Genomic DNA, 288358 nt, shown 5'->3' with positions numbered 1-288358 from the left:
GCTTTTCCGGAAAAGCAAGCGGCTAGTGTAGACAGCTGGCAAGTTATTCCAGAAAAGTGGCTGCTTTTCCAGAATAAGGGTATGTCTACACTAGAAAGTTAGTTCGAACTAACGGACGTTAGTTCGAACTAACTTTCCTATGCGCTACACTAGCGCTCCGCTAGTTCGAATTTAAATCGAACTAGCGGAGCGCTTAGTTCGAACTAGGTAAACCTCATTTTACGAGGACTAACGCCTAGTTCGAACTAGCTAGTTCGAACTAAGGGCTGTGTAGCCCTTTAGTTCGAACTAGTGGGAGGCTAGCCCTCCCCAGGTTTCCCTGGTGGCCACTCTGGCCAACACCAGGGAAACTCTATGCCCCCCTCCCGGCCCCGGACCCCTTAAAGGGGCACGGGCTGGCTACGGTGCCCGTGCCAGGTGCAAGCCTGCCAGCACCCAGCTAGCAGACCCTGCACCTGGCACGGCACAGAGCCACCCACCCGATGCCCCCCAGCCCACCCCCTCTTGCCGGGACCAGGCTGGCGGCTCCCGGGAGCTTGCCCTGGACCGCAAGAGGCGGGCACCTTCCTGGGCTAGTGCGGACATCGTGGACCTCGTCCACGATCTCCGCACTAGGCACAGGAAAGTGGCCGTCTAGGGCAGGAGAGCTGCCAGCCTGGCCACCCAGGACCAGGTCTGCATGAAAATCAAGGGGGTCCACTGAGACCCCCGACACTGAGCCCTGAGCTTACAATGGCCGTCCTGGGTCAGACCAAAGGTCCATCTAGCCCAGTAGCCTGTCTGCCCACAGCGGCCAACCCTAGGGACCCTGGAGGGGATGGACCGAAGACAATGACCAAGCCATTTGTCTCGTGCCATCCCTCTCCAGCCTTCCACAAACTTTGGGCAGGGACACCACTCCTACCCCCTGGCTAATAGGACTCCATGGACCCAACGTCCATGACTTGATCTCACTTCCCTTTAAACTCTGTTCTAGTTCTAGCCTTCACAGCCTCCTGCAGCAAGGAGTTCCACAGGTTAACTATTTGCTTTGTCAAGAACAACTTTCTCTTACTAGTTTCAAGCCTGCTACCCATTCCTTTCCTTTGGTGTCCTCTAGTCCTTCTTTATGGGAACTCATGAAGAACTTTTCTGAATGCACCCTCTCCACCCAACCCCTGCTTTTACAGACCTCTATCCTGTCCCCCCTCCGTCTCCTCTTTTCTAAGCTGAACAGTCCCAGTCTCTGTAGCCTCTCTTCATCTGGGACCTGTTCCCAACCCCTGATCATGTTAGTTGCCCTCCCCTCTCCCAGCCTTTCTCTTCCCCTCTCCCACCTCCTTTTCCCAGTCTCCCCCAGTTTTTTTCAATAAAGACAGAGTCAATGTTGGAAGAAACGTTATCTTTATTTTGTACATCAAGAAGAAGGGGGGCTAGGGAAGGGCAAGTGGAAGGAGGTGAGGGAGGAATGGGGTACGAGCCCCCGATGGGGAGGACTGGGCTGGCTCTGCGGGCTTCTGGGGGTGGAAGCTCTCCTGCAGCCCCCCAATTACTCCCTCTCCCCAGATGGCAGCCTGCGGCAAGTGCAGCCGGGCTGATGGCTGAGTGGTGTGATGTGCCCAGTGTGGGCACTCAGGGCACTCCAAGCCAGAACTTCTTTGCAAGCGGGGCACCCCTTAGAACTGTGTGTCCGGGGTGGGGGTCGGGACCCTTTAAGCGCAGCCCTCGGCTAGCCTGAGACAGTATCTCCATGCTCTAAGTCCTCCTTTTATGCCCTGCCGGCACTGCTTCCGGCCATCCTTAAGCCCTGTTCAGAGTCCACTCAATGTGGACTTACTAGTTCGAACTAGCAAAACGCTAGTTCGAACTAGTTTTTAGTTCTAGATGCGTTAGTTCGAACTAGCTTAGTTCGAATTAACTAATTCGAACTAAGTTAGTTCGAACTAGCGCTGTAGTGTAGACGTACCCTAAGTGGCCAGTGTAGACATAGCCGAACAGTTTAAGTTCACACAAAGCACAATGACAAGAAAATGAGAGAACCCAAAGGCTTAGATTTAGTTCATCAAAGTCTCAGTTTGATCATCAAATCTGCACAGGATGTTGAATCCGAACCATCTCTCCACTTGCTTGTCGGGATCCTCAGTTGGAGTCCAGGCAGACTCTTCCTCTGCCGTAGATCACTTCTAGACAGCCAGCTAACTGATTAACCAGTCAGTTAACACACAAGAGAACAGACTTAAAGAAAACCCTGTTATGAGAAAATACAAAATGTCTCTTTCCCCATCACTACATTTCAAGCAGAGCTGAAGAATCGCACTGAGAAACTTAACTAGTACGATTTGGCTGTTAGGTACATAGGTTACTTATTTTATGTAAAATTTCCCACAAAATTCCTCATCAATTTTCCAATCCCTTTTGTGATCCAACCCCCTCTTGTGATCAGTATTATACTGAAAGGCTAGATCTGTGCAGTACCATGGCTAGGCAGTTGATGAAGCTGCTGCTTGGGGAAGCAAGTTCCCCAGACTGTGCCCTCTCCATACTCAGCCCCAATTACGCCCCAGGCCTTGGCCCCATTAAGCCTTGGTCTAGACTAGGGAGTTAGTGTGGTAGCATCCACACTACCAAGCCCGTTATTTCAAAATAATAACTCCTGCTTTCCATAAGGAATAATTTTGATTTTGAAATAATTATTTCAAAATAGCAGGAGTGTGAATGCTCCACTGCTGCTATTTCTAAATAACTACTCCCCAGAGTCATTCAAAGTAATAACTCCCCAGTGCTTCCTGAGGCTCTAAGTCAAGGTAGCACATCTACAATAAGGGAGCCTGCCTTGGACTAATGTTGAGGCTTCCCTAAAGTGTGGACACACTATTTCAAAATAGATATTTCAGGAGTTATTATTTCAAAATTATTTTGAAATAATTTCCTAATCCAGCCGTGCCCTAAGTGGGGAGGAGGCAGGACCTCTTTCTTCTCCCCTGCCTTTTCCCCTCCCCCCACTCATCCTTTCTAGCCTAATTATGAACCCAAATCCTAGCAAATGACATCTGAAAAAAAATCACTCTATAATTTCATTCTAAAGAAAATACAGCATGTTTTCAACCGCATGCCAGATTGTAAAGACCGGACATGCAGAAGGTACCTAATTAAAAGCACTAAATTTTGGAATAAAATAAATTGTGAGTTACAGGGTTTTTTTTATATACCCTGAATGAAGTTTGTCAGAGATCTATTTGCAAAAACTTTGTAATAAGGACAAGTCAGCTGTCCCGCTGAATACAATATTAAATATTATGGAACACATGATGCAGCTCTTCTCTGTTTTACATTTTCCTAATCTGTATTTCTAAATTGATTTTATATTTTAAATGTACTTTGAAACGTTCATAAAGCAATTATTCCAGATTACTATTTATTTAATGCAATGAAACAAAGACATTTTAAACCAGTGTGTTCATAACAATGTTCATTGCTTTCAGAAAAAAGGAACACTAATTTATTTTGTGTGATCTCTATAACAATAGAAACTCATTTGTCCAGCTATCTGGAAGAAAATGGGTGTTGTCCCTGTTAAAGGAGAAAGATTACAGAAGGGATGGACAGAAAGACTTTGGAAGAAAGTTTTTTGTACTATAGTAATTGAAATTAACATGTGTGTTTTAGATAAGAGTGGCCTTTTGAATAATTTATTTAAAAACTCTTATATCTGAAGATCCAAGTTGAATACTCAGATTGTGCATCTAAAATATACATGCAAGGATTTTTTTAGAGAAGTGATTTTATCCTCAGTAATAAACTAATGAAATGTTTAAACAAAATTTTAAATTAACATCTTGTAAACTAATAGGTCCTGAGTAAATATTACAGTAACGCACCACTATATTTGTCAGTAAATTTAGAAACTGATAGTATATACACCTCCAGGTTGGCAAATGCTTGTTACATGCTTCATTACCACGTGCTGGATCTTTTAACAGTTTCAATGTTATGCTAACAGATCTGGCAAAATGGAAGTATTTTCACTTTGAAGCTGTTAGATCTGCTCCAGGGGAAGACACACTAGGCTGCAACAGCCTGCTGTGGGTGCCTTTAGGATAGGAATAGGAAGAGATGAGAGGTTGGGCACTAAGACCCAGGTGCTGCAATGCCTTCCCTTACCTCTTATACCTGCCACCCATTAAGGATGTTAAAATGTGATTACCTGGCTAATCGTACAGTCAATACAATTTGTATCGACTATCTGATTAGTCGATAAGCGCCTCTGCAGAGCTGCAGCAGGGGTACCTCCAGGAGTTGACTCGAGCCGGGATTCCTGGCAGCCCCTAGGCTCTTACTACATTTAAAATGCGGAGTCACAGCAATCAGTGCGAGCTGGGACTTCTTGCTCCTGGCTTGTGCTGAGTCCAGCATCCCCTATTCATGGCAGCTAGCCCTGGCCACCACAAACAGAGGCTGCTTCGGCACCAGCCCCATTCATGGCAGCCAGGGCTGGCCGCAGATAGGGGTTGCTTGGCAGCAACAGCCCCTGTCCACGGGGGGCCCAGCTCCCCGCTGGGACCCCTGCAGAAAGGGGTAAAGCATCCCCTATCTCCCCCTCCCCCTGCTGCCAATGATAGAGGCGGCCGGGGGCAGGCAGGCAGCATCCCAGAGACGGTGATGGAGGGAATCGGCTTTTAAGTCTGCTCCCTCCAGCTCTAGCTCCTGTCCCTCCTTTGCTGTCTCCCACAGAGGCAGCAAGGGGAGGGGCGCCACAAAGAACACAAGGCGAATGGGGACTGCTTGAGTCCCTGCTTGCCCCGTGCTCCCTTCGGCACTTCCGCTTTCAAATGTCCAAGTGCTCACAGTGGGAACCAGCGCGAGATTGAAGCAGTCCCCACTCGTGCCGTTTCCTGCTCTGCCTTTGCCTCCCTGGTTCCCCCTAGCACTGGCTCCTGCTCCCCCTCTTCCCTCTTGCTGCCAGTCTCTGATAGAGGCAGCAAGGGTGGGGAGGCAGAAGCAACTAGTCAAGTTAACTATCCGATAAGCATTTGCTTATCGGATAGTCGTCTAGTTGACTAGTCACTTAGATCCCTAACACCCATGCAAATAAATCCCTTACTGTCATGAAGCACCTTTCATCAATAACCATTGACTTCCTTGGGACTTTCTTCCAATTGCTAGGCAAGTGGGATTTGGCCTGGTAAGAACACTGAGTTTACATCAGCTGCATTCATACAAGTTTCTCTTGATTTCCAGAGCCTCTGTTTGGGCCAGTTCCAATTTCCTCACTGTTCATTTCTCTGATTTTAGTCATGTATCAGAGTTTTCCTAAGATGGTCATGTTGAACTCCCCTGACAAATCCCAGGGTTTGGTCCAGTGCACCTCGCCTTACCACATACTCATGTCTGAGTACTCTTTAGCATCACAATATCAGAAATGAAACACACTGTTAATAAAGCCTCTAACTTCTACCAGCTTGTGGGCCTGCTATCATTAGCCTTGACAGCACTTTGACATTACAGAGCATGTTCTTTCCATACTTGTACTGCTCTCTCTTCATGCTGTGTGCTTGCATGGATTTTCAACCACTTTCTTGCCATATAATGCATATACCTTGACCAAAATGTTCAAATCTAAACTCTTTTAAATCCATATTTTGTGGCCTAAGGAGAAATGGCCTACACAAACTTAGCTGTGAATCCCAACCAATGCATTGCAGAGAACTGTAAAAATGAAAGTGACCAATCTATTTTCAATATAAGCAAGTGATTTGAGGAAATATCCAGACTTAATTCAACTTGCTGTTGTGCCACTCAAGGATTATGGCCCCATGGGACAGATAATCTAGTTGGAAAGTAATTGGGACAGTGCAATATTGTAGAACCTGTACTCACCATGGGATTGAGCAACTGGCCAATACAGCCACCAAAAGAACATAGTGCTGGAAAGAGATTAATAGATTTTAAGGCCAAAGATATCATTTTGATTATCTCCTGCATAATTCAGACAATAAAATTTAAATCAGAGCCTAGTTTTATTAAATCAGAGTCTGAATATCTACACCATAATCTTACAGTCCTACCTCCCAAATCCCACAAGCCCAAGTCAGTGGACACGGGCCAGCCATGGGTGTTTAACTGAAGAGTAGATATACCCAGAGGCTGTGTCTAGACTGGCAAGTTTTTCCACAAAATCATCTGCTTTTGCGGAAAAACTTGCCAGCTGTCTACACTTGCTGCTTGAATTTCCGGAAAAGCACTGACGATCTCATGTAAGATCGTCCGTGCTTTTCCGGAAATACTATGCTGCTCCCGTTCGGGCAAAAGTCTTTTTCCGAAAGACTTTTGCGCAAGAGGGCCAGTGTAGACAGCACAGTACTGTTTTCTGCAAAAAAGCCCCGATCGCGAAAATGGCTTTTTCCGCAAAAAGTGCTTTTGCGGAAAAGCATCCTGCCAATCTAGACGCACTTTTCCGAAAATGCTTTTAATGGAAAAGTTTTCCGTTAAAAGCATTTTCGGAAAATCATGCCAGTGTAGACATAGCCATAGGGTCTGGAGTTAATTGGGCCCAGCTGGCAGGGCCCTTTTGGAGACTTGATTGCAATTTGAAACCACTTTCCCCTGGTGTAACCTTTAAGGAAGGGTGATGGTATAAATGATCTCTTCCCTGGATGAAGATCTCCGCTTACCACTTTCTGAATGCACAGTAAATGAAGTTTATACATCTTATATTGGTAGTGTCCCTTGAAAGACTGATATTTACTCTTATCTAGTATCTTTAGTGTTTTACATATGTTGAACTGAAAAGCCATGGAATTAAAATTTTCATACTGATGGATTTTTGTTTAATGTTAAAAAGTAGTGCAAAGGGGTTCAACTTCTCAAAGTGCAATTTGCTCTACTACCTCTGCAGAGCAACAGCAGAAAAGGGGCGACAAAAAAAATTAACATTTAATTACTACCAGTTAGGAACTGTGCTCCTTTAAGAAAAACAAAATCCTCTCTTTTGAAGTCTTTCATACAAAGCCTAGGAGTAAAACAGGTCTGCATCTAACTCATGGATATTCATTAAGATAAACAATGAAAAAGGAAATAAAACACTATAGAGGTTAAAGTCTGGTTTGGTAGCAGTTGAAAAATAAGTATATCAGTGTGAGCTGAGTTACAGTGGAATATATTTCCACACATCACAAGACAATAAGCGAGAAGATATTAGGAAATAAATTATAATATAAATTGGAATCTATTATTGCAAATCTAAATATTCTGATTTTCTTTTCCTCCTCTCTCCTTTTCCTTTGCAAGGCCATGACATAGTTCAGTCACCCGAATGTTTATTTCAGTATTTACATCCATCCCATCTAGGATAAAGGGATAATCTATCCCTGGTTAGAGCAGTGATTGAATTTTGCTGGCCGAGTCACAGCCCAGTTGTTCTGTTACAAATCCAATATGAGACAGGATGTTGGGATACTTTAGTAAAAATAATTCTTCCCAAAAGAGAGTTTGATGCTTTGCAAAACTGAATCCTTTCTTGAACCCTGAAAACAGGGTTCAAGAAAGAACTAGATAAATTCATGGAGGTTAGGTCCATCAATGGCTATTAACCAGGATGAGTAGGAATGGTGTCCCTAGCTTCTGTCAGAGGCTGGGAATGGATGACAGGAGAGGGATTACTTCATCATTACCTGTTCTGTTCATTCCTTCTGGGGCATCTGGCATTGGCCACTGTCAGCAGACAGGATACTGAGCTAGATGGACCTTTAGTCTGACCTAGTATGGTCATTCTTATGTTCTTCTTATGAATCCTATCCAACATTGTAAATGACAATAGTCATTATCTAATAATGATCCGGATTGGTATTTTGTTAGACCTTGCACAGAATAAATATCCCACATTAAATTAAAAAAAACCTACATTTCAATTCAGTTTGAGGAAATATTTCAGTTCAGGTTTACCTAACAAACAAAATGTTTTATTTTATTTTTGTGGTGAAAATTTAAAAAACAAGCATCAAACACAGAAATTTTTGAAAACTTCTAATTTTGTGAAAACTGCATTTTCCTTTGGAAAAAAAATTGGAAGAAACATTTCCAACTAGTTCTAATATGCTATTTTAGGTAGGTTTTTGCACTGCAATCATCACCATAATATCTGAGCACCTTTTAATAGTGCATTAAGCAATCTAACTACGTATTTGTCACATGTTCTCTCACCCTCCTTTGAGAGGAAGGAAGCATGTGCAGTGGAGTATCATGTTAGGTAGGGGGTTTCTTTTGTATTAATATAACAGATTTATCCAGTGTATTTTGTCTGGCCTTGTCCTAGCTCCTACTGGTTAGGAGGAGTTCTTGAACAAACAGACAGATAAACTCTCTCAAATATATATAGTAGATAGATGTATATATACACACCTATTGCTATGGGTACATCTACACAGCAGGGCTAAAGTTAAATTAAACTTTGCAACTTCAGCTACATCAATTGCATAGCTTAAGTCAAAATAGCCTAATTCAGCTTTAGCACAGTCTACACTGCAGGAAGTCGAAGGAAGAGCACTCTTCTTTCAATTTCCCTTACTCCTCATGAAATGAGGGTTACAGGAGTCAGAGTAAGAAGTCCTCCAGCTCAACATTATTTTGAAATAAAGGCTTGTAGAGTAGACGCACACGATGTTATTTCAGAATAACATCAGTTACTCTGAAATAACGCTGCTATGTTGATGTACCCTATGGATGTCTCTAGACTGGCCAGTTTTTCCGGAAAATCAGCCGCTTTTCCGGAAAAACTTGCCAACTGTCTACACTGGCCGCTTGAATTTCCGCAAAAGCACTGACTTCCTACTGTTAGAAATCAGTGCTTCTTGCGGAAATACTATTCTGGTCCCATTCAGGCAAAAGTCCCTTTTGCACAAAGCTTTTGTGCAAAAAGGGCCAGTGTATTCAGCTCATATTTGTTTTGCGCAAAAAACCCCCGATCGAGAAAATGGCGATCGGGGCTTTTTTGCGGAAAAGCGCGTCTAGATTGGCACGGACACTTTTCCGCAAAAACACTTTTTGCGGAAAAGCGTCCATGCCAATCTAGACGCTCTGTTCCAAAAATGCTTTTAACAGAAAACTTTTCCATTAAAAGCATTTCCGGAAAATCATGACAATCTAGACGCAGTCTACGTATTTATGTTAGAGCTGGCAGGGACTAACATAGAACTGCACCTTACATTTGGAGCTGAAGATGGTGAGGTTTGAGATGGTGAGGAGCCTCGTCCTTGGAGGCTTTCATGTCACTGTCTCAGACTGGCCCCTTAGAAAGTTCTGTCTCCTTTAGTGGTTCATTGTGCCAGAGAAGTATGGCTGTCCATCACTACCTTTATCCTGAAGCTTTAAGCAGTCTTTTTAAATACTCTGGGTCCATAGCCTGGATTCTTTGAAGATAAGGACTGAGCCCATAAATTTGGTTCAACATTTCTACAGAGCCAAAGTAGAAGTCTGGTATGTTCTCAGGAGCTTGGATTGTTGAGGAGGCAGGCTGAGGATTTAGGAAATAGTTTATATATCCTAAGTGCTGAAGGCTTCATACTCAGGCATAGTGCATTGTTGAAATCCAGCCAGGCATGATTAAGGCTTGAATAATTGCGTTTCTTATCTAAGCTGAAATAATAGAAAACACTACTTGTGGACACTGTTATGTCCGTGTTCAGGGTCAGCAAGGAATCCAAAAGCACTCCTGGGCTACGTCTAGACTACTGCCCTTTTTCGGAAAAGGGATGTAAATTAGACGTATCGCAATTGCTAATGAAGCAGGGATTTAAATCTCCCGTGCTTCAGTAGCATAAAAATGGCTGCCGCTTTTTTTTGGCATAGAGCTTTGTCGGAGAAAAGCGCCAGTCTAGACGCCGATCTTTCGAAAAATAAAGCCTTTTCCAAAGGATCCCTTATCCCTCTTGAAATAAGGGATCCTTCGGAAAAGGCTTTGTTTTTCAAAAGATCAGCGTCTAGACTGGCACTTTTCTCCTTCAAATCTCCGTGCCAAAAATAAGCGGCAGCCATTTTTATGCTAATGAAGCATGGGAGATTTAAATCCCCGCTTCATTAGCAATTGCGATACGTCTAATTTACATCCCTTTTCCAAAAAAGGGACGTAGTCTAGACGTAGCTCTGGAGTATTGACTGAACTGACCAATTGTCTATGTGAAACCTTCACCAGTGGAGCCTCATGATGGTTACAAGCTATTTAAAATAAATGCCCACAGGCATCATCTCTGTCTCTCTCAGGCTCAGCATCAGACAGCTGTTCTTCAGCCATGGGCCTCCTTAATGGCAGTGGCGTAGGGTAAATAGTGTTGTGTATCATCTGCATATTGGTGGCACTTGAGTCTGTGGTGCCTGACCAGTTTGCCATCCAGATGTTAAAACTCATTTTAACACATTTCCCTGGGCCCTGTCACATCTCTCAGGAGAGAGAGTAGAACCACATGGTCAGCAGTTTCAAATGCTGCAGAAAAGTCCAGGAGGATGAAAATTGATATCTAGCCTCTATCAATTGATGGATCATCCATCCGTGCCCCTAAAGCCATTTCAGTCTGAGGTATTGGCCTGAATTCAGATTGCGCTTGGCCTAGAATGTTCAGCTAGATGAGCTTTGTAGTCAGCCATTTTGCTAGCTTTTCTATATGCTTGCTCAGGAATGGCAGGAGTGACTAGGATGGAAATACCTAGAGAGGGTTTCTTCAGCACTGGTTGGACTTCAGTGCATTTGGCAGAAGAAGGGATGGTTCCTTCTCTAAGGGCGTGTCTAGTCTACATGGCTCCATTGACAGAGCCATGTAGATGAGTGTACTCGGCAAAGGGAAATGAAGCAGCGATTTAAATAATCGCCACTTTATTTATATCAAAATGGCCACCGCGCTGTGCCGTTCAGCTGGTTGTTGGCACAGCGTGGTAGTCTAGACAGGGATCAGCCGACCCCAGAACCCTTTGTCATCAGATCCTGTAAGCCTTGTTTCACCTGTAAGCCTCGTTTCAAACCTGATGAATTCCTCAAAGACTCTCTGAATCTGCTTTGTTTTCCACCATTAGCAGCCCTCTCTCTTAACTGACAAATTAGAGGAGCCTCTGAGAAAAGCAAAACAAACAAACAAATCGTATATATAGTAGCCCAATGTCTGTGACTCTGTAACACTGTAGTGTTAGATCTTGCCTCTGGGGGGCACTGATGCCTCCCACCGTGGTGCTCGGCTGACTTCTGCGCCGCTCAGCCAGGCCACCGCGGGGGAGCAAGCAGAGCAAGTGGTTGTTTGGGCTCCTTTGCGGCGGCCCAGCTGAGCAGCGCAGAACTCAGCCGAGCGCCACGGCAGGAGGGGAAGGGGGGCGGGGAAGTGACATTCGGCATGACAGCAGCTCCAGGCCCCGCCCCCTGGCCGTGAATATCACCGCCCCACCCCCCTTGCCAAGCGCCACAGTGGGTGATGAAGGGGAGTGGGACGGTGACATACATGCCCAGGGAGTGGGCCCTGGATGAGTGTGCATCCCAATGGAGACAGAGGAGAGTGGAGAGAGAGTGAGAGGCAGGAGGGGGAGAAGAGAGAGATGGAGAGAGAGGCAGAAGGCGGAGGAGAGCTGAGAGAGAGAGGGGGAGACAGGAGGAGAGAGAGAGAGACAGAGACGGAGCGAGGGACCGGAGGCTCAGGAGAGAAGACCGACGTGGAGGAGAGACCTCAAAATCCCATCTTATGATAGGATAATTGGCTAGTACATAAATAGAAATGATCCTAAAGGGTTATACTGATACCATCATGTGCTACTTGCAATAACATCAGCAGCGTCCCAGGCCAATTTTTGAATAAATTAATTTCAAGAGTCCCTAAATGACGTTCTAGTAAATTGCAAGAATTAAAGGGAACATTTTAAGAATCTAGATGAAACTTGGCAGAACTGGTAGTGGGGAAGTATTATGGTCTGTGAGGTCACAAGGACAAAAGACATTTTTTTTCCCATGGCTCCAAAGCATTTGGACTATCTGGTAGATTCCTGTGTTTTTCACAGGGCACCAGCAAATATAAAGACCTGAGGGAGATTCCACATTTCTTGAAAATATGGGACAATTGCTTGTTTTTTAAATGAGATTACTCAACTATTGTGGATTATTCACTGCTGATCTAGCTACAGTACTAAAGCTCCTCTCTGGTGTCTGTGTCATGTAGTTAAAGCAGAAGAATAAACACATAGGCTATGTCTACATTGGCCCCTATTCCGAAATAGGGATGCAAATGTAGCACTTTGGAATAGGCAAATCCGCGGGGGATTTAAATATCCCCCGCGGGATTTGCATTTTCATGGCTGCCGCTTTTTTCCGGCTTGTAGATAAGACGGAGAAAAGCGCCAGTCTGGATGCGATCCTCCGGAAAATAAGCTTTTTTCCGGAGGATCTCTTATTCCTACTTTCAAGCCAGTCCAGACTGGCGCTTTTCTCCAGCTTATCTACAAGCCGGAAAAAAGCAGCAGCCATGTTAATGCAAATCCCGCAGGGGATATTTAAATCCCCCGCGGATTTGCCTATTCCAAAGTGCTACATTTGCATCCCTATTACGGAATAGGGGCCAATGTAGACACAGCCACCGTGTACAGTTATGTTGCTTCACTTCAGACTAGGCCTCTGGGCATGATTGTTATAGGGCCAGACCACAATGTTAATGTAAACAGTACATGATCTGGCTGCTTGTAGTTAGAAAAAGTAAGGCTGGATTTTGTTTTTGACAGTCTCTACAGAGACTAAAAATGTTAGCTGTAATATGGGGGGAGGGATCTTTACCTCCCCCCTTTTCTCAGTGATATGGTTCTGTCTTTCAAGGAACTGAGGAATGTGGTAGAGGAGACTCAGGGAATTAATACTATATTCTGCCTTTGTCTGTTTTTGAGAGTCCTAATTCAATTCTTGTTGCTGGAAGCATGTTGAGCCTAATGTTCATCGCTGAATTTCCCATGTGTTTGGTGATTCTAGTGCAGGACAAAGAAGACAAGTGGAGGGAAGGGGGGGAGGAGAAACCCTTCAGTTTCTATCAGTCAAGCAGACAGCAAATAGAGGAAGAAAGCAGAAGTTGTTTAGGACTGTCTAGCAAGTGACAACTGTTTGATTGGCAGGAAGCCATGCTAAGCATGCTGTGCCTTTAACATGGGTGTCTATCTCCAGCCCGGAATATATTCAAATCAGGTTGCATCAAAAACTGTTCCAGCCATTTAGAAACCACTTACAATAATTAAAAACAGAAAACTGTTCTTCCCTGTAAGAAACCGTAATGAGGACCCATTTGTCTGTCTCCTCCCACTCTCACCCAAAAAAAGTCAAGAATGAAAGTCTGCTCTAAGGTATTACCATGTCCCTCTCAGTAATATACATTTTACATGCACATGGTAGAGAGTCACTACAAATAGTGATGTGCCAAAGTAACTTGGAGCCTTCCAAATACAGAAGTACTCCCGCTGTCTAAATATGATTTCATTAAAATACATACAGGGACAGATCAAGTGGGAAATAGCACAGGCAAAGGCATGAGCAGGCTGACCAGTGGAAAAGAAGGAAGGCTTTTAAAAGCAATCTTTCCTGTGAAAACAGAGAGAGAGAGATTTCATTTGAAAATATTGTGAAAAAACAAAAAAGTAATGAAAAGTTTAAAAACCAAAATTGTCACAGTTCCAAAACATATTTACCATTTTTAACAGCTCCAGCTATTCGTAAGACCTTCATATATGAGCAAAACAACGAATATTTAACCTCAAAGCAGCTATTCCAAATCAGCAACTGCTTCCACTATATTTGTTTCTGTAATTTGTTATTAGAAATATCAGAAAAAAGTCATAATAGCGAGCTTTGGAATATTTTTCCAAGGGAGGTAATGAAAAACCTATTTTCTGAATCATTTTACACTAGAGTTGGCAAAGCCCCTTACGAATATACTAATGCACAGTTCTTTGCTGACAGGACGATGGATGACCTCCTATTAGTTCACAAACTCTAATTTATATGACACCTTGTTTACAAATAGTAACAAGTAGCTGCAGAACATTCGCTGTGTATCCCCCAATAATGAAACTTATTATGAATGGCTTGGCGAAGAGTTTTGACTTGTCAAAAGCCCCTAAAAGTGCACATATTACACGATTTTATTAGAAATGGTTTGCAGAGCATGTCTGAGCCATTCGTAATAAAATGGATAATTTTTATAATTAAGTACTTGTATTTGCAGTAATCTGTGGTGTATTATAACTGTCATATTCTTCTTAGTGCAATATAAAATTATTTTTAATATATATTTATAAGTCACTGATCAATAAAGGCACCATGGTTATAAATATATCCTTGACTCCTAATAAATTTATACAAAAGCCATAAAATAGAACACAGCTATTACTAAAGAAACAGAAATAAAGTGTTTAGGTTGGCACAGGATATGCTCGAAGTAGCTAGTGGAAGAAGTCATATATTCAACATAGAATATAATATGAAATAATCAGACAATTGTTCTTGATGGAAAAGGACACTGTCTCATATATACATTCATCCAACTTGTGTGGTTTTGTCACAAGGGGCTTCCTACAAGTAACAGAATGATCTGGAAGAATTAAACAAACCTAATTTTAATCAGTCCAATTTGTAAGTGTTGTACATATCTGCAAGGAGAGGAACAGTTAAAACCATGCTTGAGAGGTTAGAACTATGAACAGAATAAAAAAAAATGAGAGTCATTCTGGCAAAATGCAAGTGAATAATATTTGAGGGGAAATTATCTAACATACAGATTTGGAGGGCAGAAGCCTGGAAAAAAAACAAAGCCTGAGTTTGCAACACACCAAAAGAGGCCAAGAATGTTAAGCCTCAGATACAGTTATCACATTATGATCCTAAGGTGGATGACTCTGGAGTGGTATGTGAAGTAGTAGGCATATCACTGCCATCGAGATATTGGCCGATATATTGAAAAAAGTTCTGAATGATTAAAGGGGCTAAATATGTATGTGGCAGACATAGTTTAAAAATTCTCTTTAAGCTCTTTGCAGATAGTAAGACTAACTGCTCTAGCATTAGTTCTCCACTGTAAGGATAAGAGATATTTGTTCAAAATGCTTATACAAGTTGAACCTCTGTGGTCTGGGACTCTCTGGTCCAGCAACGGATCACAGATGTTGCAGGACTAGAGAGCCCCAACAACAGATGTTGCCAGAGGCTCTCAGCAGAGCTGGCCAGTGGGGCCAGAAGGGCAGTTGAGCTTGCAGGGCACCAAAGCCTATAGCCAGCAGGGCAGGGAAGCTGGCGTGGGGGCAGATCTTGTGGGGCAGTGGAGACTGCAGCTGGCAGGGCTGCTGAGAGCTCCAGCAGGGTGACAGGGCTGCCACAAGGTTTGTGGGGCTGCCAGGAGCTCCCATGGGGTGCTGAGAGCTCCAGAGGGGCTGACATAGTGTGCAGGGCCAGGAGGCTGGGGAGAGAAGCTCAGCAGGGAGGGCGTTGACCCCCACAGATCTCCTATGGTCCGGAAAACTCCCTTGTCCAGGTCCCAAGGGAGCCGAACTAGGAAGGTCCAACCTGGATAGCACCTTTTCTGCTTGAAAAGAAATGATCAATAACCACTAGCAGCTGGTGGTTGACTGCAGAAGGACATAACCATGTCCAATTGTAAGCACTAAGGAGGGTAAGAAGTTTTATTTAGGTAAGTACATGGAAAAGTTAAGTGACGTAATTAAATGACAAATTTGTCAAGAAAAAAATTAATGGCAATGTAGTTTGTTAGTCTGTATGTCTACACTGCAAAGTTAATTCGAAATAACAGCCGTTATTTCGAATTAACTTTAATAGCGTCTATACATGCAAACCGCTATTTCAAACTTAATAATTAAATTCTATACATGCAGCCCTTAATTCAAATTTGGTAAACCTCATTCTACGAGGAGTAATGCCAAATTCAAAATAGCTATTTTGAATTAAGTGCTGTGTAGACACTTAATTCGAAATAGGGGGCCTCCTGCCCTTCCCAGGGAGCCCTGGTGGTCACTTTGGGCACAACCAGGAAAACGTACTCTCCTCTCCCCCAGCCCCAGAGACATTAAAGGGGTAGACCCTGGCCACAGTGCCTGTGCCAGCTCCAAGCATGCCAGTCCAGAGCCAGCAGTGGCCACTGGCCCCAAAACATGAGCCAGCAAGCCACTGGCAGCCAGCCTTCCACCAATCCCCAGGAGCATTCTGCCAGCTCCCAGGAGCCTGAAAGGGCTAGAGAAGGCGGGAGCCCTCCTGGTCCAGGGTAGAGATCATGGACCTTATTCAGGTTTGGGGGGGGGGGTGCACCCAACGTCTGTGATGTCTGCACTAGACGGAGGAATGCGGCTGTCTAGGGCAGGATAGCTGCCAGCCTGGCCACCAAAGGCCACATGTGAACCCAGGAGCAGGCTAGCATGAAAGTCAAGTTGGTCTGGCGAGACCCCCAACCCTGAGTTTCCCCTTCCCCTTCTTTCCATTGCTTCCCCCTTCCCGCTACCTCCTCCCGGATTTCCCCTCCCCTCTTCCACCCTCTCTCTTCCCCTCTCCCACCTCCTTTTCCCAATCTCCCCAGAGATTCATCCCCCAGTTTTGTTCAATAAACCCAGTTTCCATTTTTGTACATATGTGTCTTTTATTTGACATCAGGAAGGGGAGCTAGGGAGGGGTAAGTGGAAGGACATGAGGAAGGGGCACGAGCCCCTGGTGGGGAGGACTAGGGAGGCTCTAAGGGCTCCTCGGGGTGGACGCTCTCCCTCAGGGCCTCCTGGATCCTGACAGCCCCCCGATGGACTTCCCGGATGGCAGCCTGCAGCAAGTGCAGCCAGGCTGATGGCAACGACCCCACAAGATGCACCGGCATACCCAGGGCAGCTCTGGCTCCATGTGGCCGAGTGCTGTGATGATCCAAGTTTGGGCACTCAGGGCACTCCAAGACAGGACTGCTTTGCTGTCTCTCATTGAGGTAGACAAGCAAACTGGGAACCCTGAGAATTGCCTGTCCATGGTGGGAGTTTTTTTGTATATAGATACATTATTTCGAATTAGCTTAAGTCAAATTAACTATTTTGAATTAAGTTAATTTGAAATAGCACTGTAGTGTGGACGTACCCTCACATTCATTTATGGTGTTTAAAATTAACCTGGAGAAAGCACTGAAAAATGATCCGAAGGAGCTGCCTTGAAATATGGATGAACTAGGTGACCCAATGAGAGGTCGACCTGAGATACGAATCCAGGTTCAGAATTTACATGCAGGTTCCAAGCCAGACCTCTCTCCTGCCTTTTTACATACGTTTCTCAGATTTCATTACTCTGAAGCAGTTTCCAGAGTATTTGAAACATTGGGGTATAAAGATTGGTTATGGATGTACCTAAAAAAGCTGAGAGATTTGGTGTAGATAAGCACACAGGTATGTGTATCTGAAACTTGTTTGAACTCTTCATATCCCTAACATCTGCAAAATGATGTGCTGCAGTAGGGAGGGAATGTGTTTAACACAACGAGCGTTACTTATATCAATTTCATTCTCAGTGAGAAGGGGGGGAAAGAATCCAATGCGTTAATTCAACAAATGCCATCAGCTGCTGTGGCATTGTAGATGCAGGGGTTTTATTTCACATACTACCAAGAATTCACAGAATGGTTTCAGTCTATGTGCAGAGTTACTGGAGCATGGTACGCACAGCAAATACACACAACAGCACTGCACCCCAGGACTCCCGACATCTTGCCCAATCCAGCAGCTGTGTGCTCCTCCAGCAGTGCAAGGCAGATGTTAAGCCAGTTTAGCTGGGTAATGGAAGATGTACAAGAATCTCCAGGTGGCACAAAGCCTCTCATTTAGCCCCCATTGTAGGAGACATAATTAAGGGAAAGAGAACATAAGCCAGAACATGTCTATACACTGGCAATTCCCCAGCTGCAAAAATATCTCCCTGGAAATTGTGGGCATTAAGGCATAAATCAGAGTTCTGAGATTGCTATAATTTATGCCAGGGACTGATCTGGTTCCTGGCTGGTCCTGGGATTAGAGACGCATAAAAGTGGCTTAAAGCCACTTTTCCCTCCCTATTCCCAGTCTTCAGTTAAGCACAGCTCAACAGGACTTGGTAAGAGTGTCTTATATTTTCATACTGTGTTATTTCATTATGATTTCAGGAGCTAGTGTTCTTTATGGAATTGTCTTAAAAAAATCTTTCTTAGGAATCATATACAGGTACATGAGTTTCACCCTTTATTGAATCAACATGCATTTTTTTTCGGGGGGGAAGGGGTTGTTAATGACTACACTTTAAAGTGCTTGCTGTGGGCATGATTTTAAAGAAGAGAGGCAGTGCACTAGAAATATTCAACACCAGGATGATCCTGTAATTGGTGGAGAAACATCTGATATTTATATATACGTGAAGTGACAAGGAAATTAAGTTAATCAGCTCTGATTGAGCTAAGGTTTCTTTGCATTTAGGAGAAAAAGTTTCCTATGAAATTAAAGGCAGAAAATGAGGATTTTTAAACTGTATATTTTTCTCAAGTATTTCAGTGTTGAAAAGATAGTTAATGATATCTCAAATATTAAGAGTTAAAATGGGCTAGCTCACTTTATATAATAATAATGGGGTGGGGCGGTTGTAATACACAAACGATGAGCTTCATCTTTTTTTCACATACCAGGTCTCAAATATCACATCTTTTGAATTCAACATCAACTCATGCTTTGGATGGATTCTTTTCAGTGTTCAAATTATAGGAAGAGAAATCTGATGCTAATTTTTGGCATGCATGTGTTTTGTAACTAAGATTTGAAAGTCACAACACAGAAATGATCCACAATATCAGATTATCTAATTTCCTGGTGTGTGGGAGGTCTGAGCTAGCCTTTTATGCCAGGTGAATCAATGGTGGGAGGAACACATATTGCAGTTGGTTACTATAAATTACCTGCTAGCACCTGTCAGTACCTCCAGCTTCCCACCTAAAATATCCTCTTTTAATGACTCATTGATATGACATTTCAGTATTTTAACACTTCAGCATCAACTACTCGCCAATGAACTGCTCCAGCTGAGGATTTTATTTAATTGAATTTTGTGTTCCTGGAAACAATTTGACTTGGCAGCCTTGTAAACTATATTCCTCTATTTAGCACAGAGCTGGAATAGTATAGGCAGCTGCACTGTAAGCTTCTTGACCAATCCATAACCTGGAAGGACCTTCCCCCAGCAGTGAGAAGGTAAATCATTCTTTGTGCCCATTTGCCTCTCTCTAGAGATTGACTAAGGTATTAAGGAGATCCAGCTGGATAGGTTGTGATATGAGCACCTGCCAAACAGCAACCTAACACTGGCAACTCATTTCATATAGTCTATTTGAACAGTCAACTTAAAATCCTATGACTTTACTACTGAGCTGTAGTAGATTCAAACAGGTAACATAATAGTGAGAAAACAATCTCTTGAGTCACTCATTCCCTCCAGCTACTTTCACTACATCTGTCAGGGATGGTGTAGGTGGAGCTTGGTCCTGCCTTGAGGGCGGGGGGCTGGACTCGATGACCTCTTGAGGTCCCTTCCAGTCCTATTATTCTATGATTCTATGATTCTATGATATGTATAGGCCTTGTCTCCACATGCAGGAAGATCGATGCTGTGGTGGCAATCTTCCAGCATTTGATTTAGTGGGTCTAGTATAGACCCACTAAATCAAATGCTGTGGTGCCCCTATTGGTGCCAGTATTCCTACTCCTCACAAGGATGGCATTTCTCCCATGAACCTTCCACTGTGAGGACAGCACTGAAGCTCAGCTTAAGGTACATTGACTCCAGCTATGTTTTTTACATAGCTGGAATTGCATACCTTAAGCCGACCTTCCCCATAGCATGTACCTGGCTATTGATTAAAACTTTAGGTCTTTCACTGTCAGAGCAAACAAACTGTGCCAGAGGGTTTGATCTACTGGGGATACAATTCAGACTAGTGAGGGAGCTGTATCACCCCTAAACAACAATGCCTTATTGAAGTAGCTTCCACATGGTCTGATCACAAACAACCTTCCAGTATGCAAGCCACACTCAGTATGCAACTGCAGCTGCCAGCTACACCCTGGCTCTAGCCTTGGTTATACTGTATGTATATATCAACACTTCCCCAGTCCCAGATCTTCCCCTAGAAATGTATATTCTGTACTGCCGAGTCCTCTTCTGGGCAGAACAAATCTATTACATCCATTATGCCTTTTGGAAATAATATGCTAATTTATTATTTTAACTAGAGTATCCAGACACAAACTTAAACACATTGGATTAAATAAAGCAGTAAAACAAGTTTATTAACTACGAAGACATAGATTTTTCTTGTTATACTGTCTGACTTTTATGCCTCATTAGTAATGACATGGTTTCAAGAACATAAAGATAAAATGCTTAAACTAACTTACTCGCACAACAAACTTTCTCACTACATGCTCCAGGAGACCAAATTGACCAAAGTCTTCATGTCAGGATCCCTCCACCAAACTCTAAAACAGTTGTATCCTTTTGTCTTCTTGGGTACAGAAAAGAAGCTGGGAAGAGGGAGAGAGGATGTACTGTGGGACACTTGACCCTCCTTTTTATAGTATCAGCAACCTCTTGAAAAACATTTCCAGCCGAGAACCAGATGCCAAAAAGTCTATGTTGGAAGGATTTCCTACTGTTTTTTCACTTTTTTGAACTTCCTTTGCCTTTCCTTCATGTTTGACAATTCTGTTTACTGTGTAAATGAAAATTTAGGCCAACATACATTCCTTCTTTTGTTTAAGACAGGCTCAACTTCTGTCTGGCCAAGATGCTGAGATTTGGAACATGTGTGAATAATATCATACAGTTTATAACTTCACATATAATCTTGCCACACATTTTACCAGGACAATACTGACCAGTAAATTATGAGTTTTCAGCTGACACCTCACAAGGCATTCTTTGTACAAAGATTACTACAATAGTGTGAATACAGGGTTGTATTTCATCACAGAGAGATTAAAAGATGGGCTAATAAAATGATTAATGTGCTATTGTATATGCAGCTACTATACATGAAATCATTTGGGAGAGGGGACCCTTTTTAATGCTCCAAATGTTATTAAATCTTCATAGGAACCTAGCAAGTTAGGAGTGGTTTGATATAGATCAGTGGTCACCAATCAGTACATTGGGATCCACCAGTAGATCTTGGAGCCCCTGACAGGTGATACTAACTAGTTTGGCGAGGAAGCTATCGAGTGCTGGCACTTCAGTTGCCCCTCCACCTAGGCTACGTCTAGACTACAAGCCTCTTTCGAAAAAAGGCTTCTTTCAAAAGAGAGCATCTAGACTACATGCAGATTTTTTGAAAAAGTGAGCCTCTTTTTTGAAAGAGAGTTTAGATGTTCTCTTTTGAAAAAGCACAGTTTGCATTCAATAGCGCCTTTTTTCAAAAGAGTACTTTCGAAAGAAGGCGTTATTCCTCGTAAATTGAGGTTTACCGCAATCGAAAAAACTGCCTCGGTCTTTCGATTTTTTCGAAAAAGGCTCCTTTTTTTCGAAAAAAAAACCCTCCTGTCATGATGATCCTGCCCTCTGCCTTGGAGCTGCGTCCCTGGGAGCCTCCTGCTTGCTGTGCAGTATGTGGGAGGAGGAAAAGAGAGAGGCACTGATGTCACAGTGTCCTTCCTCTCCCCACTTCTGTACCCTATTTCCACACAGGGAGAAGGGATGGAGGGAGCTTGGCAATGCAAAACTCTGTCACTCTCAGACACTATGGCTGTGTCTAGACTGACAAGTTTTTCTGCAAAAGCAGCTGCTTTTGTGGAAAAACTTACCAGCTGTCTACACTGGCCACTTGAATTTCCACAAGAACACTGACTTTTGCACAAAAGAGACAGCTCAGATTTGTTTTGCGCAAAAAAGCCCCAATCGTGAAAATGGCGATCGGGGCTTTTTTGCACAAAAGCACGTCTAGATTGGCAAGTACGCTTTTCCACAAAAAGTGCTTTTGAGGAAAAGCATCTGTGCCAATCTAGACGCTCTTTTCTGCAAATGCTTTTAACGGAAAACTTTTACGTTAAAAGCATTTGCGGAAAATCATGCCAATCTAGACGTAGCCTATGTGTCTCTACCATTGTCACAAACACACACTGTCCTTCACTCTCATCCCCCAATCCAACACGTAGGTGAGGGGGGGTTGTTAGTTTTACTGCTTGCAAAGGATGTTATTTTGGGTTTTGGACTGATCTGTGCATTTCATAGCTTTCATTTCTCTTACGCTTTGAGTAGTGAGTTTTAAAATGCCTAACCAGTCATGGCAGGAGTAATTATCCCCTAAGGTAATTGCTGCTCCTGGAAGTGGCTAGCATGTCCCTGCAGCTCCTGAGAAAGGCAGAGCGGGGGAGGGGGGGAAGGGTCTCCCCATCCTGTTCTTGCCTGCAGACACCGCTCCTGCAGCTCCCATTGATCAACAACAGGGAGCCATGGCTAGTAGTAGCTGAGGGATCAGTGCCTATAGATGAGGGGCAGCATTCCTGGAGTCATTGCTGTACATGCCAGCTGCTTTCATGAGTGGCACAGGGCCAGGGCAGGAGCAAGCCTGCCTAAACCCCACTGCTCCACCACCCAGAAGCCATCTCAGTTAAATGGTGCCCAGCCAAAGCCTGCTTCCTGAACCCCTAGCCCAGCCCTGACCCCCCTTCTGCAATCAACGAGTCTCCCTGCACCCAAACTCCTTCCCAGAGCTTGCACCCTGAAACCCCTTGTGGACTCCAGTCCCCGACCCTGGTAAGCTGGGAACCCCTCCCACAGTCCAAACCCCTTGGCCCAAGACCAAAGCCTGGACCCCAACTCTCTACCCAGCATTGTGAAAGTGAGTGAGGATGGGGGGTGGACTGAGCAGGGTGAAGCCTCAAAGAAAGGGCAGGAAGGAAGAGAAGAGAAGAGAAATTCCAGTGATTGATGATGGAATCCATATACATATCCAGCTCCATATACAACGATAGCTGGAGAACATACACATGCATATGGTTTTCTACTAGGTCCACATACTACACCATGATTATTACTCTGGAGCGATGACTGCCCAGTGCCAAGGATTTCGCTCAACAATAGAACAGAATTCTTTCAGCAAAAGAATTGGTCAAAACTTTGTACATAGACACTTTTAAAGAATAACACCGAAATTCTTTGTTGGGACTGTATCTTAGAAAGTTTCTCTGGAGTTCCCCTGTGATCATTTCCTTGTTATGAAAAGTTCTACAAAAATCACACTAGAAACTGGCTTTGAAGACCTCGAGGATTGGGAATGGGGTGTGCTTAGGGGAGGGCAGGAAGAAGTGGTGAAAATATGGGGTGAGAAGAAGTGGAGCAGGCATGAGGTGAAGGGGAGTTTGAGCACCCTTGAACCTGGAGGAACCCAGCATTTATGATTGATAGCATAAGACATTAGAGGTAGAAATATATTAAACACAGATCATAGCAGGCACAGTGACAGGGAAGAAATAAAGTTTTGATCTTGCAAGTCCTGTAACAATAGCACGAGGAAAATAGGATGTCCTTTACACAGCCAAATGAACTTATCAAGCATAGGTAGTGTAGGAAAAGGGTAGTGTCACAGTGCCCTCAAGAATATCATGGTACAACTGTCAGATTAATCTCAGAATATGAGACATTACACTCACCAAGCATAATGTGTGATCTAGCTAAAGAAGACCAAGAGGGTTTTCTTCCCCTCTTCCTCTGGGAGAAATTATGCAAAGCTAAACAGAGTTAGAAAAGAAAGCAGCACAAGCTCATGGCAATACATAGAGACAACAGGTTATAAAGATGAGTAGAAACCTTTCCTACCAAACAGGGAATCTGTGTGCCAGGAGTCATGGACACTGTTTGTCTGTTTCAATCACAGTTTACAATTTATTATAGTCAAGCCCAGCACAATGCAACTCCTCAACTTAGGGAGTTTAAATGCTGGAAAATATCATTGGCAGGAGACAAAGAGGAAAAACAGGGTCTCAAGCTGAAAAAAAAATGTGCCTAGGATTGCATGTATTCATCCTGTGAATTTACTTGGCTGGTTTACAAAATGATGCAGAGAGAGAGATAGCAGATACACCAATGCTGGCACTGGTACTGACCATAATTAATGAGTTGTGATCAAGACAGACACGAGCGGTTTCACAGCAAACAGATTTTCATTGTTCATTAAAAGTTAGAAAATGTTTCTTCTTAGTAACATTACAGCAGTAGCCAAGAAGCTGTCAGCCAGCATTATCAATATCACCTCTCAAGTCTTGACCCATTACCCAGGAGTCCACTGGGTGACCTTGATCTCGAGGGCTTGTACTGGTAAAATAATATCTATAAATAATGCATTCACATGTTGGCAGCATCCCATTTTACTGTTCCAAGTCATTTTTAATATGTTTTCATAACGTGCATTTTGTTTTAATTGCTTTACTATAGATTTATCCCTTCATTAAATATATTCTTTAAATAATGACTTGTCTTGTCATCAAATGTGATATGAAAAACAACAGTTGGTAGGTGCAGTTAAAAAAATCAGTGTAGGGATATAAAAAAAAAAGGATGGCAACTTTACTGCTTTTTCATTTCTTTTCTTAATGCTGTTTATTCTGCAACAACTTGTATCTGAATGGTGCCATTTCTGCAATCTGATGTCTCAAAGAGCTTTCAAAAGCATGTAATTAACATGCAGAGGAATAGAGATTACAGTTATCTGAAATTATGCACAAGTAGGGGTGCAACATTCATCTGGCAAACCCAGTAATGATCACATTGGCTGCCACTTTACAGATGCATCCTCAAGCCTAAAACCAATCTGCTCTGTGGGAGGCAGTTATTACTGGATCTGGGTGGGTTGGTTCCCAAAATGAAATGGATTTTACACATCAGCCTAGAAATTTTGCCAACTCATATTTCTGTACACCTAAAATGTGGGGCTAACATTTCCAAAAGTGTGCTATAATGTTAAGAACTTCGGCTAGCAGCACCTAGAACCAGATTGGATTGTCAGAGGCACTGCACACACACCAGTGTGGCTGAATGCACTGCTCGTTGTGGATGAAAATCAAGCCCTTCTTGTTTTACGCTGGACACCCAGAAATGGACACGCACATGATCAGTGGGCATTTTGAAAATGTTGGCCTCTATCAATAAGTGCACTGGCTCCTTCCCAACGCTTTCCACTGTCTCTCAGCACCTTCTTTCATCCTACCCATGGCTTCAGAGGTCTGCTACCCACTACTTCTCAAAGACTGGCTCCATCACCCCCATTCATCTCTGCCTACTGCTTTGCTTTCTCCATGGTCTACGAGAAGCCTGATAGACATGGGTGGTTGGTGCAGCTGAGGCTGGGGCTGGGGGAGGCAGGTCCCAAGCCCCACCTACTGCTCCACCCCCTCTACTGAGGCCCCACCCCCATGAGGAAGGGAGGAGGGGAGGCAGTGCACTGAGCATGCCTCAACCTCCCTGGAGCTCCAGAGAGGGGAAGACAGGTGGGGCAGCACACCAAGCATGCCTAGCCTCCTCAGAACACTAAAGAGGGGAAGAGAGGCGAGGGGCCATGTGCACACAACATGGGTTTCCTGCCTCATCTGAGTACCAGGGGAGGGGAGGAGGCTGTGCACTGTGGCTCCCAGAGCACTGGGGGAGGATGGAAACCACATAGTTTCAGCATCCCTGGCCAGGAGCACAGGGAGGGCAGGCATGGGAATGGGGGCAGTAACACTCCACCCCCATAATGCTTATAAGAGGTGTTCTAGGATGGAGTGTGGGCAGGGCTGTGCCTGGCAGTTTGGGAAGGCTAATCCTTCCCCCACCTACACTACTGGACGCCTATGCTGGTAGATCTCCCTTAGATACTTTGTGATGGATAAAATCAGGACTGTGGGACTAAACCCTCTTGGCTCCCTCTTATACTTTCAAATAACTAACAAAATCATCCAAAGCACAGGACTTGGGGCTGATGGGGGACTTCAAGTACCCAGACATCTTGGTAAAATAAAACAGCAGGGTATGAATTATCCAACAAGTTATTGGAATACACTGGAGATAATGTTTTATCCAGAAGGTGAAGAAAGCCGCTGGGGGGGGGGGGGAGGCTGTTCTGTAAGCGGGAGGCTGTTCTAGATTTGATTTTAACAAATAGAGAAGAACTGGCTGAGAATTTTAAAGTGGCACGCAGCCTGGGTGAAATTGCTCATAGAGATAATGATTCCAAGGAATGGTAGAAGGGACAACAGCAAAATAAAGATAATGGATTTCAAGAAGGCAATCTTTAGCAAGTTCAGTGAGGCAAGATCCCATTGGAAGCAAGTCTAAACAGAAAAACAGTTGCAGACAGTTGGCAGTTTTTCAAAGAGGCACAAGAGCACATTAAGGGCACAAGAGCAATCTATTCCACTTTGTGGGAAACACACAGGAAATATGTCAAGGGACCACAGTGGCCTAACCAGGAGATCTTTAACGATCTAAAAATCATAAAGAGAGTCCAATAAAAGTGGAAATTAGATCATATTACAAAGGATAAATATACACAAATAATAAAAGTATGTAGGGGCAATGTTAGAAGGGCCAAGGCACAAAAGGAGATCAAACTAGCTAGAACAAGGAAACATTCTACAAATACATTAGAAGCAAGAAGATGACCAAAGACAGGGTAGAGAAAAACAACAACAGAAAATGTGGAAATGGCAGAGGTGCTTAATGACTTCTTTGTTTCAGATTTCACCAAGAATGTTGGTGGCAACTGAACACCTCACATAGTGAATGCCAGTGAAAATTGTGTAGGTTCAGAAGCTAAACCTGGGAAAGAACAAGTTAAAAGTTACTTAGACATGATAGATGTCTTCAAGACCTCATGGCCTGATTAAATGTATCCTAGAATACTCAAGGATCTGAATGAGGAGGTATCTGAGCCATTAGCTATTATTTTTGAACAGTCATGGAAGATGGGAGAGATTCCAGAAGACTGGAAAAGAGCAAATATAGTGCTCATCCATTAAAAAAAAAGTACAACTCAGGGAATTAAAACCCAGTCAATTTAACTTCTGTACCACGAAAAATAATGGAGCAAATAAATAAGGAGTCCATTTGCAAACATCTGGAGGATAATCAGCATTGATTTCTCAAGAACAAATCATGTCAAACCAACCTGATAAGTTTCTTTAACAGAGTAACTAGCCTTATAGATGGGGAGAAATGGTAGATCTGGTATACCTAAACATTAATAAGGCTGCTGATACAGTCCCAGATGACCTTCTCATTAACAAACTAGGAGAATACAACCAAGATGGAGCTACTACAAGGTAGATGCATAACTGATTGGATAACTGTTCCCAGAAAGTAGTACTTAATGGTGCATAGTCATGCTGGAAGGATACAATGAATGAGAATTCAGTTCTAAATACAGGCAGTCCCCAGGTTACGTACAAGATAGGGACTGTAGGTTTAGCTTAAGTTGAATCTTACCGCTGCTGAAACTGACCGCCAGTTCTGACTTACATACAGATTCAACTTAAGAACCCCAAGTCAGCTGCTGCTGAAACTGATCAGCCGCTGATTCCAGGAAGCCCGGGGCAGAGCAACTGTGCCTCGGGCTTCCTGTAGTCAGCGCTGGTCAGTTTCAGCAACGGCTGACTTGGGGACGCCTGGGGCAGAGTAGCTGGGGTACTGCTGGGTTGCTCCAGTAGCGCCACTCCTCGGCGCTACTGGACCAACCCAGCAGCACCCCAGCTGCTCTGCCCCAGGCGTCCTGATTCAGCCGCTGCTAAAACTGACCAGCAGCGGCTGAATCAGGACGCCTGGGGCAGAGCAGCTGGGGTGCTGCTGGGTTGGTCCAGTAGTGCCCAGAGCGGTGCTGCGGGACCAACCGGCAGCGCCCCAGCTGCTCTGCCCCAGGGTCCACAACAAAAGCCTGGTCTGCTGGGGGGGGGGGGGCACACTAGCTGCGTCCGTCCCCCCCCCCAGCAGACCAGGGACACGGGGAGCAAAGCCGCAGCGGCGGGGTGCCTCGCCTCTGAGGCTTTGCTCTGGCGCGGGACCCGCCGCCGCTGCGGCCCCTGGTCTTCTGGAGACGGCCAGAGAAAAGCCTCAGAAGCGCGGGACCCCGCCACGGCTGCGTCTTTGCTCCCGATGCCCCTGGTCTGCTGGAGACAGTCCCCAGCAGACCAGGGGCACCGGGAGCAGCTTTTCTCGCCCCGGAGGTCGAGGTGGCTGACCGCTGCCTGCGAGCTCCGGGGCGAGAAAGCCCCGTTCGTAAGTGCGGATCCGACATAAGTCGGATCCACGTAAGTCGGGGACTGCCTGTACTGTAGAAAGTTATCTAGAGTCAGAGTGGACCACTAGCTATGGTCATCACTAGCTATGGTGACCATTATGAGTCAATAGTGTAACACTGTTGCAAAAAAAGCAAATATCATTCTGAGATGTATTAGTAGGAGTGTTGTAAGCAACACACAAGAAGTAATTCCACTCAATTCCATGCTGGTTAGGCCTCAACTAGAATATTGTGTCCAGTTCTGGGTACCACATTTTAAGAAAGCTGTGGACAAACTAGAAAAAGTCTGGAAAAAAGCAACAATAATGATTAAAGGTCTAGAAAACATGACCTAAGAGGGAAGATTTAAATAATTGGGTTTGTTTAGTCTGGAAAAGAAAAGACTGAGAGGGGACATGATAATAGTTTTTGAGTACCTAAAAGGTTGTTTCAAGGAGGAAGAAAAAATATGTTTTGTAACCTCTAATGGTAGGACAAGAAGCAACAGTCTTAAATTGCAACACGGGAAAGGGCGAGGGGGGGGGGGGGGTTAGATTGGACATTAGGAAAAAATTCCTAACTGTCAGGGTCATTAAGCACTGGAATAAATTGCCTATGGAGGTTGAGAAATTGATATCACTGGAAATTTTTAAGAGCAGGTAAGACAATCACCAGTCAGGGACAATCTATATAGTGCTTGGTCCGATCATAAACACAGGAGACTAAACTTGATGACCTCTTGAGGATCCTTCCAGCCCTATGATTTTATGATATCCTAATTATATGACAGTGAAGAATATGAGGGCTCAAGGGTGCTGCTTTGAGGTACAAAGTCACATCCTCTTCCTCACCCCTCATCGATCTCCCACTTGACTGACTTGATCCAGTGTACCCCACGAATTCCCTGACTCCTCTCCCCAGTCACAAATATTTCCCATTGCTATCCTGGTAAACATACTAAGCAAAAACTATATGAAGTGACAGTCCAAGTTGCATCAGGATCCACTCCATGCACTCAAATCCTTAAAAGGCTGGAAATCACTTGTTAAGTGGCAGTCTACATCAGTCTGTTGCAAAGGGTTCTTAGCTTTAACACTGCTCAGTCCTCTAATGCCTTAGTTAATAGGCCAGGTGATTAGCTCAAAAGCAGAAGCAGACTCACAAATTAATATACAGTACATGTTCTAGTTAATAGTGGCTAACGGAAAGCCATCCCTAGGTGGAGAGACTCAGCCCAGGCTTGAACCCCACAGCAACTAAAATCCCCATACACATCTTCAAGTATTTAATTTGGGAAATAGGGATCTAGACAAGTGTTTCTCAACCAGTGGTATGAGTACCGTTGGGGTACTTGAGAAAAGTCGAGGGGGGGGGAGGTATGTCAACACAACTGAAATTTCGAGAAAACTGAATTTTTGTTTTAAGTTTTACAGCGCTTTATTATTTTTGTACTTTTGACACCCAAAAATTTCATCACCTGCCCGGCTACAATTAAGTTGTTTAAACAAACGTGTTGCAATGATAGAAAAAAATTTCATGTGTCTGAAAACTGCATGTACTGGGGGTACTTACATTTTTTTTAAAGGAATACTTTATAAAAAAAAGGTTGAGAAACACTAATCTAGAAGTACAAGCCTCTAGTATATGCACTAAAAGATCAGTTTAAAGGCAAGAAAGCCAAACCTTTTTCTGTGGTCTTGCTCTTACAAGAGGCTAAAAGAGTTCCTGTGGAATCTGCCAGGTTACAATTGCATATTATAAAGTCTGTAGTACGGCAGGAAGCCATATTTCTGATTCACTGCCATCCTAAACCAGCTACCATTGGATCACCATAAGGTATAATGGCAACATACGAGTTATGTCATCAGTAACAATGTTGATCTTGATAAGTATTATTCTCAATATTGCCATTCATTTTGTCAGCCTTAAATAATGATTTATACAAAATACATTGCAACTTTTAACAAGTGTTCTTCCAATCTAGCCACAGCCAGAATCAAGAACAATTAATTTCATAGTTCATATTGTTTTATTACTTTCAAAAGGGAATATGAAGAAAAGTCAGACACTAGAAAAAAATTTAGTCACATGGAAATTTTAAAAACGGTCATTAAAAATCTATTTTTTTAACCACAAACCTCTATAACAGGTTCAAGCAATTCATAAACAGCAATAAGCATTTGGAACTGAACTTCTACCTCAAAACACAAATTTTTCAAGACCTTTTCCCCTCCTGTTGAAATAAAGTCAAATTCCTGACATAACCTTAAATGTGCTGTTGGCTCACTATAATGCATTCCCATATAGAATAAAAATAAGGACTGAAAGTCTATAGCTTTTATACATCGCCGGCTTGAAACCATCCTCAGGTAAGCAGTCCCATTGAAGCTATTGTGGTCAGTCACATAGTTAAATGAGTAGAAACTACCCATGTGATACATTTATTTCGAAACAGGACCTGTGATTTTATATACATGCATCCAAATAAATAACAGGGTGCACTTAATATTCCTCAGACTGTTGCCCCACTCACTTGTCCTCCCACTCCTTCAAGAAGAAGAATGGTGATTTGATAGACACTAAAAATACTCTCACAGTTCAATAAGAAGTTCAAAATGGCAAAAGGTAACAATTTACCATAGCCCACTGTAATTCATCACATCTTTTGGTACAGAGGCAACATACATGGCAGTTTCAATGGAAACTTTACCTTTAGAATCTTGGCAGCATCCAAAGAGATGATTCTTTGGGTCCCTCATCAAATGTAATTAATTAATTTTGTATAAAGAGGGAAATCTTTAGGTTGCCAGCACCCTCTTCTGCTGCAGGAGAAGCGAAACCTTCTAAGGCAGGAAAAGTGAAACCTATCTGCATGTGATGGAGGGGTCCATGCACACTAAGGGTATGACCACACGGCAGGACTAAAGTCGGAATAAGCTATGCAACTTGCACTACATCAATTGTGTAGCTTAAGTTGAAATAGCTTAACTTGGCTCAACAGCAGAAAGTTGAAGGAAGAACACTCTTTCTTCGACTTCCCTTACTCCTTGTAAAATGAGTGTTACTAGGAGTCAGAGTAAGAAGTCCTCCAGATCACCATTATTTCAAAATAATGGCTTGCAGTGTAGATGTGCACTATATTATTTCAGAATAATGTCACTTATTCCAAAATATCACTGCTGTGTCGACGTACCCTAAGTGATCAACATTAGAGTAATGCATCATAGGACAATTTTTCAAAGTTAATTGAGTTGACAGATTTAGGGAGGAGAGGAGCGTGAGCATTCTTGTGACTGCGAAGTTACTTTCTCAGTCTTTTTTCCTGATTATGTATCTATACGATCCAGAAGAGCCAGCCACATTAATATGAGAACTTCTCAATTAGCATAATAAATTCTCCATCCTTCCCCTATCCTCATCAGCAAAGTGACATTAAAAAATACTGACATATAACAGCACCACTCAAAGGCAGCTTCACAGCTGCCATAATTCACATGCCCACCTTCTGTCTTTGAATTAGCTTTACTGCAGAGAAAAACATACATCCCTTAGCTGCACTTTGTGGCTGTATACAATACACAAGCAAGGATGATGACAGTTACTTCTGTCTCTTCACACAATTTCTTTCTCTGGATGGTGAGTGCAGCTTAGCATGTTTCCATCTTCCTGTTGCAGAAGATTTGGGAATGGCCTGCTCACCACTTCAGACTGGCCACTAGGAGAGTAAGGACCAGACAGCAGCAAGCAGAAAAAGTGTCACTGTCCTACTTTAATGGCTCCATTTGATTCAGGTATCTGATTAAATTTAGGACTTCACTTTTGATATCTGGATAAATTAGGGGATGGGGGAGAGGGGATTTGACACATTCCTATGGACCAAAAAAGAAAATTGAGCAGGACACTGGACTTTCCCTCACCCTTCTTTTTTTAAGAAGTGTCTTTAGGGCTCCAGTTTCTTCTTACCACACTGTCATTTTCCAGGAGCATAATACAATCTATCCATCTGTGGTACATAGACAGAGTGTGATTAGATACCCAACAGAAATGCAAATCTGTGTGACTAACTCTATCAGAGGTGAGAATACTACCGACTAAAACACTAGACCATTAATGCTATTGTTGATGTTTAAATTCTGGTTTGCAAGCAAGAGCACCAGGTTTGCTAAAACCTTGGCCAATCAGCAACACCTATGCATCTCATTCTTCAGAAAAGGATGATGTTTCATCCTTTACTATAAAAAAAAACAAGCAGTCCTGTGGGACCTTACAGATATGTTATAGCATGAGCTTTTGTGGGTAAAATCCACTTCATCAGATGAGTGCAGATGAACACAGCTACCTCTCACATCCTTTACTATGGTACTGTAAGATTCTCTCAGTCACCACATTGTTTCCTAATTAAAATTTGCTTAAGGAAAAATATGTGTGTGTGTGAGAGAGTGTAATGAAGCTGTGCAAAATTTAGTATATCACAGCTTTTCTGAATGAGCCATGTACCACAGAGAAAAAGAGGGATTTGATTTTATTGTATCTTTAACCATGTGTTTCAGGAAGAATCTGGGGGGAGGGGAGAAGCCTAAAAGACCATTTTATAAACTGGGGTGTTACTGCCATCTAGCGTACTGTCTGCTACTCATTAAAACAAAATTCATAAGTCTGTTCTAGACAATATGAACAGAAGCTGAAAGTGTGGGGGAAGGGAAAGGTGAATCTAGTAAAGAAGAAGAATAGTGAGAGGGGCAAGTCATTTCTATGCCTTTCCCAAATTTAAATAATAATAATAATATATTTAAAAAAGAGTAAAATATGGAGTAAATTTTTTTGTTAGTGGGATTTAAATGGGTAACCCTATGTGGGGACTTTTGGGGGATTATTGGGACTATATGGGGTAGGGAGGGCTGAATGCCCATGTAGGGAAATATGAGGCAAAATTGGGAAGAGCAGGACGTTATGTCAGGAAAAGGGCTTGAGTTGGGGAAATGTTGGAACAAGGTTTGAGTTGGGGGAATAGTGGAACAAGACTGCTTAGGAGCCCAGCGCCTTAATGTTCAGGCCCTGATACTTGAAGGGCCCTTCCATAATTACTGCTCATCTCCTATTTAACCAAATTAGTATTGCCACAGAGAGCCCTGGATATTCTCAGATCTCAATCCAGAGAGATACAGCATATTTTAAAGTGTTAAAAACCCTAAAACCATTGATGAAATGATTATGTAAAATCCAGTTTGCACAAACAGCCAGATCTACTGCTCCAGTGAGAGGCAGCGAAGAGGATACATTTAAGGCATCTTCTCGGTTATCACACACCTCAATGGCTTAGTATGTTAAAATGAGGATTTGGGGGAAGAGTCTTTCTTGTAGCATTCATCAAAACTACATTTTGCTAGTGTCTGCTGAGTTCTTACTCTATATATTCAGCATTATCTGACTGCTCAAATTCATCTCTTGACAGTCTGAGAACAGCAGCTCCTAGGTCTGAATTCCAGCTAATAAATGTTTGAGAGACAAGTACATTGAGGTACAAGGTGACCTGTCCATTTAGAAGCTATTTATTTCCTCTTTCTTTTGTTCATCAGCGCTGTTTATGTCTATAAACATAATTTTTGAATTTTGAATTTAATTCAAAAATTAAAAACAACAACTGATTAACACCGGATCTGCAAAGACTAATCATAACTCCGGTCATCTGAAGAAGTGGGCTGTGCCCACAAAAGCTCATGATACCATCTACATGTTTTGTTAGTCTATAAAGTGCTACCAGACCATTTGCTTGCTGTTTTTTTCTGTAACAGATTAACTCGGCTACCCCCTGAAGCTCCTGAAATGCCTGCTTCACTTTGTATTGTGTTGCCCCAATGAAGTCAGGGCTAAAGTTAAGCAGGTATGGAACTCTTTGCAGGATCAGGGCCTTATTTTTTAAATTAAAGTCTTAAGCCTGTACCATAGTCTGTTTAGTTATGATATGTGGGTAGATGTATGCAGTTGACTGCTGAGTTTTCAGGAAAATATTTGCAAATAATGAAAATTACATAGATTATTAACCTTAACAATTATTCCTCTGAAAATGTCTAATAAACACCGATTAGCCATTATTCAGCATTCTCCTGAATCATCAAGCCAGGCAGCCCCTCCACCCAAAATGTCATGTGAGAAAGGAAGTCTTCTTAGTCTATACAGCCAACTACTGTACAATTTTGGCAACAAGCATTAGACATTAAAAAAACACTGACAAAACAATGCTAGATGACTCAGGTGAGCAATCACACAACATGAATAACAAATTACAAATGCTGAATATTTGATGCATACTGTTTACAAGTCACCAGCAAGTTACAAATTATTTACTAAAACTATTTGGCAAATTACTCAGGAAGAACTGAAACATCCATTAAAGCCTGTACTGATTCCTAACTCATTTGTAAATTAAAAACAGGAACAACATTCAGAACAAAGATCTTGAGAAGCTCTTGTTGCGTTGTTTTGTTGACAGTGTGAGGGGAATTCTTGCTATATTTTTTAAAGCAGTAATTTTTTAAAGCAGGGTGAATGAGAGATCCATTGCTTCCCCTCAAGGGGAAATATTTCCTTTAAATTGTAGTCGCTTATGTTCTCGGATACTCTCTTAAAGTTAATATACATTGAACTGTGACACAGAGGAAGTGAAAATAATACTTACCTGATATTCCTTTTGTCTTTTATTTTCCACATTCCCACAGCATTCTGTTGAACTTTATCCCCAGGGTACATGGGAGATAATCTCTATTTGTATGCCTACTTTTTGTTGAGAGATGGGGGAACCTATAAATATAAAGCAGTTACTTTGTTTGAGAAGAGGGTTTGGTCTCTCCTGAAACAAGTAACAAGGGGTCTGAGTTTGCCAACAACCATTTCCTGTAAATAAGAGTAACTAGACAGAGGCTTAGCTAATGGGTCATTTTCAGGCACAAGGAAGCAAGTTGCTTATAAAAAGGTCAAGAAACTGGACTGCAGTGTAAAAACAGTGAGGAATCAAGATGGCCATCTTATCCTTCCCATGGCAGCCCTACCCTAGGTCCACTCCTGTGGAACCATTTTTGTCTATTTATGATATTGTGGGATCAGCTGTTTGATTTACTAGGCCTCAGTTACCTTAAAAGTATGAAAATCTCTCTTCCTTCTCTGGTCAGAATACATATAAGTTTTGTTATCTCCATGACTCTCTATGTGTCTTTCTTACAGATGCATTTTTCTGGCACAGACTGATTGAAAAGTACTGCTGTCCTCCATATCGCTGCTGGTTTGACACTTTTTGACATTTCTAAACAACTCATATTCTTCCTGTCAATTCCCTTTTGCTTTCTAAACCTTTTTAATCCATCAGAATGCAAACTAATCTATGTCTGGCCTGGGCAGCAAAGCTGGAAATGTCAGTGTTAGAAATGATAAATATATCTGCTAGAAAAAGAGAAACTCAAAACAGAAAAAGACAAAGTGGGGAAAGGCCCACAAGCATTGTATCTGGTTAAGGTTATCTATTGTATAGAAACATGCATCCAGTAGTACTGTGTAATATCCACACGGAGAAAGACAGTTTGGAAGCAGGCACCCAGGTGCTCCATCATATGATATAAAGCAGTGGTTCCTTGGAGAGATTTTAGCTACTTAGACAAGGAGCCCTAAGTAGATATTTGATGATAAAAGTTTTCAAAGAAAATGTTTCCAAAAATCTTTATTATTGATAGTCTAGCATGATTTGTCCTGCACATTGTGAAGTTCAAAGAATCAACCAAGTTCTAATGTATTTATTTATTTATTTATTAGCTTGTATAATGTGTATTTGGAGATCAATGTACCAAAATATTCCCTGTCTTCTTCTCCTCCTCCTATACCCCTACACACTTATTTTTAATTTCCAGAGGCCACTGAATTAAAGTCCTTTTCATTATCTGTAGGGACTGAATTTGAAGCTAGGTCTCCATTTTTTGCAGCCACATATATTGGCTCCTTAAAATAATGACCCCTGCATTTGTATGCCCAAAATTCATTGTGGACATGAAGGCTGCCATTCAGAGTCAGGTGATTAACTGTCTACATAGAAGGATTCGTATCTAATATTTACTGCAGGCATAAGAATGAAAACACAAGTGCAAGTAAAAACACGTGTCTACAAAAAACAACTGGTTTGAAAACCAGATGCATCACATACAGGGGTAGATCAATCCTTGATGACACATAAACCCTAACATACCCAGTGTTCTGAATCTATTGATCCAATATGCCACAGGCTGCAGTGCTTTCGATAGATTCAAACTCATTCAATATATGAAATTGGCTCCCATTTGCCTGCTCTGCAATTTCCCTCTTCTACAAGGCCTGCCTCTCCTGCTTTCCATCCCAACATTGCTCTTCCACTGTGCACAGACTGCACACTATGGCAACTCCTAATCCAGCTGACATTTTGCAGTTGCATGCTAGCTGGCCAAACAATGCTCAGCATTCCTTCTACCTACAGTTGGTATCCCAAACAGTGCCTTCCTGCCCTTCTAAAGCAACATCCTACACAGGACCAGTCAGGGGAGGGGATGGGGACAGGAGGGGCATTTGACCTGGGCATCAAGCTGATAGGGTGCCTCAAATTAAGACACTTGTTAATATTTTGGCATTTAATCAGTTTCACAACTTGTTTTTATACACAGCCCTATTGGACAAAAATGTGACACACACTCCCAGCTTACAGCTGCTAAGTTAATCAAATAGGAGATGCAAAAAGGGCTAGAAAAGCATTTGTTAAATTTAAAAAAAATCAAATTATGTCCCACTCTTTTTTGGTGCCTTCCTTTGTTTGCATGTGTCACCAAACAGTTCAAAAGCCAGCTGGGTCCCCTTCCTCAGGCAGGGTTCTAGTGGATGTCGGCTGCAATTCGGGTTCAGCCAAGGGGGGGAGACTGCTACCAGGAGTGGAGTGGCAGAGGTGACACAGGCCCATCCACTCCACTGCGTCCCAGCTCAGAGATCTGGTAGCAATAGAGCAGTCTGCTGCTGGGTCAGCGGGGATCCGCTCTGCACATGCTGACCTGGCTCTGACTCAGCCAACAGGCAGTCAGCTTTCCCTGGGCTCTTTCCACACTCCCCCTCGTGCTGTACCTGGGTCCAGGGCCACTCCTCAGTTCTCAGTCACTCCGGAAACTCTGGCGCAGTAAGCAGTCCCTCCAGGTTGCCGTCCAGTAGGGGCCCCGGCAACCCAAGCCAGTTCTCTGCCTCTCCTGGGTCCAGCTCTTCCCCTGGATGCACAGGGGAGCCTTCTGGATCCTTCTGGCATTTGCCCCGTACTAGCCTCCCTGGTAGGCCTTTTGTAGCTCTAGCCCTGTCCCCTGACTTCCCGTCGGGTGGGTCATCGGGGCCAGGGATTGCCCACCAAGGCTCAGGGAGGAGCACCTCCCCCTCAGGGTCAGTGAGCGGCCACTCCGCCCCACTACAGGGCCTCAAAAGTTGGAAATGTCCCAAGCCTCTCTGTACCTCTGAGAGGGCCTGATTCTGCACATCATTGTGATGCAAGTCCAACCTTTAGTGGCTAGATTTTCAAAAAGATCTCGGCACATTACATGCTGACCCTTTAAAAAATATTGCCCTAAAGATCCCTGGGTTCTGAGCTCTTTGGAAAACATAATCCCGTGTCAGTAGATTATTATGGTGCTGAAAATATACAATAGGACAATAAGACAATTTTCTAGATTCACTGATTAGTATCCTTCAACATTGCAACATAAACAAATTAAAACCTATCCCACAGCAGGAAAAGAGAAACATGTACTATTTCATATCCAGTTCCTACAGTTCTCCAGCTATAACTGTAGCCACTTTCTTTGCTCCCACTAAAGAAGCAGATGACTAAGACATGTAATAATACCAGCAAATGAGAATCTATACAAGTAAATCATCTGGATGCCATCCTGGGTTGGATTTAAAATGGATGTATGCACATTCTTTTTGGACATGACATTCCACTCTCTTCCCTTTGTCATTTCTATGCATGAGCAAAACTCCTAGGAGAAAACTAATAGAAAAATACATTAGGGAACAAGTTGGGAATTGTAAGCTTCACGTCTGTGTCTTTAATAAAACCATGACTTTCTGTTATGCTTTTCTCTAGGAAATACCACTATTTTATTACAAGATCTAGAAGCTCATATTGTAAGCTAGTTTAGAGTTTGCAATAAAACCGTCATTGGAACAGGTTGCTCATATGGTTTGTGATAAAACTGTCTGAACACCAGCCTCTGAAAATGTCATGTTTTTAAGGATTCCTCTTGGTAGCCAATTTCAGCAGCCTTCCAATCAAAGGGCCCCAAACAGAGATGTCAGTCTACGCAATCATATTCAATAATCTATGGTTCCCAGGACAATTGTCAACACAGAATATAAGGTTTAGTGAGATCTATTAGTAATTGTAGCTTATTGTCAGAATCAACAGGCATGAAATGTGAGCAGCAAAAGCTGAAACCTGTGAAAGTTGATGAGTTTTTGACAAACTTTAATAAATTGATCATAGAAATTGATCACCCATACACAAGCAGAATTAACTGACTCTGTGAGGCTGTATCCGGAGAGAAGGAGCAAGGGGATGTTCAATTAAAAAACTTGCTAAAGGAAATACTTTTTTCTTGGAATGGAAAATTCACCCCTATGCAGAGCGCCAATACTAGATATGCATTAGACACAATTCCAAAGTCTCACATGTTCTCCATTCAGCACAGCATTCTTCATATTCCTAGGTATTATTTTCAGGTTTCCCCCCCTCAGTCTTCTTGTATCCATATTAACACATTAAGTCATCAAAACCCATCTTCACAATTCCAGACTATAGGTTTTAGTAAGGGGAATACTTTTAACTTGGATGATTAATTTGCCCCCAAAATAAAACACTGTGATAGTACAGACTTTGTATTTTGAGTCATTTAAAACACCTTGAGATACTCTATCCTTGTGAATGCTTTGCTCTCTATTTGAGTTTTCAAGGACCAGTTTTATTATTAATTATTATTTAGTCCTGGAACAAATACTCTCTTAATCTAATCTATAACACCACTGTAATTCCACCCCATAAAATGGCATCTTTTTATTTTCACATACTTAGAATATGTACAGTGCAAAACATGGATTTATCTGTATAATCACACAGAATAACACAATTTACCACAGTTGGTTTGGTTCTAAAGAATTAAGCTAAGTACTAACTGCCTCAAGATATTTCATGAGAAATTAGATTTGTGCTTAATGCTTAGGGGAAGCAAAATAAACTAGATGTTGTAATTTCATGATTTACTGGGACTTCCAGTTGGCTGTGTTTTAGGATAGCTATCACTATTCTGAGATGTCATCAGCTAACTTTCATCATTACCTAAGATTTTCCACATGTTTCTGTCCCAAAACAGATTAAATAAATAAGGAATACCTACAGATTAAAATAGTCCACATTTGAAACACTGACATCAAAGTTTTTTTAAAAAAATGTATAATCTCAGAGCATTCAGTTAGAGTCCAATACTGAAAATGTTGAAACAGCACTTTCATTTATTTCCTTCCAAACTGCCCTGAAGGATACATCTGATATGCTTTCTTCTCTGTTAAATAAATCCCATCTCTAACTCATACACATTTGATCCTTGAAGGAGAAAGGGACAAGGAGAGGATGTTAAAATTATTTTACAGAAGCTGAAACATTTTGACAATCAAGCTGATGCAAAGACAATGCTAAAAAAAAAAACTATAATAGCCTAGACACAAGACCATTAGTTCACTTCCTGAATGCTGTAATGCTGCTAATATAAGATGATAATCCAACTCAATTAGTCATTTCAGTAAGACAAGATATTAACAAATCTCGTATCTTAGAAAGTGCCATTTTCATCATGACATTTAATAAAAACAAATTCATCATGTCACTAATGTTAATGCAAAAATATGTATCTACCATGTAGGGGGAAATGGAAATTGCTATTGAGCAGTAATTATATGGCTAAAAGGATGTAATTTTCATACTGTGTTTCCAATCCAGAAATGATCTCTCTTTTTGTAGTACCCACTACTATGGTATCTACAAGCTGAACAAGCAAAAAGTGATTCATGTAGACTTCATTGAAGCTTCTTCCTCCTTTACCCGTCTCTGGGATGTTCTGCTAGAGTTTTCTTGGTTTTAAACAACATTCTGGAAAGTTAAATATCTCACAATCACATATAAATAATTAAAGCATGCAGCAATCTATCCCCCACTTAAGATATTGGAAGTAATCCTGTTGTCTTCAATGGGAGTTGAATGGGAGATAGGCTCCTAAGGTTTCCTCTGTTTTTCTTTCAGGTCACCTGTGGTCCAAGACACATAGCTGGTCAACTGATCTTTGAATTATATGTCAATAGCAAGGCCATGACAAATTACCCAGTATCTTAGAGAGACCATCATCTCAATAAGGCAGTACTCAGAGCTTTCCCAGCTACCAAGCCACCAGACAGCCCCAGGATCCTGATTAGACGACAAGTGCTGATGGACTTCATTACATTCTAAAGCATTCTAAAAGCAAGCAGCACCCACCCACAGGATAAGGAATTGAAGCTGCAGTAAATCTTCACCACTGTACACACCACTGTACATGGACCTGTTAGCCTCCCAATGGCCCTTCCATCCCCATTACTAACAAAGAACTCTCTATTTTTCTGATCTATGCAAGATGGTGAGGGGTAGAAACTGGAAAGTCTATGGCAGACAATAAAGTCTGATACAGAAAGGATGAAACATAGAATTCGCCCAAACCTGTACTTAAGATGTATTATAGACCAAGAGAAAAACTCTAGCAGCTTCCACTGAAGTTACTAAATCATATTCCAAGGAGCTATCCCGGTTGATAAACAGCCCCATCACTACTGGGTACCAACATGCTCCACAAAACCCATCACCAAGTGCTCCAAAGAAATATCATCCTATTTCATTGTAAAGAACAGTATTTATCAACCCCATCTTAGTGCACAACCAGGAGCCAATGTGTACATCTGGAGCTCTAGACAACATGGTTTCTTGACCCATGCCCTGTGAATCCAATCCAGGCCCCTCATGGCTTGTGAGAGAGAATCATGAGCACCTCATGCTATTCATGATTAAGAGAGTCAATGCCTCATTCAGAGAAGGAATCTTCCCTTCCTTTTTCAAGCAAACAATAGTCTGACCTATACTGAACAAACTCAGTCTAGACACCTCAGTCCTGGTTAACTTCCCCGAATTTCAGACCTTATGTTTCTGAATAAGCACATACAGAAGCTAGACAAAGGACAACTACAAGTTTATCTAATTGCAACCAATATTCTAGACTCAATGCAATCAAAATGGAGGCCAGCACATTGGACTGAATTTATGTTATTGGTACTGGTGGATGATCTCATTTGATCACTGGATAGAGGCCTGGCATTCATTTTCATACTTGTGCACCTTTCTGCAGAAGTTGATACTGCTGGCCATGTGATAGTTATGTCTTGCCTGAAAAAAAGAGGCAGGAGAGCAGGGGCAGTTCACTGAAATAATTTTGAGTCCCATCTGGAGGGACACAACCAACAAATAGTAATGGGGAACTGCACCTTGTCCACTAGACCTTTCACTTGTGATGGGTCAATTCTTCTCTTGTCTAATTCACCATCTACATGTCGCCAGTAGGAGAACAGGTCAGATGACACAGACTCAAGTGCCAATAATAAGATGATGCTACACAGCTCTACTTATTGTTGTCCCCACACAGATCACACCACTACCGGCAAGATAGCCCAGTGGTTGCACAAGATCAGTTCATGTATGAAGAATGCACAGTTGAGGCTCAACCCAAGCAAGATAGAGGCAATGCTAGTGGGTTGGGGAAAGCACTTTAAAGAATTTGCAGTCACAGAGCAGCCTGCTTTGATTGAAGATGGACACCCACATTTGGTCAATTCAATCCACGCTTTCAAAGTACTCTTTGATTCTTCACGGATGTTACCTCTTAGGGTGGGTCTAGACTATATGGCTCCGTCGATGGAGCCATGTAAATTAGTTTATTCAGCATAGTCAAAGAAGCGGGGATTTAAATAATCCCCACTTCATTAAAATAAACATGGCTGCCACGCTGTGCTGATGATCAGCTGATCCAGCACAGCGCAGCAGTCTAGACGCGGCGTGGTCGACAAAGGAAGCCTTTGTTGACCACTCCGGTAAACCTCATTTCATGAGGCATACCAGAGTGGTTGACAAAGCCTTCCTTTGTCGACCGCGCCATGTCTAGACTGCCACGCTGTGCCGGATCAGCTGATTGTCGGCACAGCGCGGCAGCCATGTTTATTTTAATAAAGCAGGGATTATTTAAATCCCCGCTTCTTTGACTATGCCAAATAAACTAATTTACATGGCTCCGTCGACGGAGCCATGTAGTCTAGACCCACCCTAACATAGCAGTAATCATCAATAACGCTTTCTATCATCTCCAACTGACCAGGTGTCATCCAATCTTGACAGAGGGGGGACATCTATTATTCAAGTCTTCATCCCCATTGTTTGCCCTACAGATACACAATAAATCAAGGTGTGGAACTCTCTGCGCTCAGGAATCTTTTTGCCAAGTTACTTTAACACTTTAATTTATTTCTTTGCATGTGGAGAGAATACCAATAACTTTCATAGGAAAGGAAGGCATTTGAATTATGATGCATCACTCTAATCTGATGAACAGGCAGACAGGTTTTGACCCATCTCTACAGCTGCTGATGTTCACATAATGGACTTCAGGAGCTCCAAAAGTGAGAGAGATAAGAGAGAAAAGTTACTTCAAAAAATTGGATTGAAACAAGGTGTAAGCATTTCATGCTGGAGCCATAAAGACCCAGAAAAATAACACGAGAGGTTACTTGTTTAGATGTCTGCTTTACAATGTGTGTGTGAGCAAAGCAAATAACAGCCTCCACAACATTTGAAATGCAGGACTTTCTGCACTTCAAAACCCTTTGCCTATAAGCACATTTGCAAATAGTGGCATTTTTAATAGCACTAGCTTTAATTGGGATACATGTCACTGAGCAGAATTAGACTTAGCCCTCTGTGGCAAGGAACTAAGAAGAATTGGGACAGAAAAATGAAAATAAAGTTAAGCTAAGGTGAATTGCATCACTGCTCTTGAAGATGCACTTCAAATTGACATTCTACATAATAAAGAACAGAAATCAGAGCCTGGAAGTATCTCAGAACAGCATAAAGATTTCTGTCGATGATACACAGTTTAATGTTGGACTTTAAACTGGATTAAATGAATTTAACTCTGTAATGTGTATAATGGAATTTTTTTTTCACTGAGGAAATATAAGTCACCAAAGATTTTCATATCACCTCTTTGGTGCAGTGAGATCTAGAAAAAAAAGACTTTTCTAAATGGTAGCACAATAAAAATCATTCGTAGGTAGGTAGGTAGGTGGGTACATATATACATACTTACATAGATTTACTCAACCCGGACACTTACCTCAATTAATTTTTGTTTTCTGGAAAATAAATGAAAATCTACATGTTTTATTTGAATCATTGCTCTGGGGTGGGGCTGGGGATAAGGGATTCAGTATGCAGATTGCCCTAGGGAGAGAGGACCACCCCAACTCTCTCTAACCACAGCAGGTTGGGGCCAGGTGAGAAGCACCTCTCTATGGCTGCTGCAGCTCCAGCGGACACAGCCAAGGGAGGGATACATTTTCCCCAGCTAGGGCAGGTCTGAGTTTGTCTGTCCCATGCACTCTCCAGCCAGAGTCCCCATTTCCCTACAGTCCCTACCACAGATGGGAGGAATTATGTCTCCCAGTTTCCTATGGTGAAAGCACAACAGCATCAGGAACAGGGGTACTGAAGATAAAGGGAGATTGGATTCCCAAACATCTGTCTCTTTCCTAAAAACAGTAACCTTTTCAACATCTAAAACAAACAGCCTCTCAGACCAGAACTCTCATGCTCCCAACATGGACTCTACAGATAACTTTCCTCTTCCTCTCTCTTCAGGATCCTTCATGTTTTGCTTCAGCAAGGTAGACAGCCACTGAGAAGCAGGTGGTTGGTAGAAATGAGCTTACTAAATTATCTGTCTCATTATTGCATCTGTGCCTCCTTTATGAGGCATGGATCATAAGGATCTGGCTTTCATCTTTACATATGATCAAGAGGCTCTAAAACTTTTGTAACAGTTATGAATGAGCAAACTTCAAGGATTTGCCATTCCATTTGGAAAAGCATGCAACAGTATGGATTGTTATCTAAACTGTTCAAACCTCCTGAAATTGCTAAATTGCCCTGAAACTGTAATCAACCTACCTTATCTCAGGAACCATATTTTTGTTCTGTGTTTCTATAGTATCTAGCACAATGGTCCAGGATTGGGGCCCTTCGAACAAGATGCAGTACAAGTAATACATATAGCAATTTCCAGCTTCAGGGCTGGCCACAAGTACTGCAAAGAACAACTTTCCTCGTGGCATTTTTGCACTTTTGACAAGGACATAAATCCAAAGCACAAAGTCTCTGAACATGGCAAAAACCACAAAACAAAAAATAAGATCTTCCTTAGTGCTGTTAATGAGTGAAATTTCTTTTTTTCCAACTTCATTTTATTTAACTACCTCCAATACATTATGAAAACCCTAAAATAGAACCCCAGATTCTGCAAGTTTGGCAATCTTACCTTATTCCAACAAAGAGAAAACAAAACAATTCACATGGTGGTATGTCTCACAGCAGGGCTTAACTCAAAATAAGCTACACCAATTGAGCTACATCAATTGTATAGCTTATTTTGAAATAGGGTGCGTCTACACAGCACTTATTTGGAAATAGAGCACTCTTCCTCCAACTTCCCTTACTCCTCGTACAATGAGGATTACAGGAGTTGGAGTAAGAAGCCTTCCAGCTTGATAGTATTTCAACACTATTTCAAATTACTGCCTGTTATGTAGATGAAGACTAAGGGTATGTCTATACTACAGTGCTATTTCGAATTAACTTAATTCAAAATAGTTAATTTGACTTAAGCTAATTCGAAATAACGCATCTATACACAAAAACTATTTAGAAATAGCATTTTGCTGTTTTGAAATAGCACGTCCACACTGAGTGGACCCCGGACCAAAGTTAAGGCTGACCGGAACCAGTGCCGGCAGGGCTTCAAGTTAGAACTTAGTGTGTGGGGCTGCTGCCTGAGGTTAACTGAGCTCCGTGTTTAAAGAGACCCTACCCCCACCACAGACAGACAGTTCTCAGGGTTCCCTTCTTGCTTGTCTATCTCAACGAGGGACAGCAAAGCAGTCCTGTCTTGGAGTGCCCTAAGTGCCCACACTCGGGACACCACAGCACCAGGCCATATGGAGACAGAGCTGCCCCTGGGCACGCCGGTGTGTCTCGTGGGGTCATTGCCATCCGCCCAGCTGCACTTGCTGCAGGCTGCCATCTGGGGGGTCCATCGGGGGGCTGTCAGGATCCAGGAAGCCCTGAGGGAGAACATCCACCCCGAAAAGAAGCCCTCAGAGCCGCCCCAGTACTCCCCACCAGGGCTCGTGCCCCATTCCTCCCTCACATCCTTCCACTTACCCCTCCCTAGCCCCTCTTCCTGATGTCAAATAAAAGGCACGCATGTTCAAAAATAGAAAATGGGTTTATTGAACAAAATGGGGGGTGGGGAGGATGAACCTCTGGGGAGACTGGGAAAAGGAGGTGGGAGTGGGGAAGAGAGAGGGTGGGAGATGGGAGGGGAAAACCTGGGAGAAGGGAGCTGGAAGGGGGAAGCAAGAGGAAGAACGAGGAGGGGAATCTCAGGGCTCAGGGTTGGGGGGGTCTCGCCTGGCCAACCTGACTTTCATGCTAACCTGCTCCTGGGTTCGCATGTGGCCTTTCGTGGCCAGGCTGGCAGCTATCCTGCCATAGACACATTCCTCTGTCTAGTGCAGAGATCATGGACATTGGGGGCATCCCTCCCAAACCTGAATAAGGTCCATGATCTCCACCCTGGACCAGGAAGGTGCCCACCTTCTCCAGCCCCTGTCAGGCTCCTGCGAGCTGGCAGACTGCTCCTGGAGAGTGGTGGAGGGCTGGCTGCCAGTGGCTTGCTGGCTCATGTTTTGGGTCACTGGGTCAGGGGCCCTGGTGGCCACTGCTGGCTCTGGGCTGGCAGGTTTGGAGCTGGCACAGGCACTGTGACCAGGGTCTATCCCTTTAATGTCTCCGGGGCTGGAGGAGAGGAGAGTAAGCTTTCCAGGCTGTGCCCAGATGGCCACCAGGGCTCCCTGGGAAGGGCTGGAGGCCCCCTATTTCGAATTAAGTGTCTACACAGCACTTAATTCGAAATAGCTATTTCAAATTTGGTGTTACTCCTTGTAGAACGAGGTTTACCAAATTCGAAATAAGGGCTCCACTATTTTGAATTTATTTTGAAATAGCCGTTTGCCTGTATAGACGCTATTAAAGTTAATTCGAAATAACTACTGTTATTTCGAATTAACTTTGTAGTGTAGACATACCCTGAGGGTATGTCTACACTACCCGCTAGTTCGAACTAGCGGGGGTAATGTAGTCATCCGCAGTTGCAAATGAAGCCCGGGATTTGAATTTCCCGGGCTTCATTTGCATGAAACCGGCCGGCGCCATTTTTAAATGCCGGCTAGTTCGAACACCATGCCGCGTGGCTACACGGGGCATGGAGTAGCTAGTTCGGATTAGGCTTCCTCGAGGAGTACAGCTAGTTCGGATTAGAAGCCTAATCCGAACTAGCTACTCCATGCCGCGTGTAGCCGCGTGGCACGGGGTTCGAACTAGCTGGCATTTAAAAATGGCGCCGGCCGGCTTCACGCAAATGAAGCCCGGGAAATTCAAATCCCGGGCTTCATTTGCAACTGCGGATGACTACATTACCCCCACTAGTTCGAACTAGCGGGGTAGTGTAGACATACCCTAAGTTATTTTGAAATAGCGCTAGTTGTTTTGAAATAATGTTGCTGTGTAGACAAACCCTTAGAGTAATACTGTAAGAAAGCATAGCTATGATTTAAGGGTGCGACACTTCCAACCATATTATGGTGACAGTCAGAAAGGGGGGGTCATTAAAGACAGGTCTAATGCTAATGTAAAGACCATGAATTCAAATCTGAGTGGGATCAGTATTTTCTTGCCCTTTCATGGGAATTCTCCATTCCATATGCTTCTTTCATGCTGGGAAGGCTAAACGGATAATCATTTTGGAATAGCTTCCATAGCTGAATGATGATAAGTGCTGGGATACTACTTGCATTTACATAAATCTCTTGCATCTAGAGGGGTTGTGCATTTTTGTTCTCATCTCACCTCAGAAAGGGCTACGCCCACATATTCAGGAGAAGACCTGGATAAGCCTTTTCCCTGGCTCCCCAAGAGCAAAATGAGTGCAGCATGTGACAACCAATTAAATGCTAAGAACCAGATTTACAAAGGTATTTAGCTATTCCCAAGGTTCAGACAGGCCTTGTAAGTGAATTATTAGGCATCAAATTCTCACTGAAAGCCAATAACAATTTTAATAATTTCAAGCAATTAGAAATAGAAGCTTAATGAAAATTACTATTTTTCTGTTAGTCTTTCTAAACCATTCATTTCATCCTATGTATAACAGATCCAATCAGCCACCACACACTGGCGACTATTAGATGGACTCTAATGTTATAATGTTGATGTGTTCATAATGGTTATAGTGCAATTGCTGTGTACAGAATTTGGGTAAGGTGCACACTTAAAATGGCGATTGTCATCAGTGACTGGAAAACAAAATGGAGATTACCATCAGAACTCTGTGGAAAGATCTGGACTTGTTTCCCACCAGAAGTATTTGCGCTCATTACCAACTTATGCACATGGCACGCAAAAGCTGTGCACAAGGCACGAAGAGGCTTGCACCAGGCATGCAGATCCTTTGCACCCAGCCCAAAATTGTGCACACCACTCTACACAAGTTTTCCTGCCAAAGGTTCTACAAAAGTACTGCACCCAAGGGGAGGGTGTGGTCAGTGTTCCATCTGTGTCTGAGGACAACGTGTGTCAGAGAGGGAGCATCTATGCCATTGAGGGCCTACTTCCCTGTATTAAAGGATCAGGATCCAATAACAGTTACCCTTCAAGAGTAGCATTCCAACCTGACAGCGCCACAGAGGGAAAAGGCATAGGGATCATTCACAACTGCGGTGGGTTCCCACACCACGCTATAGCGAAGGCTCAGCACTGGTGATCTGGGAGACACCAAGCAGAGGTGTTTGATCTCTACCCACCATGGACCATAACATTGTTATCGTCCCTGAAACACTCCATTGTGGTGAAGGCCCAATGAGAATCATACCAGAACTGTACCACCATTCATCATCAGCGTTGGCTCCTGTGGCAACAGCCTAGGATTACACCAAGGGCAATTGATCCATCTGCGAGGGATCACTTGCAGTTCCTCCCTGAGGACTAACCTGAGCCCAAAGGTAGAAGGTCACAAGCACCAGTACCACCATAAGCAACACAGAGACTTTTGTAAAGTATAAATACCTTACCTGCATTGGAGATCTTTCTGTCTTTCTTCTCTTCTGTTTTGGGGTGGGGGTTGGATTTGTTGGTTGTTGTTCTTGTTCATGCAGTTGTCAATTTAAATTCTTACAATATTTTAGTGAACTTTAATCTGGACTCCAAGCGTTTTTCTTTTGGGGAGAAATCACCGGTGATCAGATATGGTGTCAGGGGCCTCCCTTCTGGTAACCAGAGCACTTAAGATCATCAATTAAATCCCTTATCCTAAATTCTAAATTAATTCAAAAGATTCTGCTTGTTACTGAATCTCTGAAGTAACAGACATAAGCATCATATTATATGCTCTTTCCCTGATTCAAAAAACATTCAGGAAGAAACTTCTAAAGCATATGTTTTCAATTTCCTTAAATAAGAAAAGGCAGAAAGACATTTCAATGTTCATACATATCTGAGCAGAAGTGAACAGGTATTAATACATGGTGGGTGGGAAACTTTGACCCCATCATTTAGACTAATCTGGCTGCACTGCCGTGGGTGAGAATGCATACCGCCAAACATACATACAATACAACCTCATGCAACATAAGTGGGTTTCTCGGACAGAAAAGTTATTTCCAGCTCACTGCAGATTGAACCATTAAAATCCAGGACTCTCTAGTCTGGCCGGGCCATGGATACTGCTGAACCAGAAAGGCCTGGCCGGCCAAGCTCAGGGGCTGGTTTGGTGGTGGGGAGTGTAGCCCTGGTGGCAATGGGGCAGCACAGTGAGAAGCACAGCCTCGTTTAGGGCTGGTGGCAGGGAGCATTGCCCCTCCCAGGCTGGAAGCAGGCGCTGGAGGCAGCCAGTGGAGGCTGTAAGCGCAGCCCCAGTCGGGATCTGCACAGTGGGGAAAGCAGACCCGACCCAGGCCAGAAGCAGTGGGGCCGGTACCTGGAAGCACAGTCCCAGCCAGTGGGGGGCCAGGCAGCACAGACCAAGCCAGGCCCAACACAGTGGGGAATGCATTCCTACCCGGGCCAGAGGCAGCAGAGGGGAGCTCAGCCCCAGCCCTGGTAGGGCTGGAGGCAGCAGGTCCAGTGGACAGGAGCAGAGCCAACAGCTGGGAGGGGATCCTTGACCTCTCCTGGTCCAGAAAACTCTATGGTTCAGGACTGCTCCGCGTTTTACATGCATGTCATTCTACTGGAGTTACTCATTGTTCAAATGAGTGCTACGCCCAATAATTTTACCATGGACCCCAACTGTTTTGCATTTGGCTTTATCTAATTTCAGTAGAAGACACTTAGCTCTGCAGGTTTTTTTGTTTTTTTCATCTTTATAATTCAAATGTGATAAACAACCTTTGGCTTCTTAAGAACAAAGGGGAATATGTATAAGAGAATATATCTTATCAGGTATATTTGAGTGCTAATCATTTTATATTTGTCAAAACATATCTTGGAAACTGTCCAAAACAGTATATAAAATTCTGTTATCTTTAAGACTAACAGCGGTGAACTCTAAAACGCAATGTTCCAGCAATGTGAATCTCATACATTTTTCAAGATCCTGATTTAAATGCAGGCTTATCAATAAAAATGCCACCAAAAACAGCTTTGAAATTTTAATTTCTCTCTGAAATAAAGGTCTCTTGTAAGCAGATCTTGTGTTGGTTGTGTCTGAACACCCTCTGCTTTCATTATACTGTGATAATTCTTACAGCTGCTAAATCCTATTTTTGCAAGGGAAAAAAGGCAATTTTGCACCTCTAATCATCAAAAGAAGCATAATTTGGGCCTTTATTGTGTCAGTCATGAATTGTCTTTCTTGTGAGCTCACAATGTCATAATATTCTTTTTGATTAATGAGGATCCTACAATTATAGGGTAGAAACCATCATGCCACATACTGCAGAGTCTGTCGAAAGGCAAAAATTATAGTTAATGCTAATGCATTAGCAAAGAGTTATGAGTGGAATTATTACTGTCACCAAATTGAAAGCATCTGCATCCAGAAGACAGATAGCTTTGTAATCCCTGGAATGTGTTTCTATGCAATAGGTGAACTTTTGCATGGGACCCTTAAATTCTTTTTCCACTTTTGTGCATTCATCGCCTTTGTGCACGTTATCTGGAATACCTCAGCCTAGGAAACCAAGATCAGGACAGGACCTTTTGAACATGAAATAAAGGAGACCTCACAAAAGCTCATCTGAATAAAGGGAATTCTATCATACATGCATAATGATGAGTTTCTCGCTTTATGGTGTAGTTAGCCTCCATAATTCAGTTTGGCACTAGCAAGCAGGTAAGGGCCATGGAGGTAGAAGACATCAACTTATTATAATAATATCAAAAGTCAAGCTCAATCATACTGATAAACTTTAAGCAAGTCCTTTCAGCATTACACCCGGTTCACTTTCTAGATACTGACTAAGCTTTGCTCAGCCATATTTACTGGAAATACAGTAATACAATATATCTCCAAATACAGCATATTATTCCAGCTTTGGCTGTGATTTCCTTAATATCTAGACGTCAGTCTCCACTCGAAAAGTCTGTAGTTAGAGAAATTGGACAAAATTTTCTAACGTGTCTAAGTGATTTAGAGGTCTTAGCTCATTTACTCAGAAACTTAAGTGCCTACACATTTCAAAAGCACCTGTGTGACTCAAGCACTTTTGATCATTCTTCCCCATAGTGAATTGAAGACTGTTTCATCAGTATTTCTACAATTTTGATTATTTTCCCCAATCATGTCCTGTTAGACAAATATACTAAAGCAGGGGTGGGGAACCTCATGCCTGGGGGCCAGATGCAGCCCCCAGCTTGCCTGGATCTGGCCCCATGAGATTCAGGGGCCTCCCCCAGCACTGGGGAACCCATTCTGGCACTTCAGCCCCCCTGCACTGCCTCACCGCAGGTCTGGTGCACACAAAATTTATTAGTTTCCCCTCCCCCCGGGCTCTGTTACACAAGTGGAATGTGGGGCATGTCTTTCTCCTTCTCATTGGGCAGCCACATCAGCAAAGGTTTTTTTTTCCTCACTTGTGTGCAGCTCCCTGACTGATATTTCTGAGGGTCAGTGGCCCCCGACCCAAAAAGGGTTCCTCACCCCTGTACTAAAGGTTAAACCCATGAGACCAACAATTCACAAAATGGAGGGGCAGGCAGTGTGGTTTTTCCTTAAAAAAAAAAAAAAGAAATACATTTGGAACACTGAAAATTATTAAATAGGAAAACTCAGAAATTAGGTCATAAACAGTCCCTTTCACACTGGACACTTAAAACAATCTTCTTATTTTGGTTTTATTCTGGTTTCATACACTTTCTCTTGGAAGTTTGCTGCACCATGGATTTCACCACTGAACTTTCTGTCTGTCAGGAGATGACCCTAGAATCCGGATCTAATCATGTGGGAAGCTGAAGATAACCTCTTACAGAGGCAGTTCTTTGTTAAAGGTAGAGATCCTATCATGGACTTTTTCCTCTGAAAAACAATGTTTATTTGTCCCCTTCCTCCCTCAAACTTTCACCTGCCTTTCCAGACAGGCATCTAAATCAACGTCACACCTTCACACCCCTTTACACAAAGAAGATTCTGTACAAAATGCTGCCTGTGACAGGGACACATTTAGCCCTTGTGTTTCCCTGATCAGGGGCCCACACTCATATAATTCACCAATCCCAAGAACTGGCAAGCTGAAATGAAAAAGATGCATCCTCCATACTTGTCTGCTTGGCTTGGAATCCACAGTAGTGGATGTGCCTGGATTCCCCTACCAGTCACAGGTAAAGTGATACAAACCTCAAGAAAAGGACAGGATTTCTTTGGGAGCCTGAACAAAGAGCTGAGTTTTAAAAGAGGCTCATTTGGGACCGCCTTTGTGACTCGACCGGAGGGCCAAGCCACAGGAGATCGATCAAGATTGGCTGGCAGACTTCAGAATGCACCTGAAACGAAAAAAAACAAAACAAAAAAAAGACATTCCTCACACCCAGCCACTCAGAAGCATTTAAGATGTGTGTGTCCCTTTACACTTCCCCTCAAACTAAGAACTTGTTTTAAATATTCACTTCAATATGAAGCAGATTAGAAAGAAAACACAGCACAAGAGAAATATACAGTACCGGGATGTGGGAGAATAAAGAAATAAAAACCTGCATGTGTGGACAGATATCATATTGCCTGAAACGCCATGCTTCCACATTATTAATGAGCAAATATCTAACTTGGTCAGAAATTAAAGAGCCCAATCCTTTGACATCATTGCATTTTCAGCAAAGGTTGTGGGAATTCAGTGTCTCACTGGATTGGGCCTCACAATTACATAATGGAATGAATCACATATAGCTCTTAGGAGAAGCCTGCTGTAGAAATATGAAAATACAATCATGTTCATATATCTTGCATGAAGCATAAAACACACCATAAATATGAGATAGTTATGAAGTATGACATGCTAAATGGACACATTATGAGTCAAAATTCTGGCCAAGTGCTGTATGTGAACAAATAATATATTCTGTTCAACAAAATAATCCCATCCAAAGTGTAGTACTAATATATCTTAAGCTGAATTTTTTCTTCCACAAATAGTATTATTTAAATGTCATTTGGGTGGTTTGTTCACCTTCCATTTTGCTTATTTACAATGATAAAATATAATTTGAAATGATAAATTGAATCTTAATTTTTTTCAGTAATCTTAGTACAGAAACAATGCCTGGACAGGAAGGAAAATGAGACAAATAGAATGGAAGATAGGAATAGAATGGAAATATTCAGAAAGAGCACACATACCACCAAATCTCAGCAAGTTTGATCCTCAGCAAGTGTAAATTATTCAGTGTTTTGGTACAGAAAGTCTTAGGGGCATACTTAAAGATTGAGGAATCCCTGAAAATATTTTTTTATTCCCTAACCATTTTTGATAGCCATGCTCACTTTCACCAACACAATCTTGTTTTCTTGAGGAAAGAATGTTGAGCATGTGAAAGGTCTTGAAGACCACACCCTGTGCTCTACATGAGAGGGGAAATGCAAAATTCTCCTCTTTGCCCTATATGTGATTCAACCCTTAACTGTATTGCGAGGAGAGTAGTTTGGACATCAGAGGTAGTTACAGACAAATATTAGAGGTCTTTTTAGTGGAGAGTTTCCAGCTAAGGGCTTGATCCAGAGTTCACTGAAGCCAAGGGAAAAATTCCCACTGACTGTGGTGGGGCACAATCAGACTTTTGTGGGTAATGACTTTGTAGTGGCTAGAAGTGGTCCATTCTCATTCTGTCCCTGGCCCCTCAGACTGCAGACAAGGACACCAGTGATAATATTTAATTTGGGATGTGGATTCTTTTCCATTTTAAAAAAGAATCGAAACCACAATCACTTCACATTGTAAAATAGTGACAAATTTTGATCCCCTTTGGGTTGGGTTTGAATCAACAGGAAGATAATGTACAGGAGAAAAAAAGGCTCCTTCATCCTGCCATTGTTAGTTCTTAGAGCTATAAAATCTCCCCTGTAATTGCTTTTTTTATTTGTTTGTTTCATTGGTTTTGAGTTTTTTGTTCAATAATGCAGAAACACAAATGACTGATTGGCATTTAAAAGAATGGCTTATAAAGTTAAATTGCAATTAACACGCTTCCTAAATACTAGTTAGCGCTTAAATGATTCATAATTAATTATCTGTACATGGTGCATTAGCTTGTGAAATATTCAAATATTCTTTACAACAGTCACCTATTAATAATTGAATCATTAAACATTTATTGATAATGTACCCTTGAGTTAATTATACAGAAAATATATTTATCATATATGTTACTCCAGTGAATTGACCATGGCCTATAAACCTTAATCCCATTGGCAGCCGCTTTAGTACCTGAGCCTAAGAGGTGGGTGCTGAGCTCCTGTCATGCTTATTAAAATCAATAGAGAGTCAGAGTGGCTCCCTACCTCTCAGGATCAAGTCCTTAGAAGGTTAGTGAGCATTCTGTGATAGGAGAACGGATACATTTTCAAAGGTGCTCCCCTACCACATACACATTCTAGTTATAAGCGCTAAGAGGTATCCATAATAGTGAGCACGGCATCTAACCACAGTGATGAAAAGCAGAACTGGAAGAAGTGATACCAGTAGAAATGGATGAACTGATTCAGGTAAAACAAGAGTTCACTTCTCCCTTCCCCCCCTGTGATGGGACGGGTACACACAGCCCCCTCAATACGTGCTCCACTCTGTGAGTGATACCAACCCCAGGTACCCCTATGCAAGAGTCTGGCCTAGAGGCCAAAGTCAGTAGCAGGGCCCAGCAGACCAAGTCAATAGTTAGCATTCCCAGCAGGGTTATGGGGGAGGGACTCTCTCAGACAGGGAGACCTGATTAACCCTTCCCAGTCCAGTGTGGGGCTGGTACACCTCATCACACGCCCCAAATTTTGACTATTCTTAAAGCAGGATAACTAGAAATCAGATTACTTGGTTTTCTTCCCAGTTCACCAAACCCTGGTCTACACTACGGCTTGATTTCAAAATAACCTCCCTTACATCGAATGAATAAGAGGAGCGTCCACATTACCAAGACCATTATTTTGAAATAATGGGCCACTTTTTTCAAAATCTGTACTTCTGCTTTCTTCCAGGAATAATGCTAATTTCAGAATAGTTATTTTGAAATAGCGGTAGTGTAGATGCTCCGGTGCCACTATTTCGAAATAACTACTCCCCAGAGTAATTCAAACTAATTACTCCCTAGTGCTTCCTGTGGCTCTAAGTCAAGGTAGTGTATTCACATTAACAAAGCCTGCCTGCCTTGAACTAATTTCAAGGCTTTAGTGAGGGCATGCTATTTTGTTATTTCAGGAGTTATTAAATTGATTTTAATGATTTTGAAGTAATTTCCTAGTGTAGACATGCCTTAATGACAGTATCTGACCCTAATCAAATCATTTAAAATCTATCCCTCAGTTTCCCCTACTATAACATGGAAGAAGTACGTAGATCTGGTTTAAAAGATCTTCATCAGGACATTCCTTTTAATCAAAAAAAAAAGTTGGCATAAAATGTAGGCAGAAAATATCAGTACTTCTTTCTTGATAAAAAATGAGACATTTTCTCCTTTCTCCATTCCCTCACTCCTTCCTTTTCTGCCCCTCCCAAACAGCTTGGAAATATGTGCAAAAAAGGAGAAAGAAAGGAGTAAAGGGGGAAAATTTCATAACATTTTTAGTATAACTTCAGACTAAGCCAGAATTATTTATTTTATCAAAATGTTGGGAAACAAAATCTACAATATTTTGAACAAAATGAAAATTTGTCATGGAAAATGCTTACCCTATGTCAACTAGCCCTATAAACAACATATCTGCAAACAAAAATCCTTGTCTATTTGCCATCATTACAGAGAAGAATTATTTCCTTCTGTAATACATGCTGTCATTTGAACAAGTAGGCTCTGCACTTAATCGATGGTGGTTTGACCTGGTATAACATTCAGTTATAAGAATCTGGAGATTGTTAAGAGTCAATTTGAGTCACTCACCCCAAATAATGACTGTCTATTGAATAAAGATTTCCTTAAGACTCTAACTGTAAATGTAGAATACAAGACCTTAATAGAGTTAAAAAAAGAGCTAGATAAGATCATGGAAACTAGGTACATCAATGGCTATTAGCTAGTATGGGCAAGAGTGGTGCTTACCCTCTGTTTGCCAGAAGCCGGATACGAGTCAGGGAATGGATCACTTGATGATTACCTCTTCAGTTCATTGCCTCTGGGGCACCTGGCACTGGCCACTGTCAGAACACAGGATACTGGACTAGATGGACCATTGGTCTAACCTAGTATGGCTGTTCTTATGTACACATGGGAGCATTAAAGCACCTGAGCTTGTCTTCTTTATTCAGATAGAGTAAGCTCCAATCCAAAACCTATCAAAGTCAAGGAGTGTTAGTTCTCTGATTTTTAATAAGCACTAGTTCAGACCAGCACTGCCCAAAAAGATATCAGTTGTGTCTGAATGAAGAAGGAAATAACAGTGATTTTTGCTGAAACATAGGCATATTTTTTTCCTTTTACATATTTTTAAAAGGATAATTTATAAACCAACTATCTGAGTCTATGGATCTGTTGGAACTTGTTTTTAAATCTATAGTCATTATCACAATTAAAGAAATAAGATTAAGGGTTGTTTTGAAGTTTTGGGTTGAATTTTTTTTTTTTTTTTTAAAGAATACGTTTTGTGTTATCCTTAAAGATTTTTGTTGAGCAAATGTCAACCCGTGCTAACTTCTTAGCATCCAACTGTAAAATAATTCTTGCACAGCTGGTTCATGGAGAACTCCTTCTTAAGTTTTAATATTGCACTGGTTTGATACAGCAGGGGGAAAGGAGAGGCTGGTGGGTGTCCAAGAAAATGATTGCTCTGAGGGTTTGATATTTACACTAGGATTGAAGAGAAATGTCCTCAGTGGTGTGGAATTTAGGAAAACAGAACATATTATCATTTTGTTTTGTAGATCTCTAGAAAGAATTGTGTATGGTTTTTAATTTGCTCACAGCAAGCAGCCTGGGTTATAAACAAACTATTTCAATTGGTACATTACTTGGATTTCATGGGAAATTGCAGAAAACCCCATCACTCAGAGCTGACTTGGACAATAAAATCTGTTTTCTGTCATTAATCCAGCACCAACAGGCTGGCTAGTCACCTGCAGAGACCAGTGATAGATGGGAATTAGTAAGCATTTGTATAATTCACCATATTTTGCGGTAGAAAACAAAATAAGACTGTGAGGGACATGTGAACCACAAAAAATGTTCTTGTTCATTCAAAGCAGGGGACAAGTTTACCAGCTCTCTGCAGCTCTTCTTTAAAAATCTGTGATTTAGAAAAGAAAACTATTTCCTCTTTACAAGAGGCATAAAAGACAAAGTATGTACAAAGAATTGATGTTAATATAAATTAGCGTTTCTCAAAGTGGGCCATAGGTTTACTTAACACGCCTCTCTGGTTTACTTAACAGCTCTGCAGCTATGGAGCCTCACAAATCCCATTGGTCACAGTTTACCATTTGCAGCCAAGGGGAGCAACGGGGAGCAGCGGCCCAGGCCACACCACTTCCCGCAGCTTCCCTTAGCTGCAAATGGTGAACCGCGGCTAATGGGAGCCACGAGGCTCTGTGGCTGTGGATCCATTAGGTAAACAAACTGGAGCAGCCTGTTAACAGCTTTCTCAAAGTGGGGCCACAGCAAAGAAACAGTGCTATAGACAAATGTAGAGCAGAGTCGGAGTAAGTACGATACTCAACAATTAGTTCAAATTACTTCATTGTGGTTATCTGAGGACAAAGACTCTACTCAATATGACGGAAGGCGTCAGAATTTGGCCAAAGGAGTTTATGATAGCTCCCTATAACATTCCTTGGTTGTTTTCTGTGGTTACTTTTCTCATGATCTAGTCAATGCTCAGTACAAACAGTAACTTCAGTTGTCACTGAAAGCCACTAGCTGATGTTATCATCTCTGACTGAGCATTTGGCATTATCATATAGATCCCAGATTATTCTAATTATTTTTGCTGGTATTCTCAGATATGCCATTTTCTAAAGACTCTCTCCGTGTATGCTGTCAAATGCCTTCTGGAAACCTATGAAACTGGTCACAAGAAGGGCTTGCTACTCCACACTTGCTTCTGTACATGTCTGAAAATAATATAGGCTACACATCTCAGTACTCTCAATTCTGCTTGTTTCTCTTTAAGTAGGAGAGCTATTTGTTTCTGGATACATTCCAGGATGATGTGGTGCATGATTTTTCCAAGCACAGAGAGTAATTTTATTACTCTTCAGTTACTGTATTTGTTAAATCCGCCTCCCCCTCTTCTTTGGAAATTTTACTATAGAGCTTCTCTTCTATCAGGTTAAGTTGTTTTCTTCATTTTATAATCTACCCAAAACTGTAAAACACATCTGGAAGGCTCTTTTGTGACTTGTTTTAAGCATCTCTCTAGAAGTGTTATCCTTTCCCTCCGTTTTCCCATTTTTGAGTGTATTCCCTCTGTTTTCCCATTTTTGAGAGCTTTTCTAAGTAGTTCCATTGTAATTGCTCCTACAACATATCAAACTCTGGTGGCAGATCTTCACTGCTGGTTTCTAGAACATCACTTGGCTTGATGTATTTAAAACAGCACGAAAATATTCTACCAATCTTTTCTTTTGTTCTTCTTACTAAGAATCATTCTATTTGCATCTTTAAGGGGGCCTCTAGTACTGCTAAAGTTATCTGTTTGATTGTTTTATATGAGGTTGTAAACTCACCTCTTCAGCTGGCATCTTCAGCATTTCAATATTTTATGTCAATATACCCCTTTTAAGATTCCTTTTTTACTTCTGTCTAAAACTGATTGTAATCCTCTTGCTCATCTCTTCAAATGTTCCAGCATTCATATGCTTTTACTTTATACTTTCTCTTCTCCACTCCTGCCCCAGTAGCAACACTAATGCATTCTTTGCTTTTTGGATTTCATTGTTATTAGGAATGTATTTGTACAGTCTAGATAGCACTCATGATTTTCCCACATAGTATCAATGTTCTGGTTTTCTTCATTTTATTACATTTGAACACTGAGCCTGTTTGTCAGTTCTATCTGAAAAGCACTTTTTGTTTTTAGATTTTTTTTTTAATTATTTGCTGTTGGGGAGCAATCTTCTTTTAACCTTCTTCTTTCTCTCTCATTCAGTCTTCAGTTCAGCTGGGCAGAGGCTATGTTCGCTAACCATTTGTTCTCCCCTCAATGCACATGCACAACCAATGAGTGGCAAAACTTTCTTGAAATACAGAAATGAGTTATTTGAGTCTTTCAAGGACCATCTGGGAAGTTCCATGTCTCTTTATGGATTTTTTTAGAGGAAATATGGTTCCACCTGTCACTAAATTATTCATATTACCAATTTCCACCAATTGCACAACATTTTGGTTCATGCCCAAACCCCTTCTATGCTTGCCCATAACTTTATCCAACTCATCCTTGTTGTTTTCTCCTCTGCGTTACAATCACACATAGTTTCTATATCATTTTGGACCTTAGAATAAAATCATAGAACACTAGAATTGGAAGGGACCTCGAGAGATCATCAAGTCCAGTCCCCGCCCTCATGGCAGGACCAAGCATGGTCTATACCATCCCTGATAGATGTCTGTCTAACCTGTTCTTAAATATCTCCAGTGACAGAGATTCCACAATCTTGGTTAACATATCCTGTAACAATTAAGCATATTTTTTCCTCATCTGTCTCTTTTTCGGTTGATGTATGTCTTAGGATTTGTTCTCAAACTAAATTCTTCTAACCTAAAAACTATTGCAGTAACTGATGCCCACTCAGTCAGTCTTTGACCTGTTTCATTCTTCCAACTTCATGGCTCCCAACTTCAACTTCATGGCTTCCAACTTCAATCTACCTTCTTGGAGTAGATTTTAATCTTGTTTCTCTAAAATTTTATTTGTTTGAACCTGTCCACCTATAGTCACTGATTCTAAGGCTATCAAGATGGTATTGATCCATTTCTTTAATTATTTGAGAAGATTTTGTAGTTGCATACACTGTTATTGCATCCCAAAACCTAGATTTCATTATAGGTTTGACAATGCCTCTCCTATTCTTTGTATGGAGTTGATCTCTGGTTCCAGCCAGCTGTGTGTTAATATGGCACCTAGTTTTCATTTCTGTGGTAAATTTGTTTTATATGGAGGGGTTTCCAGCCCTACAGTTTAGGTCCCATGACCTTTATTCATTACTTGGCACTATCCACAAGTGGACACTCCCATCTTCACAACATGCTTGGTACTTTCAGATGTTTCTTGGTTACACTGGTATAACTCAGAAATAACTCCAGTGATGTGTACCTTAAAAACCAGTTTAAGTAGTGAGGACAGAATTGCAAACTGATCGCTTTCTGTGGTTGCATTCTTCATGGTAGAGTCAATGAGGACATGTCAATTCCTATTTAACATTTGAAGGTCACAGAAGCAAGAGCCCCTTGAAATGACTGGGAATCATTCTATTTTTTCCAATAAGGAGAAAGATCCTACAGAAGGAAAGGTAACAGTAGCATAAGAAATTCCTCAAACAGTAAATGTTGGAAGTGAGCCAGACCACCAAGGTAGGACAGAATCTTGTAGCTGTTCAGCTTTCTTACTGTATAACAGATACTGACATCAGAGAGGCAGCAGAGGCCACTGAAAATAACAAAAAAGCCATGCCTACGGAACTGGCAAGAAAATAACTAGGCCCAGTTCCATCCAGAGGCTATTCTGTAAATCAGGATGCAAAAAGAATAACCTGCTGGGGGTACCACAGTATTTTAGATGTTGCAAAGTGCCAAATGTGCTACTTTACCTTCCAAAGCTTTTGTTAGTCTCTGTGGCAATTACAGAATGCAAGTAACTTGAATCCCTGAGGAGACCAACAGCTGATGAAGAATGTAACTGTTGTAGAGGATGGCACTCCTGCAGGGGCACAGGCTGCTTTACAATGCATATAGTTTCAAAAAAGCACCTCCACCACATTAGGGGGTGCAGAGTGGGAGTGCTGGATTCTGTCCATTCATGTGTAAATTGAGTAAAAGGCAGCTGGCAAGTTAGGTGCAAACTGTGGTGCCAATGTTTGGGGGAGGTGGGGCTGACTCAAGACAATACAAAATCAGACAAATATAAGCCCTTGTTGCCATACACATCCACTTTCTGTAAGGCAGAAATGGATATTTAAATGAGAAGTGTAAAATTATAAATGCAAATGTAAGATCTTGATGTAGATTGCCCCCTATAAACATCTGTATAAGTGCTAAAAGACGGAGGTTATCCTTGTATACATATGTCAATGTCAATTCGATTATTGAAATGTTTGTAAACTTAAAAATATGCAGGTTTGGCAATGTCTCAAAATGGAGTCTGAAACTCCATTTTGAATTTAGAACTCTTTCTGGTAGCTTCCATTTGAGTTATGCATTCTATCACGTTCACAGGTAGCTGTTAGAGTTTGAAAATAGCAACTCACCCACCTGTTGGAATTTACATGATTTATGAATATTCACAAGCATCCTGTTCTACCAATCAGTTTAAAACACGCCGTAAGAGCATCCTTTAGTGTTCAATCATTTTAAACCTTAGGGTTCATGAATACGTATGAGCCAAAACTATAAAAGCTTCTGTCATGCAGCAGTTACCTGTTGCGTCGGGGCGTCGGGCTTAGGGATAGGTTAGAGAGAGAGAGATATCCTTCAAGTCTTGTCCTAGGTCTGATAGAATGAGAAAGGTCGTGTAAAGCTATTTCTTTAGAGAACCTGACGGAAGGTCAGTTCTCTCATTTAGGTTAGGTTAAGGTAGTTTAGCTTTTAAATAGTATAGCTCCCGTCATCATGTTTGTACGGCAGGTTGCGTCGGCTAACGCATGTCGGCCGTCTTCGTGACTGTCTGTCGGGCGTGTCGGGATTAGTTTAAGGTTTTATTTTTAGGTTATGTTTAGGATAGATAGGATCCAGAGTCGTCCATCGCCTGATCCAGTTGCACCGAAGCGCGAGAAGAGGTGTCGAGGACCAGAAATTCTGCGGAAGGCGAATCGACTGTCTTCGATCTCAACTCCTGCTTCGAGGGATCACCTTGGCTGTTCCTCTCCTGCAGCTAGCAAATAGCCAAAGGATCGTAGGTCGCCAAGCACCAGATCAGCCAACGAGGGACACAGCGACGAGGGACGGCAGGTCCTCCCCAAAGGCTTCCAATTAGCCCTAGGGTCGTAGGTCACCAGCATCCATCAATCGTCTTTGTCGTAGACTCTGTAGTAGGTATAGGGACCTTGAGGGACTTCCCCTCCTGGTCCACTTAGTGTAAGAGGGGACTTCCCCCTTGGGTTAATTTGAGGTATTGTTTTGTTAAATTTATTTTTGCAACAATATAGTCTGGTGGTTTTCAGTTTAAAACCAAGTCTTAAGTTTTTATTTAACGCGCCACCTTAATCTAATATCTCACACTCTCCGGTGATCAGATACGGCGAGAGGGTCGCTACCTTAAATACCATCCCTTGCGGATTGGTCGGGTTATTAAATTAACTCTTGGGAGAAGTGTCCTTAAAGACCTTCTTCAATTCTGTCAACATACAGCTAACATTTCCTCACTTGCAGGAGAAACAATTGCAATGTGACCACAGAGGGAGACCGGTTTTGCTATTCTTCTTTTTAACATTTTAAATGAATGGTTAAAAAGTGACAACACAGGGATAAATGAAGCCATTTATTACAGAAGCAGTAGAGGATGACCAGTCTCAGTAGCAGCTTCCTCTCACCACCATGACTTAACAAAAAAAAAAAAAAAAAAAGTTTTTTTGGTGGCTCTCCCCTCCTAATCAACTAATCCATGGTATCTCAGCAAAATGGCTGCAAAAAGTTCACCTGTGATGGAAGTTTAATGATATGACCAGGATCAAGTCCACTGGGAAGTGAAAAACTCAGTCTGGCAAAACTCAGATCATGCTACAAGGTAGTATTGAGTGCCAGCAATATGCACACAAAAAACAAATCTACATTCTTTCATCTCAGAATGCAGGAAGAACCACCATTCTGCTTTTACAGCCTCTAACATAGGAAAGCACCATTTTGAAAAAAATGCCTCGGTCCTGCAAAGAAAGATGTGGTGATGGACTCTTGTCTTCAGAAGACTAAAACTCTGCAGAACTTCAGGATTCTCTTGGCTTCTTCACTGCCAAGTGTTTTTGTTTTATTAGTTTGGTTTTTTTATTTTTAAACTAGAACTGGCCACAAAACAGCATTTCTTTCTCAAGAAAAAGTTTGGGATCTAAAAGTCAATTTTGTAAGGGGGCGGGGGGGAATCTATTTAAGTAAAACCACAATGGTTTGGTAGGTTGGCTTTTGCTTGTTCTGGTGTGCCTCCCACAACTATACACTCCCTGGGGAATCAAATAACATGGATAAGCAGCTGCCTGGGGAGTATAAAAACTGGCTCCCCAAGCAGTTGCCTCCCTTTGTTACCCCCTAAGGGAGGTAGGAAACTCTGCCCAGACAGTTGGAAATCAGCTGTCCAGGAAGCCAGGGGAGACAAGGCTGGCAGAACTCAAGGAAGGCTGCCTGCCTGATTTCTGTCAAAACTTTTGACAGAATAAACACAATCCTGCAGAACATTTTGGTTCAATCAAATGTATTTCTACAGAAATACATTTTTTTTTTCTACAGAAAAAAAATTCTGTCAGGATTTTCAAACCGCCTCTCCTTTTTTGCCCCCTTTGGCTGATCAGGAGCCTGTTCCTCTTTCTATCAGATAAGGACCTAACCAGAGTAGTTGTTTGTTAGTTCTAACCAGGCTAAGTTACTGCAGTGTATTATATCCAGTAGTGCTCTGAAGAAGCTCCAGATAAACCTAAATGCAATGATCCAGCTTTTGATTAACTTGATTGAAGAGAGCTCATTAACCATGAGCTCAGGTTTTATATTCTGCCAGACCTGAGTGAAATTTATTGGCCAAAATGCATTCCATTACTTATCTAGGCAACCATTCTACTGTATTCTAATACTGCTCTTCTGAAACATCAACTCCCCAGTTTCTGATGTCAATGGCAGCTCAAAGCACAAAGCAGGAAGCATTCAGCATTCATTCACCTCTTTAACTAGTTAACTAAACTGCTGATTCTTCCAAATTCTTGAATCACAACCAAATGAGGTTCTCAGAACTTAATTTTCTTCATGGAAGGAAATATTTCATCTAGAAGAGCGAATATCTTTAAAAAGAAGAGATAAGTAACTTTGCACAAAATATTAATGATGTTTGAAATGCATTTTACATACAATTCACTGGGCTAGTAACAATCCTGTTCCCATTGAAGTAAATGGCAAATCTCCTGTTTACTTCAATAGGACAACAACTGAGTTGCAAACATGAACGTTTTCTTCCCTTTAAATAAAAGGAATGATTATTTAAGTGTTTCCCTTATCAATTTCCATTCTTGCTATGTGGATTGCTCTCTTGACCCCCATGTCAAAATCCTGCAAGCTTCTTAGTTATGCAAGTAACCATTTGATTCAGTCTGAAAGTGTACTGAGTATTTGATGAATGCTGATATTTTGTTTATGCTACATCAACTAAATAAACGAAAAGGTCTCACATTATGTGGTTATTTTCACTTGCTGAGTCAGAAAACAAAGCCAGGTCCAACATCTGCTTTTATTTTTTGTTCGGTAAAGCTTACATTTCTCCCTTAGGGTTCATTCAGGGCAAGCAAACTGCTGCTAAACATTGTAATTGCAACATGCTCAGCATGGTGAATATAATAATATTGTAATTGTCCAAGGGTGTGAACAATTTGGACTGATTTTTGTATAGTGTATAATTTACAGTAAAGATTCAGAATGTGTTTTCTTTGCTTTGAGAGCCATTTTCATCCTTTTAGCTCTGGATCATTATGCATGGAGACAAGCATCCACAATCAGATTTCATCCAGATGAAGAACAACATCTGTGGAAATAGAATAACTTATTTTATTAACATTTACATAATTGTATCTGGAGCTGATTCTATTTGTGACAGTCAAGGAAATGTAACATAACTTGAGGTTCAATGTAGTCATTCAGACAAAACAAAAATATACAATCTCATGAAATGTTACCTCAAACATAGCAGACTAGCAACAGAGACTGACCTGGGGTGAAAAAGTGTGTGAAAATATTAATGAATCTTGGAAATAATAGGGTTTTTTTTGTAAATACAGTGCAAGTCAAATCCAGTTACTGTTTACGGTAATGCCTTGATCCTGCAAATACTTACTTGCTTACTTTTAAAAACTGTGAACAGTCTCTTTGAAGTAAATGGGACTAATAACAGTAAATGTGTAACACTAAGCACATGCATAAATCTAAGCAGATGAGAGCCCAAACACCTACTCAGTACATCTGTGGGTGGTAATTAAAATGATGATTTGCTGAACAGGATTAAGGGAATCTGCTACTCTTGTATGAAATGCAAGACCCCCAGCATATGCCCCATGTCTTGCTTTCTTTTAAAATATATTTTATTTCATTTCTCAGAAAACAGTGTAAAAATATGGATTAAATCTGATTGTGTATGCTTGTTAAATTTTTCTATTTATGTGTGTTACTATTAAGTGTACATTTCATAATAATTAGACTAATTTTAAGATATTTTGTGCAGATCTTGCAAAAGTCCTTGAAAAATAGAGTTTAATGAACATTTTGATTAAACCTTACAAAAATGTGCGGTTATACCTGGGCACAGGCCCTTGGGTGCAGGTGTTCATCTGCCACTGCCCATAACGAGGCCCAAACATGATGCATAGATTTGACTAATACAGTCTTTATGATGTGCTATTCCACAGCTAGACTAGGATTAGACTGTATCTGTGTAACTAAAAAGGGGAGGGGGAATAGATTTGCTCTGAATACAGAGCTGCTTCTTTCCAGGAACTTTAGTCAATACTAATCATATCTGGAAAACCAACAGTGAAATACTGAGATGAGTAACCTTGCCATTCTGAAACTATTTTTCCGAAAGATCAATAAATATTTATGTGGGCTGATTACGTTGCAAAATCTAAAGTAGAGAACTCAGGATAAAGGCCAGTTTCTAACAGTCATTCTGAGACAGACATTCAAAGACAGACATTCCTGAATTTTAAAAAGCGACTGTTCAGATAAGGTTTGTTCCATGTGTCCTAGTGTCTTTTACTCCATCACCTACTTTTTGAGTTGAAGCCTGTGGTGAAAGAAAATCTCCTCTTTTCTAAACAGTAGAGGAAACATTTGGCTTGATACACAAACACCCATCACCACTGAGGCATGAGATTTTAGCACTAACCCCTGGAGTGAAACCCAAAGCACAACTGCTAAACCAAATGTTCCACACACTGGCTTCTGAACTCAGGCGCCCTTGTTTATTCAACACAAAGTAGGTCTCAGACTTCCTCAATTACATCATTCCCATAGCATTTACATGGCAGGAGATTAAAGTGTCTTTGTCAAAAGAAGAAGGCAAGATCAAATCAAATGCTGTCAGTAGGTCATGACATATAATGTTCACAGCAGACTCATGTCAGACAGGGACCTGTGTGGCTTTGTGCACTGCCATCTGTTATAGTGGATAATCAGAAGGGTCTGATTTGTGGGTCAAACTCCTCCATGCTAGTTCTTACAACTATTAGTTTTGCTGTATGGATGATCAGGCCTCTGATTTACAAGCAAAAGGAAAGACTCCATTTAACCAGTAGGAAGGAAGGCTGGATGGTGGACTGAGAGTCCTTCTCTTTCCCACACATTCTTTTTGGCATGGTCTGAGGTGAGAACTATTTTACACATACAGCAAAATTGGGGATGCCAAATCACCATCCTTAAGAGGATCTGGTGCTGCCCCTCTTCCTTTGTGGATGATGGTGAGTAAAAGGAAATAGGAACAAAGTGAGAAGCCAAGCAAAGAAGTAGCAGTATTCTTCTGCCAGATACCTCCATGGAATGGAGGGGATAGGCCAGCCCTTGCGAGGATCTAGGGTCTTTCACTGTGGCTAACAAGATTCTGCCCCTTCTTATACCCCCATCAATGAAGGGAGGATCAGACACAGACAGACAGACACTCTAAGACAAGAATCTTGAGTTTCCTGGGTATTCATCTACTTCCCTTCCAACAAGTTTTACTAATGAGGTGGCCTTGTATTTATTTGATAATACTCAAATTCCTTAGTGACTTTCCATTTCCTTTTTATTGGCAAAATTTCAACCACACACACAAAAAAAAGACATAGTCAATGAAGATCACACTTTTAAAATACCCGTAGAGATCTTGGTTCAAAGTGTACTGAAGTCTGGCGGAATTGGGACCAGGCCCATAGCCTAGAAAATTAAGATTGCAAAGCAAAGGTCTATTTACAACAGCTCTATAGAAACCAACATTTCAACCATCACACACAAAAAAGCCTGACAAGACAGCCTTTAAAATTATTATGATTGAATATATAATCTGTGTAGTCTGAAAACAAACTAGTTAAAGGAATGCATTTCTCTATCATGACATTTACTCACATACACAACTCCTTCTAACGAGTGCCAATATCTGATATGCTTTTTTACTTTATTTTGTTCTTAACATACAGTAGGTACCCATGCGATAAATCTGAATTTTGGCCAGTTCTTTGCTACACTGATATACTCACCAAAGGGAAGAAGGAAATTGCTCATGGAGTTTTTTCTGTCAAGATTTCCAAGAGCTGATTTTTATGATAAAATTAAACACTCCTTTTAAAATGTTTAATAATGCAAAATGTGACAAATACATAATGAGGGTGCCACTCTACCAAAACATGGAAAGAATGTATAGCACCAGGCTCTCAGCTGTTATAAATGGGCCGAGCTCCAATGAAATAATTGATTTCAGATGTATTAACAGGATTTACACCAGCTGAGAATCTGTCCCCCAACCTTCTATAAAAATATGTCTATAACTATAAATAAATAAATCTAATTTCTATTGAAACATATATTAATTGCTATTTGCAATGCAGGCCCCAGGAAAGATACAGTCTATCATGCCTTATCCAGGCAAGGGGTCCGCTTGCCAACTACTCACATGAGCGATCAAGATTTAGCTTCATTAATTAACTTCAGAACAACTTGAAATATGTCCTCCATCGATCCTTCCACCACCCCCATGCACACTCTGTCTATGTCTAGACTATATAGTTTTATTGGGAAAAGATACTTTTTCCGATTTTTTTTTTTTCGGAAGAGGGTTTTCTTAAATTTGGCCCATCTACATGGGGCCAAATTTCAGAAAAATCTCCTCTTTCAGAACATCCCTTATTTCTCTCACTGAAAGGAATATAGGGATGCCAAAAAAATGTGCCCGCTTTTTCGGAAACTGTTTCGAAAAAACAGATGCGTTTCCTGGATGAGACAGAGCTTTTCCAGGATATCCTGGAAAAACTCTGCAGTCTAGACATAGACTCTGATACACCCCGCCACCATCACCCCATTTCTCCTGTGACTCCAAAATCTTTTACATGTTTCACAATGCGTTAGGAAGTGCATAAGGTTAATCCCACCTGTTGATCTGAGGATGCCCACTGTGCAAGCCTTGTCAAATTCAGCTGTTTCTTAGCCAAGAGGGACTGAATTCAATGGAGCTATGTAGACTACCTAGAAAAAAAGTATTCTACGTAAAATGAAATAATTTTCAGAATTGTAGAAACTAAAAAGAGGTAGTTCAACAAGTTCCCTAAAGCTAGATCCAACCTGAGGAAGCTCTGTAGAGTTACAAAAAGAACTTGGTGAGTTAAAATACATGTCTTCTGAAATCTCCCCAGGAACCACAAATGAGCAATTTGAAATAGCAGAGCTCTCCAGGGCAAGAACAAAGGGTACAATTGGCTGCTGCTCCTCAGCATCTCATTTGCTCCTCTAAGAAACATTTGATGCAGATCTGAAAGCTGAGGGATGGCTTTCATTTCAAAGATGTACCTTCTGTTGTATTATTCACTGGTGTGTTTTGTAGTGGAAGGCTGTAATGCAATGAGAGTATATCACATGGACTTGAAAGCGATAAAAGCCAAACCTTACCTTTTAAGCTTTTGTTCTGCTGCTGCAAAGTTGTGGTTTGAAGTGATTGATCAAAAATGAATCAAAGGGGAAAGTGAACTGGGCACTGGAGCTAATGAACATGGATCCCAGCTCAGGACAACAAAATGGGATTTTTGATTTACATTTCTAGTCTCGAGCTCAGAAGTGCATCATGTGATTGAGCTTTAGCTCTTAAATTCTAACTTTAAAACACAGCAAGAATTTGTGTTAGCATTCAACCACGCATCACTGGAGAGGTGCCTGTTAGAGGAGAGCAGCTTTGCTGGCTATTTCTTGAGGACAGTCAGCATATTCCTTAAGCCACGACAGCTGCTTTGATCCATGTAATGCATACAAAAAGGAAACCACAGAAAGAGCCTGATCCAAAGATCACACAAGTCCATGAGAATTTTTTTTCTTTTGACAAACGGGTTGTGGGTCAGGCCCCATATTTTCCACATTGTACACAACAAACACAACCCATCATCCGGAAATAAATGTTTTGTGCCAAGTTTCAAATTTCTTTTTGAACAGAAACATTGTTGAGATGAACAATATTCATTTTCTGTTTTCAAAAGCAAATGTCCAAACATTTCAGGACAATGTCTTTCTGTTTTTAATAGTTTAGCATAATAAATTACAGCCGCCTTTTAGGAGAATTGCGACTATCTTGCAACGATAGCAGTGCTGGTTCCTTAAACTGATCAGGGTGTAATAGGTCTCCGATTATACAGGGAAATGTGTATGCAGCAGATTGTGAGGAAGTAAATGTTTAATGTTTTTGCTACATCATTCCTATAGACACACCTCCAGTTTTTAGCATTTAATTTCAAAGGGTTTTTTTAGGGGAAGGACATAAAAGCTGTTTTTATATTTAACCCATAATAAACATACAGTGCACATTGGTGAGACTGAAAATAATGAATTAGGTCATATGTTTAGGTTTTAAAAGAGCTGGCAAAGGAAAGTGTGTTTGTTTGTATTCCAGTTTTTTAATCACTAGAGTAAAAAGGAAATCAAGCCTCTGGCCTTCTTGCACATGATGCTTGCCCACCGAGGGCACAGAGGTCTGTGCTAGTAGTCTGGAGTGTAAGGCCTTAGGCAAAAGCTATACAGAACAATTCGAGGTCAGGGTAAGGAGCATAAGGAGTACGAGAGGCTTTTGGATACAGGGTCCATGTTAAAAAATCATATATCAATCTAAATAAAGTGCAACAAGGCACTACACACCTTGACACTACCATACCATAGTATCCTTGAACATACTGGTCTCAATTTCAGCTCTCCCTTCCTGTCCTTGAGACAGGGATAGAGGGCATGGGGACAAAGGTAGCTTTTAAACATCTTTGCACTCCCCATATTCTATAGACACAAAGGAGCCTATTGAGCCCCAGTGTAAATTAGAGAAGTCTTAAGGTTGCTCTATATCACACCCTACTTTGAAGGACTCACAATGGGCCAGGACCAGCTCTTCTGTAGAGCCACAACACACACAGAGAGATTAATAAGTGACTTATCCAAGGTTACACAGAAAAGTTACTTTTCATCCAAACAAGGTTTAATATGAAATTTCAACCACCCATACTTACGCATTCTTACCTGCAATTGTTTAAACATTTTATTCGTTTGACGATTTCGGCTAGAGAAAAAACAAACACATATACATGGACATACCTATTAACGATTTATTTTCATTTGACAACACTCAAACACAAACCAGTTTCAAGAACTTTAAGTTTTTTTACTAGCTTTACTTTTGCATATGGAACTGTTTCAAACTACCCCCGTGCAGAACCATTTACAGTTATTTAAGAGCTTAGCATTTCAAACAGCTGTAAACTTTCAGTTAAAGTTTTCTTTAATCTTTTTATTATTGGAAATAATTGTTCATACCTCTCCCAAAAATTCTGCTGTGTCATTTTTACTGGAACATATTTGTCAATGTAGTTATGAAAGATTAATTGGAGAGCTGTGCTATGGTAATTTGCTATCATGATTTCAAACATTAAAATGCTTGCTTTGATTTGATTTTAATTCTTCTGCTATTAAAAATTGTAATGGCTCTTTAATATTTTATTTTAATATTTCTAAAAACATCACTAACAGTGTAAAATTTGTTAGACTGTAGGATAGTGAGTGGGCATATTACTCAGAAATTAAGGTGTTGTTATACCTACCAACATGGTGGTCAAATCTTAATTTACATCTGGTAGCTGAAAATCCACTCAGTTTCACAGGTGCAAATGTGAAATAATGGCACTGAAACCAGTGAGTAACTCTAGGTTTACACTGATAGAACAGAGAGCAGAATCTGGCCACAAATTCGCCTCATGAGTTGCTTAACTTCACTGCACCAGAGCACTTCTTCTCTAATCATTTGTCTCCCTGTAGTTTTTCCAAGCAAGCAGCTTATGCTATTATCCTCTGGCCTTCAACTCCTCAGTATGTATCCACTACCTCAGACATAAGATAAAGACAAAAACCTGTAATATGAAAAGCGAATTCCTATAATTTCTGCCATTTTGATTAGGAAAAAAAATTGTTTGGCCTTTCCTGATGAAAAACAAATGCAGAACAAGAAAGCAGCCATTTGTGATGGAGGCAAACATAACAGCAACACAGTATCGAGGCCTAACTCACTTTGCTTGCATGTTGTGACTGGAATGCAAACTTGAAGAAACGCATCTGTCACAGAGAAAGGTTTAACAGCTGATTGTTGCACAAAAGACTTCAGACAGGTAGATAACAAACTTATAAGGTCATATTTGCAGAAAGAAACAGAGGGAGGGAGAGAGAACAGTTATCCAACAAATGTAGGAGACCTTCCTGCTTTCCCTGCAGGGATTCTGCTCATCTACACATCAAAAGCAGTAACGTGTGTGTGAAATTGTGCTCTTGAACTCTAAGGGTAATGAAGTCCAGAAAAAAAATTAATGAGCACCAGAAGTAGGACAAAACAGAATCCTATTTTTCCAGCCCTTGTAAAAATGCAAACTCTGGAACTTGGAATCAGATGAAATTACTAGAAGATAGCTTAGCCAATTAAAATGAGTTGCAATAATCAACATTTAAGCAAGAAATTATGGCTCCATATCCCTGCTTTCCCAATCTGCTTTTGAATAAAGGTTTGCAAGCCTATTCAAAGAAAAACCTGGTCCACATATTGATCAAAGAATACACCTTGGACCTTTTCTCCTGCTGCAGGATATGAGTTACTTCTATTGCCATCAGTGGGAGTTGCTTGCACACTGCAGGAGGAAAAATATTTACACTGGATTTCAATGCACATAAGAGGTGAAAGTAGTCAAAAGACTCCTCAGGTGCCTGATAGACAGCCAGTTGTGAGGTAAATTGGCATATATAACTGCACCATGGTCTGCATCCAAGTGTAAAGGTTGGTCTAACCAAATACAGATACTAGAAACTTTCTTGGTCACTACTGCTATCTGAACATCCAGAAGCAGCAAGGGCTCCAACAAAGGCAGAGTTTTGGGACCCTGAGTGATAATCAGTTGGTTTTGATAAGAGTTCAGCTGAACTGCATCAAGCTGAAGGGAAAGTACTGGCCCTCCAGAGAAATAAGCAAGGATACTTCTCTCATCTGAGGGGGATTGAGGCATCTGTCACTCTGACATGCCATCCTAGGAGGTATGCTGCCTACTATGGAGCCCGTATCTGAGACATTACAGAAAGATTATTGAGGATCATCGGGCCCTCTGACGACTACCCCATGCTTCTCACCCAGTGGGTACTGAGTATACTGTGAGCTATGACCCTCAGCAGATCAGAAGTGACTACAGAGCTCTGGAAGTAAGCGTGAAGGAGTGGGGGCTGCAGGTGATGTTCTTCTCAATCTTTCCAATCAAGGATAGAGGCCCAGGTACAGACAGAGACATTCCAGAGGTGAATGCCTAGCTGCAAGGATGGTCTCACCATGAGGGCTTCGACTTCCTTGACAATGTGATGTTCTTCCAGGAAGGACGGCTAAGGAGAGACAGGCTCACCTAGCAAGGAAGGAGAAGAGCTTATTCGGATACAGACTGGCTAATCTAGTGTTTGATGGGAGCTGGAGACAAAAGCCCCATGGATAAGTAAAAAACATCAAGACCTGAGAAAATCAGAACTAGGCGAGGGTGGGGGGAGGTGAACTGTTATAGCAGGGATAAGAAAAACACAAGACAGAACATAGAAGGGAATTCAAATCTATATCTTAGATGTATATTAATGTGAGAAGTATTGGAAATAAGTATAAAGAACTTGAAATACTAGTAAAAACACAATTATGATATAGTTGGTATCACAAAGGACTCAGTGGGATAATATACTCAGGAAGGACAGGCAGGGGAAAAGCGATGAGGTGTTGCCTTATATATAAAAAAAATGTATATACTTGAACTAAGGTTGAAATGGAAATAGAAGGCAACATTGTTGAAAGTCTCTGGATAAGGATAAAAGGAATAAAAACCAACGCTGTCAGGGTTGGTTTGATTTGTAAGGGTACATCTACACAGCAGGGCTAAAGTCAAATTAAGGTACACAACTTCAGCTACAATTGTTACTCATATCCTGCAACGCTCTTCCTTCGACTTCCCTTACTCCACGTAAAATGAGGGCCACCATGAGTTGGAGTTATTCCAAAATAATGCTGCTATGTAGATGTACTCTTACAGACCATCTAACCAGGAAGAAGAGGTAGATGAGGCTTTAAAAAAATTAACAAAATTCCCCACAACACAGGACTTGGTGATGGGGGCTTCAACTAACCTGACATCTGTAGGGAAAATAACAGTACAGATTATCCAACAAGTTCTTAAAATGTATTGGTGACACATTCTAAGGAATGGTAGGAGAGAAAACAGCACAATAAAGAGAATGGTTTTCAAGAATGCAGACTTGAGAAAATTCAGACAGTTGATAGGTAGGACATGCACGTGCACACACACACTCCCATGGGAAGCAAACTTAAGAGGCAAAACAGTTCAAGAGAGTTGGCTGTTTTTATAGAGACAATACTAAGGACACAAAAGCAAACTATATTACCCATGAAGGAAGGAAAGTAGGAAACACAGATAGTAAGGCAAGAGACCACGCTGGTTTAAACTAGGAAGTCTTCAATAATTTGAAATTCAAAAAAAGGCTCTTAAAAAATGTTGAAACAAGGTCAAATTACAAAGAATGAATATAAACAAATAACAAAAGAGTTTAGGGATAAAATTAGAAAGGCTGAGACAAAAAATGAGAATAAACTAGCTAGAGTCATAAAAGGTCATCAGAAAACATTCTACAAGTACATTTGGTGGTCACAGACAGGATAGGCCTGTTACTTAATGAGGGGAGGGAAAAAACCAATTATGGAAAATATGAAAATGGCAAAAGTGCTAAATGATTTTGTTTCAGTTTTCACCAAAGTTTAGTAGCAATTGGACATCTAATATTGTGAATGCCAGTGAAAATGGGGTGAGGTCAGAGGCTAAAATAGGGAAAGTACAAATAAAAAATTATTTTGAAAAGTTAGATGTCTTCAAGTCATCAGGACATGATGAAATATTCTGGAACATCCTAGGACACTCAAGGAGCTAACTGAGGTTTAGATTAGACATTAGGAAAAACTTCCTAACTCTCAGTGTAGTTAAGCACTGAATAAATTGCCTCAGGAAGTTGTTGAATCTCTGTCACTGGAAATTTTTAAGAGTGGGTTAGGCAAATACTTGTCAAGGTTGACCTAGATAATACTTAGTCTTGTCATGAGTGTGGGTGACTAAACTAGAAGACCTGTCGAGGTCCCGTCGCCTGGTCTACACTAGGGAGCTATTTCTAAATAACCCCTCACCCCGTTATTTTGAAATAATAAGTGGAGCATCCACACTACCAAGCCCATTGTTTCAAAATAACAGGCTGGTTATTTCAAAACCTGTAATTCTGCTTTCCTTGGGGAATAGTGCTTATTTTGAAATTGTTATTTCAAAATAGTAGCAGTGTGGACACTCTGCTGCTGCTTCTAAATAACTACTCTCCAGAGTAATTTGAAATAATTACACCCCAGTGCTCCCTGGGGGGCTTTAAGTCGAGGTAGCTTGTCCAACTAATTTTGAGGCTCCCCTGTAGTGGGGAGATGCTATTTTGTTATTTCAGGAGTTACTATTTCAAATTAAGTTATTTCAAAATAATTTCCTAGTGTCGATATGCCCTTCTATTCCTAGGATTCCAAAAAGCATCTGGGAGTGTGCTTCCCAGCTTCAATGGACAGATGACAGTCAGCTTTGCTCAAGCTAGGATTTCAGAAACATAGCATAGATGGGGTTACACTAGCAGCAGCTCAAGCTTACCACCTGCATGTACACCTACCCAAACTCATTGGATATGTATGAGGGGGCCTGACATCTGTGCTCCCCCAGCTACCCTGCTCTGGTAGTGTGTTGGATTGAACAGAGATAGAACAAGTGTGTTCAAGGTGGGAATCATGCTACCAGCTGCAGTATAAACATGTCCTAAGAGTTAATATCTCAAACTTCACATTTTTCTACTTTCTCTTTTCTCTCTACTTCTGTTCTTAACTCCTTGCCTTTTCCTTCATTCTATTTTCTGATAATGTTACTACAGTTTTTGGTATTCTACACCTTATTTGTCTATACTTTTATTTCTGGCACCAGTCCTGGCAAGAATGGTTAAGGATGGCCAGATTCAGCTGTGACATACATATGTGATTCTCTTAGCAGAATTTAGCCTATCACCTCTGTTTGCATTCATGGATAGGCTGTTGTGGTCCTAGATTTGGGATATGCAGACAACAATGGCCCTGAATGTTTTGATTGCATAACCATTGCTACTAACATGGCTACACGTGCTGCCATTACTACAATGAGAGGCTTTCCTTTGCTACTTTGCATTTGCACCTCTGAGTTGATTGAGTCTAACCAGGGCCAACAGCCACTGCAGGCCCTAGGGTAAGGTGCGGGGGACAGGCTCCGTGCCCCCCGGGGCTGAGGGCAGAAGGGGCAGGGCTGAGGGCAGAAGGGGCGGGGCCAATCCTTATTGCCACCCAGACTGCAGCATGCTCCACATTGCCTCACCAAGCCCTCTGAGCCAGGTAGACTGGCACTCTGGCAACAATTCAAAGGGGTATGGGGCTCCAGCCACCACCACTCCTGCCATGGGGCAATTTCCCCCTTTAGCCATTCCTGTCAGCGGGCCTGATGGAGTCCAATGCTATGCAGGTCAGAGTTACCCTCTCCACTCATTTCTGAGTGTTACTTATCCCATTTAAAAATAAACTAATAAACCATTTACCTGGTGGCTAAAAACTAATGCCTTATAATCTCAAGGGCAGATTGCATTTCTTCAGAATATGCAAATAGCTCATGAAGTGCAAAGAAACTGAACCTCAGCAAGCGTCCGCAGGAGAAATTCAGGGTATTTTCTCGACACCCGCTTCTCCACCTGGTGACCATGGGGTTGCAGGTGTTAGGAGGGAACAGGATTACATAACATCTGATCCCTGCCCAGGTTTGCAAGATGGCTGAGGATCCTTGCAACCTTTGCTTCCTGTCTATGCCTCAATCCTAATCTGTAGCATGTGTTTGTGATGGGGGCTTGTGGCAGTGAATGCACATCCCTTCCCAGAAAAGGGTGGCTACAGGCTGTGTGTGGACACTACAATTACATCCCTGGGGTGATCTCAGATCTCACAAACCTCACAGTCCAAGGTCTAGGCCAAAGGCCCTTGTCCCAGTATCCAAGGCAGTATGGCCTAACAGTCAGAATCAAGGTAGCAACTCTTCACTAAAGAGCATTGCAGCCGAATAGCCAGACAGTGTATGTATCAGTCTTTTGCTACAGGGCAGCATGTCCTAATGGCCAGTATCAAAACAGGGAGCCTGGCACCCCAGGTAGGGGGTTGTGCTCACCCAACTCTATTGGGTCCCAGCACAGGGTCCTGGCACTGGCTCAGAGGAAAATCCCACCAAGCCACACTGAACTCACCCAAATGGGAGAAACCACTGGCTCACACCCCCTGGGTCACTTCCTACCATACTCAGTGGGGTGGCAATCCAGGATGCCTCAGGATCCCCAAGGTCCTCAAACAGGAGGTTCACTGGTTGCTCCCAGGTCACCCACTGGTTCTCAGCTGGAGCTTCTACCATAGGTCCTTCCTTCGGGTGTCTGTCTCAGAGTGAGCTGAGTTGCTTCTTTTTTATACTGGACAAGCACTTTGAGCCTGCACAGTTTGGCTGGGGGGAGGGGAAAGGCAGGACCTCATCTACCCATGGTGTGGTGTTAACCCCTTCCAGCTTAGAGCGGGATATGCACTCTCCCGTCACAGGGCCATAGAAGTATCTTAGATGGAGGCTTTTGATCCTTAATGTGTGTTTGCCACAGACAGGTACATAAACTCCAGGTATCCCTCCATAATAGCTTCAAAATAAAAATAAAAATTATATTGTGGCACACAGCTCTCCTATTCAATCTTAGAAATAAGGACTATTTAAGATTGCTATTATTCTTTTCATAAGATGACCATGCCAGGCCAACATGACATTCCATAATAGTGTCCCCATTGTTGGTGGAGATATTCAGGAAGTATTGGCCTTCTACTGGACTGTGGGCATTTGGGAATTTCACTTTTCCTGTACATTTCCTGCCTCTCTCCCCTAGTTAGTATGTTGCAGGTACCCATGTTAGTCTAAGGTCACATGGTAGGAAGAAAAACAGTACAATTCTCATTGAGTTTGTGGGGGAGGAAAAATCTCAGTTTCTTAATTTCCAACTTTACAATTCTCTGCGTTGAAAGAACGGCCCCCATAATTTGATTCTACAAGCAGCTGAGACTAAATTCATTTCTGTCATGCTACATTGTGAATGACAATGCTTATATAATATCTCTGTAAGATGTAAAATTTTCATGTCAATGGAAAGTTGATAGTCATAATCTAAGCAATAATTATCTTTTGTAAGTACTCTTGCTTCTGGCTGCCATTCTCATTAGTGCTGTTTTAATGCATGGTCTCCAGGCTACAGCCAAAATGCAGCCATTTACTCTGATGAAGAGGGAAACAAAGATGTATACAGCATGGAACAGAATGAAACTGAAAAGTATTTATACAGAAAATGCATTTATTATAATATCCAGCAGGCTTCCCCCCACCACTCCTCATGTAGCCATTTAGATGCAGAAAACAGAAGTGCTTCAGTATTGAAACGGTGGCATTTAACTTCTTCTACATGCATCAAGTCATTTTATTTATGCATAATTTATTTTTGCTGTCTTTCTTCCTAGATAATTACTGAGAGAGTGGGCTGTGTGGTTGCATCTAATACAAGTAGATTATTTGTGGGAGATAGTTACCCATCTTTGCAGGGAACAGTTAACTAATTTATAAATATTCTCACCAGAAAGTATGATAGCTTATTTCATTAGTTTATAAGAAGTTCTTTATACAACAGGCAAAAAATAGTAATTTCCTCTTGGCTTCCACAATGCAACTGACATAGAGCCTGAAGTTTCTAATCAGCTTATTTGGCGTTTCACATGTATATAACTTAACATATCTTTGACTTATATTGTAGAAATATGTTGCTACAGCATTGTGTACTTTGCATTTTATTCTGTTTGTAATGTGTACCTTTAGCTGCATCTTCTCTGAAAGAGGGTTTAACTCTTGTTTTACTACAAGTTTCATCTACTGCCATGGGTTTCCAGTGAACAGATTGAAATCCATTTAAAAACAGGGATCAGGATGAATTCTAAGGTTATACTACAAGAAAAGCCACAATGATGACCTAATCTGCGAAATGTATTAAAATCATGATTCTCCCAAGCCATCTTCACCTGACAGACATCGAGAGTGTGTGGTGCAGCTTCTTTGCTATCAATGTAAGGTTTCAGGAAGAAGACAGGTAAGTTTGTAGGCTCATTACAATGGATTGGGGTGGGAACCTTCAGGAGGAACTTAGGGTGAGGACGGAGAATGACCTTGTCCTTGTGGAATATCGTGACAGGGGGATCTGTCATGAGAGCCCTAATCTCACTCTCCTCGCAGATGTGATGGCTACCAGTAAGACCACTTTCATAGAGAGGTGGAGCATGGAGCACGTCGCCATAGGCTCGAATGGTTTGGAAGTGAGAGCCCAAAGGACTGAGTTGAGGGCCCAGGCTGGGACAGGAGTTCTGGTAGGTGGCAAAGTATTTTATATACCCCTTAAGAAGCATTTCATTGTTGGATGAGTGAAGTCTGATTTATTATCAATGGGTTGATGAATTGCCATTATAGCTGTCAGGTGGACCTTCAGGGAGCTTAATGACAGCCCTGATTCTTTCACTTCTAGAATGTATTGTAGAATGGCGCACAGCAGGACTGTGGTTGGTTCTAAGCATCTTTGCTCTGACCACTGTGAGAACCTCTGCCATTTGTAAAGGTAAGATTTTCTTGTTGATGTTCTATGACTGTTCAGTAAGATTTGCTTGACTTGATCCGAGCATGTTGCTTCTACTGAGGTAAACCATTGAGGAACCATGCATGGAAATGGAGTGCCTGTAAGTTCGGGTGGCAAAGACGCCAACCGTCCTGGGTCAAGAGATGAGGAATCAACAGAAAGCACCGTGGTTGTCTCATGGACATTTGGAGCAGGTAAGTTTACCAAGTCTACTTCAGCGACTCGGGGGCAATAAGGATTACCGTGGAGGACTGTGGATAAGTCAAGGACGGTATTGCTGGCACCCCCTGCCTCACACTCAGCTCCCAAGAAGACTAAGTGGAAAACACCTTACGGAGATATCTCTGTTGTCACCGGAAAAAGTCTAAGATACACTCCGCACTGTCAGCACCTATGCTTCACCTGATGGTGGAGCGGGATGGGAGGGCAGGCATAGTGGAGTGTTGCAATCCAATGTATTGTAAACACATCCCCTGGAGAATGCATGCTGAAAAGAGCTATTCTTGTGTTATCTTTGGCCCAAATAAAAGCACTATATTCTGGATACCTTTTAAGAACTCCAGAACAGTTTGATGGGCCCAAAACATGAGGGCTGTGTCTACACTGGCATGAATTTCCGGAAATGCTTAAAACGGAATACTATTCAGTTTTCAGTTTTTCCAGAAAAGGAGCATTTACACTGGCAGGCTGCTTTTCTGGAAAAGCCCTTTTTCCGGAAAAGCGTCTGTGGCCAATGTAGACGCACTTTTCCGGAAAAGAGCCCCGATCGCCATTTTCGTGATCGGGGCTTTTTTCCGGAAAAGACTGCTGGGCTGTCTACACTGGCCCTTTTCCGGAACAGTGTTCTGGAATAAGGACTTATGCCCGAGCGGGAGCAGAATAGTTTTTCCGGAATAGCGGCTGATTTTGTACAGTAGAGCATCGTTGCTTTTCCGGAAATTCAATTGGGCAAAAATAGGCTAGGGCAGAGAATGAATTCCCAAACCATAGTCTCCTGTTTTTCATTCAGAGAGCTGTGTTTCAGGCTCCAACTTCTATTTCTGCTTCACTTATGAAGGGGCTTAACCCAGAGACCCTGGAGCCTCAAAAACTAGGGAGGAGACAGTCACAACTAAAGGAGCATGAGAAACAGGCAGAATGTGCCCAGCTGGGTACACAAAGATGGGAGGTACCCAATCGTAGAAGGGGAAGAAGCAAAATTGACCACGCATGTGATATTTTATTTGGCATAGAGCCTGCCTTCCCCCGTGCCCAAGACGATTGATTTCCATGTAGTATGACATGCCACGGCAGGAAAGGAGAGCGCATATGCAAATTCATACATTTTTCAAATTAACAGAAATCATCCCCAATAAAACTCTGATGGAGGTTGGGAAGAATTGCAATGTGCCAGCAGGCTGAGCTCCAGCTCTCGCTAGAGAGATTTATGAAAGAAAACCCTCATCTGAGGTCAGGATCCCTAATGTGTTGAACAGGATGATGTCAGTTCCTGACTAGACATGAACTAGTCCCCCTGGTGATACAAACACATACCAATCCAAACCTGTCTTGATGACAAACCCAGTATTGCCAGAGGGCTTTCTCTCCCTCCACCCCACCACTTCTGGTCATTGCAGAGGAGTTATAAACCTCTCCTTTGGGTGCAGCACTAAGAGCTACACTAGGCAGCAAGGATAGATGTGGCTCCAAATTATAATGACCTTCTGACATCAATTCTGCTGACTGTGTGTAAGGCAAAGCAATCTCCCTGGGATGTGATGGAGTCTTCAGTATTGCTGGCTATACTTCATGTCTGGATTTAACCCATAGCTTTTTAGCAGCTGTCTCTTTGGAATGATGTTATAGACCCTATTGCTATCACCACAGCAGAGGGAGGCATTATCTGAAATGCAGATATCACCAGTTAGAATGGAAATCTCTGTCTAGTCAGATTACATTAACTCAGAAAGCCTCTCATTAAGCAACGAGGTCCATAGCACTATACAGCATTGTACTCTACAGCGGAGCTTAGCTGATTCTGAATTATGATCCAATGCCTCTGGAAGCACAAATGAGACCACAAAAAACCCTGCTAATTCATTACCAGCATTAGTTGGATAAATTATAAAAGATGTAATTATGGCTAACCACTTAAACAGAAGCTGAATTTTATAATATTCAGTATTTGCATGTTGACTAATTGTTGGATAAAGCACAGCCAAGCATGAATATTACACACGTTTTGATATCCAAAAGGGTTTCAGAATGACCTGTCTTTTGTAGCATGCATAATGTGCCTTTTAATTCTGTTAATCTGAATTGATGTTTAATTTTAATAAAAATGGAGCAGAGAAGCCAGTGCACAAAAGATACAGGGTATTCTATTCAGTGGATAATTAAAGAAACTTGATATATTCCATTCAGCTACTATTGGAAGAATAAAAAGTTGTAAATTAAGTGCACATGTGCGGATACCTGCATCTGTATCAAACTAAAGTATTCCCAGTCCTCCACTACCACTAGTATCATAGCTGGGGCATTCTAATCTATGAATAAAAAGTGGGCAAATATCATTATGGTTGCTCAACTGCAAGTTAGTGGTTATTTAAATATAATCTGTATGGTATAAATGTACTCACCTAAGCCAAAGGACAAACTTTTCAGCCATGGGGAATATTCTAGTTAACATGAACTGCAGGCAGATTTCTGAAACTGCAGATGCTCAGATACTAAGAAATGGGTACTATAATAGAGCTGAGCGCTAGCAGGTGAGCCAGACCTCTGATCACTCAGGCATCAATCAAGCTGGATAAGCCTATTATCCTATAAAAAGCATATAGGAAGGCAGTAAAATGGGAGTGAGAGGGAGTAACCAGCTAGACGAGCCAAGGGTACAGAGAAATCTCCAGGATGGGAGACATCTGGTCCTCCCCACCCCTGAAGGAAAGAGCTAACAGTAGAGAAACCCAGTATACAAGGTTGCTTCCCAGGATTGTACTGATGGTGATGGGAATGTAGATAAAGCATATGAAGTTGCCACTCAGTGGAATGAGGCTCTGAGAAGTTCCTGGGGCATCTGAGAATGGAGACAGAGCTAGCCCATTATGGGCACCTACATAAAAGCTTGGCCAGAGAATCAACTTTCATCAACTACAAATTACAAGAACTCCTAAAAAGAGCTCTGAAAACTTGCTCTTTCTTTTTTTCAGCAAAATATAAATGGTAGTTTGACAAAATGATTTCAACAAAATTTTGCTAGACATGACAGAAATAATTGAGCCATATTCCAGATTCAGTCTGTTTTGAGTCAAGTCTTCTCATGTGATCGCCGTGGTTTACGGCAGGCTGAAAGCAAAGGGGTGTATGTCAAGAAGAAATTTAAATAAAGAAATATTCAAAAAATGCTTGAAGTAGGAGAAGTAGAGATGTATTATAGTTTGGAGTTGTTTTAGAAAGGATGTTATGTCAAGTAATCCAGCTTACCTATTGTGAATGATAGTGCCCCTGTATTTACACCCAGCACACTGAAAACTAGTAATACACTGATTATTAATATTCTTGTGTAGAATATATATGAAAAACATATTAAGAATTATTAACAAACTGAAATCACAACTACATTGTGTTTACCAGACAAATTGTGAAAAGGGGGTAAACGGGTTTCTCAAAGACAAAGGACAAGTAATACCTTTAGCCAAGGCATCATCAAAGCTGACTAGCAATCACCGGTCAAGTGGCCTTTCTTTGGCAATTAAGTGGTATACGAACAGATCAATCTTCATTTTAGCAAACAATATAGAATCTCCTTCACCACTGGAATTCAGCACTTTCTTTGCTTTGAATAAACTTTGCTTTGAGGGATAACCCTCAGAAACTGCAAACTGGATTATAAAAGAAAAGAGTCAGAAAACCCAAAGCACTCTGTCTCTCTCACAGTTTTATCTAAAAAGAAAAAAGAACCAGCCCTTTGACTTATGGGGGAGGTCCTGACCTAGGAATTTGGACAGCCCTGTTTCTAGAAACACTTGATAACACTTGACATTTAACCAAGCCTTTCTTCTTAAGTTATAGCTACAAGGAAATGTTTTATCTCTTTATTTCTCTTGCAATCCTTTTTTTTTTTTTTTTTACTTTGATACCTCATACTTTAATTCACTTAAAACAATCCAGTGCTATGTTTAAACTGAACCATTTGGTATCTCCAGTTAAAGCAGCAAAGTGTTGAATACAGGGGCAATGGACTATTAATATCTGAATCAAAAAAGGCTAGAGAGTGCAGAACATATACTTTTGGAAAGATTCAGGACTGGGAGTGTGTTGGAGTCAACCTGCAAGCAGTAACCAGGGCTGATAGAATCAGATTGTGTCAGGAATATTGCAGACAGGACTGCAGCTATATATGCTCACTCAGGGCATGGGGCCTGCATGTCCTTATGCTGTTTGTGAATGGCCCTGGTTAAGAATTACAACAGCAAATCATTGTGAGGCACCCAAGATTGTGAAGCAGGTAATGACACAACCCCTCCTCTGGATTGCACCCCAGAATGGGACACCCATTCACTCTAAAAAAAAAAAAAAATCACAGCAAGACTGTTTTAAGAGTAGATAACTAATTCACAAACCTCGTTCCTCCCTTACAGCTCAAAAACCAACTTCCAGGTTAGTTTTAAGCTTAGTACAGGTTAAGGACATGTACTCTTAAATATGTACCTCTTACACTTTTTTTTAAACATTCTGCATTATCATATGTATATAAGGAATTGTGTGCATAAATTGAGTCATTTCAAGTGCAAACAGAAATTAGCAGTGTGAACACGTGGAATTTACGGTTAGGGTTAGCACGCAAACAAGAGAGTTTGAGGTGCTCGATATGTGTGAGCTGAGTGTCAGAGGCATAAAATGCTTGCCAATCCACTAACTAAAAACATAATAAAAACTAGATTGATTGTACAATCGATCCCAGAGAAACTGGCGGGAGGCCCAAGAAGCTTTCTCTTTACACATTACAACTCCATTGAGCTGAGCATCTCAGAGTAGAAGAGAAAAATTGGAATAAGTAAAAATGTGGTTGCCTAGGGAAGTCTTCAGATTGTGTGCTCTCTTTAAAGCAAATGGCTTACATATTTATTTGGCGTACTGGCCACTGATCTGGCCTTGTGAACCTAGAATCCAGCACTGGCAGAACTGGCGACACCTGTTAGTAGATAGCTCTATGGTCGCTTGCTTTGGAAAACAAGCCAGCAGTGCTTCAGTAGGCCACAATGGAATAAAGTCAAGCTGAAAAAAACAGACACAAATTTTACAACAAAGCTCCAGACAGCCAGATTTCAGTTGAACAGGATTGAAATGTGTTTTGTTTCTTCAATAGAAGTTAAATATTTTATGTAATATTTTATACATCTTTCAATAAGTGTTCATGTGATACATTGAAGAGTGAAGAAAAAATATGGAGTTTTTTTCTTAAAAATACAGCTCAAAATTATTCAGACTATATACTACTAAAAATAAGATAGCCATGCTGTCTGTAAAGATAAACTCTGATTACCAGTATCAATATCCACTCTGAGAATTTACCAGTACTATTTTGTCTCACAGAACAAGTCATATTTGCTACATGAATGCAATAGAAATTAACTGAACAATGCAAAGAAAAATATAATATAGTTTCAACAAGTGGGAGACTTCAAAGATATTCCCAAATTCCTACCAAAAGCTACCAGCGAGCATATTTGTGAAAGTTGGATTAAATAGACTATATTTTGCTTATTGATCACTAGCATATTTACCTGGCATTGCTTGGGTCCTTCAGCACGGGGAGGGTGTGCTGCGAGGGGTGCAAGAGTCAAAACAGAGGTTGGGGAGCCCAGGGCAGAGGCTGGGGATGCAGGAGTTGGGGCAAGGAGCTGGAAGGTCTGGGGGACTCAGTGAGGCTACCTGTGGTGGTAAGGATAGCACCGCAGCTGCGGTGCCCAGCCCCAACCGCTGGCTCCTCAGGGGGCCAAGGCTACATGGCCCAATCCCAGCAGGCCTTGGGGGTGATGGGTAGGGCTGCACAGCCTGGTCCCAAGCAGCTCCTGTAGGAGTGGGGTTGGGCCCAGCAATTCCTTTGGGGTAGGGGCAGGGGCTGGGGCTGCATGGCCCCCCAATCTGGCACTGGGAATGAGGGCCAGAGGGGAGGGATTTGGGGACACGGGAGCCACTTGCCCATGGCCAGTGACTAGCAATATGGAGAGCTCTGCCCCCAATGGCTAAAGTAGGTTTCAAGATATCCTATTGATGAACACAGGGTAGATCATATCAAACAGAATGGGATGGGAAATCTAGCTGTTGTTTTCTCATCATCAACTGTGGTAACTTCTATTCTCCCTGGGTATGTCTACACTACCACCCTAGTTCGAACTAGGGTGGTAATGTAGGCTACCGGAGTTGCAAATGAAGCCCGGGATTTGAATTTCCCGGGCTTCATTTGCATAAAGCCGGGCACCGCCATTTTTAAATGTCCTCTAGTGTGGACTCCGTGCCACGCGGCTACACGCGGCACGGACTAGGTAGTTCGGACTAGGCTTCCTAGTTTCATGAGGAGTAACGCGCGCAAAACGGAGTCCGCACTAGCGGACATTTTAAAATGGCGGCACCCGGCTTTATGCAAATGAAGCCCGGGAAATTCAAATCCAGGGATTCATTTGCAACTCCGGTTGCCTACATTACCACCCTAGTTCTAACTAGGGTGGTAGTGTAGACATACCCAGGGAGAATAGAAGTTACCACAGTTGATGATGAGAAAACAACAGGTAGATTTCCCGTCCCGTTCTGTTTGATATGATCTACCCTGTGTTCATCAATAGGATATCTTGAAACCTACTTTAGCCATTTATACACAGAGTTGCCACAGATATGCATACAAATGCAATAATTTCACACACCCATGTTTTTGAATATTCACCTGTACACACACAGTTATGAAAGCCTGATCCAATAAAGTGGATCTTGCCTGATACAATAAAGTGCTCTTGCCTGGCACTGAATCATGACCATAGCTTTCACCTTGCATGTATCCTTTTTCTATCACATCAATCACATACCTAGCCTATGTGGGAACTGGGCAAGAAGGCAGTTTTTCTATGACAATGACTGATTTGGTGCTACACTTAACATCCACTGTACTTTAATTCTGGTGTCACTAACAAATACAGAGTGCTTAAATGGTGGGGGGAATGGAGATCAATAAATAGAGAGGTGGCATCTCCCCCACTCCTTCAATCCATTTTATCTTCTTGTTTATCCAGCTTTCTCTTCTGAGTTTTACTCCCCAATATGCGCTAACAAAGCACACCAGTACAGAACGTCCATACAAACATCCCCACTCTTTGTTTATCACTGCAAATGCACCCTCGTTTAAAAATCCTCACATTGTTTGTTTTAAACAGTTTCTTTAATGAAAAAGAGATATTTTGCCCATCAGACCTTTGAAGTGTGGGAATTTTGTGCCAGTTGCCTGGTACGTGTTCTACACTACAATCAGAAAGTTATAACAATGCCTTCTGCAAGGACATGGCGACACCAGCAACAGTGGCTTTAAATCTCCCATGCCAAGTTAGAGCTAACTCAGTCCAGAAGGATCTCAGACAATTGTTTCCTCTCTGCCTCAAGGTGACTGCAAGCTTAACCAACCATACCAACCTTGTGAGCAGTCCCTCACTCTGGGACTTCCTTACTGCAAATGGCATATTAAGCATAAATTACAGCTAGCACACCAGGGGACATTTTAGACAGCCACTTCTAAAGAGTGTCCCTTTCTGTAGAGCCCTGTGTGGATACAAAAATGTGTATCTGCATCCAACCTGCAAAAACTGCCTGCAGATATCCACAGATATCCACAGATATGCAGGACTCTACTTAGCCTAGCCAGGCTGAGGCTCTGAGCCCTCGCTCTTCCTTCTGCAGCTGCGTCAAGGAGAGCCACGTGAGCAACTGTGGGGGGCATAGGTCCCTCAGACTTGCCAGGGCAGGTGGAGGAACCTAGGCTCCTCACAACTGCCAGTGCAGCTCTCCCTGACTCAGCCATGGGGAGGTGGTTTGGAGTCTGGCCACAATAAGGGCTAGAAGGCAGCTGTGGGGAACCAACCCCCACCTGTAACACTGCCTCCCATCCCAGGGCAGGTGGAGGCTTCCTCCCAGGTGCCTGTCTGGCTCTTACTATCAAAGCCCTGTGCAGATACATTTGTACCTGTATCCGCCCTGATAGCTACAAAAAGGAACATAAAGCAGGTACCTATGGATTTGCAGTGCTTTACTTTTCTGCACCTCAACAGACAACAAATCAGAGAATTAAACTCAGCACATCAACTCTCATTTGTCATTGAAGAGCTTTATTTGGCTCCTGGTGACTGTTTCTTTTGTTATGCTCCCTCCTCCTATGTTGTCACGTATTACAGTTTGGCGAGTGTCTTGCAGTTGGTGCTCCATATTAGGAACAAGCATTTTGCAGCTATGCCCTTAATGAAGATAATGTATCCTGAAAGATAATCTAATCTAAGGCATAATTACACATTTCTTGTGGCCACTTTAGGAACTGCAAATACCAGAGTGGGACACCAGTTAATAGGGGGAAAGAGAGAGCAGGGGCATGCCCTGAAAAGAATCCACACAACACCCAAGGTTTTTCTGAAAAATGATCACTTTCCCACCAGACAGTTGAGAAGAACTGCTTTAACTGGGTGTATGATCTCCTTTCACACAGACAAGGCCAATCTATTTGACAGATAACAGTAAGCATGGAGGTACATGAGCATTCTATGTGAGCCAAGAAGCAATAATGTCCTTCCTACTAGAGTTACTGCCACTATTAACATGAGGTACAGAATATTATTTATACTCATTGCAAATATAGAAATGAGGGCTATGGCATGACTGCCTAATAGCATGGAGACACATTTTCCAGACCAAAACAATCTAATTAAGTCCCAGTTGGAGTCTTCAGTTGACAGCTATAATCTTGATTTCCAAGAATATTTAAAAAAAAAAACCCTAAGTCAATAGTCTGAGTCCTCTGCAGGTTAGCAGTGAATATCAGTTTACACCACCTGCTGGTTGTTCAGTGCCCTGTTTTGAACAAGTTGGCAGTCTGAATATCATTCCTACTAGGCAGGTGTACACTTCCTGAATCTCCCATATCAGCATAATGGTACAAGATCTTCTGATTTGCAGTCTGGATTACTGGAACTTTGTACACTTATCCAGAATTCAAGCTTCCTGAAAAACAGGAAGGAAGGATATATCTCAGAGATGCCTCATCCTATTTCATAACCCATCAGCTAAGTCTGCTATAGTCTAAAACAATTTTTCAAATGCATCGGGGGTAGCCGAGTTAGTCTGTGCAGGATAAACTTAAAAAAACAACAAATGGTCTGGCAGCACTTTATAGACTAACAAAACATGTAGATTGTATCATGAGCTTTCATTGGCACAGCCCACTTCTTCAGATGTGCCATCTACATGTTTTGTTAGTCTATAAAGTGCTGCCAGACCAATTGTTGTTTTTTAAGTTTAATTTTTCAAATGTTACTTGATAACAGTCACTTCAGAGAGAAGGGCATAATATCTTAGGACCAATGTAGTCATTTGTACTTAAAGTTACCAGTTACCAGAGCTATCTATATAAGTGCAGAAATTTCTTCCACAATTTATGCATAGGCTTTTTTGGGACATTATATCAAAATAGTGGAGGGGGGAGCCCTCCCAAAATATAAATAGAAAAAAATATAAATATTACAGTGACCATTTTCCTACCAAAATGAGATTAATGTTTTTGAAAAACAAAGAACAATATGAAAAATCATGAACAAATTTTCCCCAATTATTTTTGTAAGACACTTTTGCCCTTTTTTGGATCTGCTAGTCTATTCATTAGTGCTGTAGGGTTGGTTAACTGAGATTGTTGTAGAGTTGTTTTTTGAGAGAGTGAGGGGGTTTTTTTGTAAGTACTTCTTATGATATCTGTACCTCTATATTTTTAATTTGCTTGCAGATTTTGAGGGGGAATAAATGACTAATCAATTGTTTTGCCACTGAAGAAGTTTCTTTTCTCCACAGTATTAAAATAGCATGGTGCCATTTTAATTAGACCATATGGACAAGGGTCAGCTTAGATGTTAGAAATAATAAAAATACATTATAATGCTGCTTGCCTGCTTCCTTAGCATTAAATAATAGACTTAAAAGACATATTGTTTTATTCTTAATAATAGTCCATTCTATTTATAATTTTAGAGGGCCCAATTCTTTACTTTTATTCACTATGGGAGCAGTACCTTAATTTGAATAAATGGAGTACAATGCTAGTTAAAATGAGTAAGGGCAAAGAATCCAGATCTCAAATACAGAACCACTAATATGAAATGTGGAAAGAACAAATTTGTACAAGGCTTGATGGTGTGAACTCCCACACCATCTTGTGGTATTGGGATAGAGCCTTGACCCAGAGAAACTACCTACAAAGATGAGAAAATCATTTGATCTCCATCTCCTTCCAGTCTTTGGTTCCTGTGCAGAGCTGTGAATGAGGGTGCCAATTATCATCAGCTATAACACAGAAATCTATCCCTTAGGAAATGAAATGTGACCACCAATTCATTTCACACAGGCTATTAGATAATAATGGCCTTTGCTAACTACCATCCCACGCTGGATTTAAAACAGTGACCTAGAGGTGAAAGGTTCTATATCACAGTCCCCTAAGACAGCTAGTCCACCTATCATGCCATTTATTAGGCAGCTTGGCCCTGGCACTATATGTATTTATACTATACTATTTCATAGTATAGTGTCTGAGGTTAATACAGCCTCATCAACAGCTGCCAGTAGATACCCTAAAGCTCTCAAAAATTTAATTTTCCACTAATGGCAAAGAGCCTCACAATGTATAAGGTTCCAGGCCCACCATCCACCTTTACCCAATCTCAAATGCCCTACAGCAAAGAATAAAATGTGCAAGTCAGAAAATATAAACTATCTGTTTTGGTCTCAAGGTCACAGCTAGTTACAGAACCATTCGTGGAACATGAAGCAGTTGGCATGTACACACACACACACACACACACACACACACACACACACACCTCTTACTGTTTTCTTCCCTTGATCCTGTAGACTTCAACTCTGGAATATGGAAAGGAGGTATGATTCTGGCAAGATATGAATGGGAAAAAAATATCTGTAAAACCCCACTTTTCCCTTTTAGATTTCCATAGTATTCTATAAAAGCAGTGAAGAAATATTTTCTTATAAAATTATGAACATGGAAAGTGAAATTCACTGCTTATCATTCACCATAAGTTGTAGAAGGAAAATAAGTCTTTCTCTTTACTGTGTGTATTACACTATTGTGAGCATCTTTTGTACACATTTGAAGAGAGTCCAATTAATAATTTTTTTTAAAAAAAAATACATATTTCTTTAGCAGTTTAGTGGCTAATCAGTCCATTAATCTTCAGAAGTTTCAGTTCTCCATGAACCTAATAGAAATTAAATAAGCTTTTTCCATTTATGACATGGTCAGTAACTGGGACATTTACAGTCTGGAGTAAAGTGGAGAATCTTTGTGTGTGAATTAAGATCTAAAATGTACAGCCTTTACATTTCAACTTCTGAGGTTCAGCTAGATCTTTACTGCATATTTTTGGTTCTAAGTATGTAACTGCTGTAACATCTCCTTACCACTCCAAAGAAATAGGAATCACGTTATGTATGTGGGATTGTGTGTGGGAGGAAGGGGGAGGGGGGAGGGTCGTTATGTGTTTTTCCAAACTCTCAGAGGGTATGTCTACACTACCCTCCTAGTTCGAACTAGGAGGGTAATGTATGCATACCGCACTTGCTAATGAAGCCCGGGATTTGAATTTCCCGGGCTTCATTAGCATAAGCGGGGAGCCGCCATTTTTAAATCCCCGCTGCTTCGAACCCCGTGTAGCGCGGCTACACGGGGCTCGAACTAGGTAGTTCGGACTAGGGTGCCTATTCCGAACTACCGGTACACCTCGTTTCACGAGGAGTAACGGTAGTTCGGAATAGGACCCTAGTCCGAACTACCTAGTTCGAGCCCCGTGTAGCCGCGCTACACGGGGTTCGAAGCAGCGGGGATTTAAAAATGGCGGCTCCCCGCTTATGCTAATGAAGCCCGGGAAATTCAAATCCCGGGCTTCATTAGCAAGTGCGGTATGCATACATTACCCCGCTAGTTCGAACTAGCGGGGTAGTGTAGACATACCCAGAGGGATTGGTCTATATCTGAAAAAATGAGGAGTCCTGTGGCACCTTAGAGACTAACAGACTTATTAGGGCCTGAGTTTTCATGGGTAAAACCCACGTCATCAGATAAGCTGGAGTGGAAAATATGGAGGCAGATATATTATATATATAAGAACAACAAAAGAAGTTACTCGTCGAGTATAAGACCAGTAATGGGGCTAATGAAGTCAGAATGGATGTGTCTCATTCACAGCATTTAATGTGGAAATGTGAATATCAAAAGAGGGAAAATTAGATGAGCTTACTTTTGAAAGATGGGTTTGCCTGGGGTTCAGGTCCCACTGAGGCTGTGTATTTTGGTGCTGAGGACAAATCCCTTTGGCTGAGCCTTCCCAGAGCTAAGCTGATTTCAGTGTCTATATTATCCTGCAAAGGGCTGTGATCTTAGCTCTGTGTCAGTGCAGGAAGGGGCCACAGAGCCTGGCTCAGTAGGACAGAGTTGAGGGGCACCCAGAAAGATAAGCTCAGTGGTGGTATTTCAGCACATTAAGTGACAGTCCCAAGGGACTCTCCATGACTGAACCTATCACAGCGATGTGCTGCAGAAAGGCCGCTGAAGAAGCTTGTGCCTTCATAGAATGTGCCTCCATAATGGCTGGAGACAGGACCTTCACTTGCTCATAGCATAACCAGATACAAGTCATGATCCAGGATGGGCTCCTGTAGGAAGACAGCAGGATACCTTTCTTCCTATCGGCAACTGCAACAAATAGATGTGTCAACCTGTGGAAGGAGCTTATCTAGACAATATGGAAGGTTAAGGCCTTTCTAATGTCCAGAGAGTGCAAGCATCTTTCCTCCTCTGACTTATGTGACTTCACAAAGTAGGCCAGCAGAAAAATATCCCAGTTGAGATGAAACTGCAATACCACCTTGGATAGAAAATCCACTTGGGATATGCTTGGACCTTATCTTTAAAAGAAACAGTGAACTATGGGCAAAGACTTTCTGAAGCAAGTGAAAATACTGTTCTAACAATCATCATGGGCCAAAAGAAGAAAGGTTTGGGGACAGTAGTACCCCTGATATCAGCGCATGAGCATGGGCCTCCAGTGGGTGCTAGATCAAACCTATGGATACTACGCAGCGGGAGAGGGGAAATCTCTGGCAACTGTGAATGCAGCATATGCTCACTTGACATGGAATGAGCATGAGCAAGACATCTAGAAGAAGAATTTGCCACTTTGAGTAAAAACTGAGAAGCATTTTACTATGTAGGAACTGCAGCATCTACAAAGAAATTTTCTACAAGAGTCTAATAATGTGAGACTGAAAGTAGTGTAAAATTGATATCAGTGCCCCTCGAATTTGTATCTGTGGAAGGCTAAGCACCATCCTATCCTTGAAGTTAGAAAGTGTATCCAGTACAGATGCAGAATTCTGGGTAACTGGGGAGCTTACATGTTATTTTTAAAAGAACAAGGAGTAAATGTACTAGGAAAGACAAGAAGATACACAGGATGTAAGAAAACATGAGTTATAGTAAATCTGTGTATTCAGATACTTTTTCCTTTTGCAAGACTTTGGTCAGTTTCCATTGTCAGACATTTATGCACTGTAATCCAAAACCAGACCTATGACTACAGATATTAAAAAGATTGTAATCTATATCTCTTCTTAGTATTAGATTGTTTCTTAATCATATGGCCCCAATTCAGCAAAGCATTTAAGAATTTTTAACTTAATATGAATTCAATGGGCTCATTCTCATGAAAAGTTAAGCATGATTTTGCAGATTCTTAAGGTGCTTTCCTGAATCAAGGAATATATTTTCTGATGCATCATCCAGACTTGTTTTATATGGCTCAGGTGATGGGAATTCCACAGTTTCCCAAAGGAAACTATTTCATGGTCTAAAAGTTCTCACTCTTTAGGAAGTTGTGGTTGACAACATTCTGTTTTAACGAAGAAGAGCATGCGGCACTGAATCTGCACTTTTACATGACATTTTCAGCAACAATTCAATAAACAAGACTATCTGTAGCAGCAGTTAATAGGGCATTATATTCCATGTATTAGGTACCTCCCTTTTTTTTCTCCAAGATAATTCCTGTGGTCATTTATGTGTAAGACTTTAATTAAACAAGGTCATTTTACACCAATTTAGAATGTATGCTCTTGTGGGGAGGAGCTTTTTTATTGTTAAGTTAAAGCAGCATTCAAAGTCATGACACTATATAAAACTGTAAAAATGAAAATAACAACCTGGAGAAGCACAGCAGGACTCAGCTGACCCGCTTCACATGAAGACTTTTTGAGAATCCCAATTAAAACCTTTGATGTTTGGCCTTGAGCAATGTGGAGATGCAGCATCTCAGCATGTGTATTGTGGAAACCTCTCACACAACATTTATTAACAACCTGAGGGAATAATTCAACTACAGGCAGAAATATGTCCTTTTTGTGCCCTCTTCTCCTTGTCGGTTTTCATTCTAATCACCTGTCCCTATGGTATAGCTCAGAATCAACAAAACAAAAGAAATGATATTTTGATCCACAGTTGGACAACCTTGTGATCTTCAGGGCATCTCTCCATACACAGAAAAGAACTCTTCAGGTGAAGGACAAAGTCCATGATCAAAAGGAGAATATTCTCTTCCTCTTTTCTTTCTTCACACACATTTTTTCTTCTCTTTCTGGATTTAGGCGCTTCATCCCATTATAATTATCTACAAAGACTGGACCCCCTTTTTTACAGTAAAGTCATTCATGTTAGACTAATTTTTATTTTTTTACTTATTGGGATCCTTGAATGCTAGACACACACTTAATATTTTAAGAGAAAGAAATTCTTAAGGTAAAAGTACTTCTGCAGCAAATATAGAACAGTAACCCTCTACTAGCAAACCAATTTAGATGATGATGCAGTATAACTCAGATGACAATACAGTAAGCAGTCAAAGGTTCAAAATACGTTTAAGACAAAGTCTTAAAATACTAGGTTATGAATGCATCTAGTAACTTCTCAGGTATGGGATTAATCTGACCAATGGGGACCTTGAAAAAACCTCTGTTTCTCACCTGCAATATAGTGAAAGCAATATTTCCTCTCCCACAGCCTTTACCACTCTTGTCTATTTAGACTTGGGGCATGGGTTATTTTGTACTATGTGCACATACGCCACCTAGTGCAATAAGCCCCGGTCACAGCTGGCATCTCTAGGTGGCACCATAATATAAATAAATAATAAATATACACCCAACCAAATCAATAATGTGCTCTAAACATTGTTCTAGTGCAGGCAATCATCTTGAATACGCATATTACATAACAAATAGATGACAGGACTGCCTAACAAGCCTCTGGAAACCCTCTTTAAATGGATAATCCAAAGCATGGTGTGACTTCACACACAGTAACAAAGCCTTGAGCTCTGTTAACTTTGAAACTCACTCCCACTGGTTTGGGGACAAGGTGGAATGACAACCCCATAGCCCACTGGTCCTTCTCCACACAAGTTTCATGGTATGAATCACAAAAAGTGGCAAGAATACGAAAGAGGTGGCTTGACCATCCTTTGAGGACTGGGGGAAGATCTGTGAATGCAGGGGATATGGCCTCCATGGGAACATCTGGAGGAACCACTGGCCCTCTTGTTTTACTCACCAGTCCTTCAGGCAAAGTGTCATTGACTGAAATTGCCAAAAGTCAACATCCTTACATAAGGATCACCGTCCATATTGTGGGAGACTTTAATTGATGCTCTGCAATAATTTGTGTGAATCAAAATTTAGTTGACACACTAGGACCTTGCCAATATGATCCACAACTGGTCAACAAGGAAGACCAGAAGACATTTGTAATTGCACTTTGGGGAACACAGTCTAACCCCACACGTACATATTCATCTATCATTAGTAGCTCGACACTAGGGCAGAATTTGCCACTACTTAATTTTATTGCTCTTTTGATAAACTGTTAGTACACAGCAATCAAAAAAGGAAAACTGCCTCTTACTAAGCACATGTGAAACAATGGCAGGTTTTCTCTAGAAATTATGAAAAGTCAATTACCGTAATAAGTGAACACTGGCTGACCAGAAATTAGTTGAAAAAATTCTTAGGTTTCCTTTTTATCTGTATAATGTACAGTGTTGTTTTGGGGAAAATAATACCATGTAATATGATTGTGATGCTAACAAATACTGCAACAGGATGTGTTAATGCAAATGTTTAAAAATAGATATTCTAGAGGAATTGTCCATCTACTGTATGTAATACTGGATTGTATAATTTAATCAAGATCAGACAAAACTCAATTCAAGTTGACAGAAACCAAAGGCTTACTATACTAAGCCTAAGGCAGAATTAGTGCCATAGGCCAGGACAGTGAAGAAGAATCCCTAATGGTAGTGTGCTTAAAAACATTGCTTTCAGTCAACCAAAAGGCAGCATAATATGTACATAATCTCACATTTCCATATTCCAAGAATACCCAAGTTAATTCTACTGCGAACCTGTATTGATTTACTTTTCAAATTAAACTCTCTAAGCTACTGTCATATTTAATGCATTTTCATAGTTAAAGGAAATTAGCAGGGAATTACCAAGCTTGGACCTTCATTTAACAATAGCCCTTGCAGAATTTTGTGTGACTAAGGTTTGGGAGTCTAAAAGGAGGAATAATAATTTTGAATAATCTATCATTTAATTATCTAAAATGTTCCATAACTGCGCACGCACACACACACACACACACACACACACACTTATTTACAGAAATGGCCCAGAAAAGATGTTATGTTTTGTTTTAAATTTACAAAGATTGTTTTCATAATTGCTCTCTCCAATTTTCAACCAAGTCTTACTGTTTATTTGTACTCCTAGGCTATGTCTAGACTGCAAGCCTCTTTCGAAAGAGGCTTTTTCGAAAGATACTTTCGAAAAAGCCTCTTTCAAAAAAGAGCGTCTAGACTGCATGTGGAACTTTCGAAAAAGCAAGCCGCTTTTTCGAAAGAAAGCAGCGAGTGAGTCTGGATGCTCTCTTTCTAAAAAGCCCTTTTGGCATTCAAGAACGCCTTTTTTCGAAAAAGCACTTTCGAAAAAAGGCGTTCTTTCTTGTGAAATGAGGTTTACCACTGTCGAAAGAAAAGCCGCGTTCTTTCGATTTAATTTCGAAAGAACGCGGCTGTAGTCTAGACGCAGGTGAAGTTTTTTCGAAAAAAGGCTACTTTTTTCGGAAAAAAACCCTGAGTCTGGACACAGCCTTACAGTGCCTGAAAGTACCAATAAGATCAAAGCCCCATTGTGCTGGATATATACAAATGCATAATGAGGGACAATCCCAGCACTGAAGGGTTTACAGTTAGCAAAAACAAGGGGATATAATTGTGACACTGGCAGACCAGGTGCCAGGTTGTGGCAAGGCCTGTAGGCTTCACTGAACACTAATAAATGCAAAACTGCAAATCAGTCTGGTTAACCTGTGTATTATCATTATTAAAATAGATATTAGAACTGTAATATCTGTGGTTAGTATTTAAACTTTATGAAATGCTTGTAGAATACTGCATGTATAATTTATAATGCATATACCCCCATGTTGTAAGGTTGTATTGAGTGTTTGAACTGTAATCCTCCATAATCACGTGAGTCATAAATAAGGCCCTATGAAATTCATAGCCCATTTTGATCAATTTTAGAGTTATAGGATTTTAAAAATCATACATTTCATTATTTCAGCTATTTAAAACTGAAATTTCACAGTGTTGTAATTGTAGGGAACTTGACACAAAAAGGAGCCATGTTGGGGAGAAAGGACAAAGGGCTTGCAAGGTTATTGGGGGAAGGAGGGTTTGCACTATTGCTACACTTACTTCTCTGTTGCTCCTGGCAAAGGCACTGCCCTCAGAGCTAAGCAGCTGGAGCATGGAGGCTGCTAACTGAGAGCCCAGCTCTGAGGGTAGAGCAGATGCCAGCAGCAATATAGAAGAAAAGATGGCATGGTATGGTAATCCAGACTTCCGTAGTCTGGCAATACCCCTGGTCCTGGATTGTCAGCAACCCCATGGGAGCACTCTTGGGGACAAATCAGCAGACTGGGACCAGGAACAATGCTTGACTACGGAGCCAAGAGTAAAGTGGAGTTTCCCGGCTGTTGAGGGGAGTGTGGAGCCCCAGATGGCAGCGGAACCACCAAGAGGAAAGCGGAGCCACTGGAAGGAAAACAGATTCTCCACGTGCTGTAGGGACAGTGGAGCCCTGGGGAGAAAGTGGAGCCCCAAGTGACAGCAGAGCTGCTGGGGGGGAAGTAGATTTCTGTCCACTCCCCCCCTATGGCTAAGAGAAAGCAAAGCCCCCAGGAGTATTAATCTTCACTGATCTAGCAAATTCCCTGGTTCAGAATTGGTCAGGTCCTAAGGGTGCCGAACCAGGGAGGTTCAACCTAGACTGCCATTCTTACTTCTGTGCTGTTGCTGGTGGGGTGCTGCCTTCAAAGCTGGACACCCATCCAATAATTGCCAGTCGCTATACACCCAGCTCTGAAGTCAGTGCAGAAGTAAGGGGGGAAATACTGTTGTGTCATTACATTATACCCCCAAATTCTTCATACTAATATTATTGTGAAAAGAGTGGAATAATTATGATGTATTCTATGCAAGGTGGATCATGTGAGATATCATGTTTTACTGAATATCATTATCCTATTACTTATGTTTCACAGAGTATCATTATACTATTTGCATGCATGGTTCTTTACTGTATCTGAAGTTAGGAATATTTACTATGTATCAATTACAAGCGTGTTTACAACTGGGGAATGAAATCAATCTAGATGGCTCACTGTGAGGAAGAGGCATTAAAGAAAACAATAGGTCTCAGAAGATGTTTATCACCCAGAGAGAAGTCTTTCTGAGAATGCTGCAAATAGACTTGAAGTTGTGGATACATGTGATCAAGTCATCTGGTATTGGGCTCCATGATAGAATACCAGTATTTTTTTTGCTGGGGGTGGGTCACCACACTGGGAAACAAGGAAATCCCATCATATATAAACCCTACTTAAGGCAAGGGAATGACATAATCTGGTATTATTCCTCGCTGAAACCCCAGGCAGTATGACTGCTGGAAACATCTTTGAAGTAAAGACATAGGCTGGGGAGAAGCACTTTGAGCTCAGCCTGAAAATGTGTCTGATTTGTGAAAGGAATACTTGAAGTTTTAAGCTGCAATCAAGAACAACTTGCCTTCAAGAATCTTTGCAATTTGCCCAGAACATTTAGGATGAACGATTGCTACTTGTAAACAGTTTCTTCAGTATCTTAAACATTTTTGTTTGTTGGATTTACTAGGTTAACCTTCTTTGATCTGTTTGGTAACCCTTATAATCACTTAAAATCTATCTTTTGTAGTTAATAAACTTGTCTTTGTTTTCTCTAAAATCAATTTGGGGAATTCATAACTGTGGGGAGAGGGAAGTTGTGCATATCTTCGTCCACATTCCATGAGCTTATGGCATACAGTTCTCTGTGCAGCACAAGATGACAAAATTTTGCATTTTCACTCCAGAGAGAGTGCACTCCATAGTGCTTGAATTCTGAAGAGCAAAAATTTCTAAGTATAAGCAAGACCTTCCTGGTGCTTGACCTGGATTAACCCAAAAGGACATATAGCACTTGTATATTACCATATCTTCTATTACTTCTTGGAACCAAAGACAATATGATAGGACTGACCTGCATAGGTTTCAGCTGATGGTCAGGGTAGTGTGTGTGTGTGTGTTTGTTATACACCCGAGTCTTCAACTTCTAGGACACGAGGTCCTGTCGCAGCGGGCGGCCTTAGGGGAGGCCGACGGGTGCCCCGAGAAGTTTTATGTCCTTGTCTTTGACAGACGCCCCAGATTCTTTGCAGGAGAGCTTATTACACCTGAGACTTTAACTGCTAGGGCACACAGTCCCTTTCGCAGCAGGAAGCCTAGGGAAGGCTGACAGGCGCCCCACGGATCTGTCCCCTGGAGGCGACACGATCCAAATGCCTAGCTCTGCCTTTTGCGTCTGCTTCCTATGACCGGCTGAAGTTCTTTTAAATTGTGCTTGGTTCTGTTACAGCAACTGAAGGAGTCAGATTAAAGCTTAAACAGTTAGGCTACATCTAGACTGGCATGATTGTCCACAAATGCTTTTAACGGAAAAGTTTTTCCGTTAAAAGCATTTGCGGAAAAGAGCATCTAGACTGGCACGGACTCTTTTCTGCAAAAGCACTTTTTACGGAAAAGCGTCCGTGCCAATCTAGACGCGTTTTTGCGCAAGAAAGCCCCGATCGCCATTTTCGCGATCGGGGCTTTTTTGCGCAAAACAATACCACGTTGTCTACACTGGCCCTCTTGCGCAAAAGCATTTGCGCAAGAGGGCTTTTGCCCAAACAGGAGCAGCATAGTATTTCTGCAAGAACACTGACAATCTTACATGAGATCGTCAGTGTTCTTGCGGAAATTCAAGCGACCAGTATAGACAGCTGGCAAGTTTTTCTGCAAAAGCAGGTTCTTTTGTGGAAAAGCTTGCCAGTCTAGATGCAGCCTTACAGGTTTAGTAAAGAAGCTTATAAATTATATGGTTATAAATCATTGTAACCAATGGCTATTGCTCTATTTCTTAACTACTAGCAAATATATATCTTAAAAATGGTTACAAAGAAAATAAAGATAGAAAATAGAAATAATGGTACCAAGTGACAGCTTAATCTTTAAAGAGCTCTTAGTCTATGTATACACTTAAGACAAAGGACACATCCAGGTACAATTTTTACCCCCTTCTGTGCCTCTCGACTCCAGTGTATCAGGCCAGGGCCAGTCCCTCAATTTCTAGGAAAGACAAATACGAGGTGGGAGTCCCGTGGAACCTCGGGAGGCCAATCACCTAACCCGACCAGCAGATAGATGGTAGATTGACGCTCAGAGTAAGTGTGCTGCTGGACCCATCTTTATACCCAAACGGCCCGTATCCTCTTTCTTATCTAAGATGCGAAATTGTGACGGTCCATCTTTGTGATGCCAGTTCTTACAAGGGTGTTTCAACTTAATTTACACTTGCAAGAGAGATAACTAAATTGTAAGTACTGGACATTCTTTACCGGGCAGGAGATTCCTCCCCCCGCGGACGACTATGTGTTCGTATCAATATAGGTGCAGCCAAGGCAGTTCTCGCAGCCTCGAGGTCAACAATTGGCATATCTCTGTTTACAGCTATCCAGGGTCACTGTGAGCTAGCATATCCGGGCCTCCTGTCAAGGCTTCAAAGACTATGCTGATTTTACTGCTCTGTGTGTGCCCTGTATGCTCCAGGCAAGCAAGATGGATGTTATAGGTGGGGGGTTCCTGTCTGGCTACAATAAGCCAAAGGATAAGAAGTTTTCAAGAATGAGGGTATAATATACCATGTCAAAAGCAATACAAAAGATGAGCCTGAAGAAGGAATTTTGACCATGTGTTATGGACAGGAAAAGGTCTTAGAGACTTTGAGCAGAGCAGTTTCAATGGACTGAAGAGAAAGAATCTCGTGTCTAGGATGAGGATGGGATGAGTTCTATCATTGATTTAAATGTAAATCAGATCAAAATGTAGATTATAAAGCAAAGCATATGGATCTATAACTATTTTGGGACAAGTACAAATGGCACCAAAATAGGTAAGTGTCAGCTAACATTAAGCAAATATCCTCATGGTCCAGGCAGCATGCATAAATTGGTGATATATCTCAAAACATACATTTTATGCTGTGCCTGGGGGAAATCTGAGATCAGAACGAAAGTTGCACATAATGACTGGTAACCTATTGTTGGTAACAAAGGGGAGGAATCTGACCCAATTTGGGAAGGGTTGTGTATTTATACGTGCAAATGAAAGAGGCCTTAAGTAGCATTTCCTTGATTTTTAGTCATTCTCCATGTGTAAAGACAACTTTGGGCAGCCTATATTAATTTATTTTATTGCACATATAAAATGAATATGTTTATCATGATATATATAAAGTTATGCAAGATATATTTTAAATATTACTAAATATTACATTACTAATGTTATTCTGAAATAACAGAGTCTGTATGTTACACTACAAGCCGTTATTTCAACATAATGACAAAATAATGTTGAGCTGGAGGACTTCTTACTCCAACTTCTGCAACTCCTCATAAAATTAGGGTAAGGGAAGTCGGCGGAAAAGTGCTCTCTCTCTCGGACTTCCTGTTGTGTAGACAGTACCAAAACACAAAATAAGCTATTTTGACTTAACCTACACAACTGACGTAGCTCAAGTTGCGTAACTTATTTTGGCTTTAGCCTTGCTATACATACGTGCGCATAGTGACCGATTGCTGATGGTTCAAATTGATGGCCTACTGTAACAAATTAATTACATATCTAGTTGATATATTTTAGTCATCATAATATTTTACTGGTATTGCAGTGTTTAAAATATATCTTGCATAATTTCACATGCAGTATATTTATATCAAAGTTTATTTCTTCCCCTCCCCCATACACTGTTATGCATGACTTTAATAGTAATAATATGGTTGACATTTTCCTTCTATATAACACCATTTCTGATTGAAAACCAACATATTGGCCTATAACCTAGTGGTACTGGGTTTACTGAAAAGATTGCCCTTATTGTTCTGATGTGTGCACAAGCAGCAATCCTGGCATGAGAAGAGAAAAGTTTATCTATAAAATATTTTATTTTAGGCTATTATCAGTACCAGGCCTGGTTTAAGTTACATTTTAACCATAAACTCAGGAGAAGCTATCCCAGATGGTGAACATAAAACGTGCCGTAAATTTTAATGAAGCAAACAAGTAACTAATAACTGTAATGCCAATACTGCTGTGGTTTTGGTAGGCCTTAATATAGCAAAATGAAAAAGGAGCATGCAGCATTTAAATAAGTGCCTAAGAAACCTAATATAATTTACTAATTCAGCTATTACACAGCCCCTGGTCATCTGCTCAAGCACAGCTGCTTCATGTAAAAACAAATAAAAAAAACCCAACTTTTATTGTCCACCATATGTCCCAGCTTGTAATACTTGCTGGTATATTTCAGGTCACCCAAAGTTCATGCAGATTTACACAATGAGTTTTCTTGGATGGACAGCACCATGACAACAATAAGGGGACTTTCACACTAGGTTTCAGCACACTTAGAAAAGGCTCCTCGCCGCAAAGGATCTGATCTCTCGTTTTGAATGTAATAGGATGTGCTAACCAGATGTTTAGAAAGGAAATTGGCTCCATAAACACTTGTCCAAGGAGCGTAGGCATAGAACTGTAGTCTTCGTAATAGATATGAACAACAAACCATGTTCTGTTAAGATCAAACACAAAACTAAAAGACAGCCCTGACAATTCTGAATTTTTAAAAGAAAGGCATGAAAAAGACTGTAATGACACCCACACTTGTTCCTTGCTAGTGCTCCCACTACTAACAACAGGGAAGTGGTTCATCACAGTCAGTTCCCTTTCCCCCACATCCCATGTTTAAAACAAAACAACAACAACAATAATGGAGCAGAATTAATGGCTGAAGCTAGAGAATCCTGCTGCAATACAATGCAGAAACCAGCAAGTAACATTTCATTGATCTATTTACAGTGCTGGTGAATCAGGGAAGGAGGGATTGTGGAGGCGGAGGGCTGGTTTATATACACCCCTCCTACTCCTAGGAAGAAAGATGACCACAATCAGTAGGAGGAGTGCACAGCACTAGGATCACATTCTACTGTGATAACAGATGACACTACCGAGAGATGCACAGTAACTGCTATTTAAAAGCTTTGTTGTTGTTGTTGTTAGATACAATAAAACTTGCAATTTTCAATACTGAATCCAGACATTCTGTCGTGGGGCTTGTTCTCAAATTAGACATGCATAGTTTGTATTAGCAAAACATGTATCTACTTCTCACTTTGCCTGCTGATATAAGAGCAGGAATATTTTGCCAGGAATGTGTTGCCTAGATTATAAATAATCTACACAGTACTGTATAAGAGAGAAAAGTGGAAATGTCTGTCAAATGTCTATATCTTCAGGGAAAGTTAGTCTTCTAAATTCAGGGGATACCAAATGGCACTGGGCTTCTGTCACAGATGACTAGGAGTAAGAAGCTTGTAATTTGCTAATAGCCCTCTATAAAAGCATACTCCCACTCACCTACAACTGTAAAACTCACTGCACAGTTAGTGAATTGATCACTCGACTGACATCTTTTCTTCTTGAGTTACATCAGGATTTTATTCACCACAAAACAAAGAATTGGAAAAAAATCTGCTTGACCACCTCTTTCATTTCTATGGACCAATGTTAGTCCATTCTATGTAAAAGTGTAAAGCCAGAGGGACACATTCTATGGGCCCTTCTGACAGAGTTTAGACAGTGGTCATTTATTTAAAGCCACTTCAACCTGGCCTTCTTTCTGCATGCACTCTCTGCAGAAGCTTCTCCCTACTCCAAATCTGCATCCACACATTCACTAACAGAATATGTTTCCATTGTTTTAACCTTAAAATAATCCTTGATTGTCAGCTCCTGTTCTCCTGACGGTCTGCTCATCACCTTCCCCACACTATGCATTGGCCCACACATTGGCCACACAACCATTTTCTCAGTGCAACCTCTTTATTATGCCCTTGTATCTTATCTTAACTTTTGTAACTGTTTTCTCTATCACTTTGCCAAGTTCCAATTCTTTCTACTTCCAATAAAAAGGCACAGTCCAGGAGAAGAGAAAAGATGGAGAGGGCTGGACTAGAGCAGGGGGCTGGACTTGATGACCTTCTGAGGTCTCTTCCAGCTCTATGATTCTATGATGGGTAGCTTGTGCCACCTTTGTGCTTCCAGCATTCTTCCTACTCACTGGAATCAAGACCATTCCTCACTATGTACAAACTCCTAGTCCCAGAGAAGTCCATGGGAGTTCTGCCATTTATCTCACTGAGGGTCAGGATTTCACCATATGCATAACATGATGGGCTAAATTCTCAGCCGCCATGAACTAATATATGCCAAATAAAATACGTATATAGAGAGGGGAGATGGTCCAATGAAAGGGGTGCTAGCCTGTGTCTTAGGGGATGTAACATAAATCCCAGGGCCTGCCATGGACTTTGTGTGTGACCTAGGCAAATTGCATATTGTTTATGTGCCTCAATTCCCAATATTTCAAATCGCAATAATACTTACTGGGGTGTTGTGAGGACAAAGTCATTATACAGTTGTGAGGTGCTCAGATACTGTGATGATGGGCACCAGATTAATGCTTAAGATAGAACTGTAGACTAAACAGGATGGCTCAAATTAAGAAACCATCAAAGGAGTCAGAACAATAGCGAGACAGATTCTGATCTAAACTTCAAAGTAGTCCCCCTGGATTACACCAATGTAAATTAAATCAAACTCTGGCCCTGAATTTGCAGATAGATTATTTATCATTCCAAACATGGATACATGCACTGTTTACACAGTCACATGGGAGACTGCATATACACATGCTCCAACACCTGCCTTTTAGATATGTACTGTTTCCTGTTTAATTAGACAGGACCTGTTGTGTTTGTGTGTTAGTTTTTGATACAACATAAAGAAGTCTTTTCATTCCCCTTTATCAGAGGTTCCCAAAAGCCAAGACAGGTGTCTCAGGGATTAAATCGAATTTTTTTTTAAAGGAGGGGTGGGAAGAAGGGACGTATCAATCCTCCATGGAGCTAGAATTTGAGAACAGGGAGCAGGTGCAGTGAGACTTTATGCGTCCGGCTCATTTACTCCACCATGGTCTGTGGAGGTCCAAATATTAGTCTTTTCATCCCAGAGTGACACTGGCAGCATGCAGCCTCTGCTAAGAGAAAGAGAAGCCCAATCTGTTTAATGCCTCCGATGGCAGCCTCAACACCATGGCTACCGTGGTAACCAGACCCTACTTCAATCATTGCTGCTTTTGTTGGCTGGCAGCAACATGAAACGAAGTGCCACTTCTTACCATTGTATAGACTCATACATAATAATCCTCTCTCAGCTTATCTTAATGAATTAGCAATTACTGTATTAGATGGGGGAGAAGCAGCAGCTGACAACAAGCCCCATTTTCCCCTTGGGTTTTTATTTGTATTTTTTATAAGTATTCATTTTATTCTTGAGCTAGAGAGAGATCTTTTCTTTTAAATTATCAGCCCCACAGATGTGCCACTGAAATCAAGGGGAGTTTTGCTTGACTTAGAACTGGCCCCTATCTTTATAAGGCTTGAGCCTGCTCATATTGTTGCTAACTCCTGCAATTATCTCCCACTATTTGGTGGTTTTCCTTCAAGCCCTGACCTCCTGTGATTATGTGAATATATCCAATTTTCTTCTTTTTTTTTTTTTAAGGTAATTTCTCAACCTTGATATTGGCGAGAATACCTTGCTAATATGACCTTGGTATACCCTACAAGCTCAAAATCCACAATGCAAATATATATTTGCTTTAAGTTATTTTTAAAGTCTTAAGATTTTTAAGCCAACCACATTAATTTCTTTTCAGGCCTGAGTAATGGTTTTTGAATACTTGGTGCTGGCAACGCTACCTGCTTGCCATCTAAAATAAAACCATAGATTTCTCCAGTCTGTAGTTGGCAGTTCTGAAAACAACACGAGTTTATCTCACACAGACACACACACAAATTCATGGTACCTACTTGCAAACTGCCATTAACTCACCATAGCTTTATTGGAAATCTATCATAGGTTTTCTTATTTTCTCAGGTATTACTCAGGATACTACAATGAAAAGTATAATTGGCTTTTAATAGACCCTGCTGTTGCCACCAATGCCCTATTAAGCTCACATCATTGTCTCACTTTTTTCCCTAGCAGTGTAACTCTGATGAATTCCATACAGTTACTTTTGGCTTATAACAGTGTGAGAAAAGACCCCCAGATCTAAACAGACCCAAATGTCTACACTAGACCAGGAAGGTCATTTTAAGGTACCCAACTCCAGCTATGCAAAAAGCTGGAGTCGGCTTACTTTAACCCAAGCCTTGGCAGCATCCTATCAGCTTCCCTTAGTCCTTGCAAAAAGAGGAATACCAGATGCTGGTGGAAGTGGCCCTTACTGTTTGAATTATGGGTTTATACGAGACCCGGTAAATCGAATGCCAGAAGATTGACCTCCATAGTGTTGATCTTCCAGTAAGTATAGATGTGCCCTAAGTGAGAACAATAAATTAGGCATCTCAATCTGGAAAATCCTAAACTTTGAAGGTAAACTACAAGGCCTTCCCTGGAAGGAAGACAATTGCCCACCCCTGGAAGCTGATAGTACCTCTGTTCTCACACACTGTAATGAGCTGCAGTTTAAGAAAGATCCCTTTGTTTGATTTTAGTAGAGACATTACAGTGCTACCTCGTAAGATACAATTGCAAGTGGCAGTCCTCAGAGAACAAGAGCTCATGCTATCGCCCCATTGCACTTTAATTTGTACAGCCAAAGAGGGACATTTTAAAATAACTAAACGGACAGAAGCTTGAGAAAGGCAAAAGTACAATGATAGCCTACTTTTAAGTGGCCAGATAATTGCAATCTAAGAGAAGCATCACAAATTAATCAGATTATCTGTAGCTAGCAAATATTCACAGCAGGTGGAAGAGATTCTTTGTGCTTTGTCTGTTAATTCACCCTAGAATAATCCTTTGGATCAGTGGCAATTGCAGCTAAATCTCAAGTAGATTTTTGGATTTTCATTCAAGCATAAAGTCTTCAGCAAAAGGACTTCTTGCTAACAATTGTTTAGCGTAACTTTCCTATGTACATCACTGCATATCCGGATGGTGCTATATGGATCAGAATGAGTAACAGTTCATATACCAACACCTAGTAACATGTATAATATAGCAGTAAATGCCCCCAAAACAAAAGTACAGAGCAAAAGGTCTGTGAGAGGGAGCTGAAATGAGTGAATGTCTCCTCAGGCAATGCTGTAAAAGCCAGCACAGCAAGGCCTACATTTTCATGACTGCATCTGTGAAATCACCATGAATATAGTCAAAAAAATAACAACTGCATGTGGAAGTGACCAGCTAGAGGTATAACTTGCCATTCATGCTCATTATTATCTGATTATGCATCCTAGTCTGGAAATACATAGAGATTTTTACTTTTCCTGGGTACTTGTATGGCTCCCATCACTGTTCCCAAACACAACACAAATATTAGCATATTTATCCTCCAAAAATTCTTGTGAGAGAGAAAAAGATAATTATCCCTACTTTACATGGCCTCTTTGAGATTAGACTTGCGTAGAAAACCTAGCAGATCTGGAAACAGAACCCACGTCTCCTGAATCTCAGCTCACTGCTTTAAACGCAACACTATCCTTCCTTTATCCAAGGTATTATAATTATGTATTTAGTTAAATGCTAATGCCAAAGTGTCCCAGTAAAGATCAGAACTCTAGAGAGTCATTGTTGCATCTTATTTAACTGCAAGAGATTGTTTCATGTATTGAAACAAACAACAGCAGGAAGGAAAGACAAAGAGATTAACAATGAGATCATATAGTTCTCATTGGCCAACTATGTCCAGAGTTGGATAGTTCTCAATCATTTGGGAATTCTGTCATCCATTTTCTTTTAAAATAAATTGCATCAGCTGCCTCTGTACTGCTGATCAACCTAACCAGCAAAGTTGGCTGTTTTCTTCTAGGCACAACAGCAGAAGTGGATCTTGAATGACTTAAAAGAGAAGGTAGCAAACAGGGTATTCCACATATAAAGGGCCCTGTGGAAGAAAACACTGACAAGTGCTGAGGGAAAGCAGACAAATGGTGTCATTGGGAAGGCTGCAGGCATAAGTGACAAGGACAGAGATCCTGAAGGTAAGGCTAAGATGCTTGCTTTCAGTGATGGGGAGGAGAGAGCCAGTGAAGGGATTCCAAGATGGGAGTGACAAACACTGCAACAGGCTAGGAATATAGTCTGGGCTAATGATTTTTGTATGGGCTGACCAGGGTTATGTGAGTGTCTGAGGAGAGTTTAGTACCTATATGCACATTACATGCCCAGTAATAAAAATCTAGGCCCAGGCTTTTTCAGCATAGATACAGAATTACATTTAGTTTCCTTGTAAACAATGGCATCTAGCCTCTGTTTTCAACTAAAAGTCCCACTGTAACTCCCATAAATGACAACATTGTGTTTACATCAAGGGAAGACTGTTTTAATAAATAACAAACTTCTAATGGCTTGGAGGGGCTTGGACAGTTGAATACAGCACATGCACATTTTGGGAAGTAATTTAAGTGTATCATTCCAGGAACCAGACTGGAACTTTCTGGTCAAAGCTTTTCCATTAAAACTTTTCTTCCGATGGAAACTGGCTTTTTGACAGAATGGACATTTTCACACACAAAATTCTGTTTTCTTTGAAAAATAGCATTTTGGGGGAGAGTTCATCGACTGCAAACGAAAGAAAAAAGAATTTTGACATTAAATTTTTCAGTGAAAATCCAAAACATTTACAAGAAAAACTTAATTTTTGTCAGATTCTTTCCCTCATCCCATGATAGAAAATGGGAATCATTGCTGACTAGCTGTTCTCAGAAGATTTTTCAGATTTACTGATTCCAAAAAGCCTGAAAATGTAGCCTCAAGAGATCGGTTTTAATTTTTTTGTATCTATAGGCCCGATCCTGGGTGGTGCTGAATGTCTCCTGTAAGATGCTGGGAAATATTAATTCCCATTGGTCTCAGTGGGAGTGGTCGGGGTTCTGCACTTCAAAAAAGTATGAGTTATGTTTGCCGTATAATTGTAGTTATTTATTTAACTGTAATTTTACTTGTAAAAACACCCATGCAGAAGACCTTGCAGTGCTACGCAGTAAAAAGAACAAGTAACAACACTGTCATTACTAACAATTACCATGGCCTACATCAGATAAGACATAAAACAAATAAAAACCTAAAGGACAACAAAAGATGGAATGTTTAAAGGATTACATGGTTTGAAGTTTGAGTTTTGGATTAAAACATAAGTTCAACTATTGCAATATAATTTTATTTGCATTACTAACAAACCATGTCATAATGCAGTCATAAAGAAACATGGCTATAGCCTTTAAAATTTAAATGTAAAGGTTTCCCTTTTAAAAATGGGTAAAATAATTCAACAACCCTATCATCACATTACATTGCTCAGCCCCCAAAAATGTTAATTCAGTTTTGATTCTGTACTCATTCACCTGAGCTTAGAACAGACCCTAACAATTTTTAATTCAGTGGGATGGGATGTACAGCTCCTATAACACAAAAAGCAATAAGACACAGTGGGGGGGGGGGACACCTCATTAATGCTATACATTCTACTGTACTTGTAACTACCATGTTTCAAGATAGACAAATAAAATGTATTTCATTTAATGCTTCATGGCTTCCTTTCACATTTCTCCTCAGTGGTCTTGGCCTGACTAGGCAATATTCAGTGAAAGCCCCATTTTCAAAACCCCTGGTTTAAGAGATGACATTTTAGTGCAGTCATTGCACATCTCTTGAGCATTATCATGAAAGAAATGTCTGTTCTCTTGAGATAAAGAAATCACACTCAGAGATGCAGAACCTCCCAAAAGAGACTCTCTTCTTCTTCGTTAAGTCATTTGTTAATTAAATCTCATTTTAGTTTTTGTTCAGCAAAAGTGAAGCATTTGATGTAGTCTTTATAGCCTGTCAGATGTTTTTCTCCCTCATACTACCTCTCCAAAAGCCGGCCTAGAATCTTCCTCATACACTGGTTCTACACTTTAGTATCTCCAGTGATTTAGCTGTATGCTGACTTCATAGGCTAGCAAATATGGTATATTATTTCTGTACTAAGTTGTCCCAGGGCATCTGTTCACTTGCATGAAGCAATAAACAATGCTGTTACTGCTTTGTGCTGATCTCATCTGTGCAAGGTAGCACCTACTACACTGTGACATGTTGGCTGCTGCAATCCCAAGTGTAGCTGGGCAATTGCTGCCCAAACATTTAATACATTTGATATATGAGTTTATTTAAAACCTCTATCAGAGGCTGGTGATTGGCTGAAAGCACCTGCTTCACTAGAACCATAATAAGACTCTCAGCCCAGTGAAACAGTGATCATCATTCATCAACACGCATTTAAACTTAGCTAATAGTTAACTTTAAACTCTATTGCTCTGCTCCTTCCATTTACCCAGTGAGTGGCGCTAAGTCATCTGTCTGCAGGCATATGCCAATATTTACACTCACTTATTTCTTTATTTCCTGTAATACAAACAGTCACTTAGGGAGAAAAAAATGCGGCCAATCATCATGCCAAATTTGCTATGAAGTTCTCAGGTGACACTCTTCATGCAGCATAGATCTTCAGGAAACACATTCAGTGCCTTGTGTCTAGACACAAACTAGTTGTTCTGAACCTGCTTGTACTGGAAGCATAAAGAGATCCAGGCCATAACCATCACAATCAAATCTGCTGCCTTGTTTTGCTAAGCAAAAGTCAAGGGGCAATTAAGGGATCAATAGTGATTACTGTGCAACAAAACACACCAGCCAACATATAAATAACTCAAGGGAAAGAGACATTCAGCACAGGGACAGTCCACACTGCTAAGGCTGAAGGACTTAAAGTACAGCTTCTATTGCAAATGGGATCTGTCTGCTGCCTTCCTGACTATTAGAGCTATGATGACCTATTTATCTCAACTAAGGCAGCAGGAGTCAATATTGTATCTCACAGCTACCTATTTCCCAGAAGCACAACATGAATTAGAAATGTCAGAAGTTGAATTTCAGGGGCTCCCCTGCATCAGTCAGTGTTTGATTCTCAGAACTTCCTTTTCCCACCCAGCTGCCTCTCTTATTCAGAGGTCTGTGGCAAACTTCAATATTGTTTTGCATTCTCCTTCTGGCAATCAGCTTCACCAGCCTGCTGCCATATTTAGTCTGATCCAGGTGTTATGGGCACTCCTGGTGCTTTCCTGTTGCACACATGAATGTCTATTAATTTCTTTTCATAGATATGAAATTAAGGCCAAGACTGTGCCCAGCCCTTTGTGGTTATCCAAGGGCGGAGGGGAGGGGAGGGGAAGAAGGGTGTTGGAGACAGGTGCAGGTCTTCCATGCTCCTGAGTGCAAGACCTAAGCAAGCTTATATCTGTTCTCAACACTAACTTCTCAAAAGTCATAGGGGAGCTATGCAGAGAAGGCAGAGACAGGGATGACCCCTCCCTCCATTTGGCACTGGAATTGTAATACATTTCCTTGCAATATATTAATTAGTTTCTCAATATGTGTGTGGGCTGTATAAGCATTCTAACTAAGGCCATAGTGGTAGAAATGTAGCCGTGTTAGTCTGGTGCAGCTGAAACAAAAAACAGAACTGTGTAGCACTTTAAAGACTAACAAGATAGTTTAATAGGTGATGAGCTTGTCTTTAAAGTGCTACACAGTCCTGTTTTTTGTTTTAACTAAGGCCATGGTCTCTGAAAAACAAGGAGAACAAATTTGGAAATCCAGCAGTTTCTTCAACAAACTCCTCCTGCTTAAAATGTGTGACTCTCTGTATCATGATTGATACAAACAAAGAAGACTGTTGCCTCTAGAGTTTACAATCTAATTATTCCTTCCCTCACCCTTAAAGCCTTTATATCACAGTAACATTCTTCGAAGTAAAGGAAAGCTTGATTCAATTTGTTCCAGAGCCCCAAACATAATTCGCCTGATTTTATACATCAAATGGAGTCTAATGCAAGAATTTTAAGAGAGAGCTCCACGTTTTTCAGATATGATGATTTTGAACAGAGACTTTCAATGGGGTCAGAAGGAGTTTGGTGCCCAAGTTCCACTGAATTTCTGTTGAACGTGGATACATCACTCCCTTATGTTCCTTTGAAAATCCCAGCCAGTCGTTATATAGCCTCTTGGTTGCATGAAACTGTGAACATTTCTACATAATAGAATTGGGTTAATTTAATTAGCAAATGGGAGACTTAGCAAATGGAAGAATGAGAGGAGAAAAGGCCTGGTCAGCATAACACTGAATCAATACTAGATGTATCACTAAACAGACCTACCCACTTCAAACTAAAGTTCAAGATCTAGCAAAACTGAAAATTCAAACAAGTTTCTGTAAGAAATAATCTCTGAAAATTGCCTGGTGATCGCTGATGGGCTATTGGCAGTGAGTGATCAACATCACCTAGACCATAGATTCCCAAACTGGGAGGCATGCCCCCTTGGGGGGGGGGGGGGGTGAAGAAATTCCAGGGGAGGTGTGAGGCAGCCCCAGCACCCCCCCCCCCCTTCAAACTCACCCCAAGAAAGAGCCTAGTCCTTCCAATAAAAAAATTCAGGGGAGGATGGAGAGTCTTGGGTAGACTTCAAAATGGCTGCCTTAAAAGGGCAATGCCTGCTCTGCTCTTAAAAGGGCAACCTTTTTTTTTCCTCAACAAGTTTTGCTGCTATTTTTTGGTTGGGGAGGGGCATGAGGATCTCTCAAAAATCAAAAAAGGGGCGTGATGCCAAAAAGTTTGGGAACTACTGACCTAGACTATGGCTATGGCTGCTATAGCACTTCAGCATACACACACACACACACTACAGTGACAGCAGGGGTTCTCCCACTGCTGTAGTAAACCCACTTACCCAGGAACAGTAGCTATATCAATGGAAGAATTCTTCCATCAACTTAGCACTGTCTACATGGGAACTTTCTTAGGTCAGATAATTAAACCACTGTCTGGTATGAATTTTTCATTCTCCCCTGCCCCCTTTCTTCCCCCCATTCCTCCAACCAACCTAACTCAGTTGCTCTGATTTTCTAGAGCCAGCCTTATATTCTCCAAGGAGGTCTCTTTCAGCCTAGATATGTGCATTGAATGACTCAACAGCAAACTTCTGACAGATTAAAGAACAGCACTAATAAGCCCTGATGAGTGATGCTTGCAATTTTCAGGATGTACATTAAAAGAGCATTTACGTGCCAAGAATCTAAAGTGATGATGATTTTAAAGAGAAACAGGATATGTCAGCCACTCTCTCCTCTTCTCAAAAACAAAACAGTGCTCCTGAGTAAATCCCAATGCATTAAATTCCTAAGTCTCAAAAATGTTTTGCTGGTTTTTAAATAAGTGTCAGAAAGAGAATATCAAGCTTTAAAGACTCAATTTTCAAAGGTAGCCTCTAACTTTACCGGTCTCAATTTTGCAATATACAAATTTGGAGTTTCCAATGAAAATCTGGTAGCAGATATTGATCCACCCAATTCTTTTGAGCACATGGTATTTGTCCCACTTGAATCCACTCTTTTGGGTGTCAAGTATTTCACATCCAATAGTTTAGTCTATGTAAATCTAGGGCCTGCTGCTGCTCCAAATGAAGTCCATAGGAAAAAATTTAATTGACTTAGTAGAACAGGATCAAGTCTTTTGACCCTGATTCAACAAAACACACATGTACTTTTAGGCATGTGTTTACATACTTTGCTGAATCAAGGAGTCATGCTATGTCTAGACAGCAGTATTATTTTGGAAAAACTGACGTTATTCTGAAATAACATTGCCCACATCTACACAGCAACCCTTTATTTCAAAATAATGTCAAAATGGAGGATTTCTTAGACCGACTCCTGTAACCGTCATTTCATGAAGAGTAAGGAAGTCAAAGGAAGAGTGTTCTTTGTTTGACTTCCTGCTGTGTAGACAGCGCCAAAAGCTGAATTAAACTATTTTAACTTGACGTAGCTGAAGTTGTGTAGCTTAATTTTACTTTAGTCCAGCTGTGTAGACGCACCCTCAGAGTCCCCAATTCTAGAGGGAAACTGCTGTTAAAAATGTAATGAATACTTTCTAATAATGTCAAGGTCTCTCTGTGTAGGTGTGATAGCAGTTGAAATAATACATATCCCATGTAAACCAGTGGTCTGAATAAGTGCTCCCCTGCCATCTACTGATAAACTTGGGTAAAACACCTCAGATCCTTGACCGCATTTGCGTTGTATTAGCCTCCTTTGTGTGGGTGATCAGCAGACATACCTGCTTTGCCAAGGTGATCAACTTCTGTTGATTTGGATTAAGAGCCACATAAGCCTTGGATTCAGGGACAATGAAATTCAGTTACCCTTATTGTATATCTAAAGGGTAACAGAACTATGCACTACATGAGGCTTGGGGTATAGGGAAAGGAGTCATCCCAAATTTAACCTCACTTAGTAAGAGAGGGAAGTGGTGCCAAATCCAACTGAATCAGATGCACTGGCAACAGGTGTTCCTATCCACTTGACGTAGACTCTGAAGTATCATTTGACAACTGCCCTCCCACCCCCATCCTGCCAGCATTGACAGATGAAGCTGAATAAATTCAACTGAGAGTCCTTCTTTCTTTCTTTGTGATCGTTAGAGCAGAAGTCATTGACCTGCTGGTCTAGGGAGCTGCACCTTGCGCCTGGTTGAGGACAATGTTGCAATGAAAGAATGCAAAGGAGGCAACAGAAATGAGATTCCTTCATCTAGCCTAGTCCTGTGATTTCAGCTCTTAATGATTTCACTGGGGAAAATGATTTCACTTCAGTGGTGAGCAATGACTTGGACCAATATTCCTACTTTTTAATTTTTTATATTTGAGGGGATTATTAGAGTATCTGCACAATTTGAACATTGAGTCTGCAAAAGAAGCTTGATAATTTCAGGTTCTCTTGCAGTATTTCAATTCTTCCTGTCCTGACAATAAGACACGCACAAAAATGAAGAATAATAGAGAAAAGAGAATTAAAAAGTTCAAAGTCTCATAAGAACTACAGTTCACATCTTGGTTGAAGATTCCAAAATGAGACAGGGAGCGGGGCCATAGGGCAAAGGCATAAAGAGAAAAAAGTTCTTAACTTCTCCAAACTACTGTACCCATCTCTAGTAGGGTGTGCTTAAATGAATATTGATTTAGGAAAGAAACCTCTTCCCAGACCTCACAACAGAAGTACAGTGAAGAGCTAATGCAGAACTGGATGAAATGTTTTTGTCTGAAACATTTTTTTGCCAAAAAGAAATGCAGATTTTGGAGGATCAAAAATTTTCATAACTTCATGCCAAATTTGCAGAATTGTTTCTGTCAAGCCCCCCGCTTAAAAAAAACCTGAACAGTTAGCTTCAACATGTTCTATAGGAAACCTATATGTTTTGTGATTCAAAATTACTTCTTTTTTAATTGTACTTGAATTTTATTTGAGTTGAAGTTCTTCATATGTAGATTGGGCTCACTGTAGGTGTTCTGCAAGTGATAATCAGACTGTTAAAGGCTGGAGAAGGGTTTTGAGGGATCCTTTGAAATAATCTGAACTGAAGAAGTTAGTTCTGAGTTAAACAGTACGATCCAGCATATTGCTATTGTGGGTGGAATTTTCAAATGTACCCAGAACTGATCTTCCATTGAAGTCATTGGAAAGTTCTACCATTGATGGCAATGGAGCCAGAGTCAGACCAATATTGAAGGATTTTGCAAATCCTATCCTGTAATTTGAAGCAGCAGCTGCATGTCTTCCAGTAGGACAATTGTGTCCTTCTCCACACTTGGCAGTTCAGACAGCTGAATTTCTACTGCATACAGGGCACAGTTGCCTGAAGCTCTTGTATTAACTCCACTGTGTTAAAATGTCACACAAGATCTTTACCACTAGCATAAGCATTTTAGAGATGCTTCAGGGAATATGCATCAGTGTGCATGTTCTGCTAGATCTTGTTTTTGCAACACATGGAGACTCACCAAAAGAAATACCAAACTGTAACTCGGGTATCAAAATATAACACAGGGGCACATGCTTACAGCCAAAGTGTTGGAGTTCTTCAACATTTTAAAAAACAAGACAAAAATGTTATTCTGGCCTTACACGTGTAAGTCATATACAAAAGATCCACATGCCACACTGGTATTGCTAAAAAAAAATGGGGGTGGGAGGGGAGAATCACATTGGAAATTCTGTGGAGAAGGCAGTCTTATGAACAAAGCTCTCAAGAGACTGTTGTCCACAGAAGGATGGGATAGATCACAGAAATGCCAGAGAGACTTCAAGGTCCAATTTCTTTTTTAATTGCACAAGTAAGTGTTTTCTTTTTGACTATAGATGACTGCCAGGATAGGAATTGTGCTATATGGCATATTACATCTAACAGACATTACAAGCCTACAGGATGTTGTAACTGCATATACCTGTGTTACACAGTAAAACAAGAAACATTCCATGCCCAGTGCCAACTTTGTCCTTTGTCTTTACTCTGTGACTTTACACAGAGAAAAAATGAATCAGGGGGAAAAATTTCAGACAGAGTACAATGTACTGAAGAGGCACAGAATACTGTCTTTTTCTTCCAGGACAAAATTTATTTGAATGAAGAATTAAACTAGAGAATTGAATATTACATTGGGCTACAAACAAAGTTCTGTTTGTCCTAGGCTATGTCTAGACTGCAGGCTACTTTCGGAAGAAGCTTTTCCAGGGCACCTGTGCTTTTTCCTCTTTCCTCTTCTTTCGAAAGAACTCCTTCTTCCCCATCCTCACATGCCTTTTTCCAAAATAACTCTTTTGGAAAAAGGCTTCTTCCTCGTAGAAAGAGGTTTACCAGTATTGGAAAAACCCCTCTGTTCTTTCAATTTTTTTTTGAAAGAACGTTATTGCAGTGTGCATGTAAGTGAAGTTTTTTTCAGAAAAGCATCTGTTTTTCAAAAAAAAACCTCTGTAGTGTAGACATAGCCCTAGTGAAGTTGCACCAGTTGAATGAAGGACATGATATAAGTAATTGCATATATTCTTCCCTTAATGCTCACATATAATTTCCTTTCATGTTAAGAGCTATGTTGGGGGAATGAAGAGAACATGCTTTCCCTTTGGTTTTCTGAACCATTCTCAGATTATAAATTATTATCGTTGAAAACAACAAAACTTTTGGGAAAAGATGGATGGAATTTTCCTACTTTGTATCTTGTGGCACTTTCAAAGAAAATCAAAATGGACCAACATGATTCTCCATTTACAGCTTTGCACAACTGTTGCACTGTGAATTATACCAAAGTAAAATGCCTTTTTGTATCTGCCAGAGCCAAAACAAATTGAGACTTTGCTAGACAACTACTAGACAGACGTAATTAAACATTGTAATATGCAAATAGCATTCCACATTCAGCAATTACAGTGCTCGGAAATTAAATGCTTTATTTACTCAAACAATTCTGGGAATCTCAGTGAATAAAGACTTCTTTTGCAAACAATTCAACACCGGATTTGAAAAACACAATAATATATAGCTGTTGTCCATTGCCTTCATTGAGTGACCAGGACCTTCATTGAACTACTCCCTCTCTTATCTGTAGAATGACATGCAGAAGGGTACATATTCAAAACTGATAATCCTGCTATCCTAAACGCTAACATTTCCTGACAAGAAATACAAATGTGCTACAGATGGTCAATGATCTCTGCACTTAAAATGCTGAGTCTTAAATCACTCCATTGATTAACTGGTATAGTGGGTCTATATGTTTGACCAAGTAGAGGCAGATTTGTGAAGGCAAGAAATGGTCATTCTGGAATTCTATAGTATTATATGAAGCATTCATTAAAGGGGTCTATTCCAACCTCTTGGTATTTAAGCACATAATTATTTTATTTGTAGGCCACCTATTTTATTTTTAAGAGGAGTTAGTGCTCCTGAAAGATGCAGGTTGAGTCTTTTAATCAGGACAGCCGTAACACAACTAAAAGCAGTGGCTCCCAACTTGCTCTTTACTCTCAGAGAGGCCACCTTAAGTGAGATGTAATTTCAGTGTCTATGACCCATTTAGGCTTTGACCTCTGCTGACACTTCCACTGAGGATGCCAATTACACGGGCAGTTTTTCTTCTGCAGCGAATGGGTCTGAGCCCATATTTATTATACAGAGAACTGTTTTCATATGAATCACTAATGCTCCTACCTAATCTTGGCTGTCTTCATGTGCTGAAAATGTGAGTGACCTTTTCACACTCGTGCCAAGTATGGCTCGTGGTGCACAAAGAAGTCAATGCTGCATGAGTGATTTGTTTTTAAAGGCCCCAATCCTTTTGCCACTGTCCAGAGAAGTTGGGCTGAAAGGGAGAAAAGCGAACAGCCCAATTTGGGAGTAAACTTGCACTGTCCCCAGGAAAGCATGATAGGCTCTGTGCTTCTCTTAAGGTGCTAGTCAGTAAAGGATGCTCCATGTGCTCCCTTCAGTGGCAGACCCTGTCTGCTATCTGTGCTGGAGGTGAAACAGGATTGGCCCCCTCCTCCTGTTTGTCCCTCTCCATCCACACTGGGGAGTTTTGTTCTGTGGGGACACTGGAAAAGAACATTTTGACTGAAGTTAGAGGCCCCTCCATAAGGGAACTGAATAAGGAAGCTAGGTTCAGAAAATATTAAATCTGCTTCAGTCCACCTTCTTGATGTGGGCTACATGCACGTATTTCATTGAGTAATTGCATAACCTGTGCTTTGCAGAAGGTCAGACTGTGTGATCATAATGGTCCTTCTTGTGGCCTTAAAAAAATTGTGAATGCTCCTAACCTGACCACTTCAGCATGAATGCAGGGTCCAGCACTGATCTAACCGTTATCTTTTCACCAGTGGTGTAAACATCTTAAAATTTCTTACAGGTACTGTCCTACTACAACCCGGATCCCTGCTAGCTCCTTAAATAGCTCCCTGCTGGCTTTTGCCGCACGTCAGCCAGCTCTTGCTGGAGCTGCACACCTGGGTGCACCCGTTTACTTTCACCTCTGCTTTGCACTGATAATAAAGAAAGCTCAACAAAATTCTGGAAAAAGTCATGATTCTTTTGCATACATGTGCTCTTATTGATGTTTGTTCCAGTGTGAACATCCCCCATTAATATTCATTAAAGTAGTGTCCTACAAACAAGATAGCAAAATAAAAAAAGATAAATGAGGAATGAAGGCATCATTACATATTATTATTACTTACCATCTTACCTTGCCACTGAAGCTTACATTTCTGATTTAAGGAAGGCAACCCAGCAGGATTAGCAGTGGCTGATAAATAACAAGCTGGAGCTATCAGAGTGTGATTAAAGCAAAAGAAGATTATTAATGTGGTGCAGGCACAGGAGAGAGAGATACAATTATCAGATTCGAAGGAAATAATAAAGCAAAATCCATTTGCAGGTTTATGAATCCCTGATAAAGGGATAAACCTGAGAAACAAATGGATTTACTATATACTGGCTTGTTCAAATTCTAAAAAATGCATAGTGAAGTGTTGCTACTTGTCACAAAAGCGTTATATTTTAGGAGTTCATTGTATAATATCCAAAATTAAGAGCTAGCTCTGAGTGCACATTAGGGATCTGAAATAGCTGCCTTTGAAGAAAAAAAAAACACTGTTAGCAAGACCCATATTAATCTTTTGGGGGGCATATTTCATGAAAAGATGAAGAAATGTGGGGATATTTTATAGTGCATCTTTCTTTGTCTAATCTCCTTAAGAAAGAGTTCCTTGCTCTTTTCTGCTACAGCACCTTAAATGATCAACACACTGTAGCACCCAACTCTAAATATAACATCCCCAATAAGTTCTTGGAATGGATTAGAGTCAACTTCTTAGAGTCATAGACTTTAAGACCTAAAGTAATTACAGGATTATCTAGTCTGACCTGTATGTCTCACGTCACCAACACTACCCAGCACATGCACACTAGTAAACTCAAAAACTAGGTTTAAACCAAAGTATTACACCACATAGGAGACTAAACTACTTTGTGCCAAGAGAATAGCATGGTGAAGCTGGAGGATTCACCTGAGGGACAGGCAGCCATTTTAGACTTGATTCTGTATAACAGGGAGGACTTGTTTGTGAAGCTTAAGGTGGAAGGAAATGTTGGTGACACTGATCACCAAATGATAGATTTCATGACACTAAGGAAAGAAAGGCACAACAGCAACAGAATAAAGAAGATTGACTTTAAAAAAGCAGATTTATACAAACTCAGAAAAAAAAATCCAAGGGAAAAGGAGTTCAAGAAGGCTGACAGTTTCCCAAAAAGGCAATATGTAAGGCACACATTTTAAAAGTATAATTTAAAAGGAAATTACTGCAAGTAGGTTGGGGTAGGAAGTGGAACATTTATTATATTTAGTTAGTAGTGATAGAAGATGTGGAAAAAGAGTCGAAAAGTTGTGTGAGGAAAAGTGACCAGAATTAAAAAACAAACAAACTAATAATTAAAATAATTGAAAAAGTAGTAAGTCTCAAAAGATCTGTATTCTGTGACCTTTCCCAAAGGGCCTAATTAAAAACAGCCCAAGTGACCAATGAGCAAGTAGTTAATGTTTTTCAGTACAGTAGAACCTCAGAATTACAAATACAAGAGTTACAAAATGACTGGTCAACCACACACCTCATTTGGAACCTGAAGTATGCAATGAGGCAGCAGGAGGAGTGGGAAGGGGTGGGGGAGGGACAGTAGGCAAATACAGTGCAGTATCCTATTAAATGTAAACTACTAAAAAAAAATAAAGGGAACATTTAAATAATTTGACAAAATAAGGAAACTGTTCCTGTGCTTGTTTAATTTAAACTAAGATGGTTAAAAGCATTTTATCCTGCATAGTAAAGTTTCAAAGCTGCATTTGGTCTCTGCTCAGCTGTAAACTTCTGAAAGAATAACTCTAACATTGTGTTCAGAGTTATGAGCATTTCAGAGTTACGAACAACCTCCATTCCCGAGGTGTTTGTAACTGAGGTTCTACTGTTCAATACATTTTCATATACAGTACAAGTATAGGAAGTGTATACTATTCTCAGAATGACAAACACAGAAAAGATCAATTTCTGGAAAAGCTTCAAACTTTTTGTTTAAAAAGTGACTGTAATTTTTCTTAAGACATTATGTCCGTATTGTATGTTCCCTTTAAAACACATCTTTTTGCCCCCTTCTGGGTTTGCTCACCTGTTGCTCTGATTGAAACTCAGGAAGCTATTTCATTCTGCATTTGGGTATGTGAGCTCACAAAAACAGGTCTTTGATTTTTTTTTTATGGAAACATTTAAGATTCTAAATTTTTCCCCCTTTTCTTGCAAGATTTACATGGTGAGGCTAATCCTAGTCTGACTTTTAATGGTGCAAATCAGAGTTACACAACAAAAATCAATGGTGTTACAGAAGAAGAAAACAAATGCAAAAATTCAGGCCCATGATTTTATGAACTAAATTCATTCTGCTTTCATAGTTTTAGAATAGATGCAGGATAAATGTCACTGATTTCAATTAGTTTGATCCCTACCACAGTATAAGTCAGAGCAGAATTTTCTCTTAAACTATAATGTTAGCAAAAATTAGCTGAAAAAAAATTACTTTGCACTTAACAACAATGAAACTTATTAACAGTGTTCGGTAGCTAGCCAAATTTGTACAAACTCAATTATAGTACAAAATTATGCTTTTCCAACAAGTGAATATAATACTGTACTATTACGAAATGGCAAATTTTCTGAGTTTTTAGCATTAGAAAGAAAGTTCACTATAAAATGTGGAATGTTCTTCCCTATTCTCTATTGCTACATAAAGGTCAATAGGTGCTCTTATTAGTCCCAGCATTTTCCTGAATTCTTGGGATTCTAAGTCTTATGCTAGGTTTGATCTACACAACAAGTTTTACTGACTTAACTGACACATTGTCTTTAGTGGACACATGTAAACTTGCCTATTTTATGGTTCCATATATCCATTTAGTTTAAGTTGATTCCTGACTTCATTGTCAATTAAGCATGTGCTTATGTGCTTTGCTGAGCTTGTAGGTGATTTGTTTATTTACTGAACAGCTTCTGTAAACTATTCATTGTGTTTGCTTGCTTGGTTACTCTGGAAAATTATAAATTCCTTCTCCTCTTCTAAACTTGTTGTAGTTGGAGAGATGATTTCCCAAAGAATACAGTGAACTACACAAGGTTTTTTTAGTTCAATATGAAGTCTCAGATGATGGCCAATACCACGTTTTCTGATGAAGGTGTAAGAGCTTTCAAATATGTGGATGTGAGACAAGCTCCCTTCTACTGTATGGTCTCCTGATTTCTAATAAAAATTGTCTCACTTTTCAGTATCCATTTTAAGCAGAAGTTTTCTTGTTCTTGTTGAGACCGACATTTCCTATCACTTGCTACCCCTACATTTATTCTTCTGGCTTTTACCTTCACCTTTAACAAATGTCCAAGGGATTCACCATGGATATGTTTCTAAGGGATACAATCCTACTCCCCCCCCCCCCCTCAGTCTGTGCCAACAATTGCTTTTAAAAAACCAAAATATCCTATTTCCTTTAAGTTCACTGCTGCCTTTCAAATGGGTAATAACAGGAATAGCTCCAGACAGTACTTCTGTGTTGCCTCAATGGGAAGAATGGTGCTATTTCCTAAACAAACGTGTGGCCACTTAAGAAAATCTATAGTCTCCAAAAGGTTAATACTTAAGCAGAACTGTGCAGAATGTTTGCCACAAAATCCTTAATCACATGAAGCACTGAAGTCTTCCCAGAGATTCAACAAACATTTCAAGCAAATGAGGGACCAATTTCAGATCAGCATGCCAGTCTACCAAAAAATGTTTACATCATGGGTGGCCGATAATGTAGGCAAGGAAAGGCACAGCCTTTCCAAAATTACCTACACAACCCAGCCGCCCAAGAAGGCTGGGCAATGGTGAACAGCCCAGCTCCCCAGTGGCAAAGGAAGGCTGGGGCCAAGGCACAACAATCCTGCTCCCTGTTTTCCAGGGAGGGAGAGGGTTGGGGCTGGAGCTATGGCTGTGGTCCAGCAGCCTGAGTCCTCCACGTGGCCAGGAAGGCTTGGGCTGGGGGGTGGGCGGGACTTTGTTCCAGGGGCGGGGCCTCACACAGAAGGGGAAGGGTTGGGTGGGGCTAGAGCTTGCCTTCCCCTGTTGGGCATTCACTTGCTGCCATGCTTTAGATTAACCTTTTCATGTGCTTTGGCAAATGCAAGAAAAAAATCAGCAGCTATTATTGAGCCTCTCATTGAGATTTTGAGTTACTTTGAATTTGATACTCAAAGCAGAAGGGGGCAAAAATTCATAGAGAATGGAGCTAGCTCTGTGAAAATGATTCCCATTGATGCCCCATTGATCATTTGGTATAACAGTCTTCCCCCACGATTTTATTTACATTTTTTTTTGTATTGTCTATTGTTCTTTATAGATAAATGTCACTAGTTGTTTCTTGCAATATATCCAAGTACTGGCATCATACCATACCCTGCCAAAAAATAAATGGCCATCTTTTCTGCAAATTATGTATAGCGTTCTTCTAATCTTATCCCTTGTAGAATTAGTTTCCCAAATTTACTATTATTTCAACTATCTTCCTCTGAACTCTAATTTGTCTCCTACTGTCTCTAAAACCAAATGAAATTCTCCAATATTTTCTATATCACTGCTAAAAAACAAGAGGGATATTATTTAAACTACAGATTTTATATAATACCTCATTTCATATATAAGCTGATGATATTGTATTGGGCGAAAAGCACATGAATGAAGTTACAATGTGTACTCTTTTTTCATTTTTCATCTGCTAATATCCCCAGATCATCATCTACTGTAACAGCATTGAGCTAATGTTTTCCCATGCCGTACTAGTGTCTTCAATTTTTAATCTCTCAAATGGATTCTCTTTCTTATAAAATAAACACAGCAGAGCTTTCAGCAACATATTTTAGCTTGAGATCTTTATTCAAGAAACAACAGTATTCTTCTGATCTCATTCTTTATTCACCCTAGTTCTCCCTACATAGTACCTTAGATCTGAGATTCATTGGCTTAGTAAAAACAAAACAAAATCTCATTTACAAATATTTCCAACATTTCTTAGAAATGAAGAATTTTAAGCACCCAGAAATTCCCTACATATATATGGAGTGGAAATCCATCAACTACACAAAGGAACTCATGCCGATCCAAACCGACATCCTCCTCCTATCCAAGTACAAATGAAAATTCCCTGACAGGTAACATGGCATGAAAATCTAGATAGATTAAACTGATTGATTGCCTTTTAGGTTGCTCAACCTTTCACAAGATTGGGCTCTAAATAATCCTAGGAAAGGGTAATTGTTTTAAACAGCCTGAATCATTCCCTTTGCTGGAAGATACTCTGTTTATTGGAATTACCATACTTAGGAATATATGGCACACACACTCTTGTTTCTCATTCACTGTTCACATTCTCAGTGGATTTGGGTGAGGCTCAACTCCTGCAGCTAATAGAGAATATTTAAGACTCCTATTCAGACATTTGTTCTGACAAGAACTCATTTTGCATTTTCTTCACTTGTGCTTTGAATTAATACTGTATATAACCCATGTTACAATAGTAATTGATATACAAAACAGCCTTCTTGTATTATATGCAAACTGATTCCTCTACCGATATGAAAGTCTTTCCCAATGCAACAGTTTGCATGCTGAGCTGAAAAGCAAATACAGCTATCTGATTAATTGGTTCTGACCTCATAAATATTATACTTTGGGGGCTCTAATGGAACTTCCTGAGGGTAAATTGTATGGTTCACCTCATTCATTTATATCTCTGGCTGACAGATGTACATTATGAAATGTCACTGAATATGCTGGCAATAAATGAGGTCTAACGTTAGCATCTGATTTTGTTTTCCTGAAGGAACACTTTTGTTAAATGACTCCGACACCAGTAAAAATATTATTCTCTACTATGCACATTTCTTTCTATTTTAATCAGTCTTCCAGAAATACATACTGGTTTTTCAAAATCACAGCCCTAGTAAATTAATAAAACAGGCAGGCCTTTTGTTGTGTATGCCTCCATTATGGAGTCATATTGTTAAAGAATAGTAGATTGTGACAAGCATTTGATAGTGTGGTAGTTGTACTAATGTTATGGCTATTACCTTTACTACCATGCGATGAAATTCAGTTAATTAAAATGCAGTGAAGAAACTGCTTTCTTCTCACACACACCCCAAAAAGAATATAGATTTATTGTTACAGTCTGCATACACAATCCCCTGACCCTTTGCATTTATCCAGACATTATTTCATTTTATTCTGTAATTTTTATTGCCAGTTGAGAATGCAAACGCTATATAGAGGTCTAGGGAACAACAGTAAATAAGCATAATATGTGCAATTTAACAAAATGATATATTGTATCGCCTCGTAATAAAACTCATACTCCTATAGGGGGTACAAATTCCAATTACCTCCTAATCCTAGCCATGTACAAACCATGATTGCAAATTATAACTTCACCTTAGGAAAAAAAAATGGGATGGGGAAGAGCAGATCCAGTGGCAAAAGCAACACTTAAAGAAAACAAACCACACTTTTGGGGCTAAAGCCCATACTATGGTTAACACTCTCTTCGGTTCCTTCCATCCACCCACTCCTAGCATTACAATAAATAATGCTTCTAATGTCGTGCTTCTAAAGAAATAATTGAAAAAAATGTATCTGTCACCTGTCATTGGGGATGTTAGCATCTAAACCATTAACTGTTTAACCGATAAGATGATGCTTATCTGTTAATGGTATTGGTTACATTCAGCTGACTCCTGGGAAAGCAGCTTCACTGTGGCAGGGGAGAAAAACCACCTCCCCAGAGTTGGGTGGGCAAGAGCTGCCTGCCCCGTTCTCGAAGAGGAGGCTTCTCTGCAGCAGCAATGAAGCGGAGTTGGCAGGGGCTGGCTGACCATAGAGGAGAGTGATGTTACAGTGTCATCAGACCCATACCTGGTAGAAACACAAAAGGAATAGAGGAAAAGCTGTTTGGTAACACGGGTGTCTGGTGTGAATATTAATCTAAAACTGTGCCTAGAGCTGCATTGGGGCCAGGGCCGGCCATTCCTGTGCCCTAGGAAGCGGGCGCGTGATGCATGCACAGCTCCGCCCCTGGGCGAACAGTGCATGTGTGGCCCCACCTCCTGGCATGTGTGGCCCGCCCCTGCCTCCCCAGTGCGGCCCCGGCCCCCATCTGCGCTCCTTATAGCTGCAATCAGGCACATGGCGCTCCTTACAGCTACCATCTGGTGCCCCCCATAGGTTGGTGCCCTGGGTAGCTGCCCGGCTAGCCCCCCCCCTTAATCCAGCCCTGATTGGGGCACTAAGGCTGTGTCCAGACTCCATGCCTCCGTCGACGGAGGCATGTAGATTAGCCAGATCGGAAGAGGGAAATGAAGCCGCGATTAAAATAATCGCGGCTTCATTTAAATTTAAATGGCTGCCCCGATCTGCCGATCAGCTGTTTGTCGGCAGATCGGGAGAGTCTGGACGCGATGCCCCGACAAAGAAGCCTTTCTTCATCGACACAGGTAAACCTGGTTTCACGAGGCTTACCTGTGTCGATGAAGAAAGGCTTCTTTGTCGGGGCATCGCGTCCAGACTCTCCCGATCTGCCGACAAACAGCTGATCGGCAGATCGGGGCAGCCATTTAAATTTAAATGAAGCCGCGATTATTTTAATCGCGGCTTCATTTCCCTCTTCCGATCTGGCTAATCTACATGCCTCCGTCGACGGAGGCATGGAGTCTGGACACAGCCTAAGAGTGGGGAAGACAAAGAGACTCTACTCCTTTGCATCCAAGAGCAGAGGGCAGCCACAACCATAGTCCTTATGCTCCCTCATAAATTACAGGTTTTCTAAGGGGCCACAAGAGTGGGAAGGTACATAGAGCATTAGCTAGTAGAAGTGCAGCAAGAGATGGAACAGATGTTGTTGTTTATGCAATGTGCTCTCATGGTGCCTCCTGTAGCCACCTGGCTCTGGGGACCAGGTGGCATATCTCTGGAAAATGAAAACTCTCCCCAGCATCCAAGTCGGGATGAAAAAACATGAGCTATCTGGACTGTAGGGCACAGGAATGCCAGAAGAGAGGCTTCTCCCATCCCAGTGTTGTCAAACTGCTCCTGAAAAAGTCACAAGTCAGTGGGAAGAGCAGGTGTCTGGTTTTTGACTGGAACACGCAGTCAAAAAAGGACCTTGGAGCCTTGTCAGCCGAAATGGTCAGGGCAGTGTGTGCATGTGTGTTACACCCAAGTCTTCAACTGCTGAGACGCAAAGTCTCATTGCAGTGGGCAGCCTAGGAGGCTGGAGGGCGCCCCAAAAAATAGTTTAACGTCTGTGACTTTACTGCTAGGACCGGGGTCCTGTCGCAGAGGGCAGTCAACAGGCTCTCAGATGCCCTGGTGTGTGTGTGCGCTATACACCTGAGACTTCAACTGCTGAGACCTGGGTCCCTTGCAGCGGGCAACCTGGAGGAGGTTGAAGGGTGCCCCAATGAGTTTATAGGGAGAGCTTATAACAACACCTCAGATTTTAGCTGCTAGGATACAGAAATCCCTTCGCAGCGGGCAGCCTGGGGAGGCTGAGAGGTGCCCCAATGGATCTGTCCCCTGGAAGCGACACGATCCAAAATGCCCAAGCTCTTCCTATACCTGTCCCTTTTGACCAACTGAAGTTCTTTTGTTTGTGTTCGGTTTGGGTACAGCAGCACGGGTTCAAGTCAGAAGCTTGACACACACTGGCTTATTTATAGGAGAAAGAAAGAGAAAAGAAATAAAGAAACTTGGTTCAGTGTATATATATATTTTATAAGTGAATGAGGGCACCCCACTTATTCCCAAAGTTTATAGCTAAATCACCTTACCAAAGGCAGTTTACAATAGAAATGAAGCAGTTTGACTTAAGAAAACTATAATAAAGTAACTAAACTTACAACAGAGAGACAATTAGAGTGTACACATAAAGAAAACACATTGCAGGTACAATTCTCACCCCTGCGTTCCAGACTTGGCGTGGCCAGCGTCTTTCTCTCAATCCCTCGGGAAGAAATAGGGCGAGGTTGGGCGTCCCACGGACCTCGGGAGACAATCAATACCTGCCAGCAGGTGTAGGTGATTGGAGCTCAAATGGGGTGGGCAACTAAACCCTCTTTATACCCCTTGGGTCACATGGGCTTCTTCCTGGTCCCAAGTGGCCAATTAGGAAAAATGGCTTTGAACGCCAAGTTTCCCACCAAGGGTGCAAAGCATAATTCACACCTGGGAAGATGCAGACAATGGGCACCTCTGGTATGTGATGGGCGAAGATTCCTCTCCTGGGACAGTGCAGGCGTGTCAATTACTGATACTAGCCATCATGGCGACGGGAGGCCTCCCAGTCGTCAGCTAGCCCATTTACTGTCTGGTTTCTGTTTATGGTAGAGTCAGGGACAGGCACCACACCTGCGTTCCCAGGGCATCAAAGGCTGACTGCCTTTCTCTTGCTCTCGGGGGAGGGGGGAAACAAGATGGGGTTTGTGTCTGGCTACAAGCCTCCAGTCAGTACCACCATCCGGGTCATTAAAAGTCCAATCATCCGGGCTGCATAGCTAAGGCAAGTTATTTCTTACTTGTCCGGGGACACAGTGCTGCGCCCTGGAAATGGCCAGCAGATCCAGCTCCTATGTGGGGGCTATGGGACTCTGCATGTCACCCACTGGTGCCACATTTCCACTGGCTGGTTTCCAAGGTCTTCTACCCCCCCTCCCCCCCACACACACCTAAGGAGCTAGACTTGCTGGCCACTTCCAGAGCACAGCATGATACTCCATGACAGACATGCAACCTGCCTTAGTGCCACTGCCTGGGAGCCATCCAAAGTATTCCCAAATCCCAGATCTTTGCCCCTCCTTTAAGCCTTCCCCAATCCTGGAGCTCCTCCTGTACCCCAAACCTCTCAGCCCCAGTGCCAACCCAAAGCCCACACTCCCAGTCCAGAGCCTGTACCTCCTCCTTCACCCCAACCCCAAACCTGAAACCCTTCCCAAACCTGAAGCCCAATATTGCATCCAAACCTCTAATCCCCATGTCAATACCAAACCCCACAATCCCAGGCCAGAGCCTTCACCACCACCCCACACTTCCTTCCACAGCACAGTGCCCTCTCCCACACCCCTCATCCCCAGCCCCACCCCAGAGACCTCATCCACTCCTGAATCCCAACCTCATGCCTCAACCTGCGGCCCCTTCCTGCATTTCAAATCACTAAGCCCACCCCCCTCAGCCTGGAGCCCCCTCCTGCACACAAAACCCCTCATTCCCAGCCCCACTCCAGAGTCCTCATCCTAGCACCCCAATTACCTGTCCCAGCCTGGAGCCCTTCCTGCAGCCAGAGCCTGAGCCCCCATTTAGAACCTGAACCCCACTCCCACACCTCAACCTTGTGCCTCAGTCCAGTGAATGCAAGGGCAAGAGAGAGCGAGCCACTGAGGAAGGAGAAATGTAGTGAATTAGGGTGGGACCTTAGGGCACTTTAAATGTATTTAAAAGGGGTCAAGGGCCGCAACTTAAGTGTGGTTGCATATACATGCAAATATATATGCTAATATATGCAAATAGATTCTTTCACACAATGCTCCAGCACTCCAGGCACTTCCTTCCTAGGGGCTAGAAGTGTCAACACCCTGCATCCATCCCAGCCAGCCTGTCCGCTTGTCTCTTTCAATGTTTACCCTGCCTGGGAGACGCCTTGCCATTGTGGAGCATGTTCACAGTGGAGGCCATGTTCAAAAGCTCCCACCCATAGGCCACATGTTGAGCCCCGTGTAAACCCAAACCACACTACGGGCTGCAAACAAACAAGCTGCAGGCTACATGTGGCCCACAGGCTGCATGTTGAGCAGCCCTGCCTTAGGGAACGTGTAGGGCTAGGGTGTTCAGTTATGTGCCAATAGAAAGTTGGCAACCCTCCATGTCAGATCCCATAAAATCATGAGGGTGCCTTTAAAAAAAATCATGAGATAAGATATTCTTTTTCTTTGCCTCTCTTGGATTGTTCGGGGTTCGCATTTTCCAGCTTTTCTACACAAAGAAGAAAGCTAGAAGTACAAGCTGCCCTTGGAACGACAATTCTGTTTATAGCAACTTTTGAGGTTTTGAAATGGGTTTTCGTTCACATTAACCACCAGTGCATCACACTGACATATCTGTTTCTCATGAAGGAGCTGCATGGCCTCAGACACATAGCTTAAGTGCACACAGAGAAAGAGGAGGAGGGATTTTGTTCCTTCGAGTACATTGCTTGTACACACTTGGTTTGAAAGCATGTGTGGCGCTTGGATGCATAATTACCTATGAAAGAGCAAATTATGGGCTTTTAAAAATATATATGGTGTTTTAGTCTTTTGTTTTTCTCCATTAAAGAGTTTGTCAGTGATTTTGCTAAAACAGAGCCACCGCATCCTTTTTTTTTCTTTTAACTCGTGCCCAGTCTTTCAATGCCTAGACTGCATTTTTAACCCGTGCCCACACTTTCAATGCCTAGACTGATATTTTTACAGTTACAATACAGCTCCCTGCATATTTTATTTTCACCACAAAATAACTTCTGACAAATGACATGACCAAAAGGTAAAGTAAATTGCTCCCCTATCACAGCTCATCAGCATCCTAAGAAGGTACAACAGCTCAGTATACGGGCTGCTTTGATACTTAATTTGGGTCAATTTCACTCCTCTGGCTTTAGAAATCAAATATTTTACCCACCCCTCACCAAGAAAACAAGTGTGAGTCGGCCATACCACAGCTCACCACGACACAGTCAGTACTCATATAAAAGACACTTAATTTGATCAGCAACATTTAAAGAATATAGAGCCAATGACTGTGTCCAATTCCTGAAGAAAACTTCAACAGAAGAAGACACACATCATTATGAGCATTTTCTACAGTGCCATTTCTCTCAAAAAGAATTCTGACTTGGTTCTTAAAAAGTCTGAAATGTATTGTCAATGTTTTTTTCTTACACTGCATGTATCACACTGGCATCCCACTACATTGGGTTCCATTAGCCATTTCTCTTTTCATCTTGATGACAGACACACATTCTTATTGACAGATGTTCTTGCTGAGGGTTCATCTACATGGGGACACTCAGGAAAATTAATCCAAATTAACTAAAGTTGTGAGTTTAAATTGGATTGCTTAAGATGAATTAACCCCCCAAGTGAAAATTATTCTTCAGTATTAAAGTGGCCTTAATTCTGTTTAGGTGCCTTAAACTTAATTAATTCCAGGTCTATACTAGACCCAGAAGGACAGCTTAAGTTACACAATTCTAGCTACATAAATAACATAGCTGGAGTCAACATATCTTAGCTGAGCTTGGCACCATTTCCACAGCAGGAGGTCGATAGGAGCTAATGCTTCCATTGGCTTCCTTATTTCTTGTGAGGAGTACAATGTTCAATTTACCGGGTCCTTACTAGACCAGCTAAATTGAATATCAAAGGATCGATCTCTGGTGCAAGTGGAGATGTGCCCTAACTCTCAGCTTTTAAGATTTAGTAGCTTCCTAGATAAGGTCCATATCAGGACAAATTTTAGAACTGCATTGTACACCTTTAGAAAAACAACATTGGAATCAAAATAACTACATTTCAGAGAAGCCATGGATGTATTTCTGACCTTTAATCTTGTTATCTTTAATACGAATGTGTGCTATTGTTCATAATTTCTACAGCAGACAGGATAAGGTAGTCTGGGGACAGGAATACAATACCTCCAAAGCTTTCATAAAACTTAAAAAATGTATTCAATATGAAGAAGTTGGCACATTTGGTAGAGAGGGACATCAGCTGTGGAAGCTGTTGACATCCTAAAGTAGGTTAGGCAAAGCTGAAATACATTTAAAGTGTAAGGATCCATACACAACAAAGGTAATAAATCACTTTGTGGCAACAGACAGGGGAAAGGGAAACATTTCTCATAGAAGACTTTTCTTGTTTTTCATGAGCAGCAAAACACGACTAATCTAAAACACATTAGACAAATGTTTCACAAATGGAAGCCACATTGTTTATAAATGAATATTGTCAAGCTATTAAAAATGAATTTTGATGCATAATAAAGACACAAATAGAATGCATTTTTCTTAGGGTTAGAATGTGACCTGGGCTAAATTCCTTCAAAGGAAAGTAAGAAGAACCTCACCCATGCATGAGCCATCATTGGCCTGGGCATGAATGGTAAACAGACTATATGTTTATACATAGTCTTCCCCAGATCAGCCAAAGTCACTGCTGCACACACACTGGTCAGCAGAGTTGAGCCAATATGGTGGTAGTAATAGCATTTTTGCAGTTTACTGTAAATCTATACCAAATGCAAATTACAACAACAGCTGTGCAAACAGATTTTTCAGTTCACTAGCAATTCGTAGAATCATACAATCATAGAGCTGGAAGAGACCTCAGGAGGTCATCAAGTCCAGCCCCCTACCCAAGGCAGGACCAATCTCAGCTAAATCAACCCAGCCAGGGCTTTGTCAAGCCAAGACTTAAACATCTCTAGGGATGGAGATTCCACCACGTCCTTAGGTAACCCATTCCAGTGCTTCATCACCCTCCTAGTGAAATAGTTTTTCCTAATATCCAACCTAGACCTCTCCCACTGTAACTTGAGACCATTGCTCCTTGTTCTGCCATCTGTCACTACTGTGAACAGCCTTTCTCTGTCCTCTTTGGAACCTCCCTTCAGGAAGTTGAAGGCTGCTATCAAATCCCCCCTCACTCTTCTCTTCTGCAGACTAAACAAACCCAAATCCCTCAGTTTCTCCTCATAGGTCATGCGTTCTAGGCCCCAAATCATTTTGTTCGCCCTCCGCTGGACTCTCTCCAATGCATCCACATTCTTTCTATAGCGAGGGGCCAAGAACTGGACGCAATACTCCAGATGTGGCCTCCCCAGGGCCGAATAAGGGGAATAATCGCTTCTCTGGATCTGCTGGCAATGCTCCTCCTAATGCACCCTAATATGCCATTAACCCTCTTGGCTACAAGGGCACACGGTTGACTCAAATCCAGCTTCTCATCCACTGTAATCCCCAGGTCCTTTTCTGCAGAACTGCTACTTAGCCAGTTGGTCCCCAGCCTGTAACAATGCTTGGGATTCTTCCATGCCAAGTGCAGGACTCTACACTTGTCCTTGTTGAACCTCATCAGGTTTCTTTTGGCCCAATCCTCTAAGCTGTCCAGGTCACTCTGGACCCTATCCCTGCCCTTCAGTGTATCTACCTCTCCCCCTAGCTTAGTGTCATCTGCAAACTTGCTGAGGGTGCAATCCATCCCCTCATCCAGGTCATTAATAATTAATTAATTCCTTAAATTAAAAAATACATTGTTTCTGGTTAGAGTGGAATGTTCTGAAATCTCCAACAAATTGAATTTTTTGTGGGGAAGGGTGATTTAACATTTAACTTGGACAAAAGCAAACATTTTGTTTCAGTTTTAACCATTTTTAAATTATTTTTGGTTAAAAAAAATTAAGAAAAACAGGTTTTAGAATAAAGGTTTTTTCAAAGCAAAGTATTAAGCCATTTATTTAGAAACAAAAATTCTGAAAGAAAATTAAATGGTCTAAAGTTCTATTTGTAAACCATTTCAGGATCACTGAATACAAAAAAACATTTTGGCTAAAAAACGTCACCCAGTTCTCATTACAACTTTCTAAGTTGAGAAGAAGGGAGGGAATTGAACATCTGACATTGCTGTTGACGTACCTGAAGGTAACAGGTCTGAGCAGGAGGCAAGTTGAACATCATGCTAACTTACCAAAGCTATGTGGGTGTTCAAAGCAACCACAGGTCTGATTGAAGCTCATCTAGGACATACAAAAGCTAGCTCTACTCTAGCTAACTCAGATACCGCAGCAGCAAAGCTGTTTGCAGCGCAGGCACTTCAGCATGGGCTAGCCACCCAAGGAATTACCTAGGGAGGACTTCTGCATCTTCACAGCTCCTGTACCTGAGTTAGCTGGATTAAAGCTTATTTGGGTATGTCTTCACAAGCTGCAATCATACCATGTGATTGTGGTGTAGTCATCCCCACAGTCATATTCTAGCTCATATCTTGAGAGATTCTACGTAAATGCCCATATAAACACAGTCACTTATGTATGTGCATAGAACATTGACCACACGACCTTCCAGCAGTTAGTTTTGTAAAATATTACACAAATTCTTCTGCAGCAGCAGAAAAAAAAGTTGGGAGAGTTGGATTTATTGTGCGCCCGAAGGTGGCAACAAATATCATTTAATGGAAAATTTTATCATCTCGTTTTGGAGTGCTCACAATGGGACACAATGAAAATAATTGCAGCCTATGCACCGACGTCCACTGCAGAAGATGAAGAAGTAGAAAGGTTCTATCAAGTTTTTCATAGGATTCTTCAGCCTAAAACAACATACGCAAAGGTGCTTGGCAACTTCAGTGCCAAGTTGGGTATAGGGGAAGATCAAGAAAACTACATTGGATAATATGGATAGTATGAGAAATGAAATAGGTCAAAGGCTGGTTGACGATGCAGAAGCCTTGTGTCTATATCACAAATACCTTCTTCAAGAAGAGGGCTGGAAGGCAATGGATGTGGCAAGCATCAAATGAGGTAATGAGAAATGAAATTGATTTTATCCTGGTGGACAAGAGGTAACTGGTTACACATGTAACAGTCGTTTTAGAATCAAACATCTATATACAGTCAGATCATCAACTGGTTAAAGAGAGAGTCAAAATAAACATATGGGAAGAAAGGATAAAGGATTAGGTACTGCATCCAGGTACAACAGTTCTACTTAGATCTGTTTAAGTATGCTGTCAACTCTGAGTCATGGGAAATGGATGATCCAAAGATATTGATTCTGATTACTATCACTTTTCAGCAGTTTGATAAATGTAAAATTGTTGCCACTGTGAAAAAGCAAAAGGAGTCCAGAAACCATCTTATCCAGCAAATGCTTGATCTTCTTGCCAAGCGGAGAGATGTGGCAGCCAACGGCAATACCATCCTGGAGTATAAGCTCATCTGTAAAATGTTGAGGAGAAAGATGATAGAAGATTATGAGCAGTATTGCCTTGCAATACACCAAAAGGCAGTTGAAGGGAAAACAAGTTTGCAAAGAGCTCAGCATGAAATCCAAATAAGCCAAACTCTTCCAAGCATGTTTGTTGATGAAGATGGTAGAAGAACGACAAACAGCCATGAAATGGAATAAAATTGACGGTGCTTTTGTAGTGATCTGTTTTCATCAGCAACAGCAGTAGAGCCATTGTACCTGGGCTCCGTCACTCCTGAACCTGATGTGCTCCGCAGCAGCCCTTCAGAAGATGAAGTTAGGAAGAATGGCAGATTTAGACCAAGTGCATGTAGAAGAACTTCATACGGGAGGTGATACACTCTTAAAAGCACTTAGTGAGAGGTTCTCAAGATACATTAAAGAGGAGAGAATTCCAAAAGATTGGAAGAGATCATAAACTGTTCTGCCAAAGGTGATCAAGAAGATGTTTGCAACTATCGACCCATCTGCCTGCTTTCTCATCTTTATAAGGTCTTTGTGAGAATGATGGTAGAAGTGATAGAGTAACTGATGTCAACAGTGGTGTTTGGGTTGTGGGCCTTAGGCCCAGGTACTGGCTGTTTATGTTTGGGGGACAGATAGCATGGCCCTAGCATATATACTGGTGAAATATGGGGGAAGGGCAGATTGCAAGGCTGGACACAACTATAAAGTATAGGGGTGGGGACAAGCAGTTAGCCAGGCCTATACAAGCACCAGATGGATGTGTGTGGTCCTGATGGAGGCACAGGCAGTGAGGCACACAAAGTGTGTGTTGGGGGCAGGAGCCAGCAAGCTGGGTGTTTTTCAGAGTGCATGGGTGTAGCGTTATGCACCTTGTTAATTATCCATTGTTTTAGTATTTTTTCTTACATAATCATTTTAAATTTATATATAAATTTAAAATGGTTATGTAAAAAAAATACGAAAACAATGGATAATTAACTATATATATATATATATAGCGTGTGCATGTGTGTGCGCGCGTGCATGTGTAATTTTGTTAGCAACTGGTGGGTGCCACAGTGGCACCCATCCAAACAAGTGCACATGATGTCAATATTGGTGAACAAGACAAAACTCACTTCACTCGTGGATGGAAAATCTTAGAGGGAACACTGGTGCGAGACTATCCGCACTGATGAAATCACAGATCTTCCAAGTTCACATATCTGTTGACTACATTCTATCTTTGGGTCTCTTTTTCTCATTCCCTTTCTGATCTGTGGGCATCCTCGTCTAGTTTATTTCCAGGCTTTTTTCTTGATCACCTTTCCACATGTGTACCTCAATCTGTTTTCTGTTAAAGACCCCTTCTATTTCCATGCCTGCTCAAGTCCTTGCTGCCCCTCCGTGCTGCAACACAAGCAAGATGCTGACACCATATGTGACTGAAGTTTTGAAATGTGGGCTTTGGCTCATGAGGAAGTGGGCTGATACCAAAAATTCATTTCACATAGGCCACAGATAATGGTTCATAAATAAACTTTGGTAAACTCTGTGCAGCCTATCTGGGTTGGGGGTGTTGAAAGTTGAATGGATCAGAAGTACTTGTTATCAGGAGGAATCAGAAGTAACTGTCACCGCAGGAAAGAAAGAATCTGAGTGCTTATCACTAAAAAGAAGGAAGGCTGAAATGGGTTTCGGCAATCGCTGTGTTTTGAATCAGGGTTGTCTCAAGAGAAGGGTTTGGTCTCTATCTTTCAAACTATGCACATACAAGGGTCATAGCAAGCCACCAGGACAGGAGGCCAATAGGTATACTCTGGGAATGCCACTGAATAAGTAGGGGCCTCCTAAAAACCACAGGAAAGTCTGTAACCAAATGTTTGGCACACAGCCAGGGTCTGAAAATAAACAATTCAATTTGAACAGCAGCTGCCAACAGCCAGCACCAACTAGCGATTCCATTGAGCTATACACAATTAGTAGTTTTACACTGTACACACATAAAGCAAGGGCCATTAAAGCACCCCACTCCACAGAGACATCATCTATGTCCTAAAAACATTTGACATGCCTAGAGTCTGTGTGGGTCAGCTCTTATTTGCAAAGAAATAGAAGTATGGAAGCAAACAGGAACTCTACATCTTCTCAAAAACTTGTGTCAGCCCATATACCAAACTCAGAATAGCCTCCATATTTAGAAAAAACATCATCCCATCTCATTGAGTTTTCTATTTCACTTTACAAGGCCTATTAGATATTTTAAGAAGTGGAGAGTGTTTTGGGGTGACTTTTCACATAAGCTGAAGTTACTCTAAAGGATTCTGTCCAGCCTTCTGAGTGGTAACCATGAGGGTAGCTGCCTCTTTCTTTAGTAGTTTTGTAACTGATTTTTCCGTAATTATTTTCTTCTTGCTCTGCAGAGTTGCTTGGGAAAAGGCTGCCCTCCAGTGGAATTCTGAATAGTAATTTGACAGTTTTCAGTCTTCCAAGAAGAGAATCTTTTGTCCTAATCAAGACCAGAGTGGGGCAGCAAAAGGGATATAGTAACTGGAAAATGACAAGTAGTCTTTTGGCACCTTCGAGACTAACAAAAATATACAGAATCATGAGCTTTCATTTTATTTATTTTTTATTTTTGTTAGTCTCAAAAGTGCCACAGGGCTACTCATTATTTTTAAAATTACAGACTAACACGGCTGTCCCTCTGGAATTTAAAGAACTGTGGACATCTCATTGTTTACCATCTTCTAAGATTTGCCCACTGCAAAGAATGGTTACTCTGCTTTTTTCAACCATTCAATTAAAACATAAGGTTGCCCAAATTCCACCTAATCACTATAGATAAATATGTTTGCTGTCAGTGATATACATAATTTTGGGAAAAAAATATTTTTTTTCTAGTTCCATCAAATTTAATTTTGTAGAAAACTTACAGGAAAAAAACCAATAGAGAAGTAAAAATGTTACAATAAAGAGTGAATGTCACAAAGATCTGACATTATTATTTGTGATAAAAGCCCATTAAATTCCCTTAAATATCAGTACCATCATCTTCAAACTTTGCTAAAATACCTCAGTGCCCAAAATCCAAAGAAAGGTGGCCAGACATTTTTCCAGGGACATTAGTTATTAGAAAAAGCTAGAAAAATATTTAAAATGTTTTAACTAAAAACTGTAGTGATCGCTTCTTCCTTGTTTTTATAAATGGTGCCCCAAGTCCCCTGATTAAACTAGCCCCCACAAAATGAAATGTTTTGATAACATCAAAATGATTTTTAGATATTTCTGACATTTTTTTTTTTGTTGTTTTGAGCGAAATAATTTACTGAAAATCACGACAAATTCTCAGAATGTTTCACCTGAATTGAATCTGCAATTTTTGCTGGAAAAAAGTTTCAGCCAAAAAATTTCACCTAGCTCTCTATATACCATGCATTAGCCGGTAAGAGAATTCAGCACCTGGCTTTGCACTATTTATAGTATAGTATTTTTTTCTCTGTCTACCTACTTGATTCATTCATACTTTATATTTGTTCTCCATTATCAAAAACTATTAGGTCAGAACAAGGATGGCTCTGTTTGATGTCTGGCCAGATGTCAGCTCCCACTAAAGCTTTAAAAAATAAATTCTGCCCTTAGACGCATGCATGCAACTCCCATTGAGCTCAGGCATCTATACAGGATTGATTTTAGCCCTTAGACTTAGGAAGGAAGGACTGACTTTTCCATTTTATTTTGATGCAGAAATTCAAGTCTGAAAAAATATTTTGGATGAAAACATGCATGCTCATATTTTCACTTAAAAATCACTTTGCTCAGAGCAGTGACCACTTCTGGGATGGAACACAACTATCTAATGACACCAAGCAGCGCCACGTAACAATTTTACTATGTGTTATTTATCTTCTACTTGTGAGGTTCAGAGCTAGCAGCTTAGATCCACAGCTATGTCAGTTCTCTGCCCAACATAACCAGAAAAGCAAGAGGCGAAGGTGGCTGTATGCAGCTTTGTGCTTTCTCAATCGCAAAGCTGTTGTGCTGGCTGGGCATTTCTGGAATGCAGTGAGTTCCAAACACAGCCATGGGACCATTCTCCATCTGGATGGGGAGTTGGAGGAAAAAGAGTAGAAATGGTGACATTGCAGTACATAGAGTCAGACAAGATGTGCGAAGAGATCCTCTTTACCAGGGACACCCTTGCCTGCCCATTTAAGGCTGTTCTACAGGCCTTTAGTACTCCCAGAGCAGTGCAAATAGGCCACAGCTTTGAGCGGAATCCCATCATTTTAACTATTTCAGAAGTTTAAGCTCCAAACATTACCTCATTCTCTTCACCTAGGAGAAAAATACACCTCACTAGGTAAATTCATTCACCAAGGCCAAATGGGAAAATGTAGGTGAAAGCTCTGTGGATAGTACTTTTAAGTGAGCCTCTTGAAATTCTTAAACATTACATCTCACACATGACATGAGTGTTGTTGTTGCAATCATTTGACAATAGGGAAACCGAGGCAATGCCAGTTTAAATTTCCTAAGGTGATACAAAATGCCATTGGTAGAGCAGTGAACAGAACGCAATGCTAAATTAATTTCTTGCCCTCCCCTGCTCCCCCCAGCCGCAAAGGAAATATATAACTTTCCCACCCCCACGCCCATTTTATTCTTTTTTAAGGTGCTGGATTTTATTTTATTTTATTGTCATTCATAGCAATCACCACTGGGAACGTGTCCGTTGCCCTAGGTATTCAACACTCTGTATTTTCAGGGTGCTATAGCAAAGCACAGGGAGTCTGCAAATTTATCCAGGCTTTTGTGTCGTCTTTCCTATACCGGTATCTGTTGTAACATTGTATGTGTGCAGTCTGGGTTCTGAGACAATAGTGGTCCCCTGAATTCTCTCACCCCTTGTCCCTCCCCCCCCCCCCCATACACTCCTTTACCCTGGCTAGCCAGAAACCAAATAAAAAAACTAAGTTATAAGTCAAAACAAGAAACAAGCTGCTAGCTAAAGACTAGCCAACACATATCACTCACAAGCGAGGTAAGCCTGTAACAAGCCCAGTTCTTTTGAGACTATACAGCATGAAATAGATTGTTTTTGGCTCGAAAATGTGCTGGAGTACTGAAAGTCTTCAAGATGGGCACTATTCTATGAGGGATAGCTAGTGATCCTTTTGTTAATATTGAGGAAGGTGTACAACAAGTAATCTTTAGATGTGGTAGCTCATGAGTAAGGAGTGTCCAAATACCATTTAAAAAAATTACTTTTCACACACTGTAAAGTGAGAGGTACATGAAAGGTGGGGACATACGCAATAATAGTTTAAGTTATCAGTGACAGAAAAAAGAGGCAGGACTTCCGGAGACACCGAGGGTGCGTCTAAAAGATGTGTCCTTTCAAAAGAGGAATGCAAATAAAGGAAATAAAAAATGCAAACGAAGTGCTGATTTACAAATCTCACACTTCATTTGCATAATCTCAGTCGATCACTTTTTCGGAAGAGATTTTTTCAACAAAGAAAAGCAGTCTAGATGGGGTTCTTTCGGGGGGGGGAACCCTTTTTCAGAAAAATGCTGTAAACCTCATTTTTACTCCCTTCCCTGCCAAAGAGGCTGATTTATTAATGAAAAATTCAGCAGAAAAATACAGACCTTGCGACCTAGGGAACACCCCAATGCCAACTGGCAAGGAGCTCTAGAACAGCTAGCTCCAACTGGGATTTGGCCTCAGGTCCAGTTGCTCATTAGGCAATTAGCTAACAACCACCCACCTAGGCAGCTAATTACTTATAGGTAGGAGGACATGGGCTGTTCTCCTTAAAGAATCTTGTCACATGTAGACAGTGGCCAGCCACCCCAGGATACACTGGTAGTGAAGTTTGGAAATTAGCAGGTCTCACAACTGCAGTTTCTATCTAAACTATAGGGAAATAGGTTATTTTCAGTATAAAGGGTATTGGAAAGAATTCTAGTTACGAACTTGTACTTCACATAATATGATTTCTCACTAACCTTTAACGAAGACAACTTAGATGCAAGGCAGAGCTGAAGTTGCTGTGTGCTGTCACACCATATGAACAAGCTATGTAATATACCTCATCAACATCATCCAGCTTGCACATCATATAGCTTCTTACTCTATGAAGGGACCATTTACAAGTCATGCATTTTCGAACCTTGCTTATGAATTATTAGATAAGTCAAAACGTTAAATATCTCTCTCAGTACTTTAATAAGTTTCATATGTTTTTCCATTTCCCATTAACAAGCAGCAACACAATTTTGCAGGAATTCTGACAGAAACCAAGCCTAGTGATAGCCAGATTAAAACCAATCCCTTGTTTTAGAAACAGTCAATGTATTGGTGTTCACCACCATTTACCTCCAGGTTGTATGTGGGAGGCACTGAGTGTGACAAAGACCCAAAATGACAGACACCAAATATATATAAAGAATTTTTGCAGGAATTTGAGTGCTGTGTGATTCATTCTTTCAGCTTAACTAGCTCTGTTACCTCATTTTCACAATTATTACCAACTTACAAGTTCCGCAATAACAGGTAGAAGACTCTAAGCTTCTATGGATTGTAGAAAACTTCAAAAGGAAATTGATAATAATTTGAGAGGTATTCCTACAAACACACACTGTTGCATGGAGGAGGAGGAGGAGGAGGAGAATATTCCCTGGTTCCTGCAGTGAGGGGCCCAAACACAGTAGCCACAAATGTCAGGAGGAAGTAATTTAAAAAAAAAAAAAGATATTCCGGGCCATATGGACATTAATTTCAGCTTACTGGACTTACAGACCAAGCTCTTTCAAGATACACATTTACCAAAATAAGCATAACAAACTGCTTCAGCACAATGGTTTCATTCCCAATATTTCAGCAGCAGCAGCCTCATTTGTATCACAATAACATCCCTAACCGCCATCAGAATTATTGTAGGCCGGATGCGACTGGTTTTTTTGTGTGGGTCAGTGGCCTGACTAAAAAAGGTTCCTAACCCCAGCCTACGTCGCCCTTTTTAGCATGATAGCTTGATCAGAGCTTACACAGGGATGTCGGCCAGGGCTGGAAACTCCAGTATAGACACTAGGTGTTGTGAAATACAAGCTGTTAGCCAAAAGGAATTAATTAGACATCAGGAGGACAAATTAGAGCTCAAAGGATCACCTCAGAGTATGTCCCACATGAAGTGTCTTTGGCTAAGGCTGGGCTTTGATAAGGGAGTTAGGCTGTCGAGTGCCTTTCAATGGCAATGGGATTTAGGAACCCTACCTGACTTAGGTTCTTCAAAATCCTACCATGGAAGATCTGTAAAATACTTGGAGAAAAAAAAATAAACAGCTGTCCAAGACTTGATCTTGCACTAAGGGTAGAGAGTGCCATGGGGAGGGATGGAACAGAGCAAAGAAGGTAGACCAAATAGGGGAGAAATTTCTGCCTGAATAAAGAGCATAGGATTGGGCTCCACACATCCATGTGCCCTACTGAGAGCAAAAATTGTCAAGACCTATGGAGGGATATGAAAGAATACTGAAGTTGAGTTTTTGAGGCATTGGAATTTCAGAAATGCCTTGTTCTCCTGGTTAAAAAGTCAGCATTTACCACTGACTACCATAACAATGCCTGTCATTTCAAAGTATTGCTATATATTTAGAAAAGGGGAAATAAAGTGCCGCATCTCCGATACCAGTTTGGTAACATATGAGTGATGAGCACTGCAGATGACCACTTTTTGCTGTATGAAGAGCACATATGGACCACGTTCTATTTCTAAAATAATTACAAATATTTGTTTGAGAGTAATTTTCCTGAAGGAAAAACTTCATTTATTCTTTATTTTTAATTCTACCATTTTATTTTTATATTTTCAATTAAGTACAATTTTTGGTAGGGGTGTTAGATATAGTGTAATTGAATAATCATGTAACTGCACAAAATCCCATCGGTTACCCAATTATTCTATAGTCCCCGAGGGTGGTGCAATAACCAGTGTGCTCTCAGCCCCACTCCCAAGAAGCTCCCTGCCATCCCACACTGGTGCCCACAAGGCAAAGTGGCTCCCGTCTGTCCACCCTGCACTGCTGCCCCTGATACAGAGGCAGCAGCATGGGGCGGCAGCAGCCCCTGTCCACTGGGGTCCAAGCTCCCACAGATAGAGGATCCACTGGCATCCCCTCCACGCTGCTGCCTTTGATAGCAGCACTCCATTACAGAGGCAGCAAGTGGGGGGATGCATGTAGTCAATAGAATTAACCAATAAGCCTGGGCTTATCAGTTAATCGTGTACTCGACTACACATTGACATCCCTAATTTTTGGAGTTATGTATGCTAAATTGTCTTTAAAAACTCAATCTTTATTTGCTCAGAATTACCATATGGAGATATGGGAGATATGACAATTTCCAAACACAGCTCAGAAAACGGAATAGTTACTGTAATGTGTGGTAAACATGAAGCAACTTGCTGAAAGCGAGTATAGATAGGGAAGTGATTGAAATGTGCACTTAGGCACCATCAAATTAAACCATTTCAAATTAGGTGAAGAAAATGTCATGGGTCATGCAGCTAGACGACGTGCTTCACATTCAGAGTGCAGAGCGTACCCATTCTCCTACTGCACCGCAGATCAAGAATTTCCAGCCCACTTCTTAACTCAAGCACATCACAGAACCATTACCTCAGCCAGCTAATTTAGATAAAGAGTCACTTTACTGTATTGGAATATTAACCATTTGAATCCAGCAGCTCAAGTGTTATATAAATGCCTACATCCAGAACCAAAGATTAAAGGTCTGAGCCCACAAACTCTTACTTAAGTGGTCCTACTGAAAAAAATCAGTGTGACCATCACAACACTGACCTTGAAGAAATAATGAGTAGTCCTGTAACACCTTCGGGTATGTCTACACTACCCCGCTAGTTCGAACTAGCGGGGTAATGTAGGCATACCGCACTTGCAAATGAAGCCCGGGATTTGAATTTCCCGGGCTTCATTTGCATAAGCCGGCCGGCGCCATTTTTAAATGCCGGCTCGTTCGAACCCCGTGCCACGCGGCTACACGCGGCATGGGCTAGATAGTGCGGACTAGCAAGCCATTCCGCACTATCTGTACGCCTCATTCCACGAGGCGTACAGATAGTGCGGACTAGCTAGCTAGTCTGCACTATCTAGCCCGTGCCGCGTGTAGCCGCGTGGCACGGGGTTCGAACGAGCCGGCATTTAAAAATGGCGCCGGCCGGCTTATGCAAATGAAGCCCGGGAAATTCAAATCCCGGGCTTCATTTGCAAGTGCGGTATGCCTACATTACCACCCTAGTTCGAACTAGGGTGGTAGTATAGACATAACCTTAGAGACTAACATAGGGTATGTCTACACTACCACCCTACACTACCACGAGGAGTAACGGTAGTTTGAATTAGAAAGCCTAATTCGAACTACCTACTCTGTGCCGTGTGTAGCCATGGGCACGGAGTCCGTACTAACGGGGATTTAAAAATGGCGGCGCCCGGCAAGATGCAAATGAAGCCCGGGATATTTAAATCCCGGGCTTCATTTGCAACTTCGATTGCCTACATTAACCACCCTAATTCGAACTAGGGTGGTAGTGTAGACATACCCATATAGATATAGACAGGGTTCGACAAATAATACAATCGACTCGCCCGTGGCAAGTAGATTTCAGCCGTGCGCCCCATTCATTTGTGCCACGCTCATGCACAATGCGGCTGTGGCACATGTGCAGTATGGGGCTGGCGATTGGTTTTCACCACCATTTATCAAGCCCTAGATATAGATATAGATATAGATATAGATATAGATATAGATATAGATATAGATATAGATATAGATATGACTAACAAATATATCATGCTTCTCCTTCTGTCTTTCCAATCCTATGGTTTTCATTCTATGGGAGCAAATGGCATTTGAGAAGGGAAGTCTTGAGCTGCCTTTGTTTCTGACATACATATTCTTGTGGCTGAACAAGATTTCATATATTCAAAGGGTGTCGAAATAGCACATTTCAAAAGCACCAAGGATTAACTTAAAAATGGAAAACTTTTGAATCGGCTAAAGCATATCCAAAGCCACTAAAATGGAATGGAGGTCAAGCAAACATCTGATTCAAATTACACAAGGAACTTTTTTTAAAAACTTAGTTCTTATGTAACTGCCAGTACTGTAAAGGACAAATGAGCCTCCTCTAATTTTATAAGAGTCACAAAGGTTTACCATTAACCATTCTGCTTACTGTGTCTGGCCTATTATTATTGGGGTCATATCTTTCAGTGGTTATCATTAAGTCCATTACTGCACAATTTAATCAGATGCTTAGACAAAATACTCAAAGCAAAAGCTCAGAATCAACATGTCTGAGTATATTACTTAATAGATTAGTCAAATTAAACTTACAAATTCCCACTAATAAGCTTTGTTAAATTATTTTTTTCTCAGTAGCCCTAATTACTACAAGGTAATCTCATGAAAACCAATCCCAAACTATCCCTCAGATATTTATTATGTGTTCTTTGTCAAAACTAATATTCATTTATCTGCTCCATTTGAAACAAAGTAGGTAATAAGTTTTTGTTATTTACCAAAATTCTTTGTAAAAATAGTTAAGGAAAGCAGCTGTTGATTCCAATTCAGAGTGCTCCAATATGGCAATGTTATCCTATCAGGGAATTTTCAAGAAGCATAATTTTGAAATCTGCAATTATTCTATTAACAAAGAATGCCAATTATACATACATTTACCTTCCAAAGGCAGGGAGAGAGACAGTAATATGAGTAATCATCTTGTTCACAAGCCATGTTAATAGGATTTGGTTTTCATAGTAAGTATCCTATATGATTTTATAATGTCAGTGCTGGTGCCGAAGGACCATACAGGCAAAGCATCAGCCATTATGCACTTAGTCATAGATACATACACTTTTATGAACATGCAAACCAGTGATGGGCAATCCTGAAAATACTTTGCTTTTGTTTGGTTTACATAAAGTAACAAAACCACTTATTTCAGCCTTCTCCAAACTACAAACAACACAGGCTCTCATGATATCTAGGTAAGTGTGCTTCCAATCAGAAGTAGGAACAACATGAAAGTGTGAAGTATTTTTTTCTAGATTAATGACATCATCTAAAGTTCTACTCACTCTAGAGGCATCTCTACATGGTAGTATTGCAAAAATACCACCGATGGATATTTTAAAAAGCCACAAGTAGCCACGTGCATCAATCCTTGATGCTACAAGCCATGACCATGCAGCTGTGGTCCACCTGACATTTGGTGCACAGTGAACTGCCGGCTGTGATGCTGGGTGTGCTCTTCCAGCATGACCAGGGCTTCCACATGCCCACCTGGTAGGGCTACCAATGGTCCAATCACGCAAACCTCAAGGCCCTTGCTCTGCCCCCAGCTCTGCCCCTTCTCTGAGGCCATGCTTCTGTCCCACCTCTTCTCCCGCACCCTACCCCCTACTCACTACTTCCCCTTTCCCACTGTTGCTCATTCTCCCCTACCCTTATTCACTTCCACTAGGCTGGGGCAGGTAGTTCAGAGCAGGAGGGGATGAGGAGGGGGACACTTACCCAAGGCAACTCCTAAAAGTGACTGGCACATCCCTCTGGCAGCATCTCCTAGAAGGGGAGTGCCAAGGGGTCTCCACACGCCACTGCCCGCAGGCAACACCACCTCAGTTCCCAGCCAACAGAAGCTTCAGAGTCAGTGCTTGGGGAAAGAGCAGTGTGAAGAGACCACCCTCCATGGGGGTCACATGGATGTGCTGTCCACTTCCGGATGTGGTGCAGAGTGAGGGTAGGCAGGAAGCCGACAATAGTCCCACTGCATTGTTGATGGTGGTGACCAGGGGGCTCTGAGCCCTTTTAAATTGCCCAGACCCCTGAGAAATTACCTCTTTGACACCCCCACCCCTACTGGAGAGCCTGCTTACTGCAAAGGGCTTCACTAGAGCACAAACATGCTGCAACTGAAGCTGAAGCTTTCAAATAATCTGGTATATGCTTACTGTCACCGCCGAATCTGACATTCCATCGTGTACCTCAGAATGTGACAGTCCTGCAGTCAGCTATTTTGTATGTCCAACAAAAGCCAAACATCACACAGCTAGGAAAACCTTATGCCTGACAGGCAAAGCTGTGCAGCTATCAGAATGGGAGATTGGGACAGGGCGTTAAGGTTATGTGGAAATAGAGGGAATGTTTTGGACAGCATTTCCTCTGCCGTGCAAGTTTTGTTGTTGTTATGGCTGGAAATGTGTTGCTGATAAGGAGAATAATGAATAATTAATGGTTATTGGCTGTTGCTAAGGAAACTGCTAGCCAAGTAGGGGCTGTTTTGAGTTATGTGGTTGGTTTGGATAAAATTATAAAACATTTAGCTAGACAAGTGTGCTTTGGGACAGTCTGGGGAAACTTTCTTTGGGCAAGGATCTGACACCTAAGTTCCCCAGCAGTTAGATGGAAGGAGGGGACCCACCAGAAGCATCACAGTCTTTGATCATTTATCAGACAAAGGAGCTATGTCCCTTACTTCTCATCACCCCCTTAACTTGGGTAAATATAAAAGTTTAAGATGCTCTGCACATTTTGCTACCATGTAATGCAGATCTGAGACCCAATAAAAAGCAGTTTTAGGTAAAGCAGTCCGGTTTGTCTCGATTCTTTAGCAGACGAAGGAGCCATGTCCCTTATTCCTGGAGAAAAACAGTAGATACCACTGCTTTGATTTTGAAAACTCTGGGTAACATTATTGTGAAAACCATGGCTCTTCAAATCAGCCATTTATAATCCAGGCTGGGGCAGAGGATTGGTGTTCAAGGGTGTGTGGGCTCCAGCTGGAGTACAGTCTATGGGGAGGGCCGTGTTTGGGAGGCATTTGGGGTGAAGGAGGATGCATCGGGGCTACTGCAAGGAGATTGCCCCCCACCCAGCTCTCTCCTTGCAGCAGCTCCTGCGCTGGGAAGGAATAGCACCTCTCCCAACAATGGCAGCTCTGAGACCAGCAAGATCAGAGCCAAGGCCAGCCTGCCCACACCAGCCATAGCAGAATCAGATCTTGTTCACGCTGGCTGTAGTATAATTGGGACCAGGTGGCCATGGCAAGGGCTGGGCTGGTGCTGGGCCTCCCTGCCCACAGCAAGGGTCAGATTGAGACTGTGACCAGAGTCTGGCCTGGGAAGCGGCTGGGTGGCAACAGCTGTGGTTCAGAGGTCTTTGTTCGACATTCTACAGAGCCACTGATTTTAACTATGCTCATTCTCTTTTTCACTAGTTATTCATGGACATTCCCACAAACACGTTTTTGTATCCATGAATCTTTAGATGACCAACTCACACAATTACCCCCAGACTGCAAGTAAACAAAGACATTCATTACTTGCTACGCACTATTTGATGTTCTTCTGGTTTATAAATTCCAGTTGTCCTACCAGGAAACAACAACAGTTTCAAAGAATTTAGATGAGCGGCCATCCAGCCCAAACAATAAGTAGTGAATCCTAGTGAGCGACATACTTACAAACCAACCAGACTGTTTTTCTTTTCTACCATGTAGTTTTAGAACAATCCTCATATCCTAGGCCCACTCTCCAATAACGCCATTCCTCATTTAACATAATTATCCAGTGTTTCTATTGAGGACTTTGGAAAACCTGAAAGAAAGGATGATCTAACATAGTCCATCCCAGGTTTTAGAAGACTCAGCAACAGCTAGCGTATGACTTGGAGAATTCGTTCATTTCTTGTTCCAAATATAGTGGATGATCAATAACGCTGATAGGACTTGAACTTTGCTATCTTCTGGACTGGTATAGTTGAAGGAGAAAATAAAATAGGGACCCTTTTCACCACCTACATTCTCTCACCACATATTTTCAGCAGGCATGATTTCTCTGATACTGAGCATCTACACTACACAAGCGCATCCTGCAGAAGCCATGCCTGGCACCAGGTTTCCTGTAGCAGAAGATGCTTCCACAACAAACCATTAGCCATGGCAGGATTTGTGTCTTATCCTGGCTTTTGAGATGCAACCTGTTATAGAGAAACAGCTGTAGTTTTGGTCCCCCCCCCCTCCACCCCCCATAGCAAATTTGCAGCTCTGGGTGTATGGATTTCAGTCGTATGAGTATTTTTGTACTGTACTCCATTGTGTATAGTTAATTCAGCTAAACTTCCAGGAGATTAAAAAAAAAACCACATTCAACTGCAGTAGGCATATTGCATTTCTAATTTCTTTGATTAAGAATAAGAACAGAGTCCTCTCGAGTGTCAGATATTGCCATCTTCACAGCCAGCACTGCCAGGTCGAGTGAGGCTCTTTGGAAAATGTCCCATATTTAATAACGGTAAAGGACAGGAAGAAGAAAAGGCAAAGTGATCCTTATTTTAGAATAACAGTATTAAATAGGTTACAATAACCCCTGCCTTCTCATTAAAATGACTCAGGATATCCATATGAAGTAACAGATAGTACTGTACTAGGGCTTGATATTTATTCATCCAGAAAAGAAGAGCTTACTCTTGTTTTGTTTAAACCTAAATCCAAATATAGCAGAGGGGTAGCAGAGGTCAGGTGGTTGGTTCTGGAAGGGTTATGAGGAGCACAGCTGCCATTTCCATTCCTCCCTGTTGTAGTGACCATCAGTGATACCCAACATACCCCCTGTCGCTAGCACTGCTTTGATGAATTCACCTCTAGCTTTTTGCAGCAGGGATTGCTGCCAGTGGAGGGAATGAAAGAAGGAAAGAGAAGATCTGGACAAGAGGGAATATTATATAGTCACCACTTTCAGATGTTATGCTAATCTCATCCAGTGAGCAATGTGGGAAAAGCATTAATGGAGACATTGGGCATTTAATGGGGAGAGGAATAATGTGAGGGAGACAGCTGAGGCTTCAGTCGTCTGGGACAGTTGCCAAATTACAGTTGTTAGAGTTGACATGCCACCATTTGTGTCAATGAGATGCATCTAAATTGACATTTAAATTAGCTTAGCTTGAAATGATTAGGACTCAGTTGGTAGTTAGCCCTACAAAGCCAAAGAATAACTTGTACCAACTGCAGCCACCCTGAAAATCCACGTAAGCATGGGTGCATTGTAATTGACAAAATGATTACACATTCATTACTACCATGACAAATTTCTCTAGCATAGAAGAGGTCTTTCTCCACTCTGCATGTTTGGGAGATTATCTCTGGTCAGCTTGTTTTCATTTATTTATTTAAGATTGCCAAACAGAATTTCTTCAATTTTTATTATGAGTTATCTGAATTAACAAAATACATATCTTCCCCCCACAACTTAAACTACATTTGCTTTAGTTACAGCCTACAGATACATTATCTAACGCAGGAAAGAGAAATTTTGTCCCCACAGCTCCACTTAAGTAACCATATTGATTTCAGAACTGTGCCATCTGATTCATAGACTGAACTGTCTTGGGTTACTTCAAGAGAAAGAGGAAAAGTCAACAAAAAAAAGGAAGTTACTCACCTTGTGTAGTAACTACGGTTCTTCGAGATGTGTGTCCCCATTGGTGCTGCACTGTTGGTATTGGATTCATCCCAGCACTGCAGAGCAGAGTTTTTCCAGAAGTATCTGGCCGGGCCACAGATGCGCGGCAGGAAGCAAGTGCCATTTGTGCCTTTGCAGTTTGCACACACGGCCCCTCTGCCCTCAGTTTCTTCATGTACACCCCATCTGATAAAGTTGATACGAAAAAGTAGGAACAACAGGTGGGTCTTGGAGCACCCACGGTAACACACATCTTGGAGAACTATTGTTACTGCACAAGGTGAGTAACTTCCTTTTCTTCTTCGAGTGATGTCCCATGGGTGCTCTACTGCTAGTGACTATATAGCGGTACCCAAAGCTGGATGGTGGGCTTCCAATTAGTTCTTGTGAGTAGCTGAGAGGTCTGTGCTTACAACAGGGGAAGTCATGCCCATTCCTCTGAAAATTACATAGTGCCTGATGAAGGTATGATTAGATGACCAAGTAGCTGCACAGCAAATGTCTTCAAGAGGGACCCCTTTAAGGAAAGCCATTGAGACAGCTACAGCTCATGTCAAAAGAGCCCTGAGAGGCACAGAAAGGGGTCTGCCTTGGAGGGAAGTAACACTGGACAATACACGATGAAATCAACCTGGAAATGGGCTGAGATGACAGAGGTGCTCCACAGGGGTGTTCGGCAAGTGAAACAAATACAGTGTGTGATTTGCAGAAGGATCATGTGCGGTCTATGTAGAATGATAGAGCCCTGCGCATGTCGTGGGTGTGTAGAATGGACTCCTCATGGAAGCATGAGGCTTTGGATAGAAAGACGGGAGAATTATGAGCTCATTGAATCATAGAGACCTCAAGAGGTGATCAAGTCCAACCCCCTGCCCAAAGCAGGGCCAACCCCAACTAAATCATCCCAGCCAGGACTTTGTCAAACTGGGACTTAAAAACCTCTAGGGATGGAGATTCCACCACCTGCCTAAGTAACCCATTCCAGTGCTTCACCACCCTCCTAGAGAAATAGGCTCATTTACATGGAAATCCGAGCAAACTTTCAGCACAAAGGAAGAGTGGGGTCAATGGATTCCTTTGTCCTTGTGAAATACGGTATAGGGCAGAGAAGCTGTGAGAGCAGCAATTTCGCAAACTCACCTCACAGATGTGATGGCTATTCAAAATATATTGCATTAGTTGTTAATAGAGATAGGGAGCATTTCACCAGGAGCTCAAATAGTTAGAGTGTTGAGCACCAACCCAAATTCCACGAGTGGCCTTTAGGCCTATGTGGGGGATTGAGGTTATGGAGTCCCTTAAGGAACCTCTTGGAAATAAGACGAGCAAAAACTGAAACCCCATCGACAGGGTGGCGAAACGCTGGTAGTACAGCTAGGTGAACTCTTAGAGATGAAACTGACAGTCCTTGTTGTTTCAGATGCATGCTATAGTCAAGGATTACATGAAGAAGAACATTGGAAGGTTGAGTGTCACTGCTCACACACTAGAGTGTGAGTTACTACCACTTAGGCTACGTCTAGACTATATGGCTCCATTGATGGAGCCATGTAAAATAGTTTATTCGGCATAGTCAAAGAAGCGGGGATTTAAATAATCCCCGTGTCATTAAAATAAAAATAGCCACCGCGCTGTGCTGATGATTAGCTGATTTGGCACAGCGCGGCAGTCTAGATGCAGCAAGGTCGACAAGAGAAACCTTTGTCGACTGCTCCGGTACACCTCATGAAACGACAAAGCCTTCCCTTGTCGACTGCACCGTGTCAGCTGATCGTTGGCACAGCACGGCAGCCATTTTTATTTTAATGAAGCAGAGATTATTTAAATCTCCACTTCTTTGACTATGCCGAATAAACTATTTTACATGGCTCCGTCAATGGAGCCATGTAGTCTAGACGTACCCTTATAGAGGTACGTCTTGCGAGTTGTCTGTCTTCTGCTTTGGAGTAAAACAACCTTTCCTTGTTGGGAACATATTTTCTCCACTTCTGAGAACCAGATAGGAACTAGGCCATCAGATGCAGTGTTTCTTGTTGGGATGGAGAAGGGGTCCTCTGTTCTGAGATAGGAGGTCTGGGTGGGTTGGAAGAGAGTAAGGAGCTGGAAGAGACACTTGAGAGAGATAGGGAAACCAGGTCTGCCTGGCCCAACCTAGGTCTAAGAGGATGACTCGGGCACCATCTGATTCAATCTTCCTGAGGACTCTGGCAATAAGTGGAATGGGAGGAAAGGTGCAATGGAGATAAGCATGCCATGGTTTAAGGAAGGTGTTGCCCAGGGATCTGGGACCTATGCCCGCTCTGGAGCATTATTGGATGCGCTTGGCATTCCAATGTGTTGCAAAGAGATCTATGGATGGGAAACCCCAAAGGTAGAAGATTTCTTGTAGAATTCAGGTATGAATCTCCCATTCGTGATCTACAAAGTAACAGCTGAGAGCATCCACAGTAATATTCTTGATGCCTGGAAGATATGACGCGACAATGTTGATATTGTTGTGGATACACCAGTTCCACAGGTATAGAGATTCCACGCAGAGGGACTGAGCACGGGCACCACCCTGACGGTTGATGCAAAACATCATGGTTGTGTAGTCAGTGAGGATAAGCACTGGAGAATCCCAGATGTGCTGAAGAAAGTGTCTGCAGGCATTGTGCATAGCTCGGATATGCAGCCAGGACTCCTATGCAGACCATTTGCCTTGAGCAAATTGATGGTGTAGATGCACACCCCACCCAAGGAGAGAAGCATCTGTAGTAATCTGGCAGGGTGGCTGGGCTTGGTGAAATGGAACACTAGTAAGAAAGTTGTCCGTGCTGATCCACCATCTCAATGCAATGAAGGACCTTGGGAGTACTGAGACTTGCTAGCAAATGTAGTGTTTGGAAGGTGTATACACCAAGGCAAGCCAGTGTTAGGGGCAGCGAAAGCGCAATCAAGTGTGTTGAACTACATATGTCATAGCAGCCATATGACCCAAGAGATGAATACAGGTGAGTAATGGGACTGTGGGACTAGATGCCATGATGACCATCAGGCTTCTTATTGCCTCTAAGTGGTGGTGTGGAAGGTAAGCCCATGCTGCCAGGGAGTCCAGGCGAGCACCAATGAACTCTAAAGATTGGGTGGGGATTAGGGTGGACTTTTGATGGTTTATGATGAGGCCGAGATAATTGAACAGCCTCTGGGTATAAAGAATCATTTCTTTTGTGGCTTGTCGGGAAGGGCTTTGTATGAGGCAATTGTCCAGATAAGAAAATATCGTAGTGCCTTTGCAATGTAGGAATTCTGCAACTACTGCCAGTATCTTGGAGAATACCCTGGGAACAGAGGAAAGTCTGAGAGGCAGGACTCGATACTGGAAATGTTCTGAAGCAACTGTAAATTACAGAAAGCATCTGTGCACCAGCTGTATTGCCATGTGTAAGTAGGTGTCTTGGTGGTCGAGGCCTGCAAATCAGTCACCCTCGTCCAGTGCCAGGATGATCAATGTGAGTGTACTCATCTTGAACCATTGTTTGTGGAAGTATTGTTTAACTGATGAAGAGTAAGGATCGGTCTCCACCCACCTGTTCTCTATTCTGTAAGGAAGTAATTCAAGTAAAATCCCCTGCCCTGATATCTTTTTGGGCACCCTCTCTATGCTCCTATGTGAAGGAGATGTTCCACTTCATAGCAAAAGAGGGTTTTGTGAGAGGGGTACCTGAAGAGAGACAGGAAGGGTGGGAAAGTTGGCAGAATGGTGGTAAGAGGAAGGGAGTATCTGCGTTTGATGATCTCCAAGACCCAATAGTCCAGCTGTCCATTAAATGAAAAAGGGGTACAAACAGTTTGCAAGGCACTGGTGGAGTGGAGAGGTTGTTCAGGCCCTCAACCAAACCCTCAAACCTGTTGTTTGGAGGCCTGCTGAGTGGATGTGCAGTTGTTGGGAGCCCATGAGCATTGATTTCTGGGTCTGGACCAGTTTGGTCTTTACTGATGTCTTATAGGAGAAATCCTGTTGTGTCTGGTAGGGCGTGTAACACCTCCTTCGGTATGGACGTGTATACATCCCTAATGTGCATAATGTGTGCTAGTCCTTGCTGGAATGAAGAACCTCGTCCATGTTGTCAGCAAAAAGTTTTTCTTTGTTGAATGGGAGGTCCTCCACCTTGGTTTCAAGATCCTTCAGAACTCCTGCCATTTGCAGCCATGATAAGCACTTCATCACTATGGAAATTGCCATTGCTTTCGCAGCCGTATCAGCCAAGTCAAGTGCCATTTTCAGGGCTGTGCGTGATGTGGTGTAGCACTCTTATACTATAGACTTTAGGATCAGTCTTTTCTCATTTGGGAGATGCTGCATAACTTCCGTCAATTTGGTGTAGTTGTCAAAATCGTGGTTAGCCAGTAACATAGTATAATTGGCTATTCGAAGCTGCAGCATGGAAGAATACATTTTCCTGCCAAATATGTCCAAGAGCTTATGATCTTTTTCCTGATGATTTGTATTGAGGGGTTTTGGGGGTCTTGTGCTGCATCCACCACTAATGAATTTAGTTGTTGGTGGAAAAAATAAAAGTCCATGCTGTTGGAGGAAACAAAATATTTTCTATCAGCCCTCTTGTTCATCAGGCACTGGGGGAGGGCTGAAGCTGGTGTTTGCCAGACCTCATCTGTTGCTTCCATGATTGCTTGATCTATTGGAAGCATGATCTTTGACTTGGTGGATGTCTGGAGATTCTTTAATAGTTTATGTTGTTTCTCCTAGATTTCTGATAACACGACCACCTGGCTGGTGGCGACCTTTTTAAATAAGTCCTGAAATTACTTCAGGTATTCAATTGATGATAGGTCATCTGGAATGACAGCCACATCGGGTAAAGAAGAGGACTTATCATTTGGAGAGACATCAGGCTGTTTGGCATCAGCATCCTCAGTTATCTGGCTCTCCTCCATCTCTATGTCCTCCTTTGGCTGGGGAGAACTATGAGCATAAGAGATGGGTATCGACTTAGGTGCTGGTGTTGGCGGTGCCTCTGGTCGGCGCAGTAAGGGTGCCCAATAGCAGCATGGGGACCAACGAGGAGAGTAATGGGGGTGATAGGATCAGTCCAGGTACCACAGGATATGATGGGCATACCATGGTCAATGTCTGTCATAAGACATAGGTGCTCTAGTGGGAGAGGAGTGTTGGGATGAAAATAAACACCTACAATCAACCTCATAACTGCTGTAATGGGATAACACTGGTGATCAAGGTGGAGAGCTCCTTATAGACAAAGGACAATGAGAGCAATGCCTCGAGGAAGAGCCCCAGGGGCTTCTAAATTATGGTGCCACAGTTAGTGCTAGCTTGTGAACACACAGCAGAATGGTGGTGACTCAAGGAAACATCCTGTGGTGCCATGGAACATGGTGCTGATGGAGGGGGCATTGGTGCTAGCGGAGAGAACACCGGCTCCGGGCTTGGTGTGTGAGGCAAGGGCTCAGTAAACTTTAATCTTGTCTTTGCTGGCACCAAGCCCTTGTCTGGCACTGGTGGTGCCAAAGGCTTATCCAGTTTCCAGGTGCCTGATGTTTTTGGTGCCAAAGGTGATGGTGTCTTCTTCTGAGGGGGGCAAACCTTTGGGTCTGCTACTGACAGGGCCCGGGGGCCTCCAATCCTGGAGGTGCCCAGCTTATCTCCCCTACTCACTCTCAGAGGTAGGGAATGAGCTAGGAAAACCCTCTTCTTTGTGGGCTTGGGTGGTGAGGAACCCAAGCCTTTACTGAGCCTGCTGGCTGCATTTGTCTCTGCTAGTCCAAGGCTCTAGAACCTTGTCAAAAAGTATCATATACAGCCTCAGCTCCCTGTCCTTGCAGGCTCTAGTGGTGAGGCTGCAGCAGTGTACGCATTTCTGGGGAACATGAGCCTCACCCAGAGAGCATATGCAAGATCTGGGGCCATCTGAAGCAGATATTGGTTCGCAGCATTTCTTGCACCTCTGGAAGCCCAGAGATATGAGCATGTTTGTTTGCCTCTTCTTATTCTGTCCATTTTTTTTCCCTGCTCCACTCTGCGTGAGGCATTTATTTATTTTATTTTTACAAGAGTCTTATCTGAGGTCTCTTGAGCGAAGAAATTTCTTTTTGGCTTCTTTTATCTTCTCTCCTTCTTTCCTAATCTCTCTTTCCTAGGCTTCTTTCCTAATCTCTCTCTCTCTCTCTCTCTCTCTCTCTCTCTCTCTTTTTTTTTTTTTTTTAAAGGCCCAAGGGGCTGCCAGACACAGGCTAAAAGCACGCTCCCTTCAGGAACATTAAGAAACTATTTACTATTTACTGGAAAAACTTCTTTTTTTCAAACTAACTACTAAACACTAAAGACTAAGAAAACAGGAAAAAACAGTTTAAAAGGATAACTCTAACTCAATTCTTGTCTATAGGCATTGGAGAGGAGGAGAGGTTTCAAGCTCCATCTGCAACCAACGGCAGTAACGAAGGAACTGAGGGCAGGCCAGCTGTGCGTACAAACTGCAAAGGCATGAATGGCACACGTATCCTGTCATGCATGTGCAGCCCAGCCAGATACTGCTAAAAAAAATTCTGATCTGCAGCTCTGGGACAAGCCCAAGACCAAACAGTGGAGCACTAACAGGGGCATCCCTCAAAGAACATGTTTTTGCTGATTGACAGTTGTATTTCTGCAGATGTATTTTGAAATCTAGTATAAGGCATGCGAGCAAGAAGAAAATTAGAACTATTAATTTTTCCTCAGAATAAATTTGCAGACCAGTCAAATATGATAGATGAATTTGATTAAATCTCTGAATTTCTGTCTAATGCTCTGAGAATAATTTTCACAATCTTAATCCCCACTTTTGCAATTTTTAGGGTGCATCTACACAGCACCCTAAACTCGAAATAAGATATGCAATTTGCGTTATGCAAATAGAATTTTGAAACAGCACATTTCAAAATTTGGAAGTCTACACAGCGCCGCATTTCAAAATAATGAGCTATTTCGAGACATCCCTTAACCCTCATGGAACAAAGGTTACAGGGATGCCTAAAGAATGTGTCTGCTATTTTGAAACCTATCTCAAAATAACAGGTGCATTCAAAAGACACAGGGTAGCTATTTTGGGATACTCACAGTTTCCAAAAATAGCCCCACTGTGTAGACATACCCCTAGAGACATGCAAATGTGAGCCTACAGTGTTTGAACTTCAAGGCTGATTCTAATTTCTTTGATCCTTTCCTAGATGCCAGGATTTACCTGTTGTCCATCATCATAGTTGCTGGCATTCAGTTCAAAGCACATGGATTTCATTTAAATTTTGAGAGCAACTGACATTCCCACTTATTGCATAATGTCTGGATGGTTTGAGGTGAAGTTAAACAATAGGTTTTGTTTCATAACAGAATTAATTCAATTTTATTCCTTACCACCCAACATATATATGAAGGCACTTTTTTCAATACTATTGCCTTCTTGTCTGAAGTATCATTACATCCAAAGTGCTATAATTGCTCGTGGTCTATTTAGTCTCCATCTATGTAGCAAGTTGTTTCACCTCCTTTCTGCCCCACTGAAGGTTATCTAGTATTCCAGGGTGGAATAGAAAACAATCATTAGACTTTCCTGCATGAGCAAATTGATCTCTTCCTCACCTGCACCCCTTTTCTTATACGATCCTGGTCTTTCTTGATCTGGAAGAACTTCTACTGTAATTCTTTCCAGCTGTAAAACAGATTGTGATGAGTATCCTAGCCCTTAACTTTTATGGGAAATGATGTATTATTATTATCGCAGAGGATTTTTTTTTTTACAACAACACTGTGTAGAGTTACACATAATTCTACTTTGACCATTCAAAGGATTTTCTAGGATTCCATATGTAAATGATAATCATTATAATTGAAAGGGTTATGCTTGGTTTGTGTGTCAACAAAGGATACCTACCATGATTATTTACTCTGACCTCCTGCATTTGAGAGGACATAAAATCTCACCCATCCATACCAGTAACAGGCCCATAACCTCTGCTTGAGTTACCAATGTCCTCAAAGCATGATTTAAAGATTCTAAGTTACAGAGAAACCTCCATTTACTCAAATAAATAAATCCTAATGATTTACATATGTAGGATGGATATAGCCAATTTTTTTTCCAACCAAGACATGGTTTTTATCAGTATCATAGCAAGCTGTAAGTGCAAAAAACCCATGAATTTCCTCAAGCAGTCCTACTCTAGTGCCATTCCTGCATTCATCTGCATGTATACACAGACTAAATTACTCTAACTGACAATCGTGGATCATTTCCCATAGACCCTCTGATTTACAATAAGCAGACTGTTCTCAGCGCTGTGGTGTTTGCATTGGATCAGCACAAGTTTACCCCTATAGTAGGGTGACCAGATGCCCCACTATTATTGGGACTGTCTAGCTATTAGGGGCTTTGTCTTCATGTTAAGCAACTATTCCCCTCCTCCTCCCCCCAAGAAAAGAAAAGTGTCCCAATTTTTTACACTTGCTATCTGGTCATTTTACCCTGTAGTTAATCATATCTAGGGCACATTGTACATCTTTCTTGTTGTTAATTCTTGGCAAATTTATCACAGCCTGCAATTTATCCATGTCAGGCTGTAACCCAGCAGCAGATAGTCTGTCTCTTTGAAATGTTATTTGGCTTCCAAAGAACTGGCAATTTTCCCTATTTAGTTTTAATCCGGACTCTGCTGAATTGTCTGGAGTCCTTATGTGAACCTAGCATCATGTCCTTCCTTGCACAGTTCTTTCCTGTTCTTTCCCTCCCCTGCCTTCCCCCCTTTCCCAAACACTGCAGACAATGTACATATCAACATATGCCTGTAGACTCCCCGATATGTACTTCAGAGTTCTGGGAAATACATAAGGGTGCTGAGCAGATGATACCGAGTGATAATCTTTGCAAGCAATCCTTGCCAAAAACATCTTAAATGGCACTCATTATCAAGATTCAGCAGCCAGGAACGTGTGAAGCATCCATCTTTGAAAATTACCAAGCATAATTTTTTCTTCAGAAACCTGATAATGCCCCCCTCCTTTTTTTTCCCCTTCCCCCTTCTTGCTGGCAGATTGAATATTTTGAGATCAGTCCACACCTGCTAGCTGTCATTTTTGATAGCTGATAAATACAGAAGTTAACCCAATCACTTGGTTGCAGAGATAAATCTTAGCTGAAAGACTCAGATCTCATCTGATCTTCCCCAAAAATCAAGGCTGTTTGGAATGAGAGCCCTGAGTCAGTACACTCTAGACAGTCTCACCTAACTTTGACCTTTATCTGGAGCTTATCTGCCCCAAACTGGAAGGTGGTCAGACCTAGGGGGTTCTATTATGGGTACATCTAGACTACAGGGTTTTGTCGACAGAAGTTTTGTTGACAGATACTGTCGACAAAGCTTCTGTCGACAAAGAGCGTCTACACTACATTCAGTTCTGTCGACAAAGCAAGCTGCTTTGTCGACATGGCAGTGTAGACGCAAGGACAGTTTACATGCAATAACGCTTTCTGTCGACAGAACTCTGCCGACAGAAGGTGTTATGCCTCATGAAATGAGGTTTACCAGCGTCGACAAAACTGCTGAGTTCTGTTGACGTTATGTCGACAGAACTCAGCAGTAGTGTGGACGCAGGTATAGTAGTAGTGTGCCTGTAGTCTAGACACACCCTTAGTTTCTCATTTGGTTCCTGGGGTTTTTTACTTTTTCAACCCTGCTCAGTTTAATCACTTGATTATGTGCTATTTTTTATAAAACTTACTTTTTAGGTCAGTCACATCCTACCTTGAAAAAAACAAACAAACACCACAACATTATATAAATTGGAAGCTGAAATTGTCAAATTAATGCAATTTAAACACTTCAGAGTGCTACAGACAACTCAGCTTCCACTTCACAAAATTCTCTTCCCCTGTCCCCATTAACTCTGCTCCCCTAGACCCTTCCACCAAAAAATTACTTTGGGGAAGATTTCGTAATACATTAAAGGTCAGTCTATGAGTAGTGCCTGCACAGGGGTTTTGGGAAGAGAGTACAAAGAGCTTCTATCACTCTTTACCCAGGGCAACTGCCAGCCAGAATTCCGCTACCTGCTGTTGGGTAAAGGGAGAACAAAGAGTGCACAACTGTCAGGCCAAATTCCTGCCAACCTTGTGAAATAAAACAGAGGGTTGGGGGGCGGGAGATGGGACTATTTTTGCTTCCAGCTCCAGCTACTCGCTTTGAAAGCACAGTAGTTGTATAAATGTTGGATTTACTATCCTGAGATACGGACATCCACTAGATCCTGAACTAGAAAAGTAGGAAAGCAACCCTGTGAGCTTTCTGACCTTGTCCCCCCTACTTAGCCCCCCACACACAGAGCCGCGTTTGACTCAATTCTGACTTCCAAAAGATGAGAAGGCAGTACATTTACCATGCTCGCTCGAGACTCATTCTTTCTACCAAAGTTGTCATATATATATAATGGCTATTTCAGCAACATAGATAGCTGTCTATTAAAAAACAACACTAAAACTACCACTAACTCAATAAGTACTCCAATAGACAAGCAACTATCAGATAGTAATGTTTCTCCATTACAGTCAACTGAATCTACATTTAAACTGGTGACCTAGAAATGGAAATACTCTACTTCCAAATTACCATCACTCTGTTCTATCCAGTTCCTCTTGGCAGTCTTTATTTTCTATGACCTATTAAAGTATCTTCCCCGATTGATTGTCAGACAGCTAGGAAAGAACCTATCATTTTCTGAGACAAAAGGTAAACACAGACCATGTTTCCCTGACACACTGCAGAGCATTGCCTCCAGACGTAGTCAATGAGTAAGATGCAGTTACTAATTCAATCCTCCACTGAGTGAGAAATCCTGTGGAATTTAATAGGGATGACACTAATAAGATTCTATAGAAATGTAATGAGTTTTAGTAGAAGCTCAAACCACAGTGTAAAGAAGTGTAACTCCGCTGAAGTTGATGCCGTTGCACTAGTGTAAACCTAATGATAGGAAAAGCAGATCAGATTCATAGCATTTAATACAAAATAAGATGCTTTTCCAAAGATTGATGAGCCACTCTTCAAAGTCATATAGCAGGGATAAAAATCAATACGATGGTTAAAAAAAAAAAATCTCTAGAAATATTTCCTGCTAAATTCATTTGGATTTTTTCCATACATGTTGTGTAATGTTTTTTACAACAGAGAAAGTTTGGTTGGTTTGTATGGACATATCTTCCAGACAAAGAGACAAAGGAGAAATTCATTGTGTGGATTATATGCACTAATTTAAAAAAAGAATGGCCCTACAAATAACCACTAGTATCACATCTCCAAAATCTAACTGACGGTTTCCAAACTGTGGGTCACCCCACCATCAGCAGACGATGTAGTGGCAATTTCTAGTGTGGATGCAATGAATAAACAAATGGCATTCTCCATGCTCTCTGGGATCCTGGAAGAAAATTATTAATTAAAATGGGCTGGTGATGGCAAATATTCTGGGAACCCCTGAACTAACCATGATATAATATCACCTGCTGACACCTAATAACATTACAGGTTGGGAAGAAAAAATAGTTGGGTGACCATGTTAGCAGTCACCTTTTGATCTTTTTTTTTTTCCTTTTTTTTCTTTGCTGTTGCTGAGGAATTTTCTGAAGATAAAAATCAATTGACCAATGATCCTTTCGCTCACTGCCATATGCAATTTCAATTTGAAACGCCACATCCCAAAAATAGCACTACTTATTCCCAGCAATACGATAGCTACAGGTAATGTAACTAAATACATCGTATACAAAAAATACCTTAGAACCAGCTGTCTATCACACCACACTAAATGAAAATTCCATTCCATTTATTGTGCTCCCACAGGGATAATGCACACAACAAAGTTTCAACCAAATGGAAAATACAATAGCAGCACTTAACTTAATCTTCTTGTATCTGTTCTCAATCTTACAAAGAGTACATTTAAATATCTAAAGTAATTATACTCAGATTGTTTTTAAATTAAATGTCACAGAACATGGTTGAGAGAAAACAGGCTTCAGTATAGGAATTATATGCTGTTTTAAAACATAGTTAAACAATAGTGAGGTATACTGAAAATAAGAATGCCAAGCAGGATGTATTTTGGTGTGTTATCCCCTACCCCTCCAAAAAAACACTTGAACAGCATTGGCCTTACATTTTCCCACAAAAAATTATGTTCCTATAGTATAGTCCTTTCAAAGAAGAAGTTATATAGTGTGGAAAATATTAGCATACCAAGAGACATGATTTCAATTCCAATATAAGCACTAATCCTTACTACAGCCAGTTTTCTCTGAAATTCTCCTAACTTCCTTAGTTTGGCTGGAGGATTCTGAAGAACTAGAATGAAACAGAGAGGTGGTGACAGCAGCATTTTGGGTTTCAGTCCATCCAAACTGAGTTGTGAAGAGAAATTAACAGCACTTGAGGAATTAATCTGGTCATATCTCAGCTAATCAATTTCCTCTCATTGCTGGGACCACAGGGATCAGTGATAGCTTGGTCTCTCCCATTTTGTGTCTGTCGTACCCAATAGTTTAGTCTTCTAAGGATTGAAATGCAGTGGTCTAATTGAAGTCTTTGACACTAAATAAAGCATATCTAGATTCAGTTTGATGGTCAGTGGCTGTGAGAAGTCAGACTAAATGATCTAGTGGTCCCTTCTGGTATTTCAGTTCACTAATTCTCACAATTTTATCGCAAATCTCATGATATCTGGTGTATTTCTTAAATCTTCAGCTCCTCCAGTTATGTGATTATGTGAAACTCTCAGCCTCCATATAACACTTTTCTGCCCCCTGCAGTTGAGTATAAAAGCTTAAAAATATGAGTGCTAATGGCTCAAAAAAACCCAGAAGGCAAATAAAGCCCCTCCAAACATTTTATGTTTATAAGATTCACTTTATTTATTATAATAATAAATAATAATAATAATCTCTGTCATTTGATTTTTTGGTAAAAGGTCCCAATATGAGGTTTCAGAGGTTTTTCTTGGCTGCTCTTTCCTCCAAAATGGTTTTGCCTACAAAGTCAAGTTTTGGGTTTTGTGGTCAAGGTGAGCGTCTTGTATGGTTTTGAGGTGACATTAATGGGGTAATTATGAGAATATAGAGCTCCTCTAACAAATAGTTAACATACAGTTAGTATTGTCCAGTGAACATCCTACCAACACAATTAAAACCAAGAAAAATACTAATCAAGTACTATGCTCACCCTTTCAATTTACCTATTTTGTAATGTTATCCTTGACACCAAACATTGCTTGGGAAGAGATAAAGTGGATGGGGCACATGACCACCTGTTTAGTCTCAGAAAGCAAGGGCAAAAAAGTTGTTCATTCTGAGTGATGTGTGTTGCAAAAGGCTACAGTGGGTAACACGAGGAACAATTCAAAAAAAAAATCTCATAAACCACAAACCAAGGCCGTTGCCTTTATGTGAACACATCAAAATTTCATCTTGGAAGAGTAGGAGTGTGTAGACCTCATGACTCTGAAACAAAGCTTGAAAACATGTCCCAAGGTAAGAGACAATGGCACATTCCCAAACCTGAAGAGAACAATAGCTGTAAGGTGTGACCTTACCCTACCCACCTCTAGGGAGTGTTATCTCCAAGACACACACCTCTGGGAACCACGCCAAACTACTCTGGCAGAGTATTCTGTGCTTGGTAAGAAGAGAAGAGCACAATGGCCCCACTCCACCCACCTAAACATACTCCCTGGCTGCTGTAATATCAGTAGGCACACTTGATACTTCTAAGAGGAGACTGCCTGACAATGGCACACTAGGTGGAAGGTGCACAGGGGCAGTTTCATGTATGTGTATAAGGCAATGGTAGGCATCTAATGTTTTGTAGTGCCTAGGGATGTGGATTGCATTAATCAGGCTCAAGGTGCTGGCCCTCTACATATGAGTGAATTTCACCCCCAAAAGATCTTAAGTGAGGGATTTGGCTGGCAGTGGCAAGTTTCCTGGGAAACACAGCTTTACACATTGGATGAAAAGTTTTGAAATCTAACATCACAGCTGAGTGAAAGATAGCAGGTTAAGACTAAGCAGGATCCCTGCTATGCTATCAGCAGCAACAGGATGCATGAGTTTGCCTCCTGGTTAATGCCACTGGTCAGAAGACAATGGATGAACAAGAAGATTCTACCGGGATATTTAGTCAAAAATCTGAAGAGACACCAGATAAGGACAAAAATAGCTGCATTCGGATAAAATAATCCTTTTATTCTCCTGAGATTATATTAGCAGTGATCATTGTATTGCCTACGCAGTGCTTCCCTGTTGAAACACTTTCCTTTCTGTGCTCAATCATTTGTGTCGTCAGGGGATAACACACTGTAAATTTCTATCTCCTTGACATGCCACCCTCATGCACACACTACAATCTTTCTCCCACTAGGTGACCGATTTAAATGCAAGAAGGCTAAATAAAAAAACTGAAAGCAATGTATTACATGGGATTGACTATTGAAACTGTGATTTTTTTGTGGGCCTTTGTGTTGTTCCAAGAACCCACACAGCTTCTATGTTTGTGAGCTCACACCTACCAAATTAAAATATAACCTTGCAATTATAGTTCAGATGCACAAACATTGTTCCTCAAACAATTGAAGGGCTAATGGAACAGACTTTATGGGGATATGGTGTGACACACTGAAGAGGACACAAATCTTCATACCGCACATCAATACACACACATACATACACAAAACCCAGACAGAAATTAATCTTATTCTACTTCCCTCTTCATACAATACACAAGTGTGGAGTTAATACTGGTCTTGCCAGACACGTAAAGCACATAAGTAGCAGCTGAGAGTTGTCCCTCTTGTAAGTATCTAGGGAACTTAAGTGCTCACGCATGTTAGACAAGGTTGACAGCTGCTCTGTTAAAGAAAGGGAGACAAAGGACTTCCAACGTTTTCAGTTGGGAATTTCCCCATATGTAACTGCAGCATCAGTTAGTAAGTAAAAGGAAATGTTATCCCACTAATCAACAATTTATTCACATACCTCATATTTACTGAGTAAAATCAAAAATAAGAAACTTACTATGGGAGAGACAAACACTACATTGATATTATTACTTAAGACATTACAGTTATATAACCCCTTCCTACTTCAGATAACAACTAAGTGATATAGCTGTAAATGTAGACATATGTGATACTAATTACAATAAACAGACCTCAAAAGCCACCTAGATAATTATAGCCCTGTTAATGAAGTGTGTTCTTTATTCCCTCCTACAGGAAGTTTAATTATCAGTGTTATTCTGCAAGCAGAAGGAATTTCCTGAAGGTGACCTTTTTCTAGGCAGTATCCATAGTAACAGATTTCCAACAGCTAACAATGTGACACTGCTTGTACATCACAAATGTTACAGGAAAGCTGAGGATTGATGTTTTAGCTTAGCCACTAGAGACAGTAGCTGCATAAATACTCATCAATTGAAGAGTAGCATCGTTAAAAGAAATTTAAGGCCACCGCTAGCAATTCTTATTCCACAGGCCTCTGACATCTCCCACACACAGCACCACAACAGCTAAAAACAGAACCTGAGCAGACAAGTGTGTCAAGGGAAAAGGAGAAACTGTCTGTTGCATCTTTTTCCAACATTTAATAGTACACAGAGATAAGAGAATCATCATGATGGATCAATCTCTGACCTCACGGACATTTGTGTAAAAGCAAAGTAATTCCAGGAATGCCAATATGTTTTTTAGATTTATCCTGGATATAATTGAATAGAATATGACACTAATGGCTCTTTAGCCTTAATTGGAGAATAAGTGTACATGTCAAAGGTAAACTACATAGCCCTTCAATTATAGGTCTGTCAAAGTATGCACTAGAGCAGTGGTAGGCAACCAGCCACATCCGAGCCTCATGCAGACCATTGGGATTCTATGTGTGGCCCACGAGATGTTTTGTTTACGGTTGCCCACACACAAGGTTGTCAGATTCATCTGTTCTCCATCCGCATAGGTTTTTTCCGTACTGGTATTATTAAAGTGACACACACATAAAGCGAGGGCACATAAAGTGAGGTGCATGCTGATTGCACACAACATTGACTGTGAGAGACATGCGCTCCCTCTTCATCCAAGCAAAGAGTTGCTACAGTTCAATCAGCATGTACCTCACTTCATGTGCCCTTGCTTTATGTGTATGTCACTTTAATAATACTAGTAGGAACAAACCTGTACAAAAAACATCCTGCAAATTCTAGGGTATACAAGTGCAGTTAGCAAAAGTATCATATCCTAGGAGACTGTCTTGGTTACAACAATCTTGCGTCCCACTGAGATGAAGGAGGGCCACTCGTGTGGCCCACTCACTCGCCAAGGTTGCCCATTGCTACACTAGAGCTTGTAACTGTTCAGGAATTCTGTAAACCTACAGTGAATCCCGCCCCATCAACCTCACCTGAGCAAACTTCCATAAAACTCAATGCACAAAGAAATTGAATCACTACATCAGTAAGAAATTAAACTTAGCAAAGAGCACTGAAAAGTTGCTGAGAAACCCAAATCTCACAATCACATGAGAGACAGGATCAGATACATGATATTAAAAAACAGCAGACATCAAAGTTTACATCGGCAAACATCGGTCTGTGTAATATCTCCACATGTCCTCAGTGTCCTGGGCATTGATTCTTGCATCCCAACACAGGTGGCTATCAGCACAGCAATGCTAATCCAAAAAGCACAGAAACCCATCCTTCAAACATTAATAAAACAAGAGTTCTCAACCTTCTCATTTTTATAGCTCATTTTTTTCCCCAAAGGAAGGTTGAGGTTTACTCAGATATACACAAATCGAAACCGTCAACAAGTAATTTATGTGCTTTCACTTTTCTTCTTCTCCCATCATCTTGACTTAAATTGGAGTCTCCAGACACAACGTGAAGAATATGCAGTGGATTGAGATGGGGGAAGCAGGTTCCTGTAGCTTGTTCACAAGCAGATTGTAATGTATGGGTAAGTTAGCAGAATGCTACATACAAAGCAAAAATTGACATTAGGGCTGTTTGAAATGTTACACATTAAGTCAGACTTAAAAGTAATGTTTTCAATAGTGGCCTCTTGACTGAAAAACTGCACTGAATTGCTTTGTTTTTTCCATAAATCGAAAGCTGCCCAATCTGATCATCTGAAGCTTTGTGGAAGTTCAGATCCAGATCCTAAATCCACATGTGGCCCTTATTTAACCAATAAAATGAACCAAAGCTATGAATCTAGTAATTTGAGAAAGTTTGGTTTGGGTAGGAACTGTCTGACTTGAGCATATCTCTAGCCTTAAACAAAAATTATGATTCCCTGACAAAACTGCTTTATCATAAGAGAAAAAATGGACTTCTGCATCACAGAAAGGCTTCCAGTTGCTGCGATATTTTCCTGACCCTTGGATCTGTTTTACCTCTATGAACTTTTTACTAATCTCATCAGATTACTGTCTCCTCAGATGCAGAATCTTGCTTCTGGAAGTGGCCTCTATCTGATGCTTCAAACAAAGATGAAATTCCATGATGCACATAGAGTCTGACTCAACAAGGTACTTAAGCACACAAGCATCATCAATGAAGTCAAAGGGCCTACTCAAGGATTTGTGTGTTTAAATATCATCATGAATCAGTGTCTTCATCAGTTCTTCAATGCTGCATACAGGGGAATTCTTTCCTAACCCCTCCACCATGACACGGGAAATTTGATTACCCTGGTTCCTAAACCTTTGTCATCACAGTATTTGGAACTATAAATATCACTGCTCACAAAATCATCCAGCTTTTCTAAAAATCCAACTGCTTTACTTGACTCGATGTATTCTGGGAGCACTGAATTCACGAAGCTGACAGTATGCTGCAATGAACATTATTCCCAAGGAGAGCTGAAGAAGGGAAGTAACTGAAGGGGTCTTGGAACTTAGGGTACATGCATCTGATGAAGTGGGTCTTTGCCCATGAAAGCTTATGCTCCAATAAATCTGTTAGTCTATAAGGTGCCACAGGACTTCTCGTTGTTTATGCAGATTCAGACAAACACGGCTACCCCTCTGATACTTGGAACTGAAGGGAGAAGTTAAGAAAGATACAGGGGAGTGGAAAGGGAAGGAGAGAAACATTGCATTTAAGGAGTTAAATTAGCACCAACAGTAGTAATGTTATACATTGCTTTCCATTTTACTATGTTCAGAAATGGCTTGAGCTGGAAATAAGAAGTAATGAGGAAGCTTTTCTCAGTTACATTTTTGTGTCTGGAGGAAGAATCTTAGGAGAATGTGAAATGGGCTGGGGACCGTGGGACACTAGTGCCAATAAAAACAACCAGAGGAGAACAAATTAAAAGACACAATGAGAAGAAGAGACTACTTTCCTTTCAATTAGCTCCAAAAGGCTGTCATTCCACCTGCTCTCCTGGCCTCCAAAACATGTTATTTGCTTTTCACTGAGAACACAAGATACAGGGACATGAACAGCAGGAGCAGGTAAGGAGAAGACAACAGCCCTAGAGGCAAATTGAGCACATCTTCTGGCAGTAACAACATCAACCAAACCCAGGTGAGACCTCCCAAGACACCAACCCACAGCTTCAGTAGCCACTCATTTCCATTCTTCACCAGCCCAAAAGCAACAAGAGATGTCACATCTGAAACCAAAATGACTGCTTTTCTTCCTTTTAGCATCATCTACCAACTTGCCACTAAATTCTTCCATTGGTTTTCAACGCATGCGGCTGTATTGCAAGAACCACACAAACTATCTACTAAAGTCAATGACACTGATAGTTTCAGCCTACCTCAGGAAAAGGATAAGCAAACAGAAAGACAGCCATATATTCTCATCTCCCACCCGCCACTACAAGGGAACATCCTCCTTCAGTGGATGGTTTTAAAGGCCCTCCATGTTCCTACTGCTCCTGCAGCTTTGGGAGCAGTCACAGGATTGGAACATACATTTTAAAAATGCTCACATCCTGTCCCTGACAGTAAACTGTACACATAGGTAGCCCATGTAATGGTGTGATCTTATTGTTACCATACTGCTCCCTGCTCCTCCTCAGACCCCTGTTCACTTGTTAAATTTAGTTTTGTATTAGATTGTAAACTCTTTGGTTCAGGGATTATGCTCGCCTTCCTATATGTACAGCATCTTGTACAATGAGGCCATATCTCTGATTAGGACATAGTTGGTGCTGTCGCAATAATGAACCACCACCACTATCTTGACCCAGACCTTTTCTATATTCAAGAAAGATGTGGAGAAAATGGAGAGGATCCCGAGAAGAGCAACAAAAAGAATTAAAGATCTAGAGAATGTGACCTATGAGGAAAGACTAAAAGAACTGGGCTTGTTTAGTTTAGAAAAGAGAAGACTGAGAGGGAACATGATAGCAGTTTTCAAGTACCTAAAAAGGTGTTACAAGGAGGAGGGAGAAAAATTGTTCTCTTTGGCCTCTGATGCTAGGACAAGAAGCAATGGGCTTTAACTGTAGCAAGGGAGGTTTAGGTTGGATATTAGGAAAAAATTCCTATCATGATGGTTAAACACTGGAATAAATTGCCTAGGGAGGTCGTGGAATCTCTATCACTGGAGATATTTAAGAGCAGGTTAGATTAATGGTCAACCTTTTAAGCACGAGATCCCTTTTTGAATTTAGGTGAAATCCAAGATCTACCTCAGACCCAGATACCCTTGCTCTGCCTCCTTTGTGCCCCTTCTCCGAGGCCTCAGCCCTTCTTACTCTGTCCTCCCTCCCTCCCCCATCCTCCCTCACTTTCACTAGTCTGGGGCAGAGGGTTGGGGTGCAGGCTGTGGTCTTGGATTAAGGGATTTGGAGTGTGAGAGGGGCTCTGAGCTGCTCTTGGGGCAGGCAGTTGGGGTGCCAGAGGGGGTTCTAGGTGCAGGCTCTGGGAGGGTGTTTGGATGCAGGGGTGCTCGGGGTTAGGGCAGGGGCTTGGGGTGCAGAAGGGGATTCATGACTGGGGTAGGGTTTCAGGATGTGGGCTCTGACTGGACACTGCTTACATCAGGTGGTGGTACAGTGGGGCTAAGGCAGGTTCACCCCTGCCCTGGCCCTGCTCCACTCCCAAAAGCAGACAGCAAACTCCATCACAAGTCCTGTTGTGCCCCCACTCTTCTTTGTGGAGAAAGTATAGAGGGTGAGAGAGGGGGTACCTCTCTTCTCCCTCCCCTATCCTGCACAGTAAGCAAGAGGCTCCCGGGGGTGGGGAGAGGCAGCTCCAAGGCAAAGGGCAGGAGGTGTGCAGCATTAGGGGGAGCAGCAGCTGAAGTACTGACATTTGATAACCTCTTGCCCAAACCAGTCAGAATCGCCTGTCAGAGGCTCCAAGATCCACTAGTAGATCCCAATCTACTGGTTGGTGACCACTGGACAGACACCTGTCGGGGTTGATCTAGAGTTACTTGGTCCTGGCATGAGGGCAGGGAACTGGACTTGATGATCTCTCGAGGTCCCTTCCAGTTCTAGTGTTCCAAGATTCTATGGTTCTATGTGGGACACCAGTCTGTCAGAAGTACACCCAGTCCCTGGGTCTCACATGCTTCTAAGCTAACTGTGTCTGGATAGGGCCTTTCTACATCTGTGATTCTAAGGTATGTTCCAGTAAAGGGCTCTTCCTAGGAGGCACATGGACTGTGTTGTCCTGTGTCAAGTGCCTGAAACCAATGCTTTAGATTCCCAGAGCTCCCTAATCATTTACACGCTCTCCCTCAGCAGTCCACCTAGCTTTGGGCACCCTGGGTCCTAATTTATCCCTTTCAGGGACAACACAGCAATGAAGTTAGCAAAGGAATTTCCTAATCACAGTCACTTTAGTCTTTAAAAGCACTAGACAGTTACAGAATTTCACAAACTTACAACATTTCCTACATCGTACCTCCCCTGGTCTGCCAGTCTGAGGACTGTCTGTTTTTCAAGCTTAGCAGACTCCATCCTGCCATCTCTCCCACTTTCCAGCCATTCCTACTTACGTGCAATAATGGTCTGCCCTTCCTTGCTCAGAGAAGGAGGCCCCTTTCTACATATCCTCTCTCCCTTTTCCTTGCACACCAGTTGATAGGCTGAAATCTAACACCCACGCAGTCAGCCCCATGTAGAAAATTCATTTGCCATGGGACTGGGACAAGAGTTGAGAAGATCAAATCTGATTGCTCTATGATGGCTTCTCAGTGATAATCCTTGAACGAAGCATCAAGCACATTCCCAGCACACAGTAGCTGATTGAAATATAGTAGGCTTGTCTTAGGCAATGTTAATCATGCATTCACCTCAATTGCACAGGAAAGAATGCAAAAAGGAGGAGGAGGCACTTAGCAACCAAAACAGACTGCATTTGAGTGGTATTGTGCAATCCTTTGCAGTAGCTTGTTACTGCTTACTCAATTTTGTCATGGCCAACTTCCCGCCATAATGGAAGGGTGGCCAGGCCAAATTTGATTGGCACTTGCAACCTGCTGCATGGAGTCATTGTCCCATTCAGACATGGAGTTGCAGTGATATACACTCATATTTGTCCTGACACCTCTGTCATCAGGTCAGAATGTCACCTCTCCACCATCCAACACTAGTCAAGGACTGGCAAGAGCAAGTGTTTCAATAGTGCCCTCTCACAACCAATACATGGCACATAATGGAGGTCTTACTAACAAAAGAGTTTATAGTATAAAATGTAATTCACTATTTGGTACAAACACATCCCAGGGGTCTGTTTTGGGACCAGTTCTGTTCAATATCTTCATCAACTATTTAGATATCGGCATAGAGAGTACGCTTATTAAGTTTGCAGATGATACCAAGCTCAGAGGGGTTGCAGCTGCTTTGGAGGATAGGGTCATAATTCAAAATGATCGGGACAAATTGGAGAAATGGTCTGAGGTAAACAGGATGAAGTTTAATAAGGACAAATGCAAAGTGCTCCACTTAGGAAGGAAAAATCAGTTTCACACATACAGAATGGGAAGTGACTATCTAGGAAGGAGTACAGCAGAAAGGGATCTAGAGGTCATAGTGGACCACAAGCTAAATATGAATCAACAGTGTGACGCTGTTGCAAAAAAAGCAAACGTGATTCTAGAATGCATTAACAAGTGTGTTGTGAACAAGACACGAAAAATCATTCTTCCGCTCTATTCTGTGCTGATTAGTCCTCAGTTGAAGTATTGTGTCCAGTTCTGGGCACCACATTTCAAGAAAGATGTGAAGAAATTGGAGAAGGTCCAGAGAAGAGCAACAGGAATGATTAAAGGTTTAGAGAACATGACCTTTGAGGGAAGGTTGAAAGAATTGGGCTTGTTTAGTTTGGAAAAAAGAAGACTGAGAGGGGACATGATAGCGGTTTTCAGGTATCTACAAGGGTGTCACAAGGAGGAGGGAGAAAAAATGTTCTTCCTGGTCTCTGAGGATAGAACAAGAAGCAATGGGATTAAACTGCAGCAAGGGAGGTTTAGGTTGCACATTAGGAAAAAGTTCCTAATTGTCAGGGTGGTTAAACGCTGGAATAAATTGCCCAGGGAGATTATGGAATCTCCATCTCTGGAGATATTTATGGGTAAGTTAGATAAATGTCTATCAGGGATGGTCTAAACAGTACTGGGTCCTGCAATGAGGGCAGGGGACTGGACTCGATGACCTCTCAAGGTCCCTTCCAGTCCTAGTATTCTATGATTCTATGATTCTCTCACACACAGTCACCTTTACAAAAGCCAAACACAAAGCCTAACACTCAGACACAAAGAAGAGGAAAGCTAAAGCATTATAAATCTTTTCCATATAGTAAACACATTCCTTCTTACTAAGTACCAAGGCATGCATAAACCACCATAATACAGTCTTTCTAACTATAAACCATTGAGAAACAGGTTGGACCTCCCTGGTCCAGCACCCTTGGGACCCAACTAGTCCCAGAGGAGGGATTTCCCAGACCAGCAGAGGTCATATCTGGCCCTCCTGATACCGGCCCTCAAACCCTGGACCAGCTGCAGGCCTCCTGGCCACTCCCTTCCCCTTCCAGCCCCACTGTCCTGCCAGTCCCCACCCCTTCCCGACAAAGCCAGACAGCCCAGCTCCCTGCACACCAGACTCTTGAACATGCCGGGCAGCCCCACTGAAGCACACTGGGCTCCTGGACATGCTGTGCTCCTAGCCCTGCCGAGCAGCCCTATTGGGTTGTACCTAGCAGCTCAGCTGTTGTGCTCCAGGCAGCCCAGCTCTGGGGAACCCACCTTCAGCCTTCCACCCGGACTCTCTGGTCTTGGACCATCCTTGGTCCTGCCAGACCACGGATGTTGCTGGACTGGGGAGTCCTGGTTAACAAAGGTTCAACCTGTATTGTGTTATTTTTATCATTTGATTACTACCGTATATTCCGGCGTACAAGACGACCTCTGATGTTAAAAAACATCCCCCAAAAATCGGGGGTCGTCTTGTACGCCGGATGCCCCGCCGCCGGAGCCCCTCCGCGGCTTTGAAAGCCTCGGGGGAAGCCTGCGGCGGGGCATCCCAGGCGCGCATGGGCTGCCCCCCCGCCGGAGCCCCTCCGCGGCTTTGAAAGCCTCGGGGGAAGCCGGCGGGGGGGCATCCCAGGCGCGCATGGGCTGCCCCCCCGCCGGAGCCCCTCCGCGGCTTTGAAAGCCTCGGGGGAAGCCGGCGGGGGGGCATCCCAGGCGCGCATGGGCTGCCCCCCCGCCGGAGCCCCTCCGCGCCGCCGCGGAGGGGCTCCGGCGGGGGGGCAGCCCATGCGCGCCTGGGATGCCCCCCCGCCGGCTTCCCCCGAGGCTTTCAAAGCCGCGGAGGGGCTCCGGCGGGAGGGGGGGGGGGCAGCCCAGGCGCTCCTGGCGGCTTTGCTCCCGGTGCCTCTGGTCTGCTGGGGACCATCTCCAGCAGACCAGGGACACCGGGAGCAAAGGAGGCGGAGGGGCGCTGGGGTATAAGATGAAACCCTATCTTTTAATTAAAAAGATAGGGGGTCGTCTTATACACCCAGTCGCCCTATACGCCGGAAAATACGGTAAATGTACTTTTTCAGGATATGTTAAAATGGAAAATATCAGTTAAATATATTAATTGGCAATGGTTCTGATAAATTAATGGTTTATATGAATACATGTGTAATTAAATAAATAGGAAATAGGAAATTAAGGAGAAGTGTATAGAACTGGTTTATGGTAAAACAAATTCTGCGTATGTGGGTTCTCTTTTAAGCAACATTCATCATTAAGCTGTATGAATATAATATATGCCTCTTTCCAGAAGGGTTCTGAGTACAGCTACCCTGTAATTTAAAAAACAAATCTATTCCAAAAATAGCCCAAGAATGAAAAGATGTAAAATTTCCCCACATAACAAAATTCCAGAAAAAAATTAATTCTGACAAAACTGTTTTGTTCTGATTTTGGCTTTTTGTAAATTAAATTAAAAATAAGGACAAATTGTGTTCACCTTGTGACTTTAGAAGGACTGTGAAAGTATGGGAGCCAAATAACCAAAATGGGCCCAACTTGAGAGGCATTGTGCCAAGAACTTGAAATGAAGTCATTTCAAAATGGGAAATTAAAACAGTCCACTCAGGAAAAAAATAAAAGTGGACTTTTCAGCCTTATCAGAACACTCCATTCAGCTTTTTTTCCCTTAACATGAAATTTAGTCAAATCAACATGTTCCTACAAAACATATCAATTTTGATAAAAACAACATTTTCCATTGTCTTGTTTTCCAAAAAATATTGTCAGAAAATTTCCTGTCAGTTTTAGTTTTGAATTGTAATTATATTTGGCAGTTTCTTAAGGAAAGTATTTGTTCTGAGACAAAGTTAAAGTTGCATAAAGAAAGATAACTTTCTTACATTTGATAAAATGTCATGTGTTTTTATGTAGGCAATGTAAGATTTATCACATCATTAACTGTTCATTACCTTGCTTCAATTTTGTAAATGATATGCTAGAGGTAAGTACACGCATCATTTAGCAATGTTAATGAGTTTAAGACAAAAGGGTTTTTGTTGTTGTTTTAGATTTACTCATGGTTGCCCACCACAAATCCAACATGTCTATGTTTGCTATAAGAGTCCCATCACATTAAGAACATAAGAACAGCCACACTGGGTCAGACCAAAGTTCCATCTAGCCCAGTATCCCATCTTCTGACGGTAGCCACTGCCAGGTACCTCAGAGGGAATGAACAGAACAAGTAACCATTAAGTGTCACTTATTCCCAACTTCTGGCAGATAGAGGCTAGGGACATCATCCCTGCACATCCTGGCTCATAGTCATTGATGGACCTATCCCCCAAGAATTTATCTAGTTCTTTTTTTTAACCCTTTTAAAGTCCTGGTCTTCACAATATCCTCTGGCAAGGAGTTCCACAGGATTACTGGTTGTTGTGTGCAAAGTACTTCCTTTTGTTTTAAATCTGTAGCCTATTAATTTCATTTGGTGACTCCCTAGTTCTGGTGTTATGAGAAGAAAATAGCACTTCCTTATTTACTTTCTCTACACCCGTCATGGTTTTCTAGACCTCAATCATCCCCCACCCCGTTAGTTGTCTCTTTTCCAAGTTGAAAAGTCCCCATCTTATTAATCTTTCCTCGTACAGAAACAGTTCCATATCCCTCATCAATTTTGTTTCCCTTTTCCAATTCCAATGTATTTTTTTTGAGATGGTGGCAGGGGGAGGGACCACATCTGCATGCAGTATTCAAGATGTGGGAGTACCATGGATTTGTTTAGAGGCAATATGATATTTTCTGTCTTACGCTCCATCCCTTTCTTAATGATTCCCAACATTCTATTCACTTTTTTGACTGCCACTGCACATTGTGTGCATGTTTTCAGCGAACTAGCCACAATGACTCCAAGGTCTCTTTCTTTCCTTTCTGCCACTGTTACTCATCCAAGCTAATATGTACACAACCTCCTCTGTGTTTCATCCTGTGCACTGAATAAGACAGGAGTCCTAAGCCCTTAGTATGCAGCATCTTCATTTCTCTCCTCCTCTCAAATGAAACTGCATTTGAATGGCTAATGGATGATACACCATTTTCTTTACAGCTCTAAGCTTCATGGAAGGGTGAAATGTCATGCAAATGTGGCATTCCATATCAATTAAATATATTCACTGTAGTTCAATGTCATGGCCAAGCTCAATATCAGAAGCATAAGAGAATGGAAACTCTTTTTCCTTACAAGATTTCATGGGGATAAAGTGTCCTTAGTTTTGAACGGCTCTATGCATTTGTGTTACAAAAGATATTTTTGCAGGCCCACCAGTGGAGTGGGGAGCGGGGCAAAGGGAGAAATTGTGCTGGAGCCTAGCGATACAAAAGGGACCAGAGCTGCCAGCTTCTGCCCGCTGCTACTGTGGCATCAGTGGCAGCCCAAGCCCCAGGCCCTTTAAATCGCTACCGGAGTGCCACATGGCATATTCTAAGCAGCACTGAGGGCTCTCCAAACAGTGATAAGGGCTGCTTGGCCCCAGTCCTGGCCCTTCTGCCTGAAGCCCCACCCCTTCTGGGGATGCAGTGCAGGGCCCTCCCTCCCTTGCCCGGAAGCCCAGTGAGGATATTGGTCCCACTGGATATTTGTGTTTTTTTAAGGAAACTAAGAGAATAATTACATGATACCTGAACAGGCGGAAGGAACCAAATGATTGTTTACTTTGGTTTATTCATGTAACAGCAGCAAGTGGCAGGAGCCCAATATTTTTGTTTGATTTTCATTTGCATTTGAGTTTTGAGAGAGAGTGTTCCACCATATTGAATTTCACCATATTGAATTTCAATTGGTTTCACCATATTGAAAATTTACATGCACGCAATTTAATTCTATTTAGTTGTCAAGGTCATTCTTTTTAAGCGCGTGCATTAGAATGTCTTTAATAATTTTGACATCACATTCTTTGCCTTATCCGCACACATGAAGAAAACAGCATTCCAGAGCAAGCCTTGAGAGCTGTGACCTACATGATCAACTTCAGTTAAAAAAGCTGTGGAGAAGGCTAGTGTCACACTTTATATACTAGGATAAAGAGTAAAAGGAATCCTTAGCCAGCTTTCCATCATGCAGACAAGAATTCTGAGAATTGCACATAAGTCACTTAACAGATAATCTGATAAAGGAGCAGAACCTTTAAACTGTGCACTTTCCATGTACCATGTAAAAAGAAATGTTTTAAAGCCTCTTCAACTACCCAGTAAAGGAATATATGAGTAGTGAAATAAGATTTTCTGCACAAGGTTATGTATTTTACAAGTTTCCTTAGCACTCCCAACATTAGAAAAATGCATTAATCTGTTTTAAAACTTTTGGAATAATCAGGGCCATAGACTCCTCTACAAAGCCATCAGCAAGCTACATTATTATGAGACTGTTCTTGAGAAATATTGATTCCCTAAATAGGATAGTAAGCCAACAAGAGTCTATGTTTGAATGCCTGAGGCAACCTCTTGGTGAAGTACATTTAAAAAGAAAAATAAGCAGAAAAGCTAGTATAAAGTGGCTAATTAGAAGACATATTCTGTATATTTCCCTTTTCCCCCAACCCACACTCCTACCTCAAGGTCAAAAAGTCCTCCAGAAAAGCATCAACAAGATGTGCTGTAAAATAACTGTTTTTAACTCAGCTGTGCTGTTTTATTTTGAGACTATTTTTCTCAGCTCTTACTGTCTACATGACAAAGTCTTCTATTGTGCCTCGCTAGCTAACTAACACAAAATTGATATATCAAACTATACACCAAATTGTGGAACATGGTTTCATTTGGAAAAGTTATCAACTTATTACATTTTTACTCTGAAAGCTTAGCAAATTATGTTTCAATCAGTCTACTTTCAAATAGACATTTCAGCAATGTTTTTTTCCCAAGGTTATCAATTAATCACTGACCCCTTGGTACATCTGAATGTGTATCATGCATGCTTCCTAACAAATACTGCTTATCTCAATTAATTAAAAGTGATTTTATATGTAATATTAGACCTCCCCCCCCCCAAAAAAAAAACTCTGGAGACCCATTTTATGCACTTTATATCCTTTGCTCCAAATAATTCAGTCATGACTTTCTCTCTCAGGGTGCATCTTCACTGCACCCTTAGCTCAAAATATGCTATACAATTTGAGCAATGCAAATTGCACAACTTATTTCAAATTAATTTCAAAATAGAGAGCTATTATGAAACATCCTTTAATCCTCATGGAACGAGGTTTACAGGGACATCAGAACAGCATGCCCATTATTTCAAAAGCTATTTTGAAATAATAGGTGTTGCGTGAAGACGCAGAAAATGCTATTTTGGGATACCGGAAGTGAGCTGTTACAGCACCTCTGTCAAGACACATCCTCAGGCTGCATCTACACTGCACCCATAGCTCGAAATAAACTATGTAATTTGAGCTATGCAAATTGCATAGCTTATTTCGAGTGTATTTCAAAATAGCTTATTTCAAAATTTGGCACTGTCTAGGTTTACAGAAATGAAAACTATTTTGAAATAACGGTCTTGTTAAAATACATGGAAGTATCCCGAAAGTGCGACTGGCTCAACGAACCCTCAATTTCATTGCAGAGAGTTATAAGATAATAGAAATATAACATACCCCAAAATATTTTGTTATTTATGCAGGAGCATAAGTGTCCCTGGCACGCTATAGACATAAAAGACAAACTCTCTGCCCCAAATAAATTAATCTGAATTCTGAAGTTCATAGAACTTTAAGGAGAGATCCACCAATTTTCCTTTTCTCTCAGACAAATTATGTTCCAATGATCCTATCGAGAGATTCTTGATCACCAAAACTGTCCTATTGGTATCATTTTATCTTGGTTTATACGTATGATAATAACAACGTTTGGAGACCCCTTAGACATAGTCTGCAGACCACCAGGGGTCCATGAATCACAGGTTGAAAACCATAGCTCTGTGCCAATGGGAAGTTACCTACATTTCCAAACAGGTATTTCAAACTAAGGCACTTTATTCCTGGCATGGGGTAAATAACAAATGTTGTAATTTATGAAAGAGGTAAAAGTGCAAGCTAAAGGGCTCTTTGCCCTATCCCAGATCTTAGGTTTCCATGTTACAAGTCTCTGCATCTGTTTTTTTAGGGGATTGATAAAGTTAACATGAGGCAACTCTAGCAATGTCTGGAGTCCTCAGTTTTCCTAGACATAGTTTTGGGAACGGTATTAGCATTGTACTTGTTGCTTACATGATCAACTCAGATATGAAGACCCAGTATCCATGAGAGCGGTTTTTGATTTGTCATGAGTACATCAATGAGGAGGTACTTATGACAAGTCTTTTAATCCTTAGCATAGAACAAACCAGACAGATTTTTAGTTAAAATCAATTTTTTATTCTGTTGGAACTATTTATCAAATTTGTTTCAAATTCACCAATCATTCTGATGCCTCAAAAATGCAATTGGGGTCAAATTTACTATTTTTTTTAAAAGCTCTGGTAACTGATGAACAGGCATTTTATCAACCAAACCTGTGCTCCTACTTACAATCTACCTTATGCAGTGGAATGTTGGGCACCACGAGATTGGAATGTTTTATACTAACACCAGAAGGTGGCGTCATAGTGGCAGCCAATCAAAGTGTGCCCTTCCCAGAGCTACTGCCGTTAAGAGTTCATAGGAACTGGTGGCTAATATATTGTTTAGGTGTTTTAAATCTAGGGGAAAGTGGGGTGAAGAAAGGAGAGAAAAAGCACAAGAAAGCCAGTCATCTGGATAACTGCTTCAAGGATAACTGCTTCTGCCCCACCACTCCCACAAATATGATTCAATTTTGTGGTGATCTGGAAGCCTATTTTTGCCACCTCTCTCTAAAGGAATATTTCCAACAACACACTGAACAGCACACTGACCCTCAGGATCCCCCCTGCCAAGCCCACAAAAGGAAGGCCTCCATGTGGACCCCTCCTGACGGGTCCACCTCTACATCGATTCCTTCTGCAAACATGCACGGGCGGATATTGTTAACAAACATGTGACATATAACCTCAGCCATGCAGAACACAATAGTATACACAGCCTCAAAAATAATTCCAACATTATAATCAAAGAGGCTGACAAAGGGGGCACTGCAGTCATCATGCACAGAACAGATTATGAACAGGGGGCTGCCAGAAGACTCACCAACACCAGTTTCTACGGGTTCTCTCCTCTGATCCCACTAAAGAATACCAAAAGAAACTACACCATCTTCTCATGAAACTCCCCATTACAACTCAGTACCAGTCTATAGAAACACCTCCCCAAATCCCTGACTAGGAATTTTCTGCTACTCAAGATCCACAAACCTGGATGTCCCATCATCTCCGGCATTGGCACACTTACAGCAGGATTATCCTTTTATGTTGACTCTCTCCTCAGACCCTATGCTGCCAGCACTCCTACCTATCTTCCAGACACCACTGATCTCCTGAGGAAACTACAGAACACTAGTAACCTTCCTGAAAACACCAGTCTTGCCACCATGGATGTAGAAGCTCTTTATACCAACATTCCACAGGATGATGGATTAGTAGCTGTCAAGAACACTATCCCTGATGACACCACTGCACACCTGGTGGCTGGGCTCTGTGACTTTGTCCTCACCTTTATCCTCAATTTGGGAATAATTTATATCTTCAGAGTAGCACAGCTATGGGCACCAAGATGGGTCTTTATGACTGACCTCGAACAACATTTCCTCAGCTCTCCCCCCCTAGCACCCTTATTCTACTTTATGCTACACTGACATCTTCATCCCACGGGATTTATGGGAAGGAGACCCTTAAAGAATTCCAGGGGATTTCAGTGACTTCCACTCCACCAACAACTTTGCCTGGACCAGTCCACACAAGAGATCCATTTCCTTGACATTACAGTACAATTACATGACAGCCACATTTCCACCACCTTATACTGGAAACCTACCAACCATTATACTTACCTACATGCCTCTAGCTTCCATCCAAGACTCATCACACGACCCCTCATTCTCACAGGCTTTAGGAGACAGACCAATCCTCTCCTACAGACAACCCTATATCAAACAAATTATTTCTAGTAAACACACCTCCATCATACTCATCCAGGAACCTATCTTTGGCAATAAACTCCAGTGCCAATTCTGTCCACATATCTATACAAGTGACACTATCGCAGGCTTTATCCACATAAGCTACCACCTCAAAGGCTCATACAACTGCACATCCTCTAATGTAATATATGCCGTCAAGAGTCAGCAATAACCTTCTGCTATGCATACTGGCCAAACTGGACAGTCTCTATGACAAAGAATAAATGGACGCAAATCAGATATTCAAAATGGGCACACACAGAAACCTGTTGGGCAACATTTTAACCTGCCTGGGTACTCATTAATGGATCTAAAAGTGACCATTCTCTTGCAGAGTGATTTCAGGAACCAATTAGAGAGAGACTGAGGATGTGTCTACACTACAAAGAAAAGTCAGAAAAAGATACGCAAATTACAAACCACAATTTTCGTATCATTTTCCACTTTTCTTCTGAAAGAGGTTTTTCCAACATTTGGCCCATCTACCCAAGTCCAAATTTGGGGGGAAAACCCTCTTTCAGAACATCACGTCTTCCTTGTAAAACGAGGTTTACAGGGATGCCGAAAAAACATATCTGCTTTTTTGAAAAAATTTTCAGAAAAGCAGACATGTTGCTTGGATGTAGCAGAGCTTTCCTGGGATACCTCTGGTACGCCAGAAAATCTCTGTAGTCTAGACCAGGCATGTCAAACTCGAAGCCTACTGAAGGCCGCACAAACAAAAACTGTTAGCTTTCAGGGCCACTGAGGGTTCCCAGATGGTTTGTCGAGCAAAAAAAACCCAAAGCATTTTAGGTGCCAGGCAGAAGGCACCAATACTGGATACCTGGCAACCCTAGGGCCACCAAAGAAAATGTACTTTGTTGGAAAATCATAATTATTTATTATTATAGATTATGTTTTAGGTATATTTTATAATATTACAATAATTTGTTGTGTAAAATTGTTATTTGCTCATATTAAATCATTTTTAAATTAAATTTACACATTTTTAATTGAAATATAAATTTAAGGTACTTTTAAATTTTGTATAGGATACATAACTTGTTTTGTTGAAATAAAAACAAGTCTAGACCGTGGTTAATCAAATAGAACAGGCTTCTGTGAAAATTTCGGATACTTTGTAAGTTTGAGATTTTACATAAAGATATAATTATTCATGCAATTGCAAAAAATTGACATATTTATTGAAATAAAATTAATATACATTTTTTAATTTATTTGGGAATAAATAAATAAACAAAACATAAACAAAATAACTCCTCTTCCTCTCCCCCAGAGCCAGGCACTCCCATACCCCTGTTCTAACTTAATCCCTCTTCACTCCCACAGAGCAAGGCCTCCCCCACCTAATGCCTCCCTCTTCCCCCAAAGCCAGGCCCCCCCAACCTAATACCTTCCCCCTGCCCCAGAGCCAGGCTCTCCTAGCCCCTCCTAACCTAATACCTGGGTCCCAGAGTCAACATTGCCACCTGAGGCGCTGAGGCAGTGTGAGCACAGTGGCCAGCTGACAGCGCCTGCTGGAGAGCCCAGCGCAGAGCGCCCACCTGGCCGTGAGCGTGTGTGCAGAGTAGCTCGGACGGCTGTGAGCAGTTGCTGCGGCACAGAGTGGCCCGGTTAGCTGTGAGCAGGCACTTGGCCACATGCTCTGAGCGGCCAGTGGGCCGCACTTCATTCTTTTATAAAAATGTTCTGGTGGGCCACAAAAAATTTATATTGGACCACATGCAGCCCTTCAAATGCCAGTTTGACATGCCTGGTCTAGACGTACCCTGAAGATTGGACACATTTACCCAGGGATTATACAAAGACATTAACTGGATGGGCCATTATATTCTACACCCAAATGACATAAAAAACTAAGTATCAAACACTAGAGGCCCACTCTATTAGCCTCATTTAGCATGGGCACTATAATTAATAGGGGGTTTTCCTCCTCTCCCTCTCCCCTCTTTTTCTGCTTTATATGTTAGGATTTCTGTGCTGCCTTTCTGTGCCTCTTGCTCTACTCATCTGAAGAAGTGGGTTTTGCCCATGAAAGCTCATGATACTGTACATTTTTATTAGTCTCTGAGGTGCTACAGGACTACTCTTTTTTTAAGTTGTCTTAAATGATGTAACCCCTCTCTGCCTCAGTTTCTTCACCCATAAAATGTTAATCATCACCTATGAATCCTCCCCTTGAGAGGGTCAGTTCATGAGAGTTTCTGAAGTTATTCACAATCTTTGGATTAACTGCACTATAGAATTTCAGAAGAACTGAATATCATACAATTTTAAGGTTAGCAGGATAATGAGTGAGGATGCTGAGTTTGGGGATGAGAGAACCAATTTTCCAAGATGCTACAGCTCTACTGCCAATACTAATGACTTTGCAATGATTTAACTGTGAAGAAGGAATGATGATTTATGAAGGGAAGCTCTGGAGAAGTGAGACTTTTGCCCTGCTTGATAATTAATCAAAAGACAAAAAACACCTTGCCAAAGGCTCTGTCCTGACAGCAGGAGATTCATCAGAACAAGAGGAATCTCCATTATGAAGCCACATTTAAAACAATTGTGTGCTGAAAACAATATATTGGATGGATGAGTGTGTTCTCTGCTGGTGAAACAAAAATACATTAACATTTTAGCTATAGATAAAAGACGAGCAAACAAAACTCCACCCATTATGTGAAGTGATACTTTCATAAAATCTGGCAGGACAACTTTGGTACAGCTTTATAAAACAATAGCACTCCCTCTCACTGCATACTAATGCACATCTGAACATTTTCTGAGGTAATCAAATCAGACATGAGCTGACCAGGTACTCAAATAGTTCAGTTACTTGTTAAATTTACATTCTTGCTATAACTGACCAATTTGAGATCACTGTATCCCTCATGAAGACTAGGTTTCTTTGTAGCAAACTAAAAGTTCTCTGTTATCAATGGGTATTAGACAGGAAGATGCCCTTCCGTCCCACAACCTGTCCGGCTGGTTTCAACAACTCACCCCCACTGCCACCCCAAAGTCCGGTGAGGTTGTGGGTCCTCTTTTTCTTCTCTCACTTCCAAAATACCACTTTCACCATCCCATTTCACCTGAGTGGTCTTTCACTTTTATATCAGTGACCTTTATAGTGCATTACAAGAAAAAGAGATGCCCCAATCCAGCAAGGCACCTAAGCATGTGCTTACCTTTAAGCAACTGAGTAATTCCATTGCCTATGTTTAGAGTATTTTGTTGGATCAAGGCTTGTATAGCTTTAAAAATGCAGCATTGTAGTTACAAAAATGTTTCATGGCTTTCCTACTTTTGTTAGGCAAGATTTACATGTAGTAATCATTTCAGTTGAGTCATACATTCACTCTTTATGTTCTTCAAGTACCCATGACATATATAACAAAGGGGTTCTGAAAAAGTACACCAATTAATTGTGCATCGCGACTGCTGCCAGATACCAATCATATTTCTAACTGTTCTATTACAATTAACAACTCTCCACTGGCACAATATGAATTGGTAGTTTTGTTCTGCCAATAAGCAACGAAAGAGTTATGGTATTAATTATTAGTAATGAGACCATTTTATCACCCACTGTCACTAATTTGTTAAAATAAGCACAGTATGATGAACCAATCAAGAAAGAAGATGAGTACCTGCCCAAATTCTGTACCATTTAAAACTGAAATGCATGCGTGGGTCATGGGTGAAAGTAGGGATGGAGGGGGCAAGCCTCCACCTCTACCTCCAGCCCAGCTCCTTCTGCCCAAGCCCTGCTTCCTAACCATCATGGAGAGGTGGGGCAGTGCACGGCTGCAGCCTCCCCGTCCCCAGTGCATGGGGTGGATAGGCACTTGGGGGCAGCAACATTCCACCCCAAAGTACGCCTACCGTAGGCATTCTGAGGGCAGAGTGTGGGCGGGGCCAGGCTGGCAGTTTGGAAAGGCAATTCCTTCCCCCACCTAGCAGACCAGACGCCCACGAGCGCAAGTGAGTCTAAGAAGTATCAATAAGCAGCCATTTTTTGGCACTGAAAACTGGAGCATCTGCTTGTTATATATGGAAGTTTCTTCTGGATGGTTACATTTAAGTAGAAACATGGCCCCATATTGTAACAAAGCAGCCTGTCTATAAACCCAGAAGGCAGTCAGATTTTGAGTTAAAGCCATTATAGCAGCCGTCTCTCAACCCCAATAAGCCTATGTGAGTAAGCATTCCTGGTTGTGGCTAAGGACACACAAAGCACATGAGCTTTTGTTAATTCAGTAAAAGGAATACTTTAAATAGGATTTTTCACCAAGAAAGAGTAATTAGCAACATTCCCTTAAAGAACAAATCAGGATGTTTATAAGAGGAGGATGCATTTTTTTTTCTTACAAATGGGTGTGAAACTTGCTTTTCCAGTCAAATTCTGCAGGATGGAATAAATCCTTCTAAGCAACACTCTTTTAAAGTTTCTGTTTCAGACCTAACTTTGGACCAGAGACTATGGCAATGGAAGTATGTGTATTGCATACATGTAATTACCGTGTTTAGTGTGTATCAAACTCAAACATTAAAACAGCATGTGCTCCACTTAGAGGACGTGTAGAAAGTGATTCTGAATATGTGTATGAATCATTTGTGTGTTACAATTGCTATTGGACAGTCTTAGAATTGTGACTAAGATTGTCTCAAGTGTCTTAGCACTTGGCAGTCTTGACTATCCCTTTATCCAGTGTAGCCAAAGGGAAAGCAGAATATCTTCAGGATCTTCCCAACTTCAATTACAGCAGCTGATTGCCCTCTATATGTCACATACTGATTCCTGTACAAGAGGATGATTCCTTAGTGATTTTCTGCCCCATGCAGCTCCAGTCCTGGCTTCAGAGCAAGATCACTTGCAAGCTGATAATTGCTGCTCTAGTGCTGCTGTGGTCCAGCTATGCTTTGCTGATCCCAGCATGCCAGAGTTGGAGAAAGGGAGCACAGAAGTCAGTTATGTTATTTGCTTCCTGGGTGAGGATTCCTTTCAGCTGCTACCAGAGGAATTCTCAACTAGCCAGCTATACAGCCAAACTCAGGCTCTCGTGTGGGAAGGGGGAAGCAGAAAAGGAAGCAGGGTAGGGGATGGTGAATCTGTTACCACATTGTCACAGAGCAGACGTGATTCATCTTTGATACTTTATTATAAAGATAGGTGCCATTTATCAAATTCAAATCAGAGCCAGGTTTGGCTTTCAGATCTCCCCTGCTTACCACCCATATCCCAACTTAACCCCTTCCTCCCACACACACATACACAAGGCCAGAGAATTGTTTGAAACTTTCTAATCGCTTGTTTTTTAAGGCTGACAAAGGTGTGCCAGGCAAGCAGGCACTTTGTTTTGTTTCTACAAGTGCCTTATATGAAGCTATTCCATACATGCTTTAAACCATATTTCACTGTGACCATAAGAATATGCCAAACTAGGTTTATGGTACATAGGTTAGCGATACTATAGGACGGAGTGGGGAACTTAAGGCCCAGAGGCTGAATGCGGGCCCCCGGCTTGTCTGGATCCAGTCTCTGAGGTTCAGGGCTTCCCCCCAGAATTGTGGATGCCTCACTCATAATCCTTCTATGGGGCCGGAACACTCAAAATTTATTAGCCTAAGCTCCCCTAGGTTCTGGTGTGCAAGAGGAATGTGGGAAGTGCCAACATCAATGAGGTGGTTTAGTTGGTGGTTTGTTTGCTTGTTGGGGTTTTTTTTTTTTTTTTTTTTTTGCTTCTCATTTGTGTGTGGCCCCCAACTGATTTTTCTGTGGGTCAGCAGCCCCTGACCCAAAAAAGATTCCCCAGCCCTGCTTTTGGATATTAACAAAAACAAATCTTGAATTGCCAGGATAATTCTTTCATGAAACATTTAAAGGGAGTTCAGTGAATTCAAGTTGTCACCCCTTATTGCAGATAATCATTGTGATCACTGATTACAGTGAGGAAAAGGGAAATACATCTGGCAGATTCAGCTCCCTCCCACATGGACACACATTCAGCACTGCCTAATAAAAGCAGGTAGGTGACTCACCACCATGCAGAGTGAAATGATCTCAGGGACAGACTGCATCTTCCGTGTTCATTTGTGAGCAAAAGGAGGCTTCGGTTGTATATGAGAGAACTGACGCAGTGTGTTTGTGCATGAGGGCTTTTGCGCAGTTAGCCCAGGTAAACAATCCAAAAGCAGCTTTTCCATATATCCTCAGTCATAGAATCACAGGGTTAGAAGGGACCACAAGGGTCACCTAGTCTAACCCCCTGCCTAGATGAAGGATTTGTTGTGTATAAAAAAAAACCCACCCAATCCAGCCTCCTCTGGAAAACCCACAGTGAAGATGTTAACACAGCCCCTAGGCAGTTTGTTCCATTGTCCTAGTGTTCTTACAGTAAGGAAGTGTTTCCAGCGATTTAATCTAAATCTACTGTGCTGCCGTTTGAACCCATTTGCCTCTTGCTCTGCCCTCTGTGGCAAGAGAGAATCACTTTTCTCCGTCTTTTTTATGGCAGCAAAGACAAATGCACAATGTCACACCTAGGGGAATAAAAACAAATGCACAAATTCAGAATGGAATGGGGGATAACTGGATTGGCAGCAGCACTGCTGAGAAGGATCTGGGAGTTGTGGTGGATCACAATCTCAGCAAGGGTATGTCTGCACAGCAACATTATTTTGAAATAACTTAGTCCACATCTACATCACAGGCAGTTATTTCAAAGTAATCTTGAAATACTGTCAAGCTGAAGGACTTCTTTCTCTGACTCCTGTAACCCTCATCGTATGAGGAGGAAGGGAAGTCGGGGGAATAGAGCTCTATTTTGAAATAAGTGCTGTGTAAACGCTCCCAATTTCAAAATAAGCCATTTCGAAATAAGCTACACAATTGACGTAGCTCAGTTTGCGTAGCTTATTTCAAATTGAGCCCTAATACATAGAGGCATCCCAAGAATCATCAGCAAATGCAATTCTGGGTTGCATGAACAGAGGAACAGCTTGCAAGTCATGGAAAGTGTTAGTACCACTCTGCTTGGCACTGGTTAGGCCTCAGTCAGACTATTGTGTCCAATTTTGGTCACTTATGTATAGAAATTATGTAGAGAAACTGGAAAGGATCCAGAGGCAGTTAACACAAATGATTAAATCTATTTCTTTTTGCAAGCATTTCACCATTTTTAATGTAAAAATAAAATCTGTGCTGCCAACAGCATTCTACATCTAATATTCAATAGTGGGGGAAGGAAATAAAGTTGATTCACAGTAATACAACTAAGAAGGTCAAAAAGGAAAGAACTATTTACAGGCAGTCCCCGGGTTACGTACAAGATAGGGACTGTAGGTTTGTTCTTAAGTTGAATCTGTATGCGAGTCGGAACTGGCGTCCAGATTCAGCCGCTGCTGAAACTGATCAGTTTCAACAGCGGCAGAATCTGGACGCCAGTTCTGACTTACATACAGATTCAACTTAAGAACCCCAGGCTCCGCGGCTTTGCTCTGCTTTGCTCCCCGTCCCCCTGGTCTGTAGACCAGAGGGATGGGGAGCAAAGCGGCGGAACACGCGGGCAGCGGACAGCCCAGACGCATCTGGGCTGTCCGCTGCCCGCGTGTTCCGCCGCTTTGCTTCCTCTCCCTGGTCTGCTGGAGACCAGGGAGAGGGAGGGCCCCGTTCGTAACTGCAGATCCTACGTAAGTCAGATCCGCGTAACTCGGGGACTGCCTGTATTTTCTATGCATGAAGTGACCAGTAAGAGAAGGACCACCACCATCATGTAACATTCTATCACACTCTATTTCAACTAATCTGTGTGCATTTAACACAAGTAAATGTATATGTAATTTTTCCACAATCATATTGGGTTATAAAAATTCAAATAAAAACAAGCACATACTCTTGGCTTGCAACTAGATTTGTGACTATGCTCTGTTCTCTGATATGCTCTTCCGCTAGAGGGGGATCTTTTTTGGGTCAGGGGCCTCTGACACACAGAAAAATCAGTTCGGGGGCTGGGGACTACGGGAAGGTGGGGGGGGCCTGGAGTGCCAGCACAAGCTCCCCGATGCTGGGGGAGACCCTAAGTCTTTCCCCACCCCATGTTAAAACATCTTTTGTAGCAGGCTAAAATTCATCCCAATGCAAAAGGCCCACCCAAAACTCTTTATATGACTTAAATCTTCGAGGCATCTAAAGAAATTAAAATACCCAACAGACCTTGACTCTGATCAGTTTGAGAGCAGATTTTTTTCCTTCGCTCTGCTCATTAAGAAAGGCCTGGTCTTACAGCACCCACTCATGTTCGGTAGCACCTTATTTTGTAATTAATCCTATTTTACTTCAGTGGACGTAATCCCATAGTACAGTACTACTCAATATCAGTAAGAATGGCATATTCCAGCCCAGATCAAAGTATATCAGAGTGTTATTTGAGATGCTCACTAAATAATATATATACATTTCTTAACCTTATATGGGGGCATATATTTGTAATCCATGCAATTAGTCTATGCATTTTTATAATGTACTGCAACCTTAAACATTTAAAACGCTCATGGGGGTCTGGACAGGGGGAGGGAACAGGGATAGCTCAGCTGGTACCTGGAGATTCCACAGCTGTGCGCCAGGTCCAGGGTCTCAGGAAGCACATGTGCTGCTCCCCCCTTCCCTCCCAAACAGCCGACTTGCTTCCTGAAAAGCTGTGTGTCACACCACTGGGGACTTCCTTTCACCTGCTTCCTGACTTCCTTCCTGCGCACTCAGTGCCCAATCAACCTGTGGAACTCCTTGCCAGAGGATGTGGTGAAGAGTAGGACTTTAACACAGTTTCAAAAAAAGCTAGATAGATTCATGGAGGTTAGGTCTATCAATGGCTAATGGCCAGGATGGGTAGGAATGGTGTCCCTAGCCTCTGTAAACGGATGACAGGAGAAGGATCACGTGAGGCTTACCTGTTGTGTTCCCTCCCTCTGGGGCTTCTGGTATTGGCCCGTCAGCAGACAGGATACTGGGATAGATGGATATTTTGTCAGACCCAGTATGGCCATTCTTATGTTCAGTGGCCAATATCTGTGTCACTGTCTAATCACAAGCTCTTAGGTTCCAACCACTCCTCCTCTCCACAACAGGTCAACTCTCCTACCACGGATCTCTAACAAGCCATAGGCCTCAGCAACTTCTTAGTTTAGCCCAGCTTCTTGCTTTACAACTGTTCCAACATGAGGAGACTCCCGTAGCTCTTTTCCTTGGCCAGTCTAGTTTGCCTCCTCCCTCCAGGAAATCCTGGCAGGCTTCCTTGGGAAACACCCCTGCTAAAAATCTAACCCTCACTTAGCAGGGAGGGATTAATGAAATAAAGCTGACAGACTTCAGGCCTACTGGCCTTTAATGGGGCAGGTACTCTGTTACAGCCTGGTTGAGGCTGGGCTGAAGATTTGGTGCATTTACCTTCAAAATCCGTGTGTCCTTTTAACCATATTTCCACCTCGCAAGTGGGACAGCAGAGTGATTTTCACATACTGCTGTATATTCTCAGTGCTCGATGATCATCAGATTACTACAACATAGGTGCTTGAAACCATTGGGGCTAATCTATGTTTGTTTGTGGTATAGAAGCACCTAGTGAATGTAGCTGATGTCAGGACACCACTGTACAAAGCACAGGACAAGCAGAGTAAGAGACAGTCTCCACCCTGAAGAACTTACAGTCAAGACCACCAGGACTAGACAGACAAAGAGCTGGGACATGGGATACAGCGCTCAAGAAAAAGAAACAATGTGATAATCAGAAAACATCATTAGTACTATTTAGAGGTGGGATGTTTTGTTGAGAAAGGACACCGAAGTCAGGTCTCCACTAGGGGATAAATTCGAACTAACATATGCAACTCCAACTACATGAATAGTGTATCTGGAGTTGACATACTTTCGATTGCATTTCTGCAGACCTGGTGGAGTCAATGAGGATGCAATCAGCAACAATTTAGCAGGTCTTTACTAGGCCTGCTAAATCGAACCCTGGGAGATCAATTTCCACAGTGTTGATCTCCTGGTAAGTGGAAACAAGTCTAAAAAGAGGGTGCAATATGTCTGAACTGACTAGAGTGAGGTAGGCAGGCGGGGGGAGTTGGAGCAAGCAGTCAGATAAAGGAAAAGAATGTCCAATTTTTTTTTAAATCATAAAAAGCAGCGGAGCCCAAATGAGGATAGCACTGTGTGAAGGTATGCTACATCTGCTCTTGATGGCTGAGTTTCTGACTGGCTCCACCCAGCAGTTTTTGTCTCCCAAGCTCATTGGGTTGGGGAGATGAATGGGGACTGATTTTCCCAGAGAAGGGGTCCCTGCTGAAGTATTTTGGGGGACATAGCCTTTGGACAGTCAGGGATGCAGTGAGAAGCTGAAGGACAAGTGCTAGGGTTTCCATTCATCAGCAGAGTTCTATAAACTAGAAAAATTACAGATGGCTACTAGACTGGACATTTATTTCCCCCCTTGCAGTTTTCTCATGATGATTTTATCTACTTGGAGAGTGAAGCCTTGAAAATTATTTATACCATACTTACCCCTGGGTAGCATCAATCACTCTAGCAGTGACCAGTGTTCCCTGTAAGCTGTGCGCCTGCACAGCCGCTCAGAATTGATTCCAGTGCTGCCCAGCTTATTAGCAGAGTGCTCATGGGTAGATTTGTGTTTTTCACACATGCCTCGAAGCACATAAACATTATTCTGCAGGTGGAAGGAGAAAATCCACTCATGGATGAAAAAGATTGGCGGGAACATTGCTGGGGACTGCGCATTTAATTTAAAGTCTAGAATAGGTAAAGCAAGTTCCGTGTTTCAAAAACTTAACAGGGTGTGTAAAATTAGCAAATTAGCAAAAATACCAAACTTAAAATCTTTTGAAGCAACATCCCAACTGTCGTCCTATAAGGAACAGAGTCTGGAAGAAATCCATCCAAAACAAACTGAACCACTTTTAATGCAGGGGGCTGTGCAAAATACTCCAAGTAAAACAGACTGATAGACTTAGGGTGTGTCTAGACTACCTAGTTTTGTCGACAAAAGTGGACTTTTGTCGACAAAACTATACCAGCGTCTACACTTCCGCTGAGTTCTGTCGACATAACGTCGACAGAACTCAGCAGTTTTGTCGACGCTGGTAAACCTCATTTTACGAGGCATAACACCTTCTGTCGACAGAACTCTGTCAACAGAAGGTGTTATTGCCTGTAACATTGCGTCCAGACTACGGAGTTCTGTCGACAAAGCAGCTTGCTTTGTCGACAGAACTCAATGTATCTGGACGCTCTTTGTCGACGGAAGTTTTGTCGACAGTATCTGTCGACAAAACTTCCATCGACAAAACGCGGTAGTCTAGACGTACCCTTAGTAATAAGGTCCTAGAATGGGCACAATTACCAATGACCGTACAAGTAGAACAGAGAAAGAGGTGGACATATTTGGGACATTTTAAGAATGCCTGATAATGGGCTACCTAAGCAAGCATTTATTTGGCAATCTGATGGCAAGGGACAAAGCAACCCCCTCCACAGTACAATGATCACTGAAGTGGCATTATTCCATCTTAATAGAGGAAACCTAGAAACACAATCCCAGGAGGGTGACAAGTGGTTCTATTCAACTTCTGCCTTATGCATTTGATGATGCAGGTAGAATGAGGATGACTCAATAGGCATTTCCCTTTTCTACAGAACCTTTGTGCTATTCTTCTCCAAAGCCTATTAGTCGTTGCTTCTTATTCTTCTTAGGATATGTGCAACATGCCTCATGTGGCATGTGACCAGGATTCATCACCAAATTTAGTCCATTGTCATTTAGGAAGGGCAGGAGGGGGCAGAACTAACGCCACTTCTGCTGGGACACTGTTTCCTCTTCTTCCCTTTCTCCTCACAATCAAGGAGCCAGGGGAAAGCACACAGCTTGCATCACGCACTCCTCTGCCCCCTCCCTTCACCAGCCAGGAGAGAAGGGAATGCACAGAAGCTGAGCACTTTCCCCTCGCTCCCTCATCATGAGGGGAAGGAAAAGAAGAGCAAGGGGCGTGAAGGTGAAAGTAAGCCGGAGCGTCCTATTGAGGTGCACTGATAAGCAAGTGGCTGGCTGGGGACAGGGCTCTGGATGCTTCTGGCACCCTGGGCGGTATGGTCCCTTCCACCCTGACCAACCCCAGGTATCTAGTAGACAGAAAACCCAGTGCAGCATGCCCAGCCCCAATTTCCCCCCATGCCTTGAATCCCCCCTACCCTGACTCCTGCACCCTTTAGTCCCATCCTGAGTTCCCACACATACACCCCAGTCCCCACCCCAAGCCCTGGCACTCCATCCCACACTTACATTTATTACAAGTACTGTCCTATTGCAACACCCTCCAAACACCAGCCCTGACACCCTCTCAAGGGGGGCTTACAATAGGACAGTACCTGTAAGAAATTTAAGTTACTTTCATCCCCAAAGCAGCATCTCTGTACTCATGGTTGTGGCTCCCCTCCCCCTGCTCCTGCCCTCCCGAAATGTCATCTTTGTCCATTGGCTGAATCATTAGCTTCCCCAGCCCAGGCTAAGACAATGTTAATGTAACACAAGCCACTTTTGTGCAGAAAGTTGTGAACTCAGCACTCAGAATTCAGTACAGTCTCTTTTTATATCTGCTGGAAGGTTCTGGGAGCTGCCTCTGTGAAGGTAAGCAGTAAAAGTTCTCTCTCGTGTGAAAGGTTTTAATCAAGTGTGCATGTCTTTTGAAAAAAAGAGGCGCTCCCAGAGGTCCCACCCACGACTAGAAATGAAATTCTCTGACCCGGGTAAGAGCAGATCAGACTAAATGGCCATAAGAATCCCCTCTGGACTTAGTTTTTGAGGTCATGAAAAGGTGACTTGCTAAAAAGTGAACGCAATTCGGTGTTTAATCACCAGTTTTTCCATTAGTTCATCTATGTTTAACCTCAGGGAGCGAGCGGCCTCCTGTAGTTCAATTCATCTTGCTTCCTAAGGTGGCTGCCTCAAACATGGGCACTTGCCATGCAGATTTGTTGGCCTTTGTCAGTGTTTTACATTCACTTCTTTCTCAAACACAATCACACCAGAGATAAGTGACAGGTCTTTCACAATAACTTTTTAGCCCCATGTCTCTGGAAAAATTGGGCAGCAATCCTAAATTCTTACTATCTCTCTCCCCCCTGGAAACTGCCACCATTTGAACTTTACTCACTGTAGTCTATTTATTAGCTCTAGCAAAAGGGGTGCTTCTGTAGAGAATCTGAAAAGAGGGACAAGTAATATATGGAGTTTCTTGGGGGGAAATCTACTATCCCTGGTCTTTAAGTTTAAATCTGTTATTAGTGGTTGGGAGGAATTAAATTGCATTAATGGTAGACGTAGCTATTGGGGGGAAATTTCATCTCACACCCACATTCCCCAGAATGAGTAAAATTCTAGCATTTACATGGTGAACAAAACACCCCATGCCTCAGAGAGCCAAGTTTCAGTACACTGGGACTGCAGGATGTTTTAAAATGCAGTGAGCCTCGAAGCTCAAGGCTGAATGAAAATGGGATTATCTGAATAAAAAGATAAGGTCAGAGCATACACATGCGGGTGTCAGTGAGTACATGCTTCTGATTTTTCTGTAGAAGCACCCATTTCAGCCACAAGGTCATGTTTCAGAACAAGATGACCATGACAAAAGAAACTTTAAGTACATCATTGAAAATATATCCTAACAGAGATTTGTAAGATTCCAAATGTCATTTCAGACATGTACCTTAATTCTCTTTTTATTACTCAAGGCAATTTCAGTACATGCAGGTTACTGAATCCAAGCCCAGTTCAGTGAATCTAATATACTGTGAGTGCAAACAAGAGTGAACATCCCAACCAATAAATTTCAGTAAAACCGATTTTCATTCCAGACTGTCAACAGTGTATTTAGCTGACTAGAAGACTTCCACTGAAACTGACATCTTTTCTAAAAAGCAACAAATTTTAAACTTAGCTGTATGTCAAAAGTGACTGAAGATCACTGTATTATCATTCACAAAGCTTCTCTTATTGCGTTCATGAAAAAAGATCAGACAAGGAAAGTGTTCAAAACAGTGAAGTCGTCTAATTTTAAAAATACAAGTGGGTACAATAGGAAGGATGTAATAGGTGTACCCACAAACTCCGGCATTTGTATGAACAACTCTATTAACTCTGTATGCAAAAAGGCATTGATTGATATGCTTAGTTTCCCCAAGGGTACACAAATAGCACACAATTTTTTAAGCCTTCCTTGAAAAAAAATCTTTCCCTAAGCCACTGTGGTTTGCTGCCTAACATGACTTTAAATGACTGGTATATCACATTTTACCTACAGTTCATGGAAGTCTTTTGTTCTTTCTCAAGCAAAGCCATCCGTTGACATTGATAGAATTTTTGCTTGATTACAAGATTGCAGCATTTGTCCAGCTGTTCACTGAACTTCAGTATTTACTATGACCAGCAAAACACTATATTTCAGGAGTGGGCAATAAACGGCTCATGGGTCAGGTGCCAAAACAGGACATATGATCACCCTCTGTGTGCGGGGATGCAAAGGTGGCATCTTCTGAAACACACGCGCACACACACACACCTTTCTCTTTAGTTGCACTGCAAGGTTAGCGAAGGTTCTGGATTTTTTAGTCTGTGAACAAATTTGTTATTTCTCATAGAAGTGAGAGGAAACAGATATTGAATTAAGGTAGGTTTTATTACAGGGTGGCATTTTGTAAACTTTACACACACATAGTTCTACCCTAAAACAACACTCAACATCTAGTCTAGAGAAGAGACCGCAGTTATGCCAGTGTGGCCAGATCTGGCTCAAATTAACTCTACCCCAAATCTCATGCCATAAAGCACCTGTGTAAATCAGATCAATCAATGTTATCAGTGCCATTGTGACTGTCACACTGGAAAAAAAAAAGTTGTCGAATAAATTCTCAAAATTGCCTAAATTAAGATTTCTCAGAGAAGAAACTGGGTAATATCCCCCAAAAATGTTCTTAATTTCTCCTATTACGATAGCACAGAAATCAGAAGGAAGAAGTTACTATATTAAAATATACCTATGCTCAGTTATAGGTTAGGTATATCTAAAATGGCTAGCAAGGAACAACAAATCCTGTTCCTACATTCATTTTGAGAGGAAGTAACACACTATATCAAGCAAAGCATCAAGGAAAAGCATACTGAAAAGCTAAATTAATGTATGAAAGGTATGATTTTACTTCCTTCCATTACTTGGGTGCTAAAAGTGCCTAAGGGATGCAGCTAAGATTGAAGTCACAGTGGAAAGGTACTACAAATATATAGATATGGCCTCTACCCTGAAAATCATATAATCTAAATAGGAAATACAAAGGTAGTGCTTTACAGAATGGAGTGGCACACAGATTACATAATTTGTCCAAAGTCACACAAGAAGTCAGCAGCAGAATCAAGAACTGAGCCCACATTTCCAATACATCAGGACTACATCTAGACTGGCATGATTTTTCAGTATTTTTCAGAAGTTTTCCGTTAAAAGCATTTTCGGAAAAGAGCGTCTAGATTGGCACGGACGCTTTTCCGCAAAAGCACTTTTTGCGGAAAAGCGTCCGTGCCAATCTAGACGCGCTTTTCTGCAAAAAAGCCCCGATCGCCATTTTCACAATCGGGGCTTTTTTGCGGAAAACAAATCTGAGCTGTCTACACTGGCCCTTTTGCGCAAAAGGACTTTTGCCTGAATGGGAGCAGCATAGTATTTCCGCAAGAAGCACTGATTTCTTACAGTAGGAAGTCAGTGCTTTTGCGTAAATTCAAGCAGCCAGTGTAGACAGCTGGCAAGTTTTTCCGGAAAAGCGGCCAGTCTAGACACAGCCCAGTTGTGTTTCTTAACCACTAGACCAAGCTTCCTGTCATCTTTAAGTTCAGGAGCTGTTATGTTCGAATTATAATTAAATTCACTGAATTTTTCCAATTTTTAGGTAGCTTAATACAACTTTGTGTAGAACTTCTATTGGAGTCAACTTATTACCCCTCAGACAAAATGCCAACAAAGAGCAGACATCAATAAATACTTGGAAATTATTGTGCAGCATAAACCTAATCAAAATATTGCCTTGTTGCCTTTGCAAAAATCTATTAAAGTATGAATGACTTTCAAGACAATACTAACCCAAGGACATAGGATTACAGGGACCCATCTGCTACACTGTACAAACAACTTACATGCACTCGGGCTATGTCTGTTTTTACGGCAGTATGTATAGTATATAGGCAGCATGCACGTAGCTACACATCACAGTAAAAAGTACTTGCCAACAGGGGAACATAGGGATACCACACTGCTAAAACGGCACGGTAGACATGGGAAACACTGCTTGGGTGTGGAGAGCCACAGGAAGGTATATACCCTGTGGGTTCAGGCATTCAGGCCAATAAATCTACTCACTTATACTGGGCTCAGTCTCTACACCACTTATACCCATTCTAGCTGGCATCAGGGTCTATTCTCTACACATTGTGTAAGTGTAGACAGACTAGTTAGATTATTTTTGGTTCTACTATGGGCACATTAGGGTAACCTTAAATAAATATCAGAAAAGGGAGACAAGAAGTGAGTATAAAGACAAAAACTGAATATTAAAGTACCAAGGGAACAAAACAGCTACAATAATGGTAAAGAATTAAATACAAAAGTAGCAAGCTAACAATAGGACCTATGAAAAACAGCAGCAACAAAAGAAAGTTAGTGACAAAAATATTGAAAATACGGAAGGTTTAAATGATCTTCTATTTTGTCCCAAAATGCACAAATGAAAGAAAAGGAAATATCCAGTACTGAGATGCCCTTTTCTCCAGGGGCTAGTGAATAGTTAAAAAGGAGTTAGCAGTGTAGGGTGACAAATAAGGTGATTAACAACTATTCAGTATGACAAAGAGCTGGATCCAGGAGAATTTCATCCTAGGATTCAGAAGAAACCTAGTAGCCAGAGTAAAGCTTTTTGATAGCACAGTGACAAAAGTAGAACCAGATTTTTCAGAAGAATGCAGAAGAAAAGAGGCTCAAGGGAACTACATAGGTCCATCTCAATATCTATGGGAAAGATACTGAAAATATCAGTTAAAAAAAAGCCTTGAAAATATTCCTGGGGGACAGTAATTATGAATTTGTTCAATGAACAACAGTGTACATTATCTGTACTTCAAAGCATTTGATAGAGGTTAAACCTCTCTAGTCTAGCATCTTCGGGACCTGACCTGGTTTGGGACCAAACCAGAGAATTTGCTGAACCACAGGGAGGTCAATATTGTCTAGCACCTTTACTGCTTACTGGGCTCTTAGAAGACATTTAGAAGACACTGAGGATACGTCTACACTGCAACACTATTTCGAAATAACTAGCACTATTCCTAAATAACTTAGTCCACGTCTACACAGCAGGCAGTTATTTCAAAATAGTGTCAAAATGCTGTTAAGATGGAGGACTTCTTACTCCGATTCCTGTAACCCACTGGCTACGTCTACATTGCAGGCTTCTTGTACAAGAACAGCCATTCTTGTGCAAAAACTTGCAGAGCGTTTTCCACAAGAGCTCTTCCACAAGAAGGCAGTATGGATAGGCAACAGGGGTTTCTTGTGCAAGAAAGTCCTATGGCTAAAATGGCCATCAGAGCTTTCTTGCGCAAGAGAGCATCTACACGGCCATGGACGCTCTTGCGCAAAAGCACATCTCTTCCACAAAAGCATATGGTGGTGTGAACGCACTCTTGCACAAAACAGTTCTTGTGCAAGAAGCCTGCAGTGTAGACTTAGCCTCATTGTACGAGGAATAAGGCAAGTTGGAGGAAGAGTGCTGAATTTCAAAATAAATGTTGCATGGACGCTCCCTATTTCGAAATAAGCTACGCAATTGACATAGTTCAATTTGCGTAGCTTATTTCGAGTTAAGCCCTGCAGTGTAGATGTACCCATAGAGGTAAATTAGAGCTAAATAACAGCATAGAACACTGAGAGCCGGGACTAGTGGCTGCAAACAAACTTTGTGCGACTTTGTGAAACTTGGCCACACCTGTAATAAGCGGACATGCAGCTAACTAAAATAATGCCCAACCACGGATGTGGCTGGACCAGACAGTGCTGAACTAGAGAGTTCAATCTATACTGCATTACTGACAAGGGCTATTGTGTACAAAGTCTCATGTATGTATCTTTCCTACATGTCCATCCAAAGTACCCTCTATTGAGATGTTGGCACATTAAAGTAGCATAAAAATGGAAGATGCAAGCTTAGAGAAATTTATTATCGGGGGCTTGTTTTAGGGGAAGCAGGTTAAACACACAAGTATGTTTGGGAGGAAAAAAAGACCTTCTGCACAGTTTAATATTTTTTCATATGGAATTATTAGACCTTTGGAACCTGGCTAATTCCCAGATGGGCCATACTTGGGAACCAGCTACTTTTCATCTAGGGTTTTTTCGACAGCCCATATGCAAGAAAGGAAGCCAAATATCACTTTCATGCTCATTTCATCTCCCTTTGAGTTCAGTGGAAAGACACATGCCCCATAAAACAGATGTTAGTCATGTTGCTTAATGCACTCCTGGAATGAGCTCAGGTACTCTGATGAGCTGAGTACAAAGATCCTGTATCAGATAGAATAGACTCATATGAGCTTTCAGAAGAGTTGGATACAAACTTGAACCCAATTTAAGTGTTTTAAACAGCTAAATTAGACCTCACTTTGAAGTGTATGAACAGAACCTGCAGTCTCACTGGTCCTTCCTGCTCTTTTGAAATGTTGCAGCAGCAAATTCAAAAGCATTCTAGAAAACTGCAACCCAAATGCACTTTGTTCTGCTTCATGCACTGTTGTAGTTAAGCATCTCCCAGAATATTCACCTAAACTAGGTAGGTGAGGCAATATCTTTTACTGAACCAACTTCTGCTGCCCTTTTTGAAAGTATATCTTTGCAGTCAGATACATATCCTCATAAAAGAATTGTCCAATTTCGGACAAATATGAATACTGAAGATGAAATTAAACAAATTAAGAATTCTGCTAGGTGGATCGTACAGAGTATGCCATGCGATGTAAATTAAATGTGTGTTTACGTATACACATACATCTATGCATGCACACTCACATGCATTTACACCCATACAAGTAGCTGCAGTTGCTTCCTCAGAATCCCAAAACAGATTACAGACCAGAAAAAAAAAAAAAACCTCACAGGATGAGAGGTGATCAAAATATTAGATTAAACTACATGCACAGAATATGCAGGTAGTTAAAAAAAAGACAAAGAAGATCTTAAAATGGGTAATACAGGAAAACATTTTGAAAAAGAACTGGGCAAAAATTACTCTGTCAATTTGAGACATTAAGGATCCAGACAGAATAAAACACTGTGGGTATGTCTACACTACCACCCTAGTTCGAACTAGGGTGGTAATGTAGGCAACCGGAGTTGCAAATGAAGCCCGGGATTTGAATTTCCCGGGCTTCATTTGCATAAAGCCGGGCGCCGCCATTTTTAAATGTCCGCTAGTGCGGACTCCGTGCCGCGCGGCTACACGCGACACGGACTAGGTAGTTCGGACTAGGCTTCCTATTCCGAACTACCATTACTCCTCGTGAAAGCCTAGTCCGTGTCGTGTGTAGCCGCGCGGCACGGAGTTCGCACTAGCGGACATTTAAAAATGGCGGCGCCCGGCTTTATGCAAATGAAGCCCGGGAAATTCAAATCCCGGGCTTCATTTGCAACTCCGGTTGCCTACATTACCACCCTAGTTCGAACTAGGGTGGTAGTGTAGACATACCCTGTATGTGGAGTACTATAAGCAGTTCAAGTTATGACATCAGAGTTGTTAGAGCAAAGTGCAAGAACAGCTTGTTGTATGTAATCTTGGCTTTTAAAATATATTAGTGTACTGTTTCTTAATATTCAATCCTTGGAAATAACCCAATTTGTTTTCAGCATCAGTCCTCTTCTCCCTCCTTTGATGGTGCGAAATGCCATAGTGATCATAGTACCAAGCCTGTTCCGGGGCAAAAATAATCCCCACAAAGGAGACCAGTGTAGAGTGAATCACCCACACACTTTTAAGCACCTCAGTGATGTCTTTGGGGAAGTAGCAGCATGAGATTTGACCACATTGTGACAATGCAGTTCTAGCTTGGGATATACGTTTCTAATACATGTGTGTGGATTTAAAGGAATGAACCTCTTGCTCCTATATTTTTATCCAAATAGATGTATAGTCATGCAAATCAATATGCAGAATGTTTCATAATTTGTCCTATGAGCAATTTTATGCTCAGGCATTTCATGGTATTTGATGATTCATTCGAAACATTAGATTATGCACATTTTGATGAGTTTTAGTCACTGAATAGACTTGGAAAAAAAACATCCACCAAGCAAGTAAATAGCTTCCCTCATTCTTCAGTGACAATATTATGCTAATTCTCCAAAGCCACTCTTTTTGGAGAGGGAGATTTGGATTTTCAACTTCTCCAAACCATAAGTTACAGTCAGTTCACCAGCACAAAATAGCCAAAAATAGAGAGTACGTAAGAGATTGATTCATCAAAACCAGCCTACTCAAGTTAATCCAGCATTAAGTTTGGGAAGTTAAACACGTTGAAGTCAGGCAATGCAATGTAAAGGTTGAAAGCTCCACCTTAATTCTGTAACCCTGGACTAGTGTTCTCTCATCAAACATGCATTAGCTAGCATAACACAATCCTAATTTCTCAAGGTGAAAGCCTGATTCTCTGCACACAAAAACCTAATGCAAAGGTAAAACAGAGAGACTATTAGAGGCAGCGGGGTGTCAGGAAGCTGAACACTCCCAGAACCATGGAGCTGGTCTTTCTTTCTCAAGGCCCACCCACAAACAGCTCTATGGCTCTCAGGAAGCTATTGAATGTGGTATGCAGCCTATGAAGTCTCTCCCCTCCACCATTGTGAAAGGATATATGCCCTACACTGGCCCTGAAAAAGCTGAATTGTGTCATGTGGGCCCAATCAGCCAATTAAGCTTTAAACCAGAGAGAGTTGGGTTGTGAAGAGATAACTAGAAGGCAGCTCACCTGAAAGGGAACAGGTGGGGTTTATATAAAGCCAAGAGGCTGGCAATGAGCTGAGAGGAAGCTTGCAGTTTCTCTTCTTGATATAAAGGAGAACAAAGAGGGATCAGAAACTATAAAGAGGGTTTTATCTAACAGGCCTAAGAGAGGTAGTCCAGGGAAGTGAACAGATTGGTGAGGATCCCAATTCTAACTGTTTGTTATAGAGCCCGGGAGTGGAACCCAGTGCAGAGGCCAGGCCTAGGTTCCCATAACAGGGACCAACAGCCATCGTGGGCCCCAGGCAAGGTGTGGGAGTGCAACTCAGGTTCCTGGAAGGGGCAGGGGAAAAAGGGATGAAGTCAGAGGCAACCAGCCCTTAGAACCACCTGGACCATGACATGCCCCCTCCCCATACCTACCCAACACACACAGCCCTCAGAGCCATGCAGAGTGCCCAGAGGATTGCTCCAACAGCAATTTAAAGTATCTGGGGCTCCAGCCGCAACTTCTCTAGCAGTAACTTCTTTGGAGTGGAGAATATAGCCATTTAATAAAGTATGAAAAATGGATTTCCAAAAACAGAAGCTGAGTCAAGTCTCATGGGAAAGGTTTGTGTGTTATCCTGAAACTGTGTCAGTCTTTTCAAGTTGCTTCTGTGCACAGCACATTTGTTTCTGGCACAAATGCTGTTGGTGGCCCTATTAGGAACAATTCAGAAAGACAAGTTAAGGCACTGGGCTGGGTCTCAGGAGTTCTAAATTCAAATCCCAACTCTGCCACACACTGAATATATAATCGTTGATCTTGATCACAATCTTCCTATTATGCCCCAGGGTAAAATGGGATTAAACACCTCTCCCAGGGATAAAAACAATACAGTCATTCTATATGTACAGATCCCTAGTTAAAAGACACTATGCTTTTTCTCTGCAGTAGACAGACCTAGAATGCTACAGAAAGTTTCTCTTAGACACTGAAGACAGCTACATGTTACTGAGGATTATGGAGAACCTAAAGTCCCTATTATTGATATTAGGCTTCAGGTGGCAGCACAGAATTGTCCGTAGAAGCAAAAATAAAGAAAACACCCATCACACCCTGAAAACATGATATATTAATACCCAACAAGGAGGACAGGAAAGAACACCTAGCCTCTTAATCTTATTCTCACAGACATTTTTAATTGCAGAAATGAAAGAAAGGTCCTTTCACAGGGACCAAAACAAGACAATGCATGCATAGAAAGGTACCAAATTACAGTCCACTAATATTATATCATGCAACCACAGACGTGTTGTTAATGAAGCCAAACACTACCTACAGAACAAAAAATGAAGTTGAGCTAAGGTCAGCTCAGCTGTGACAGAGTGCCCAGCTAGCTGGCCAGGTAGTCAGAAAGAGAGAGCATGAGAGAGAGAAATGAGAATGAGCACAGAATACACAATAATGAGCTGTTCAGCTTTCAGAGGTTCTGAGGGAAATAGCTTCTTGTTAATAACCAAAATGTGAATTTTTTAAGTTGGGACAGTGGTGCACAGCCTGGCATTTCCAAAGTGCTTTTTTACCCAACATTAATCAGTCATTTCTATGGACAGACAACCCATGGACACTTTAAAAGGATAATTCATGATTTTACAATCTGAGCCAATTTTTGCATTTCCCATGGAACAGCATCATGAGCTTCGGCGGCACAAAGGGGCTAGAAAACCCCAGCTTCTCCAGCAGTTGGAGTCTTTACTGGTTTGCTCCATTTTTAGGGGGATGAAACAAAGATGAATTCTTGAAATGGGATGTTGCCAAGTCTATGAGAAATTCCTTCTCTGAGACAATATGAGCTAAACTAAGTGAAGGCAGCCTCTAAAGAGCACTAAAAAAGAGAGAGGGAAAAGGGAGCTTCCTTTCCCACTCCAGAAACTGAGGCAACCAAATTACTGCTACTTCCGAGGCTTACTGTGGGAAGGTTCACAGAATCAAGGAAAGCCATATTAGTTAAAATATCAACCTTGTTTAGAGGGAATGTGAACATGGCTATAAAATAATTTTTTATGTAGAAACAATGGAGGAAAGCAGAAGTTGATAACAATATAAATCAGAAGCCAGGAATTCTAAAAAATGTATAAGGAAAGCAAAGGGACATAAGGAGATCTCTAAAGCCAGCAGAGTTAAGACATCAAGAAAGCGGTCTCTTAAGTATATTAAAAACAAAAGGAATCCTAGCAATGGCATTAGGGGTCAGTTCAAAACACATAATAATGCAAAAGAGGCAGAAGTGATCAGCAAATATTTCTGTTCTACAATGTGGGAGGAGAAACAGATGATGTGCTACAGTATGTTGATAACATTGTTACCAGTCCACTAGTATCTCAGGGCACATCTACACTACCGCGTTATTTCAAAATAACTCATGTTATTTTGAAATAACAAGATGAGCATCTACACAGCAAGCCCATTATTTCGAAATCATTTCAAAATGTATTCATCTTATTCCAGAATAATAAATCCTCAATTCAGGAGGAATAACGTCTTTTTTGAAATTGCTATTTTGAAATAGCAGTAATGTGGACACTCCACTGCTGCTATTTCAAAATAGCTCCCCAGAGCCATTCAAAGTAATTACTCTCCAATGCTTCCTGGGGCTCTAAATCAAAGTAGAATGTCCGCATTAGGGGAGTCCACCTTGGACTAATTTTGAGGCTTCCCTGTAGCAAGACGTGCTATTTCAAAATAGTTATTTTGGGGCTTCCCTGTAGCAAGACATGCTATTTCAAAATAGTTATTTTGGGAGTTATTATTCTGAAATAACTTATTTTGAAATACCCTTGTAGTGTAGACATACACTCTAGAGGACATAAAACAGCAGTATCTAAGACAGACATTTTTAAAATCAGAAGGTCCATATAGCTTGCATCCAAGAGTTTTAAAAGAGCTGGCTGATGAGTTCTGTGGATCATTAATGTTGATATTCTCTAAGTCTTGGGATACTGGGAAAGTTTCTAATGACTGAAAGAAAGCTAATGTTGTGTTGATATTTTAAAAGGGAAAATGAGATGACCCAAGTAATTACAGGCCTATCAGTCTGTCACTACTCCTGGGAAAGATAATAGAATGACTGATGTGGGAACTGATTAATAAAGGATTAAAGAAGGGTATTATAATTAATGCCAGTCAACGTGGGCTTGTGTGAAACAGATCCTGTCCAATTAACTTGATGTCCTTTTCATGAAATTACTAGTTTGATCAATAAAAACAAGTGTTTATGTAATATACTTAAATTTCTGTAAAGCATCTGACTTGGTACCACAGGGCATTTTGAATAAAACAAATGGAATAATATGAAATTAACATGCACAGATTAAATGGACTGAAAGCTGGCTAATTGATGGGTCTCATAATCTAATCTTAAAACAGGAAACCACCATCAAGCAGGCAAGGTTTAGGTGGGGTGCCGCTGGGGTCAGTTCTTGGCCCTGTGCTATATAACATTTTGTTCAATGACCTGGAAGAAAACAAAATCAAGACTGATAAGATCTGCAGGTGACACAAAGTTTGGGGTAATAGTAAATAAGGAAGAAGACAGATCACTGATACAGAGCAATCTGGATCACTTGGAAAACTGGGCACAAGCAAACCATATGCATTTTAATATGGGCAAGTGCAAACATATACACATAGATACACAGGATGTGGCCATAATTACAGGATGTGGCGGATTCTATCCTGGGAAGCAGTGACTCAAAAATATTTTGGGATCACCATAATTAAGCCATTCAACACAAGCTCCCATTTGTGGCCAAAAGGGCTAATGTGATCCTTGTGGGCATAAACAGAGGAATCTCAAGCAGCAGCAGAGAACTTATTTAACCAGTAAAAATGGATGGGACTACTGCTGGAATACTGTGTCCAATTCTGATGTATGCAATTAGAGAAGAATGTCAATAATTTGGAGTGGGTCCAGAGGAAAACTACAAGAATAATTATTACAGAATTAGCAAACAAACCTTTCATAGCAATAGACTCAAGGAGATCAATCTATTTAGCTTAAAGAAAATGGCAAGGGGTAAATAGATTGTAAACTGTATGTACCTACATAGGAAACAAATATTTGATAGTGGACTTTTCAATCTAGCAGAGAAAGGAGTAACGTAAGCCAATCACTGGAGGTTAAAACCAGACAAAGTCAGATTGGAGATAAAATATATTTTTTTAACAGTAGGAATAACTATTGGAACAATTCACACCAAGGATTATAGGGGATTTGCCATCACTGACAATTTTTAAATCAAGATTAGGTGTTTTTCTGAAAGATATGGCCTAGCAATTATTTGGGGCAGAGGGACTCTATAGGTTGAGTTATAGAGGACTAGATGATCACAGTGGTCCCTTCTGGCCTTGGCATCTATGAAGCATAGCCAGCTCTACCTAAAGTCCATACAGAATAGGAGTCAAATCCAAAAATCCAGATCACTTTCAAAAACCTAGGCTAGCATCAAGAAAGCCAAATAGATTTTTCACATGCTACTTCCCCAAAAGTATAAACAATGTGAACTTCACTGGCACCTTAAAAATGTAGAAAAATATTAAGAGAGTGAAAACAGTTACAAATGGGACATCCAGCATTTATTCCTGCTGTTAGGACCCTCACTCTCACAAATGAGAGCTACTAAAGGATAATTTACAGATGACATTAAAATTGGGAGGACAAAAAAAAGTTAAAAGCTACCAGACAAAAGATCTAGATCATTATACACTGTAGCTGGGCCTAGAAGACAGACAATGCAGATAAGTAAATGAACATCACATAATATGATGAGTACTGGCAGAATTATCATTGTCCAAAACACCAGCTTTCAGAGGTGCGCTCTTAGAGGAGATGAGCGCCAATAACCTATCAAATGTGTAAGGCCAGTGGCAGAAAATAGCTTCCACTTTTAAGTGGTCTGATAGTACCTGATTTTTGGTGAGATACCCACTAATATCACCAATAAGAGATCAGTTGCAATGACTGAAGTCAGAATGCTAGAGTAGATACATCAAATGGACTATAAACCATCTATGTTGACACTTCCTACCAGTGCTTAGGCCTCACCTATATTAGCGCTTATGATAGAACTGGGTGAGTAATTCATGAATAATTTAACTTCTGTTTGCAAAATATCAACAAGCTGGATCACGATTTCCTCATATTTACTGTATTCATCATTTGAAGTGACAAAAATTTGTTATTGCAATTTTGGTCTATAGATGGATCATAACCAATTCTCTGCATGTATTCAATATCCAATGGTGATTAGATGGGATTAGCCTTCTAAAGCAGATCTTTGTTTGGGTTCTTTGACTAGATAATTGTGTGAGCAATTCCACCAAATACTTAATCATGAAGCTCCAAATTAAATAATTTTTCATGAATGTTTGCGGCTCTAAAACTAGATTAAACTAATATGTTGAAAATCAACTTTAAAAGAAGTGTTAGAACAGCCAGTCCAACTGATATATAGACTACAGCAAACAGTAGCAGAAAATTTTAATAGTATATCTCTAATGATGATAGAGATTACCATAATAAAGGCAATAGTGCTGTACTTGAATAGGAATTAATTGCACAGACATTAGGGTATTTGGAACTCTGTTTAAGAATCCTAACATTGGATAACATTTTCCATACACATTTCTAATATTTTATGTAAAGACCAGGGAGGTCCAACTCCTACCTAAGTCCCCTCCTTGCACCCTCCCTCCAAGCCAGATACCCTAACCCCAATCTACTCCAGCGCCTGCCTCCCAGAGTGCCTGTGTGGCGTCGGGTCTCCGCAGCCCTGGCCTGGCCTGGGCGGAGGATGCAGCAGGGTGAAACAGTGAACATTTATTCATTTTTCATTCTTTTTTTTTTTTTTAATATGCATTTATATTTTTGGGCTGCAAAAAACAGTACTGAAAAAAGGGTTCCAACTAAAGTGAAAAGTTTGGGAAACCCTGATCTAGCCAGCTTTCTAGCCATCTTACAGTCCATTTATCCAATCCACAGTCCCTTAACTTGCTGGCAAGAATACTGTTGGTGACCATATCAAAAGCTTTGCTAAAGCTGGCACTGGGGGCTTTGGGAGGACCAGAAACAACATATTTGCATATTCATCATTTGCTTAATGAATATGAAAATGAATGTTACTGGTCTCACAAAAGCTCGTGAATGGATTTACTGGTCCCCGTGTCAAAAAGTTTGGGAACCCCTGTTTTAGGTGAAATGTGATCAAGTGTTACCCACGAGCTCTGAGATTCTTGGGGAACCAGAACATGGTCACCTGTCAGCCTTGTGCTCTTGAGGAGTCAGGGAGTAACATTCATGGAAAACCATCCCCCTCCCTCAGGCCTCTGCTAGAATCAAAGACAAAGCAATGAAAAGGCCGGGGAAGACACACCTAAACTGCTTCAGACAAGGGTGATACAATTAAGGAAACACCCCAGCCTCATTTGCATTAAAGATGGAACAGAGGGACATCTCATTAGCATACAGAATGGAGAGCAGCTCTTCCAAAGCAGGAACCGCAGTGAACTATGGGACACCGAAAGCAGAGAAGCACTGCCTGATGGGAAATCCCTGCTCCAGATGCTAATGAACCTAGGCCTGCTCACATCCAAATGAGTCATTATCAGACCAATTCTAGTAACGATCCTATTGACACCTAAAATACTGAAACTGCCTAGTTGCATTGTGAGCTCGTTCAAGGAACATCACCCATAACCAGGGGTGATCAGTCTCTATTGTCTCTCCTCTTTCTCTTTGAACTATCTCTATAAAACTCCTCTCCTTGCCCCCAAGAAAACTGTTCTGATACCTGGACTTAAACTGCATCAGTCCCATTGAGACTTCTTCATCTCCTGTCTGATCATGCTGGGGGCTCTGTCCTGCTTTTCTCCTGCCCTCTGGATCCCCGGCTACCATCATCATCTGGGAACCTCGATCAGTGCAAGCTCCGTGGAGTGGTGAGGTCTCTCTCTCTCTCTCTCTCATCAACTATCTCTCTAAGCATAGCCTCCTGACCCTGCCCTGTGTAAACTGTTATATGGTTACCTAACATTTGTAATCAGTTTCAATTTAGATTTAATATTGTAATTGTTAGATTTAATATTGTAACTTTTTTATATCTATTCACTACTCAGAAATAAATCACTTTAATTGTTAAGCTGGTTGCTTCTCTCTCTTTCTTTCTCTTTTGCTCACTCTTCCTTAAGGGGTGTTGTTTTGGCTTCCCCATTCGCTCTGCAACAATGCTTCTTGTACCCAAGCAAAAGATCCCTGTAGTGCCCAAAATCCTGTGGGGTTTGCTCATCATGTGGTTTACCAGTGAATGACTGTCATGTGAAAGTGGGGATAGGGGGTGCTGAACCTGGGGGCTTATGAGGATGGCAGCTTAAAGTGCTGTTTAATCCAGCCCACGGAGTCCAAAGGCACATGAGGGTGCAGTGTGGCATTGCTGTGAAATCCAGTCAGCTGAGTCCAGGGACATATGAGGGGGTCAGCTTGTGAGTGCTGAGTACCCAGTCCTCTCAGACGTGCTCTGATTAGTGGGTGTGAGTGTCTGTGTGTGTTGCCAAGGTGGTAAGAACCCCATCCTGAGGAACCTAGTTCCTGCAGGAGTGCTCCAGTGGGAGGGGGAATTGGCAGCAGGGAGAATTCAGCTCCATATGAGAGCCCAAGTAAGCACCAACAGCACACTGATAGAACTGTTAACCTTCCCCCAGTCCCAGAAGGGTAACCCTGATAAATGAGCATACCCCAGAGTATTGGGCAAATCTGGTAACACAAGATATGTACAGTTCTAGAAAAACATTTTGTAGCTAACTCCTACTGATGAACACCAGGGTGAGGAAAGAGTATAAAATCCAGATTTTGATTCAGTCAATAAGAGCTATAAGAAAAGGTGACTATGACCACAGGATATTTTGGGGCAGCTGTCCCAGGCCCCATGCTTTCAGGGTCCCTGTGGCAGCCACCTCAACATTCCTATGGCTGGGGCGTAGTGGGCCAGGAGGGGGGAATGGCAGGGCAGAGCAAAGCAGGCGGCCAGGCCACTCTGGCTCTCACCACCACAGTGAGTGTGGGGAAGGGGAGGTTGCTCCTGCTGATGCCACTGCAGGCCCCTCCCCCCCTCCATAATTCCCTGGGCTTCATTGCTCAGGGGGAGAGGGTGGGGTGGGAGCATAGTAGGGGCATGGCTTGGGGAAGGGTGGGCCAAGACCTGTGGTAGTTGGGTTGCTCTGGGCCCCATGTCTGGGAGCACAAGGGTGGTGGGGGTTGCCCCACGCCCTCCTTAGGATGGCCCAGAATATGACCACGGCCTTAGGGCTGGGCAAACTGGGCCGATTCCCAGGGCACTGTAGCCCGAGTGTAAGGGTCAACTGACCATGGGTGTTGGTGGGGAAAGAGGATGGTGGGTACTGGACAGGAACGCAGTGTGGTGAGGCATGCTGGAAGTGCAAGGCTGGGACTGGGAGCACAGGTGGCAGGAAAGTGCAGGGGTTGGAATAAAGGGGGCACCATGCAGAGGTTAGAGGCAAAGGGGGACCCCTTCAGGGGCTAGTGGTAAAGAGAGCACAGGACAGGGGTGCACTGGCTGGGAAGTCCATGGGTCCCAGGTGCAATGGTGGTGCTAGGCCCACAAGGGTCAGGGGCACCCAAACACAAAAGTTTGCCCAAGGTGCCATTTTCCCTGAGGCCAGCCCTGCCCACCAGTAAGAGGATTTCATTTATACTAATTTTCTAGTTTAGTTAAATAGCAACTCCTGGAGGCCCTGTTTGATTTACAGAAGCATCCTCAAGCTATCCTGCTACAGGCCACGGAATTTCCACAGTGCTGAGACATGCATGTAGCATGCCACTCCCACCTCAGCCTCACCCACTGCACCACAGCTTGTGAAGAGAGTCATTGGAAGGCAGCTTTCTGGCATCTTCTACAATGCTTACCCTGGGAGAATCAGAATCCTACCCCCCTAGCCGAATCTGGAAGTTTCCAAATCCCTTTAGGGCTCTCTGCTTTTTGCCTGGCATGAAAGCGTTGGAGCAGAGGTGAAAAATTAACCAGTTTTTGAAAAAAGGAAAAGGTTAGGTGATTAGAGATGGAATAAAAGACTATGTATCTGCATTAACACACATTCACATTGCTGAATGTTACCAGCAAGTTTTCTAATAACCACAACCCTCCTGTTACCAAAGAAAGAATGTGTCTGTCTTTGCTATTTGCACTTTTTTTACTCATGAAAAGTCAGACTGAACAAAAGTTAAATAGCAAATATCTGATGCAAAAAGACTTAGTAATCTTTAGTAAATTTAATTCATTCTTATGCCTCCTACATTCCTATTTACTTCATTTGTTCTAAAAGGGGCTTATGTGAAGAGACACTGAGGTGATACGCACATAAGAGGAAAGAGATATTTCTGATGTGTCATGGCATACAGGAAATAAATATACTATGAGACAGAACGGCAGTTATACTCTCACCTGATCTGTGATGCCTAAGCCATGAGATATTTAAAAGGACCATCCATCATAAGCATATAATTCTCTCTAGAGTAACAAAATATTTAATCACAAAACAAAGTAAAGAAGTCTCGAGTTAGCCGTAATATTTTATGCTATAGCCTAATATACTGACTAGCCCATTACAGAAATAACTGGATACAAATTAATAGTAAAAAACTGAATCCTCCTAAAATGAACAAAATATTGCCAATCTACTCTGCCTATTTAGTGTTATAATCCCTTAAAATCTCCCATGTTTTACCTGTATGAAGGGAGGTTTGATGAATGCACACTGGGTTACAATATACCACAAACATGTTTTCTGAGAGAACACTTGCTTTTACACTGTCTGAGGGATATATATACCCGTTTCTCAAATTAGTCTATTTATTCATTTCTGTGCTTCACCTTTGAAATAGAATTGAAGTGTGCCACTGCAATAAAACTGCAGAGACAAGATGCCAAGAATGAAAAGTAAAATCTGGCAAAGACTGGAGAAAAAAAAACAGCAGCTGTAGGGATCTCAGATTTTGCAGTCAACATGCATTTCCACCATGCAACTGCTGTTGTGCCACATGAGAAGTTGAAAGCATGACTGGAAGAAACACAATTCCAAATACATAATGGTTTTTCCCCTGATATATAGTTGTGAATACCAAGTATTTAGGCATGTCAGTAGTACACTGGGGAAATATTTCAGTAGAGGTTCATTAACACTGATGAGACTATTAGGCTATGTCTACACAGGTGCGATCTTCCGCCAGAAATATGCAAACGAGGCTAAGCGTGGAATATTGCAGAGCCTCATTTGCATATCTAATGAACCGCCATTTTTGCAGAAGAGACTCTTGCGCAAGAAGGAGCTGTCTACACTGCCCCTTCTTGCGCAAGAAAAACCCTCTTGCGCAATGCCGTTATTCCTAAAAATAATCAGCATAACGGCATTGCGCAAGATTGCATATTGCATATTTCTGGCGCAAGATCGCACCAGTGTAGACATAGCCTTAGAGTGTAAAAAGAACTATTAGAAAATTAAGAGAAAAGAGTTGTGAAGGTTACTCATCTCAAAGTGTAGAATATTATAAACTATTAATAAAAGTTAAATGTTCAAAGGCTTATTTCTATGATCCCCTCATTTAAAAGTCATCTTGTATTAAGTTCAGAAAAGAACACTATGTGAGCCCTGTGAAACACAAAGGAAGTGTCTGGATACCCAGACTTTCTCCAAACTGTCTAACTTTGTCTCTGTGGGAAAGAGAATAATACCTTTCAACACTTAAGATCTTTACAAATGAAGGTAACATGAAATTATTCTTCCAGGTTACAACCAATGAAAGCCACAATAATTATAATGTGCTGATCTATAAATAGATGTACAGGACACGATGAACAGGATAAAAATAAACAGCTATAGTGGGCTGGAAAGGAAGACTATGAAGACAAAAATTGGGACCACATAAGACACAATTAGGAGCTGTCCTAGGGGAAAACAATGCATTAAAGAAGTTAGATTCTATTTTCCACATATCTTTTTCTTGTGCTCTGATGGTTCTTCACTGCTAAATGTGCTAATGAAGGAACCAATCTGCTGGGACTATTTAGTAAAGTTTCACAAGCAGCACTACCGATGGCAGAGTATAGCTTCATTACAGCATGGTAACAGTCCAAAGTAATCTGTCTATGATGGACATGAAATAGTTCTTCTGCTATTTGAAATTCCTGCTATATTGCCAGCGTTCATCAGGAGGTAAGAGTAATCCTGTTCTGACCAAGAAATGCCAAAGAAGTCTTATGAACAGGAGAGAAAAAGCACAATGAAATACACTCTAACCAGTTTCAGAGTGCATTTTCTGAATGAGGGGAGCTAAAATGATAGAATGCAGATTGGTATTTTCAGTGGCCATGTTGATATTGCAATATATTGAAGAGTTCTTGCAAAGTTGTGCATGAGTCTTCTGTTTAGAGAGCAAATGTCAAAGCTTTTTATGACCCATAGCCTGATTAAAGATCAGTTCCTTCCCTATGATGATTCCAAATGTTAAAAGAGCAAGTTCTCTGAATCTATAATTTACCAGAGGCATTCTTTTTTGCAAACATTATAGACATTTCCATATGACCCACCTACATGTAACAACGCTGAATTCAATTACAAAAGAAAAAAATCTCAAGGATGAGAGAATGTAATTTACAAGTTTGTTTTTGTGTGGCAAATAGATTAATGGTTATTCTGAAAAGTCTTGCATTATCTCCAGAGGGAAGAGTGGACATATCACTACTACAAGAAACTGATCTTCTTGTAAAAAACAAATGCACAAGAGAAAAACAATCAATCTTGTTTAACACAATCCTGCTGGTACACAAAAAATATACAGTGATGGATTATTTACACATTATTGTCAAAATATTGCTACTGCAATTTATGCATCTAAAATTTTCAATAACATATACACTTATAAAAAACACACCAGAACACATCACAATTATGAGAGAGAATCCAAATCCAGAAAAGTATAAGACTGAATAAATGTAACGATACACAAAATCAAGTGGGAAAGTTCTATCCATAGATGTGTGAAGATTGTAATTTAAAGGACACCTGGACATTTTGTAATATTATGTAGCAAAATTATACACGATCTACTTCCTACTCTTCTCCTGCAGCAATTCACACATAAATACACACTTCAACAATTTCTTATATTGTCAAAAAAATGCATATGTTTCTTCCATGGAGGTAATCTATCTCCCTGAGAGGTATTAGGTAGGTCAACGTAAAAATTCTTCCTTTGCAGTAAGGTTGGCATAGTTATGTCCCTCAGAGATGTGGATTTTTCATACCTAGGAGATGTAGCTGTGCTAAGATATATTTCCAATATAGACCAACACTAAAATTGCAGTTTTAGTCTATTCTAAAGTCACTCCTCTACAGCATCTCATCTAGTTGCTGAAGAAAAGACAACAAACTACCATATGGATAATTTACTTTAAAAAGAAAAGGTCTTGACTTAACAATCTGAAGGCTATTTGAAACCATTTTATCCTATGAAAGAGCACAATAAAGGGCACAAACTTTTTTCCCCTTCAACCCCCTCTTCAAATACAAAATGTAGGTCTCTTTATTTGGTATGTTAAGACTTCCAAGAACTCGAAGATTTGCAGAGCAGTACATTACATGGGTTTACTACCTGTTTGAATTAATTGAAAAACGGTACAAATTGAAAAGCAAAGAAAATAGAAAAGAAAAATATTGTAAGTTAAATATGCAGGTATAATATATGCAGAGCTAGATTAAAGGAAGCAGAGATTAAGAACAGAAGGGACCACTAGATCATCTAATGTGACCTGTTTAGCACAAGCCAACAATATCCACATACTCAAGCCAACAACCAAAATGTGACCAAAATATTACAACCCGCAGGAGACTTGACTATTATGTGCCAATGATAGAGAATAGGAATAAGGACAGGCAGGCCCAGCCAAAGAGTTTGCGGGGTCCAAAGCAGCATGCTGTGGTTGGCTAAACCACACAGCTGGGCAGCTCCAAGCCTGGGCAGTGAGCGAGCAGGGACCCTGAAGGTGAGAGGGCCCAGGCAATCATCTTGCTCACCATGCCTTAAGGTCAAGCCTGAGGGTGGGGTGGGTCAATGCTTGAGGGCCCCCTACAATGTCCGGGGGATGATTGAGTGGGATATACCCAGATATATCCTGGAAAGTACCTGTAATCTAAATCCACTGATGGCAAAAGACTCCCAAGGTTACTGCCAATCTGATCTGGGGGAAACTCTTTTCCAACTCCACACATGGTGATCGGATAGATGCTGAGCATATGAGCAAGAACCAGCCAACCAGACACTCAAGAGAGAGAATTCTAACTGCCACCTCTGACCCGCCTCACCCAATATTCCATGTCCATCCCCGATACTTCAGAGGAAGGAGATAAAAAACCTTCCCAGAAGAGATGCGGGGGGGAGGGGAGAAATCCCTTCCTGACCTCTTGTAGGTGACCCTCTGAACCACTGAAATATGACTTCTAGGAATGTAAGACATAAACTAGAAGAGAGCTCCAGGGCTTTTTGAGCCCTGACCCTGCCATAACATTCATAAATTTGCCCTACTCTCTCTTAAAACTGGTTGTTTGTCCTATACTAGCCCTTTAAGGGTTAAAACCCAGCCCTTAGAGAGGGCTGGAGTTGTGAAGCCAGCAGCTGGGGCAGAAGACAGCCAATTAGGGCCCACCTGGGGCTGTATAAATAAGGTCTCCTGGAGGGAAGGAGAACAGACACGTTCTTGCTCTAGCTGGGGAGGAGGAGGGACCTGGCTGCCAGGAAATCTGGAGGCTTCCTGAGACAGGGCAGGGCTGGGAAAAGGCAAGCAGAGCTGAGGAGCTCTGGCCTGACCTCACTCCGAGGCTGCAGGCCTGAGGCAAGGCCTGAATGTACTAGGGCTGCAGGGAGACAGCTAGGATAGGAAACGGCAGCAGGACCACACCCCCTTGCCAAAGATGATTGGCCATTTCAGACTGCAGTTTGCCCCTGAGGTCACTGAGTGGGCAAGGTGGGGATAGGGGAATTGGGTGTTCCCTGGAAGCGGAGGACCCCAGAGTGCAGGGGCACAGACCTAGGACAGTCTGAGGAGGAAAGGGCACTGTGGCCAAGGAAGGGACACAAAGATGGATCAGCAGAAGACCTGCACCAGAGGTTGGGACACCCACCAGCAGAGGGCACTGTGAGGCAGGAGTGCTGATTCCCAGAGCGACCAGTGGGAGGTGCCGTGGGGATGAGTGCATGCCTCGTGATAGCCCCACTGGGAGGCTGTTCCAGAACTTCACCCTTCTGATAGTCAGAAATTTACTCCTAATTTCCAGGCTGAATTCATTCATGACCAATTTACATCCATTTGTCCTTGTGCCAATATTCTTCATCAACTTAAATAGTTCTTCAGCCATCCCTGGTATTTCTCTCTCCTCTCCTCCTGCCCCCTACTCCATGTATTTACAGAGAGCATTCATATCCCCTTCTCAGCCTTCTTTTTGATAGACTAAATAAGCCACAGTCTTCCAATCTCCCCTCAGAAGTCAGGCCCTCCCCTCCCTTGATCGTCCTAGTAGCTTGGCTCTGATCTAGTCCAGGTTAAATTAATTTTTTCTTGAATATGGATGACCAGAGTTGTACACGGGTTTCTAAATAAGGTGCTACCAATAGAGGTGTACGATGGCATTCATATTTTTCTAATATTACTGGAAATGCCTTGCCGAATATATTCCAAGATCCCATTTGCCTTTTTCAGAGCTGCATCACATTGGTGGCTCTTTATCATCCTGTCATCAACCCCCATACCCACATCTCTCTCCACCTCTGCCCTTTCTAACTGACAAGCCCCCACTTTACTGCAGAAATTATTGTTAGACTCTAAGTCAGGGCGGGGAATCTTTTTTGGATCGGGGGCCAATTAAGGAGAAAGACACTCTCTACATTCCTCTCGCACACCAGAAACTATGGGGGGGACCTAGAGTAGGAGATTGTGTCCAAAGGGCTGGAGCACCAGCGTGGGCTCCCCAATGCTGTGGGGGGAGCCCCAAGCCTTGGGGACCAGATTATTGCAAGCCTGGGGGACTGCATCCAGTCCCTAGGATTTAGGTTCTCCACCCTTGCCCTAGTGAATGACCTGGCATACTGTACTACTGAATTTCTTCTCACTTCTGTCACTCCAATCTTCAAGGTCCTCTAGATCTTCCTAAATGTCTATATTGACAATGCTGCCCAGCTTTGTATCATCAGCAAATTTTCTTGTCACAAAAAGTAGGAATGTGCTAAATTCATTCATAAAAATATTGAACAAGATTAGCGCCAAAACCAGTCCTTGAAGAATGACATTAATAACTTAACTCCAGTTCTCTTATATACCCTTAGCATAAACCATTGTCTTCTTCCTTTTAGCCAAATCATTATCCACCTTATGTTTGTACTGATTCCCCATCTCTCTGAATTTAACTAATAATTTCCCATGTCAAATGCTTTACTAAAGTCCAGGTATTTTAGATCTACAACACTTTCCTTATATTAAAAAAAATCAGTTATTTTTAGGGCTGTCAATTGATGTGTGTTAATGCCTGCAATTAACTCATGGAAGGATTAACATCTTAATTTAACACATTAATCACAGGTGTTCTGCCCCTTTGAAACACTGATCCAGGCAGGGCATTAGGAGCCTGGAACCAGCTGGAGTTCCCAGCTGACCCCAGGATCCATGTTGCGTTGCCCCTTTGAAGCGCTGGTCTGTAACAGCGGAAGTCAATTCCTGAACCTTTTTTCTTAAATATACACCATGTAATCATAGAATACTAGAACTAAAAGGGACCTCAAAAGATCATAAAGTTTAGTCCTCTGCCCTCACAGCAGGACCATGCACTGTCTAGATCATTCCTGATAGATGGAGATTCCACAACCTCCCTAGGCAATTAGCTACTTTTCAGTCATATGATACTGCCCCCCAAAGAGATATATTAAAAATTCTTGCTACTAGACTAGCAATCTCACATGCCAATTCTTTCACTACATGGGAATGGAAATTATGTTCCCCTACCCCCACTTTGAGTCTATTAAGCTCTTTAAGTTTTTCTTCCATGTTAGATGTGGTATTGTCCATCCCTAGGCACTCATTTCCTTCAGCCATACTGCTTTCATGTGCAAGTTCCACATGATCATCATTACTGAGGAAAAAGGCAAAATATTCATTTAGTGTTTGGACCATATCTAAATTATCTTTCATCTTCCTGTCCATACTGTATAGCAGCCCAACCTCATTTCTTTTTTTTTTTTTTTAAACTTACATAAACTAAAAATGCCTCTTACTGCTTATTTTAATTTCCTTGGAAAATGCTAGTTCAGTCTGACGTTTAACAACTCTCATTTTATGCCTACATTTTCTAACCTCTGTGATGTAGCTTTTTTGTTGATCAATTCCTTTTTCCATTCCCTGTAGGCTCACTGCTTACTCATAATCTTTTTGAGGTGATTATTTATCTAGCTATGTCAGGGCTCTTACTCTACACGTTTTTTCCCTTTTCTTGGGATGGAAATTTACAGTTAATTTACCTGACATTTTTATCTCATTCCATATACATGAATACATGGTATGTACTCAGAGATCTAAAGGAAGCCATTTGCATTTTCACAAAATATGACTCAACTCTTGTGGCATCTTATTTCACATAATCCTTGTTTTTGCATAGTATTCTCCATCAGTAGATATCAAAGCACTTTACAAAGGTCATTATCACCATTTTATATATGGGATAACTGATGAAAAAGGGTGGTGTGAGGTGCCCAAGGTCATATGGCAGGTCAGTGGCAGAGCCAGAAATCACAAGGTAAAGTCCACTATCCACTAGGACCAACTGCCTCCAATTAGTCAATTCATTAAAAAAAAAAAACACAGGAATCTAGAAACTAAAGGTTAGGGACTAAATCTGTGGTATTTCACTAGAATAATATGTACCAAATTCTCTGTCACTGTAAATTAGAACAGCTACACTGAACTATTTTGGTCCATATCTGTATTATTTTCTTAGTGCACATATTCCATGTAGTTAGTCATTTCTCTGGAAAAACTACGTGTGGGTAACTAAAGAAGAAAAAGTCAGTAAAAACTTTGTGAAAACATTTGTGAAACTCAATCCAATGCCAGGATGTCCTATCCAATAGAATAAACCCTTATGAGTTCTGTTCCTTCATTGACCTAGCACAGCTATACCCCGGTGCAAAAGAAACCAAGATTGAACATACAGTGAATGTCATGAGTCAACATTTACCCAGAACAGAAATACCTGAACTTTTGAATTGTTTTTACAGCACTGATGCAGAGGGCTGCCTGACTTGGCATTCCAAGATGGCAGTGAAATGACCCACCAATCCCAATCTGAGGCCTGTACCAAAGTGAGCAGAAAGACTGCTCTGCTAGTATCCACTTCATTCCTTATGGTTAGGCTTGCAGAGTAGTGCCAAGATCCCATATCATGAGGAAGTGCACATAATCCTGTCAGTGTATCATGATCTCAAACATGCAGCATACTACACAGATGAACTTGTCCTGCCTATATCAGTCACCTTTACTACAGTGTCCCTACAGACAAAGCCATGAATAAATATATGGGGTAATCATTCCTTGGATGCATTTGTGCAATTGCTTACAACCTTACAAGGGCTAGTACACTTTGGAAAGGGAGCTTTAATGTTAGTTTGAGGTTAGAGAATTAATTAGATGCTATGGAAAGCATTTGCCAGGATGGCTACTGTGGAGGTTGGTGCAACAATATTTCTTGCTGGTATAAGCAAAGCATGTGGTGCTCTTACAGAAGGTTTTCAAGTATAAACATCACAGATCTGTTTAGATTTGATATATAACATGAGTCAGTCACCAATCACAACTGCTCAAACATATACAGGCTTTTATTTGGGTGGGGGGAGGGAGGACTTTATAATACACTACTGCAGCTTTCTTAACATTAAAGATAGATGTAATAACAAAAACCCACAAACTGCTAGAGAGCCATATAAATATTAACAACAGAATAGGCATCTTGATGGTACCAAGTTATATTGGGCCTGATTCTGAACTCATACTGTTTGTAATTCTATTGACTTCCATTACCCATTTTAAGTTATAATTGCAGCACACAATTCTGGGGAAAGACAACATCTTAATTCTTATGTTCAACCAGCCATAATAACGATCTTCACAAATGCAGATGGGCCTTAACACAGTACTAGTAAAGAAATAATATTCAGCATTGGACTACAGACTGCTACTAACGAACTTAATAGCACTACAGAATTATCACATCTGGTTGAGCCACCAGCACATTCTCTGACTTCATTTACAAGTCTTTACATTTAAAATTAATACAAAGTAGGATTTACCCAAAACCTACATTCTTCATGTGAGCTGTTTCTTCCTAGAAAACAAAATGATAGAGGTAAACTTGTGTGTGTGTGTGTTTATATTATATATACACCCAGCTGCTGTCACATTTTCTAATGAACCTAATGCATTTTTTTTTCCTTAATGGAGATTGCCTATCTCCTAGAACTGGAAGGGACCTTGAAAGGTCATTGAGTCCAGTCCCCTGCCTTCACAGCAGGACCAAGTACCACCCCTGACAAATTTTTGCTCCAAATCCCTAAATGGCCTCTGCAAGGATTGAACTCACAACCCTGGGTTTAGCAGGCCAATGCTCAAACCACTGAGCTATCCCTCCCCCCTTTTATGTGTGTATAATAAAAGGTATGAGTGACCAAAACTGAAATATTAGATCTTAGAACTACCTCTGATGCAGCCTCTATGTCTTTAAAAAAAAACAGTGAAAGGGCAATATTATTTCAGCAGGACCTGAAGGGGACTAGAGAATCAGTTGGTGAGCTGAATGCTAAATTTAGCACTGCACATAGAAAAGCCATCACCTCAGAAACAAAAAATGCTGACTCCTGCCGTGATTAAATGATGGATTAGTAGTCTGAATTCCTCAATCATAACCATGTTTTCAAAACATTATGTAAAGAGAGCCTCCATATGTAGTTTCAGCCTACCAGAGATGCTTTAAATATCAATTCTACACTAATAAAGAGAGTAGAAATGAGAATCCATGTTTCGCCTCTATGGAATATGACATAGGATTTTAAGTGTCAAGATATTAATATAAAATGTTGCCATATATTTCTCTTCACTGGATGACTATCAAATAGACAGTAGATAAACTATCACCCAATCTTATCTCTTCTATTTCAGTTATGGAAAGGTTATTTGTGGCTGTCAGTTCCATCAATCCTTTTCTAGTTGAAAATGAAAAATAATATGTATAAACAATGGAGCCCTAATAATACCATTAGTTGATCCTGTGAGAGTAGTTTACACAAGATTAGCCAAAACCCACAGGCTTAGTCTCCAAGGAAAACATAAGGATGAGGAACTAAACACTCAGACCTCAGAGAGTCACTGACTAGTCAAAGGAACACCCATTTGGTAATGATCTTGCATTAAAGGTAATCAACTGGTCTTGCAGGAATGGATGATGCATGCACTTACTGAGAGCAGACATTGGTTCATTCAGCCCTGGATTAGGAAAACACATTTGCAGGGAAGTCAATCCCACTATTGCACATCTTTGCTCGACTTCACATTATAAGCATTGATGCCTATTCCATGAGAGCTGCAAGATTTCAGAACACTTCTACGGTAGAAGCCTGATTATGCCCATGGTATGGGAGGTAACAGCCTGGCCCACCAACCTCTCAAATCAGCACATGCTACTCTGGTTAGTTACATTGCTTCTACCACTAAACCAATTGGGCACCCGTATTTCAGTAGTAGCTACCTACGCCATTGCTAACTTAATATCGCTTGGGGAGAGACATTTCTTCCTGGAGAGCAACTGAGAGCAGTAGAGCATCACTGTAAAACAGTGCAGAGGGATTTTATTTGAATACTATTCCACTAGCCTCAAAGAGAGTAGCTCAGCTAAAAAAAGACCCTATAAAATCCTGTATGCCTTGTGTAGCAGCCAGTGATAGAACTTCCCATTTAAAGCACCAGGAACCTAAGGCCTGGATTTGGAGGCAGCTCCCGGTTTGCCAGGATCTGGCCCTCAAGACTCCCCCAGCAATGCTCCAACCCCCACCACCACCATCCTCCTGGAGGGCAGGAACTCACAAAATCTACTATCTTGGGCCCCTCTAGGCTCTAGTGTGTGTGGGATCCACGTCAGTGAGGATTTGGTTGGGTTTTCTTGTTGTATTTTGTTTTTGCTTCTTAATTGTGTGCAGTACCGGACTGATTTTTCTGTGGGTCAGCAGCCCCGACTCAAAAAAAGGTTCCCCACCCCTGATTTAAATCATATTTATATGCCCGCGGCTATGGGGGTTGCAAGGTTAGGGAGTAAAGACAGGAACCTACACAGCACATGTCTGATTCCCCACGTCCTTGTACTTCAAATGAGTTATTTACGTACCTCTGTTATTCTGATTTTACCTAACACTCACTTTTTCATAATTAAGTGCCTGCACACAGGGCAAGACAGCGGAGAATCAGGTTCCTGAAGTTTTTTTTGTGTGATATTTTGATAGATTCTGGGGAAGTGCTGTCCACTGAAATGGAACCAGTAGGTAGCCTGCTTCTCCTGCATTATATTTGGGCTTTATTTTGATGTCCGTATGGGTGGGGAGGAAGAAAATCAAAATTAAAATATGCCAGCAAATAGAATGCAATTGAGATCCTCACAGAGCACAAAAACAAAACAAGATTTATGTACTGTTGTGTGGGCACAGCTTTTAACCCAGCAGTAAAGCACTTTTAAGGCTCTTTAAAAGCAAAATCCAATAACTCAATTTTACAAGGCAGTACCTTCTCAGAAGAGGATAAGAGTTCCTTTCCTCCCTGCTATTTTTACCTTTTTATAGAATTTTACAAAACAGCATGGGAGGCTGCTTAAGAGAAAAGCTGTTTGCAGGATCATTGCTCTGCTAATGACCGCTCTCCCCATGTTGAGCTATTTAAACAATTGAGCTGTATTTTTCTACCACATTTCAATCTGAATGCACCTCAGTACTGGATCTGATGGCAAAAATTAAGTCTGCCCCTATTCGAGATCACTCTTCTCCAACAAGCTCATTTCACAGGATGGTTAACATAGCCTTTCGTGTTAAGGATGATTGCTCAAAGCACTTAGGGCAATATTGTCTTACCACAATATCTACAGAGAGCTGGCTGACACAAGTAATGTTATACCCTGCTGGAGATTTAAGGTAGTGCCTAGGAAAAGAATGGCTTATAAAGGCTAGTGGTGTGGAACAAAAACATCAAATCTTATATCAACACTTTTCTGTAGCTGAAAGTTCCAATTATGTCTCTTCATGTATCTGACATTTCCCAGAAAGATGATGCTTGCGCACTGCGTTTCATTTATGGAACACAATCACTTTTTACAGGCTAATTCCCGGTATAACCGTTTCCTACGACAGATCAGCAGACTTTCTTAATCCAATTCCTCTGCTGCCTAAATATTGTTGATGTTTTCTGCTCACTTTTGAGTTGGTAACACTGCTAGCTCACTGTCATTCCCTTGCCAATGAATCCAGTTGCAATTAGCTCCCCAAAACACAAACCAAAAAACCCACCTATCAATTCACATCATCAATTCAATGTATTTTAAAAGAAGAAAATTTGATAGAAAACATTATTAAAACATAGATTTCTCTAAAAGCAAAATATTACACAACAGAAAAAGCATTTTCCTTGCATTTTCTAGAAGCAGACTGTGCCTGAGGTCATAGAATTTGAAATTAGATTAGGGCTGCTTTCTGTCACCTTTATCCACGCCAAGTAGCACCTTATTTCTCCAGTGCTCAAAGGATTTTTTAAGAGCAACCAAAAATGACCTTTGAAACATTCACTGACTTACAATGGGATCTATACTCAGTCATGATAGCCACATCTGAAAAATCCTACCTGCATTAAGCTATAATGGCCTACTAGGTTGGCTGCCTTGTGAATCTATTGACCTCTTTTGTAATTCATTACTTCAGTGGCCCTGCAACTAATCAAATGTGGCAAAACTCATTATGTACATGTTTTTTCTTTAAGTACTGCACTGGGCAGAATATAATCAAGAAACTGCATGTGTATTTTGGTTGCTTGCTTCATTAGCTACATTTCTTTCATAATGTTAAAAATAATATGAGCTCACTACACTTGTCTGTGTACTTGTTTATCTTTCCATGCTATTTATTTTATGTCATCAGTCCTGCTCCACATTTCTTTGTAAATTTAAAATAAACCATAGAATCATAGAGCTGGAAGAGACCTCAGGAGGTTATCAAGTCCAGCCCCCTGCCCAAGGCAGGACCAATCCCAACTAAATCAACCCGGCCAGGGCTTTGTCAAGCCAAGACTTAAAAACCTCTAGGGACGGAGACTCCACCACCTCCCTAGGCAACCCATCCCAGTGCTTCACCACCTTCCTAGCGAAATAGTTTTTCCTAATATCCAACCTAGACCTCTTCCACTGTAACTTGAGACCATTGCTCCTTATTCTGCCATCTGTCACTACTGTGAACAGCCTTTCTCCACCCTCTTTGGAACCTCCCTTCAGAAAGTTGAAGGCTGCAATCAAATCCCCCCCCCCCCCCAATCTTTTCTTCTGCATACTAAACAAACCCAAATCCCTCAGCCTCTACTCATAGGTCATGCGCTCCAGCCCCATAATCATTTTGGTTGCCCTCTGCTGGACCCTCTTCAATGCATCCACATCCTTTCTATAGTGGGGGGCCCAGAACTGTACACAATACTCCAGATGTGGCCTCACCAGAGCCAAATAAAAGGGAATAATCACTTCTCTGGATCTGCTGGAAATGCTCCTCCTAATGCACCCTAATATGCCATTAGCCTTCTTGGCTACAAGGGCACACTGTTGACTCATATCCAGCTTCTCATCCACTGTAATCCCCAGGTCCTTTTCTGCAGAACTGCTACTTAGCCAGTCGGTCCCCAGCCTATAACAATGCTTGGATTCTTCCATCCCAAGTGTAGGACTCTACACTTGTTCTTGTTGAACCTCATCAGATTTCTTTTGGCCCAATCCTCTAATCTGTCCAGGTCACTCTGGACCCTTTCCCTGCCCTTCAGTGTATCTACCTCTCCCCCCAGCTTAGTCTTATCTGCAAACTTGCTGAGGGTGCAATCCATCCCCTCATCCAGGTCATTAATAAAGATGTTGAACAAAACTGGTCCAAGAACAGATCCTTGGGGCACTCTGCTAGAAACTGACTGCCAACCTGACTTCGAGTCATTGATCACTACTCATTGGGCCCGACAGTCTAGCCAGGTTTCTATCCATCTTATTGTCCATGTATCTAATCCATATTCCCTTAACTTGCTGGCAAGAATATTGTGGGAGACCGTATCAAAAGCTTTGCTAAAGTCAAGGTATATCACATCCACTGACTTTCCCATATCCACAGAGCCAGTTACCTCATCATAGAAGCTAATCAGATTGGTCAGGCATGACTTGCCCTTCGTGAATCCATGTTGACTATTCCTGATCACTTTCCCCTCTTCCAAGTGCTTCAAAATGGATTCCTTGAGGTTCCCCTCAATGATTTTTCTGGGGACTGAAGTAAGGCTGACCAGTCTGTAGTTCCCTCGATTGTCCTTCTTCCCTTTTTTAAAAGATGGGCACTACATTTGCCTTTTTCCAAACATCCGGGATCTTTCCCGATCTCCACGAGTTTTTAAAGATAATGTCCAAAGGCTCCGCAATGACATTTGCCAACTCCTTCAATACCCTCAGATGCATTAAATCCGGGCCCATGGATTTGTGTATGTTAAGCTTTTCTAAATAGTTCCTAACTTGTTCTTTCCCCACCAAGGGCTGTCCACCTCCTTCCCATACTGCATTGCCTTGTGCATTTGTCTGGGAGCTGACCTTGTCCGTGAAGTACTTCAGCTTTTCCCACATCATCTTTCACTAGGTTACCTCTCTCATCCAAGAAGGGCCCCACACCTTCTCTGATCACCCTCTTATTGCTAACATGCCTGTAGAAACCTTTCTTGTTATCCTTCATATCCCTTGCTAGCTGCGATTCCAATTGTACTTTCGCCTTCCTGATAAATCCCCTACATTCTCAAGCAATATACTTATACTCCTCCCTAGTCATCTGTCCAAGTTTCCACTTCTTGTAAGCTTCCTTTTTGTGTTTAAGCTCACTAAAGATGTCCCCGGTAAGCCAATCTGGTCGCCTACCATAGTTGCTTTTCTTGCTGTGCATTGGGATGGTTTCTTCCTGTGCCTTTAATAAGTCTTCTTTAAAATACAGCCAGCTCTCCTGGACTCCTTTCCCTTTCATGTAAGCATCCTAGAGAATCCTGCCCATCAGTTCTCTGAGGGAGTCAAAGTCTGCTTTTCTGAAGTCCAGAGTGTGTATTTTGCTACTCTCCTTTTTTCCTTTGGTCAGGATCCTGAAATCTACCATCTCATGATCACTGCTTCCCATTTGCTATTATAAACAACAATTAATCCTGTGACACTTTAGGGACTAACAAAAATATATAGTATCATGAGCTTGTGCTGGCAAAATTCACTTCATCATGATACTATATATCGTGTTTTTACCCATGAAAGCTCGTGATACAATATATTTTTATTAGTCTCAAGAGTGCTAAGGACTACTTGTTGCTTTTAAAGTTTCAGACTAACATAGCTACCCATCTGAGACATTTGCTATTATGCTATTCATATTTTCACCCTCTATTTGTTAAAGTCAGAAGCCCATAGCAATGCACACTATTAAAAATCTGTGTGTGTAAATGTAAAAGTGTGTGGATTGTATTTAAACTCAAGAACCATCTTAGCTCATGTGTAGATATTTTTTGGTGAAAGTCATTGAACTGTAGCCTTGAATAAAATACCTGTGTGCATCAAGTGAAAATGTTCATATAAATGTCCAGATTGCTTTGGTCAATACTATCATACTGTGTCAATGAGTACTATAAAATTCAAGATGTTCCCTATGGCCATCTAAGCCCGGGAATGTAAAAATCAGAAATGAAGTTGGATGGAAACACCTGCTACTGTACTTTGTTCCACCCTCTTGGAGAAGAAAATTGCTTTTGGCTCAAAACAGTCATTTGGTTCTAATGTTTCTCCCCATCTTTTCAAGAGAATGTGAACACTTTATGATGGGTAAACAGCCAAAGGTTTTAAGAGGATCAAAAGTTGTCTCTTTCAGGTTAAGATGTCTGCAGTCCGATTCTATTCTGAAAAGTGACACCAAAAATGGCCTTGTGGGAATACAGGTTTGTGTCTCAGGTATTTGCACATCAAGTGTATTCAGTTAATCATTTTTAAAAAAAAAAGTGGGGGAAGGGAGGGAAAAATTCTAACTACCATCCAGAAAACTCATCTGGACCCTTTGGTTCACTAACACCTAATTCAATGCATGACACTTGAGACAGAAGCCTGTACTTAGGCTTTTAGGCTACAGTCTATTTGTGCTACGTACCGTTTATTTATGGCCATAGTGCTTTGGAAACTAACATTGGATCTTTCTGTAAAATGTGCAATTTCTTATTTCAATAATAACTGAGCGAGAAATGTTTGTATGGTTTGTTCCTCATAAGAAGAGGCTATTTTAAACCATTGTGCTGGGGTTTGGCATTGTCTTTATAAAAGAGGGATGAAAAATAAAAAAGAGAAAATATGTTTACAGAGGACCATGAATTGATCTTGTTCATATTATTGCTGATTACTAATATATATTCAGTTTATGTGGTAAGCTATTTTGCACACGTGCTCACACACTCACAAAATGGGCAAAGAAAATGGAATAGCAGAGTAGATGCACTGAGTGTCAGAAGCAAAATAAAAAGCACTGTTGGTGAATATGAATTTAAAAGAGCTATTGTAAAAGAATTCATTTACAAATCTCTTTAAATGGTCAAACACAAGTTTTGAGAGAGAGAGAGAGAGAGAGAGAGAGAGCGAGCGAGCGCGAGAGCGCTTGCTTGTGTTTTTATGCAAGAATTAAATATTCTCTTGTTTGGGTCAGAAGCCAGCTGGAAGAGGAGTCCCACTGTGCTGGACAGATACTCAGCAAATTTCTAATATTTCAGTTACCCCAAAAGGAAGGTATTCTTATGCCTAAATAAGCGCTTCACTTCAATTACTTTTGATTATTTAACATGATGACCATTTGTATCTTCTTTTATGGTTACTTCAATGGAGTGATATGAACTAAATCACGAAATTTCTAGAAGAAACAAAAGCCCTACTAAAGCCGATATGATTCATTTCATTAATGTCTTGCTATTTTGAGGCATATAAATACTGCCATTGACATTCGTGTATAGTGAACAAAATCTGACTTGTCAACCTGAATTTGTCAGCCTACTAGGCTCAAAAACAATACTTTTTTTGCCACACATGTTTGCACTGTTCATTGGCTGAGAGGTTGTCAGGTAGAAAATTAATTACATTTCGCAACATTTTTGTATTTATGAGGCACTGTTATGCTTAAACAAAGCACACAAGATCTTTTATAGGGGAAAAGGCAGTACGCTGCATTTATTGAGAGTACAACAGTTGAATATGCTTTTCAATCATTCACACACAAACACCATACACACACACTGTCCCACCAGATGATGTTATAGTTGCCAGTCCAAAGTCTGTATCAATCTAGTGGCCAGTTAGATCAATCACAGAGGGAGAGCAGGGCTTTGTCTGTCACACGATCCGATGTTCCTCTGGAGTTAGTGGCAAGATGAACCCAAAGTTTCATAGCAAGGCACCCTGCTTTTATAATCTTTTTCTCTGTTGAAGTTTATGGATTCCACTGTGTCAGTCTGTGACCGGCATATTATCTTGCTGATGTCAATCGTTCCCAAAACATTTCCAAAGCTCATCCTGTAATCAATCGTCTTTTTGGAGTGCTTGCTTCACTTTAAAGCCATCAATCTGCCAACCCAATTCACCCTTGGCCATGGGTACGCACTCATGGTGACTGATGGTTCTTCTGATGTCGATCAGTCTGTTTCACCCATGCTCACCCTTCCTTCTTTGGCCATCTGGACCTGACCAACAACCTTTGCACCTTTATCTCGACGTATACATACCACTTCTACACATAAATAATCTTTTACAAGGTCTTTCAAAGAAAAGCATAACTTTGGTATCTCATATTGGGCAAAGCAAGAGGCATTGTAAATCAAACAATTAAAACTTCAGCCTTCAACATGTAGGGATAACATTAATGTATTAAAAATGTGATTCCCCCAAATGGAAGTGACTCCCCATAATTTGTTCCCCACAACTTAAAGTGTTTAGATTTATTAGGATTCTTCTTATTATTATTATTTGTTAAGATTGTTAAATGTTTAGATTGATGATTATTATTGCCCCTTTAGAATATAATATATTAGGTCATGTAACTTAGAACTGTTAAAAATATAATCCTAACTGTTAAGAATATAATCCTATGTAACCAGAAACAGCCCCCGCCCCCCCCCCCCCCCCCCGTGCTCCAGGGCATGCTCAAGCTTGTGCAAGGGGCTGCTTGAAATTGACATTGCAGAGATACATTGTAACAATGCATTGTCAAGCCACTAAATCTGCTATGGGAGCCAAGCCCTGTAATTGTCTAAGGGCATTGTTAACTTTACTTAGCAGTCAGAGAATGTTTTAAGCAATACCACCCAGAAACTTTCTGTAACTACAACTTTTATTATTATACAAAATACTGTATGAATGTATGAGAGAGTGCTTGGATGATGAATGAATGGCTCTGAGAGGTGCCAGCCTGAGAATACAGCAACAAAGGGCTGAAGAAGGCGTCAGGTGCCAGTGCAACCAAAAGGTGTCAAGTGGAGAAACTGGAGGTCCACCCGATGAGATCACTGATGAGCACCTGGCAGCCACCCTGGAGACATCAGCATGATACAGCAATTTCCATAGACTGGCATAGGAAAAAATTCCTATAAGAACTGGACTAAAAAACTATGGAATCAGAGTCCAAGGTTCTGCTGCCAGCCTACCAGGAGCTTCAGATGCGCATCTGATCAGGACTTCGCTCCCCACTACCATCACTTGTGTACAGAGTACCTGGCCAGTATCCTGTCACAAGCAACTTCCAGGCTGGTAACTATACACAGAACTTGAATGAATGGATGTATGAATGAATGGTTTATATATATATATATATATATAAGTGTATAAGGGTTAAGTAGTGTTAGGAATAAGTAGTTAAACAACGTTGTTTGCTTCTATCTTTTCTTTATTTTTTATTATTATCTTTACAATAAATGTGGCTTTTTGCCTTATCCCCCTCATAAGATCCTGCTTGCTTTTATTTGGTACAACATTTTGGTGGAGAATGCGAAAGGGGGAATATTGGTAAAAAGCCTCAGGTATTGTGAACATTGGTGTGCACACAGCTGACTCTACAGAGAGCAGTTCCATTTTTTTTCTTTCTTTTTTTTTCTTTTTTGGTTAACCAAAGCCTGCTGACCTCCAGAGGGTAGAAGCTTCACAAAAGAGCTCATAGTAAAAAGAAGCTACGATTATTCATTGGAATAATCTAGGCTGTGTAACTAGAAGCTACAATTATTGAAATAATTTAGGCTGTAAATAGAAGCTACGATTATTCATTGAAATAATCTAGGCTGTGTAACTTGAAGCTACGATTATTCATTGGAATAATCTAGGCTGTATAACTAGAAGCTACAATTATTGAAATAATTTAGGCTGTAAATAGAAGCTACGACTATTGAAATAATCTAGGCTGTATAACTAGAAGCTACAATTATTAAAATAATTTAGGCTGTAAAAAGAAGCTACGATTATTAATTAATAGTCTAGGCTGTGTCACTCGCTGCAAGGGTTCAGGGGTGATAAAGGAAACTACACAAGTATTAAAGATGTTTAAGAAAAGTCCAGGGAAAGCAGTCTCAGAGGGAGGAATAGAGTTTGAAGGAGCTCAAACCTCACCTTTTATAAAGAAATAACACCCTTTAAACAAATCCTTCAGAGATATGGGCACAGTCCTTGGACAAGCCCTCGAAAATGTTTGTAATGTTTTGGATCTAGAGGATAGATTGGCACAGTATATCCTCATGTACAAACCTTCTAATGCTGCCAAAGGATATGCAGCAGCAATTTAACGATTATGGGAGGCATGTAATAACAGTTACCTCCACTTAGCTACCTGCAAAGAAAAAAAAAAAAAATCTCTCTCTGCAGAAAAAGCTAAACCCAAAAGAAAAAGGGAAAAAAAAAAAAACCCACAACTTCAATTTGGCTCCTATGAAACCTGTAATGAGGTGTTCCTCAAATTAACTAATTATAAAAATTCAAATAGGAAACTGCAAAATGTAAAAGCCTCTGCTGCAAAAGCAAAAAGTTGGAAATGTCTGTCCCTCAGTACCCATGAGAGTTAAAGTAGCACTCTCAAAGTTTTCAGGAATATGCTTAAGAAAAAGAACCAGAAGGTGTGGGGTTTAGTGAACAAGGCCACCCTCCTTGCTAAACTGGTAATGGGACAAAGCCTGTGTCCATGGAAAAGGGCCATTCAGCAAGAAAAACAGGATCAGGCCCAAACAAGCAGGCAGGCAAAAGATAGATTAAAGGCCTTGTGGTAAAACTGGGAAAAAGCAGTAAGTACAGGCACTGAAAATCTAAATTCTTAAAACAATACTTACAAGAAGTAATATCTGAAGCAAGGCCAGTTTTCATTTTAAGAAATAAGAAAGTGTTTTAAGAAAAAAAAAACACAAAACAGTTAACTCTATAGAGTATGGAAGAAATTGAGCAGTTGTAAAAATGCTAAAATGTTATAGGAAAAAAATTCTTGGTTTCTTTGCAGCCATTCTGAAGGAAAAAGGGGCCCTTTTCCAAAAGAGTGTCTGTAAATAATCCAGGCAAATTTAACTAAAAAACTTCAAGGGGGTTCTATTGGGAACTTAAGTACCCCCAAATGAATAAAAGTGAATGTAATCTTTGTACAGGTATGTAAAAATAGTGTTAGAAATATTCAGAGAATATATGCATGTATCTGTGTGTAAATACAGTGTAAATAGTAGGTAAGGTTTTTAAGATCCAGAACTCCTGTTTTGTAGGTTAGTAAACTGTTTTGTATGCTTAAAACAAATTGGTTTGTTTTGTTTTTAGTAAAGCCATTTCATACCAAGTTGTTTAATAAAAGTATAGGAAAACTCAGTGAGCATAAAAGAAATAGTTACACCCAATGCAAAAATTAATATGGCTAAATAACATTATAAACAAAGAATGCACATTTTCCTGGGACATGCAATGTATATTGTAGAAGGAGGTAAAAACTGGAAACAAATCAAAATCCTGTGAAGGCTCCAGGAGCCACAACAGGTTGTAATTTCCTTTTCAGGTTGCTGTGTGAGAAAGCAGAACTTAAAGTAAAAACTCAAAACTGTAAAACTCAAAACTGACAAAAGTTATTGTGTCCCTTTTTAAAACAAAGCTACAAACAGCTTTTAATCTAAAAGCAAGCCAGAAAGTGTCTGTGGTGCAAATGCCCTAGCTGGCAGCACAAAAAAAAAAAAATTAAAAAAAATAAAAATAAAAATAAAAATGTTTGCAGGTAAATAAATAGTTTGATTAGCAAACTACCTGAGACCAGAAAAAAAGGGGTCTGCATATGAAAAAAATTTCAAAATGGTTTTAAACACACTGGTCTCAAAGCTAAGTTGTCTAAATAAAAGGCATGCTATCACAGGATACTTAAACATCTATTGGTAAGATCCACAGGGCTACTTGTTATTTGATGCTACTGTTCATAAGTAACCCTGTAATATGTACATGATTTTCTCTTAAAAAAAAAAAAAGAAAAGAAAAGAAAAACCTTTAAAATGTTAAAATAATCATTGGAAACACATCTCACACTTAAAACCCTCCCAGAATTATAGTAATAATGCTTCTTGGCTACTCTCTATTCATAAACCTAACACAGCAGAAACTTACTAACTTAGTCTGCTGTATAAGAGGAAAACTAAAGTACACCTCCTAAATTTAATAATTACACAGTGGGGTAATTCACCCACAAAAAGGGGTAAAAACCATTGAAACCTGTTTTGCTACAAAACAAAAATATTTAACTATAGGAGTAATTGTAAGCAAAGAGACATGAAAGCATATTTGTAAAATAAAAAAAGAAAGTATGTAAATAATAATGCCACCCCCAAAGGGGTAGAAGTATGTTCTTGTTTTGTCTTTCAGAAAATCAGGACAAGCTGGTACCAGCTAAATACCCTACAACACCATGAATGTATTGTTGCAACAAAGATTGTTTTATGTTTTGTGTTTGTCTCATGTCTGTCTGTCTGTCTAACTAACTAGTATACTGTGTTAAAAATAATCTGCCCTAGGCAGGAAAGGTTCAATAAGCATTAAACATGTTAACTGCGTTTAGAAAAACCCAGTGTAAATGGCTGTGGAGAAATCTCAGAGGAACTGAGGGTTGTTTCAGAAGAGGCAGAATCAGCCAGGGAATTGGAGCAGTCTGGCAACCAAGTAACTGGGTATAACCAGCTTGCTGGGAAGTCAGTGTATTTGGGACAGGAGTGTTCCCAGGGGAGGCACACCCAGCCAGGCCTTTTGTCTTTGAAAGAGGGAGCTTTGCATTTAAAACAACAGGGCAATGGGGCAAGACCTATGTGGCCAAGGAAGGCTGCAGATTTTTCAACCTAAAAACCCAAAATTGTCAGCGTACACTTGGGATGAATTTGTTCCTGCTACTTATGCTAACTTTCATAACCACTGTACTGCAGTTACTAAGAATGTAACAATGTTCAATGTGCAGGATTTTGTACCAAAACCCTGGAAATGGTTAAAAAAAATGTACCCAAGAGCACATTGTATGTTCAAAAGCCTTGTAACACTGGTATTTTACTGTTAGTACTTGTAATTAGTGTTGAAGCTTCTCACCTGAGAAAGGGGAATTCCAAAATTGGTGTGTGATGTGAAAAGGGAAACTGAGGCACACCACCAGTTTTGTTTTCAGGGCTAAATGCAAGAATGCCTACACTATGTGGGATAAGAGCACATACATTCATGCAAAGTTAATTGGGTTTCAGACTGTTGCCCAAGCTGCCCTGGATAAAATCACTATTTTCTCTTGCTCTGGGCAAAGTTACCTAACCTGGATAAAAAGAATATTTGTTACATTACAATCAAACACATGTTGCCTCACGATACCTTCTCTTAAACAGATTAAATACAAAGTGACACTACGAGTATACCAGATATCGTAGTGTCAAAAGGGGGAGTATGTAGGGATAACATTAATGTATTAAAAATGTGATTCCCCCAAATGGAAGTGACTCCCCATAATTTGTTCCCCACAACTTAAAGTGTTTAGATTTATTAGGATTCTTCTTATTATTATTATTTGTTAAGATTGTTAAATGTTTAGATTGATGATTATTATTGCCCCTTTAGAATATAATATATTAGGTCATGTAACTTAGAACTGTTAAAAATATAATCCTAACTGTTAAGAATATAATCCTATGTAACCAGAAACAGCCCCCCGCCCCCCCCCCCCCGTGCTCCAGGGCATGCTCAAGCTTGTGCAAGGGGCTGCTTGAAATTGACATTGCAGAGATACATTGTAACAATGCATTGTCAAGCCACTAAATCTGCTATGGGAGCCAAGCCCTGTAATTGTCTAAGGGCATTGTTAACTTTACTTAGCAGTCAGAGAATGTTTTAAGCAATACCACCCAGAAACTTTCTGTAACTACAACTTTTATTATTATACAAAATACTGTATGAATGTATGAGAGAGTGCTTGGATGATGAATGAATGGCTCTGAGAGGTGCCAGCCTGAGAATACAGCAACAAAGGGCTGAAGAAGGCGTCAGGTGCCAGTGCAACCAAAAGGTGTCAAGTGGAGAAACTGGAGGTCCACCCGATGAGATCACTGATGAGCACCTGGCAGCCACCCTGGAGACATCAGCATGATACAGCAATTTCCATAGACTGGCATAGGAAAAAATTCCTATAAGAACTGGACTAAAAAACTATGGAATCAGAGTCCAAGGTTCTGCTGCCAGCCTACCAGGAGCTTTCAGATGCGCATCTGATCAGGACTTCGCTCCCCACTACCATCACTTGTGTACAGAGTACCTGGCCAGTATCCTGTCACAAGCAACTTCCAGGCTGGTAACTATACACAGAACTTGAATGAATGGATGTATGAATGAATGGTTTATATATATATATATATAAGTGTATAAGGGTTAAGTAGTGTTAGGAATAAGTAGTTAAACAACGTTGTTTGCTTCTATCTTTTCTTTATTTTTTATTATTATCTTTACAATAAATGTGGCTTTTTGCCTTATCCCCCTCATAAGATCCTGCTTGCTTTTATTTGGTACAACAAACATCCTTCTAGTCTCACTAACATAGACACAGTATCAAAACTTTATTTCCTTACTTACTAAACTCACTAAACTTTAAAACAAAAAGGCTTACTAAAGGGCTTAATTTAATAAAATGATAATATGTTACTTTACATTGCTACATTATTAAACCTAAAAATACAAATATAAAGAGGATAAAACTTTCAATCCTAACAGCACCTTCTGTGTTGTTTATCATTCTCTAAGTTTCTGAGGTTATGTCTAGACTGCAAGCCTCTTTCGAAAGAAGCTTTTTAGAAAGATACTTTTGAAAAAGCCTCTTTCAAAAAAGAGCATCTAGACTACAACCGGTACTTTCGAAAAAGCAAGCCACTTTGTCGAGAGAGCGCACTCAGGCAGTCTGGATGCTCTCTTTTGAAAAAGCACAGTTTGCATTACATAGCACCTTTTTTCAAAAGAGCACTTTCGAAAAAAGGCGTTCTTACTCATAAAACGAGGCTTTCCGTGGTCGAAAAAACTGCCTGCCACATTGTCAATTTACTTTTGAAAGAACGTGGCAGCAGTCTAGATACAGGGGAAGTTTTTTCGAAAAAAGGCCACTTTTTTCGAAAAAACCCTATAGTGTAGACACACCCTTATTGTAGGACTGGCTGATCCAGTGTCCCCTGATATCACTTGGGATCTTTTTCACTGAATTTGTTCAGAATGGATCTTATCCAAACCTATTATCTTTAAAGGTCTATGCCAGTGCTCACCAATCAGTAGATGAGGGTCGGTAGATCTTGGCATCTCTGACAGGTGATCCTGACTGGTTTGGCCAGGAAGCTATCAAGTGCTGCCACTTCAGTTGCCCCCTTCCCCTACTGTCCTGCTGCTTCTGCCCTCTGCCTTGGAGTTGCCCCTCTGGGAGATTCTTGTTTGCTGTTCAGAGTATGGGAGGGATAAAGGAGGGCTTTGATGTCGGGGTGTCCGTCCCTCCCCCTACTCCTGTACCCTATCTCCACACAGAGAGAAGGAGAGAGCTTGGCAATGCAAATCTCTATCACACACACACTGTGCGTGTCTCTGTCAGTCTCACAAACACACGCTGTCCTTCCCACTATTTCCTGACCCAGCACACACATGGGTTGTTGTTACTTCTTTTACTGCTTGCAAAATGTTAGTTTTGGTTTTTGACTGGCCTGTGCATTTCATAATTTTCATTTCTCTCTTATGCTTACATTTAATTCTTTGAGTAGTGAGTTCTAAAATGCCTAACCTGTCGTGGCTGGAATCATTATCCCTGTGGTAACTGCTGCTCCTGGAAGTGGCTGGCATGTCCATGCAGCCCCTGAGAAAGGCAGAGCAGGGGGTCTCCACATACTGTCCTTGCCTGAAGACACCACTCCTGCAGCTCCCATTGATCAATAATGGGGAACCGTGGCCAGTAGAAGCTGTGGTCTCAGTGCCTGTAGATGAGGGGCAGCACATGGTGCCATGGAGCCATTGCTGAACATGCCAGTTGCTTTCAGGAGTGGTGCAGGGTGAGAGCAGGAGTAAGCCTGCCTTAACCCCACTGCTCCACCACCCAGAAGCCATCTTTGTTAGACCATGCCCAGCTAGAGCCTGCTTCCTGAACCCCTGTCCCAGTCCTAAACTAACTCCTGCACCAGCCTCCTGACGCAGATGTGAGTCCCCCTGCACTCAACCTCCTTCCCAGAGCCTCTTCTACACTCCAAATTCCTTGGCTCAAGACTAGAGCCTGCACCCCCAGCCCCTCTCTCAGCCTGGTGAAAGTGAATGATGATGGGAAAGAAGGGGGATGGAGTGAGCAGGGTGAGGCCTTGGAGAAGGGATGCAGCCTCAAAGAAGGGGCAGGAAGGAGGCAGGGCAAGAGTATCTTGGCAGAGGCCCTGGAGGTTTTTCGCCTTCCTCTGTAGCATGGGGTACAGATCACAGCTGGAGAATTCTCTGCATCTTGGGGTCTTCAAACTATTTGAAGTCTTCAATATCTGAGATATAGGTGAGAGGATTATTCTAAGAGGGGTGGGTGAGATTCTGTGGCCTGCACTGTGCAGGGGGTCAGACTAGATGATCATAATGGTCCCTTCTGACCTTAAAGTCTATGAGTCTATCTAGGTTTGAGATAGATCTGACATTGCACTTAAATTGAAAGAGTGATCTTGTGGTTAAAAAGGTTGGACACCTCTGGTCTAAGCAAATACTCATGCCTAAATGGCAGTTCTTCCTCTGCTCTGTGCTTCCCGGGTTATAGATGAAGCTACCTTTTTTCATGACAACCACATTTAGAAGAAATGTAGCTACTGTTGCATAGAGCAGTGTTTCTTAACCTTTTTTAAATAAAGTAACCCTTTTTCAAAATAAATAAAAAAAATGTAAGTGCCCCCAGTACCTACAGTTTTCAGACAATTTTTTGCAACACATTTGTTTAAACAATTTCTTTGTAGCCGGGCGGGTGATGAAATTTTTGGGAGTGAAAAGTACAAAAATAATAAAGCGCTGTAAAACTTAAAACAAAAATTCAGTTTTCTCTAAATTTCAGTTGGATTGATGTACCCCCTCCCCCCCCCCCCCCACACACACACACTTCTCTCAAGTACCCCTAAGGGTACTCGTACTACTGATTGAGAAACACTGATCTAGCATAAAGTCCACCCACCCCCAACCCCCATCAAGATGTAGGATTTCTTGGGTCTACACCGTCCAACATGGATTGCTGTCTTATAAACCTCCAGTGAAGGAACTTCTATAACCTCGCTAGACAGTCGGTTCCATTGTCCTACTACAGTGAAGATGTGTATCCTGAAATGTAATCTAAATCTGCTGTGCTATAGGTTGAACCCATTTGTCTCTTGCCCTGCCCTCTATGGCAAGAAATAACTGATTTGGCAAATTTAAAGTGAATTAAAATGTTACATTTCTCTGCTCAGCTAATTATATCCAATCTATTTCCAGCTCACTGTCAGAGTATAACTATGCATGAGGTTCATTGATTGATTAAAAACTGTGAATGAGAAGAAAAGCAACACATACCATGGGAACATGTTCAGGGAAACCTGCTAAATCATAAGAATGCGGTAGTTGGACAATGTCTTTGAGGAGGAAAACAAGCCCAGAAAAAGGAAGAGAAACGATCCTAGAGGAAAACAAGGAGGACAAAAAAACCCCTGAAACTAATTAATTATAAGCGCAGAAGACGACAATAAAAGGACATCCTGTCTGTGGCAACATAAAATCAATTTATAAACCTGGTGATACCCGCAAGTGGTATTTGGAAGACGATTTTCATCATGCAAGAAGGAAGAAATGGGAGCCAAAGCTGAAGTCTGTTAATCGGATAAAAACCACAGAAGTCTTAGATTTTTTTAATGTAAATTATTACTACGTGGAACCCAAGGAAGAACAACAACAACAACAAAAGCAGTGCAGAACCTTACTGCATTCACACTTTTCTGAAACAGATAAGAACAATCCTGCTGTGTTGGACCAAAAGTCCATCTAGCTCTGTATCCTGCCTTTCAACAGTGACCAATCCGAGGTGCCCCAACAGGAAAGAACAGAACAGGTAATCATCAACTACCATTCATTGGGACCATTAGGCACCTCAGCAGCAAGACAGACCAAGGATTTTCACTCTTATAGGAGAGCTTTCCATATAACAAAAGGAAGCTTGGATTACCACTTCATGTATTCCAGGGATACAAAGACGTCTTCATTTCCCAGTGCTGTTAAAACCATACCACTCATTAGCATTAGCAACTAGTTAAAAAAAAAATCAAATGTTTACAGATTATCCTGAATGATTAAACAGATAATTTTTCACAGACTAAGAGGTAGAGATTCCTTCCTGTTACTTTGTAGAAGGAGAGTGATGGTCTTTGGTTGTTAGTTCAAAATAAGAGATCTAACTGAAGAGAGGGAATGATCTAAAAATCACTGTATACATTATGCCTATGTGTGTTCAAGACATCACAGAGGCTATGTCTAGATTGCAGGCTTCTTTCAGAAGAAGTTTTTCCGGAAGAGATCTTCTGAAAAAAACTTCTTCCGAAAGAGAGCGTCAACACTGCCAAAGCGCATCAAAAAAGCGATCTGCTTTTTCAAAAGATAGCATCCATTCAGGGTGGACACTATCTCGCATTTAAGATGTGATTACTATGCATGGAGTGGCCACCAGGGCACCTGTCCTTTTTCTCCTTTCCTCTTCTTTCGAAAGAACTCCCTCTTCCCCATCCACACACACCTTTTTCTGAAAGAGCTCTTTCAGGTACAGGTAAAGGCTTCTTCCTCATAGAAAGAGGTTTACCAATGTTGGGAAAAAAAACTGTTCTTTCGATTTTTTTTCGAAAGAACGCAATTGCAATGTGGACGTAAATGAAGTTTTTTTGGAAAAATGGCTGTTTTTCTAAAAGAACTCGGTAGTGTAGACATAGCCTTACTAAAATGCAAATTAACCCCCAGAGATACCAAAAGGTGCCACTCACACCACTTCATATCTAAGGTAAATGGAACAAGCAGGTCTGCAGACAGCATTCATTCCCTAGATGAAACGGACACCAATTATGTCTCCTGAAAACATCCTACCTAAAAAAATCAGCTTTACTTTTTTGACAGGAACTCTATAAGTGACGCACAAAAATGAATGCATCTCCCAACCAACTCAGCCTCTCCCACTTTGGGGGCTGCACAGACTAGCTGTAGGCCACTAAGGCTATGTCTAGACTACGCTGTATTTTCAAGAGCAGATATGCAAATTCCATGGGAATTTTCATGTCTTCTTCCAATGTCACTTTCGAAAGTGGGTCTTTCGAAAGTGAAAATAGTCTGGATGCAGGTTTTTTTTAATCCCCCCCTTTTTCAAAAAAACCGCTCTTCCTTAAAAAATGAGGATTACGTGGTTTTTCGAAAAAGGGGGGGGTTTACTGAAAAAAACACGTGCAGATTACTTTCACTTTCAAAAGACCAGCTTTTGAAAGTGAGATCAGAAAAAGATGTGCAAATTCCCCCAAATTTACATATCCTCTTTTGAAAGTACAGCATAGATGTACCCTAACTCTGAATAATAGCTGTGTAGCCTCCGCTCCAGGCAGAGATCTTTCTACAAGGGACTAACAGATTGGATTCTGTCTCCTTGTACTGGCAAAGCCCAATAGATAAGGCCAATTATCTCCAGGAAACACATCAAGCACGTACATGCATCTCTGTCCTCTACTTTCTCTAGCAACCACAGCCAAGGTGTGACCTTGCTGTTGCCTTCTGGTTTCTAATTATGAATTTGAAAGAGTGCAAATAATGCACTAAACTTATAGAAGAAACTAGAAATGAACCTAAACAGTAAAGTTTAAATCCAAATTTCCCCACAGATTAGGAGAAACTAAACCTGGACTTTTGGATTTGGGCCCCGTCTTTAGGGACAATATCAACAAACGAGCATATGGCAGGTTTATGCTTAATAATATGCCTTGTTTTAAAGAGATTCGAATTGAATTAAAATAGAATGGGCCTGTGATGGGTGTCTGCCCAACACTGGTCCTTCAAGGGTTAAAACCAAGCCCTGGGAAAGGGCTGCAGCAGAAGAGCCAACAGCCGAGGCAGAGACAGACAATTATGCAGACAGAGCCCCTGTTGGGGCTGTATAAATAAGGGCTCCAGAAGGGGTGGAGACTTAGACTCACTCTTGCTCTAGCTGAGGAGCAGGAGGGACCTAGCTGCCAGGGAAATTAGAGGCTTCCTGAGATAGAGCAGGGCTGGGAAAAGGCAGGCCAAAGTGGGGAAGCTCTGGCCAGGCAAGCTCCCAGGCTGCAGGGCCTGAAGCAAGGCCTGAGGTTACTAGGGCTGCAAGGAGACAGACAGGATAGAAGAAGGGAGCAGGTTCATGCCCCTTTGCCAGTGATGAGTGACCATTTCAGACTGCAGTTTGCCCTTTGGAAAGGGGCTAGATGAAGACTGGGAATGGGTCACTGAGGCAAGGTGGGCATAGGGGGATGGGGTTTCCCTGAAGGAAGGACCCCAGAATGTGGATGACCCCAGAGTCTGGGGGCACTGTGGCGGGGCAGCACTCAGAAGGGAGGATGCCACAGTTTGGGAGGGTCATGGGTCCTAATGCAAGGTGGTGGAGCCATTAATAGGTAACAGCAGGCAACACACTGACCAGAAGGAAGCACTGAAGAGCTAATTCCCACGTGACCAGCAGAAGGTGCTGTGGCAGTGAGTCATGCTGAGTTTCAGGACCACAGAAGACCCATAGATCTTCCCAAGAGAAGCGGATATAGCCTGCCTGTTCTTTGTAGTTGTGTCCATCACTGTAGATGCAGGTGTTTTTCCACAGCTTTTGAACAGTGACTGAATTGACTGGCTCAGTTGCCAGGGAAACTCACAGGATGATGCTAATAGACACGACTCAGGACACATGGCCAGAAGCTTAACAAAATTGTTTGACATGAAAAAACGTTGTCAGAGGCAATGCGACTTAGTGGCTATGGTAAATCTTAGTGCAGAAGTGGGAGCTGGCTGGGATTTTTTCTCTTCTTTCCCCTCACATTCCTTATGCAAGGTGGTTTTAGGTATATACGCTTTGACAGCTGTGACTGTCAAGCGATTTTCCTAGCCCGACTTAGGAACACAGCTATGCCAACCATCAAGAATCATCTTGGATTGACAAACTGGCATCTAGGCTTTCTAAGCAATAAATCTTGTTCCGAGTCACATGTAAGTCCGTGACTGTTCACCAGATTTTGGAGAGACTTTAATTAAAACACATATTTGATTTAAAATGCTAGCACCATTTTGCTCTCAAACTATAAATTATGGAGAAGGGATCAGGGGATGAGTGGCAATTTGCTATGGAGGATTTGATTTATTGCTTCAGAAAGCATTTTATACCAGATGTGGCAGTACTTTTAAATTAAACCCTAGATGTTATGTGTTGTTATGCTTTCAGGAACACGAGTTTGTCAAAAGTGATATGCAGGCAGAATCATAAACTCTACTGAAATTTTTAAAGGGCACATTAAAGCAGTTTAGTAAAATCAGGTACAAAATAATTTAGACAAGGCTCATGTATCTTTACAAAATGTCACTCTTTTATCATAGCCCTTTTATGTACTCCGTTAGAACAAAGCAATCTTTTTACATGAAGAAAATCTCCATGAAGTATAAAATCATGTTGCACTTTTCACATTATTGTATTCAAACAGCAATTTGCCTCCACCTCTTTCTCGAAGGATGCTGCCCACATTACTCCAATTGTTATTCTTGTTATATATCTGTAGCCAAATTCTAGTCTCAGTTACAATGGTGTAAATCCAGAATAACTACATCAGTCTGAAATTATTCTGAAAATACAGCAAAGGAAAGAGGAACGAATTTGCAGACTGGAGGACTCAGTAGATATTTCCACATTGGACTTGTCGTTACTGTATAGTTACCAGACCATGTTCCTTATGAGGTGAGCAGGACTTGTGGTTTGGAACAGTGCCTAAAACTGGGACTTAGACACCTGAGAACCTGTGTGGATCTGGGCTTTATTACTTAAAGTTTGTTCATCACCCCCTCATCTGGCAGACATTAAGACAAGGCATGTTCTCAAAGCCCTAGAAGACTTCAGACTTTTCAGTTCCAGGTTAAAAGAAAACACTCAGACAAAACAGGGGACAGATATTCAGATGTCCCATCAGCATTCAGCACAGGTGAGTGGAGGAAGTGGTTGCACTGGTGGTTTTCTGCCATCCTTCCATTTTTCCTCCATCTTCTATTCCTTCCTAATACTAAGTATTCTAAAGGGCTGCTCCAACTTGCCAAGGCAGCAATAGCTTTCTAAGAGCCATTCTGTTTGATCATAATTACATTTTGTTGCACCTTTACTCTACATTATGAGCTGTTTATTCTGAAATTATTTAGTGGTCCAGTGTGTATGGAAAGGGTTACACCTTCTTAATAAACAAGCCTGAAATAAGGACTCTGGGATAATATTTAGAAATTAAGGGGTGAGCAAATTAAAGAGAAATAAATACTCAGCTACAAGGCTACTGCATATCATGTAAACATGTAGACTTTAGACTACCTTTATGTTCCATTTCCAACCCATTTACAGGCATTCCTTCTCTTGAGTTGCTTACAGGCCTACTTAACACATATCGGTTAATCATATTTGAAGCACAAATTGAATTCCAGGTCTAATATGATATTTCTGTTGTATCTACTGCACAGGTAATAAAGGTTGGTCACCTTCCATGCTGTGGTAATACTTCTCCATTCAGAGTTTCAAGCAAACTCAGTCCAGATCATATTGGTTTGCCAGCATCACTTTCTACACATGAAGGAAAAAGAAGTTTGTGAAGTGGTCCAGAATCCAACTTAGAATATCTCTCTTCTCACCTCTACCTATTGGTCCTGGACATAATTCAGACTCTGTTGTGGTCTCTAGAGGGAATCCTAAAAATGAGTGATGGACCTGACATTTTTATGGCCGATGAGTTTAACTGGCTGTCTTCTTTGTCAAGGGTGACAATTGTTTTTATTCCTCCTATCACTAAAATTTAGCTCACTCCAATTATGGCTTCAGCAGAAGTAATGTTGCCCTTCAGGGAATACATTGACATTTCAAATTAAGAAACATTCCTACTAACAAGCCTATAAATCTTTCCAATTAACTGTGTTTTTTCACTCGTTTATGAGTCTATATTCCATTTCACAATCCTAAGCTCCAGGGGGTGGGTGGAAGGACATTTTTGGAGGGCTCTTTTCCTTTCCTTGCAGCCAGAGAGAGAACTGACTCCATCAGTAATAAGCCATTAATTTGACGCAAGCTAAACTGCACATCGATTGGAGTGAAAGACCTGTTAAAACTAGGTAAGTGTCTTGACAGGCAGCCCTTACTCATGTGAGCAGTCCCAGTGAATCTGAACTGTTCACATGAGTCAGAGCTAATCTAAATGCCAAGCTATTCTGGAATAGCTATTCCTGATTAATTCCATGTAAGGGCACAGTGGTATATTCAGAAGGGTGTTGGGAATTGCAAGCTTTCATTTGAAGAGAGGTGAAGAAGGGTTCTGGTCCTGCTTGCTGGCTAGGAGGACTGTAGGAAAGCCTGGAATGAGCCAGCATAGAGCAAGATGTAGTAAGTTGTGCCTCACTATCTTACAGGCTGGCTTTTGTTGTCTGCCTCTGGGTTTTGACACTGGGAGTTATTTTTCTGGCTTCTAAGAATAAAAGTAGTGTTACATTGCAGCCTTCCAGCAAGGGTACCATAAGTTTTCATGTAACTTCTCTCTTGGTATGTTGTGAACATAACACATGTTCTTATTGCAGAATATGACTCAGAATAGGCACAGAAACTAGGGATGCAGGCTCCTAGGGATTCCTGTTGCTGCCCTGAGTGACAGGGCTCAGCTGCCGGCCCCATGTGCCAAGGGGCAGCAGAACTTCCAATGAGCAGAGTAGCAGTCAAGAACCCAGTGCCTGGAGTCCTAGCTGCTGTCCCCGCATACTGGGGCTGAGCTCTTGGCCTCAGCTGGAGGTAAGGGTGGACGGGGTAAGGGGATTCAGAACCGCCACTTTTAAAAATGTACCTGCGCTACTGCCCTTGTCTTCACAAACCCTTCGTTTTCAGTAGATTGAGTTGTGTACCTTCCCTGCATTAGCCTGCTGCAGCTCAAATTGTCTGTGCATATCCTGCTGAGCCACATTGATCTAGTCCTCTTTGAAACAGGTTTAGATCAAAATACATTAGCAAAATGTGAATGTACTTCAGCACAGTCCACGCAAACAGTTAAACCACCGGAGATTAGTACCAAGCTTGCCCCAGACTAAATGTTCATGTAAACAAGCCCCAAATTAACTTAAGCCAGTTTGGAAGTGGACTCAAACTAGTAAATAGTTAATCCACTTTAAATTCATACCCTACTTACTTAGGTTGCGTCTACACAGCACAGTTATTTCGAAATAACTGATGTTATTTCAAAATAATGCAAGCATCTACATAGCAATTCCATTATTTCGAAAGAAATTCAAAATAACAGATGGCTTATTCCAACTTCTGTAAACCTGATTCCACAAGGAATAACACCTATTCTGAAGTAGCTGTACTGTGCTGCTATTTTGAAATAGCTCCTCCCCAGAGCCATTCAAACTAATTACTCCCCAGGCTCTAAATCAAGGTAGCATGTCCACATTAAAGGAGCCTGCCTCAAACTAACTTTGAGGCTTCCCTATAGTGTAGACATGCTATTTCAGAGTATTTCTTCCAAAATAACTTATTTCAAAATAAGTTTGCAGTGTAGAAGTACCCTTAGGGATTATCTTTCATGTGTAGACAAACCCAAAAATGCAAGGCCACCAGGCCCATAAAGTAGCCAGTTCAGCCTGGTGAGAATATGCAGCTGGATGCCAATATAGTTTTGTGAAACATTCTGCACAATTCCTCTGTGGCAAAAATGAAAGCTTTTACAAACACTAGCTTTGATTACAAGATTAGTGAAAAAAATCCATCTTCCTCCACTGGGATTGCCCTAATACTTTTCTTCCTCTGGCCCGAGGCCCAATTCATGAGAAACTTACAGTTCAGTGCCTGGTCCTCAAGTCCTTACTATGCAAGCTGCATTCCAGGAACAGTGTGCCAGCTCCTGAAGAGCTCAGATGTGCAAAGCTAGAAAATGATTGACAAGCAAAGTGAGGCCAAGTACAGTAAGATCTTGTCCACTCCAGGCTTTGACCCGCTGCAACAGTGAGAGCAGTGACAGCAGGCATAAGGACAGACCAGGAGTGGGCATACTTTCTGGAGAACTGCTCTGGAAAGGTTTAGATAAAACAGTGGCTAACATGCTTGCAGCTGCCTCCAACCCTGCCTAGGTTGTATTCCCACAGTTCGTTCCACCTATGCAGCTCCACTAGTGTTGGCCAGACCAGGGAGTGGTTGAGAGAAAAGGCTGAAGTAAATACTGCCTTAAAGAAAAGACAGGCTAAGAAAGGTTCCAAAACTAGTCTTCTTAAAGGAACCACACAAAACAAGGGACAACTATGTGCCTGAATGTCAGCTGCCTAAGGAAGGTGGAGGAAAACTAAAAGAAATCATGTCCCTGCAATAGCCAGGGAAGGAACATTAAGGAGATGGCTGCTAGAGACTGAGTTTTGGGAGGAGAAGGAGTTTTGGAAGGGACACAGGGAGCACTTTTGGAAATTGAGGATCTAAGACTCAGACAGAGCCTCTTGGATAGTGAAGAGGGAAACATGGCAAAAGCCACTGAGCTTCAAATGCAGCCACTAAACCCCTGTTAAAAAAAAACCATTAGAACATCCCTGTACTACAAGACACAGGACCAAGATTTGTCTGAAGTTGTATAATGCACAACATGGGGGTTGAGCTGAAATGGAATAGTGTACAAGAAGTGATATCTGACATGAGTCCACCTGAAATGTTCATTTTATATATCACCACACACATATACACATAGAAATTGGTGAAGAACCAACCCAAGCCAACCCCATAAAATATGTTGCTGTTCTAGAGGTCATGGAATCTCTCAGGCAGAGAAGGCCTCATACATATAAAGAGTCTGCTTCTCATGTGTTGCTATGCCATATACTGAATATGGATCTGTTACAGACACTCTTCTCCCCCACCCATCATGGGTGATGCACACAAGTCTAGGTAGTTTAATACAGAAAAAAGAACACTTTAATCTGATGCTACAGTCAGATTAATAGGCTTATGCTAGTAGCAAGCAGCCCTGTAATTCGAGGGTGCACTTTTGAAGGACATCTGCCAGTCTTCAACAAAACAATCTACTATAAAAACAACAAAAGTCCTAGTACAGGAAAAAAACAGCAAGCAAATGGTCTGGTAGCACTTTAGAGACTAACAAAACATGGAGGTGGGATCATGAGCTTTCGTGGGCACAGCCCACTTCTTCAGTGGGCTGTGCCCACGAAAGCTCATGATCCCACCTCCATGTTTTGTTAGTCTCTAAAGTGCTACCAGACCATTTGCTTGCTGTTTTTTTCTGCGACAGACTAACTCAGCTATTCCCTGAAGCTCTAGTACAGCAAGCATGTTTGCAGATCAGGAGAAATAGCAATGCAGCTGAGGAGAAATAGCAATGCAGCTGTTGGCTTTGCAAAAAATACAGATCTCTCTCAATGAAAACAGTGATGAATGCTTGTAACTTCAAGTTATCTTTTTTCTCCTGCCATATTTGTCCTTATTAGAAACTATGACTAATACTGTCTCATTAAGTACAAAAACAGAATGCATTATCTGAATATAGGCTAGTAACGAAAGACAAATCTCATGATCCTTAAAGAAAATTCAGACAATAGTGTAGGATGGCCCTTATTACTTAACAGTAGTAGAATACTGGGAAAGGTATCAGTCAAGTGCTTTGCAAAGATTGGCTACCAGCTCTTCTTCTCTGTTATCCCATGGGAGGAGGTGTGTCTAGCAGTTAGAGTAGCAATCTAGGATTCGGAGTTCCCAAGTCCCAAGGCCCTGATACAAAATCACCATGGGATACTGGACAGGGTCTCTTAACTTCTTTGTGCCTCACCTTTCTTATTATGCCCATTTCATAGATCAAAAGTTTCAAAGTTATTGTGAAAGCTAATTAATTAACATTTAATACGGTGCTTCTAAATTTGGCTCAGAGATGCTGTTTCAGTATAGGCATGACAACCCTGGTTACTTACAACAGCCAATCCGCTGTCAGAAGGGTAAAAAAATAGTGAATTACACTCAATTTCAAACAGTATATTTAATTAATAAAAATTATTTTTAAAAAAGAGATTAGAAACAGCAAGTGAGTATACCAGTACTATGCAACTAATAGAAAAACAAATTAAAATAATGTATTGCTTAAAATTGGAAAATAAAATAGGTTCAAATAAAAGGAAGGAATTAAAACAACTGAGTAAAACAATAAGACAGGGAATTGTGCAAACCTGCCATTATGAAACAGGATTGGAACCTTTTCACTGAGTAGATAACAAGGTAGGCAGATTAGAGGGTTCAAAGCAACAGTGCCATGGCCTGAAGCCACTGGTTCCATGAGCAGGCTGTTAATCAGGTGTTTGTTCCTTAGAGTATGTCTACACAGTAGGGCTAAAGTTGAATTAAGCTATGCAACTTCAGCTACGTCGATTGTGTAGCTGAAGTCAAAATAGTTTATTTTGGCTTTTTGGTGCTGTCTACATAGCAGGAAGTCGACGGAAGCCCACTCTTTCTTCAGTTTCCCTTATTCTTTGTGAAATGAGGGTTACAGGAGTTGGAGTACGAAGTCCTCCGCTCAACATTATTTCAAAATAAAGTCTTGCTGTGCAGACATGCACTATGTTATTTAGAAATAACGGCAGTTATTCCAAAATAATGCTGCTGTGTAGACATACCTTTAGTGAATTAGTGTCAAATGGAAGCACAGGGAGGTTTTGATGAATGGAACAACAGAAATACAGAATTGAAGGTATGTCTGCACTATCAAGAGATTGGTGCTGCAGTGATCTATCCATAGGGGTAGATTTAGCAGGTCTAACAAAGACATGCTAAATAATCTACTACTGATTGCTCTCCCGTCAACTCTTGTACTCCCCTGGAATGAAAAGTCTATGGTAAGTCAGAAGGAGAGTTTATCTCTTCGACTCAGCACAGTGTAGACACCACAGGTAATTAACCTAAACTACACTGATTCCAGGTGCATAATTCTTGTAGCTGGAGTTGCATAATTTAGGTCAACTTAACCCCGTAGTGTAAACCTACTCTCAGACTAACCACCTATCTGTAATAAAATGGCAGTGGTTCACCAGAGTTAGCTCCAGGCAGGCCACCACTATATTTACCTGTATCCCTGCAGATACAGATGATTGTAGCTCCTATTGGCCATTGCTCACCCTTGACCAGTAGAAGCTGTGGGAAGCAGCGCAGACCGGGACACCACCTCCCACAGCTCCCATTGGCCAGGAACAGTGATCCACAGCCAATAGGATCTGCAATCATCCAGGAGATGCAGGTAAATATAGCAGCAGCGGACAACCAGGGGCACACCTGGGGAACCCGATCTGGCCCAGGGGCTGGTATTTGCCCACTCCTGCCTAATACAGTGTTTCTCATGCTTGGATCTCAATCTGCTTTACAAATGAGGTAAGTATCCTCTCTGTGTCACAAACAGGAAAATTGGGATACAGAAGTGAAATTATTTTTGTCAAAAATTACACAATTACTCAGTGGCAGTGTTGACTGGTTTGCTTGTCTGAAAGAGAATCAGTCTAGAGATTCATGTCCCCAAGGCACATCTATCCTCAGGCTTCATCATCCCCAAGACAAAACTAGCAAAGGTGTATGGGTGCAAACAAATGAGTGTATTTATTTAACCAAACAACAGTTACTTAAGGTAGGACAAACGTGAACAGGTAACACTATAAGGACTCCCAGCTTAGATGGAACAAAGGTAAATAAGGGCTATACCCAATGGTATGCTGACTGTGACCGAGGGTATGATCCTCTCTCAGGACAGAACCCCAGTGAAGGAAGTGGATGATCAAAGGATCTCTACCATATCATGCCACTCTAGGAGGACCCTGTGACCAGGACTGGCTCTGGACTTCAGGTAGGTTTTGACTCTACTGCAGCAATGACTCTCCCATTCTTCCTTCCTGTGTCATCATGGGTGCAAGTAATTCCTCAAAGGATGGCAGTTGGCAGCTCACCCTCATGTGCAAGTAAGATACCTTCCCTCAAGCAGTAGGTGCGGTGATGTTTTGTCATGCACACCTGAGGCAATCTGGAGACCTCTGGCAGCTACAGTGCTCTTCCCCATAGTAGGCAGCACCACCAGGATTCTGTCACTCTGATGGGCAGCTCTGCCACACTTAATATACCCAAGGGTTACGTCTAGATTGCACCCCTTTTTCGTAAGAGGGATAAGGGATCTTTCGAAAAAGGCATTATTTTCCGAAAGATCCGTCTCTAGACTGGCGCTTTTTTCCTGGCAAAGCTCCGTGCTGGAAAAAAGCGGCAGCCATTTTTATGCTAATGAAGCGGGGAAGATTTAAATCCCCGCTTCATTAGCAATTGCGATATGTCTAATTTGCATTCCTTTTACAAAAAAAGGGATGCAATCTAGATGTAGCCAAGTAGTTGCTGGATAGAATTGGCTCTGGTGGCCAGTCTACTTTCCCACCATAGAGGAAAAGGATGCCAACATGTACGCAGTGGGGGAACAGAAGGACAACCAAAATTAAGGCCAGGTTGTTGTTTGCTAGATTCCAAGATGGCGCATGTATAATATTATATGCAAAAGTTTTCCCCCATACAGCATAACTCAGAATAAAACTCAGGTCCCCCCTGACAAAAGGTTTAGTTTGCTGCCTTATCTGCAGGACCTTTGGAATTGGAAAAGGTTCAGAAAAGGGCAACAAAATTTATTAAGCATATAGAACAGCTGCCATATGAGGAGAGATTAATAAGACTAGATTTTTTTCAGTTTGGAAAAAGATTCCTACGGGGGGAGGATATGATAGAGGTCTATAAAATCATGACTGGTATGGACAAAATGAATAAAGAAGAGTTATTTTCTCCTTCCCATAACACAGCAACTAGGGGTCACCAAATGAAATGAATGGGTAGCAGGTTTAAAACAAACAAAAGGAAGATTTTCCTCACACACTGCACAGTGAACCTGTGGAACTCCTTGCCAGAGGATGTTGTGAAGACCAAGACTTTAACAGAGTTCAAAAAAGAACTAAATAGATTCATGGAAGATAGGTCCACCAATGGCTATTAGTGTCCCCAGCCTGTGTTTGTCAGAAGCTAAGAATGGACAATGGAGAATGGATCACTTGATCAATAGTAATCACCCGTTCTGTTCACGCCTTCTAGGGCACCTAGCATTGACTACAGTCAGAAGACAGAGAACCAGGCTAGATGGACCTTTGGTCTGACCCAATATGGCCATTCTTTTGTTCAGGCACAAAATAAAACACGCAACCTTTGTGAAATAGTAGAAGGTAGTTCAAAGTAATTTAACATATTACAGACGGAGAAGGCAGTTTCCAGTGCTATGAGTGTTATAGGGACTGTTCAGTGGTCTAAGATTAAGAACCGTGACGGAGAAGTTTCCTTACATAAGGGGTTTGAAGTTATTAAGGAGGCTCATAGTAATGAAGTAAGCCTGTCTGTCCCTCAAACCTTGAGTATCTGAACTGCAATCCCTTCAAACAGGCAGATATAGCTTCATACATGCCCAAGTCTACAGTTAAGTGACACCCTCATCTTGACCACACTCCCTTTCTCCCTCAGCTGCACACTACTGAATGTGCAAGAGGTTATATTAAACCACAGGCAGAGGGACTATCGTGCATAAAAGGGTGAGTTATTAGGGAGAAAGGCATACGGTTTTGGTTACTATTTTGACACAAGCTTCCTCCCTCAGTAGCAATCCCATTTGTGAGGCCGGGACATATCTTTGCTGCAGCAAATTAGCACTGCTCGCTATGGCCCCAATTCAGGAAAGCATTTACCCGTGTGATTAAATACATCCCTGTTCAGCAAAACCCTCAAGCACCTGCTAAGCCTCATTGACTTCCACAAGGCTTACATTGTTTGCCCTATTGGCCTCTTTCTCAATGCAAAGAATTATGTAGTCACCACAGAAAGCAATCAAGTGACAAAAGATACGCTCTTCAGCAAGATGGTGCTGAGTTTTGAAAGCCTCCATTGTTCAGAGTGGCTTATTGGCCATACTGTGTAATCGTTGCTATTAATTCAGTTTCTTCTATCAATAATGCTGCTGCAGCTGCTTTTCTCACTGTACAGAAAACTGCAGAGCAATAAGATCCCTTCCACAGCTGAACCAAAATGAGAGTGTCTGCCTCATTAACTGGGAAACAATATTACGCTCTAATTGGTTCAGAAGAGGAGGCAAAAATAGACGACAAATGTGTTCACTTTTACAAAATCATTCAGTTAAAAAAAAAAAACATATTTGCTTATGTTGCCACTACTTTCTAACAAACAAAGCCTGTAAGCATTAGTTATCTCTTTCTGCAGCCATAGCTCACAGAGACAGTTCACTCTCTGAAAAGATGTTAGAAGTGACAAAGCCTCTCAGACATATGGCATAGGTGTCTGCAGATGCCAGGAAAAGCTAGAGGAGCTCTTGTTAGCTATCTGGAAGCAGTGGTAGCCACAAATTTCTGTGTCCTTTAACAAGAAACCCGCTTAATGGGTATAAAAGAGAAGAGCGCACACACAACATATTTTTTGGCATACTGTATTAAGAACATCAGAATGGCCATAGTGAACCCTCTGTTGCCAGAGGCATGTAAATTAGACATACCGACATAGTCAATGAAGCCGGGATTTAAATATCCCGGGCTTCATTAAAATAAAAATGGCCACCACGCTGTGCTGGCTCAGCTGATCATCGGCACAGTGCGGCAGTCAAGATGCAGATCAGTCGACAGGGAATGCCTCCGCTCCCTTATGCCTCGTGAAACAAGGTTTACAGAAGCAGTCAACAAAGGCGTTCCCTGTTGACCGACCCACATCTTGACTGCCGCACTGTGCTGACAATCAGCTGAGCCAGCACAGCGCGGCAACCATTTTTATTTTAATGAAGCCAGGGATATTTAAATCCCGACTTCATTGACTATGTCGGGTAGTCTAATTTACATGCCTCAGGCGAAAGAGGCATGTAGTCTAGACATACCCCAATAGTCTGCTGTTACCAGCACTCCTCACCAGATACTTCACAAGATAGACAATTATGGAAAAAATCTGTCCAGAGAGGAGGTTTCTTCCTAGCTTTGGGCAGTTATTTGATTCCCCCCTTGAAGCATGGCGGTTACATATTTTAGTGCTGTGTACAGTAACTGTGTTGGTTGTTTCTCTGACAGGAGGAAAAGACAACATGCAAAACCCTGTTTTTAATCAGTGCAGTGATTCTAATTTGAGCCTTTTCCACCACACCACCCCACCCCCACTTAGTAAGTACAATGTAAGTACTAAATGGTGTTAATGGTGAAAGTTTTAGATTGCTGTAAAATTATACTCTATTAGCCAGTAACCATATCAGAACATCCTTTGTTCTGGATTTAAAACTAGAAAGTGTAGTTTTTAAGGCTCTACCTATTATGTACAAGGTCCTTACAATGCCCAGTTTTGCACTTCACATCAATAAGGATTGTAGGATCAGACACACAAGGCCGTGTTTTGATTTCACATCACTGTAAAATAGCAATAACTTCACTTAATGGATTTACATCACCTTAAAACCTATGGCTATGTTTACACTACAAATTACTTCAGCATAATTTGCACCATTTGGGCTGTGAACAATCCACACCCCTGAGCAACATAAGTTACATTGACCTAAGTACCTGTGTGGAGAGCGCAATGCCAGCTGGAGAGCTTCTTCCACTGATGTAGCTACTGCCTCTCTCACAGAAGTGAAGCCTTTAGCCAAGGGGAGAGTTCTCTCCCATCAGTTTAGAGCATCTTCATCAGAAGTGCTACAGCTGCTGTAGTCAAAGCCTATGTAGTTAACAGAAGTTGCAACTTTAGATTTTGCGCACACAAAAACCAAAAAAATTAAATCTTCAGGCCAATAGAAATATTTCCATGGTGAGTGTGGGAGAAACCTAATGGAAACATTTTAAAATTAACAAAGACTTTCACTGGTCTGAAATCCAAGCATTCTGATGATTCATGAGACCCACAAAGCAAACTGGCTGAAGATTACTGACTACCTGTGTCCCTAGACATGAAAATTACTAACTCACTTCCTTTGTCCAGGATGAACTGCAAAAAGTAAATCAGAATGAATAGCAAGCTGGTAAAGTAAGCTGGTAAAATAATTGGTAAAATTCTGTTTTAAAGCACTGTAGCACAGAGGACTTTAAAAAGTAATCCCATGCATAACCTATCCTTTTAATACAGTTACTATGTGGGAAAATACATCTTTTCCAGTAAAAGTGGCATTGATATCAGAAAAGCAGCTACTGTTCATTTGTCCATAATAGTTTATGCCCTGATCCTGTAACAAGTACCATGCAGACAAATTCCTGAGCCTATCTGGAGCTCTTTGGAAGATCAAGCTGTCATTGCTGAACTTGCATTGAAATAAAGGGACTTGCATCAATAATAAAATGAAAGGAATTCAATCAGTCACTCTCATGGAACTTAATACAGGGTTATTAGCTACTGTATTCCTTTCAACATGATTGTGATAACCACAAAATCCTCTAGGAATCACTTACCCACCTCTTCTTGTGCTGCTTTCTACCCCCTACTTCTCTTCAGTGTGCTGCCTAACACCTTTGTTTTGTTTAAGTACCATGCACATGACTCCCATTTGAAATATAAGTATTGGACAAATCTTTTCATGTGCAGGTTTGATTAGAATCATCCAGAACTACAGCAGACGGGCAATATATTGTGAATTAGAGATTTTATGTGTGTAGGTACATGAATTATCATGTGATATGTTAATTTTTGAGCACCTAAAAATATAATTATCTGGGGCACATCGCTGATGTAAATCTAAAAATTATCAGGAGAGAGGAATAACATTACCACTCTGCAAACACTGCAGGGTTTTTTTCCTCTAATCTTATTATACTTGCACTTTAATGAACAGCATTTTAGAAACTAGTCTATCAGCACTGAAATAAGGAGGATTCAATTACTAATACAGTTTGATCAAATAAACCTAATAGAGGAAACTCCCATCATACCTCCAGCAACATAGAAAATATAATCCAACCAATAAGCTCAAGGTCAAAAAGAAATGACAAGGTACTGACCCTTCCCTGAAACATGTCAATGTAAGGATTTAAAAACTAGAGCTCTGACTTCCATTTATACAAAGGTGCTTTTAATACTGCTGTGGCACACTTTATGGCCCCTTTACACTGAATCAGAGGGTTGTCAATTGTTCAGCATTGTATTGCAAATCAAATGCATGGGTTGTTGGTGTAGCTGGACTGGAGGAGGCAGGCCTCTAGATCCACCTACAGATCCACCCCCTCTGCAGAGACCCTACCCCCCACAAGGAGGAGAGGAGGCAGAGCAGTGCGCCGAGCACCCCCTCACACACACACACACACAGGGAGAGTGAATAGATGGGAGAAGGCACATGTACGCACCCAAGCCTCCCCAGCCCTTGGAGCACTGGGGAGGAAAAAGGCCATGTGGTTCCAGCCAATAGCACAGGGAGGGCAGGCACTGGAGGCAGGAACACTCCATTCCCAGATTGTCTACAGCAGGCGTTCTGGGGGCGGAGTGTGGACAGGGCTGTGCCTGGCTGTTTGGGAAGGCCAAGCCATATTCACATGGTCTTTGGTGGTTTTCTTAAAAGGGCTAGCTCTTGGAGGCATGTTGTTACCTACCAGCTCTGTGTTCTTGGAGAACGAGGGCACGGTACTCATGAAAGACAGAGGAGGACACACCTAAACCCCTCTGGACAAGGATGATAGGATTAAGGGAACGCCCTCTATCCTCATCTGCATCGAAGATGGGACAGACATCTCCACTGAAGGAACACCAGCCATAGCCAGGAATGATCCGTTTTTATTGTCTAGCAAACAACTTTAGCGTATTCCCTTGAATCATCTGTTTTTATAATTGGCTTGTAATGTTTCCTCACAGCCATTTTCACATCTCTTCCCTTTTATAAATTACAAGCAACAAAGCCACAAGGAGCAGACCTGACTTTGTGTTCAGAAAAGCTGCCACTTTTTATTGCATCGCAGAAGCTATGGGTAGAATTTTCAATGCACTCCTCCACATGGAGATAATTCGGCTGCCATTGAAGTCAATTGTAAAAGTCTAATTCAGCTACTGACTTCAGTGTACAATGACATCAACATTCTCTCTTTTCCTTGCCTAGCATTGATGGGAACAAAGGACCCTCAATTTTGAAAAGTGTCTACCTCAACTGCATGGAGAGTAGGGGTGTGAGGTAGTAGCATCCCCCTACGTACACACACACACATACACTGCTGTGTCACCAATAAACCCTCCATGCTCACTTCCACCAATGGTCATATCTTAGCAAAGAGAGTCTGCAAAGGAATTCAGTGAGAGAAAGAGAGCAGACAGAACTGCCACCCTGCACAGCATGTTTCCCTTCCACACAGATGGAAGATTTTATTGTGAAGTGCATTTACATGTACTACTATTCTGAGGAGCTACAAATCCACTATGGTGTGAGCTTCCTTTGATGGATGAAGGGGAAGAAGAGAGGCCAGCAGCACAGAATTGCTAGATCACTAAATATGTGCCAAGAAAACCCAAAGTATTTGACCATTGTTTCCATACACCAAAGATCTACTAATAACTGTCCTAGTTATGCCCTTCAGTGGCAAGCATCCCATACACCAGCACCTCAGCTGGCTTAGACATTCTTTTTCCCCTTTTAGGATTATTAGTGGCTCATTCCTTTCTTTTTCTCCTTCCTTTTCTCCCCCATCTTCATTTACACATCAGCTCCTATTTTCTAAGCTCCACACTGAGTTGGGTGGGTACAGCAAGAGAGACTCTCAATTCTGCCCAACCCTCATGTAAGAACTGAGAGGTAGTTAAGTGTGGGAGAGGAGGTTTGTATGTTTGTCTTCTCCCCCACACATTCCAGTGCCATTCCAGTTCTCATGCTAGCGCAGGGCTAGTTGGGATGGCCTCAAAATATTTAGAAAGGCAAGCAAGCTACATTGCCAAAGAAGGCATCAATCATGCTTGGTTCTCCACAGTCATTCCCACTGGTGCTGGACTGACACACCTGTCTTTCCTCATTCCTTTTCCCCTCAACCTGGCAAACAAGTCAGGAGACATCAGTGGCCCCCTGACGACAAATGCCTTGCCTCTTTATGTCAGGGGTAGTTACTGCTTTAACTTCCCATTAGGGCTATGTCTACATTCGCAGCTTCTTGTGCGAGTAATATGCAAATGAGACTAAGCATGGCATATCGCCAAGCCTCATTTGCATACCTAATGAGCCACCATTTTTTTCAGATGAGGCTTTTGCACAAGGATTGTCTACACTGTCCCTTCTTATGCAAGAAAAACCCTCTTGCACAATGCTGTTCTTCCTGAAAAGTAAGACCCAAGTGAAGAGTCCTCCTCTCATTGAGCTATGCAAGAGCAGTGAAAGGAAAATATTTTGATATTTCCTGCAGCCCAGTCCAAAGTTAAAAAAGAAATGGAGGCTTATTCCAGTGACTTATCCTACAAGGAACAAAGTAAACCAGCCACTCCTAGTTCAACCACTTGCAAAGTCATACAGCTTGGTAGCATTAAACCCTGTCCTCCAGCACTTTCAGAAGGAGCTTTTATCTCAACCTCAGAGAATACTACGCTACATGCTTATTTTGAAATAATAGAGTGCGTGTCTACACAGCAAGCCCGTTATTTCAAAATCATTTCGAAATAACACTCTTCTTACTCCGACTCCTGAAACCCTCATTTCATGAGGAGTAAGGGAAGTTGAAGGAAGAGTGTTCATCCTTCAACTTCCTGCAGAGTGGACAGCACCAAAAGCCAAATTAAACTACTTTGACTTCAGCTACACAATTAACGTAGCTGAAGTTGCATATCTTAACTCAACTTTAGCCCACAGTGTAGATGTACCCTGAAAGCCCAGTGGATAGTATGTCACAACACAGGTGTTGCACTCTCTATTTCCTCAGGCCTGTATTAACCCCTTGGTTTCCTTTAGTGTGGGCTAAGCTGCTCTCCAGAAGCTTGTGTTTTGTTGATTTACACCTCCACACAGGTCTGCTGCACTCCACTCTGCCACAGCAAGAGGAAGTCACCAAAGACATCAGTGAGTGAGTGAGTGTGTGTATGGCAGTAATATGGAAGGACACCCCCAATATATTTGTCTCATTTCAGCTCTGAGCTTGAATGTCCTACCACTGGCTCCCAACATTGGCATGCACACGGGGTGTGCCGGGTGTGCCCAGGCACACCCTAACGTCTGGGGCCAGCCAGCAGCTCCTGGAGGAAGAGGGGGATTTGTGATGGAGTGACACAGCCTCTCACTTTAAATTCCACACAGCCATCTACTGGGCACTGTAGGGCAAAGAAAGCACATATTCAGCGTCCTGAAATGCTGCGCAACAGGCGAGAGGGGAAATGCCAGGAACTTTAAAACCCAACGGCCCAGCTCCAAAAGCAGCTGGGTCCCGACTGCAGACAGCGGCCCGAGCCATTTTTGCAGCCCGGGCTCCACCCTACAGCACCGCACGGAGCCCTGGGGGTGCCCCTGCCTGTCCCAGCAGCACCATGCGGCACCCTGGGGGCACCCCCATGCATGCTGGCAGCACCCGGTCCTGCAGCACCATGCATCCCCGCCCAGCTCTGCAGCTTGGGCTGGCTCTGACTCCAGCCCTGCAAGCTCTAAGGCAGAAGCTGAAAGTAAGGAAGGGGGTGGAAATAAGAGGAAGGGGTGGGAGAGGAAGGGGCTTTTGCGGTGGCGGAGGGTGGAGGAGGAAGAAAGGGGAAGAGGTGGAAGGGGCTTGTACGGAGGGAGAAGGTAGAGGAGAAAGAAAGGAGAAGGCACCAAAGGGACAAGGTAGAGGAGACACAAATGCTAGGGGGGGAAGTGGAGACAATGAGGAAAAGGGCAGGAGGGGAGGTGTCAGTAGGAGGGGGGACAGGGTAATGCTGGAAGAGGAGAAGGTAAGGGCATTGGGGATTGGAGGGGGAGGTGCTGGGAGAAGGCTTGACAGAAGGGGTGGGAATGAGGAATGTGGGGTTGGAGCAAATCATATGTGAGGGCACAGGGGCATGAGGGGAATGGGGGCAGAGAGTGGTGATGGGGTGGGCATCAGGGAAAAAGAGGGCAAAGGGGGCAGGGGCAGTGAGGGAAGGGGGAGACACCAGGAGGGTGCAGGGGTAAGGGAAGGTGCAGGTGCCAGGGGATTCTAGGGGTGAAGCAGAAGGGCAGACACCTGCAGGGGAGGGACCAGCACCAGAGGAGAAAGGCAGGGCAGGTGTGTAGAGGGAGGTGTTAGAAGAGGGGTAGCTCACTTGATCAGAGTGGGGCTACTGGAGGAGTGGGCACAGGGAGGAGAGAAGGGCTGGTGGGGGGGCAGGTCTCAGGAAGGCTGAGGGCAGTGAGAAGGGCAGGAGTCAGGACAGCAGAGGCGGGTGAGGGGTTGGGGGGAAGCAGGCACCAGGGGAGTTGATGGAGCAAGGGGAGGAGATGGCAGCAGAGTGGAAAGGTAAATATTTATTAATAACTTGGGTGCCACAATGGCACATCCAAACAAGCCACATGAATTTAGTACTGGTGCACAACACAAAATTCATTCTGCTCTTAGAGGGAATGCTTCCCTGCCCCCCAGCCTCTCCACCCCCCGCATTAATGTCACACGCATTGAGTTAATGCAATTGCAGGATAGTTTCATGGGGGAGGGGTTGGTGGGGGCCAAACTAATCCCTACCAGTAGGAGGATGGTGGGAAAAGTCTTTGAGGGGTCACATAACACTTTTTACTTTTGGTCATGTGCCCATCTTGCCTGAGAGGGTTACCTCAAGAGGCGTGGCTAATAGGGGCCAGGGGCATAGTTAACAGGGGTCAGGGGTGTGGCTAATGGGGGGTCAAAGTACTTTTTTTTTTAAGTTCTTTGGATGCATACCCTAATGAAATGTACTGCACACGCCTATGGTTCCCAGCCTCAGAGGAAGAAAATACAGTTTACAAAGAACATATCCAAAGGCACAGGTACTTAAAATGAGTTAGTCTGAAAGGGACTATCAAAAAGGTCACTTTCTTATACCATACACCCTATTCAGAGCCAGAAGAGACCTCCCCCGCTTTATTTTCAACACATTTTTACATGACTAAGGGAAACTGCAATTTTATCTCAGAGATGATTTTTAATGTGATGGCCTGTGAGCGTATAACAAAGATTAAAGGAAAAACAGACACAAAAGGTAAATGAAAAGCTGGCAGTTAGAGCAAAGCTGTGTAAAGATACCAGTTTTCATGTGAGAATTCTGAAACTGTCATGAAACTATCACTGAACCATGCTACAGCAGCCAATACACCTTCTACTGCAGCTGCAACATTTACTTTTCACACCCCCAAGGGGAAAATTTGTGACTCTTCCCTTATTTGCCTCAGTATAGACTGTAACCAATTTCCTTTACTCCAGCCCCCAAGCTGGAGCTGCATTTTGTTTTAATTTCACAGAGGGAAAAGTCACAGAGAAACCATACAATACTTTGATTTTTAGGAAGGAAGTGCTAATTACAACCCAGTTAATCCACTTCTTTAGTCTAGTCTTGACCATCAGGAGGAGAAATCTCTCTGCTTCTGTTGACTTTCCTTGAAATAAATTATAGAATGAGTCATAGAAAGGAGAGAAAAGAAGTGAGACAATGTGATTGATTGCAGCAGAAAAGCAGTGTACCCGCTGGGACAGACTGGAAACTTAAATAAAAAAAGAGAGAGATGGGGTAAAAGGGACTAGCCAGTGGCATAAATATTCCTTGTCAGGTTTAAGAAGACAAAAATGAATAGATGTTGGACACTTGATGAAGAAGACACTTTAACACTTTCAATATAAAATAATATTCCTTAAAACAAAACAGTGTAATTGTTTAACTTACCTCTTTTGGAGTCATTGATACCAGTGCAAGGTGAGTGTGATGTTTTCTGCTCTTCTGAATGACAACATAAGGTTCAAGGTAGTGAAGAGTAAGGCCCACTCTATCTGGGCTACCAACAGAGATACCATACTCTGATCTGGAAAACCCTTAGCACAGGCTAAAGGAAGCTGTAAGGATGTTTTGAGGAGATTGGGGGAGGGGGAGTTGCGGGGGAGCTGACTTCTTTAAGTATAGGGATGATTGAAGCAATCTGACTTTTAAGAAGAGATTAAACTTTGTCCCAGATTTAAATCAAACTTTTTTTTGAGGTTCAGAAATATCTGCTTAGCTGCCTTGTAATTTTAAATGTGTGTATGCCTCAACACTTCCTTTTGTAGAGAAGCAGAAGTATTGATAACCTGTGAGACTAGTTTATTTTTAACAAACCCAGAGACGCTGAAAGAGCTGTGAATATCACAAGCATGTGTGATCTTGCAAGATTAGCAGCCTCAGGTAGTTCAGAAACACATGTTCCTTTTTTCCAGGGTGCTTAAACTAACCAGTCTCAGGTGTGTCCATTGTGATTCAGTGAAAACTCAAGGAGCACTCTGTCCCTGGACTTTACTATGGTTTGATAACATTGGGTTCTCTTCTGGGACAATCCATTCCATGTTTCCTCTGCCCTGTTCACCTATTCTTTCTCAGGAATGGATGGTCCTGTCATCAGGTGCTAGGGGTGAAACAGGAGGCTATTTTATGACTGGTTTCCTATTTGGGCAAATTATCTACTTGTTTTGAGTTGAGTAGGGCAAGAAAACATAGGTCACTGTCTCTTAGGTTGACCACATTGCAAAGGAGGAAATCTGAGAGCTGTGTGGTGGGAAGGAGTATTTGGGGAAAGCTTGTGGTGGCATTCTGGAAGGGGTACGTGGAAAAAGGAAGACAGGGGCAAAGACTAATACCACTTCTTTCCAGTCCACCCCTATCCATTTCCACTCTGTATGGACTGTCCCTTGTTAAAGTATGAAAAGGCAGGCACATTAAAATAATGGGTAAATCTGTAAGTGTAAAGTACTGTATTTATCTTGCATGTCAGAGGCTGAACTTCTTTTTCTCAAGATGGAATATGAAAATCTGACCAGCAGGATTGAAATAGATAAAGAACCTACAGCCCACTACACTATAGTCATAAAAGTCAGTCTGCACCCTTACTTCAGGTAAGCTATCTCATAGAGACAATGAACGAGCAGTCTTGTGGCACCTCAGAGGAGCTTAGGTGCCACAAGACTACGGATTGGTTTTTAAAGTTAAAAGGCTAACATGGCTACTCCTTTGAGACTTTATCTCCTAAAGAGGCTGTTCTAAGTTCTCTTAGGATTCAAGGACACCTCACAGACTGCTTACTGTGCAGGTTGGAGGCACCAAATTAATCATGAATGAAGCAAAGAGAATTTGCTATTTGTAGCCACACACAGCACTATTTAAGGTCCAACATACAGTTCTGCAGCCTCCCATTAAAAGGACAGGTAAACACACTACCTTTTAGTGTTCATTCAGTTTTTAAAATACTATTTCCCTCGAGGTTGGTTGGTTTGTTTTGGTTGGCTTCCTGTTGTTTGTTTTAGGTATTTATTTGTCTTCTAATTTCATTGGGCCAGGTTGCTGGTCTCCCTTTCCTTCTCGCTAATGGGAGGGAGCTTTCGTTTTTACAGGCATTTAGAAAGGAAAAAGAGAATGATTGTGGTAAGGAGAAAGGGGCTGACTGGCTGAAACTAAATGGAGGTGGAGAGCCACCCAGAACCACTCCACAATAGGCTGAGCCCAGCCAGTTTTGCAATGTGGTGATCGATACATTGCCTATGCAGCTTCTAAGGTGGATGTCCTATGAAGCATTAGCCAAAACTAAAACCTTCCTTCCCCTGGCATGAATCCCCAGCCACTCCTTGGCACGGCTGCTTCTGTGTGCGCTGGGCGGAAGGGAAATTATTCTGCCTCTCAGAGCCAGCCCGGACCGTAGAATCCAGCTTGGATTCAAAATAAAGGACTGTTTACCCAGTTTTCTCCCATTTCTCTCTAAAAGTGGCCCTTTCTGTACTTGAGCTAATTCAAGCCTGGTCTTAAAGGGCCTGTGCTCCTGTTGCTATAAGGGAATCTGCAGGAGAAATAATTGCTTTTGAATAGGGTTCAAAAAAGAGCTAGATAGATCCATGAATGGCTATTGGCCAGGATGGGTAGGAATAGTGACCCTAGCCTCTGTTTGTCAGAGGCTGGGAATGGGTGACAAGGGAGAAATCACTGTTCTGTTCATTCCCTCTGGAGCACCTGTCATTGGCCATTGTCAGAGGACAGGATACTGGGCTAGATGGACCTTCGATGTAAGGCAGTGTGTGACGGTTATCATGCTGCGCCCCATTACCACAAGTTAGACTGGTGCGTAGTTACTTAGTTTCACCTTCCCTTCACCCTTTGCTGTTAGTGGAAATCTAAATAAAAGCACTAGTTCCCATTTTTAAATCCTAAACTCCCGATTAGTCTTCACAGTCCCCTTGGACTGCCAGCTCCTGCAAATCAATATGGGCACACCAGAGCAATTTTGCTCAGTGGCCTAGATTCTCCCAACATAGCAGGCTGTGGGAGCACTGACCCAGTGCAAAGGAATCCTCGGTGACATACAGCCAGCATTACAGCTCCACATAGCCTTGGCTGCTGGCACAGGCATTGTGGCTGGAGTAGCCCTACAGCCTGGCTGGCCCCAGCATGCAGGAAATGGCTTCATGCCACCTCTGCACCCTCCTCACAAGTTGGTCGGTTTTCTCCTCTGCTGCTGTGATGAGGTCATGTGTAAAGCTGCTCTTATAAGTAGGTCTGGCAGGATGGTGCCCTCAGTGGCATCTACGTGCCTCTTTACATAAAAATCATTCACCAAAAGGACAGAATTTCTGCCTTTCTTTTTAACTACAGCCCCATAACATTTTAACAGTTACAGCTCTTAGTCTTTGTCATCAAGCTTATTCCTTCTCCCTCCCGCTCTGCCTTCTCTCGTTGGTACGCACTGCTTTCCATCTGGGCGTTACCATGGGCACTGAGATAAAAGTAGCCGGCTCTGCAAACCTCTCTGCCCATGGAATCCTGCCAACATTTGTCATCAATATAAAGGCATGTACCACCCAAACAATCTAACATTATAGTTGCTCATTCTTTCCTTTTCATTTGCTACATACTTAGTGGTAGCCAGAGCAATTTGTAAAAATTGTGAAATGCCTGCCTGGCCCATTTACTTTCATAAACACAATGATGCATCTTTTGGTAATGTGTTCAAAGCAGCTTGGACTATAAATTCCACTCAATTGAAACCTATGAATTAACCATCAATTAATATTTGAGCCACTGCATTGTCCATAAGTCATGTTAATGCTGCAACGTATAGCTGTGTTTGCCTTAAACTGAAGGGGACATTTAAACAGTTTCAGGCTGGAGAGTTTTCAAAACAGAAATTGAATATTTAATGAACTCCTCACCAATCGACCAATTGCCACCTCTTTCTAAGCTTTTTCAGGACGTGTTGAATAATTAACAATGTAAGTATGGAATCCTGCAGTGATTTAAGACACCACTGATTGCATCCAAGAGTGTCTTGTTTACTAAGAATGCTGAATGATTGAACGTACAGTGGTGAATCAGAATGAGCTGCAGACCCACAATCATTTGGAAGAGAGCCAAACTTATATTTAGAATGCAAGGTGTGTGCGATTTCTAAACACAATTATGCCTTCAGTAAGAGGTTCCAGGATAAGAATCCAGGAATTGCCATACTGGAACAGACCAGTTATCCATCTACTTCGGTATCCTGTTTCCAATACTGCCAGCACAGATGCTTCAGAGGAAGGAGCAAGAAAACCTACAGTTATAAAATACTCTACCTACAGGAAAAGCTTCCTTCACAATCATCAGGTAGAGATTAAGCATAAGTGTTTATATCCCTTCCAAAACAACTGAGGACAGATCCTCAGTGCGTGTCAATCAGCCTTCAGTTTTAGTTTATATATTTCAATTTAATCTCTGCTGCTATAATCTTAGGTGTTCTTTTCAGCCCTATAAATATCCAGTCTTTTTGGTTTTTTTTAGTCCTGCTCACAGTTTTCAGGGTATAACTAAGTTCATTATTAAATCGATCCCTTCTCAAATGTGATTTCCCAGTAGGCTTTAAAAGGTAGCTCTGTGGTTTAAATTTCCCTTAGATTATACCGATCAAGCTTCCCATTGAGAAAAGGGTAAACCAACTTTGGATATTAAAAATTAATAAATAACTGTGATTAAAAATGGCGTAGTGTAGTTTAATTCTCCATAAACTTGTCATTCCTGTCTCCAGTTGTATGACACACATGACCCTTACCCTTCCAATGTAAATCTGGCCACACTGTGGGGAGGAGGAGGAAGGGTTCTGATACTGAGTGCCCTTCATTTCCTCTGTGGGGAAGTGTGTTAACTAGGGAATTTGGAATTGGAAAGTATTGTACTGAAAAGGTTTATGCTTTCCAGTTGTGATTTTAAGTTTGGGAGGTACCCAAAGCTCTGGCTTTGTGCCTTAAATAAAAACTAAATTAAATACACAATAAATGCACAAGTGGAGTCTTCCATTCCCTTTAAGGGGTACAGAATTGGGTCCTGATAGAAGGTAACAGAGCAAAGGACCAGGGAAACAAACCACCAAAAAACACAAGCATTAACTCAGTATGTCGTGAGCATAGCTTGGTGGTGCTGATTCTTCTTCGTTTCATGTTTTAACATGCACAGACAAAGGTGAGGAAAAGGATATGACTGAGAATATTGCCAGCTTGCGTTTTCAGGATGAGTACAGAGAATTCAGTGACATGGAGGGCAATGTGCAACTTAGTGCATCACCATCGTCTGTGGGGTTCAAAAGCAAGGCAAGTTGCTTCCTCCATCATTTCTGAGCACACTGAGCCCAATTCCTATTTGCCCTGCCATATAAATGTAAAATACACTCACTTTGCCCTGGTATAAATATAGTTACACTATGATTTGGTCATGGAGATCACGGCGGTCTTCGATTTCATGTCTTCACCAGGACTCTATGTGGGCCCACTAACCATGGTGAGGGGAGGCAGGCAAAAGGGGCCTGGCAATTCAAAGAGGCCTGGGGATCTCGGTGCCAATGCTGCTACTGCAGCAGCAGTGGCGACTGGAGCCCCAGACCCTTTAAATCGACGCCAGAGCACCATGCTGCATGCTCTGTGCTGCTCTGAGGGTTGGGGTGGGAAGGGAGCCATGCTCCAAGTTGCGTTGGGGCTGGCTGGCCCCTGCCTACCCCTTCCAGGGAGCATGCAGCTGCCCCCTTTCTCCTTCCCCCTCCCCCTCCCACACACACACCATGCCCAGGTTCCCATGGAAGCTATTGGCTCCCCTGCCTCCATGCCTTTTTCTGCTTCAGCTGTCAGCAGCTGAATCCAGGACTGCAGCGGGGGACTGTGTGCCCCTGCCCTGCAACTGGGATTGAATGTTTGGATCCAGTACCCTGCAGCCTCTGCCCTGCAGCTTGGGGGGGGGGGGGGAAGGGGATGCTGTAGCTGGGCTGCATGCCCCTGTCTTGTAGCTGCAGCCAGCTCCAGAGAAAAGGCTGTGTGCTCATTGTGGCTGCACCCTCTGCTGCAGCCAGGGCTGTCTGCCCCACCATTGTAGGGGCTTGGCCTGTTGGTTCCCTCCCGACATGAGACTCGATTCCTCCCCCTATTTATCCCTGATGCTGCTTATTTTAAGCAGAGTCACTGACAAGTCACAGGCTCGGTTAATTCTTTTAATCACCAGTGACCTGCCCGTGCCTTTTACTAAAATAACTGTGTCACAATCGTAGCCTTATAAATAGTGAATTGGGACCATTACCCTGCACATAAGTTCTCCTGCATATTACCAGACTTGCACCTTTAATTTTTATATTTGGAGTCCTCTTGTGAGATGCCAACATGACATCACTTAGCCAGCTGCTCAGCTTTGTGTCCCAGAGCATCTTTATTCCATTGAACAGCAAAGCCCTTTTACCTACCCCTGAAGCAACATGTAGCACATCCTTTCATTCCTGGGACTTTATACCTGTGTTTTTGTTTCAGTAAATAAGTAGTTTACCTAGGGCCTCTATTCCCCTATAAGCATCCAAAGAAAGGAAAATAGTGGACACTAGATGTAAGCATAGGCTAGATTAAAAAAGAAAAAGCAATGCTTATAACTTAGAGGCTTTTTATACAATGCAGCTTGGCTTTTTGTCCTTTTTAACCAAGACCAGCCTGCACTTTTCCTAATGACTAGCTAAGCTGCCATCCTAGAAATAGCTGGAGAAACACTAATGTCAAGTGAACTGCAAAGAATGGGGAGGTGTAGTTTCTAGTACTTTACTAATTATTGTCTGGGTAATGGAGCTGAATCCTTACACAGTACTTGATGTTTCTGTAGCAATTTGCCCTGAGGACTCAAAAGAGAACATGGAACTTCTTTAGGAGTTGAAGTACCGAGTACAATTTAAAGGATCTAATTAAAATCTGTTTCATGGTATTCTAAGAAACTGATCTCTAAGGATTTGGAAGAACAAAACCCAGTCCAGCAGCCAGGAAAGAGAATTTTGCTAAGTGACAGAACAGGAATTGAATAAGAACAAAAACTAATTCTGCACTGTCCTACACCTGAGAATCTGAAATAGAAGTAAAGGGAATGTGAAGATGTCACTGCATTTTCAAAAACCTAAAGCTGAATATAGTATGATATTCCTTTATAAAGAGAGGTTTAGGTTGGACATTAGAGAAAAACTTCCTAATGGTCAGGGTAGTTAAACACTAGACTAGATTGCCTAGGAAGGTTGTGGAATCTCCATCACTGGAGATATTTAAGAACAGGTTAGACAGACATCTATCAGGGATGGTCCAGATGGTGCTTGGTCATGCCATGAGGGCAGGGGACTGGACCTGATGATATCTTGAGGTCCCTTCCAGTTATAGGACTCTAGGAATTTTTTATGATTTAAAAAAAATTAGCCATATAATTAAGATCATTCAACTGTTGCTTTAACTGTTGCAGCCACTATCCGGATTCTTTAACATTGCTATAAACAGAGTCATTATAGAACTGAAATAGACTTGCTCTGGTTATGGAAGATTGACATTCCTTATGGAAAATTACATGAGGATGCAAGTTCTTGTACAGCTTTACATGTTCCAAAGGTCTACAGCTGTGAGGCAAAACACAGAAATTTGAGGAACAAGATTCAGGTCCTGCAGTTAAAAACAATAACAAAGATCTAAGCTTCAGTTTACAAATAAAATGTATTTCTTTCAAATTTTGGGGTTAGGGCTTGTGTATTCTCATAGGGGTTTGGCCCCTGAAAGTTTTGGAATTGATTTATTCTAGTTTTAGAAAGCTTTTCATTTAACCTTGAATTCAATGAACAGTCATCAAATAAATAATTGCTTTTGGTCACTTCCTTAATTTTCTTTCCAATACTCACAGCAGGCGTGCATGCACCTTTGAAATGCAAAATTGAAGGGTTTTGAGGTCCTTGCCTATGCCATGAAAAGCACCTTCACTGGAAGCAGTTGGGGACTGCAGCTGACTCAGATTCTCTTAAGAAGATTGATGATTCACCTTTTAAGTGCATGAGGTTACCAACATAAATGACTTTGATGGAGGATGTGTGAGATTCTTGCAATGTGGCTGTATTTCCCCCAGCAGATTTCAGCCTAACGAGGGTAGCACGACATAACTAGTGCTAGTGGAGTGAAATTAGTTTTAGCACACTGCTTTTAATTCACTCCCTCCTTAGTGGCCATTTGACTTGTACCAGGGAAAGGAGTCTGACCCATGTTATCTCTCTCCCATTTTACCTTTTCAATCGGCACTTAAGCTACGGTTGCCAACTCTTCCAACCGGAAGCCATTCATAGCAATGGCGTCTGGTCTGTTGGTCGAGTTGGCAACCCTAACTTATGTTTATCAAGGACTTAATCCTTCCCCTTCAGGTTACAGGTTGATTCCCGTTGACCTAGTATCTTATGGTGGAGGAGAAATGGATCCACTTCTCTCTGCATTCTTCATGTGCACTACCAGCTTTGGATGCAGGACAAGAGTCTTAACTAAAACTTGTCTAGTATGGGTTCTCTTGGCCAGGCCTCGCGCGCATAGCCGAGATCTACCGCAGCAACCTCACCACGTCACATGAATAGTGTGGACGTGTTCTGGGGTGCGATCACCCCCTGCCGGCCAGCAGGGGGGTTCAGCAAACCCTGTCGTCCAACTCTGTGGCGCCGGTCCGCTGGGTTCGGGCCCAGGCTAGCGCCGTTGGGTGCAATCACCCCACTACAATGAGTCCGGGGGATCCGCGAACCCAGTAGCCATCCCCCTTGATAGGGGCCTTTCTGTTCCGTCTAAGGGAATGGTCCTTATTCGCGGGGCCAAGGTGGCACCGACTCCCCGGGTGGTGTGTGGGGAGGAGGGGGAGGAGGGCCCTCCCTCTCCTCTGGATCCCAGCCCGGGGCCCTAAGTGCAGGGGTTCACTTGTCCCCTGCACGACAGACATGGGATAGGCTCCCGAAACACATCTGTCCACGGACGCCAGAAGGGCCCCGCCCCGGGCTTCTTCCTCCCCTCCGTGTGTCCCTGTGCTCCCTTTGGGAGGTCTCCGGAGCTTGTGGTTCTGGAGTCCGGTGTCGTGGACATCTCCACCCGGCATCTGTTCCTGGATTCGGTGGCGGGAGGCATCCGGGGGAATCCTAGGCCTCCGCGGGGTTGCGCCCGGCCGCCGGCCACCCTTAGGGGCAGCACCGATCCGACTCCAACCCAGGGTTCCCCTGTGGCTGGCCCTGGAGGCTGCCCCCCTCCTCTCTGCCAGCGGGCCCTTTTGAAATGGCCCACCGGTCGTGACGTCCCGTTGGGGCCCCGCCCCTCTCCAGACGTGGTGGGCTCACCTGCCTCCCCCCGTCCATCAATCATCGCGTCCACCTTCCGCGGGTGCACGCAGGGGGCAGGACTAGCCGCCGCTCAGCTGCACAGACACGGGGGAAGGCCCTGCCGCCATCGCCGCCCGCTCCCAGTCAGACCACTGCACCCGGGAATCTCTGCCGGGGCCATGGCTTCCTCCGGCCCCTCCCCGCCAACTAAAGTGCGGGTCGGTTATGACCCGTCACAGATAGCAAAAAGGCTTATCTACCAATAAATGGAGCTTGTCAGAGTCCAGCACTCAACACCATATATGGGCATCACACCACACCCAGATCATACCCATGCCACTCCCAGAGCACAAAGAATACCAAATATGGAAATAGGAAAGCATCAATAACATAAAAACCCGTGAGCCCTAAGCTCAGGGAGGACTCCCAAATATTGGAAGACAGAATCTGAGTCTGGCTTAGGACTGATCACCTGAAGGCCGCCTCCCACCCACTGAATCCAAAAAGGGATGTACAAATCTCGAGCATGCTCCGATTCCTTGTATGTCTTTGTGCTGTTGTCATTGCTGGGTTTGTAAGTATTTAATTTACCCTCACTGTTTGTTAAGTGGTTTAAAGGAGACAGGTTAGAAAATATATCGCTCAGTTGTAACTTTTATCTTTATCATTTGTCAGTGTTCAGTGTGTTTAAAGAAACAGTTTTTGAAATGTGTATATATTTAACTCAGCTGTAACTTAGGTAAAGTTTTAAAAATTGTTGTTGTTCACTTGTTTTGTAGCAAATATTGGGTAATGGCTCTTTTTAAATTGTTCAGTTTAATAAATCATTCCATCTTTAATAAAACTTGTTGTCTTGCCATCATTCGGTATTTTTCACTGGGTATTTGGCTTTAAGCCTCTGGGACTCCCGCCATTTTACCAAACCGAGAACCAACAAAACCATATTGCAATAAGATGAATTTAGCTTTGTATCTATTCTCTGCTTCCACTAACCTCCCTCTCTCCTCTCATCTTTTTGGGAAACTAATGAAAAGCCCATAATCTACTGCCTAAGAGATAAGCAGGCAACTAACCAAGTTTGCCAGAGATTGCAAAGGGGTCCTCAGAAGGCCGCTTTATGGCTGTCTTCAACAGTGCCGTTGTCAAGGGAATCCTCCCACAGCTTGAACTAGGATTTTTATCCCACTTTGCCCCTTTTAAATAAGCATAAAAGGAACCAAAATGGGGGGGGGGGGGTAAAATGTTATACTGTGTCTGGGATATGTTGGGTTTTATTCAGTTCTGCTATGATGCCATGAAGAAGTTACTTCACCAGTCTCTGTGAATGCCAAACTCTTTATTTTAGACATTCACAACAATGGGGCTGACAGCCATACTGGGCCTCTGGGCAAAGCAGGGAGGGCCCTGCTCTGCACCTTCCAGAAGGGGAGGGGCTTCTGGCAGAAGGGGCGTGGTTGGGGCTAAGCAGCCCTTAGTGCTGCTGGGAGAGTGCCACACTTCCCCCAAGCAGACCTCAGGGCTGCCCAGAACATGCAGTGCAGCACTCTGGCAGTGATTTAAAGGGCCCAAGGCACCAGCCACCACTGTTGTCGCAGTAGCAGTGGCAGCAGCAGGGAGCTTCGGACCTTTTTGTATCCCTGGGCCTCCAGGCAATTTTTTGCCTCCCTCCATTGGCAACTTGCATCACACACACCTCACCGTTAGTTTCCTGACAAAGACATCGAGCACTCCTACAATGGATCAGAAACATTAAATCGCATGCAAGTTAAAGTCTTTGTGCTGGGAGTGGGTTCTAGAGAAAGCCATTTTGGGACTGAAATCAGATTTCGGTATTTTAGACTATAACATATTTTAGATCATAAAGCCCTCTTCAGATCACTAGCAGAGACAAAAAGATCTTTTATAAAAAGAAAACACCTAGGAAGCTTGGCATTGGCAAGTACTTTAATCCAAATAAAGTAGTTATAGTACAATAGGCTTGTCTTTAACATAAAAGAAGAACGGAGGTCAGCCTGAAGTCTATAGATGCATAGATAACAGAACAGAGAAAAGGAGTAAAGTCCTGTGACTGAGCAGCTGCATGATGCTTTTATTCATGCCAAATGATTGCATGTTTCCAATGCAGAATAAGACATGATTAGCTCTGTAATCTCTGGCATTAGACTGGCAGGGAGGATGAGTGAACTTCACAGTAAAATGCTAAATGACTTATACTGTATCCAGCTCAAACTAGATCTGGTTTTACCCATAAAAACAAATGGGCCAGCACTGCCCAAACTCTATCAAAAAGGCAATCTACATGCTAACTTAAATAGAAAGCACCAGTGCTGAATTAAAAAGTGAGTATTTTTAAATGCACGAGCGGAGTCAGAAAACATCGTTAGTTGCATTATTTTGCCCACGTCTATCATAAAGCGTGTACAGAAATGCAGAATAGCTAATGTGCTAAATAGGGGTGCAAGTGACACTGATTTTGGTTGTATATGCCATGGGGGTGTCTTGTAAAAAATCTGAGAGAACAGCATGGAAACTATAAATGCAAAACTAAAGACTAAATTAGATAAAGGAGCACAAGTACTATGGCATAATGTCAGAAGTCTGGGATGACGTACTAGGAGAAGAACCCCTAAAATCTAAAAGTTAAACTAATGTATGACTTACTATAAGAAAGTAACATGCTCAGACAAGAAAGCCACATTGGTTGCATATCTACTGCCAAACTCAATATACATGTTTGTCCTAGGATATCTAAGAGACAAGGTATGTGTGGTGAAAACTTGTACTGGACCCGGTCCTAGTAAGAACTCTATGTAAGCTTTTCTCTCTTCCCTCCCCCTCCCCCAACCCCTCATCAACAGAAGCTGTTCCAAACCAAACACGTTGACATAAATGCATATAAGGACAGCTCATGAGGAAATGGCTCTTCCTTCCCGATAGGGCCAGCACCGACATCATTTACATCTTGCACAGGGCGGTGCCAACATGCTTTGGCTGGGCAGCCTGTGTGACGTGGCAGTGATAATGCATGCCTTCCGCCTCTTCATATACCCAGACCTGATGGCAAGGCGCATCGCAGAGAGCATAATGCAGGACATTGTCACAGAACACCCCACTCTAAGCAAGATGTTGCCACATACCTCAGCAGCTCCCTGGAGACTGAGTTGAGGAGAGAGAATGGAGACATGTCCTCACTTTGGTCCTATGACCACAATGCCTCACCACAACTAGAAAAGAGTATCGTCTGGAGGTGGTGCGAGGAGCGCCACGAGTGCATAAAGAACTCTGACCACACCATCATCACCTGAACTGCCAGAACAAGGCTGAAAAGAACCCTGAAGGACACCAACCACTGTCACTGTGCAGATTACTTTAAGCAGAAGCTGGACCAGCACAAAGTGTTTGAGGTAACCAGCAAGTGGATCACCAGCAACCACTTCCTCCCTGGGAGCAGCTTCACCTGATTTGCTTACTAGTGGTTCCCCTCCACAGAGCCATCTGCACGAGACTTGAGACACGTGCTGCAGGAAATGCAGATGTGCCAACAAGATGCTGTCCCACATCCTGTGCAGTTCCCAGATGCATTCCAAACCTGGCAACTGTGCCACAATGCCATCCCGGATTGGCTGCTCAAAGTGATCCTGTGGAAAATCACCATCAACTCCGCCATCCAGGGACTAGACCACCTGCTATGACCAGATATCTTTGTGACCAACAAGGAGCAAAAACGGGTCCTCATAACAGACATCATGGTGTCCTTTCAGAATAGGACCCTAGCTTTCCACAGAGCCCAGTTTCAGAAGGTGGAGAAATATACCCCCTTGACAAACACCCAGGCTATGTCTAGACTGGCATGATTTTCCACAAATGCTTTTAATGGAAAAGTTTTCCGTTAAAAGCATTTGCAGAAAAGAGCGTCTAGATTGGCACGGACACTGTTCCACAAAAGCACTTTTTGCGGAAAAGCATCCATGCCAATCTAGACGCGCTTTTGCGCAAAAAAGCCCAGATCGCCATTTTCGCAATTGTGGATTTTTTGCGCAAAACAAATCTGAGCTGTTTACACTGGCCCTTTTGCACAAAAGCTTTTGCGCAAAAGGACTTTTGGCCGAACAGGAGCAGCATAGTATTTCCGCAAGAAGCACTGATTTCTTACATGAGATCGTCAGTGTTCTTGAGGAAATTCAAGCGGCCAGTGTAGACAGCTGGCAAGTTTTTCCGCAAAAGCAGCTGCTTTTGTGGAAAAACTTGCCAGTCTAGACACAGCCCCAGAGCTAAGTCTACACTGCAATGCTATTTTGAGATACCAGATCCCACACCTTAACAGCAAGCTCGTTATTTTGAAATATAATGGGCTCACTATTCCAACATCCCTGTAAACTTCATTCTATAAGGAGTAAGGGACATTTCAAAATAGTGGGTTATTTCAAAATTTAGCGCTGTGTAGACAGCACCAAATTCCAAGATAAGGTATTTCAAAATAAGATTGAAATAAGATGTGCAATTTGCATAGTCAACTATCCAATAGTCAACTAGTGACTCAACTAGTCGCTTCTCCCACCCCTTGCTTCCTCTGTCAGAGAAAGGCAGCAAGGGGGAGAGGTGAGCAGGAGGAGCCAGCTTAAAAGGTGGTTTTCTCCAGCAACGTCTCCATGAGGAGAAAGGGCAAGAGTGCAGCAGGGAACTGGTGGTGCTTCCACTTTTAAATGTAGCAAGAGCAGAGCTAAGGATGTTAAATTTAGATTAATCAACTAATCGAATAGTTGATGTAATTTGCACCGACTATTCGATTAGTCGATAAGGGTGCCTCTACCTTTGAAATGTAGCAAGAGCCCTGCCGGTTCTTGCTACATTTCAAAGGCAGAAATGCTGTAGGGAGCATGACCAGTGGGGGACTCAATCAGGGGGGACTCTTGTACATTTCAAAAGCAAAGTGCCACTGGGAGTGGGAGGCCAGTGGGGGACTGTTTTATAGGGCATGGATGAGGGACTGTCACACCCAGGACTGTGAGGCCCAAATCCACACCCTGATCATGGGAGCCCTGAGTGCATGGGACACTAACAACAAGCCAGTGCTGAGAACATGCAGAGTCTGTCAACACAACACCTGGCTCATGAGGCAGCTTATGGTGTCCAATGCCATCATATGGTGCAGGGAACATGTCACAGGACACCACAATACCAGGACACATAAGCAAAACAAGGGACACGGTCTAAAAAGTAACCCAATTCCTCCCAAGGGACCATATCTTTCTATAGAAAACCTATCTAGGCACCAATGGACTGAAGAATGCATGTCCCATGCACATATCCACTTTTTACCACCACTGACTGTTAACTTCCTATGGGCGGCATACCCAAAATCCCTATTCTATACCACTTAATAACTCACATGCTACAATCTGGGACAATGCTCATTAGGTACCCTATGCATGATGTGAAATAGTATGTTATGGCTCTGTAAACCCATCAGCTGCCTGCCACATATTATAAGTCTTTTAAATGGGCAGCTCCTGTAAATAAGTTTCACTATATCCTCAGAGCACAAAAGTGCTAAGATACGTAAACTTTGTGAATTGAGGCCAGATACTGAGAAAAAGAACATAAGAATGGCCATACTGGGTCAGACCAAAGGTCCATCTAGCCCAGTGTCCTGTCTGCCAACAGTGGCCAATGCCAGGTGTTCCAGAGGGAGTGAACAGAACAGGGAATCATCAAGTGATCCCTCTCCTGTCACCCATTCCCAGCCTCTGGCAGAGGCTAGGGACACCATTCCTACCCATCCTTGCTAAAAGATGCTGCAAAAGGTGAGAAAGGCACAGTTTGTGGCCTCAGCATGTGATGAGGTGTTTAATGCCCATCAGCAGAGATCTCTGTAATAATCCAGTTAGCTTTTTAAAGCATAATTATCACTTCACAGCAGATTCAGGACTGGATAATTGAAAACTTCAATGCCTCAAACTCAAATAGACTTTTTGTGCAATTAAGCAATTATTTTTTGATTAACAATGATTTCTACCAGACAGGTGATATAAAAGGAAATATGAAGGCCCTTGAGCTTTTGAAGAGTGACTCAATTAAGTGGCTGATTATTTTATCCATTTATGTAATGGAAAGAGGTGGTCTCAGTTGTACTGCGTCAGACCTTTTGCTCTTCACAAGCTTATTTAAGACGACAAGTGTACCCACACTCTTCAAGCTACAAAGGAGAAATCCAAAACTAGAAATGTATGTGATGGGCCACTCTCTTGCCCTATGTATATGTATGGGTTACCTAGAACAGACATCACTTATTTAAAAAAAAAAAAAAAAAAAGAGCATGTGGCTTTCAGAGATTAAAGAAAAGCAAATTCAAAAGATTTTCAGTGACATAGAACAGAAGTGACCTGTGAATAGAATAGAACATATAGGGTATGTCTAGACTACATGCCTCTGTCACCAGAAGCATGTAAATTAGACTACCTGAAGTAGTCAATGAAGCCAGGATTTAAATATCCTAAGGAGCGTTCAACAAAGGCTTCTCTTGTTGACCGATCCTCATCTTGACTCGCGCGCTGTGCCAACAATCAGCTGAGCCGGCACAGCGCAGCGGCCATTTTTATTTTAATGAAGCCGGGGATATTTAAATCCCGGCTTCATTGGCTATGTCGGTATGTCTAGACATACCCATAAAGAAAAAACACAGTATAGATCCTAGGCTCACTAAACCAAAAGAACACAATTCTTTTTATCTTGTGTCCTCAGCAGAGCACTCCCACCACTACTCACACAACCCCTCAACATTTCACTTGACAGCAACTTGCATTCTAAATCCTGCTGGAAAGGGATAACAAGTGGAGTTCCTCAAGGGTCTGTTTTGGGACCCGTACTGTTCAATATCTTCATCAATGATGTAGATATTGGGATAGAGAGTACGCTTATTAAGTTTGCAGATGATACCAAACTGGGTGGGGTTGCAACTTCTTTGGAGGATAGGGACATAATTCAAAATGACCTTAGCAAGTTAGAGAAATGGTCAGAGGTAAACAGGATGAGGTTTAATAAAGAGAAATGCAAAGTGCTCCACTTAGGAAGGAACAATCAGTTCCATACATACAAGATGGGAAGCGACTGTCTAGGAAGGAGCATGGCGGAAAGGGATCTAGGGGTCATAGTGGACCACAAGTTGAATATGAGTCAACAGTGTGATGCTGTTGCAAAAAAAGCAAATATGATTCTAGGTTGTATCAACAGGTGTGTTGTAAGCAAAACTCATGAAGTCATTCTGCCGCTCTACTCTGCACTAGTTAGGCCTCAGCTGGAGTACTGTGTCCAGTTCTGGGCGCCACATTTCAAGAAAGATGTGGAGAAATTGGAAAGGGTACAGAGAAGAGCGACAAGAATGATTAAAGGTTTAGAGAACATGACCTATGAAGCCAGGCTTCATGAACTGGGCTTGTTTAGTTTGGAAAAAAGAAGATTAAGGGGGGACATGATAGCGGTTTTCAAATATCTAAAAGGGTGTCACAAGGAGGAAGGCGAAAATTTGTTCCTCTTGGTTTCTGAGAACAGGACAAGGAGTAATGGGCTTAAAGTGCAGCAGGGGAGGTTTAGATTGGACATTAGGAAAAAATTCCTAACTGTCAGGGTGGTCAAATATTGGAATAAATTGCCAAGGGAGGTGGTGGAATCTCCCTCTCTGGAGATATTTAAGAACAGGTTAGATAGACATCTGTCAGGGATGGTGTAGGTGGAGCTTGGTCCTGCCTTGAGGGTGGGGGGCTGGACTCGATGACCTCTCGAGGTCCCTTCCAGTCCTATTATTCTATGATTCTATGATTGGTCCAGAAATATTTGATGGGCCTCATTTTGGAGCAACATAACACTGTTCTCACTCTGGCCACAGGAAATGCTCCTGGGCTCAGTACTACTAGGCTGAGACACAGGCACTCAGGGTCAATGTATCATGTGGGAGTTCAGCATGCTAACTGTAGTACCACTGGGCAGATGTTTGCGCTTAAGGCATAATCATCCCACACTGAAGTCAATAGGAGCTTTGCCACCTACACGAACAGCGTCCATAGCTTTTTGAGTTATGTACCAACAAGAAAAAATAGCTGTTTTTCCCCTGAAATGTAGGAGAGCTGGAAGGACAGATAATGGTCCTCATTTTCATGAGATAAGTGCAATTAAAAAAAAAGTTACCTTGGCCTAGAAAATATTAAATATTCATTTTATTTTGGATGTGAGTAAGTCAGCAGATAGCAAACGCAGTCCCCAAATATAGCACCTGTAATGTATGCAAGAGGACACACAAAGAAGAATGTGATGAGTCCTCCTCTCTCACATGGGCCACAGCAGATTGTTGTTTCTGATTGATTGGCCTGTGATAAGGAGGACCCGCTACTGCTGGCTATTGTTCACTCTTTCCGATACCCACAATACAAGCAACCTCACTGACAAACATGAAACAGTTTGCAAGACACCGGAAAACCTGAAACCGAGCACGTGAAGAAATTAGCTCTCTGATGGCTCAGCTGGCAGCTTCGTGACCACAGTACAGGCAGTCCCCGGGTTACGTACAAGATAGGGACTGTAGGTCTGTTCTTAAGTTGAATCTGTATGTAAGTCGGAACTGGTGTCCAGATTCAGCCGCTGCTGAAACTGACCGCCAGTTCTGACTTACATACAGAATCAACTTAAGAACCCCAAGCGTCCCCAAGTCAGCTGCTGCTGAAACTGATCAGCAGCTGATTCCAGGAAGCCCGGGTCAGAGCAACTCTGCCTCGGGCTTCCTGTAGTCAGCGCTGGTCAGTTTCAGCAGCGGCTAAATCAGGACGCCTGGGACAGAGCAGCTGGGGTGCTGCTGGGTTGCTCCAGTAGCGCCGCTCCTCGGCACTACTGGACCAACCCAGCAGCACCCCATCTGCTCTGCCCCAGGCGTCCTGATTCAGCCGCTGCTGAAACTGACCAGCAGTGGCTGAATCAGGACCAGAGCAGCTGGGGTGCTGCTGGGTTGGACCAGTAGTGCCCAGAGCAGCTCTGCAGGACCAACTGGCAGCACACCAGCTGCTCTGCCACAGGCGTCCGGAGAAAAGCCTAGTCTGCTGGGGACGGGGGCCTACTAGCTGCGCCCCCCCCCCCCCCCACCCCAGCAGACCAGGAAGATACGGGCGGCGGACCGAGATGCACCGCGGTCCCGCCGCCTGGGTCCTCCGCGGCTTTGCTCCCCGTCTCCCTGGTCTGCTGGAGACCAGCAGACCAGGGAGACGGGGAGCAAAGCCGCGGAGGATGCCGGCAGCGGGACAGCCGCGGGGCGTCTGGGCTGTCCCGCTGCCAGCTTCGCCCGCGGCTTTGCAAAGCCTCCGGGAAGCCGGCAGCGGAGCAGCCCAGGCGCGCCTGGGGTACCCAGCTGCCCGAGGCCCCCCCCCCCCCGCGGCTTTGCAAAGCCGTGGGGAAGCCGGCAGCAGGGCAGTCCAGGTGTGCCTGGGGTGCCCCGCTGCCCGAGCCCCCCCGCCGCTTTGCAAAGCCTCCAGGAAGCCGGCAGCGGAGCAGCCCAGGCGCGCCTGGGGTACCCCGCTGCCCGAGCCCCCCCCCCCCCCCCCGCGTCTTTGCAAAGCCATGGGGAAGCCGGCAGCGGAGCAGTCCAGGCACGCTTGGGGTGCCTCGCTGCCCGAGCCCCCTCGCAGCTTTGCAAAGCGCGGGGAAGCCGGCGGCGGGGCAGTCCAGGCGCGCTTGGGGTGCCTCGCTGCCCGAGCCCCTCCGCGGCTTTGCTCTGCGTCTTCCTGGTCTGCAGACCAGGGAGACGCAGAGCAAAGCCCCAGAGTACACGGGCGGCAGGACCGCGAGGTCCCGCAGTCCGTGTACTCTGGGGCAGCCCCGTTCGTAACTGCGGATCCGACATAAGTCGGATCCACGTAAGTCGGGGACTGCCTGTACCTCAAGAGATCCAGAGGCTTCTGTCTAGGTATTCTGGTGACATCTTGGCTCACAGACACGTTAGTGATCAAACAGCTGGTAATTTGTGCAGTGACACCAGCATATCCCAGATGTTTTGAGATCTGATTAACTGTCCTCTGTGTCTTGATTTCTTCCATAGCGTTCTCTTTTGGCTCATGTCATGCCCTCTTAAATCCTCCTTAGCAAAGATTTCTTGAAGGGTAGCTTCTAGCCAAGAGATACTGCTTTTTATCTATTCCTCTCTCTTGGCTCGTCATCTTGTTCTGGACTGATTCTCCTAAAACTGCAGTCAGTCACCATGAAATATAAAGTGCTCTGTTAGGTCAAATAAACCAGTGAGACTTTTAATGTTATTTTGGCTATACCAAAGTTTTTGAGGCGTCTAAACATAGGGCCAGATGATGATGAAAATCAGCGTAGTTCCATTGACTTCAGGGCAACTATTTAAATGTAGTCCAGCTAGGGCTTTGACCCTAAAAAAATATTTTTAGCATTATTGCCAACTTTAGTTGGCATATCACTGCTGAAGTGCCCATGCAAAACATGTCATGAAGCTGGTGAGACTTAGGGTACGTCTAGACTACATGCCTCTGACAACAGAGGCATGTAGATTAGGGTACCGGACATAGTAAAATGAAGCGGCGATTTAAATAATCGCCGCTTCATTTAAATTTACATGGCTGCCGCGCTGAGCCGACAAACAGCTGATCAGCTGTTTGTCGGCTCAGCGCGATAGTCTGGACGCTTCCCTGCCGACATCAAAGGTATTTGTCGACCACCCAGGTATGCCTCCTGGGATGAGACATAACTGGGTGGTCGACAAATACCTTTGATGTCGGCAGGGGAGCGTCCAGACTATCGCGCTGAGCCGACAAACAGCTGATCAGCTGTTTGTCAGCTCAGCGCGGCAGCCATGTAAATTTAAATGAAGTGGCGATTATTTAAATCGCCGCTTCATTTTACTATGTCCGGTACCCTAATCTACATGCCTCTGTCGACAGAGGCATGTAGTCTAGACGTACCCTAAATTGCTAAGCTCCTAGCATCATGCTTCCTACTGACATACATTGGCCAAGGTCACCAGCAAACATCACAACTTATAAGACTATAGGTTTAAAAGTCACACTTCTGTCTGAAAGAGAGGTTGAACGCTATAAATCTCTTTGGGTATGTCTACACTACCCCCCTAGTTCGAACTAGAGGGGTAATGTATGCATACCGAACTTGCTAATGAACTCCGGGATTTGAATTTCCCGGGCTTCATTAGCATAAAGCCGGCGCCGCCATTTTTAAAAGCCGGCTAGTGCGAACCCCGTGCCGCGTGGCTACACGCGGCACGGACTAGATAGTTCGGATTAGGCTTCCTTAGCAAGTTCGGTATGCATACATTACCCCCTAGTTTGAGCTAGGGGGGTAGTGTAGACATACCCTTTGAGAGTTCTAGTACTGTTAGGCTGTGTCTAGACTGGCCAGTTTTTCCGGAAAATCAGCCGCTTTTCCGGAAAAACTTGCCAGCTGTCTACACTGGCCGCTTGAATTTCCGCAAAAGCACTGATTCCTACTGTAAGAAATCAGTGCTTTTTACGGAAATACTATGCTGCTCCTGTTCGGGAAAAGTCCCTTTTGCGCAAAACAGCCAGTGTAGACAGCCGAGATTTGTTTTCCGCAAAAAAGCCCCAATCGCGAAAATGGCGATCAGGGCTTTTCTGCAGAAAAGCGCGTCTAGATTGGCCACAGACGCTTTTCTGCAAAAAGTGCTTTTGCGGAAAAGCGTCCGTGCCAATCTAGACGCTCTGTTCCGAAAATGCTTTTAATGGAAAACTTTTCCGTTAAAAGCATTTCCAGAAAATCATGCCAGTCTAGACGTAGTCTTACATTTTTAACAATAAGGACAAAATTCAGTTTGTTTATCTTTGTACATTTGACAGCACTTTGTGTATAATCCGTTTAATTGTTTCCCTCTATAATCAGTTTGCTCATATGTGTTTCTAACAAAGCAACAGAAGAGAGAAAAGGCTTTTAAAATATAACTGCAAAAAAAATCACAAAAAAATTGGCTTAGGCCTCTGCAGCAGATGTAGTTCCCAGATCTACTTTTAATTCGCCTTTTGAAATGGATTATATTTTGGGTTGATGCTGTCCCTTTCGTTGCCATCAATACAATGAAAATAATATCCTGTGTTTATAGAGTGCCTTTTCACCTGAAGATATGAAAATGCTTTGCAAGCATTTGATGTACTGCACCTCTGAAAGGCAGCTGCCTCTGAAAACATCACCCTGCACCGCAATGAAAGGAAAGAGAAATTTGATCAGAACATTGCGACAGGATGATTGAAACTGGAAAACGAGGGATAAGTTTCAGGAGGAACTTTAATAATATATGGAGATATACCTATCTCATAGAGCTGGAAGGGACCTTGTGAGGTCATTATGTCCACTCCCCTGCCCTCACAGATTTACCCCAGATCCCTAAATAGCCCCCTCAAGGATTCAACTCACAACCCTGAGTTTAGCAGGCTAATGCGCAAATCACTGAGCTAACCTTCCCTAGTATACTACAGCCCCAAGGAGATTAGGAATGGAAGAAGGCCCCCTGCTTACATATAAAAACTGAGCTGTAGCATGTAATGCTGACATCTGTTCACACTCACTAACAATGATATCTGATTTTTAATCACATGGACACTCCTTCGTAGAAACAGTTCAGACTGTGACAGCTAGTTCAGCCATTGAGAATCCACCACTTAAAGCCATATTTGCTTTTTCCTTGTGGTTTTCATTATTAACGCCTGAATTGGGTGTACATTATTACTGTCAGCACAGTCGGATGTCCTCAAGGAACAGTAAGCTAGTATCCTCCTGGGAGTTGATACATGTTCTATGTTTAGACTGGCATGATTTTCCGCAAATGTTTTTAACAGAAAAGTTTTCCATTAAAAGCATTTGCGGAAAAGAGCGTCTAGATTGGCACAGACGCTTTTCCGCAAAAGCACTTTTTGCAGAAAAGTGTCCGTGCCAATCTAGACGTGCTTTTGCGCAAAAAAGCCCCGATCGCCATTTTCGCAATCGGGGCTTTTTTGTGCAAAACAAATCTGAGCTGTCTACACTGGCCCTTTTTCACAAAAGCTTTTGCGCAAAAGGACTTTTGGCCGAACGGGAGCAGCATAGTATTTCCGCAAGGAGCACTGATTTCTTACATGAGATCGTCAGTGTTCTTGCGGAAATTCAAGCGGCCAGTGTAGACAGCTGGCAAGTGTTTCTGCAAGAGCACATGCTTTTGCGGAAAAACTTGCCAGTCTAGACACAGCCGTTCTGTACCTCCTATAGGACCTGACTCTCAGGGGTGGTTATAACATGACACAACTGTTACCGTGGCAGATTGCCAGACATTTTCTGAAGATTTTTATCATAGTATTTTTAATTCCTGGTGCATCGTTCTTTTGTAACGGTTAATTATCTTTGGCTCAAGCATCATATTAGGTAATGACACTTAGATTTTTGTCCTTCTGCCCACCACTCTGAACTAGTTATGTTAGTGAAACTTTGTGAGGTGCACTGTAATACTCTAAAACACTGTATGTGCATCCCTGGAGCCCACCAAGACTTTTTTTTTAATCAAATTCTTCGTTCGTTGAACTAACTTTTCAGCTAGCCCATTTGCCAAGCCCATGCCATGCACATACAAGATGTGCCTAAACTGATATAGCAAATAAAACTGCAGAAAGAACCATTTGGGAGTTGTGAGACATTACTATAAATTCATCGAAAATACCCTGGCAAGTAAAATGCCATTTGCATTGCGTTATGACATCAACATACTGTGGCTCTGCTTTATTTTTATTTTTTGGGGGGGCAGGGAAGGTAGGGGCAGTGTCTTGCCGTGGGCCTGAACTATAATACTGGTGCTACCATAATATAAATAAATAACAGATCACTGAATTAGCCCATTTCCCTCTTTTTCACTAGCTCTCCCACAGTTAGCAGAAAATTACAAATTGGTTTCCTCATATGCAATACCTTGTCTCATTCAAACCTTATTGAAGACTTTAATATGCTTATAGTTATTTCTGAATGATTGCTGCAATAGCTAAAATGATTTTGATTTATAAAGATTAAAGAATCAAGAATCCTAGCACACAACACTAAGAAATAAGATCTGATCACTATCTTCTCAGTTTGCAATTTTATATTCCTGGTTACATTATCTTTAGTCTTTTGTTTAATGAACCAACTGAAGTGAGGGTGAGAATTTGTTTTCATACCTGTGTTTGGAAAGATGTTTTCCTCTTGCTGAAAGAAAATTGCCTCACTGCTTCCAGGACTGAGCATTCTTCAATGAAAAAACAGTGGGTACAAGTATTTACTCCTTCAAAAATGTCTCCATAAATAATGTGATAAAACATTCATTTGACTATGCAACAAGGAGAGAGTTTATTTTTCATCATCTGCACCAAGAATCAGATCATAATTCCTAGTAGTTTGTACTTATGGGATACGTCTAGACTGGCATGATTTTCCGCAAATGCTTTTAACAGAAAAGTTTTCCGTTAAAAGCATTTGCGGAAAAGAGCATCTAGATTGGCACGGAAGCTTTTCCGTAAAAGCACTTTTTGCAGAAAAGTGTCCGTGCCAATATAGATGCGGTTTTGCGCAAGAAAGCCCCAATCGCCATTTTCGCCATCGGGGCTTTTTTGTGCAAAACAATACCGCATTGTCTACACCGACCCTCTTGCACAAAAGCATTTGCACAAGAAGGCTTTTGCCCGAACGGGAGCAGCATAGCATTTCCGCAAGAAGCACTGATTTCAGACAGTATGAAGTTAGTGTTCTTGCGGAAATTCAAGCGGCCAGTGTAGACAGCTGGCAAGTTTTTCCACAAAAGCAGCTGCTTTTGTGGAAAAACTTGCTAGCCTAGATGCAGCCATGGCGTCTCATGTGGAAGAAGTAGAACCCAGTTCTAAAGACAAAACTCACAAGAAGCTTGTAAAATTTTTGCTCTGAATGTGAATTAAGTTTCTGGGCCCAATTTTTGTTCTGACACACTTGTTTTATGCTAATTGATTTCATTGGACTTCCTCCTGAATTACATTGATGTCTTGGAGATGAAAATGGGTGCTGAAGATGAAAGGCTGTGATTTTTTATTTAAATAAACATTTATGTTTGAACTTGTGTTTCATTTAATTTGTCGGAAAATACTGAGACTATACAGCATCAAATAAAAGGAAAATGCTACAAATGTAGGCTATGGAAGGAATTCCCATCTAGTTTACAAATATATTTGTTACAATATACAGATATTGGTGAAGAGGTATAAAAATCTTGTTGCCTTTTTGTAATGGATTTTGTTCATTGATAGTGTAACATGGTTATTGCTCAGCATCTCATGCCCAAAGGGAATAAAAGTAATGAAGTGCTGCATGGTGTTAGAAGAGAATAGAGACTGTGGTAGGAGAAGACAGAGAAGATTAAAGCAAGAGAAGTTAGTGCTAATAGTGTCTAAATACAAGCCTCTTCCCTTGGATTTCTGGAAAGACTATTCTTTGAGACTGTCACTCTATCTGTAAAATGGTAGCAAACTCTAGGGTCTTGCAATGCAGCTGTTTAGCTGGTAAAGTACCAAGGACTGTGCATCAGATGGATTGAGGAGAGCTTCTGTGCCAGGCCTGAGGGTGCTAGGATCAGGTGCTGAACAAATCTCACTTCGCTCAGTTGCTTTAACTGTGCTAACAAACCCCCTCCCTGCAGCAATCATGCAGAAAGCTGAACATTTAACCAGATCATTTTAGCCCCTTCTGAGTAATTTGCCTTCAGGCAAAAGTAAACTCCGCTCTTATTCTACACAATCATCTCAGTATAAAAAGCAGTTACCATTGCAACAGTCCATGAAATCATGGCCCTGTTGAAGTCAATGGGTGTTTTGTCATTGACTTCAATGGAGCCAGGATGCCATATAGTATAGTTTGAAAGTTACAGATTTTAAGGCCGGAAAGGACCATTATAATAAAATAGTGTGACCTCCTGCATAACACAGGACCGAGAACCCCAGCCAGTAACTTCTGCATCAAGTCTACAACATGTCTGAGCTAGAGTGTATCTTTTAGGAAAAAAACAAAAGGGTGGAATTCACAGTGGGACTTACAAGTCCCTGCATAAGGGGACTTATAACACTGCCATGTTGTCTCTCACAGCACCTAACTTTTAGGCACCTAGAAAAATAAATCACAGCAATAGGAACAGTGCAGTGAACAAAGCCGAGTTTGGTGCCTATTTCTCCCCACACTTGTAAGGAACCTCTCTGCCTAAGAACATGATCCACAAAAGCCACAAGGCTAGGTGGGGAGCCATCTAAGCTAGCAAATGGGAGAGGTTGACCAGAGGGCATGTGCTAAGTTCCTCCCTTCTCTCATAATTAGGCATCTAAGTCCAGGTTGGAGAGAGGCACCTGTTTCTGCTAGACATACACAACTGGGAACCAGCCACCTGCAGCCAAGCAACATGGGCACCTGCAGTACTTCTTGCAGGAAAGAGCTAGGTGCCTGCCTTGCTCCAGGAAAAACAGCTGAAAAAGGAACCCAGTGGGTAGAGTGCTCACCTCAGATTGGGGGAGGAAAGGAGAAAGGATTTGAACAGAAGTTTTATATGTTCCAGCTTAGTGCTCTAGAGGACT

At 41.9% G+C, this 288358-nt stretch overlaps 1 long non-coding RNA gene across 1 annotated transcript; it reads right to left on the bottom strand.

Annotated features, from left to right (window-relative positions):
- Positions 1-65001: 65001 nt before the first annotated feature.
- Positions 65002-263184, bottom strand: LOC102447874 (uncharacterized). The gene is made up of 3 exons (XR_012900988.1): positions 262829-263184; positions 68895-68988; positions 65002-65305 (listed from the first exon to the last, which is right to left on the bottom strand). It is a non-coding gene; the product is annotated as an uncharacterized LOC102447874 (long non-coding RNA).
- Positions 263185-288358: the final 25174 nt, after the last annotated feature.

Source organism: Pelodiscus sinensis, chromosome 2, assembly GCF_049634645.1.
Source record: "Pelodiscus sinensis isolate JC-2024 chromosome 2, ASM4963464v1, whole genome shotgun sequence".
Lineage (NCBI taxonomy): Eukaryota > Metazoa > Chordata > Testudines > Trionychidae > Pelodiscus > Pelodiscus sinensis.
The sequence above is the reverse complement of the archived record's forward strand: the minus strand, read 5'-3'. Positions and strand labels throughout refer to the sequence as shown.